Below are 243793 nucleotides of genomic sequence, written 5' to 3' on the forward strand. Positions count from 1 at the left end.
AATACCAAACCTAGAACAGCCTTTCTCCAGACTTGTTGTTATATGAGATAAAAACTTTTATTTTTTAGCCACTTTTTTTTTCTCTTTTAAGTAGGCTTCACGCCCAACATAGAGTCCATGCAGCTCTTGAACTCACAACCCTAAGATCAAGACCTGAGCTAAGATCAAGAGTCAGATGCTTAGTCAACTGAATCACCCAGGCACCCCACCTTAGCCACTTTTTGTTTGGTTATTTTGTTAGCTGACTTCTTTTTAATTTGAATTTTTAATTTTCTTTTCAATTAAAAATTTTTCCTGTTTATTTATTTATTTATTTTGAGAGAGAGAGAGAGAGAGAATGTAAGTAGGGGAGGGGCAGAGTGAGAGAGGAGAGAGAAAATCCACACTGTCAATGCAGAGCCCGATATGGGGTTCAGTCTCACGAACCATGAGATCATGACCTGAGCCACAATCAAGAGTCAAAGGCCTTTTGTAGCAACGTGGATGGAACTGGAGAGTGTGATGCTAAGTGAAATAAGCCATACAGAGAAAGACAGATACCATATGGTTTCACTCTTATGTGGATCCTGAGAAACTTAACAGGAACCCATGGGGGAGGGGGAGGAAAAAAGAAAAAAAAAAAAGAAAAAAAAAAAAAGAGGTTAGAGTGGGAGAGAGTCAAAGCATAAGAGACTGTTAAAAACGGAGAACAAACTGAGGGTTGATGGGGGGTGGGAGGGAGGAGAGGGTGGGTGATGGGTATTGAGGAGGGCACCTTTTGGGATGAGCACTGGGTGTTGTATGGAAACCAATTTGACAATAAATTTCATAAAAAAAAAAAAAAAAAAGAGTCAAAGGCTTAACTGACTGAGCTACCCAGTTGTTCCCAAATGACTTCTAACTAACGCATATGTCATTGATAAGTTTTCCCCCTTCAATTTCTCTATTCTCATTCTGGAACTCCTATTAGTTGGAGCTCCTGGATTAATTTTTTTACCCTTTTATCTCCCCTCTCTTTTTTCCCCATCCTTTTTTTCAGTGTTCTAATTTTCCAGGAAATTTCCTCAATTTTAGCTTCAACCACTCTACTGAATTGTGAACGTCAGCTATTAGTTTTTTAATTTCCACGACTTCTCTGATAGAAGAAATATATCTTGTCTTGTTTTCATGGATGTAGCATTCTCTTGTAAATCTGAGACTGTTAATTATTGTTTTGAAAAGTTTTCTTCTGCTAGCTGCATTGTCTCTATTTCTTCTGAGTTACTGTTTTCTGTTTGTTGTCTTTTAGGTTGGAGGCTTTCCTCAATTATAGGGTAATATTAGGTTGCCTTTTTATATTTGCAAAAGGTCCTAAAAAGGTGATTGGAAGTTTTATGCATGTGAGTGGACTTCTTTGTAGGGTGACTGGGCACCAAATATGTTTTTTTTTTTTTTTGAAGCTATCCTAAAATAGAAGTATTTATAAATATTTTCTTTTAGGATTTTAATTTCTTCAAAGAAGAATCATCAAAAAGGTATGCATACTGGCAATCATTGTAGGAGGGGAGGTGGTGGTGATGCTGGTATGGGTGCTGGTGAAAGTGATGGTGGGCCCCACAATTCACTACCTAGACTTTCACTTAATCCTTCTCAGTGATGTGCTGGTAAATATTAGCAACCAGCTCCCTGAAAGAAAAAAGAAAGAAAGAAAGAAAGAAAAAGAAAGCCGTGATTTGTAGCACTTGCCAATGTTTGAAATATAAATGTTCTTACTACATCTAATTTCAAGCTACTAACATGATATCACTAAGAGTTGGGAAGATATGCACAGTAGCTCAGCATTATATAGTATTTCTACTGTACAGATATAATAGATGTAAATAACTTTGAGAGAATAAATTTTAGTAAAATATAGTAAAAAATAATTAGGAAGTTATGAGCTTTGAGTAGCTACTGTGTCCATCTGATACAATTTAGTTTTTTTGTCAGCTTATATAACTTAATGTTAAAAATGACTGTGTTTAACAATTGGCTTGCAAAATTCCTGAATATTTAGCAATCAGTTCTAGTGAGCTGATACAAACTAGCTCTGGAGCATCACTGCTGTTTCCAGTCCTAGGCCCACTTCACTGTGTCTGTTTTTTCTAACTCTCTAGTTTTGATTTTTCTGCTGAACGAATAGTTCTGGTATCCTGCAAGGGGGTGGGGGAGGATAAAGAGTGATGGCCTAATTGCATGAGTTGTGAGTAAGTTAACCTAGGGATCTTCAGCTTGCTGTATAAGCTTTCAACAAATCCTAATATATTCAGCACCATACATAACTCTTGCCTTTTGAGATACTGGTGCCACAAAGCCCTGAGCTCCCTTTGGCTTTTGCCAGCCAAATGAGCTTCTCTACTAGTGCTTGTGAGCAGATGCTCTGCTTTCCTGGGTCAGTTGCTACTGTTCCTTCTGCTTCCCATCTTCTAAGAAGATGTTGACATAACTTGTTATTATCTTTTCTCCCATTTTCTTTGTTCTTGTGGGTTTACAACTTTATATTTACTTCCCCCCTTTTTTGTGGGAACAGATTAGTTTTTTTTTAAGTTTATTTTTGAGAGAGAGAGAGAGAGAGAGAGAGAGAGAGAGAGAGAGAGAGAGAAGGTGGAGAGAGAGAGAAAGAGAGAATCCCAAACAGGCTCTGCACTGTCTGTGCAGAGCCCAGTAATGGGGCTCAATCTCATGAATGGTGAAGTCATGACCTGAGCGGAAACCAAGAGTCAGATCCTTAACCAACTGAGCCACCCAAGTGCCCCTAGGTTGTTTTAATTGGAAGGAGAACTCAATAAGTATTACATTTAAAATTTGCTGAATTGACTTAAGATTCTGTGGTAGCAACTAAACTTTGTCAATTAATAGGACCTCACTAACTGATGATTTAATGTATTATTGTATTCCAGGCCAAAAGATATCCACTTTGATTTTTCTTCTACATTATTTTTTAAAAATAAATTTTATTACCATTATTATTTTTAAAGTTTATTTATTTATTTTTGAGAGAGAGAGAGGGAGAGAGAGAGAGTGAGTGAGCAGGGGAAGGGCAGAGAGAGAGGGAGACAGAGAATCTGAAGCAGGCTCTGTGCTGTCAGTGCACAGCCCAACTGCAGGGCTTCAACCCACAATAGTGAGATCATGACCTGAGACGAAGTCAGATGCTCAGCTAACTGAGCCATTCAGGTGCCCCTAAAATAAATTTTAAATTTTAGAATAGTTTTAGATTTATAGAAAAGTTGTGCAGAGTATTTTCATATTCTTTACCCCCACTTTTCCTTATTACAAATATCTCACCTTTGTACATTATTTTTCATAAATAACCAATATTGATATATTATTTTTAAAATACATACTTTAGGCAGGATTCCTAAGTTTTTACCTAATATCCTTTTTCTGTTCCAGGATCCTATCCAGGATACCACATTACATTTAATCATTATGTCTTCTGAGCCTCCTCTTGGCTGTGACAGTTTCTCATACTTTCCTTGTTTTTGATGACCGTGACAATTTTAAGGAGTACTAATTAGCTATTTTATAGAATGTCCCTCAACTGGAATTTCTGTGAAGTTCTTTTCACCATTAGATTATGTTTCTTGGTAGGAGGACCATGGAAAGAGTGCCATTTTTATCACATCATATCAAGAGTACTACATTATTGCAATACAGTTCTGATGCTAACTACCTGGAGTTAGCATAGACTCCAGATTAAGGGCACAATTCCAAGCAAGAATGGCTCACATAATTCAGGAAAGAGCTATACTTACAATTACAGCTTTATTATAAAGGACACAAAACACAGAGCTTTTATACCCTTTCCCCATGGAATCAGGGCATGTCATTCTCCTGGCACAGCATGTGTTCACCAATCAGGAAGCCTGCCTGGGCTTTGGTGTTCAGACTTTATACGGGGGTTTCATTACTTAGGCACAATTGATTGACTCATGAGCTATGTGATTGAACTCAATCTCCAGTACACCTCCCCTCCATGGAGGAGGTTGGGCTGGGCTGATAACACCTGGTCCAAAGCTCCAACTCTCTAATCACATGGTTGGTCTCTCTCTGGTCTCTCCCTAAATACTTCTGTCTTAAGTCCTGAGCATAAACTCAGGTGTGGTCCCAAGGGTTTAAAGATGAAAAAGATACTAGTACTTGGGAAATCCCAAGGATTTAAGAGTTTCCCTCTCAGGTACCAAAGATGAAAGCCATTCAATTTTTTTACTTCACAATAGTTATATATTATCGACGTGACTTATTACATTTATTTTTCCTTTCATCACCTGGCTGGGGTAGTGTTTGTCAGGTTTCTTTACTGTAAATCTTCTTTCTCTCTACTCTTTTCATAGTGTACTCTGTGGAAGAAAGTCACTATGTACACTTAAGGTATGGGGAGTTATGCTCAACCCCTTTGAGAGGGAAGTATCTACATTAAATTATTTGGAATTCTTTGACAAGGGAGATTCATTTCTTTCCCCACATTTATTTATTTATTCATGATTTACATCAGTCTGACTTTATACATATTTTATACTTTCAATTATAATCTAACAGTACTTTATTTATTTTAGTGCTCAAGTTTTTTTCAGCTCTGGCCATTGGGAGCTCTTTCAGATGGATCCTGTATCCCTTTGACATACCCCCATTACTATGTTATTTTTGGTGTTTTTTTGTTTTGTTTTGTTTTGTTTTGTTTTGTTTTCTTTTCTTTAAGAAGCACTTCCTTACAATCTGGCACAACAATATGCTCCAAGCTCATCTTGTATATTTCTTGCATCAGTCCTAGCATTGGCCATTTCTCCGAGGATTACTGGTTCCTTTTTATTGGGGAATGGTGTTACCTACATACTTTTAAACCATTTTCTTTTCTCCAGAGTCCGTATTTTAACTTTATTTTTGGAAATAATATTACTAGCCAGTGCTCATTCCCATTTTGATTTGTATGAGATTACAAAGATCTGGAAACTCTAAATCAGAGCCTGGTCTTTCTCTTGCACAGGAGATAAAAGCAGAGCTTTAGGTAAAAATTGCAGTTGTAAGGGCGCCAAGTGTTTCCTTTTTGATAACACTCAGAATCCCTGAGGGGTGGAATTATCTCATATGAGATAGAGAAGTGAAGCTCAGGGAACTGTAAGATGAAGCTATTGAAAAGAGCTGGAGAAAACCTGATTTTGACTTCATGATTTTTTGTCTCAATTTATATTTTGGAAGTGCAGTACTGGAATTCTATCTCTGGAAGGCCTGGGTATCTTTTTTCTCACCAACATTTTCTTAGGAAAAATTCAAACATATAACAAAGTTGAAAGAATTTTAAAGTGAAATGATTTTATAGTGCAGTCTATTCATGTTACCTAGATTTTACTGTTAACCTCTACTTGCTCTACCACATATCTGTCTATCTATTCATCCTTTTGTCAATCCATCGTTCTTGATGCATTTTAAAGTAAATTGCAGACATCAGTATACTTCTCCCTAAATACTTCAGTGTGTGTGTATCAATAACTAAATGATGTAAATCTTATGTGTATATTTGCTGAGTTTTGACACATATGCATGGATAAATGCAAATCACCATGACCATGTGGAATATGATCATCACTCCAGAAAGTTCCCTCATGCCCCTTTCCAAATAATCCCTGCCCTTACCTCCTCCAGAGACCATCACTGGTCCAATTTTTTTCTCCACCATGGATTAGTTTTGTCTGTTCTAGAATTTCATATAAATAATATCATCCGTTTTACATTTCTTTCACTAGCATAATGTTTTTGAGATTTATTTATGTTGTTGCACATTTGTTCCTTTTCTTTGACTTTTATTTATAAATACACAAAATTTTAATTTTATTCTTCTATTTCCAATTTGAGGCTATTATGAATAAAGCTGTTGTGAACACTTGCATTCTAGTCTTTGTGGGACATGTTTTCCTTTCTCTTGGGTAAATGCCCAGGAGTAGAATTGCTAGCCATGTGGTAGGTATATATTTAAGTTTTATAATGCCAGACTATTTTTTCAAAGTGGTTATACTATTTAAAATCTCTACCAGTAACATAAGGAAGTTCCAGTCACCGCACAGCCTTGTCAGTGTTTGGTTTTGTCATTCCTTTAAATTCTAGACATTCTAGTGGATATGTACTGACAGATATATCATTGTGATTTTAATTCACACTTTCCTATTGATTAATGATGTTCAGCACTTTGCTCATGTACTTATTGGCTTATTGTACTTCTATGAAACATCCTTTTTTTTTTTTAAAGTTTATTTATTTTGAGAGAGAGAGAGAGAGTGAGAGACCACACCTGCACATGCAAATGAACAGGGGAGGGGCAGAGACAGAAGGGGAGAGAGGGAGAATCCCAAGAATGTTCTGCCCTGTCAGTGCAGGGCCCAATGCAGGGCTTGAACTCACAAACCATGAGATCATGACCTAACACAAATGAAGAGTCGTATGCTTAACTGACTGAGCCACCCAGGCGCCCTGAAACACCTTTTCAAAACTTTTTTTTAAAAAACCTTTTGTGTATTTTTTATTGGATTATTTATTGTGAGTTGTGGTATTTCTTTATATTCAGTACTTCATAGTTAGTGCTGTCCAGTGGAATTTTCTGCATAATCCTATATGTTTATTGTAAAATGTGCACTAGCTACATTTTAAATGAGGAAGTATATTTAAAATTTTTAAAATGTTTATTAAATTAAAGTAATTAAAACATTTTTTAAAATGTTTATTTATTTTTGAGAGAGAGAGAGATAGAGACAGAGAGCAGGGGAGGGGCAGAGAGAGGGAGGCACAAAACTTGAAACAGGCTTCAGCCTCTGAGCCATCAGCACAGAGCCCTACGTGGGGCTTGAACCCACAAACCATGAGATCATGTCCTGAGCTGAAATCAAGAGTCAGATGCTTAACTGACTGAGCCCCCACATTGTTTTATATAGTATAATTTTTATGACTTTTAATAAATATTCATTTTTTTGTCCCTGTTATCAGTTTAGGTACTTTTTAAAAAAATGTTTATTTAGTTTTGAGAGAGAAAGAGAGACAGAGCATGAGCAGGGAAGGGGCAGAGAGAGAGGGAGACACAGAATCTGAAGCAGGCTCCAGGCTCCGAGCTGTCAGCACAGAGCCCGACGCGGGGCTCGAACTTACAAACTGTGAGATCATGATCTGAGCCGACGTCCGACTTCTAAGGACTGAGCCCCTCAAGCGCCCCAATCATTGTTTAGATACTTAGAATTTGTATATTACTTTTGTTAGATCTTGATGGTTTCTACAACTTATATATATCTGAACCTGACAATTACATTTTGTCTTTAATTAATGTGTTTTTCCAATTAAATAGTGTCTCCTTGAACTTCAGAAAGAGGCCATCTTTATGTGGAATACAGACCTGGATAGTGTGGCCACACTATGTTTTAAGTCCTTTGAAGATTCCAATTATGATGTGTGGATTTCAGTTTCAAAGCTTCTAGGCACAGTGTTGGCTAAAGGTGTAATTTCTAAATATCCAGGAACAGGTAAATTTATTTAATTTATATATAATTATTTTCAAAATGTCTTGTAATTTTTTCCCAGTTGGTTTAAACAAACATAATGTAGTATTAGTACTACCCATTATTAATTTTGAAAAGCGGTAGGATATCTTATAAATCAATTTTGGTTTGTAAACATTGCTATAGGTCCCAAGATTTCATTTTCAAACAATTCAGTAAAAATTTGAGGGAAAAAAATAAACTCTTGAAGAAATGTACTTTATTCAGTCATTGTCTTTCTTTACATTATGGCCTTTGCTTTTTTTTTTTTTTTAAAGTAAATTGTGAAATGTTCTTCTATTCTCATCATTAAAATTTTTTTTTAATGTTTATTTATTTTTGAGGGAGAGAGAGAGACAGAGTATGAATGGGCAGAGACAGAAAGAGAGAGGGGGAAACACGGAATCCAAAGAGGGCTCCAAACTCTGAAATGTCAGCACAGAGCCTGACATGGGGCTCAAACTCACAGACCGCGAGATCATGACCTGAGCCGAAGTCTGACACTTAACTGACTGAGCCCCTCTTATCGTTAAAAAAAAAAAAAAAAAAAAGTTTATTTATCTATTGTTTTGAGAGAGAGCATGAGCAGGGGAGGGCCAAAGACAGAGGGACAGAGAGAATCCCAAGCAGGCTCCGAGCTGTTAGTGCAGAGACCAATGCGGGGCTCGATCTCACGAACCATGATAAATCAAGAGTCATATGCTTAACTGAACCACCCAGGCGCCCCTCAATTTTTTCTTTAATGGCTACTGTATTCACTGACCCATCTAAGAAACTTTCGATTATTTCTAAGTCAGTGGGTTTATGATCCATCTTGATGGTGTAGAGTGAGAATCAGGGTTATTTGAATAACACTGTTCAAAAGACTTTCTTTTCCTGACTGGATGCTTTTGCACCTTTTTGAAGAAGAAAACAACTGTGTAAGTATGGATCATTTCTGTCCTCTCTATTCTCTTGCATTAATCTATTTGTGGAGCCTCAGGCCATTACAACACTGTTTTGATTACTATAGTTTTATTAGAAGTCTTAAAGTCAGGAGTGTGAGTCCTCTGATTTTGTTCTTTTTCAAGATTGTTTTGAGCATTTTAGTCCTTTGAATTTCCATATACATTTCAGAATCAGCTTGTTAATTGTTGGGATTATGACTGGGACTTTGATGACTTACATATGATGAAAGAAACACTTGATATTTTGGTATTTTGAAAATGGATATTTATATAGGTTGATACATTTTAATAATTTGTCAAGAAGGAAAATAGGGTCTGATTGGTCTTCTTTGATATAGGCCAGAATAGAGCCTATAATAATCTGTTTCTTTCATTTTGTATTGTTTACTCAAAAGGATCATTGGACAGTAATTTCTTTGGCAGAATCTGGGGTTAAAGTTGCAGAGTCTCTGGAGCATGAAAAGTAAAAAATCTAGGTCTCAAGAAACAGAGTAGAAACCATTTCCAAGATGAACTAGTGATTCTAAATGTGAAAAACCCCTATATAACTCTTTGATTTACGTCCTATTTAGGGAAGGCAATAAACTTTGTGCTTTTTCTGGTCTGCAGCATCTCTAAACTATTTTGCCTTGATTTTTCTCAAAATTATTTTAGGAAAAGTGAAGTTACGCAACCTTGTTCTCTTCAGTATGAGCTTGGAAAATAAATCTACAGATTGTTAGTTTAATCTCTTCATGTTGTATAATGAAGGAATATAAAGTTATATGATTTGTCCAAGATTATATAGCTCATTATTAGTAGAGTTCTGACAATATTCCATGCCCTCCAACCTCTTCTCCACTGGTTTCCACTAATGTAACTGATGTATTGCTGTCATAATAGCTAACTAGTCAGTAACTCCCAAACCCTTATTCTATGCATGACACTAGGCTCTGTATAGTTGATATAAGTTACCATTATGATATAGTTCAAATACCACAGAGTCCTGTGTAAGAGAAGACATAATTAGAATAGTAAAAAGCAGTATGTAGTAATGCTCCAAATTGGATAGAATTTAGGATAAAGTTCTATGCATGTACATACAAGTAATATCATGCCTCATTTTAAATAAACTCGGCTGTGTTATGTCAATAATGAACTGTAATTGTGTGCAGATTGTATAAGAGAGACCTGAAATAGGCTAGCTTTGCTAACTTACATGTATAAAATTAAAGCAATCAAATTGCACTTTAAAATTCATGCTCTGTTAAACAGAATGTTAACAACTGTTAAGGAAGGTGAAGATTAATACTTGATGAAATTATCAGGGAAGCTTTATGGAAGAAGTAGGGTTTGAGAAAGAATTTCCAGGAATGATAAAATTATAAAGGGCAAAGGGATTATAAACTATTATAAATGGGACATGAACGATATTTTAATGAAAATTTGAATACCTTATAAATTAAAATGTGATTTCAATGCAGTTCAAGAGAAGGCCATTAAATATGTTTATGGGTCTCTGAAATAAATTACTTTTAACTAAAGCTAGTGAAGCCTAAATTTGTACAAGAAGCTTAGAGGTGGAAATGCCTACTGAATTAGGAGTCAAGTAGGTATCTAGATTTCTTCCTGCAGAAGTGGTGCTATTTTGCCCATGTGCTTCTCTTATGAGAGCTGGTCCCAATGAATTGGAATTTTTAAACAAAAAACAATATTCCTATAAACGTAATAAAAGACGTGTATTTCTATTTTGCTTTCAACAATTTTCCCTAAAACAAATTAACATCTCTGATACCTCATTTCTAGAATACATTTCTAGAATACAATACCCACTCACTTAGAAATGGGACTAATAATAACTTCTCTGCCAATCTCAAGGCAGTCGTGAAACCTGAACAGGATAATATGTGTGAAAATGCTTTGAAAATCTTTTGGATATGAGTCAGTAAATAATAATAATTGTAGTGATATGGCTCAATGGAGATCTATGAAGGTATTTTTAGGGATAAATTCTGCAGAATTCTCTGCAGTATTAACCTGGCTTGTATACAAAGACCTAATAGACATTATTATATTTTTCTTGGGGTGTAGATAACTATATGATATATGTGTAACATGATTAACTGAATGGTTCACATGTACTGAGTCAACTTTCATTAACTGGGCTGATTTACAACTTTGCAGTGAGCTGTTTTTCAGAGATCACTGGAAAATTCTTGCTTGTATTACTTTTTATTTATGTGTTAAGCACAAAAAAATTGCTTTTTATTTATTTATTTATTTGTGTGTTTTACATGGTGATTTTATTTTTTCATTTAAAAAAATTTATTTTTAAAAATTTATATCCAAATTAGCATATAGTGCAACAATGATTTCAGGAATAGATTCCTTAGTGCCCCTTACCCATTTAGCCCATTCCTCCTCCCACAACCTCTCCAGCAACCCTCTGTTTGTTCTCCATATTTATGAGTCTCTTATGCTTTGTCCCCCTCCCTGTTTTTATATTATTTTTGTTTCCCTTCCCTTATGTTCATCTGTTTTGTCTCTTAAAGTCCTCATATGAGTAAAGTCATATATTTGTCTTTCTCTAATTTCACTTAGCATAATACTCTTCAGTTCCATCCACGTAGTTGCAAATGGCAAGATTTCATTCTTTTTGATTGCCGAGTAATACTCCATTGTATATAAATATATATATACCACATCTTCTTTATCCATTCATCCATCGATGGACATTTGGGCTCTTTCCATACTTTGGCTATTGTTGATAGTGCTGCTATAAACATTTGGGTGCACGCGTCCCTTCGAAACCACACACCTGTATCCCATGGATAAATACCTAGTAGTGCAATTTCTGGGTCGTAGGGTAGTTCTATTTTTAGTTTTTTGAGGAACCTCCGTACTGTTCTCCAGAGTGGCTGCACCAGCTTGCATTCCCACAAAAAATTGCTTTCTTTATATTTGTATCCAGATTATATTCTTTATATTTCTTTATGCTTATATCTAGACTAGTGCAATTATTTAAGAATGCTAATGTAGATCAAGAAGGAAGTTGCAGTTCTAATTTCTTACCTAGCTGAAGAGAGACTATTTGATCATCTAGAGAAGAGGAAAAGAGTAGAACTGTAACACTAATTTTTCTTTTACTAGGAATCTAGTTCGATTGTTACTAAGAAAAATGGAACTTGATTTGTGAGACAAAGACACTCTTCAATTTACTGCCTCCATGTGTCTATTCTGTGTATCTCATATTAAAAGACTATGAGGTTTGATAATTAATATAACAAGTAATTATTAATCCTCAATAATAAAACTCTCAACATAGGTTCAAAATACACAAAGGATTAATTTCTTAACAAAATACGCATATTTTTATATGGCAAAAAAGAATTGCCATTATATGCCAATTATATCTCAATAATTTAAAAAAATTGCCCATGAGAAATTATACTTTCACTATATTATTACTAAAATCTGGATTACTGAGTATTAGTTATCTATTGCTGCATAACAATTACCATAAACTTGGCAGCTTAAACAACACACATTTATTATCTCATAGTTTCTATGGCTCAGGAATCTGGGTACAAATTAACTGAGTCCTTTGCTTTATTATCTCTCACAAAGCTGCAATCGAGAGATCATCCAGGGCTGGGTTCTCATTTGAAAATTCAACTGGAAAGGATCCACTTCCAATCTCATGTGGCTATTGGCAAAATTCAGTTCCTTGCAGGCTGTTGGACTGAGGGCATCAGTTCTTCACTGGCTGTCAGCTCTTCCTTGCCACGTGGCCTTGTCTATACGCAGTTCATAACATGGCAGCTTGCTTTGCCAGAGCCAGCCAGGAGGTCTCCTAGAAAGCCAGAAGTTACAATTTTATGTATTGTAATCACAGAAGTGATGTTCTATCTCTGTTGTTATATTTTGTTGGTTAGAACGAATTTACAGGGCCTGGTCACACTTAAGGGAAGGAGATTATAAAAGGGTGTGAACACCAAGAGACAAGGATCATCTTGGACCATCTTAGAGTCTGTTGGAAGAAAAAGATTAATGTGACATATGACATAAGTTACAAAGAGAGAGATGCCTGTTAAGATATCATTCTCAATTTTCTCTATAATCCAGAAGGAATTGGTGGGAATGGCTTAATAGAATTTCTGGTTAGCTATACAGCATCATGAAATAGTGAGGGTAAACTACTAAGCACATTATTTCTTCTTCCACTACTGTGCTCTTTGTTTAGTGCTTTCACCTATGATATGAGAGCCCTATATCAGACCCTTGAAAAGCGGCAAATAGTTGCACTTCAGAAAAACATTAGAGAAATATATAATTATATATACATTTCATCAGCAAACAGTGTACTGCATCAGCAAATGGTATTGATTTTGTTGTAGTGGTAACTGGTATCTATTAAAAATGGCATTCTCAACAGTACATTGCCAGCATATTCCCCCACATAAATAGACTTGGATAAATAAAACCATAATTCTTGCACATGACTAGAAATTCGCAAAAGAGATTCGATGTGGCATTAATATAATAAAGTCTTTGACTTGGAGTAATTGATAGAACTTCATCCAATAATCAAAAGAACTCTTTGTATTCCTAATCAACTCAAAATACCAGTTTGTTTGTTTTTTTAATTTTTTTTTAACATTTATTTATTTTTGAGACAGAGAGAGACAGAGCATGAACGGGGAAGGGGCAGAGAGAGAGGGAGACACAGAATCAGAAGCAGGCTCCAGGCTCTGAGCCATCAGCCCAGAGCCCGACGCGGGGCTCGAACTCACGGACTGTGAGATTGTGACCTGAGCTGAAGTCGGACGCTTAACCGACTGAGCCACCCAGGCGCCCCTCAAAATACCAGTTTTTAAACTACTTAGAGTAATTATGCCCCAAATGAATGTTTTCTATGCAAAAACATTTGTATCTGTGTTTTAAAGACTAGCAAAGATTGGAAAAGCCTGAGATGGAGGAGATTAGTGATTATCACTTCAATAGTGTTTAGATTGTTGAATTATGGTTCCTAGATGGCCTCTAATAGGATTTAAAGTAAGTTCATTAGCCTGAATCATGGGTGGTTAGGAAAATCCTATTTTATTTAAGATGCAGCAGAAAATGGACCCAAATACTGCCTGTAAGGTTGGTTGGTATGAATTGGAGCATTTCAAGCAGCTTAAGAGCTGTGTGGAAGGCCGAAGACAAAGAGAAACTTCATGTTTTGAAGTTTGCCAGTGTGTCCTGGATCAAACTGATATTATGACTCTTGATGATGGTATTTCCATGTTATTGCTCTAAATCAGAATGTAGATGTATTTTGAGAAATTAGAGTGATTTGGCAGGAGTACTTCACTTTTATAAATGGACTGAACAAATTTCGTGCCTGCAATATTTATAACATATCATGTATAATATCTGTATATATGGTTAATAAACCATAGTTTTAATAAAACCATACTTTTCTAGGTAGAAAAGGTTAATAAATGAAACGACAAGATTTGGTTATCAGAACATCAAGTAGACTAACTAAGATATTATGTAAGCCACATGATTATAGAGGACATCCTTACATTTTGGCAGCAGTGTACCACAGACAAAAATCTATATTATCTCCTTTTCCCTGAAGAAAATAGAATTTCACATTAGCTGACGTGAAAGTTTGGTATCTTGATGGGGCTCTGCTTTGTCATTGTCCTTGGTATGTTCTCTAAAGTGCACAGGAAAATTCTCTTCTGAATACAGAATGAAGCAAGTTTTTGTCAAAGTCTTGTAGAGACTTAAGTCTTCTAATCTTTAGGATAGACTTGAAGGGTAGGAAGGACTTGGCTGAATGAACACAGGTTTGGTACTTGGAGAAAATGAAATAAAAAAGCAAATGCATGGGAATACTAATGCCCTGGGTATAGCAAGTATTTGCCTGTGTGACAATACTTTTTCTAAATTCTGATTGTGTAGCTTCTATTTCAGGATAGGATCTTCTTTGAAGCTTTAAACAGTAAACAGAGAATATATTCAGCTATAACTTGAGCCCTGTGACCTTTGTCCAAGGATTCAGTTCAGTCTCATAAATCAGAAATTCAAATGTCAAATCACCCATGATTTTTTCAGCTTTGAATATTGGCATTTAGAAACCCATCCTGTCTCATTCTAGAGGTGGATTTTTAGGCATTTGGAGCTCTATTCTCAGAAGCCTATCCAGTCTAAGAGTATACATACATTTGCTTTATGTAATTTTAAAAAATAAGAGTGGAGAGTTTCTTTGACAACACCTTAGTTTATGTGAGCTAAGGTACTGAAAGGCTAGCAAAGACTTTGATATCTGGGAAAACTTCCTAGGCCAGGTTTCCTACAGAGAGACCGACTCATTGAGAAGCTATTTACATAAGCAGAAATACTTTATATTTCAGTGTGAAAATTTGTGTTAGATGTAGGTAAGAGACAGTTTCATGTTTCATCATAAGTATAGAGATTTGGAAGCAAATCATGCTGTGGGACAAAGTAGGATCAATTAATAGGGTTGTCATTTACATGTCCATTGATAGGGTGAGGTTTTCCTTTCAGTGAACACTTTGGGCAGGATAAAAGGTTCAGCTGGTGACAATATTCTTAAAAGAAGGCACTAGTTTCTAAGCTTTAGTTGGTATTGTCAACAGAGACAGGAAAATGTCCATAACACCCTCTTCTTCCTTAGTGAGTTGAGCAAAGGAATGAAGCATGTTATCAGCTGATAGTGTGGCTTATGGACAGGGGATGAAGCTGACTGCCTCTGTGTGGGAATCTGAACGTTCAGTGAGTCCATGGTCACCTGAGGATCTTTTATTTGGGCGGGGGTGTGTGTGTGTAAAATCTAGCAGATATAAATACATGCTTTCTAGAAAATAATACGAAGTCTTACACTATTTATAGTACACATTCAAAAGAATCCTTTTTTTGAACAATATTTATTTATAAATTTCTCTTTGAGTGGTAGACACCAGGATTGTGCCTATGTAGTGTCCAGATGTCCACATGGTGACGTGAATTTAATCCTCAAGATTTTTATCTATTTATACCAGCATCAATTGAGATACCACATACTTAACCAAGCAGATTGTTACCAAGTCTTCACTTATTCTTGACCTTAAGATCTCTTAAAGATCAGCTTTCCCTCAGCAACTCCTGTGGCTGCTTGTAGGAGGCACACCCTATGAAGTTCTCTCAGACTGTCTGCCTTCACACAACATTCAACTGTTCTTATTCTGTGGGCCTGATACTACATTGAGTTCTAACTGGTAATGGGGGCATTGGTTCTATTGTTCTCACATCCCTTAAACTGATTTCAGGTTCTTATGCTCCCCTTCTTTACTGGGATTCAACAGGAGAGAGGTAGTCAGAGTATATCAGGTTCTGTCTTAGGAGCTATAATAGCCACTGATTATTCTAACTTCAAATAACAAAAATCCTAACCAACAGTAGTTAAAGCAATTATCTCACACAACAAGATGACTAGAGATGCATGTCAGGACTGGCATAGTAGCTTAACTATACAGCTAAGAAGTCATCTTCTGACATATTTCTACTTAGTTACCTTAGCTGTTGGCTTTTGTCATTGTATCTGTCACCATTATGCTTCTTATGTTTACAAGATGACTACCACACTCCAGGTGTCACGTCAATGGTCAAGTTGGGAAAAAGCAGTAGCACCAATTATGTTCTATTTTTTAAAAAGTAATTTCAATATTTACTTATTTATTTTGATAGGGAGAATGCGAGTAGGGGAGTGTCAGAGAGAGAGGGAGACAGAAAATCCCAAGGAGGCTCCTTGTTGTCAGCACAGAGCCTGACACGAGGCTCGAACTCAGGAGCCATGAGATCATGACCTGAGTCAAAATCAAGAGTTGGATGCTTAACCGACTGAGCCACCCAGGCTCCCCCAATTATGATCTATCTTATCAGAAAAGCAAAAGCTTTCTCAGAAGGCAGAAAATTTCCCTTACATCACATTGTCCAGAAGTATGCCATACATGCCCAGAACTATGTCTAGAATTAGCAAGTGAGACTAGGAAAGTATTTGGATTTCTAACTTCTATAGTTCAATGTGGCAAAGGAATTGGGGGTTGAGGGAATGTTCTTGGGTTATCCAACCACCAATATCGGGCTTAAGACCTTGTGAATGTTTTAAGTTCTCACTTTTTTTCTATCTTGATTCCCCATAATACCAGAAATTTTTATATAGTCTTTCTAAGACAGATATTGAGTTGGTTTATTCAATATCCATTTCCAATCATTTTCTCCATTACTGCCCTCTACTCTGTAGGTTAAAGATATGTAAACGCTTCATTTCTCAGCTTCTCTTGCTTTTAGGGGTGGTCATGTTTTACGCAGTCTCGTGTGTATGTGACTTCTCTTCCTAAATTAAAAACAAAACAAAACAAAAAAACAAAGACTCACTAGAAAAAGCTTTTTATCTTTTCACTTCCCTCTTTTCCTGTGCGGAACATATCCTTGATGCCTGGAAGTGCAGCTACCATCTTGTGACTGTGAGGGGACAAAATAAGGGTAACATGATGATGGAACAAAAAGAATGAATTTGGGACATTATAACATAGTGGAGTCACTACATCAGACCTGAAGAGACTATCTGTGAACTTTTCATATGAGACTAATATATCCCTACTTATTTAAGTAGAGTTTTCTGCTACTTGCAGCCAAATGTAATTCTAATTTATATAGGTGAGAAACCATGTGTTTATACCATGTAATTCTCCCAAATGTACTGCCTTTGCCAGAGCTGTCTCCATTCTCCTTAGAGGTCTCAATTTTCAAAATTCAAAAAGCAAAGAAACAATCTCTTTTCTCTAACATGTTTATGTCTCATAAAATGATGGCACATAGTTTATCAAAATGGGGAAGGGCTATATGAGGTACAAGGAATTGCAGGGGGGTCTTGATAAAAATTACAAATATACATGTTACCATAGTTATAAGTACACAGAAACACACCCAAAGTAGGCCAAGGCAGAAAGAGAATTTATTGGATGGCTGTAAGTTTATCTCATGGATCTATGAATAGGATGTGTGGCTGAACCTCATCATGGACTGGAACCAGGTACTGGAAAGCTATTATGAATCAGTGCAATTATTCTCCCTTCCCTCTGTGCACACATGATCTCTTATGGTCTGCTTTATTCTTCTCTCTTGGCATTGGCTTTTTCTGCTCCTCTGCGCACAAAGAAGAAATTAGTCACTTTGTTAAGTTATAAAAGCTGAACAGATAAAAATGGATAAATATCAACTGAGAAAACATATCACAAAATAAGAAAGTGATAAGCCAAATGGAGCAAAAATGTGAGATTGAGGGAGAAGAAGCAAGGAACTGATTTATTTTCAGAGTTTATTTAATTAAATGTATTTTGTTGGTAATATCTTACCTAATCCTTACAATAATTCTTTGAGATTGCTGTGTGACACTCGTATTAAAGATAAAGAAAAATATGGGAATGCAAGCTGGTGCAGCCACTCTGGAGAACAGTATGGAGGTTCCTCAAAAAACTAAAAATAGAACTACCCTACGACCCAGCAATTGCACTACTAGGTATTTATCCATGGGATACAGGTGTGTGGTTTCGAAGGGACGTGTGCACCCAAATGTTTACAGCAGCACTATCAACAATAGCCAAAGTATGGAAAGAGCCCAAATGTCCATCGATGGATGAATGGATAAAGAAGATGGGGTATAGGGGCGCTTGGGTGGCTCAGTCGGTTGGGCGGCCGACTTCGGCTCAGGTCACGATCTCACGGTCCGTGAGTTCGAGCCCCGCGTCGGGCTCTGGGCTGATGGCTCAGAGCCTGGAGCCTGCTTCCAATTCTGTGTCTCCCTCTCTCTCTGCCCCTCCCCCGTTCATGCTCTGTCTCTCTCTGTCTCAAAAAATGAATAAAACGTTAAAAAAAAATTTAAAAAAAGAAGATGGGGTATGTATATACAATGGAGTATTACTCGGCAATCAAAAAGAATGAAATCTTGCCATTTGCAACTACGTGGATGGAACTGAAGGGTATTATGCTAAGTGAAATTAGTCAGAGAAAGACAGATATCATATGACTTCACTCATATGAGGACTTTAAGAGCCAAAACAGATGAATATAAGGGAAGGGAAACAAAAATAATATAAAAACAGGGAGGGAACAAAACAGAAAAGACTCATAAATATGGAGAACAAACAGAGGGTTGCTGGAGGGGTTGTGGGAGGGGGATGGGCTAAATGGGTAAGGGGCACCAAGGAATCTACTCCTGAAGCCATTGTTGCACTATATGCTAACTAATTTGGATGTAAATTTAAAAAAAGAAAAAAAGGTCAAATTAGAAAAAAATAAACTGAATGATCATACAACAAATTCTCTACAGATAAGAAGCAAAAAAAAAAAAAAAAAGACATTAAAATTAACTTTAGAAAATATCATGAGAGTAAACCAATCTACACCCTAAAGGATCCTTTTGCTGGGTCTGGGTTTTTGTATCGGCTTTCTCACTTACGGCCATTTCCTTAGTTCCCATCAGTTTTGGATGTAAGAATTCTTCATTCCTCATACCAAAATAAATCCCACCTTCTCCCTCAAGCCTTGTCTCACTTCCTTCTTGAGCAAAACTTACTTCATTAGACCTGCTTTCTGATTTAGCTAAACTTTTCCAAGCCCAGCAAAGCACCACACTTCTGTTTAAAGGAATTGTCAGCAACACAGCAGGAAACATGAACACAGACTGTTACTGTATATCACGCAGGGGGAAGAAAGGTAAAGTTAACAGTGGCAATGTTTAAGTTACCATAGTCTGCGCAGTGAGAAAACCTGGAGTCATTTTCAAGTTTTACCATCTCCTACCTCTTTTCAGTCGGGTCAGGTCTCAGTCTGGTTTCTTACCCCTGAAGAGAGGCTACTGCTAGTAAAGAGTCTCCTATCTACCTACTCGAGAATTTCTGTGAGGACCAAATAGATGAGGTCTGTGAAGACATTCACAAACATTTGCTGTGAAATGTTTGTACCCGGCTACGAAATGTTCGTATTAACAAGCTGCGTTCTTGGGCTGAAGAAATTCAGAGGCGGCTAGTCGCTAGGGGGAGGAAGCCGAGCGTTACTACGTGACGTCATCACTCCACGCCGGCCGCGACGGTTTCCGGGCTGCGCTAAAAGCAGCGTTCTGCGCTATGGGGTCTTGGCAGCGTTTGCTCTTGTTTGGTGGGGTGTCGCTTCGGGGTGGCGGTGGGACCAGTGTCCCGCTTGGGAGAAGCCAAGTGTTGGTTTGTCGGCGCCAGGTCCGTGATGCTGCAGGACAGGGGGAAGCGGGAGGGACGGAGATGCTAGAGCGGCAGGGCCGCAGGTGCCCTGGCATAGCCTCTTGCCGACGACCCTCCTCAGACCTTAACGGGGCCCCCACTGACTCGGTGACAGACTGAGATCTCAGTTGGCTGAACGTCCCCACTTTATAAGCAGGCCCCAGTAGAACCGGCCGAGGCGAGGCGGGATATGCAACAGATTCCTAAAACATGGATGTGTGGCTTGTACACTGTTTTCTGTGTTGGTTTATTTAGAAAATAGTTTAAGGAGAAGAAAGCTTAACTCTGCACAGAGGCAGTTTATTTACTTTCCGTTTTGTACGTCTGCATATCCCGGCAGGTAAATTTCAACTTGAACAGTGTATTTTTACCTTTGTGATCAATATCAATAGGTAGGACGAAAAACCGAACTAATGGAAATTAGAATTAGCCTAGAAAAGAAATCCCTCTTACAAACTCCGAATTTTTACTTTAACAGCGTGATAATGGAGATGGCTCATTTTAAAACTTTTTTTTAATTTTTATTTTTTTTAAGTTATCTGGCGGTGACAGTGAGACCCTAAAACAAAGAAGATCACAAATCCTGTCCCGAGGACTTCCAAAGCAGAAACCAATACAAGGTGTAAAGCAAGTTATAGTTGTGGCTTCTGGAAAAGGTGGAGTTGGAAAATCTACTACAGCAGGTATTGTAGGATATTCTGATTTCGATTAGGAATTTATGCCAACTGGCAACCGCACAGCATTAAAATTCCAGTTTTGATTTTTAAAGAGTTATTTGTGAAATTCCTAATAGCTGATTCCCTAGTACCAGGATTGGTAGTGATTAGGACCTTAGATTTGCATTTAGAAAAAACTAGGTACATAGCCACGTGTTTGACTTCTTGATTGAGGAAAACTTGGTCCGGTTGCCCACAAGATTGCCCAGATATTCAGTTAAGTGTCAAATGGCAATGCTGATAATCTTTTTCATAGTGTAGCTATGTAAATTAAATAAGTTAACCACTTAGCCCAGTGTCTTCTAAGTAGTAAATGCTCAGTATTCGGTTGATGTTACTATTTTTTAAACATTTGGTTTTTTTTTTTTTTTTTTTAATTTTTTTTTTTCCAACGTTTATTTATTTTTGGAACAGAGAGAGACAGAGCATGAACGGGGGAGGGGCAGAGAGAGAGGGAGACACAGAATCGGAAACAGGCTCCAGGCTCTGAGCCATCAGCCCAGAGCCCGACGCGGGGCTCGAACTCACGGACCGCGAGATCGTGACCTGGCTCAAGTCGGACGCTTAACCGACTGCGCCACCCAGGCGCCCCAATGACATTTTTGAAATAACGGCTAGTACAGAGTTGTGACTATCACTAGAGATCTTGTCTTCACTTGAAACCATATTTAGTAATTTCCCAGTATAGCAGTTTTATAGTTTTACAACCAGGTACAAATCCAACTAGATAGTGTTATTAGTTCAATTTTTTTCTCATTTTTACCTGAAGTTAATTGTGGAAGAGTTTTTCAGATATTTTGAAGAAACTAAAATTTACCAAGTATTATAGTAATAATAGGCCTCTAATATATTACTATTTGATAGATACTGTATTATTATTAAAATGATTAGTGATGTTCGTAATTAATGCTATAAGCTACACATTTTTACCTTCTTTTCTAAGGCCTATAATCCATCTATTTAATGTTTCATTTTTAAAATATAGAAGCTTTTAGACTTTGGTTCTAGCATCTGTCTCTTCTTGTTTTTTGAAAATTTAGAGTACATTTATTTGATTTCAGTGATGTGAATCCTTTTGCATCTCTGTGATTAAAGGTGGAAAGTATTTTCATGATAATATCTCTAAGTTTTTTGAGTTTTATACAATATAATTTGTTGGGTCTTTAGGTTAGTACTTAGCACATGGTTTTGTTTTTGGTTAGCAGATCATCTGTTGCCATGGAATGTGACAGCATTTTATGTTTCTTAAGTTGGCTCCACATCCATCGTGGAGCCCAGCATGGGGCTTGAATTCACAACTGTGAGATCAAGACCTGAGCTAAGGTCAAGAGTTGAACGCTTTACCAACTGAGCCACCTGGGGCACCCCTGTCACAGCATTTAAATAGGAAAATAAATGAGAAAATATACAGTTGTGACACATAGTAGTGTTTCAGTGAATGCCCCTTCCTTGCTTTTTTTGTTATGTTAGCATTATGTCATTCCTCCCAGAGAGCTGACCTTTACTTTTTCCTAACAGCTCTATCTACATACATAAACCTTAGAAATAAGTTGTTTCTGTTTAACTCTGTTGGTATTATATTTCTTTCCCTTATATATATTTATTCTTGTCCCAAACTGTCTCAAAATTCTTCCCATTTGAAAAGGTATGCCCTGAGATATTTTTGATTACAATGATGACATATGGTGAATACAAACATTCTTTGTGATTCCATTGTATGAATGTGAGAAGACCCTAACACTAGATGAATCACTCTCTAAAACTTTCTGCTTAATAGTTAGTTTATGTTTAACGTATGATGTACTTGAAATTCAGAATTATTTTGTAATTTATAAAAATTAGTCAAGTGTCATGGCCTAGTCTAACTATTTCATATCAGTTTTTCATTTAATTCTCATAATGGTTATGACATAGGAATTATCTTCATTTTATACAGGAGGAAATAGATTTAGGGGTAAAATATCCTACTCCAGGTTATGTAATAGAAGATGGTAGAACTAGGATTTGAACCAGGTCTGCCTTGAAAATTTATGCTCTTAGCTACTTTAAGGAAACCATCTCAGCATGATTTATAACATTGTTCTGTTAAGGAAATGTGATTCACAGTATGAGAGTCTGTTTATTTATCAGTCTTGGAACTGTTTTACCTTCAGACCTCTCTTCCTCTCAGATGTAGCATATCTCTATTGCTGGGCTAAAAGTAGCTTTGAGACTATTTTCCTTCTTTATGTTTTGGGATTCACTAGCAGTAGGCAGTTTTGGGAACCTGTTTTACTGCCTTACCTTTGACCTTCTTCCCTTTCCTCTGCAAAATGAGCTAGCCTTTTATATAGGGGTATTTGTGAGTTAGGTATTTAGAATTCCTGCATTACCAGCATTTATTTTTCAAAGGCAGTAAGATCATATACATTTTTATTAAAAGGTAGATACTTTTTCTGCACAATGTTTTTGAAAATAATTGAACTCTATGTACCATTAACTTTTTTTTTTTTATAACATTTATCTATTTTTGGGAGTCAGAGCATGAGCAGGAGAGGGGCAAAGAGAGAGGAAGACAGGCCTCAGGCTCTGAGCCGTCAGCACAGAGTCTAACGCGGGGCTGGAACTCACAAACCATGAGATCATGACTTAGGCTGAAGTCGGATGTTTAACCAACTGAGCTACCCAGGCGCCCCAAGATTGTTTTTTTAAAACAAGATTATTTAAATTATCACATTATAAAAATGAATTATTTAAAATATTAATTTTAGGGCAGGCATCTATTGCTGTTGGAATATTACTGTCTCTTTTTGTCTTTTTTTACTTTCTGTATTCTTTCTTTGTCTTTGTTTGATACCAGTGTGGGAGATATATTAAAAATTTCTCATGTTTTGGTTATTACATTGAAAATATTAAAAGGCAAACTGAATTTTAGTAGAAGGAACATTACTAAATTTAATTACTTTTTTGTTTCTTACAGTGAACCTTGCACTTGCACTAGCAGCGAATGATTCGGTAGGTGTTTATTATTATGAATATTAATTGATCAAAATACTTTTTAGGGAAATGATAAAGAACGTACTGATATTTTTCATTTACTCTGTCAGAGGCTGTGTAGTGTAGCTGTAGTCACTTGTATTTCTTTAAGGAACTAAAAAGTCTGCCATAAGTACTGATAACATTTAATGATAAGGAAAATGAAAGGGGTCAAGGAATTCAGGCAGCCTCTAGAAGGTAGAAAAGGCAAGTTTATGGATTCTTTCTTAGAGCTTCCAAAACATATGTAACTCTGTCATCACCTTAATTTTAGCTCATTGAAATCCATTTTGGACTTACGTGATAATTTCTCACAGTAGAAGTAGGAAATAAATATGGACAGGAAGTCAGTTTTCTTAGTTCTTAAATTTCCAAAGATGTCTTTATTTTGCCTTTGTATTTGATAGTTTGACTAGATGTAGACTTCCAGGTTCAAAATAATTGCATCTCTGAACCTTGTAAACAACATTCCTTTTTCTTCTCACATGCTAATAAAATGTCTGATGCTAATAGGATTCATATTGCTTTGTAATAACCTGTGTTTTTCCCCTCAAAGCTTTAGGGTTTTCTTTATGTATTTTAAGTTTAGAAATGTCATAAATATGTGTCCAGTTTTTGGCTTTAAAATTTTTTGCCTGCTTGGAAGTTAGCCAGGCAGTATCAAGGTTTGAGTCTTTTTCAGCTTAGGGAAATTTCTTCCTTGATCACTTCATTTTTTATTATTTTTTAAAATATTTGTTTATCTTAGGGAGAGAGACAGAATGCGAGCAGGGGGAAGGGCAGAGAGAGAGGGAGACACAGAATCCGAAGCAGGCTCCAAGTTCTGAGCTGTCCTCACAGAGCCCAACATTGGGCTCAAAATCATGAGCTGTGAGATCATGACCTGAGCTGAACACTTAACCAACTGAGCCACCCAGGTGCCTCTTCCTTGTTTACGTTAAGTGGTGTGTTTGTTCTCTCTCCAGGTACCTATTGGATAGGTATTAACTCTTTATACTTGTTAATTTGTCTTTCATATTCTCCATTTCTTTGTCTTTTGTTTGCTATATGTTTTGGAAGATATCTTAGACTATTTTCCACACTGCTTTGTTGGGTTTTAGTTGTTATTTAGCCCTTCTGAGTTTTATTTTTAAATTCAGAAATTGTATTTTTTCCAGTTTTCCAAAACTCTTTCATATTTTACACATACCAGAAAAACAATGGCTGTATCATTCATTTGAATCTCTCTGAGGATGCTAATTAGAACTAATAAAAAAGTGTTCTTTTGAGTGATCTGTATTTACTTAGCTTCGTGGTTCTTATAATGTGGTGCTCAGACCAGTAGAATCAGCACCACCTGAGAAATTGTTAGACATACAAAATCTTGAGCCGAACCGAAATCTGAATTAGAAACCATGAGGGTGGAGTCCCACAATCTGTGTGTGTGTGTGTGTGTGTGTATGTATTTCCATACATTGTATTTTTAAATTTAATTTTTTATTAAAGTATATTTGACACAGTGTTATATTAGCTGGAATCTGTGTTTTAACCAGCCATCTATATGATTTTGAGGCATGCTCATCTTTGAGAATCCTGGATCTAGACTTTGTGAAAACTCTTACCTCCTAATGTCACCCTCTTTGTTTTCTTTTTTCTTTTTAAAATGTTTTATTTATTTTTGAGAGAGCACAGGCTGGGGGAGGGAGAGAGAGAAAAGGGGACAGAGGATTTGAAGCAGGCTCTGTGCTGACAGCAGTAAGCCTGATATGGGACTTGAACTCAGCAACCATGAGATCATGACCTTAGCTGAAGTCAGATGCTCAACCAACTGAGCCACCAAGGTGATCTCTATTTTCTTAGCTTGGTGGTTCTTTTTGTTTTCTAGTGTGGTTATGTTTTTTTATTTAGTTTTAAACTATTTTTTCTCTTGTTGTATCAGTGGGAATTTGAAGAGTTTAGGTAACCATATTGAAGTAAGAACCAGTAATAAATTTTTAAAAATAATTTTTATTAGGGCACTGAGTTACCCTGAAGAAGAGCCCTCATCTTGCTTAAAGAAGGGAGGAAACAGGGAAGATTCAGTGGTTGGGAAGGTAGATAAATTTGTAGGTGTGGGGATCTTTTAATTTGGTTATCATTTTAGCCAAAGCTTTGAGTCTTAAGTCAGTGTGACGCAATAATGGAATAAGAGAGCAAATGATGAAAAGAATAGTTAAAGAAGGGTTGGTTCCTTCATGTTAAATATTGCCAGTCTTGATGAGATGGTAGCTCAGAAAGTTTTTTTTTTTTTCCTTCTGTTTTTTTGTGGTTTTTCTTTTCTTCTTTCAGGGAGCAAGGATGAGGGCAGATCCATCTTTAATGCTTTATATGTATGATAGGGAAATGGCAACAAGAAAGGAAAAGCAATAATACTTTACCTGGCTCATTTCTTCAGAAGTCTTTAGTATCCTCAAGTGTTTTTAAACATGTTTGTAAAATCTTCCTTTCGTTGTCTATGATCCTGATGAAGGTGTTTTTTTGTTTTTCATTTCTTGATTTTCTTTTTTTTAGCAAAGTTACTATTTTTGATTAGAGTCTAGCATGTTTGTGACCTGCCAGAGTGACCTGCCCAAGGGACAGCCTAGCATATAGAAAAGAAAAGCTGTATCTGTTCTATATGATGTAAATGCGTCTGGCATAGTTTTTATTTTATTTTATTTTATTATTATTTTTTATATGAAATTTATTGTTAAATTGGTTTCCATACAACACCCAGTGCTCATCCCAACAGGTGCCCTCCTCAATACCCCTCACCCACTCTCCCCTCCCTCCCACCCCACATCAACCCTCAGTTTGTTCTCAGTTTTTTTTTTTTTTAATTTTTTTTTTTCAACGTTTATTTATTTTTGGGACAGAGAGAGACAGAGTATGAACGGGGGAGGGGCAGAGAGAGAGGGAGACACAGAATCAGAAACAGGCTCCAGGCTCTGAGCCATCAGCCCAGAGCCCGACGCGGGGCTCGAACCCACGGACCGCGAGATCGCGACCTGGCCGAAGTCGGACGCCTAACCGACCGCGCCACCCAGGCGCCCCTGTTCTCAGTTTTTAAGAGTCTTTATGTTTTGGCTCCCTCCCTCTCTAACCTTTTTTTTTTTTTTTTTTCTTCCCCTCCCCCATGGTCTTCTGTTAAGTTTCTTAGGAATACTACGTGGCAATTGCATAGTTTTGTACTCTGTATTTCCCAACTTAAGATTTTATTTTATTTTACTTTATTTTATTTATTTAAAGTTTATTTATTTTGAGAGAGAGAGAAAGAGAGAGAGCACACATTTGGGCTGTGTGCTCACGTACCATCAGGAGAGGGAAAGAGAGAGGGAGAGAGAGAATCCCAAGCATGCTCCACACTGTCAGTGCAGAGCCCAACGTGGGGCTCAAACTCTTGAACCATGATATCATGGCCTGAACCGAAGTCAAAAGTTGGATGCTTAACTGACTGAGCCACCTAGGCGCCTTCCAACTTAATATTTTATTAATATTAAAATACTACAAAATATTGTTTGGAGGACATGTGTGGTCCTTAGGGGAAACCCAAGGTTCCTCTCAGCTCTTCTGTTTGCCTGGGTTGATATAGATGGTCAGGGTATATCACTTTTTGGGGTTAAAAACTCCATTAAGGATGGTGTTTTTAGAGCCTCTCTAATGGTTCATTTTGATGGAGTGTTAATTTGGTGGAGCTTGTCCACAGAGTTGTATTGTATTGTAGTGTTTTTAAAAGGGGTCTCTGATTTGCTTTTCTGTAGGCCAACTTTGTTCAAGACCTTGGTTGGTCTTTCTTTCTTTCTTTCTTTCTTTCTTTCTTTCTTTCTTTCTTTCTAATGTTTATTTATTTTGAGAGGGGGTGGGGGAGGGTATGAGTGGGGGAGGGGCAGAGAGAGAGGGAGACAGAGAATCCTAAGCAGGCTGTGCTGTCAGCACAGAGCCCTGTGCAGGGCTCAAACTCTTGAACCATGAGATCATGGCCTGAGCCAAAATCAAGAGTCATCTTAACTGACTGAGCTCCCCAGGCACCCCTCTTACTTCCTTTCTTTTCCATGGGTTGGTGCTTACCTTTTTTCAGCATTGGAGTGGGAAGATCCAGGAAAGGGAGACAGGGCCAGGAAGCTATTCATTTTACTTTTCATGTTGACTTTAATCTCTAAACTGGATTTTGTAAACACTGGGGGTGTGTGTAAGATAGTCCATTGGGATGTGGGAGGGAAATTTTTCTTTTCCATTTGTATTAAATTTTATCTTATCTTTTTTTTTTATTTTTTTTTTAATGTTTATTTTATTTTTGAGAGAGACGGAGACAGAATGCGAGTGGGTTAGGGTCAGAGAGAGAGGGAGACACAGAATCCGAAGCAGGCTCCAGGCTCTGAGCTGTCAGCACAGAGCCCGACGCTGGGCTTGAACTCACGAGCTGTGAGATCATGACCTGAGCCGAAGTTGGACGCTCAACCGACTGAGCCACCAGGCGCCCCAATTTTATCTTATCTTTTAAAATTTGTTTTTTTGGTATTTTTTGGAATTTATACTATATTAGTATATATAGTGTATACAGTAGTTCTAATGTAATTTATAAACAAATATATTAACATATATTAGGGATGTATGCTCAAACATTTTTTTACTTATTGGAGTTCATGATCAGAAAAGTTCAGATGTCACTAGCTTCAGCAAAAGAAATTTCTGGGTTGGGTTATAGACCCAGTTTAAAAGAAGACTACTTTGTAGATTGAAGTAAAGGCCTTCCAGGAATAGGGTATGGATTTTCCCTTTTCCTAGTCTTTGGTACTTACCTTTGGGAATGTAGAAGGTAGTATTGCAGGGCAGAGTTTGGGATCATGTGTGCCATGTGTCTAAATATTGCCTCCAGTGGTTTTTTGGAGCTGGCTCATGCTAGTTTGAGAGTGCTGATTGTTAAATTTTCAGGAATTTGGGAACTAGTTGATATCCTGTTGTTACCATGCAGTAGGCCACAGTGAGAGTATTTAAACCATGGAAATCTACAAATATTGAAAGTCAGACACTGCATCTCACCCCACCCTGAACCAATTGTTAAACATTTACTGGCACACCACTGATCATACGTATTGACTATCATATTTTTTTATTTTTCCTCTTTCTATCTTAACCATATTATGGGTATCATTTTTCTACAATATAACTTACTAAACAGTGAGAAGAGCATTCCTGGGAGAAGGAAACATAAAGACTACCAGAAGCCATTGATAAGCTCTGTGAGATTCCTAAGTCAATTCAGTTCATTTTAGTCCAAATAACATTTGAGTACCTGTAACACTCATTGCCAGACACCCTGGGAATATAAAGAAAAATAAATGGGTTGGGGGAGTTCACAGCCAGCCAAGGCTACATTCATGAAACAGTGTTGTGTGTGTGTGTGTGTGTGTGTGTGTGTGTGTGTGTGTGTATGTACTTATATAATTTGTACATATTTCTATGTATCTGTGTGTGTGTATTTTGGTGGTATATAGATGAATTAGGTTAAATAATAGTTTCTTCTGTGAGTGAGAGAGTGTTAATTAAGATAACAGTTAAGGTTTTATTGTGTGTCATAACAGTAGACGCATTGTGTATCTTAAAGGTTTTATAATCTAGTGGAGACAAAAGGAAGATGAATGTCTTAAAATCATGAGCTGTATTCAAGGTCAAATATAGTAGTGTATCCATCCAGGATGAGTAGCTTTTATTTCAGAGAAAAGCAACTTTTTTTTTTCATAGAGCATTTTCATGAACATAATTGTATTTGGTTCTCACAGAAATGTGTAATGCAGTGCCATAGTATTTATCAGTTTTACAGTCTTTATTGATTCTGTCTGATCCTTGCCACATTTCATCAGCCAGCAAATATCTTTATTTCTCTCTCTGCAATATTTTTTTAAGATGTATTTTTCTGTTGCCACCATTTCTACTCTAAGGCTCACATTACTATTTGGCTCATTTATTCATTTATACTTGAAACAGTTATTGAGTGCCTACTACATCCCAAGAACTTTGTTTGGAGGATACAGAAGTGAATGAGACACACAGTCCATGCCTTTGAGGAACTCCTACACTAGCAGACCACTGCAGTGATCAAATACATTACCTACTCATGTTCAAATGCATTCAGACATAATACCTGATTACTCTTACTAAAGCACTATTGGAATTACATCACTCCCCTGCTCAGCGTCACTGTTGAATGCCTTTATTGGTATTCAAGATCCTCAGTGATATGGCTTTCATCTTTCTTTGTGGGTTTGTCTTCAGCTCTCCTAAATGGTCCTTGTGTTGTAGCTCTAACCAATCTGGGTTGCTTGAAGTTGCCAATTTGGGCTTGGATATACTATGTTCTTGCTCGCTTACAGCCTTTCTTTTACCTTACTGCTGGAGTGTCCTCTTTACCTTTTTTCAGCTTTACGTGCCCTATCTTCCAGGCTGCCATTTATGGCTATGCTGGTTATATCCTGCATAAGGGTGCTTGTCAGGGAGGTTGTGTGATGACAGAAATCCAAACTACCCTTTTCTTGTGTAACTGGAGGCTGCAGTATTTTTTGTTTTGTTTATTTATTATTTTTTAAGTAAGCTCTAGGCCCAACGTGGGACTTGAACGCACGACCCCCAGTATCAAGAGTCATATAATGTACCTACTTAGCCAGCCAGGCACCCCTGCAAGCTGCATTCTAATTTCACACAGAGGCACTGTATGAGCCAGCTTTGCCCTCAGGGGCAGCTTAATGAAGTGCTCCCTGAATTCCTCTCTTTTTCCATCTTGGGAAATCCAATAGCACTATTTTTTGTTGTTGTTGTTGTTGTTGTTGTTGTTGTTGTTGTTGTTGTTGTTGTCAGGGGCAGCTTAATGAAGTGCTCCCTGAATTCCTCTCTTTTTCCGTAATGGGAAATCCAGTAGCACTATTTGTTATTATTATTGTTGTAATGAAGTGCTCCCTGAATTCCTCTCTTTTTCTGTATTGGGAAATCCAGTAGCACTGTTTATTATTATTGCTGTTGTTGTTGTTATTATTATTATTATTATTATGCCCATGCAACCATTCTGATAATTTTTATAATAACAAATGATATTACTAGCATTTATTGAGTGCTTATTATATGTCAAGCACTATTCCTCCTGACATGGTTCTTAACTCACTTATGTTTCATAGCAACCATATGGGAATAGGTACTATTATGATCCCTGTTATAGATAAGGAAGCAGAAGTACCTGGAGGCTATGTTGCCTAGGGTCACTCAGGCGGTAAATAGCAGAGCCAAGATTTGAATGCCAACCTAGATCCTGTGCTCTTAACTTCCTTGCTCAATTCCTATCTTAGCTAGATTCTTATGAATGAAGACTGTGTTGTCTTTATCCTTGGCTACCCCTTAGCAGCTAGCACAGTGCTTTATGACTTAGGAAATACACAATAAATGTTTGCCACATGGATGAATTGAGTACATAGAATGGTTTTACAGTATATTAAGTGCAAAGTTTTGTTTAGTTTTCTTTGTTTTTTTGAGAAGTGGTGTGGGATGAGAGGACTTTTTGTGGCTTAGTAGGCTATACACTGTTCTGTTCCTGCTTCTTAAAAGCTTGTGCATTCCATGATTCTGCTTAACCCTCTTCTCATTTTGTACTCTTTATCTGCTAATCTCATTTCTCCCTCTGCTGCAGTTACTACCCATGTGTCTTTGATTCCAAATGTATCACCAGCCCAGATTTCTTTGCTGGGTACCAGACCTGCCTTTCTAGTTGTCTCTGAAGATATCCACTTGAATGTTTGACAGACATTCAAGCTCAGTATGTATAAAACCAAACTCTTTTCCTATAACCATCTTTGTCCTGTGGGGTCATTAGTCACCCGTTCCTGCTTCTTCTACCCATTAAAGTTCTCTAGACTATGTCCTCTCATTTTAGTCCTTAATTCACTGCCTTATTCAGACTCTCACTATGTATCTTCTGTGAGGTGATCCCTGCTCTTTATTTTCTCTGCTATGATGTTTTCAGGAAAGAATTAACACTTTCCATATTATTTTAAAAGAGTTTGTTTATTTGTTTATCTCCTATGCTAGTCTGTGAACCTTTTAGGGGCAATGATTTTGGTCTTACTTTTTTTTTAAATCCTCAGTGCCTAGTTCACTGATGGTGTATGGTACGTTCTTGGTAAATGTTGGTAATAACAGTGGAACATTAAGTGAAGAATGATTGTGAATGTATATACACACATACATGTATATTTCATTTCTGTGGCAAATTCTAAGTGTTGGATAAGTTGTTTATAATTTGGCCATTAAAGGCTAAATAATGTCTTTTTTTCTTCTACTTAATTTTATTTATTTAAAAAGTTTACATCCAAATTAGTTAGCATATAGTGCAACAATGATTTCAGGAGTAGATTCCTTAGTGCCCCTTACCCATTTAGCCCATCCCCCCTCCCACAACCCCTCCAGTAACCCTCTGTTCTCCATATTTAAGAGTCTCTTATGGGGCGCCTGGGTGGCTCAGTTGGTTAAGCGTGCGACTTCGGCTCAGGTCATGATCTCGTGGTCCGTGGGTTCGAGCCCTGCATCGGGCTCTGTGCTGACAGCTCAGAGCCTGGTGCCTGTTTCAGATTCTGTGTCTCCCTCTTTCTGTGACTCTCCCCTGTCATGCTCTCTCTCTGTGTCAAAAATAAATAAATGTTAAAAAAAAAATTAAAAAAAAAAGTCTCTTAGTTTTGTCCCCCTCCCTGTTTTTATATTATTTTTGCTTCTCTTCCCTTGTGTTCATCTGTTCTCTGTCTTAAAAGTCCTCATATGAGTGAAGTCATGTGATATTTGTCTTTCTCTGACTAATTTCACTTAGCATAATACCCTCTAGTTCCATCCACGTAGTTGCAAATGGCAAGATTTCATTCTTTTTGATTGCCGCGTAATACTCCATTGTGTGTATGTAGGTATATATATATATATACATATATATATATATACACACATACCCCATCTTCTTTATCCATTCATCCATCGATGGACATTTGGGATCTTTCCATACTTTGGCTATTGTTGATAGTACTCCTATAAACATGGGGGTGCATGTGTCCCTTCGAAACAGCACACCTGTGTCCTTTGGATAAATACCTAGTAGTGCAATTGCTGGGTTGTAGGGTAGTTCTATTTTTAGTTTTTTGAAGAACCTCCATACTGTTTTCCAGAGTGGCTGCATCAGCTTGCATTCCCATAAATGATGCCTTTTTTTCCCTGAGCACATGAAATAATTAAAACTTAAATGGGTTAATATATGTGGAGAGCTTAGCACACTGGCTGATACATAGTAAGTTCTAAGCCACTTTTTAGTATGGATAGCTAAATAAAAGTTTGTAAGTAATATTTCAAAATAAAAGTTAATACACATTTTATTTATTTGACTATTTTTGTAAACTTTTTGCTTAATTTCCATTGCTAGAATGAATCATTAGAATTTTAATTGGACTTACACATGGAAAATGAAGCAGTATTATCTTCAAAGAGTTGTGGTTTTTTTTCATATCTCAAAATATTTTTTCCCCATGATCCTATAATGTCTTTACACTTATTCTTTCTTTAAAAAAATTTTTTTTTACATTTATTTATTTTTGAGAGACAGAGTGAGACAAAGTGAGAGTGGGGAAGGGGCAGAGAGAGAGGGAGGCAGAGGATTGGAAGCAGGCTCCAGGCTCTAAGCTGTCAGCACAGAGCCTGATGCGGGGCACGAACCCACTGACTTTGAGATCATGACCTGAGCTGAAGTCGGACGCTGAACCGACTGAGCCACCCAGGCACCCCTACACTTATTCTTTCCAGACATCCTTCTCCTTTTCACAAATTATCATGAGTGTTTCTTTAAATGGAATTAAGATTTTCTTAAGCTTTTGAAGTTCTGTGCTCATGTTAGGAAAAATTAGGAAGTTTTTGTTCACGATTGAAGTTTTGGATTTTGAAATTTTCAGTGATCTTGGAACATATTATGTACCACCACTTAAGGCACTGATTTTCTTCATTAATAGTTACATGTATAGTAGTTACTAGTCTAGCTTGTTGATGTCAGACAAAACAGGGCTTGATTCTGGCTTTGCCTCTTGGAAACTGTGGGACTTTTGCCTGTACCTACCTCTTTTTTTTTTTTTTTTTTTTTAATGTTCATTTATTTTGAGAGAGAGAGAGAAGCAGTGCAAGCATGGGAGGGGCAGGGAGAGAGGGAGAGAGAGAATCCCAAGCAGGTTCTGCACTGTCAGCACAGAGCCCAATGTGGGGCTTGATCTCATGAGCTGTGAGATCATGTCCTGAGTTGAAATGAAGAGTTGGACACTTAACTGACTGAGCCACCCCAGTGCTCACCTATACATTCTTCTTAGGGTTGTAAGTATTAAAGGAGATGATGTTTATAAAGCACTAAGCACAGAGCCTGGAACACAATAAATGCTGATGTGAGCTGTTCTTATTAGCTGTTATAACATTCCACATGCCAGCCCAAACATGTTATTATAATCTGGAATATTAGTTATGATGTGAATTTGGATTAAATATGGTTGTGACTGTGTTTCTCATAATTACATATGTGGAATCCTGATGTATACTACTTAGTTCAAGTTCATAAGGTTGTGGCTCATCTTTTTTTTTTTTTTTTTTTAATTTTTTTAAATGTTTACTTATTTTTGAGAGAGACAGAGACAGAATGCAAGTGGGTTGTGGCACAGAAAGACGGAGGCACAGAATCTGAAGCAGGCTGCAGGCTCCGAGCTGTCAGTACAGAGCCTGATGCAGGGCTTGAACTCACGAGCTGTCAGATGATGACCTGAGCCAAAGTCAGACGCTCAACTGACTGAGACACCCAGGCGCCCCATGACTCATCTTTTTTTTAATGCTAGTGTTGCACTATATTAAGTTGACTTGTTATTAATGTCTTTTTTTTTAAACGGTAATTTTGTTGTATATGCAACAGAGAAGTTTCTTATAAAAATATTTTGTCTCAATATTATGGTTAGCTATTTTGGAGGAAGGGTACACTATTAGTGTTTAAAGTATAATTATTTTAAAGGTAGAGGGAAACTGGGGCAAGAGATCCAGAAGGAACAATTGCAAAATGATTATTTTTTGCTTGTTTTTGTTCTTCAATTCAATGGTAATTCTTGTGGATAGATGTGTTTTATAAGTGCATTTAAATTCATGAATTTTGACATTTACCAAAAAGAAAGAGACTCAGAGAATATATTTGCAATTAGAGCAAAAATCTTTACTAAAAGTAAGATTTCTTTCAGGATGGGAAATGGAAATATTTATAATAATTGATGACTTTTCTTGCAAATATTTGATAATTATAGCTACACATATTCATACATACATGAATGGGGGATTATAACTTTATAATCATTGAAAAGAATGAATAGATTTCTGATGAATTTTTCTTATTCCTTCATATATAGGTTTGTTTATTCATTTATCAACCATTTATTGAAGGCCTGTCGTTTCCTAGGGGCTGTGCTTAGCATGGGGATGCAGAATTGAAAAAGCCCTGCCTCTGTCCTCATCTTAGTTAATTTGCTGCCCGAGTGACTGGGAGAGTGTCATTTCCATTCCGAGCAGGGATCACTGTATGACTTGCTGATTCTTGTCTCCAGTCTTCTTCCTTTCTCACTTAGCACAGATGGCTTTTCCCACTCTCAAGCCTTCTATCCCATTTTATTTACTTTACTCCTAGCATGTGGTCTTGCCTCCTAATCCACATGAATAATGGACTTTCCATTGGTAACATACTTACTATTTTCTTCCTCTGTATAAAGAGTGTATCTTTATACAGTCATATGATCTCTTGTCTCTTCCTGCCTCAGAGAAAGAGATATCAGACCTCATACCTCTATCTGGACTCTTTGTCCTTCATTTCCTGCCTTTTTTAGCAGTTTGATTCATAAATTCCTTTTGGTTATCTTTAGTTTCTGTTTGCTAATTCCTTCCTCTTGGTCTATAGATCTACTCATGTTACTCATACACACTGAATAATATAAATATGTATATTTGTTGGGTGAGTGAATAAAACAGCATATCTTCTTTACCTGTTTCCCCCAAGCTTCTGCCCTCTGTTACATTCCCATTACAGCCATACTCATACTGGAGAGCGTAGTCTACACTGGCTGTGTCAGTTTACCCAATTCTCATTTATTTCTCAACTTCTATAATTTGACTTCTTATTATCATACTATTGAATTTCCTCTCCTAGTCACCAGCTATCTTCCATGAATATTTGTTCCCTTTCTCTCAATTCTACTTGATTTTCTACTCCATTGGGTTCTACTGACCACAGGTGCTGACACCTTAGAGAATATTTGTTTGGCTTTTACAGCATCATTCTGTCTTGATTCTTCTTTCTCTGACCTTTTCAGTTTCCTCTCTGACTTTTCATGTCATTCCATTTCTATACCTTCTTATTTTCTCCCTCATGCATACATGTCCTCCCTTTATTTTCATATACTGCTTCGTCAGTGTCTCTTTTTTAAAATCCTTATTTTCATTAGTTTACTCGACATCTCCATTTGGTGTTCTACAGATATGTCAGATTTAAATAATTGATATGGAACTGCCATGATTATCTTTCTCTACAAACTTCTGTTCCTGTGTTCCTTAATAATTTACGTATGTGTTACCATCACCCATTTCAGTTATCTATTGATGTGTAACAAACTACCCTAAAGTTTGTGACATAAAGCGATAGCCATTATGTTCACAGATTCTGTGAGACAGGAGTTCAGACAGAATATAGCAGAGATGGCTTGTCTCTGTTCTACTGAAACTTCACCAGGGAAGACCTGGCTAGGGACTGGAATTATCTGGAGGCTCTTCACTCATATGCTTAGTACTTGGATGACGATTATTTGAGGGCTGATCTCAGTTGAGATCATTGATCTCAAAAGCATTTCCATGGCTTTTCCAAATGTTATGTGAACTTCTTTACGGCATGGTGACCTTAGTGTAGTAGCTTGACTTCTTACACAGTGGCTCAGGGCTCTAAGAGTTAGTGACCCAGTGAATAGGAAGGAAGCTCTCTGGCCTTCTTTGACTAAAGAGAAAGGCCTTAATCTTCTCTTTGGCTAAGAGAAGAAAGAGGGGAGTCAGCCTTGATTCTGGGTTGAAGTACTCATGTGTCTTCCCAGATTCAAGAGGAGGAGACATAAACTTAACTTCATGATGGGAGGGGTATCAAAAAATATGTGTCCATGTTTTAAAACTACTATACCAGGTCTCCTGGTATCCTACTTCGAAACCTTGATATCATCCTTGTCTTTCATTTCTCTGATCCCACTCTGCTTTTGTATATCAGTCACTAAGTGCTGGCCTTTTCTCCATTATCATTAACCTTGGTAAGAATTCTTTCACCTTTTACTGAAAAGTTTTTTATAAACTCTTATTTGATCTACATAATCCCTCCCACCTTGAATTAAATAATTCCTCATATTGATTGTAGGATAGTTCTTCCTACATATAGGTCTTTGTCCAGATTGCTTAGCTTAGTTCTTAAAGGTTTGTTCTACTTAAATTTCCTATCTGCCCTTGACTTTGCATTAACTGTGCCTTTGCATTGACTGTCCTCTTTGCCTTCCTTGCCCAGCTGCTTTTACCCTTCAGGTCTCATGTTGGCTGTCACTTCCTACGTGAACTCTTACTAGTGGCTTCAATAATGTCACTTCTTCCTCTATTGGTTCATATGTTTATCTCCTGCCATTAGAGTGATCATAACTTCCATGATGTGAGGGACTGCATCTTAAAATCATCTGCCACTATTGCCTCGCCCATCATTACATACTTGGTAAATGCTTGCTAGGTAAGTGAAAACAGGTAACACTTTGGTGGAATTCTCCAAAGGTTTGAGTTCCTGGGCTTTATTAAATGCCTATTCAAGTTTTTCAATAAAGGAGTTTACATTCTGTGGTTGAACAATTTTATTTCATTTAAAACATAGACAACAAACCCCAAAATACTTCTATTTGAAATATTATTCTTGTGTGCCAGAACATTTAGGGAAATGGGCAAATATTAGATTTAAAACAAGCTTTGATAAGATTGAAGGCCATGAGAACGAAGTTGAAATCAGAACAGTATTGTTTTCAGTTGTGGCATTTTAAAGCTTTAATTTTGGCCTTGAAATATTTCATGTTACAGATTTCGTTCCAGCCTATTTCCTTTTAGCCAGGAACATGTGATAGCTCGCTTTTGGCAGTTGCACTGTGTGAAAGGGCTAGGGTCAGCACTACCGGGCAGAAATGGGTCACTGAGTGTTCAGATGAAAGGGGAAGACTTTTAAAGAGTCTTTATTTATTGTTGGTGTAATAAGGCAAAATAATTATAAACTTGAACCTCTCACCATTTTCTTGCTTCCTCCTTTGTGTCTCAAATGCTTTGCCAAATTAACCACATCAACCAATTTTGTAGAAAATGGATTACTGTTTTAAATTGTTCTTTAGCTATTATTCTTAAGCTTCTTCAGAAGTCCTTTCTCCTCTCTTGTCTTCCAAAAGAACATAAGTCTCCTTTGTACTTTCGTAAAAATCTTAAATGGTCACTTAAAGAAATTAGGCAGCATGTGCTACTTCAGTGACCGATAAAGTGCAACTGCCTTTTTTTCCTGAGTTGGATGAACTCTAGCTTACTGTTGCTTTAAAAGATGATTTTATTACTGTCAGGACAGATAACAAGCTAGGGTTTTCTAAGAGCAATAAATGACAAGTTGGTTTATGCCTGTGGCTCTTAATGTAACATTCTTATATTAAGGTAGGAAAAGTATTCAGGTAGTCTTTAAAGGCATTCTGGATCCCCTGCATGGAGATATGGTTGCTCTTTCTTTAGATTTTTCCTGAATAGAATAAGACACACAAGTTTTCTACAAACTCTGGAATAGGCTTTGCTCTGAGATCTGTGCTGGAATGTTATCTGGAGTGTGATGGTTCTCTTTGCCAGTCACCGTGGAAACTGATCAAGGCTCTATCTTGATAGATAGTGCTAGCTATCCTTTGGGCTATTTGAGCTGCCTTAAATAAAAGATGACTTAACATTGTCTAATCCTATTCTTATGTATTTTCTTTAAAAATGATTAAAAACACAGCTTACTTAAGGGAGAAGAGGATATCTGTATCATATTTCTGTTAGGTATTTAAAACATTCTATGCAGTTGAAGAGTATTCTGGCCACGAAACATGACTGAAAATTTTCATTTTGGATGGGCATAATTCCTTTGGTTTGTGATTTTGTCTGTTGGCCTTTGTGCTTATATATATGCAACAGAATAACAAATGCTAAATTTCCATTACCTCCTTAGTGATGGAGAGGAACTGGTCATAGAAATTAAGGCATGGTGTATTATTTTATCATACCATTACCAAATGAAATGTGATTTAAGTGATGACTTCAGAGACATAAAAGTTAAAGGCATCTGTGAACAATTAAGGCAACTAAGTGTTCAGATATTATAGACATCCAGTAACACATCTTCTGAAATGACCAGTCTTTATAAAGTTAGGGAAGGCTTTATATTTACAGTAATGTTTAGAAGTTTGAACCTCAGTGGTCTCTCTCCTATTAGTGGGGAACTGGTGAAAAGAAGGGGATGGTCTGAGCAGCAATTATCAGAGGAGTTGCCTGGTACTGATTGAAGAGTCTTTTTTTTAAAAAAACAAAACAAAACAAAAAAATATTTTAATTAAAAGCAGGCTGTGCCCTGTCAGCACAGAGCCTGACACTGGGTTCGATCTCACGAACCATGAGATCATGATTTGAGCTGAAATCAAGAGTTGGTCACTTAACTGACTGAGCCACCCTTTAATTAGTGGCATCCCTTTAATTGGTTAATTTTAAAAATTGAGGTAAAATTCACATTGACTAAGAGTTTGATAGCATTGTTTCATTTTTAAGGGTTTGTTCCATGTTCAAGGGGTGACTCTGATTAAAAAGGCAAAATGGGAAATTGGGTGATTGTGGGTTCCTCTTGGTTATTTTAAATAACATGATTTCCTTTAATGTGGAATAACATTTCTTTGTATGAAATGAAAATGAAGGATATAATACTTGGTGCTTCTACAGATAAAGATATTTTCATTCATTCGTTTAAGTATTTACTGAGTATTTACCATTTGCTAGGCACTTTCCTGGGTCCTGGAGAAAGAGTGGTCAAAATGTCTAAGTTTCTGTTTTTAAGGAGTTTATAGTCTAGTGCAAGAGATATAATAAACATATACTCTGAGGTATTAATAATTTATGAAAAATCATAAAACTGTGAGGAGATAGTGATGGAAGGTGCTATTTTATTTTTTTATTTTTTTTGAGACAGAGAGAGAGAGATGTTGAGAAAATGAGCAGGTGCGGAGGTAGAGAGAGGAGAGGGGTAGAGGGAGAGATAGAATCTCCACACTGGGTGTGGACCCTGATATGGAGCTCAATCTCATGACTGTGAGATCATGACCTGAGCTGAAATCAAGAGTTGGACGCTTAACCAACTGAGCGACCCAGGTACCCCAGAAGATGCTCTTTCAGATAGGGTTGTAGGAAGTTCCTCTCTGAAGACGTTTGAACAGAGGTCTAAATGAAGTAAGAAATTGGGCCAAAGGAAAAGCAAAAGCCCTGAGGTTGACTCAACTTGGCCTATTTTAAAGAACAGCAGATGTGACTAGAGTGGACCCCTGGAGAGGTAGGCAGGGGCATGTTAAAGCCTTATGAGCTATGTTGGACGTTTCTGACTTTTTTTTCTGAGCATGATCTGGGGGATTTTTGACCAGGGCACTGACGTGATTTAACTTACTCCTTGATATTAAGGATGTGGCTGCATTATAGACATAGATGCAAGGGAATAAGAATAGAACTAGGGAGGCTTGCCTAGTACCTAATGCAGGAGTTTAAGCTAAAGACGATAGCTTGGACTGTATTTACCTTGGTGGTAGAGGTGTAGTGATAAGTATTTAGCTTCTAAAAATATTTTTGGGGCACCTGGGTGGCTCAGTAGGTTAAGTGTCTGACTTCGATTTAAGTCATGATCTCACCATTTGTGGGTTCCAGTCCCGTGTCGGGCTTTATGCTGACAGCTCATCCTGCTTTTCTCTCTCTCTCTCTCTTCCCCTCCCCTGCTTGCACGTTCTCTCTGTCTCTCAAAAATAAATAAAAACATTTATAAAAATATTTTGAATATAGATACAGGAGGACTTGCTGATGAACTGGATGTGGATCGTTAAGGAAATGATTTTTTTTTTTTTTTTTTTTTGGTATAGTAAAATAATTTGCATAATTTACTGTTTTGACCATTTTTAAATGTATGGTTCAGTGGCATTAAATGCATTCACGCTATTGTACAATTGTCACCACTATCCAACCCCAGAACGATTTCATCATCCCAAACTGCAGTTCTGTATCCATTAAAGTCCCAATTTCCCATTCCTAGCCCATGGCAACCACCATTCTACTTTTGTACTCTATGAACTTGGCTGCTCTACGTACCTCATCTAAGCGGAATCATACAGTATTTGTCCTTTTGTGTGTGCTTGTTTTACTTAGCATTGTTTTCTTTTTTTTTTTTTTTTTTTTTTAAATTTTTTTTTTTCAACGTTTATTTATTTTTGGGACAGAGAGAGACACAGCATGAACGGGGGAGGGGCAGAGAGAGAGGGAGACACAGAATCAGAAACAGGCTCCAGGCTCTGAGCCATCAGCCCAGAGCCCGACGCGGGGCTCGAACTCACGGACCGCGAGATCGTGACCTGGCTGAAGTCGGACGCTTAACCGACTGCGCCACCCAGGCGCCCCCTTAGCATTGTTTTCAAGATGCATCCGTGTTGTAGCATGTATCACAATTTCATTTCCTTTTAGTTTCTTGATTTTGGTTTAAGCAACTATAAGAGAGTTTAAAAAGTTGACATTTAAAAAATGTTCTAATTGCTATAGCACATTGGTTTTAAGGGGTTGTCTGCTTGTTATTTTATTAGCCATATCCCTTTCTTTGTCTTAAAATAGTGGTAAGCTTTGATTTTTTAGGAGTTCTTTGAGGAATAACAATAAAATTGTGTCATGATGACTTGGGTACTGATGAGAATGGTTATTTTCAAGAACTATATAGCATAGAAATTTTATCATGGTAGGAATAGTTGAAAATTAATAGATGCCAGTGATAATAGGATAAAGGGGCTTGTTTATGAATGGAGCATTTTTGTGAACAAACACCAGCTGTGCACGACTAAGGGTGGCACTTATCCAGGGGAAGGACGTTTTGGGGAAAATTTGTGTACTTGTTTTTTTTTTTTTTTTTTTTTTTAAACAGCAAAGAGGCTTTTTAGTTAGACTGCTTGTCTCTTTTCTTTTCCAAAGGATTAGGTTTCAAAAGAAGGATCACACCACTTTGGTGGGGTGAGGCAGGGTGGAGAACATATTTGGAATAAGAAGGATGTTTGCAACATACTGGGGTAGAACTTTCCCTAGGCACCGTGGTTCATAGGCATTTGACCAAGTACTTAAGAGCCAAATCTTAATATTACTTGTTTTCTTCATTTAATGAGAATTGCTCTGCTTAATTAGCTTTCAGTTTTGTTCCAACAGTGGTCACACCACAGAGCTTGTGAAAATCAATTCTTCTAAAAGAATTTTCCTCATTATCAATAATACATGTTTTGAGCATCAAATCTTTGCAAAAATAGTCTGGTAGTAGAAATTGTTTTTATAATGGAGAAAAAAGGGATTTGATTTCATGCTACTAAAGGATGTTATAAGTAATCAAAAGAAAAAGGGAAATTTGAGAATCTAGAGTCTATCAAATGTCATTTTTATAGGAGAAAATTGAAGTCAGGAAAGAACAAATTTGCTTGGAAACAAGCCCTATAAATGGAACTTGAGCTAACATCTGCCTTTGACAAAATCCCATGTAAAGCTGCTACTTCTCCTTGTAGTCTTTGAGTTAGGGCTCTGATATTTTCATATTTGCCATGGAAATGATTGTGATAATATAAATGATGTTTTATTTTTATATGTGATAGGTATGGAAGATGGAAGCCAGCTGTTGTTTAGGTTGTCTTATGAAACATTGCAGGGAACATGACATAGGCAGTAGTAGATCAGAGGTGGCAGAGAGGGTATTGCTGAGGCTCATGGAGAAGGAGTGGGAGAGAGAACCTATCCTGGTGACTCTTAGTTTTGGTTCTGGCAAAGTTGGGTAGGTTAGCTAATTACATCTCATGGCCTGTGGTTATATGACTCAGTTTGTGAAACTGGGAACACAGGGCATTCCTTTACAGTATGTTTATGAACTATCTGCTGTATGTTTGACACTGTGGTAGGAATTTTGGATAGAGTGGTGAATAAAGCAGTCCAAATTGTTTACATACATTTGTGGTAAGTCCCGCAAAGGAGAAGTCCTGTTGTCGGGAGCATTTAACAGGATACTGATCCTTACTTGAGGGTTGAGGGAAGACTTCCCAGAGAGAATAATATTAATCATATCTGCCTTCCTGCAGCTACCATTACTCTCTGTCACATTATTCTGTTTTACTTTTTTCAAGGTAATTTTTATTCATCTTCTCCTTCCATGTCTCCTCCTCCTCCCTTTCCACCCACTTAGAATGAAAGTCCTGGAGAGCAAGGACCTTTGTGCCAGGAAACTCTGAGTGGAAAGAAGCATGAGGTGGTAGTGGTGTGGAGGAACTGAAAGAAGGCCAATGAGGTAGTCACTGTGAATCAGTGTAAGAGGGAGAGTAGTAGCCTTAGCGACCATGTCAAGAATTTTAGATTTATTTTAATGATAATGGGAAACAATTTTAAACAGGGGATAGACATGATCAGATTTGTCTAAAAGAACTGTCACATGGAGAAATGGAGGGGATGTTAGATTGGGTCCAGGAGACCAGTTTAGGCTATTATGCTAACCTAAGCAGGAGAGCTTTGTGATGTCTTAGATTAGGGTGTTGATGGTAGAAATGGAATAGGAGGTAAAATTGGTAGGTCTTTTTCTGATGTTTATTTATTTTTGAGAGGAGGGGAGGGGCAGAGAGAGAGATACACACAGGATCCAAACTGGGCTCCGTGCTGACAGCAGAGAACCCATCGCGGGGCTCGAACTCACGAACTGTGAGATTGAGATCATGACCTGAGCTGAAGTCAGATGCTTAGCTAACTGAGCCACCCAGGCATCCCATCAGGTCTTGATGAAGGACTGCATGCGGGAGAGGACAGGAAGGAGTCAGGGATGATGTACACTCCAGGTTTCTTGATCGTACAACTAAATTGATATCAGGTACATTTTCCCATGCATTTGAAAAATACACATACTTTCAGATTTGGTATACAGTAGAATTGCCCCTGATTGTGAAATCTCAGGAAATGTGTTGAACTTTTCTAGTCAACTTTTGTTCAAGATAGAGGGCACAATATTTTTAGTTTATAGTATTTCACCTATTAATAAATAATCTATATTCTTGCTTGAGGTTTGTTAATTGTTATAATTGGATGGAGTCCTACCACTTTTTAAGTTTTTTTTTAAATTTGTAAGTTTTTTATTTTAATTCCAGTGTAGTTAAAATACAGTGTTATATTAATTTTAGGCCTACAATATAGTGATGTGCAAATCTATACATTACTCAGTGCTCATCAAATCCCCTTTACCTATTTCATTCATTCCCTACTCCTCTCCCCTTTGGTAACCATCAGTGTGTTCTCTTAAATAGTTAAGAGTCTGTTTCTTGATTTGTGTCTCTTTTTTTCCCTTTGTTTTGTTTCTTAAATTCCACATATGAGTGAAATCGTGCAGTATTTGTCTTTTTCTGACTGACTTTGCTTAGCATTTTACTCTAGCTCCATCCATGTTTTTGCAAATGGTTTCATTTCAAATGGTTTTTGCAAAAGGTTTCATTCTTTTTTATAGCTGAATAATATTCCATTGTGTGTATTTATGTATGTGTGTGTACATAGACATATATGTATATCTATGCACACATACGTATGCCACATTTTCTTTATTGATTTATCTCTTGATGGAAACTTCAGCTGCTTCCATGATTTGGCTATTGTAAATAATGCTGCGATAAACATAGGGCTGCATATAGTCTTTCAAATTAGTGTTTTTGTATTCTTTGAGTAAATACCCAGTAATGTGACTACTGGTTTGTAGTGTAGTTCTGTTTTTAATTTTTTGAGGAACCTCCACACACTTTTCCACAGTGGCCATACCAGTTCACATTCCTGGAACCAACACTGCATGAAAGTTACTTATTCTCCACATCCTACCAACACTTACTGTTTCTTGTGTTTTTGATTTTACCCATTCTGACAGATGTGACATGGTATCTGATTTTCCTGATGATGAGTGATGTTGAGCATCTGTTTCATGTCTGTTGGCCATCTGCATGAATTCTTTGGAGTAATGTCTGTGTCTTCTGCCCATTTTTTCATTGGGTTATTTACTTATTTATTTTTTGGTCTTGAGTTTCATAAGTTCTTTATATATTTTGAATACTAACCTTTTATTGGATATGTCATTTATAATTATCTTCTCCCCTTCAGTAGGCTGTCTTTTAGTTTTGTTCATTGTTTCCTTTGCCATTCAGAAGTTTTTTATTTTGATGTAGTTCTAGTAGTTTATTTTTGCTTTCATTTCCCTTGCCATAGGAGACATATCTAGAAAAAAGTTGCTTTGGTGCATGTCAGACAAATTACTGTCTGTGCTTTCTTCTAGGATTTTTATGGTTTCAGGTCTCACGTTTAGATCCTTACCCTGTTTTGAGTTTATTTTTGTGTATGGTATAAGAAAGTTGTCCACCAGTTTCATTCTTTTGCATGTAGCCGTCCTGTTTTCCCAGCACCATTTGTTGAAGAGACTGTATTTTTCCCATTGCATATTCTTGCCTCTTTCGTCAAAGATTAATTGGCCATATAATCATGAGTTTGTTTCTGGGCTTTCTCTTCTGTTCTGTTGATCTATGTGTCTGTTTTTGTGCCAGTATCATACAGTTTTGATTACTACAGCTTTGTAGTATAACTTGAAATCTGGAATTGTGATACCTCCAGCTTTGTTTTTCTTTTTCAAGATTATTTTGGCTATTCAAGGTCTTTTGTGATTCCATACAAATTTTAGAATTATTTTTTCTAGTTGTGTGAAAAATGCTGTTGGTATTTTGATAGAAATTGCATTAAATCTCTAGATTGCTTTCAGTAGTATGGACATTTTAACAATATTAGTTCTTCCAATCCATGAGCATGGAGTATCTTCCCCTTTGTGTTGTATTCAATTTCTTTCATCAGTGTTCTATACTTTTCAGAGTACAAGTCTTTTACCTCCTTGGTTAAGTTTTTTCCTAGGTATTTTATTATTTTTGGTGCAATTGTAAGTGGGATTGCTTTCATAATTTCTCATTCTATTGTGTCATTATTAGTGTTTAGAAATGCAGTAAATTTTGTATCTTGTAATCTTACTCAACTCATTTATAATTTCTAGTTTTTTGGTGGAGTCTTTTGGGGTTTTTATATAGAGTATTATGTAATCTGCAGATAGTGAAAGTTCTACTTGTTTCTTACGAATTTGGATGCCTTTTTTCTTTCTTTCTTTCTTTCTTTTTTTTTTTTTTTTATCTGATTGCTGTGGCTAGGACTTCCAGTACTATGCTGAATAAAAGTGGTGAAAGTGGACATCCTTATCTTGTTCCTGATCTTAGGAGAAAAGCTCTCAGTTTTTCACCTTTGACTATAATGTTAACTATGGGTTTTTTATATATGGTTTTTTCTATATGTTCCCTTTACTACTTTTTTGAGGGTTTTTATCATGAATGGTTATTGTACTTTGTCAAATGCTTTTTCTGCATCTGTTGAAATGATCATATAGCTTTTATCCTTTCTCTTATTGATATGATGCATCACATTGATAGATTAACCAATATTGAGCCACCTTGCATTCCAGAAATAAATCCCACTTGAATGTGGTGAACACTTTTTTTTTAATGTTTATTTATTTTGAGAGAGAGAGAGAGTGTGTGTGAGCAGGGGAGGAGCAGACAGAGAGGGAGACAGAGAATCCCAAACAGGCTCTGTGCTGACAGCACAATCCATGAGATCATGACCTGAGCCAAAATCAAGAGTCTGACGCTTAAGATACTGAGCCACTTGGGCGCCCCGTGGTGAATGATTCTTCTAATGTATTGTTGGACTTGGTTTGCTAATATTTTGTTGAGGATTTTTGTATGTAACTTCATCAGAGATATTGGGTTGTAGTTCTCTTTTTTTGTAGTGTCTTTATCTGGTTTTGGTATTAGGGTAATGCTGGCCTCAGAATCAATTTGGAAATTTTCCTTTCTCTTCTGGTTTTTGGAATAGTTTGAGAAGAATAAGTATTAACTCTTCTTTAGATGTTTGATAGAATTCACCTGTGAAGCCACCTGGTCCTGGACTTTTGTTTGTTGGGAGTTTTTTGATTACTGATTCAATTTCATTGCTGGTAATTGTCTGTTCAAATTTTCTATTTTTTCTTGATTTGGTTTTGGAAGATTATATGTTTCTAGGAATTTGTTCATTTCTTCTGGGTTGTTTAGTTTGTTGGCATATACTTTTTCATAATATTCTTTTATGATTTTATTTCTGTGGTGTCATTGTTATTTCTTCTCTTGCATTTCCGATTTTGTTTATTTGAGTCCTCTGTCCTATTTTATTTTATATTTTGATGAGTCTGGCTAAAGATTTATCAATTTTGTTGATCTTTTTAAAGAACCAAGTTCTGGTTTCATGGATCTATTCTCTTCCTTTTTTTTTTCTTAGTTTCTTTTTCAATTATATCAGCTCTAATCTTTATTACTTTCTTCCTTCTGCTGGTTTGGGGTTTTGTTTGTTCTTCTTTTTCTAGCTCCTTTAGATATAAAGTTAGATTGTTTGAGATTTTTCTTGCTTTTTGATGTTCGCCTTACTGCTATCTTCCCTCTTAAAAGGGAAGTTGTGTTTTCATTTCTACCAGTTTTTTTTAACAGTTTTATTGAGATAAAATTCATATGCCATATAATTCATCTGTTATAAATGTACACTTTAGTGGATCTTAATATATTCATAGAATTGTACATCTATTACCATTAATTTTAGAACAGTTTCATTACCCCAAAAAGAAACCTTGTGTCTGTAGCCCCTGTTTCCTTATGTACTTCAGTTCTAGGTAACCTATAATTTATTTTCTGTCTTTGTAGATTTACCTATTTGGACATTTCATATAAATGGAATAACACAATAAATGGTCCTTTGTGACTGGATTCTTTCACTTAGCATAATGTTTTCAAGATTCATCCATGTTGTAGCATATTTTAGGCCTTCATTTCTTTGTATTGCTGAGTAATAGTCCATTATATGGATATACCACTTTTTATTTATCCATTTCATCAGTTGATACTCATTTGGGTTTTTTCTACTTTTTGACTATTAAGAAAAATGCTGCTATGAATATTTGTATATAAGTTTTTGTATGGACATACACTTTCTGTTCTCTTGGGTAAACACCTGATGGAGGAGTTCTGGGTCATATTACAACTCTTTGTTTAACCATTTGAAGAATTGCCAGTTTCCAAAGTGGTTTTACCACTTTACAGTCCTTCCAGCAGTATATGAAGAGTCCAAATTTTCAACATCCTTGCCAATACTTACTTTCTGTCTTTTTTGTTTGTTTTTGAGAGAGAGAGAGAGAGAGAGAGAGAGCGAGCAGGGGAGGGGAAGAGAGAGAGGGAGACACAGAACCGAAGCAGGTTCCAAGCTTCAGGCTCTGAGTTGTTAGCACAGAGCGCAATGCAGGGCTCAAACTCATGAACCGTGAGATTATGACCTGAGTGGAAGTCAGACACTTAACCAACTGAGCCACCCAAGTGCCCCACTTTCTTTCTTTTTGATTATAGTTATTCTTGTCGGTGTGAAGCGCTTTCCCATTTCGGTTTTGAATTGTGTTTCCTAGTAGTTTTTCTAAAACTAAATGATAACACTAAAATAGTAATGATATTGAAGCCGGGCAGTTTACTGGCTAACAGAATTTAAGAAGTCATTTTAATCATAAGAGGGTAGAGATGACTTGGCATATATGAGTAAGTATTTTAAGCATTTTCCAAGGCTTTACTTTCTTTTTCTGGTTATTTAGCAATTAACAGTTAAATCATTTTATTTTGTACCTAAGTTCAAAATGGTTTTGAGATTCCACAAAGATAATTTTTGTAAATACCCCAAATATTTTTGTTACAGTGTTTCTTTCCCTTTAAAATACAGTCTCCATCCCTTTTGTCTCCTAAACAACATATTTGAGAATGTCTAAGTCATTATGGACCAGTTCAGTTGAACAGTCCAAGGACCATCTTGTATCAGACACTGTGTTTACTCATGGGTAGTACCTTTACAAAGCTTCCAGCCTTGTGGGGAAGACATATACACATATTTATTTACATATGTGGAAGAATGTGGCAAGCACAGCAGTTGGTAGGTATAAACAGAGTATGTTAATACCAAAGTGGAGAGAACTTAATTTCATTTTTAAGCAGAGACAGCACTTTGAAAATTAGGTAGAATGTTGGCAGGTAGAAAAATAGCAGAAAAGAAGAAAATTCTAGGTTGAAGGAATTATGTGAGCAAAGTCATGGTAAGAGGTAATTATAAAGTGTTTGGAGTGAGAAGTAATCTGTATATCCATAGTGTATGGTATATTTGGACAAGAGGGCGTGTGGGGAATCCATTGGAAAATAGACTGATGCTTATGATATGTGAAAGAGTTTGGATTTTATCCTATAAGCAGTGGGATACATGAAAAAGTTTGCTGTTAGTATACAGTACATGATAAAATCTGTGCTATTCAAAGGTAAGATTTATGGTGATGCTGAACAGAGACAGGTTGGAAGCAAAGGATGCTGTCACAATAGTCAGAGTGAGAATTGACTTATAAACTAAAATTGACTTAAAAATAGGGGTTTATTATTTCACATAACAGGAAATGTGGAAGTTAGAGTTGATTAAAAGGCAGCCCAACTATATCAGGCGGCATTTCTGCATTTCTTCCGGCTTAATCCTTATGGTCTCAAGGTGGTTGTCTCATTCAGTCACAAAGAGGAAGAACAAGAGTGTGCTGTTTTACTGGTTTGTTGTTGTTAGGGATGAAAACTTTCACCAGGCACTGAAATTTTATTAACCAGGACTGTATTTCATGACTGTGATTTAGTTCCAAGGGAAAGTGGGTAATCTGACATTTTCTACCTTAATAGTGGGAGGTAAGCTCTGCCTCTGACAAGAAAGAGTGGGGGCAGGGGTTTTCAGGGAGTAGCAACCAGTAGTGTTCACAGATGCTGATATCCTCTAGTTAGTAGTAAAAAGGCAAAGGAAGAAACAGATTTAGGAGACAGATTAGAAAAGGAGGGATTAAAGACAACTCTAGATTTGGTGGTGAATGAAAACATGATGATGTCATTTACCAAAATGTATTTCCCAATTTAAAATGGAATTGAATCCTTACTCTATTAATAACATTTATTGATCATAACTTGATGCCTAGGACCCTATAATCTTGCTTTCTAATCACTAACGGAATGGAACATGGAGGAGGCAGTAGAAATAGCATGGGGGTTTTTAGGTCCTACTCCTAGGACCAGTGCCAGCTTGCTGCTTAAGAATCACCTGGGGAGCTTGTTAAATCAGAATCTCTGGGAATTGATATTTTTAGTTTTGGGATTTGACCATCAATTTTGTTAACAAGATCCCTAGGTAATTCTGATGCACAGCTGGGTTTGGATATATTTGATAGGAAAAGCATGGACTTCGGTTTCAGGCAAACCTGAATTTGAGTCCCAGCTCTACACTTGTTAACTGTGTGAACTTGGACAAGGCACTTGACTTCTAAGAGTTCAGGCCCCTCATCTGTGAAATATGTATTAATAATGATAATATTAATAATATTAATGTTACTGAATGATGTATCACAGTCACCAACTCTGGGAATGAATGGGTGAGCCCTGGTGCTGCTGTGGCCACCTGCTCCATCCTGGGTAATTTCGAGGGGGCTAGACAAGTTGAAAGCATAGCTCCTCACTAGATTTGCCAACACTGTTGCTGAAGAAACTTGGATAAACTTGTCATAAGAGAAGGCAGTCATTCAAGAGATGACTGGAGAAATTTATTTCAGATGTTGGCAGCCAGAAGCTGTGGCAGGCTCAGTCTTAACAACTGACTTCTTCAAGATGGACATCTAGCATTTTATAGGAGAGATTCAGGGGCATATGGCAGGAGAGCAGGCAGGGAGTACAAGGTTATGGGTGGGCATCCTTATGTGTTCAGTCCACAATTATGGGCAGGGAAGAACATGTGTGGGATGTAGTCTAGGCATTCCATTGCTATCAGGGCTCTTCTGGTCTCATGGTTGGAATGTTCTAGTCATTGCAAAATGTCTTGTCAATGCCGCAAGAAAGTGCAATTATAAGTGAGCACAATGGTTTTTAGTTAGAGCATGAATAAAGCAGTCTTGTCTATTTCTGGTTTTAACTGTTGGGGTCGGTAGTTGAGCAACAGGGCTTGCTAACATTAATAGCTTCTTTACAGAGTTGTTGTAAAATAAGGGATATGCATGTAATGTGTCTAGTATAATAATGCACATAGTAAGGATTCAGTAACTCAGAATTTTTTGTGTGTCTTAGCCTGTGATAAGTACTGCACATTTGAATTAGCAAAGAAACAGATTTCTGTACAGCTACAACAAAAAGCAATTAAGAAGCGAAATATAATAAATTGCTTCTCTTGTTGCTTAGTATCCATTGTTACCAATAGCTGGTTTCCTTTTGGCCCAGCCGAGTATCTTCCAGGGTTGAGCATATGAGTCTTTGTTTATTTTCTTAACTGCATTTTTGGCTATGTCTGTTCTGTACAATCTATATAACTGTATAACTTAAAACTCGGTTCATATACCCAAAACCTAAATCCAATTTCTGTGAAATATGTTACTCAATAATTATTAGAGGCTGTTTTTCACAGTGATCTCATATAAAACCTTAAACTAAATATAGTTCTTGCTCTTACAAAACAAAAAACAGTATCAGTTCAGATGAAAGTAATAAGTACACATTAAGGATCATTTTGTTATTCTCAAAGCTTGTGTAGTTGTCTGGGTTAATAATTAGAATGCTATTTTGGATGGTTGTCTTGAGTGGGAAATGACTACTTGCTGAGAATGAATGCTTATTTTTCCTGTTTCATTGCATAAAGGGGTCTTGGTGGAAGGGAGGAAGGGCACTAACATTGACAACTTACTTTGTCTCACTGAACAGAACAGCAGGTTGTAGTGCTACCTGTCCACTCTGAAAGCATGCTGCCTGAGTTTGTGTCCCAGTTCTGCACTTAATGCTACCTGACTTTCGGCAAACTACTAACCTTTCTCTCCCTTGGTTTCTTCATTGAGGATTATTATTAACCTACTTCAAATGTTGTTGTGAGGATTAAATAAGCTAACATACATTAAGTTTCTAGAAAGTGCTTGACCTGTAGTACTGTATAACTGTTAGCTGTTCTTTAAATTTCATGAATTCATATTGTTCTATAATCTCATAAAACTCCTGTAAGGTTGGTATCTTTTTAATCTTTATTTTATAGGTAATAAACTAAAGTTTGATGAGGTTAGCAACTTATCTGTAATCACCCATCTATTTAGTGATTGAAATCCTAGATTACTTCTTCATGCATTCTACTATGACTTTAATATATTAGTTATTTAAAAAAATCCTAAGAATAGTAATCACTTATGTGATTCATATGGTATTAAGTATTGTTAATTTTCATTTATCAGAAAAACATTTTTGCTACTTGGCAATAGAATTAACAAATTAACTATTTTTGAACTTTGAGTAGGGTAATATTTTGAAAAAAATCTGTTACCGATCTTTAAAATAGTGTATCAGGGGCACCTGGGTGGCTCAGTCAGTTAAGCGTCCGACTTCGGCTCAGGTGGTAATCTCACGGTCTGTGAGTTCGAGCCCCGTGTTGCGCTCTGTGCTGACAGCTCAGAGCCTGGAGCCTGCTTTGGATTCTGTGTGTGTGTGTGTGTGTGTGTGTGTGTGTGTGTGTGTGTGTGTGTCTGCCCCTCCTCCTCTCACACTCTGTCTTTCACTCTCAAAAATAAATAAACATTAAAAAATTTTTTTTAAATAGTGTATCGAGGGGTAACTGAGATATGTAAGAATATACTGTATATTGTAATAGCTATTTAATTCAAATTAATTTTTAACTTTTACATATTATATACTATATAAATATAATTAAAATATATAATATGATATGTTTAAGTATATAACATATCTGTATAGTTTATAACATTATCTTATAGGTGATGATCATAATGGTACCTTGGGGGTTTTTCATAATTGTCATTTTCACTCATGATCTGGATGCTATCTTTGATTAAGTTGAATATCCAAATCCTCAAGGTTCATACACCTTATAGAAAATATAAATAGTTATGTTTGCTGATGGATAACCACTAATGAATATTAATAGTGTTAATTGACTTGAGACATGTGCATCTACCTCTGTGGCATCTTTTATAAGAATAATTCAGAGTACTTCTGAATAACAGTATGGAGGTTCCTCAAAAAATTAAAAATAGAACTATCCTACAACCCAGCAATTGCACTACTAGGTATTTATGCAAAGGATACAGGAGTGTTGTTTCGAAGGAGCACGTGCACCCCACTGTTTATAGCAACACTATTGCCGATAGCCAAAGTATGGAAAGAGCCCAAATATCCATCGACTGATGAATAGATAAAGAAGAGGTGGGGGGCGCCTGGGTGGCGCAGTCGGTTAAGCGTCGGACTTCAGCCAGGTCACGATCTCGCGGTCCGTGAGTTCGAGCCCCGCGTCGGGCTCTGGGCTGATGGCTCAGAGCCTGGAGCCTGTTTCCAATTCTGTGTCTCCCTCTCTCTCTGCCCCTCCCCCGTTCATGCTCTGTCTCTCTCTGTCCCAAAAGTAAATAAACATTGAAAAAAAAAATTAAAAAAAAAAAAAAAAAGAAGAGGTGGTATATATATGCAATGGAATATTACTTGGTGATAACAAAGAATGAAATCTTGCCATATGGAACAACGTGGGTGGAACTAGAGTATATTATGCTAAACGAAATAAGTCAGAGAAAGACAAATATCCTATGGCTTCACTCATACGTGGAATTTAAGATACAAAACAAATGAACATAAGGGAAGGCAAACAAAAATAATATAAAAACAGATAAACCATAAGAGACTCTTAAATACACAGAACAAACTGAGGGTTGTTGGAGGTGTGTTGGGTGGGGGATGGGCTAAATGAGTGAGGGGCATTAAGGAGGATGCTGTTGGGATGGGCACTGGGTGTTAACATGTCGGTGATGAATCACTAAATTCTACTCCTGAAATCATTATTGCACTATATGTTAACTAACTTGGATTTAAATTAAAAAAAAAAAATAATTCAGAGTACTGAGTGAGGAACTTAGCATCAAGTATTAAAATGAAAGATAAGGTAATTTTAAAAAATTAATTATGTAACAGAGGGGTGGAAGTGTTAAACTGGATCCTAAAGCCATTCCTCTAACAGGAATTTTCCTTACTTGCTCTTCCCCCTCCTCCATAAGCAAACAGACATAGCACACTACCCTTACCCAAAACGATAAAATAAAAATGCTGTTTTATACAATAATCTTCAGATAGGTAAAAAGCCTCAGACTGCTTTTCTCCTCTATTTTCTGCATGGTTTTAGGAAGCTTTATGCACACCATGCTTTGAGATTTCCAATTAGAAGCAGTAGCAGTTTTGTTTTGAATAGCTCTAAAGAAGCTATTGGCTGGATGTTTCCCCCTCAGTACCCTTTGGCCTACCTTTTAAATTTCTTTTGGGAAATGCAGCTTGCTGCCAGTAATTCATTCTCTCACTTTGTTCATGGAATTTACTCAATTTGGTTATGAGTTAGAAAGAGAACGCTTACCCTAATTTTACATTTGGTATATTCTTCCTTAGTTTGATTTCACGTATAACATATTGGTGGCAAAACTGTTGCACATCCTTTGAATTTCAGGATCTGATTCTGTCCAATAAGAAGTCATCCAGATTTTGCTCACAGAAAAATCTTTTTTTCTTAATTATCCTCCTGCCTCCTCCCTAACTTGGCTTTCACCGATTCATTTTACTTCTCTCATTTTTTTTCCTCAGTAAATTATTTTCCCCATCCAATCTACTTGAGGAATAAGAAGGCCCTTAACCCTCAGCAGGGCAGTATTGGAAGAGCCACTAAGAGGAAGCAAGCAGAGTATATATGAAGAAATGAGTTTCAAAACCAGCTACTTGGCTCCTATAATTTTGAGTCTGGAAAGTGGGTCACGTGCACTGTTCACATCCAATTCTTGTGATTGCTGTTTTGCTTTGCTTTGGAAGAGTTGCCCTCAGAATTGTAAATGCTTTTCCCTGCATTGCAGTTTAGCTAAGAACATTGTAAAGGAATTGATGTTGATTTTCAGTGCTTTTGCTGCAGTACTTTATCTGGTTTGGGGAAGGTTCTTGTTTGGTTAGTTTTCTAGGTTTGTAGGCTTGGATTTTGGCAAAAAAACAGGTTGATGTCATAAATAAGAGGACTTATTTTTGGGGGTTAGTGTCTAGAAGTAACTTTTTCTGCATTTTATATATTACCATGGTGATAGAAGGCTTTCTAATTTTTTCTGTATTTGAAGTCTTTACTAAGGGTATCAGTACTTTATTTTTATTTTGAGAGAGAGAGAGAGAGAACTTGCAAGCATGGGGGAGGACAGAGGGAGGGAGGGAGAGAGAGAGAGAGAGAGAGAGGGAGAGAGGGAGAGAGAGAGAGAGAATATGAATGAATGAATCTTAAGCAGATTCCATGCCCAGTGTGGAGCCCAAAATGGGGCTTGATCTCACAACTGTGAGATCATGACCTAAGCCAAAATTACGAATCGGATGCTTAATGAACTGAGCCACCCAGGTTCCCCAGTACTTTTTCCCCCCTTGAATCATACGGGCCAAGGATTTAAGGTTTTTCTTTTCTTAATCTTAGTTTTACCCCTGATTTACTTTCTCTGTTACTAGATGAAAATGTGGAACTTAAGAGAATTGCTTCTTGTTAAAGAATATGTTACTTACCTTGCTCTGGAAAGGAAAAAAAGCACAACAAAATTCTAGTGCAGCCCTTTTATGTTTGAAACCCTACTGAACCTAATCGTGCTAGTCTGTAGGTTTAAAAGTTGTCCTCTTTTTAACGAGCCCTTTCATACCATGTTTGTGGCTTTCGTTTTCAAAGATTTACGTGGTGTACTTTTATCATATATTTTTTTATAGCAGCCTGCCATAGCCATTGTTTGCATTAGATTTTCTTTCTGGAAGCCCTGTTTTTCCGGAGTTGAGATCAATAGAAAAATGAAGATGACATGGATTTTCATGAGGAAAAGTGGTGGTTAGGAATAGGTTGCAAGGAAATTTATGACACTTTCTTTAACACCAGAATACTTTTAACATCGTGTACGTTATCTAATTTTAAATCTTGTAACTTAAAATGTCTGTATAGAAGTATTAGAAAAGGGACTTTCCTGAAATCATAGAATATTAAAGCTTGAGAGGGACCGTAGGGATCATATAGTAACCATCCTGATATCCTACAGAGGAACAAATGGAGGTTTGTTCATTCATTTATTAGTTCCTTGATCCATTTATCCATTCACTGAACAAATATTTAATGTCTACTGGTTTAGATGCTTGGGGATTTCCCTACCCTTATGGAGTTTACTGTAAATAGATAATAAACATCATAAGTAACCTAAAGAGTTAGAAATTGATAAATGTGATCTGGGTTGGAGTGGTGCTTGAGGGTGAAGGTGGATTTCAATTTAAAATAGGATAGGCAGCCCTGAAGATATGATATTTCAGCAGAGAGTTGAAGGAGATGAGAGAATGGACTTATGACTATATGAGGAAAGAGAATGTCGGGCAAAAGGAACAGCGAGTTTAAGGGCTAGGGAGTAGGAGCATGTCTAGCTTTCTATTCAAAGAATAGTAAAAAGATACTTGGCTTTTGGAGTAAGAAGTGGAGTGGAGTAAAATGTGATGAAAATTAACAGGGTTGGGAGATAGGGGGTGGGGAACTGGCTAGATTATATGGAGTCTGAATTGTTATAAGGACTTTGGTTTTTACATGAGTGAAATGAGGGGAGATTGGGGGCGTAATGAGGGTTTTGAGCATGCATGAATGTATGTATGTTTCATCTGAATCATTACAACTGCACTGTTGAGGAGAGATGCCAAGGTAGGGTTGCTAGATTTAGAAAATAAAAATATAGGACACCCACTCAGTTAAATTTGAATTTCAGATAAATAACGAATGATTTTTATATACATATGTCCCATGCAATATGTGACTATTCACCCATATGGCAGAATGTTAAACACTGTTTTATATGTATGTATGTATATGTGTGTGTGTGTGTGTGTATTTTTTTTTAAACTCTTCAATGTTACTGTTGATTACTGTAAATTACCATTACCATAATCCTGTTGGTCCCAAGGCTTGGGCCCTTACAACAAAATTTTGTCTTGGTCTTTCCTGTATTACCAATATTACTGTTTTTCACTTTGTAGTCATCGTATACCTTAGTGTTACAAATGCAGTTTGTTGGACCCCAATCTAGACCTTCTGAATCAGAATTTCTTGGGGGTGGAGCATGGTATCTGCATGACTGTGTACTGTTCTAGGTACTAGGTACAGGAACAAAACATACAAAAATTCTTACCCTAATGGAATTAACATTCTGCTGGGGAGACATAATAAACAAGACAAGTAAATATACAGTATATTAAATATTGGTATAGCTGTTGAGAAGAAAGAAAAAGCAGGAAGGGAATGGGACATATCCAATATAATGATGAGGGAGTTGCATTTTTAGATAGGGTGGTCAGTGAAGACCTCACTGTGTAGTGATGTTTGATTTAAGATTTGAAGGAAGTGATGGAGAGAACCAGGGAGGTACTTGAGTGAACAGAATTCTAGGCTGAAGGAACAGCTGCAAAAGGCAGGTGCGTACCTGGTGTGGTTAAGACACTGCACAGGGGAAGTATGTGGAGTGGAGTGAAAAGGGGGAGGAGTAGAAGAGGAGATGGGAGAGATAAAGGGGAATGGCTGGTGATTGTTAGCATTTAGGCTTATGGTGGAGAGAGATTTGGATCCTAGGCCCAGCTGTGGCATTATCCCTTGGTGTGTTTCTTCATCACTAAAAAGTGGACAGAAGACTAAGATGATCTCTTAGGTTTCTTCCTGCCTTAAAATTCTTTAATTTGAAATCTATTATTTCTCTAATTTTTTTTTCCCAGTTCTTTTGCAAGCAAGTAGTTAATAATTTGAGATTCTTTTGTATTTTTCATGAGCCTATCTCTTTTTATGCTCCATCCAGCCAGGTGAACTTTTTTCTTTATGTTGTCCTTGTTCCTCTTTCTTAACTGAACTTGAAGATTTAGATCGTCCTTTGGTAAATAGTAGGCAATTGTTTTCTTATCTAACCATTAGATCTTATAATCAAATTCTTTTTTTAATTGTTTTAAAAAATTTTTATTTATTTTTAAATTTACATCCAAGTTAGCATATAGTGCAAAAATGATTTCAGGAGTAGATTCCAGTGATTCATCCCCTATCTATAATACCCAGGACTCATCCCAACAAGTGTCTTCCTTAATGTCCCTTACCCATCTCCCCACCCACACCCCCACCAGCAACCCTCAGTTCTCTGTTTAAGGGTCTCTTAAGTTTTGTCCCCCTCCTTGTTTTTATATTATTTTTGCTTCCCTTCCCTTATATTCATCTGTTTTGTATCTTAAATTCCACTTATGAGTGAAGTCATACAATATTTGTCTTTCTGTAATTTTGCTTAGCAGTATACCATCTAGTTCCATCTATGTAGTTGCAAATGGCAAGATTTCATTCTTTTTTTATCACTGAGTAATGCTCCATTGTATAGATATACCACCTCCTCTTTATCCATTCATCAGTCAATGGACATTTGGGCTCTTTCCATACTCAGTACATTGTCTGCATCTTTTCTCCATTGAGGATATTAGTGGTGGGTCCGTCACATGTGGCTTTTAAGATCTTGAGGTATGATCCTTCTCTCTCTACTTTCTTGAGGGTTTTTATCAAGACAGAAAGCTATATTTTGTCAAATGCTTTCTCTGCATATTGAGAGGATCATGTGTTTCTTGTCCTTTCTTTTACTGATGTGATGAATCACATTGATTGTTTTGCAGATATTGAACCAGCCCTGCATCCAAGGTATAAATCCCACTTGGTCGTGGTGATAATTTTTTTCATGTATTGTTGGATCTAGTTGTCTAGTATCTTGTTGAGGATTTTGCATCTGTGTTCCTCAGGGAAATTGGTCTTTTGTTCCCCTTTTTAGTGGGATCTTTGTCTGGTTTTGGAATCAAGGTAATGCTGGCTTCGTAGAATGAGTTTGGAAGTTTTCCTTCCATTTCTTTTTTTTTGGAACAGCTTCAAAAGAGTAGGTGTTTACTCTTCTTTAAATGTTTGATAGAATTCCACTGGAAAGCCATTTGGCCCTGTACTCGTGTTTGTTTGGAGCTTTTTGATTACTATTTTGATTTCTTTACTGGTTATGGTCTGTTCAAAATTTCTATTTCTTCCTGTTTCAGTTTTGGTAGTTTGTATGTTTCTAGGAATTTGTCTATTTCTTCCAGATTACCCAATTTATTGATGTATAATTGCTCATAATATTTTCTTACTATTGTTTGTATTTCCGCTGTGTTGGTTGTGATCTCTCCTCTTTCATTCTTGATTTTATTTATTTGGGTCCTTTCCTTTTTCGTTTTGATCAAACTGGCTAGAGGCTTATCAATTTTGTTAATTCTTTCGAAGAGCCAGCTCCTGGTTTCATTGATCTGTTTTTTGTTTGTTTGTTTGTTTGTTTTGTTTTTGTTTTTGTTTTGATAGCATTTGTTTCTGCTCTAATCTTTGTTATTTCTCGTCTTTTGCTGTTTTTGAGTTTTATTTAAGGTGTAAGGTTAGGTTGTGTATCAGACCTTTCTTCCTTCTTTAGGAAGTCCTGGATTGGTATATACTTCCCTCTTATGATTGCCTTTACTGCGTCCCAGAGGTTTGGGGCTGTGGTGTTATCATTTTCTTTGGCTTCTGTGTACTTTTTAATTTCCTTTTTAACTTCTTGGTTAGCCCATTCATTCTTTAGTAGGATGTTCTTTAGTCCCCAAGTATTTGTTGTCTTTTTAAATTTTTTCTTGTTGATTTTGAGTTTCATAGCATTGTGGTCTGAAAATATGCATGGTATGATCTCTATCTTTTTGTACTTGTTGAGGGCTGATTTGTGTCCCAGTATGTGATCTATTCTGGAGAATGTTCCATGTGCACTTGAGAAGAATGTGTATTCTACTTTAGGATGAAATGTTCTGAATATATCTGTTAGGTCCATCCGGTCCAGTGTGTCATTCATAGCCATTGTTTCCTTGTTGATTTTCTGTTTAGATGATCTGTCGATTGTTGTAAATGGAGTGTTGAAGTCCCCTACTATTATGGGATTATTATCAATGACTTTCTGTATGTTTGTGATTAACTGATTTATATATTTGGGTGCTTTCACATTTGGAGCATAAATGTTTACAATTGTTAGGTCTTCTTGGTGGTTAGACTTCTTAATTATGATATAATGCCCTTCTTCATCCCTTGTTATGGTCTTTATTTTAAAATCTAGATTGTCACATATAAGTATGGCTACTCCGGCTTTCTTTTGGTGACCATTAGCGTGATAGATGGTTCTCCATCCCCTTACTTCCAATCTGAAGGTGTCTTTAGGTCTCAAATGGGTCTTTTGTAAACAGCATATAGATGGGTCTTGTTTTCTTATTCATTCTGTCACCCTCTGCCTTTTGATTGTAGTGTTTAGTCCATTGACATTTAGAGTGAATAATGAAAGATATGAATTTATTGCCATTATGTTGCCTGTAGAGTTGGAGTTTCTGGTAGTGCTCTCTGGTCCTTTCTAGTCTTTGTTGCTTTTGGTCTGTTTTTTTTTTTTTTTTTTTTTTTTCATCTTTTCTCCCCTCAGAGAGTCCCCTTAACATTTTGTACAGGGCTGGGTTAGTGGTCATGAACTCCTTTAGCTTTTGTTTTTCTGGGAAACTATCTCTTCTTCTATTTTGAAGGACAGCCTTGCTGGAAAAAGAATTCTTGGCTGCATATTTTTCTGATTCAGCATATTGAATATATCCTGTCACTCCTTTCTGGCCTGTTAATCAAATTCTTATTTAATCTTAGCTAATAGAATTAAGAAACATATTTTTCTCTACCAAGAGATTGAAATTTTTATGAATGGCAGTTTGACTTAAAGCAAGGCAGAAAGAGAGGAAAGAACCTTGACTCAACTCTAAATCCCAAATGCCAGTCCAAGATTATGTAGAATGTAATGTGCAGGGAATCATAGGATTCTTAACTGGATACTTCAATGGGAAGGATAAACTTTAGGTAAGTTGTAGTCTTAAATGAGTGTTCACTTAGAAATAATTGGGTGAGATCCTTCTAAAATGTTGTTTTGGTGGGCTCTCTTAGCAGATGACATAGATAGAAGAAACATGTCATGAAGTTTCAGGATCTTTAATATAAACTCCACTGAAAGAACAAGGCAGTATCAAAACTGTTGTTCAGGTGCCTTTGAAACCCAACACAAGAAAATAGGACTTGTAGGCTCTCAAATTGCGGCTTTCATGCAGTAGTAATGAAACAGTATAGTCACTTAGCAAGTCTGCTACCTTTTAGCTTTCACAGGGTATTATGAATTATAAAGAAACAAATCCCAAAATCTATCTGTCTTGTTTTACGGCATCTGCTAAGAGTTTGTGAACTGCAGGATAATCAGAAAAAGAATATAATATTAGGTACCAGCATACATTTATGGTGACATTAAAGATTGGGTAATCATGTTTTATAGTAGTAACTTTATAGTTATTTTTGTTAATGATCATTTTATCTGTTGTGTATGTGGTGAGGCTTTTGTAATGATTATTCTTTTAAGCCTTGCTGAAATTAAGTGTAAGAGAAGTCCTAATTGGAGCTTTCTTGACTAAATGTAATTATTTTAGGAGGAGTGAGGTGGAAAGGATTCATAAAATTTAGCTAGTTAGACACCCAGCAGCATATATCTATTTATAGCCTTCTATCTTGCTCATTTATGTTCCTACAATATAGAACTGTCTTTGAAAATTTAAATTGAAAGACTATTTATGCATCTATAATAGGAACCTGTTTAAAAATAATGGAGTAAATTATGAAAAACAAATACAGTTTATTTGGCACCTGTTGAACATTATTGAATTCTAGAGTTGAAAATTTAAGCTAATTTCTGTAGCTATGGTAATTTTACTGGTCCAGAAGCTACGCCAGTTCTAAGAATGATATGTTTTACTTAGTATAGGCTTGACATTTTTGTTTAATGGACACTAATTTTATTCATGATATATAAAGTCTAAGCAAGACATGCTTAGTTCCAGTGAGACCGCATGAAAAGTGTGCTCTTTATTGTTTTTAGAAACTACCCAATTAAGGATATGGAACTAAATCTTTACTGAGATAGTTCCTCTGACACTAAAAGAGACGACTATGTCCTACCTGCTCTTGGCAAAACCCAAATTAGATTGTTGGGTGATTGAATAACTTGGTTATGAAAAAGCTTATTTTCTAAATCAAATTTGGCAAACTGACCTGTGGACTAAATCCTCTCTGTTTTTGTAAATAAAGTTTTATTGGAACACAGCCATGCTCATTCATTACATATTGTCTGTGCTTTGATGCTACAGTGGTAGTGTTGAGTAGTTGTGGATCATATGATTCACAATGCCTAAAATAGTACTGTTTGGCCCTTTAGGGAAAAGTATGTTGTCCCCTGCTAAGTCTTTTGTACTCAGATCATGTTAAAGTTCTGGTTATAGTTTCTCATCTTTAAGTGAGCATAATACCACCTTGCACGACTGCTGTGAGGAGTCAGTGAGAAATGTAAATAAAATGTTTAGGGTGCCTGGCTTCAAGAAGGAATTCAAGCATTGGGGAGGTATAATTAGGGGAAGTTTATATTTGGGTAATTTAGGATGGCATGCTTTCTAAAAATTTTCTTTTTTTTTTTTTTGTTATTTTTTTGACTTCTAAAATTTTTCTAAAATTTCTAAATTCTGATTTGTCCATAGAACTCTAAATTCTAATTCTACAGCCACTAGCCTGTAGAGGCCTAGTTTATCCAGGTTCTTAATAAAAATTGCTGATTAATTTCCCTCAATCTTCTTCTCCCTCCCTCCTTCTCTGCCTCTGTCCCTCTCATCCTTCCTCTTTCCTCTCTTTCTCTGACCTTCATACCTTCATCTCCTCTGTTTCCTTTTTGATGTATGTCAACTTTGGTACTAAATTTAGGTCAGTGAGTAACTATTCCTAGGGAGAGTATGCAGAAAACCTAGCACATAGATTTTTTTTTTTTATGTTTATTTTGAGAGAGAGTGCGAGTGGGGGCGGGGCAGGGAGAGAGCGAGAGGGAGAATCCCAAGCAGGCTGTCAGCTCAGAGTCTGATGTGGGGTTCAATCCTATGAAGGAGATCATGACCTGGCTGAAATCAAGAGTCAGATGCTTAACTGACTGAGCCACCCAGGCACCCCTAGAAGATTCTCTGTTACCCTTAATTCCATTTTCTCGGAAACAGAGGAACTCTAAAATCTTGTAATCTCCCTCCCTACCAGCCCCTTATTATTTTTTTAAGTTTATTTATTTATTTTGAGAGAGTGAGGTGGGGGGAGAGGGAGGGGCAGAGAGAAAGGGAGAGAATCCTAGGCAGGCTCCACGCTTAGAGTCTGACATAGTTCTTGAACTCATGAACCATGAGATCATGATCTGAAATCCAGAGCCAAAACTCAACTGACTGAGCCACCCAGGTGCCCCTGCTCACTTTATTCATATGTGATTATACATATTAACAGCCACCTAGGTATGCGTAAAATCTGTTTCTACCATAGTAAATATTATGGCAGATCCTCAGTTTTGTCTTGAACCTTGATACCAAGGGTTCACCTTTAGACAGGCATGGTTTTCTTCTGGGAGACAGGACAAATAGTTGATTCTGCTTAACATTTTGAAGGAAACTTGAAAATCTAGTGATGAAAAAATTGACCCCAGCAGTCTTAGTTTGCAAGCACCCACTTAGTTGTTTCCTTGTTTCATGAAACCAAACTTAAAAAACTAAGTTATTTCACTTTACTTTTAGGAGATCAGTTTGAAACCTGGGACCTAACCTTTTCAAGTTTTTATAAAACTTGTAAATAACATTAAACATTAAATAGGAGAGGGAAAAAATACCAGATTATTTTTTGTTTTTATTGACATTTATTATTATGTAGTAGTTTTTAGTATTGTGCGTACCATGAGAAAAGACATGGAAAAGAGGTAAAATTCTAGGATGATATTGATGTCGGCAGTGCCTGGCTGGGTCCAAGGACCAGAATGGGGACTTCCCTATAAGACCAGCTAAGAGGGTCCTTGGCTTTGCACAGGATAGAAATCAAGTGTGAGCTGGAGAAAGTGAAAGCAGAGTTTATTGAATGGCATGAGTGACAGAGAGTAACAGACGGTCTGGGAGATTAGGAAAGGAAAGGAGAATGAGTCTCATTGTTGCTTGGGGTTAGGGGTTTATATATGGGAAGGGGATCTAGGGTACGTGTTCCTTTGGGGATCCTGCATAGGGTCCAATCAAAGACAAGTGTCAAGTGAGTAATAGGTGTTATTTCATAAATTACTGAAGGTAGCAGTACTGATGCCAGTTTCAGCTGAGGTTTCTTGAAAGCTAATGTCCTGGAACATATTTGGGATCCAGCTCTTCTGAGATGTTATCCGGTTTGGGGCCTAGGACAAAACTCAGAGAATGATTAACTTTTTTGCTTCTTCCTTAAAGTGACGACATAGCTTCTTTGGCTTATTCAGAGACAAATAAGGATCATGAGTAAATGGGGCCTATCAGAAAAATGGAGCCTTTCTAAGTGTCTGGTTTTTGTTTTTGGTGTTTTTTTGGCTTTTTTTTGCCAAAAAATGGAGTCTTTCTAAAATGGAATCCCTTCAGCTTCCTCACCTCAATGGTTATAGCATTAGCAGACCCTTGAATAATAGTATTGACAATTAGCTACATTTCTTAAGGTTTTAGTCTCTCTCATTTGAAAATCTTTTTATCCATAGTAAATTTAATTCTGTTTTGTTTAAATTAATTTGTTTGTGGTTTAAAAAGGAGTTGAAAACAGGTCAGAATTTCTCATTGACTGTTCCTACCTTTTTAAAGCTAATGCTTTTCTCATTTATTTTACAGTAAGCTGAGATTTTGGTAGAGGCAGATTTTAATCCTTAGTCCTCTAGGCTCTGTGAGTCATACAGGGACATTAAATGATTTTCTTAGAACTGCAGTTTGAGTCAGTATAAAGTTAGGGACATAAATGTTGAATGTACCTTATTTTATGTATTAATAGGAACCAGACAGCAAGGTTTAAAAAGTAATTTTGTGTCTGGAAATTGGTAGATAACATGGAAGATGGGGGATTATTTAATTAAAAATGAGAGTTTTTTTTTTTTTTTTTTGAGAGGTTAAGAATTTTACCTTGCTAGGGTACAGGGAAAGAGGGAGGAGAGTTCTGAGTCTTGGTGAAACGTAACTTAAGGACGCATAGTTAGCATTAGCATTCTGTTTGCTTATATATGGAAAAACCAGTAACAGATTGATTTAACGTATCAAAAGAGAAATAGGTGGGGGGAGAAAAAAAAAAGACATACTTGGGAATAGTGAATTTTGTTTACCTTTACTTGGCTGTGTTGCTGATGAACTGGCACCTAGAGACCAGTCAGAATATTCTGCCCTCGGGTAGCTAGATGGGTCATCAAAGGAAAACAGTTTTAGTTGTTTATGAATTCTCCAGAAGAGCTTGGATGTTTAACTGTGACTTGTGTGTAAGGAGTTGTCTCCGCATTATGTCTGCCACTACCCTCATTAGCATTTCCATGCTGGATCTGCATCAGAATTTCTCACTTGCACTATTATAGTCTTATTCCCATGATTTTTTTTTTTTTTTCATTTTGTTATTCTTGGTTGTGTTAGATGGGCTTTCTAAGGGTTAATGCTCCATCTTCCTGTGGTTTTGTTTGCCATTGTAAGTCCTTGTTTTAACATTGTGTGTAATTTGTTAGTCTTCAGATCAAAGAGGTTTTAGTCTACTTGAGACTATATGGGAGATCTGAACCACAATGTGTAAAGTGTATGTAGGGGGTTTCTCTTGTCAGTTTTCTAGAAGAAATTAGTAAACCAACAAAAAGTATTTATCTAAGTAGTTGATAAGCTTTTACCTTACTGCTGCTTTGAAAATTTAGGTTAGGATTTTGGAATTTTTTTGTAAATTTTCTTTTTTTATAGTCAGATTTACTATTGCTATATATGTTACCTTTGATGAAGAGTGGAAATAATCTTACAGTAGATTCTGTTTCCTTACAGTCAAAGGCCATTGGTTTACTAGATGTGGATGTGTATGGCCCTTCAATTCCAAAGATGATGAATCTGAAAGGAAATCCAGAATTATCACAGGGTAAGTGAAGAAGAGATAGATAGTATGGTAATAGTTAGACTTTTTAAATTACCTCCTGAGTGTCAGGCATTGTGCCATGTACCATGTGCACGTTATACACAGTGCAGTATAGTAATTCTGAAATCAGACATGAAGCCTGACTGTCCAGGTTTGAATCCTAGCTGTCACTGACTGACTGTGTGGCTTTGGGTGAATTGTTTAACCTCTTTGTACCTCACCTCTGCCCCATATGTAAAGTCAGGTGAGCAATTACCAGAGTTGCTGTGAGAAATCACTCGGTCAGAAATTGCTGTTCAGTGTAATGCATTTGAAACAGTGCCTGGCACATGGTCAGTCATCATCATTATCTCTTTATGTTAAATATGTGGATGTATGGGAGTATTTGAATAGAAGGTATGTATTTGTGTTGGGAGACATGAAAATTATTTTTTCTAATCAGATTTTTGTCATGTTTGTCTTAAAGTAGTTGAAAAAACCCTGAAAACATTAGTTTCTTTTCCCAGCCTTCACTGCTGTCAATAGGACAGAGTAATTTTTTTAGTAAATCTTTAATATTTACTGTGCTTGGTATTACACTTTCTTCCAAAGCTGTCAAATATAAAGCATGAAGAACAAGAAATGCTGTGATGAGAAAATGAAGTCTTGGAAAGGGGCGCCTGTCTGGCTCATTTTGTAGAGCATCAAGCCCCACATTGGGTATGGAGCCTACTTAAAAAAAAAAAAGTATTGGAAATTGGTTTATTAAAATTTATTTCTAATTATAATAAGTATATAATTGACTAATTTCTTTTCATTTCTTATTGGGCTTTTTTATTTTCCATAGATCTAGGACACAATGATTATATTTACCATAGGTATTTATTGGATTATCTATGTAAATAATACAAGTATTTTGTATTTCATTATTAAATGTTAGTTAATTAGACATCGTCTACTATTGTTGAATGTGTTTTTGTTTGTGCTTTAGTTGTGGAGTCAATTACAATGTTAAATTCTGAATTGTAGGAAACTTGAATATCTAGTGATGATAAAATTGACCCCAGCAGTCTTATTTTGTAAGCACCCACTTAGTTATTTTCTTGTTTCGTGAAAATGCTTTATTTTATATAACTTACAAAGCTAAGTTATTCTAGTTTCTTTGTTCTTTGTCCTTTTAGTGGAATGCATACTTGGTTTGCAGATATGTGACATATGCCAAGATGTCAAATTTCTTTCACAAAGAGGGAGTAATGAATTTGTGTACTTTAAATGATAGACTTATTACGTCTGTCTCTTGATTAAAGTAATGTGAAAACTGGTGCATGCAGCACATGAATAATGGTGAAATGGAGCCCTTGGTGTCAGTTATTTCTTAAGTAGTCTGTCCAGTCTATGCCAACATAAATACTTGAAGTGAACTTTAATTTCTTTCTTCTTGTTTTACTGAAGCTGTAATCTTAAATTTGATGTTTGCAAATTGGCTGCCATTAAACAGGCTTTCTGGTAAAGATGAGATACTAGAAATCTTGGAAAGCCTTAAAAGAACCCTTCTTTTGTGTTGACAAGCTGATCTTAAGGCACCCCAAAAATAAATTGAGCGATTAAGGCATCATTCACTTAAAAGAATGTGGATTCTTAAACCCCAGCTTATAAATTATGTTTTGAATCTGAGATAAACCTGACACTATTATACTAATTGGCATCATTTTGACATTTCTATATTTTATCATGTTAATTTATCCTCTTACACTCTCTACTGCAGAAAACACAATACAATAAGAAATTATCTTATTAATAGCAAAGAAATTGTTTCAACAGGCCATAAATCTTTGTGTTTATGATTAGCACCTGCCATAAGACAAATGGGTGTTCTATGCCTTTCACTTTTTGAGTTAGATCAGAGAACTGTCCTTATGATTACATGTAGACCAGTAGGGTGGAACATTTGTAATGTGGCCATATCTTTTTAGGGCTGTTTGTACTTCACATTTGTCTGTACTAGTTTAATTCCAAGTTAAAAAAAAAAAAAACAAACACAACTTTTTTTCTTATTTCCTAATCTTCTGATCATTCCCAGTGTTTCTCAAAATTATTTTCATGTTTTCAGTATCTTCTCTCAGATAAGAAAAAATTAAAAGAACTTGCTATTGTTGGTAGTGGAAGGATTAACTTGCAATTTTATTTTTAATACTGTTTATTTATGGGCCTTGTAAAATTTTTGCTTTATTTATTTATTTATTTATTTATTTATTTTTTAACGTTTTATTTATTTTTGAGACAGGGAGACACAGAGCATGAACAGGGGAGGGTCAGAGAGAGGGAGACACAGAATCTGAAGCAGGCTCTAGGCTCCGAGCTGTCAGCACAGAGCCCGACACGGGGCTCGAACCCATGGACTGTGAGATCATGACCTGAGCTGAGCCGCTCAACCAACTGAGCCACCCAGGCGCCCCAAATTTTTGCTTTTTAAAATAGACTTCATTATTGCTGATTCATAGTTACTTTAATAATTTACTGGGTACTTTAGAAACCTTTTAGGGGCACTTTAACAAAACATATTACTTTTATTTATTTTTTATTTTTCTTTTTTTACATGAGAATGACGCTTTATTTTTATTTTTGATTAAGATATAATTCACATATCATAAATGTCATCATTTCTTTCACTCTTTGTTTCTCTTTCTTTTCTTTCTTTCTTTTTTGATGTTAACAGAAAATAAAGTATTTAGGAAAGTAGTTTGGTGAAAGCAGGATGAAAAATAAGTTTTGAAGGTAGAAGATGTAGGAAATATTCATATGTGGGTTGGAGACTCTATAGGAAAAGGCAAAAAGCCATAAATAATAACATTATACGAAAAGGTGTGAAAAGTTTTGACAGTCTAGATTTGGTGAGGCTAACTTAGAGAAGAAATTAGATATGCTACAGGAAAAAAATAATGAATTAAGTCATCTTTTTCACTTACCTTCTGGACCTCAACTCTAGATTTTGTGTATATGGTATGTATGTACTCATACAGGGTAATGGATTGAAATGAGATTATGTTTGTCAAAATTAGATTTTGTACACCCATGTTCATAGCAGCATTATACACTATTACTACTACTACTACTATTATTATGAATTGACTGTTCATTATTTCATTATGTGGAAGCTACCCAATTTCTATCGGTTCATGAATAGATAAGCAAAATGTGGTATGTATGTGCAATGGACGTTATTCAGTCTTAAAAAGGAAGGAAGGAGCTTCCCGGTTGGTGAACACATGATTTGGGGAGCATATGTCCTTGGAGAGGTCATGGAAGCTCTCTGCTCTTCCTCATATCTTGTCCTATATGTCTCATCCATCCCGCTATTTCTGAGTTATATCCTTTTAATTTAATTTAATTTTCCACTGCCCACATCTCTTCTTTTCTCTGCCCACAACACTGAGAACCAACCAATCATCTGAGTGATATTCTTTTATAATAAGCTGTTAATAACAGTTCTAGGGATTAGAATTTGGACATCTTTGGAAGACCATCATTCTTCATACCGTACCACCGTTCTGTCCCCCCATCTCCCTCTACTCAAGGTTCTTGCCACTGTGAACAAGACTGCTATGAACATTCTAGGCATTGTTTTCTGTTGCACATCAGGAGAAATTTCCTTTCGATATGAACCTGGGACTGTAATATCCAGGCCATGGGTTTGTGATGTTTGCATTACTTTCCAAAATGTTTGCATCAACTTATGCTCTGTTCATTGTATATAAGAGACATTATGGATCCACATCCTCTTTAAATAGGGCATAAAATGCTATCTCATTATGGTTAAAAAAACACAAAAAAACGAGGAAAGTCTGACATATTTTGCAACATGGATGTATCATGAAGACTTGCTAAGTAAGCCAGTCACAAAAGAGACAAATGCTGTATGATTCCACTTATACGAGGCATTTAGAATAGTCAGAATTATAAAAAGTAGAATAATGATTGACACGATCTGGTGAGGAGGGGAGAATGGATAGATACTGTGTAATAGTTTCGGTATTTATGAGATGAAAAAAGTTTTGAAGGTGGATAGTTGTGATGGTTGGACAGCATTTGGAATCTATTTAATACCACTGAACTGTAGGCTTAAAAATGGTTAAGATGTAAATTTTATGTATATTTTACTACAATGAAAAAAATTAGAAAAATATATTAAATAGACTTGCTCTATTTCTTGAATAGTGTCTTGAATACATAGTTTCTTGAATAGTGTCTGTAATATCGACCCAGTAATTCTATTTGCTAAAAGAGCTATCATTACTGGAGGAAAACCGAATAGTGAAGTTTCATTGGGAGATTTAGTAATTTAGTTCTAAGCCTTGTCTACGTTTCAGCTTAGAAACGTCACTGCTCTACAATTTAGAAATTGTAATCTAAATTTTATTTTCATCTCACGAAAAGGAAGAGAACTTAATACATTTAAAATCCTTAATGTTATCATTACCAATATTACCATTAAAAAAATTTTTTTTATGTTTATTTAAAAAAATTTTTTTTTTCAACGTTTATTTATTTTTTGGGACAGAGAGAGACAGAGCATGAACGGGGGAGGGGCAGAGAGAGAGGGAGACACAGAATCGGAAACAGGCTCCAGGCTCTGAGCCATCAGCCCAGAGCCTGACGCGGGGCTCGAACTCACGGACAGCGAGATCGTGACCTGGCTGAAGTCGGATGCTCAACCGACTGCGCCACCCAGGCGCCCCTTTTATGTTTATTTTTGAGAGAGTGCGCACACATGTGAGCAGGGGAAGGGCAGAGAGAGGGAGAAAAAGGATCTGAAGCAGGCTCCATGCTGACGGCAGAAAGCCCAATGTGGGGCTCGAATTCATGGAACCCTGAGAGAATGACCTGAGCCGATGTTGGAGGCTTAATCAGCTGAGCCACCCAGGTGCCCCAGTATTACCATTTGTAACATTACCAGTATTGTAAAGCCCTGTATGATCTGATCCCCACCTTCTGTCTACCTCTACAGTCCCAATTCCAACAAGCTTGTTTTGTTATTCAGTGAACACCAGTCACAGTGACCTCTATTTCTAACATGCCAAGCTCTGTGCCCAGGTCTCTCCATTTTCATTCTCTCTGCCTGAAATGCCTTCCACCTTTACTGTCTTCTCCCCCCTCCCCGTCCCCCTCCAGTTTCTACTCCTCAGGTCTTAGTTTTAATGTCTTTTCTTGCATGAAGCTTTCCTTCTTTGACTCCTCAGACTCCTTATTTCAGTTGCAGAATAGAGTTTTTGTGTTATCTGTCTAATTTTTTAAATCTCCCCTACTATGATACTATGTGCACAGAGCAGAGGCTTTCTTGCCTGGTTTGTTTCTCTGATGCTTGGTATATAGTAGATATGCAATTAATCTTAGTTGAATAAAGAACATAATCTCTCCTGTCAGGTTTCTTGTACGTTAGTTGTATACTCTACTTTCTGTTTTGGGTATATGAGCAACTTAATTTGCAAACACATACATTTTTATGAATAATAAAAGCAGTTTGAAGACATTATCTTTGTTAATCTTTGTGATATATCTGAATGGTTGTCTTATGCTACATTTTCCCCCATTCTTAGAAAAAGGAAAAAAGAAAGGATCTGTATGGCTTGGCTTTGGAGAATTATGTGGAGTAAGTTGATTGTTCCAGTTGTTTCAATATGAAAGGACAGTGCCAGTCTTGCCTCATATGGTAGCTTTGAAATGTTGAATATTACTGTGTTTACTCATAAGCAGTAGAGTCCTGTAAGGCCTGAATTTGAGCTGTAATGGAAAGGGCAGTGTTCAGAATCCCAGTGTTGGGAATATGAACAACCTGGAAAAAGAGAAGGAACTAGTAAGTATACACCATCACTCTTTCCTCTGACTGTCGTCCTCATTGCCAAGCTAAAAGAGTTCATAAACACTAAAACAAATATCTTACTTGAGATTTTTTTTTTTCTGGATATTGGTATTGTAATGGGTTAGGAGAAGTGGTGAATGAGGAAGCAGTGACGGTAAGGTTTTGATTTTATTCTGCTTCTCTGTGGTCTTCCAATTAAGGAAAAGAAAGCAGAAATAGCAGATTGCATTTTAATGGACTTTGAGATTTCCTTTGCAGGATATAAACCACAAACTTTCTTTTGAACTGGGTTCCCCAGAAAGCAAAGCCCTATGCACTGCTAATTTATTAGGAAGTGGAAATCCAGACTGAGGAAGGAGGCAAGGATGGAGAGCTAATATGCAACTTCTGTCAAGCTGGCTGTCACTTAAATGTGACAGATTGCTCGACTGCATGGGGTTATGTATATGGGAGGCAAGGGGAAGAATTAAAAAAAATTTTTTTTTAATGTTTATTTAATTTTGTGTGTGAGAGAGAGAGAGTGCGAGTGATGGAGGGGCAGAGAGAGAGAGGGAGCCACAGAATCTGAAGGCTCAGAGGCTCCAGTCTCTGAGCTGTCAGCACAGAGCCCGATGCAGGGCTCACACCCATAGACTGTGAGATCATGACCTGAGCTGAAGTCGGACTCTTAACCGACTGAGCCACCCAGGCACCCCCAGGGGAAGAATTTTTTAAAAAATGTTTATTATTTTGACAGCGAGAGAGAGAGAGAGAAAGAGAGAGAGATAAAGAGAGAATCCAAAGCAGGCTCTGTGCTGTGAACTCAGAGCCTGACACAGTGCTCAGTCCTACAACTGTGAGATCATAACCCGAGCTGAAATCAAGAGTCAGATGCTTAACCAACTGAGCCACCCAGGCACCTTGGAAAGGGGAAGAATTTATTTAATGGTCCTTTTCCCATTGTCCAAAGACTTACCTCTGTAGATGGGAACTCACCTATATTTCCAAGATCTGTGAGTGAGTCCCAGTGGAGTCCTATGGCGTCCTGTGCTTTGGCATCAAGTAGGACATTTTTGGGGTGGGAAGTGAAAGGCCTTTGAAGGCTTGAAGTGAGGTACTTTCAAATAGCCTGTGTGTGACACTGGTCAGAGCCTATGCAGAGCTGTGGCTGGAATGAGAGATGAATGATGCTAAAAGAGTGTGGGGAAGTCACGTGGGACTTCCATGCATGCGGATGGAGGCGGGGAGCTGATCTCTTCTATACCCAGACAACTATTTCAGTGAATCCCTTATTGACTGATGCTAGGACATAATGACAGGGGACCAAGAAAGTATAGGATTCTTTCCAAATTTTGATATCCTGAATTCTTAAGAGAATGTGAATTGATCCCTCTCATCTAATAAACTAATACATTTCGGAGTTTTATTTCCCAAGGGAGTGCATTCCTCAAAGGAATATTTGAGTAATAGTTAGAAATTCAGTTTCATAGTTGTCCTCTGTAAGATTTATATGGAAATAAAATATATAATTTTTTATTCATTTTATTTTTTCAGCTTGGTAATATTTGATTTTTAAAAATGCAGTGCAGTATTTTTTCTATAGTCATACTATGTCGTATATTATGTGTACATGACACGTACATTTTTAATTTTTAAAATATAAAATTTGGTAGTATCAAACTTCAAATCTGAACACTTGGCTTCCGACTTCGGCTCAGGTCATGATCTCACAGTCCATGAGTTCAGGCCCCGCGTTGGGCTATGTACTGACAGCTCGGAGCCTGGAGCCTGCTTTGGATTCTGTGTCTTCCTCTCTCTCTGCCTCTCCCCTGCTCATGCTCTGTCTTTCTCTGTCTCAAAAATAAATAAATGTTAGGGGCGCCTGGGTGGCGCAGTCGGTTAAGCGTCCGACTTCAGTCAGGTCACGATCTTGCGGTCCGTGAGTTCGAGCCCCGCGTCGGGCTCTGGGCTGATGGCTCAGAGCCTGGAGCCTGTTTCCGATTCTGTGTCTCCCTCTCTCTCTGCCCCTCCCCCGTTCATGCTCTGTCTCTCTCTGTCCCAAAAATAAATAAACGTTGAAAAAAAAAATTAAAAAAAAAAATAAAAAAAAAATAAATAAATGTTAAAAAAAATTAAAAAAAAAAAGAAAAAAAGAGAAAATTATGTATATATTTTTAAAGTGTATTTATTTATTTTGAGAGAAAGAGAGCCTGCACGTGTGGGGGGGTGCTGGTGCAGAGAGAAGGGGAGAGAGAGAATCCCAAGCAGGTTTTGTGCTATCAAGCTCAGAGCCTAATGCAGGTTCGAATTCATGAAGCGAATGACTTGAGCCGAAATCGAGAGTTAGATGCTTAACAGACTGAGCCACCCAGGCGCCCTGAAAATTGTATTTTAAATTTAACAGTATGTTCCAACTACTGTTTTGAGGACATCTCAGTACACTTGTGTTGTGCTTCTTGAAGAAACATATTTTGTAAGTATTTCTGACCCTTGGCAAATCAATCATTTGGGAATCAGTTATTGAACAGGTCTATAAAGGTACTGTGTTTGCTCTAGGGAATCAAGATGAATACGATATAAACTCTGTTCCTCTTGAGGAGCTCACAGTCTAGTTCGGGAGATGAAAAATGTTCTCACGCTAAGTAACAGAGGATTGTAGAAACAGAAAAAAAAAACTTCTGATCTTGCTGTGATACAGTCCAGCCAGCCCTGGACCCTGATAAAGCTGTCAACCATAGGTCACAAAAAAGAGCAAGAGACTTGGTCATTTGTTTTTAAAAAGAGATGTTTATCTTTTAAATTTTGATATTAAACAAAAAATGAACATTCAAACTATGGGTGATATATTCCATCTGTCATGAACAAAATATGTATGTGTGATGTTTTATTTATAAATCACAGTATAATCTACCACTTTCTACTACTTGCACCCCAAAATAGTCCTTTACCTTTACTGCCTGAGGCTTGTCTTGTCTCCTCTGTAACCTTCCGCCTTCCTCTCTACTGACTTCTGTTTCTTTTTAATCTCAAACAGAGACTAGAAATGGTAGCAGTAACTGGGGACTGTGGACATTTGAAGGTTCTCTGGAGAATCTGTAGGTTTATCCTGGAGTTGGATTATACTGTTATTTATCTCCTCCTCCAAAACAAACCACAGCTGTCTACCATCTAATTCCATGTTTGACCTGAGGTAGGGAGTGGGACTTTTTCTCACAAATCTGTATGTTTTCAGGGTTCCTAGTTTAGATTGTAAATTTTCTTATTCTACTCATCTTCAACTTCTGAGTGTTCCATTATAGCTTAATATAGTGTAGTAGTGCTCAAAACTTTTTCGGTCTCTGGAGCCTCTTATGCTCTTAAAAAATATTGAGGATCACAAATGTAGGTTATATTTATCAATATTTAGCAAGATAGAAATTAAAGCTGAGAAATTAAAAAAACATTTGTTAATTCATTAACAATTACAAACTTGTAAACTTGTTAATATAAATAACATTTTAACAGAAATAACTATTTCCTGAAGTAAAAAATTAGTGAGATTGGTGGTATTGTTTTACATTTTTGTAAATTATTTTAACGTCTGACCTGATAGAAGACTGCTAGATTTTCATATCTACTTTAGCATTCACTCTGTTGCGATGTGTTGTTTTGGCTGAAGTAAATGAGGAAAATCCAGCCTCATATGGACATGTAGTGGAGAAAGGAAGGATATTGTAATAGTTATTTCAAAAAGTAATGGATTTGCTTCTTTGATACTACACTACAATTTTGACAAGTGTTGGCTTCTTAGAGATTAGTTACACTATGGAATCTGAGGCTATCAGTGAACTTTTCATAGTCTGTTATATTTAAATCTTTGGTCTATCTTACGCTTTGAGTTGGATTTTATAACATGTGTTGTCATTTAGAGATGTTAATTCATTGGTTTATGCTGGTCTTCTAAATGTTTACACATTTCATTATATAATATAAAAAATCCATTTACTAATAATGTATTATTATGGTCTTAATAGACAGTTCTTTAGGTATCAGGAAGTTGTAAAACTCATGGTGCCCATATACAGGTTTTTCAAAAATTCTAATTTTACTTGAAAGCTTTCAGTTAGTCATAGAGGAAAATATTGTCAGTTGTGTTATTTGAAGTGACAGACTCACTTTATTTTGTATGCTAAACATCCAAATCTGAAGCGCCATCATTTGTCTGTTTGTCTTTCAGGTAAAAATGGTGTTCTATGAAAACATATATGTCGTTTAGCTTACAGCTCAGTTGCACAGGTGCACTCCCTTGAGGCAGCCATTGTAACAGCCTTCCTAATGCAGCGTACAGCAGAGGTGCGTTTTGTGTACCTCTTGTTTCATCCTACAGAATTCTAAAAATGCCATGAACCCTAGGGTCAGGATTTAATACATTAAATAATTGCCGTTACTTCATCCAGGACATTCTTCAGTGAAATTTGTGTTTATTTTTATTTCTGTGCTTGGTGGTAAAAACGATGACTTTAAAATACAGTTTGGTGTCATTGCCTTGATTTGTACCAAGGTGCTGGCAGTTTACCTACTATTGTTTTTGGACCACCAGTGCAAAAGTCAACTCAGTTAAAAGCCAATAATATCTTAGTATTATTATGAAAATAGTTTTACCCTCTTGGATCATCTGAAGGGTTCTTTTTTGGGGATCCCCAGAGGACCAGTGACCATACTTGGAGAGCTCCTGATTTATTTTAAAAAAAATTTTTTTTAACGTTTATTTATTTGTGAGACAGAGAGAGACAGAGTATGAACGGGGGAGGGGCAGAGAGAGAGGGAGACACAGAATCGGAAGCAGGCTCCAGGCTCTGAGCCATCAGCCCAGAACCCGATGCAGGGCTCGAACTCACAGACTGCGAGATCATGACCTGAGCTGAAGTCGGACGCTTAACCGACTGAGCCACCCAGGCGCCCCGAGAACTGCTGATTTAATGGAAGGTCTTCAACCAGAAGTTAGAAGTCTTAGTTTCTGGTTTAGTAATTCTTATTATGGATTTCATGAAATTATTGGCCTCATTTTTTTCCCTTTCCTTTAAAAAAATGATGTAGAAGTGGTTGCTTTACAAATAAAGTAGTTAAAAATTCAGATGGGTCTACCATCTTTACAACCACTTTTGTTTTCATAGCAATTAAGTAGCCGTAGCCAGCTGTATTAATCTGGGTTCTTCGGAAAACCAGAACCAATAGGAGGTATAGATAGATGTAAGGAATTAGCTTACATGGTTAAGGAGACTGAGAAGTCCCAAGACCTGCACTCAGCAAGCTGGAGACTCAGGAGAGCTATTTGTATAGTTCTACTCTGAATCCAAACGCTTTGAAAACCAGGAGAGCCAATGGTATAAATTACATTCTGAGTTTGAAGGCAGTGGAGGACCGATGTCTCAGCTTGAAGACTGGCAGAGTGAACAAATTGTGCCTTATTCTGCCTTTTTGTTCTATTCTGGCCTTCAGTGGATTGGATGGGGCCTACCCACTTCAGGGAGGATAGTCTGCTTTATGCAGTCTTGCTTCAAATGTTAATCTCATCCAGAAAGACCCTCACAAGAATACCCAGAATAATGTTAAATCAGTTATCTAGGTACCTCATGGCCCAGTCATATTGACAAAATTAACTACCACATTACTGGACCTCGCAGCCATGCTCTTCATCTCATTTGTATATTCGTGAACCTTGATAATGTGAAATGCATTTCCAGTGGTCCCATTTCTTTCCAGTATAGAGATTATCCCTTTGTTTGTAGAATAACCTCAGTCTCATTCTGAGGATGTTTCCTGGGTCACTTTCCAACAAAAAGATATAGCATGATCAAGATTATTTGAGATGGACTATTTATAAAGATGTGTAAGAAGTATGAGGAAAGCACATGAGATAGAATAACTGTTGAATACCAGTGGAGCAATTACTACCCCTAGGCCTACAGAAGTGAGTGGATGAAGCATATCCAGATCTAGAAGGAGACAGTCTGCCTTGGGAGGAGCAGTGACACTCAATGGAGGGACCCAGCCAGCCCAAGATCACCGCACAGAGAGAAAACCAGGAAATGAAATACACCCCTGGCCTCCCTCTCCTTCCTCTTTCTGATCTGCTTTTGATGCAGTCTATACAGGAATCCCCAGGTGAGAGGACAGGGCACACTGGAAGGGCAAGTGACAGATAATTAGCAAAGAGTGGGACCTGGGTTATCGTAGCTGCCTGCCCCTGCACGCCTTTTTTTCTCCAGCAACAGAGGTGTTTCAAGATACAAACCTAGGATTTGAAATGAGAGAAAAATCCATCTTACAGATTGTCATCTGCTTGCCTTTCTGTATGTATATAGTGTATGCACTGGTATGCACTGAAGAATTGATGAAAGCAGTGAGGAAGAAATAATGTTACATTATCTAGATTCCATTAAATTCATCAGCAAATTTGTGTTATAGATAAGGAGGGTAATATAAAAATATAGTTTGCCCAGAGTAATAGGCTAGTATCTGGGTACTCCATAACCCACAATGTATTTGTGCATAAGAAAATTATCAGAGGAAAAGAGAAGAAAATCTTGATGTATGTCAAAGTGGTTTATTCAACTCTGAAACATAATAGTGCAATTATTTATATGTAAAATGTGTTTATATATCAGTTGTATGTTACATGCCTCTTCTATTTTTAACTTATTTATAGACATAGATAGGTAAATTTAGGTTTAAGTCAGTCTTTCTATAAGTCATTAAGAAGAACCTTGGTGGAGAAGAGGCATTTCTTGTTATAAACAGACTGAGAAAATTTAATTATCAACAAATTTAAAACATGAGTTAAAATGGCTGCTGCTCTTTATCTTTAGCTGTGTGTGTAAATCTCAGTTTGTAGTATTATAAAATTATAGAGTCCACAAATGTGTGATAAGTGGTGATCTGGCTTCTGCCCAAACACCTCCAGTGAGGGAGATTTTGCTGTTTCATGACGGGTCAATTTGATGTTGTTATTTTGAACAAAAATTTGCCTCTTTATAACTTTGACATCCTTTTACTAGTTCTGCCCTCATGAGAACCACCTAGTCTATTTTCTTCTGATAACCTGTGAAATGTTTGTACACCATAATCGCATCCTTAAGTGTTTACTCAGCTACACAGTTTCTAGCCTTCAGCATTTGCTCATATTAATGCAGTTTTGAGTATGCTGACCATTCTAGCTATTTTTCTGGCCATGGCTCACTTTGTCGGTGTGCTGCTGTATAAAATTGCCCAAGTTTGAATATTATTTCTTGGCCTATTCTGAAGTGATATACTGAATGCATTTTTAATTACCAAATACAAAATGGTGAGCGATGCAATGAAAGAGTAAAAGGGATAGAATTAGTTCTTTACACTTCTTTACTTCTTTGCGGTTATGCTTACTTAACCCCCATGGTTATGGAAGTAAGTAAGGAAACAGCTGGATTCATCAGATTCTTTTAATCTCTTATTTCCCTTTTACTTGTCTGTGATTCCCCCCCACCCCCCCCCCCCAACATCTAAGTTCCAGACAAACCACAGTCAATGTGAGATACTTGAATTTACACGCTGAAACTTTATTTAGGCTTACTCATTTTCTTAAATTTTTTTTTTCAACGTTTATTTATTTTTGGGACAGAGAGAGACAGAGCACGAACGGGGGAGGGGCAGAGAGAGGGAGACACAGAATCTGAAGCAGGCTCCAGGCTCCGAGCTGTCAGCACAGAGCCTGACGCGGGGCTCGAACTCACGGACCGCGAGATCGTGACCTGGCTGAAGTCGGACGCCTAACCGACTGCGCCACCCAGGCGCCCCTAGGCTTACTCATTTTCAAAAGCCCTCACAGTTTTGGTACTTTGACTATTGTGATGTTTATGTTCCCTTTTTGCTATCTAGTTTATTGCTACCCATAGAAAAGATGGACTATTTCTTGGCCTTAGTAAGATATCTGATCACCCTTTGAAAAGATTAGGGTTTTATGGTTAATAAGACTGTATTAGTAGTTAGCCATGAATGTCAAGTAATAAATAATGGTGGGCATGTCAGGTTTTGTTTTATAGCCATGATTTATATCATACCTAATGGTTGGTTATCATTTTGTAAAAGTAAAGCAGTAAATTACAAACTAATTTCTTGTTGCATCTTTTCCTGTCAATAAAAAGAATGCAGCATTGTGGCATTGAGTCAGATGAGAAAGATAAGAGGAAAAAGCAGAATCCATTCAGTCAATAAAGAGATTAGTTGCATTTGAGTATAATGTACAGAATATAACCAGCTTAAAGCAGGCAATTACTATTTTTAATTTTCAAATTTTTTATTTTTTATGGCTCAAACACAGGGAAATTATTTATTTATTTATTTATTTATTTATTTATTTATTTATTTATTTATATTTTAAAAATTTTTATCTAAATCCTAGCCAATTAACATATAGTGTAGTAATGGTTTCACAAGTAGAATTTAATGATTCATTACTTACATATAACACCCAATGCTCATTCCAACAAGTGCCCTCCTTAATGCCTATCACTAATTTAGCCCATTCCCCCACCCACCACCCTCCAACAGCCCTCAGATTGTTCATGTATTTAAGAGTCTCTTGTGGTTTGCCTCCCTGTTTTTATCTTATTTTTCCTTCCTTTCCCCTATGGTCATCTGTTTTGTTTCTTAAATTCCACATATGAGTGAAATCATATATTTCTCTTTCTCAGATTGATTTACTCTGCTTAGCATAATACACTCCAGTTCCATCCATGTTGCAAATGGCAAGATTTCATTCTTTTTCATCGCTGAGTAATAATTCCATTGAGTATATATACCACATCTTCTTTATCCATGCATCAGTTGATGGGCATTTGGCCTCTTTCCATATTTTGGCTATTGTTGATACTGCTGTTATAAACAAACATTGGGGTGCATGTGACCCTTTGAATCAGTATTTTTGTATCCTTTGGATAAATACCTAGTAGTGCAATTTCTGGGTTATAGGGTAGTTCTATTTTTTATTTTTTGAGGAACCTCCATACTGTTTCCCAGAGTGGTTGCACCAGTTTGCATTCCCACCAGCAGTACAAAAGTGTTCCCCTTTCTCCGCATCCTTGCCAACGTCTGTTGTTTTCTGAGTTGTTAATGTTAGCCATTCTGACAGGTGTGAGGTGGTATCTCATTGTGGTTTTGATTTGTATTTCCCTAATGATGACCATTTGTTCATGTGTCTGTTAGCCATCTGGATGTCTTCTTTGAAAAAGTGTCTATTCGTGTCTTTTGTCCTTTTCTTTACTGAATTATTTGTTTTTTGGGTGTTGAGTTTGCTAAGTTCCTTTTTTTTTTCCTCACGGTGAAATGAGGCTTTAATCAACGTTCTTGCAAGAGTGGGTGTCAGGCACACTCGGGGTGGTTACAGCAGACAATTTATCTCCTAGAATGCAAGCCCCTCCCCTGATTCCTCATTGGCTGAGCACTACAGAGGTTATAGCCTTACCCAGAGGTCGCCTATGCCTGTGTAAGGCAAAAAGTAGTCTGATTGGAAAAAATGTACCTTCCTTGCACTCATGCAGAGACTTCACTTCTTTGGCGCATGGTCATTGCAAAATTTGTGAATTATGAGTGTGCGAAATGGAGAGGGCAAGAAGAACCCATTTCCAATAGGTTGTAAATCTGTTGTTAACTAGACAGCACAGCTTTTATTTGGTATTTCTTTTTTTCCAGCTATATATATTTTTTAAATTTATTTTTTAAATATAATTTATTGTCAAATTGGCTAACATACAGTGTGTAAAGTGTGTTCTTGGTTTTTGGAGTAGATTCCCATGGTTCCTTGCTTACGTCCAACACCCAGCGCTCATCCCAACAAGTGCCCTCCTCAATGCCCATCACCCATTTTCCCCTCTCCCCCACCCAGTTTGCTAAGTTCTTTATAGATTTTGGATACTAACCTGTTATCAGATATGCCATTTGCAAATATCTTCTCCCATTCTGTCAGTTGTCTTTTAGTTTTGTTGATTGTTTCCTTTGCTGTGCAGCAGCTTTTTATCTTGATGAAGTCCCAATAGTTCATTTTTGCTTTTGTTTCCCTTGCCTCTGGAGAAATGTTGAGTAAGAAGTTGCTGTGGCTGAGATCAAAGAATTGCTGCCTGTTTTCTTCCCTAGGATTTCGATGGTTTCCTGTCTTACATTTGGGTCCCTTATTCATTTTGAGTTTATTTTTATAAAACAAACAGTTAAATGTTGTATTAGGAGGTTGCTTAAAAAATGGAAGGAATGTATGATATATTGGGGTGTAAGAAGAGTTATGAGCTTGAAAATTTCTAGTAATACAAGAAGAAATTTACATACAACTCTCCTGGAAGGTGCCCCTAAGTCCTGTGATCCTTTCTTGACTCTCTGAAAATCAGTATCCCTAAACCATATTTTGGGAAACATGCTACCTTTACTTATGATACAGTTCTATTAACATTTTTATATTGTTTAGGAAAAAGTTTTATAATCATTGTAATAATATATGTGTGTATTTGTTTTTAAAGGTGCTTGAAATTTTTAAGAGAATCAAATATACTAGAGAATCTGACACATTAGCTTTGCAATTTTAATTTGAAATGTTTGATTGATACTGTATATTAAGTAGATAGTAGGTGCTCAGTAAATAGTTGAATTTGTGCATGAATGGATAGATTTCTCATAAGTGATTAGTGTTTGATCATTGAAAATAAAATTCATCTTTATAGAATTATAATTTCTTATAGTTACAGCTATTATATAAGTTACCTTTAATCCTAAATGACACAGAATGAAATTAAAATACTATTTATATATTTAATTTATTTTTTAATTTAAATTTTAGTTAACATACAGTGCAATATTGGTTTCAGGAGTAGAATTCAGTGATTCATCACTTACATATAACACCCAGTGCTCATCACAAGTATCCTCTTTAATATCCATCACTCATCTAGTCCATCTCTCCCCTGGCTCCCTCTGTTAACCAACAGTCTGTTCTCTATCATTAAGAGTCTCTTGTACTTTGTTTCCCTCTCTTCTCTCCCCCATTTCCCATACGTTCATCTATTCTATTTCTTAAATTCGACATATGAGTGATATCATATGATATTTGTCTTTCTCTGATTGACTTATTTTGCTTAGCATAATACATTCTAGCTCCATCCACGTCATTGCAAATGGCAAGATTTCATTCTTTTTGGTCTCTGAGTAATATTCCATTGTGTGTGTGTGTGTGTGTGTGTGTGTGTGTGTGTGTATGTGTGTGTATACACACATATATATGTATACCACATCTTTATTCATCAGTCAATGGACATTTGAGTTCTCTCCACAGTCTGACTCTTATTGATAATGCTGCTGTAAACACTGGGGTGTGTGTACCCCTCTGAATCTGTATTTTTGTATCCTTTGGATAAATACCTAATGGTGCAATTGGGATTCTATTTTTAGTTTCTTGAGGAACCTCTATACTGTTCTCCACAGTGGCTGCACAAGTTTGCATTCCCACCAACAGTGCAAGAACTTTTCCTTTTCTCTGCATCCTCACCAACATCTATTGTTTCTTGTGTTGTTAATTTTAGCTATTCTGACAGGTGTGAGGTAGTATCTCTTTGTGGTTTTGATTTGTATTCCCCTGATGATGTGATGTGATATGTCTCTTAACTATCTGGATGTCTTCTTTGGAAAAATGTCTGTTCATGTCTTCTGCCTGTTTCTTAACTGGGTTTTGTTTTTTGGGTATTGAGTTTAATAAGTTCTTCATAAATTTTGGATAGTAACCCTTTATCAGATATGTCATCACAAATATCTTCTCCCACTCTGTAGGCTGACTCTTAGTTTTGTTGATTGTCTACTCTGCTGAAGCTTTTTGTCTTGCTGAAGTCCCAATAGTTCATGTTTTTTTTTTTTTTTGTTTCCCTTACCTTTGGTGATGTGTCTACTAAGAAGTTGCTATGGCCTTTCTTCCATTTTGAATTTCTTTTTGTGTATGGTATAAGAAGGTGGTCCAGTTTCATTCTTCTGCATGTAGCTGTCCAGTTTCCCCAATAATATTTGTTAAAGAGACTGTCTTTTTTCCATTGGATATTCTTTTTTGCTTTGTCGAAGATTTTGTGTGTGTGTGTGTGTGTGTGTGTGTGTGTGTGTGTGTGTGTGTATGTGGGTCCATTTCTGGATTTTCCATTGTTTCATCGATCTATGTGTCTATTTTTTATGCCAGTATCATACTGTCTTGATGCCTACAGCTTTGTAATTTAGCTTGAAATTCTGAATCGTGATGTCTCCAGTTTTGTTTTTCTTTTTCAGGATTGCTTTGGATATCCAGGTTTTTCTTTTTGTGGTTCCATACAAATTTTAGGATTATTTTTTCCAGCTCTGCAAAAAATGTTGGTGGTATTTTGATAGGGATTGCATTAAGTGTGTAGATTGCTTTGGTAGTATAGATATTTTCACAATGTTTATTCTTCCAATCCATGAGCATGGAATGCTTTAATGTTTCTTTGTGTCCTCTCCTCTAAAGTTTCTTTCATAAGTGTTCTGTAGTTTTCAGAGTACAGATCTTTTACCTCTTTAGTTATGTTTATTACTAGGTATCTTACTATTTTTGGTGCAATTTCAAATGAGACTGATTCCTTGATTTCTTTTTCTGCTTCTTTATTATTGGTGTATAGAAATGCAACAGATTTCTGCACTTTGATTTTATATCCTGCAACTTTGCTGAATTCCTTTATTTTAGCATTTTTTTGGTGGAGTCTTTTGCGTTTTCTGCAGAGTATCATGTCATCTAAAAATAGTAAAAGTTTGACTTCTTTGCTAATTTGGATGCCGTTTTTTTCTTTTGTTGTCTGACTGCTGAGGCTAAGACTTCCAGCACTATGTTAAATAGTAATGGTGAGGGTAGACATCCTTGTCTTATTCTTTTTTTTTTTTTTTAATTTTTTTTAATGTTTATTTTTTTTTTTTATTTTTGAGACAGAGAGAGACAGAGCATGAATGGGGGAGGGGCAGAGAGAGAGGGGGACAGAGAATCGGAAGCAGGCTCCAGGCTCTGGGCCATCAGCCCCAAGCCCGACGCGGGGCTCGAACTCACGAACTGTGAGATCGTGACCTGAGCTGAAGTCGGACGCTCAACCGACTGCGCCACCCAGGCGCCCCATCCTTGTCTTATTCTTGACCATAGGGGAAATGCTCTCAGTTTTTCCCCACTGAGGATGATATTAGCTGTGGGTCTTTTGTATATGACCTTTATGATGTTGAGGTTTGTTCCATCTATCCCTACTTTGTTGAGGGTTTTTATCAAGAGTGGATACTGTATTTTGTCAAATGCTGTTTCTGCATCTATTGACAGGATCATATGGTTCTTATCCTTTCTTTTATTAATGTGGTGTATCACGTTGATTGATTTACAAATATTGAACCAGCACTGCAGCCCAGGAATAAATCCCACTTGATCATGGTGAACAATTCTTTTAATGTATAGTTGAATTCAGTTTGCTAGTGTCTTGTTCAGAATTTTTGCGTCCTTATTCATCAGGGATATTGGTCTGTAATTCTCATTTTTAGTGGGGTCTTTGTCTGGTTTTAGAATCAAGGTACTGCTGGCTTCATAGAATGAGTTTGGAAGTTTTTCTGCCATTTCTATTTTTTGGAATAGTTTGAGAAGACTAGGTATTAACACTTCTTTAAACGTCTGGTAGAATTCCCTTGGGAAACCATCTGGCCCAGGGGTCTTTTTGGGAGGTTTTTGACTGCTGATTTAATTTCTTTGCTGGTTATGAGTCTGTGCAAATGTTCTATTTCTTCCTGTTTTAGTTTTGGTCGTTTGTGAGTTTCTAGGAATTTGTCCATTTCTTCCAAATTGCCCAGTTTGTTGGCATATAATTTTTCATAGTATTCTCTTATAATTGTATTTTTATAGTGTTGGTTGTGAGCTCTCCTCTTTCATTCATGATTTTTATCTGTGTGGGCCTTTCTCTTTTTTTTAAATAATTTTTTAAATTTTATTTATTTATTATTGAGAGAAAGAGAGAACACAAGCTGGGGAGAGACAGATAGAGAGGGAGACACAGAATCCAAAACAGGCTCCAGGCTCTAAGCTGTCAGCACAGAGCTTGACGCAGAGCCCAAACCCATAGACCATGAGATCATGACCTGAGCCAAATTCAGACACTTAACTGACTAAGCCACCAAGGCACCCCTACCTTTTCTTTTTGATAAGTCTGCCTAGGGGGTTATCAATTTTTTTTAGGGGGTTATCAATTTTATTAATTCTTTCAAAGTACCAGCTCTTATTTTAATCTGTTCTACTGTTTTTTTGTTTCTATATTATTTATTTCTGCTCTAATCTTTATTATTTCTCTTCTGCTGGATTTAGGCTTTATTTGCTGTTCCTTTTCTAACTCCTTTAAGTATAAGGTTAGGCTGCGTATTTGGGACCTTTCTTGCTTCTTGAGATAGGCCCGAATTGCAATATACTTCCCTCTTAGGATGCCTTTGCTGCATCCCAAGGGTTTTGGACTGTTGTGTTTTTGTTTTCATTTGCTTTCATGTATTTTTTAAAATTTCTTCTTTAATTTCCTGGTTAACTCATTCATTCTTTAGCAGGATGTTCTTTAACCTCCACCTATTTGAGGGCTTTCCAAATTTTTTCTCTTTGTTGACTTCAAGTTTCATAGCATTGCGACCTGAAAATATGCATGGTATGATCTCGACCTTTTCCTACTTGTTGAGGGCTAATTTGTGACCCAGTAGGTGATTTCTTCTGGAGAATGTTCTATGTACACTCGAAAAGAATGTGTACTCTGCTGCTTTGGGATGAAATGTTTTGAATATATCTGTTAAGTCCATCTGGTCCAGTGAGTCATTTAAAGCCATTGTTTCCTTGTTGATTTTCTGCTTAGATGGTTTGTCCATTGCAGTAAGTGGGGTGGTAAAGTCCCCTGCTATTATTATATGAGTATCAGTGAGTTTCTCTATGTTTGTGATTAATTGATTTATATTTGGGTGCTCGCTTCCAATTTGGGGGCATAAATATTACCATTGTTAAATCTTCTTGGTGGATAGGCCCCCTTAATTAAGATATAATGCCCTTCTTCATCTTTTGTTACAGTCTTTGTTTCAAAGACTGGGGGGCTCCACCCTGCTTCCTTGTTGGAGCACCACCAAGTGCTAACCTCTGAAACTTCAGACTCTCTCCTTCACCGTTCATAAAAAAACTGGCCATTTTGAAACGCTTTCCTTTTTTCACATCAATGATTTTGGGGAACATTTTTCTTGTGCAGTCCGCTGTGTGTGTTTTCATTCTTTCTCTCTAGCTGCTTTCAGGGTGAGTGCTTTTTGTCCTTAAAAGGCTGCCTCCCCTCTGCACTTCACCTCTCCACACCACCTACCTGCCCTCTTCTCTCCCTCAAATTATGCAGATTGTTCTGTTAATCCTCAAATCAATTTCTTAGGTGTTCAGAATGGTTTGATATTGATCTAGCTGTGTTTGAGGGACAAGCCCAGCCCAGGATCCTTTTATTACTCCCCAGAATGGAATTTTTAAAGCACTTAATATTCTAGAAATAATTTAATGGTGCCTTATAATCCAAATCACAAAACTGTCTGACCCTTCAGTTGTTTCATTACTTTTCTGGATAGTGTCCAGTTTACTGTGGGGATCACAGACATCATTGATTCTGCTTGCTATTACTTCCTTCTTCTGATTTCTTATATACATATGTATATCTGTATATATACATTCTTATATATATATATACATTCTTATATATATGTACATTCTTATATACATTCATATATATATATACATTCATATATTTTATACACACACACACACACACACACACACACACACACACTCTGGTATATGGGCCATTCATATGAGCCCCCAAACTTCTAGTATAACTAAATGGGTAATGCAGTAAGGCTTTTATTGTATATACAAGATATTTATGGGAGTTACTCCCTGCATATTTGTAAAAGTATTAACTTTTATAGTTTTTATGTTTTTTTTTATTTTTTTATTTTTTTTAATTTTTTTTTTCAACGTTTATTTATTTTTGGGACAGAGAGAGACAGAGCATGAACGGGGGAGGGGCAGAGAGAGAGGGAGACACAGAATCGGAAACAGGCTCCAGGCTCTGGGCCATCAGCCCAGAGCCTGATGTGGGGCTCGAACTCACGGACCGCGAGATCGTGACCTGGCTGAAGTCGGACGCTTAACCGACTGCGCCACCTAGGCGCCCCTAGTTTTTATGTTTTTATTGTAACTTGTTTATTTATATTCCACAGTTGTATCTTTTTATTACATGATTTTTTTTTTGTTACAGTAGATCAGTTTTTTTCAGGAGTCTTCTTAAAATAGTTTTCACTTCTATGCTTTGTATCTTTTCCTTTCCTCTTACAACAAATTAAGTTTATACAATTCTTTTAACTACACTGGTATAAAGTCCACACTGAAGCCAGTGTTTTGTCTTTGGTTGTATATCTGTTTATTTTCTCTGTTATATTCTGTTTATCTTTTAACTGGGACTTTTTATAATGGCAGTCATAATTTTATCTTCTTTTGTGTGTGTGTGTGTGTGTGTATGTGTGTGTTTAGACTTCTGTTTTTGCTTCACAACATACATATCAACAGGCATTTTAGTTACTATAAGAAGTATAGTTTTGTGTTAAGCCCCTGTCATATGACTAAGATACCATTTTCTACTCCCAGTGTGTCACTTCTATTTTGCTAACTTGCCGCTTCTTTTGTCACTGTCTTTTATGTCACTGTGGGCATTTATTGTTTGTATGTTTCAAATCCCAGCTCTTAAACCCTTTGTGCTTGCAGTGAACTATTGCTGCTTAAAAATGAATTTGAGATTTTAAGAGGCTAGGTGGGTTAATAGAAGATCAGTCTTATATGACAAATAAATTAGATAAGAAAGCTGGAAACATTACCTAATAAACAGAAAGATTGGGGATTATAGAGATGTAGTTAAAAGTTATATCAAAATAACTAAAAATAATCAACTGTAATACTTTGTTAATAATCCTATGAACTTGTAATTGACTTAAAGGACAATTTACATTAGGTACAGAATAACTTGATTTATTGGAGCATTGTTCAACCATTTCATGGAACTTGTCTGGTTGTCATCAAGCAATAGAAGGAAAATCTATACTTGCTAATGTTCCAGCTGTGTGTTATCTTCTGATCTCATATGTATTTCTATGATCTTAAGCCTCCTGCTTCTTGAATATGTGTGTGAAAATAATATGGAACTTAAAATGAAATAAGTTCAGTCTCAGATCCTTACTGCTTGGTTGCTGCTAGCTATTTAACCTTGGGCACATTACTTTAGTTTTCTGGTCTTAAACTACTTCATATGAAGTATGACATTTGAAGAGTGTATATGTCATATAAAAACAACTTATTCAAGGACACAGCTAATAAATGGCTAATTTCTTATAATAAATAATGTTTTACTGCACTACAAAAGCCTGGATGACCAAATACAGGGTGTGCAGTTTTCCTTCGGTATATTTACTTTTGACTGTTTAGCTATTTAGAAAATTGTTTTGGCTATTATATAAACATACGTTTTGAGCATCAGTCATACTAAGTAAGGGGAATATGGTGTTTAGTTGGGGAGATAGGTTAGAGGCAATAAAAAGGTAAATAATCATACAAGATAACATTTATTAAGTGTTAGATCCTAGAGAAGACCAGAAGAAGGAGAGTTGGTTTGGAGACTGCCATAGAAGAAAGGGATTTAGATAAGCTGAGGGGAGGCTGAGGATAGACTTCCACTTTTCTCAACTAAAATGGAGATAGTACTTGCCTCCTAGGATTGTTGTAAGGATTCAATGAAGTACAGTATCTGTAAAGTATCTTATGCAGTACTGCCTGACATAAAATGTAACTCATCTTGTGTTACTATTCTCAAGTGAATGTAAGTGGTTCATTCTGTCATCTTTTAAAGTTTTCCTTCTCAGATGCCTGACTATTCCTTTAACTCAGAGATCATGCATAGTTTTCATTTTAAATATCAACTGGTTATCTGGAACATAATGTGGAAGAAATTCTGAGTCTGTACGTAGTTTCAGCAAGAAAGAATGTGATCATTTATGAGTTAATGATCACTTAATTATGCCAAGGCAGCTCTAAAGTGATTGGAGGCCAGGAATGGTGGTATATGGGTTGTGGGAGTAACAGTATATAAATCAAGTATTTATTATCCTTACCCAAAGTTTCATTATCACCTGTTTTTTCCTCTAGCCTTACTTTCATTTTTTCCTGTTAAATTCTACAATATAAGTTAGCAAGGTTTCAGAGGTAGGATGCCAAGTTTATTTCTATACTTCTAGTTGCTTAGTAAGTATTTGCTGAGTGATTAACTAAGTGAAGAAAATTTTAGCCCCACAGTAGACAAGAATCTGAGGTATCACCCCTGCTCTGAAATATCCCTTATATATAGTCTCCCATTTATATCCTACTGAGCAGATTCCATTTAAAAACACTTGTATCTTCTACAAAGCTTAAGCTGTCAGTGTGGTTTACTTGTTTCAGGTTCCTTTCCTAATGGAAACCACCCACATGAGAAAATGAGAGTTTTGATTAAGGAAGGAGGAATGAGTTGGAAAAGAAAGGGGCAGTTTCTTTACTTGGGAAAGAGGTTGGATTTTTAAGAAAGATACTTGAATGGCTTTCAACTTTGAGATGGGTGGATACCTGGGATGAGAGAGTGAGTTTCCAAGGTGGTACAAAAAGGGAAAATATACTGAAGATAACTGAAATTTAAATATTAAAGAGTGATAAATGTAAAATTATAAAAGCAAAGAAGAATTTTTTAATATTCTTTCTGCTCCCTTCTTGTGTTCTAGATCCCTTTCCTTTTCACTTCTAGATAACAGTATTATTATATTGCCTTAGGTTGTCCAAGTTGACATTTGGGTTTTGATAGGTTCCATTCTCCTATCTTTACTCACCTTCTCTCTAAATCCTTCTTTCTTCCAGCTAAACAAGTAGGATATTATAAACTTTTCCTGGGTACTAACTTGGTGGAACTACTTTGTCTTATCTAGCCACTTGAAGTTCTCCTTGAAAGAATAGCAGTGGATGCAACCTCTTTGTTGCATCTGATTTCTCATAAGAAAGAATCTTGGTTTTAGACACAAAAGAAGGAATAGGAAAGTGGGTGATGAGAAAGTGACTTTGTAAACTTTGTCCTGGGTTTTCTTTCCCTTTCTGAAGGTTCTTGTCTTTGAATGTCTTGTCATGAATATGTGGATAAAAGCTTGTTTTTATAAAACAGTTTTGTTTATTTACTGCATGTTTAAATATTCTTTAAAGTTATTCTCTGTCCTCATTTTAAAAAATGGATTTAATGTCTCTATTATATGACTTTAAGTTATAATTTTTTTAGGCATACCTTCCTGAACCTTGGTGTTCAGATGCATTTAAAACTCTTAATGTTTGGAGCCAGGGAGTAGAAGTTACAGAGATTTTTCAGCTTTATTGCTAATACCAAGTAAATGGGAATGTCTACCACTTAGCTGATTCAAGAACTGTGGGATCCCTACAAAAAGAAAATCTGATTCTAGATGAGCGTTATCCTTGGAACATTTAACAATTTCAACTATAATAGAAAGATTTAAAGCAGCCTTTCTTATGCCTATTTCCTTTATACCTAGCTCTTTAGTTTGACCTGGTCACAGTGTCTTTTCTAGCTTGACAATTAATTTATAATATAAAAGTAGTTCCCAACTCTGTTCGAAATCCACTGGTAACATACAGTCCATTAATTAAATTCATACCTGTTAGAAATGATAGAACTTTGTTGTAATTGAGTAAGGAGGATGTGGCATAGTTCATGAATGGCATTATGGCAATTGAAATGGTTTGACTTAGAGTAAGAATCTTTTATGCTTCAATGTATGAGCTTTCATGAAGATATGAGGAAGTATGAAATAATGATCTATGTCATGATAGCTTCAGCTAATGGTGGTCTCTTCAAAAAGCTGTTACAGGACAGTAGATTCCAAAATTTCTCTATAAACTTTCAACCAATAGTATTTTGTTAGGTTTTCTGTTAAGTTTATGTGTAGGAATTGCTGTACACATTTTTAAAAATAAAAAGCACATTTAAAAATTAGCACGTGTACTAATTTGTACCCGTAATCATAAGTTGTTGTTCAGAGTCTTTCTCCACTAATTTAAAAGTATGGTTTCAGCCTATGCCATCATTCAAATCTGAGGATTTTATTAATTAAAGTAAAATGCTTTTAGGTGGTGTTAATTTTGTTTACTAAGTGGTATTAATTTTGTTTACTAATATACAGGAGAAGATAAAGAAGACTGTGCTTCTAACTTTCTTTTTATTTTTTTTTTTTTAATTAAAAAAAAATTTTTTTTTTCAACGTTTATTTATTTTTGGGACAGAGAGAGACAGAACATGAACGGGGGAGGGGCAGAGAGAGAGGGAGACACAGAATCGGAAACAGGCTCCAGGCTCTGAGCCATCAGCCCAGAGCCTGACGCGGGGCTCGAACTCACGGACCGCAAGATGGTGACCTGGCTGAAGTTGGACGCTTAACCGACTGCGCCACCCAGGCGCCTCTCTAACTTTCTTTTTAAAGTATATGTTGTAATATTTAGGACTCTCAGTGTACATTTTTCCCTGTTAAATTCTGAAAAAATGCATTTAACATGATGATGAATCTGCTTACATTGCTGCTTTCAGTTTACAATTTATTATTCACCAAACTACAAGAAGTATTTAAACTACACATTTTCTCTCGATGGGGATTTAGCATACTGATGGAGTAGATTAAGATTAAAGATTATTCTTATATAGTGTTAGAGATTTTGGTTTCCAATTTTGTGAAAAGGCTTTGGACCGTCCCAGTGTCTTAGTTTGTTCAGGTTGCTGTGATAAAAATACCATAGATTGGGTGGCTTAAACCACAAACATTTATTTCTCACAGTTTTGGAGGCTGGGAAGTCCAAAATCAAGGTGCCAGCAGCTTTGACATTTGGTGAAGACCTGCTTACTAGTTGATAGACAGCAGTCTTGTCATTTGTTTCCTTTCATGGCAGACAGGGCAAGAGAGCCCTTTTACCCTTATAAAAGATATAAGGGAACTAGGCCCATTGATGAGAGCTCTACCTCATGACCTAATCCCCCTCCTAATACCATCACATTGGGGGTTAGGATTTCAGCATATGAATTTTGGTGGGAACACAACATTCAGTCCATAACATCTAGTTTACATTTCCAGTTCCAGTTTGAACTTAAAGTTCTGTTTTGAACAGGCTCAAACTACTTACATCATCTATTTCAAATGGAGGATTAAGTAAATAGATGACACCCATATTGTCCTATTTTATTTTTGGTATGATCTTTTCAAGTGCAGTGCCATTGCTACTGCAGGTTTTAACTGATCCACTAAAACAAGAAAAAGAAGTAAGGGTTATTAATAGTGGAAAGGAAAAGACAGAATTGTTCTTAATTCCATGTGGTATGTTTGTTTATTTAGAAATTCACAAGAAATAATCAGAAAATTATGTGAAAAATAGAGTTCTGTAAGATATCATAAGGGATCCAAGATCACTAAAAATCAGCAGCTTTCTATTTCTAGATGTGGCAAACTAGATGTCCAGAAAAACTCTTCCTATAACAGCATACCTTAAAATATTACGTGGAATATTAACAAAAACTACTTTTCAGTACATGTCTGAGATAGTGGGAAAGGAAGGGAATTTCTCAGAACTCAGAAATAATAGGAAAGTGTGAGCCACCTGGTGTAGTTGTGCACTGGAATTGATATTACCTGCTGATCTTGGTGGTTTAGGGTCTGTATTTTACAGGATTATTTATGAAGGAATAGGGGCAAAATATGGCATCTAAGGAGGGAGGGAGGTTCAATGCACCTTATAAGAGCTGGACACGCTAGTGGTGATATCCTTAATAAGTGATCATGAAATAAATCCTTCCATACATTAGTGATTACTGGGAATAAGTGCTGGATTTGTTCTTGGCTCTGGGTAGAGTGGGAAAATCTGGACAGATTAAAGATTAGGCACAACCAAAGAGAAAATTAATTAATGAATATAGGTGAAAAGAAAATACTCAGAATGTAGTACATAGAGGAAAATTGGAAAACAAATGAAAGTTTGAGGGCCATGGTAAGTAGCATGAGAAGATCCAACATGGGACTAACCATTGTTCTAGAAGGAGATAATGGAGAAACTGTAACAGAGGCAATATTCAAGGAGATAATGGCTGAGAATTCTCCAAGATAAAACTAAATTCAGGACAGCAATGGCATATAAATTGACTTGGGAGAGACAGTCATTCATTTGAAACATTCAAAGAGGAAGAAGGTAGGGGTGCCTCAATTGGTTAAGTGTCCAACTCTTGATTTTGGCTCAGGTGATGATCTCATGGTTGTGAGATCAAGCCCCACATTGGGCTCTGTGCTGGGTATGGAGCCTGGTTAAGATTCTGTTCCTTCCTCTCCCTCTCCCTCTCTCTCTCTGCCCCTCCCTTGCATTTATGTGTGTGTGCTCTCTTGCTCTCTCTCAAAAGAGAGGTAGAAGTGTTGCTTAACTTCACACTTTAAGTATGTTTTAAAAAAATACTAGATAGTCATTATAAGACTAGAAATGAACTGTATGATTTCCATTGTAAAAAAGGGAAAAATGTAATGAGAGGGAAGAATCTCAAAAATGTAAAAATACTAAAAAAAAAAAGGGGGAGGCCAGGAGAAAGTACAAAATTTAATAGTAAATATGAATATAAATATGTCAGCAATACATATATTTATTTATTTTAGAGAGAGATTGCAAGTGGGAGACAGGAGCAGACAGAGAGAGAGAGAGAGAGAGAGAGAAAGAGAATCTCAAGAAGGCTCCACACAGCGCAGAGCTGGACATGGGGCTCAATCCCACAACTCTGTGATCATGACCTGGGTCAAAATCAGGAGTCAGATGTTCAACTGACTGAGCCACCCCAGTGCCCCAATATATCAGCAATATAAATATAAATATTACACAACTTTCTAGTTAAAACAATAATACCGTAAGACAAGAGAAAACGAAAAATAAAACAAAACCAAATCCAGATAGGTTAAATCTATTTATAAGAGATATTATCTAAAACATAAAAATATATAGGGCAGGGGCGCCTGGGTGGCTCATTCGGTTAAGCGCCCGACTTCGGCTCAGGTCACCATCTCACGGTCCGTGAGTTCGAGCCCCGCGTCGGGCTCTGGGCTGATGGCTCAGAGCCTGGAGCCTGCTTCCGATTCTGTGTCTCCCCCTCTCTTTGCCCCTCCCCCGTTCATGTTCTGTCTCTTTCTCTGTCTCAAAAATAAATAAACGTTAAAAATTAAAAAAAATAATAAAAATAAAAAAATATATAGGGCAAAAGCTAAAGGATTAAAAACCATAAATAGAGTGAAATGAAACTGGGTGTAGTTATGTTAATGTCAGACAAGATAGACTTTAAAGCAAAAGTGTTACTGAATGTGAAGAATTACTACCTTCAAACAAGCTTGATCTAATGGCCATAAATAGAATATTCTTTTCAAGCACACCTGGAACATTTATAAAAATTGATTATGGAATAGGCCATGAAAATAGTTGCAGTGAATTTCAAAGATTGGTATTATTCGGACTACATTTTTCTAACTACCACACAGTTAATTTAGAAGCTTATAACAAAATGATAACTAAAAACACCTACACATTTGGAAATTAAAAACAATTTCTAAATAATGCATGGTTGAAAGGAGAAACAATGAAAATGGAAACTTGTGAGATAAAGCTAAAATATATCCAGAGATAGTCATAAGTATTTCTATTTACAAAAGAAGAAAGGCTGAAAATAAATGAGCTGTTTAACTTAAGAAATTAGAGCAATGCAATAAACCCAAAGAAGGTGGGAGGAAAGAAGTGATTAAGAGCAGAAATTAATCAACTTGAAAATGGAGATATAGTAGAGAACCAAGAGAACCAAAAATTGATTTTTTGAAGACTAATAAATTAGACAAATGCCCGGCAACATAGAATTAAAAAAAAAAAAAAAAAGACCTGTAAATATATTGGAAACAATAAAAGGGACTTGACAGATGTAGCCATGGGTTTAAAATCTGAGATATTTGGACAGTTTTATGCTGATACATTTGAAAATTTTGTTGAATTGGGCAATCTCTAGAAAAATGTATATCACTAAACCAAATTGAGGAAGGAATAGAACATGTAGTTTATTCCATATCTACTAAAGAAATGGAATCAGTAGTTAAAAATCTTACCATGAAAATAGCAAACCAGTATTCCATTCTTATATAAACTCATTCATAGGGTAGAAAAATATATAATATTTTCCCAATTTAGTTTATGAGGCTATTAAAGCCTTAGTGGAATAGAATGAAATGGGAAAATTATAGGCCAGTCTCCCTAATTAACATATATAAAAAGTCTTAAGCAAATATTAGCAACTTGTTAGCATTGTATAAAATAGCTATATTGTGATTAAATGGCGTTTAATCCAGGGGAGCAAGTTGGTTTGACATTAGAAAAAATTTAATGTAACTTAACAGTTTTGTAAGTTAAAGGAGAAAAAGTATGTTATTCAGAAAGATGCTGAACAGGCATTCTATAAAACCAAAAAAACCATTTTTATCAATACTCTTCTTGAAATAGAACTAAAAGAGAATTTTATTTAACCTGATATCCTGATACAATGTTAAATAATATATTTGTATTTTTATAAAAATACAAAGCAAGCATTATACTTACTGGTGGATTGTTAAAAGCATTTCATTTAAGTCCTCCCCCCACCAAGAGAGTGAGAGACCATGGGCACATGCACATATGAGCACATGTTGGGGAGGGGCAGAGAAAAGGAGAGATAGAATCCCAAGCAGGCTCTACACCATCAGCACAGAGCCCGATGTGGGGCTTGACCCACAAACTCTGAAATCATGACCTGAGTCAAGATCCAAGAGTCAGACACTTAGCTGACTGAGCCAATTAGGCACCCCAAAAGCATTTCATTTACTATTCGGAATGAGACAAGCAGTCCTGGTATCACACCTTTTATTTAACATTGAACAGGCACTCCTAGTCTGCAAATAAACCCAGACACATACTAACCGTCATGAATTAGGAATTGAATAAAAGAAGCAAACTGTCATTATTTGTAGAAAGTATCATTATTTACATAGAAAATTTAAAAAAACTTTCGGGATGCCTGGGTGGGTCAGTCAGTTAAGCATCTGACTTTATTTCATCTCAGGTTATGATCTAATGGTTGTGAAATTGATCCCTATGTTGGGCTCTGCACTGAGCATGGAGCCTGCTTAAGATTCTCTTTCTCCCTCTGCGCCTAACCCACTCATGTGCATGCTCACTCTCTCTTTCTCTCAAAAAACAAAACAAAGCAAAACGAAACAAAAAACTTTCGACGAATTATTAAAATGAAGAAGGGAATTTAGTAGGTTGGCTAGATATAATAATGATATACAAGAAAATTAAATTTTTATATATCAATAAGTTAGAAAATGCAATTTCAAAAAAGATACAAATGTCTTAAAAAAATGCAGGGCACCTGGGAACAAATCTAACAACAAATGTATGAATCTTATGTGGGGAAAAAAATTCTAAATCCTTATTGAAAGATTTTACAGATGTAAATACCCGGAGAAACAGATGTTCATGGATAGGAGTACAGAATGTTATAAAGATATCAGTTGTTTCTGATAGTCTCACAAATTCAATCAAAATTCTATTTGTGGAAAATGACCAAGTTGAATATGCAATTTATAAAGATGAGCAAAGAGCCATGAATAGGTAAGACACTCCTGAAGAGAGAGAACCAGGTAGGGGGTTTACTGTAGCAGGTAGGAGAACTTAATGTAAAGTTATACCTTGTTCAGTATTGGCTCAAGGCTGGACAAACTAGTACAACTGAATAGAGAGCCCAGAAACAGACTCATACACATATGGAAACCTGATTTATGACAGAGCTGTCATTGCAGATTACTCATGATGGGACAAGTTATTATCCACATGGAAATAAAATGGATTCTCACACCACACACAGAAATTAATTCCAAATAATAAGCTTAAGTACTTAAATGTGAAATGCAGAACTATAAAGGGTTATAAGAGAATATCTCGGGGCGCCTGGGTGGCTCTGTTGGTTAAGCATCCAATTTTGGCTCGGGTCATGATCTCACAGTCTGTAGGACTCTGCTGACAGCTCAGAGCCTGGAGCCTGCTTCACATTCTATGTCTCCCTCTCTCTCTTCCCCTCCCTGCTCTCACTCTGTCTCTCTCTCAAAAATGAATAAATATTTTAAAAAATTAAAAAAAGAGAATATCTCATTGACAATATTTTAAGGAAGGATTTCTTAAACCATAAAGGATAAACCATAAAGGAAAAGGATAAACCATAAAGGGAAAAATTAATATATTTGATTACATAAAAAGTAAGAACTTCTGGGGGTGCCTGCCTGGCTCATTTGGTAGAGCATGTGCCTCTTGATTTGGGGGTTGTAAGTTCGAGCCCCACAATGGGTGTAGAGATTACTTAAAAAGAAAATATATAAAAAAGACCTTTTATTCAGAAGACACTATAAACAGTTAAGCAGAGTCTTGTTCAGGATAATGGACATGAATGCCTAGTGCATTTGATTAACGTATTTGATATTTACAAAACTGGAAGGTAGTTTAGGAGCAAATTACTAGGAAATACATAGAAAATGAAGGAAACACATGCACCACAAGATCTGCCTATCATCAATTCATGGAAACAAAGGAAAAATAATCATATTTTATGTCATCTTGCTCAGCTATTCATAGCATTTACATGATTATCTAATTAAAATGGTGATATAATTACATAGAGAGGATGAGTGCCGGAAAAGTGTACCTGTGTTCACGAAAAAATTACTAAATCCTATAAAATTTTATGAGACAACTAAAAGTTGTGAAAATTTGAATAAGGTTCACAGATTAGTTAATCATATTGTATCAGTGTTAGTTTCCTGGTTGTGATAATTGTACTATGGTTATGTAAGATGTTAACATTAAGGAAAGCTAGGTAAAAGGCATATGAAGACTGTACTATTTTTGCAACTTTCTATAAGCCTCAGATTAATTCAAAATGAGAAGTTAAAAAAATCATTTGGGTTGAGAGTTGTTGGCTCTGGGGGGTAAGAAATGGAAGAGGGTTGTAAGATTATTGACTTTCAGTAACAGTTTTATAGTACAACTTGACTCTTTAATCTGTATCCATATGTAATTGGAGAAAATCAAAGTATAAAAAATACAGAGCACAATGGTGAACAGTTACTCTGAAAGTTTAAGTTGGATGCTTTGGGGAAAAACTGACATATAAACCATGCCTATATGTTTTGTCTACAGTTCTCAATTTCAGTCTCTTTAAGAAGGAGAAACAGGCTAAAAGACACTGATGAAATCTGACTGCAAAATTCTACTAGATTTTTATGATCTGTCCTAGACTTTTAGCTCAACACTAGTCCAAGTTGCGTAAAGTATCTAGAGGGCTTTTTCTATACCTTATTATGGTGAAATAGACTATAGTAGCAAGAATGAATGAGAATGTGGCTACACAGATCGTTTGATAAAAGAAACCATATTTTATAATAATATAAATTATTTTATAGTTTATATACTTTTTAGTTGACTGTAAACTGTAATTTCTTTTCCTGTTTTGTTTTTTTGTTTTGTTTTGTTTTTTGTAGGTACTTGGTCATAAACAGTAGATTGTTTTTCCCTCGAGATTAATGCAACTTCTTGTCTCCAATGACAAAGGGGAGTTTAAAATATATTTTTTTATTGTGGTAAAATACACATAACATAAAGCTTACCATCTTAACCTTTTTTTATTTTTTTTATTTATTTTTTTTTATTATTTTTATTTTTTTTATTTATTTATTTTTATAATATATGAAATTTATTGTCAAATTGGTTTCCATAAAACACCCAGTGCTCATCCCAAAAGGTGCCCTCCTCAATACCCATCACCCACCCTCTCCTCCCTCCCACCCCCCATCAACCCTCAGTTTGTTCTCAGTTTTTAACAGTCTCTTATGCTTTGGCTCTCTCCCACTCTAACCTCTTTTTTTTTTTTTTTTTCTTTTTTTCCTCCCCCTCCCCCATGGGTTCCTGTTACGTTTCTCAGGATCCACATAAGAGTGAAACCATATGGTATCTGTCTTTCTCTGTATGGCTTATTTCACTTAGCATCACACTCTCCAGTTCCATCCACGTTGCTACAAAAGGCCATATTTCATTTTTTCTCATTGCCACGTAGTATTCCATTGTGTATATAAACCACAATTTCTTTATCCATTCATCAGTTGATGGACATTTAGGCTCTTTCCATAATTTGGCTATTGTTGAGAGTGCTGCTATGAACATTGGGGTACAAGTGCCCCTATGCATCAGTACTCCTGTATCCCTTGGATAAATTCCTAGCAGTGCTATTGCTGGGTCATAGGGTAGGTCTATTTTTAATTTTCTGAGGAACCTCCACACTGCTTTCCAGAGCGGCTGCACCAATTTGCATTCCCACCAACAGTGCAAGAGGGTTCCCGTTTCTCCACATCCTCGCCAGCATCTACAGTCTCCTGATTTGTTCATTTTGGCCACTCTGACTGGCGTGAGGTGATACCTGAGTGTGGTTTTGATTTGTTATTTCCCTGATAAGGAGCGACGCTGAACATCTTTTCATGTGCCTGTTGGCCATCCGGATGTCTTCTTTAGAGAAGTGTCTATTCATGTTTTCTGCCCATTTCTTCACTGGGTTATTTGTTTTTCGGGTGTGGAGTTTGGTGAGCTCTTTATAGATTCTGGATACTAGCCCTTTGTCCGATATGTCATTTGCAAATATCTTTTCCCATTCCGTTGGTTGCCTTTTAGTTTTGTTGGTTGTTTCCTTTGCTGTGCAGAAGCTTTTTATCTTCATAAGGTCCCAGTAATTCACTTTTGCTTTTAATTCCCTTGCCTTTGGGGATGTGTCCAGTAAGAGATTGCTACGGCTGAGGTCAGAGAGGTCTTTTCCTGCTTTCTCCTCTAAGGTTTTGATGGTTTCCTGTCTCACATTCAGGTCCTTTATCCATTTTGAGTTTATTTTTGTGAATGGTGTCAGAAAGTGGTCTAGTTTCAACCTTCTGCATGTTGCTGTCCAGTTCTCCCAGCACCATTTGTTAAAGAGGCTGTCTTTTTTCCATTGGATGTTCTTTCCTGCTGTGTCAAAGATGAGTTGACATACGTTTGTGGGTCTAGTTCTGGGGTTTCTATTCTATTCCATTGGTCTATGTGTCTGTTTTTGTGCCAATACCATGCTGTCTTGATGATGACAGCTTTGTAGTAGAGGCTAAAGTCTGGGATTGTGATGCCTCCTGCTTTGGTCTTCTTCTTCAAAATTCCTTTGGCTATTCGGGGCCTTTTGTGGTTCCATATGAATTTTAGGATTGCTTGTTCTAGTTTCGAGAAGAATGCTGGTGCAATTTTGATTGGGATTGCATTGAATGTGTAGATAGCTTTGGGTAGTATTGACATTTTGACAATATTTATTTTTCCAATCCATGAGCAGGGAATGTCTTTCCATTTCTTTAAATCTTCTTCAATTTCCTTCGTAAGCTTTCTATAGTTTTCAGCATACAGATCCTTTACATCTTTGGTTAGATTTATTCCTAGGTATTTTATGCTTTTTGGTGCAATTGTGAATAGGATCAGTTTCTTTATTTGTCTTTCTGTTGCTTCATTGTTAGTGTATAAGAATGCAACTGATTTCTGTACATTGATTTTGTATCCTGCGACTTTGCTGAATTCATGTATCAATTCTAGCAGACTTTTGGTGGAGTCTATCGGATTTTCCATGTATAATATCATGTCATCTGCAAAAAGCGAAAGCTTGACTTCATCTTTGCCAATTTTGATGCCTTTGATTTCCTTTTGTTGCCTGATTGCTGATGCTAGAACTTCCAGCACTATGTTAAACAACAGCGGTGAGAGTGGGCATCCCTGTCGTGTTCCTGATCTCAGGGAAAAAGCTCTCAGTTTTTCCCCGTTGAGGATGATGTTAGCTGTGGGCTTTTCATAAATGGCTTTTATGATCCTTAAGTATGTTCCTTCTATCCCGACTTTCTTAAGAAAGGGTGCTGGATTTTGTCAAAGGCCTTTTCTGCATCGATTGACAGGATCATATGGTTCTTCTCTTTTTTTTTGTTAATGTGATGTATCACGTTGATTGATTTGCGAATGTTGAACCAGCCCTGCATCCCAGGGATGAATCCCACTTGATCATGGTGAATAATTCTTTTTATATGCCGTTGAATTCGATTTGCTAGTATCTTATTGAGAATTTTTGCATCCATATTCATCAGGGATATTGGCCGGTAGTTCTCTTTTTTTACTGGGTCTCTGTCTGGTTTAGGGATCAAAGTAATACTGGCTTCATAGAATGAGTCTGGAAGTTTTCCTTCCCTTTCTATTTCTTGGAATAGCTTGAGAAGGATAGGTATTATCTCTGCTTTAAACGTCTGGTAGAACTCCCCTGGGAAGCCATCTGGTCCTGGACTCTTATTTGTTGGGAGATTTTTGATAACCGATTCAATTTCTTCGCTGGTTATGGGTCTGTTCAAGCTTTCTATTTCCTCCTGATTGAGTTTTGGAAGAGTGTGGGTGTTCAGGAATTTGTCCATTTCTTCCAGGTTGTCCAATTTGTTGGCATATAATTTTTCATAGTATTCCCTGATAATTGTTTGTATCTCTGAGGGATTGGTTGTAATAATTCCATTTTCATTCATGATTTTATCTATTTGGGTCATCTCCCTTTTCTTTTTGAGAAGCCTGGCTAGAGGTTTCTCAATTTTGTTTTTCAAAAAACCAACTCTTGGTTTCGTTGATCTGCTCTACAGTTTTTTTAGACTCTATATTGTTTATTTCTGCTCTGATCTTTATTATTTCTCTTCTTCTGCTGGGTTTAGGCTGCCTTTGCTGTTCTGCTTCCATTTCCTTTAGGTGTGCTGTTAGATTTTGTATTTGGGATTTTTCTTGTTTCTTGAGATAGGCCTGGATTGCAATGTATTTTCCTCTCAGGACTGCCTTCGCTGCGTCCCAAAGCGTTTGGATTGTTGTATTTTCATTTTCGTTTGTTTCCATATATTTTTTAATTTCTTCTCTAATTGCCTGGTTGACCCACTCATTCTTAGTAGGGTGTTCTTAACCTCCATGCTTTTGGAGGTTTTCCAGACTTCTTTCTGTGGTTGATTTCAAGCTTCATAGCATTGTGGTCTGAAAGTATGCATGGTATAATTTCAATTCTGGTAAACTTATGGAGGGCTGTTTTGTGACCCAGTATATGATCTATCTTGGAGAATGTTCCATGTGCACTCGAGAAGAAAGTATATTCTGTTGCTTTGGGATGCAGAGTTCTAAATATATCTGTCAAGTCCATCTGATCCAATGTCTCATTCAGGGCCCTTGTTTCTTTATTGATCGTGTGTCTAGATGATCTATCCATTTCTGTAAGTGGGGTGTTAAAGTCCCCTGCAATTACCACATTCTTATCAATAAGGTTGCTTATGTTTATGAGTAGTTGTTTTATATATTTGGGGGCTCCGGTATTCGGCGCATAGACATTTATAATTGTTAGCTCTTCCTGATGGATAGACCCTGTAACTATTATATAATGTCCTTCTTCATCTCTTGTTACAGCCTTTAATTTAAAGTCTAGTTTGTCTGATATAAGTATGGCTACTCCAGCTTTCTTTTGGCTTCCAGTAGCATGATAAATAGTTCTCCATCCCCTCACTCTCAATCTAAAGGTGTCCTCAGGTCTAAAATGAGTCTCTTGTAGACAGCAAATAGATGGGTCTTGTTTTTTTATCCATTCTGATACCCTATGTCTTTTGGTTGGCGCATTTAATCCATTTACATTCAGTGTTATTATAGAAAGATACGGGTTTAGAGTCATCGTGATGTCTGTATGTTTTATGCTTGTAGTGATGTCTCTGGTATTTTGTCTCACAGGGTCCCCCTTAGGATCTCTTGTAGGGCTGGTTTAGTGGTGACAAATTCCTTCAGTTTTTGTTTGTTTGGGAAGACCTTTATCTCTCCTTCTATTCTAAATGACAGACTTGCTGGATAAAGGATTCTCGGCTGCATATTTTTTCTGTCTAGCACACTGAAAATCTCGTGCCAATTCTTTCTGGCCTGCCAAGTTTCAAAAGAGAGATCAGTCACGAGTCTTATAGGTCTCCCTTTATATGTGAGGGCACGTTTACCCCTTGCTGCTTTCAGAATTTTCTCTTTATCCTTGTATTTTGCCAGTTTCACTATGATATGTCGTGCAGAAGATCGATTCAAGTTCCGTCTGAAGGGAGTTCTCTGTGCCTCTTGGATTTCAATGCCTTTTTCCTTCCCCAGTTCAGGGAAGTTCTCAGCTATTATTTCTTCAAGTACCCCTTCAGCACCTTTCCCTCTCTCTTCCTCCTCTGGGATACCAATTATGCGTATATTATTTCTTTTTAGTGTATCACTTAGTTCTCTAATTTTCCCCTCATACTCCTGGATTTTTTTATCTCTCTTTCTCTCAGCTTCCTCTTTTTCCATAACTTTATTTCTAGTTCACCTATTCTCTCCTCTGCCTCTTCAATCCGAGCTGTGGTGGTTTCCATTTTGTTTTGCATTTCATTTAAAGCGTTTTTCAGCTCCTCGTGACTGTTCCTTAGTCCCTTGATCTCTGTAGCAAGGGATTCTCTGCTGTCCTGTATACTGTTTTCAAGCCCGGCGATTAATTTTATGACTATTATTCTAAATTCACTTTCTGTTATATTATTTAAATCCTTTTTGATCAGCTCATTAGCTGTTGTTATTTCCTGGAGATTCTTCTGAGGGGAATTCTTCCGCTTGGTCATTTTGGATAGTCCCTGGCGTGGTGAGGACCTGCAGGGCACTTCCCCTGTGCTATGGTGTAAAACTGGAGTTGGTGGGCGGGGCCGCACTCTGACCTGATGTCTGCCCCCAGCCCACCGCTGGGGCCACAGTCAGACTGGTGTGTGCCTTCTCTTCCCCTCTCCTAGGGGCGGGATTCACTGTGGGGTGGCGTGGCCGTCTGGGCTACTTGCACACTGCCAGGCTTGTGATGCTGGGGATCTGGCGTATTAGCTGGGGTGGGTAGGCAAGGTGCACGGGGGCAGGAGGGGCAGGCTTAGCTCGCTTCTCCTTAGATGCTCCACTTCAGGAGGGGCCCTGTGGCAGCGGGAGGGAGTCAGACCCGCTGCCGGAGGTTTGGCTCCTCCGCAGAAGCACAGAGTTGGGTGTTTGCGCGGAGCGAGCAAGTTCCCTGGCAGGAACTGGTTCTCTTTGGGATTTTGGCTGGGGGATGGGCGAGGGAGATGGCGCTGGCGAGCGCCTTTGTTCCCCGCCAAGCTGAGCTCTGTCGTCCGGGGGCTCAGCAGCTCTCCCTCCCTTTGTCCTCCAGCCTTCCCGCTTTCCGAGCAGAGCTGTTAACTTATGACCTCCCAGACGCTAAGTCGCGCTTGCTGTCGGAACACAGTCCGTCAGGCCCCTCCGCTTTTGCCAGCCAGACTCGGGGGCTCTGCTTGGCCGGCGAGCCGCCCCTCCGCCCCGGCTCCCTCCCGCCAGTCCGTGGAGCGCGCACCGCCTCGCCGCCCTTCCTACCCTCTTCCGTGGGCCTCTCGTCTGCGCTTGGCTCCGGCGACTCCGTTCTGCTAATCCTCTGGCGGTTTTCTGGGTTATTTAGGCAGGTGTAGGTGGAATCTAAGTGATCAGCAGGACGCGCGGTGAGCCCAGCGTCCTCCTACGCCGCCATCTTCCCCTCATTCCCCCTTAACCTTTTTTTAAAATAAAGTTTATTTGTTTATTTTAGAGAGAGAGTGCATGCACGTGGGGGGAGGGGCAGCGAGAGAAGGGGAGAGAGAGAATCCCAAGCAGACTCTGCATTGTCAGATCACGTGAGATCATGACCTGAGCTGAAATCAAGAGTCAGTCGCTTAACCAACTGATCCACCTGGGCACCCCACCATCTTAACCATTTTTAAGTATACCGTTCACTGGCCTTTTAAATACATTCATAATGTTTTGCAGCCATCACCACTGTCCATCTCCATAGCTCTTCTTGTCTTGTAAAACTGAAACTTTATACCTTTCAAACAGTAACTCCTCACTGCCACCTCCCATGCTGCTGGCAACTGCCATTCTCCTTTTTGTCTGTATGATTTTTACTACTTTACGTATTTCACGTAAGGGGAATCATACAGTATTTCTCTTTTGTGACTGGCTTATTTCACTTAGCATAATGTCCTCAGGGTTCATCCATGTTATAGCATGTCAGAATTTCCTTCCTCTTTAAGACTTTAATAATTTAAAGTATTCTATTATGTACCTATATCTATATCTGTATCTATATATATGGATATATACATATATATACACACATAGACACACACCACATTTGGCTTATCCATTCATCTGTCAGTGGACACTTGGGTTACTTACACATTGTAGCTATTGTGAATAATTCCCCTATGAACATGAGTGTACACCTATATCTTCAAGACCCTGAGACCCTCATTTCATTCCCTTTCTGTATGTACTAAGAAGTGGAGTTCCTGGTTCATATGGTAATTTATTTTTAGGTTTTTGAGGAGCCACCATATTATTTTCCATAGCAGCTATACCTTTTTATATTTCTACCAGTAGTGTACAAGTATTCTTCAAACTTCTGCATATTCTTACCAGTACTTCTTATTTTCTGTGTTTGTCAGTTCTTTTTTTTTTTTAAATGGTAGCCATTCTAATAGGTATGAGATGGTATCTTATGGTAATTTTGATTCAAATTTCCCTAATGATCAGTGATGTTGAATATTTTTCCATGTGCTTTTTGGCTATTTGTATATCTTCCTTGAGGAAATGTTTCTTCACTTCCTTTGCCCATTTTTGAATTATGTTTCATTTTTTGCTGCTGTTGTTGAGTTTTAAGATTTAACATATTCTGTGTTACTCGGCAATCAAAAAGAATGAAGTCTTGCCATTTGCAATAACATGGATGGAACTAGACAGTATTGTGCTAAGTGAAATTAGAGAAAGACAAATATCATATGACTTCACTCATGTTGAATTTGAGATACAAAACAGATGAACATGAGGGAAGGAGAGCAAAAATAACATAAAAATAGGGATGGGGACAAACCATAAGAGACTCATAAATACAGGAAAGGGTTGCTGGAGGGATAATGGGTGGGGGGATGGGCTAATTGGACAAGGGGTGTTAAGGAGGACACTTGTTGGGATGAGCACTGGGTGTTATATGTAGGTGATGAATCACTAGATTCTATTCCTGAAGTCATTATTGTATTGTTAACTAACTTGGATGTGAATTAAAAAAAAATGAAACAAAAAGATTTAATATACTCTGGATATGAATCCCTTATAAGATACATGATTTATAAATGTTTTCTCTCATTTTGTGGCTTACTATTTTACTTGTTGATTTACATTTTGAGTTAATTTTTGCATATGGTGTTAGGTAAGGGTCTGACTTCATTCTTCTGCCTGTGGGTATCCAGTTTTCTCAGCACCATTTGTGGAAAAGACTGTCCTTTCCTCATTGAATGATCTTGGCCTCCTGTCAAAAACGACTTGATTATATATGTGATGGTTTATTTCTAGGCTGTCTATTCTATTCCACTGGTCTTTATATCTGTCTTTATGCTGGTACCTCACTGATTTGCTTACTTCAGCTTTGCAGTTAAGTTTTGAAACCAGGAGCTATGAATCCTTCAGCTTTGTTCTTCTTTTCTAGATTGATTTGTCTATTTGGGATCCCTTGAGATTCCATATGAATTTTAGGATGGGTTTTTTTGTTTGTTTCTGCAAAAAATGTCATTGGGATTTGACATAGGGTTCCATTGAATTTGTAGATTGCTTTAGGCAGTATTCGCAATATTAAGTCTTCCAGTCAATGAACATGATAGGTGTTTCCTTTTATTTATGTCGTCTTTGATTTTTTTCAGCAATGGTTTGAGGTTTTCATTGTACAAATCTTTCATCTCCTTGGTTAGGTTAATTCTTTTGATTGTTTTTGATGTTGTTACAAATGGAAGTGTTTTCATAATTTTCTTTTCAGATTGTTGTTAGTTTGTAGAAATGCAGTGGATATTTGTGTGTTGACTTGTATCCTGCTACTTAGTTGAATTCATTAATAGCTTTAATAGTCTTTTTGTGGAATCTTAAGGATTTTCTATAAATAAGATCATATCACCTGCGAACAGAGAAAACTTTTTCCTTTCTAATTTGGATGCTGTTTGTTTCTTTTTCTTGCCTCATTGCTCTGGCTCTCTCAATATTATGTTGAATAAAAATGACAGAAGTGAGAGTGTCCCTGTCTTGTTCCTGATCTTAGGGGAAAACTTTCAGTCTTTTACCATTGACTAGGATGTTTGCTGTGGTTTTTAATATATGACGTTTATTAATGTTGCGATACAAAATAGAGAACTTATTAGATGCATGCATGTGTATTTGTATGTGTACTTGTCATGTATACACATACTAAACACGTATGTAATTTATATATTTATATATATGAATAAAATTGATGGATACAATTACTTATGGAGGCTATTTTTTTAGAAACACTTGAAAATTATATGTTTCTTAAAACTTTATCCCAACTATTTTTAGATGTATCTATTGTAAGTATTGGTTGTGTGCTTGGTATAATGTTTAAACTGTTGTTTATTGAGATGAATAAGTTGGAAGTTAAAGAGCAGCAGTTTGAATAGCCCATTTGTATTTTTAATTTGACACTTTTTGATAAGAAAATAAGTCAGTATGTTTGTATATTCTAAAAGAGAGTTTTGTATTTTTTATTTTTTAACTTCAGACAACCTAATGAGGCCTCTTTTGAATTATGGTATTGCTTGGTAAGTATATCTTTTTTACTTTATGTTACTTTTCAGAATAATATTGATTAATATATGTAAATTAGCTATATTTTTGGTTTACTCTTGCAGTATGTCTATGGGCTTCCTGGTTGAAGAGACTGCACCAGTTGTTTGGAGAGGCCTTATGGTAATGTCAGCTATTGAGAAGCTATTGAGGCAGGTAAGAAAATTGAATTAAGTGTCATTTTATTATTGGCACATTATTGTTAATGCATTTGCTGATTGGAGAGTGGTTAATATTTGCAGTCAGGCTTGAGATGTTTTGCAAAAGAATCCAACTAATCGACTGGATGTATAATGAATTATGTGGCACCAAGACCAGTTTCACTGGTCTGTGATTTAATCTTACCCATTGCTTATGATTACCGAAAATCTTAATGTCTTATTTTATATTGTTCTTTTGCTTTGTTCAGAGTCTGCAGTCAGATGATGAAATCTATAAGTAATCTGCCTTCTTTAGATTTATGTTTAATCTCATTGTGGCCAATATTGAGTTATAAGGGCAGTGTAGACATTCTTGCATGTAGAAAAAAATTATATAAATCATGCTCACGTTTTAAAATTGCTTTAGAACAAAATAAAATTTTGTTTTACTCTGAGTACATCTGGCTCTTTATTTATGTATATAATATCTGCCCAATCAACTTTAATTTATCCTTAAGGAAGAGAACAGTTGATTGGATAATCTAAAAATATCAGATGGGATATATGTTATTTATAGAAATAATTTTAATTTTTTTCTAGTAGCTGTGAATTTGTAGTTAATTATGTTCTAGATAAATATTATAAGTAATTTGGATTTTCTCCATCCATTTACAGCAATTATCCCTTATTTATTCAGATTTTACTTTGGGTCAGGAATTACGTGATAAGCTGACAATTCTAATCATAGATATTCCTATATTCATTTCTAGTTGAAATAGTTGGTAAATGAAATATGTCTTGAACTCTGAAACTCTTTTTTAATGTTACATCTTGTCTTCCTTCTGCTGCTTAAGTTCTGATAAATGTGCTTTTTGATCTCTGGTCCCAGAGTCCTGCTACTTTCCTAGTGCGTTCAAGTCTCGTGGCTGCATTTCCTCCCCTTTTATACTCGGATCCCATAGTTGGCTATTTCAGTTGTATTCCCAACAACACCCCTTCTTTACCAATTCCTTTGTGACCTTGATCTTTAACCTTTATTTGTGTGGATTAACTCAGCCTCTTTTTTTTTTTTTAAGGAAATTCTACAACAGTCTTTATTCAGGTTATAATTAAAGTGGGAATATAATTAAAGTGGGAATTTGGAAACACCAAGAGGAAAATTCTGATTTTGTCATCAGAATATTCTAAATATTAATTTTCCCTTCCTATGTTACTGTTATAATTCTCAACAGGAAATGATTCAAATTTTTTCCTAAGCCTTATGGATGGTCACAAGAAAATGGAAATACTTGTATTTTTCAAAGTGATCAGAGTCTTGGAGATCCAAGTCAGTGATAAGAGACACAGAGATATAGCCAAGTATTGGTGCTGTCCTCTAAGGGAAGCAGGATCCTGCCTCCAAGTGTCCTTTTTAAGTACTAAGACCCATTTAAACCTCAGACTGCAACAGGTGATGAAAACATCTCTGGCAAAAGAGCCCCTGAGGGTAGACGAGAGAGACCCAGTATGCATGTACCCTCAGGAGAGGGGCAAAGGGAGTTTCCCATGGAGGAGTGAAAGTAAACCTGACAGTACACATTAATTAGGCTGCAAAAAATTTGTGCCTGAAACTCACACTTATATTTAGTACCTGCTTTTATAAATGAAGAAAACCTTATGAAACCAGAGGTAAAAGATCAAAGAAGAAACCAGATTTATTATTTTTTTATTCTGACGTGTTAGGGAAGAGAGGAGGGGCAGGATCCTGATTCCACATTATCAGTCAATGTCCTTCCATAACCCAGCCTCTTTTATCTACTGCTGAATACTGTTGGAGTTATAGAATAATTATGGTAATTGCTGGCATTATACATTTTTGATTTCTGAATTCAAGCCACACTCCCATCATGTCAGTCATCCGACATTATTCATGTTCTTCTCAACAGTTATCAAATACTAAGCTTAAGAAATATTGATGGAATTTGGTAGTCTGGTAGAGGCCCTAGTGGAGATTTGGAGATTTGGCTTCCTGACACATAAGTCATATAAAAGTCACAGTTTAGGGGAGCCTGGGTGGCTCAGTCAGTTAAGCATCTGACTTTGGCTCAGGTCATGATCTCACGGTTCATGAGTTCAAGCTCTGCATCTAGCTCTGTGCTGACAGCCCAGAGCCTGGAGCCTGCTTCAGATTGTGTGTCTCCCTCTCTCTCTGCCCCTCCCCTGCTTGTGCTCTTTGTCTCTCAAAAATAAGTGTTAAAAAAATTAAGAAAAAAAGTTACTGTTTACTCACATAAATGCTGAAGGTCCATTTTTAGCAAAACATGCTGCAAAATATCAGGATGAAAGATGAGGTGAGAAAATGGATCTATAGCTTATTTTACTGGGATACTCTGTAAGATATTAGGACATTACACTGTATATTCACCTTACAGTCTTTTTAAAAGTTACTTTTATCATTTGCACATTTTAATTGGGGGTGAAAAGTTGATATTTTTGGACTATACTGTGACCAGTGTTTATCATCTGAGTTGCTAATTAGGGAGTGTTTTATTTTTGTTTTTTGTTTTGCTTTAGGAAAGCACACCAACACTTGGTAAGTTTAACATCTTTTGTGAAAATTTAGTGGCTCGATAGTTGCTCTGTACAGCAGTGAACTGTGGAGGCTACCTGATTCATTGGCTAATAGAAAAAAAATTGCATATAACATATATACAGAAGAGTGTACAAGTCATAAGTGCACAGCTAGATGGATTATCCCCAAGTGAAAATACCTATATAATTATTCAGGACATGATAAATAGAATATAGAAGTTCCTTTCATGTCTCTTCATAGTTACTCTTTTGAGGAAGAAGATAAATGCTTATGGTCAGTCTACCATCTTGAACTGAAAGCCTGGTTTAAAGTTTTTTCCCTCTCCCTTGTGAGATTTTATTGAGTTAAACTTATGCATACTATGGGATGCAGAGATCTTACAAATATGGTTTAGTTATTTTTGATAAATGTGTATATATCTGTGTAACCATACCCCAATCAAGACAGAGAACATTTCCATCCCCCATAGTGTTTCATTGGGCATTCTTTTATTCAATCTCCCACTCATAGGCCATCACAGTTGTGATTTCCAGTATCATAAATGAGTTCTGCTTGTTCTCACACTTCATATAAATGGAAACCTACAGAATGTAGTTGTATTTGGTTTCTTTCTCTTAGCCTAATGCGTTTGAACATCATCCTTTTGTTGCCTGATCAGTAAATGAGTCCCTTTTTATTGCTCAGTAGTATTCATTGCATGAATATAATCAAATACTGTTTGTTCTTCTATTGATGGACTTTTGGGTAGACTCCAGTTTTTGGCTATTATGAATAATGCTGCTATAAATACTTGTACCAGAGTTCATAAGAGTTTCAGTTGCTTCGCATCTTGTCAGCATTTGGTGTTGTCAGTCTCTTCACTAGTGGATGTAAAATGGTATCTTCTTATCATTTTAGTTTGTGCTTCCCTGATGTTCAGTGATGTTTAGCCCCTTTTTATGTGTGTATTAGATATCACTGTGTCTTCCTTTATGAAGTGTCTGTGAAGTCTTCTACTCATTTTTTTATTGGCTCATTTTTCTTCTTATAATTGAGTTGTAAGAGTTTTAATATATTCTGGCTGTGAGTCCATTGTCAGATATATGTATTGGGAATATTTCTCCCAGTATGTGGCTTGCCTTTTGATTAACTGATGTTTTAAATTTTCATGAAATCCATTTTATCAAAAAAAATTTTTTTAATGCTGAATGCTTTTTGTGTCCTCTCTAAGAAATCTTTGCCTGTCAATCCAAGGTTACAAACATATTCTCATATATTATTGTCTCAGAGCTTTATAGTTCTGGTTTGCACATCTTAAATTTTGTGTGGGAAGTGAGATAAAGGTTTATATTTTTTCATAGTTGTGGTATAATAGTAAATATATTTGTTTTTGCTCTTGGGTCCTGGCACAAATCTCCTAAAACCCTTGGAATTTCCTGAGTTATCAATAGGAGTATCTTTTGTCATTTATGAGGAATCCCTTTTTGAGCACACCTGAGTTCATGCTAGTAAGGTGACTTACAGTGGGGACCCTGGATAGACTCATGATGGGGCTGGTCTCCAGAAAGACCCAAGTGTTTAGAGGATTGGGACTTTATCAGCCCCATCCACTGACCTCTGGGAAGGGGAAAGGGAAGGGGAAGTATGGTGTGGTTTAGATTAAGTAAGCTATGAAAACTTTCAATGAGCTTCTGCATTGGTGAATGTATTTACATCCTTGTGGGTTCTGCATACCTAGTTCTGTGGGGACAGAAGCTCGTATGCTGAGGGCCTTTTTGGACCTTGCTCTTTGTATCTCTTCATCAGGCTATTTATCTATATTCTTTCTGAAACCCTTTATAATAAACTAGTAAACATAAGTAAATGTTTCTCTGAGTTCTGTGAGCCACTCTTATAAATTAATCACACCTGAAGGGAAGGGGTTATGAAAACCTCTGATTTATAGCCCGTCAGTCCAGGCACAGGTAACAACCTAGACCTGTGATTGGTGTCTGAAGTGGGAGTAGTCTGGTAGGATTGAGTCCTTAACCTGTGAGATCTGATGCTGTGACACTGTCTACACCAGGTACAGTACCTGGTGTAGATAGGGTCAGAATCAAATTAATTGCTTGGTGAAGTTAGAAAACACATAATAGATTATCTAGTTGTTCTAGCACCATTTGTTTAAAAGATTTCCCTTTCCCTATTGAAGTGACTTGATACAACAGTAAATGAAAATCAGTTGAGTATATGTATATGGGTTTATCTCTAGGCACTCTGTTTCGTGTTCCATCTGTCTAGTTTAATCCTTACAGTAAAAGCATACTATCTTGATAATTGTGGCTGTGTAGAAAGCTTAAAGTCACAAAGTATGAGTCTTCCAGCTTTGTTTTTTTTCAAGATTGCTTTGCTTACTGTATGTTCTTTTCCATTTGTTTATAAATTTTAGAATCACCTTGTCAATTTGTACAGAAAAGCATGTTAGTATTTTATTAGGATGGTGTTGAATGTACAGATCATTTTTTTGTGTGAATCAAGATCCTGACAATATTGAGTCTTCTAATCCATGAGTATGGTATATTCCTACATTTATTTAGATTTTCTTTAATTTCTTGGAGTGATATATAGTTTTTAGTGTATGGGTCTTGTACTTCTTAGATTTATTCCAAATATTTTATGTTCTTGGATGACATTGGAATTGGAATTGTCTTTTGTATTTAATTTCAAATTGTTTGCTATTAGGGCATAAAATATACACTGTTTAGCTTTGTATATTAACCAACCTTGTGTTCTGTGATTTTACTGTATTTCTATTTTTAAGTAGGCATTATGTAGATTTCTTGGTATTTTATATGCACATGATTATGTTGTCTGTAAGTAAAACAGCTTCAATGCTTCCTTTCCAATCTATTTCTTTCATCTTATTTTCTCATTTTCTTATTGCACTGCCTAGGACCACAAGTATAATATTAAACAGAAAAGATGAGAGCAGACATCCTTGTCTTCATCTGGATTTGCAGGATAGGGTAACAATAAGTATTTCATCTTTAAGAATGATAGTGGTAGATTTTCACTGATGCCCTGTGTCCTTCCCATTTCTTTGTTTGCTAAGAGGTTTTATTGTGAAAGGGCATTGAATTTTTTCAAATGTTTTTTCCTCCCCATTTATGGAAATGATCATGTGTTTTTTATTTTATTAATGTAGTGATTTACATTGATTTTCTGTGTTAGACCAGCCTTGCATTCCTGGGATAAATTCTTGGGATATATTTTAATTATAATCAGTAATATTGGGGGTGCCTGGGTGGCTCAGTCGGTTGAGCATCCGACTTTTGATCTCAGCTCAGGTCTTGATCTCAGGGTCATGAGTTCAAGCCCTGCATTTGGCTCGTGCTGGGTGTGAAGCCTACTTAAAAAAAAAAAAAAGTAATATTATAATTACTTCTAATATATTGCAGGATTAAATTTGTTAACATTTTATTAAGGAGTTTTAGATCAGTATGTGCGACGAATATTATTTCCTAATTTGTTTTTCCTGTAATGTCTTTTTCTGGTATTGTATGGGAGCTGTCTTGGCTTTGTAATAGGAGTTTGGGAGTACTTTCCTCTTCTTCTATTTTGTGAAAGTGTTGGTGTAAAATTATTAGTTTTGGTGTAATGTTTGTATTTTATGGGATTTATCAAGGAAATATGGGGCTGGGATGTTTTGTTTTGTTTTGTTTTTCCTACTTGGTTGGGAGAAAGTTTCTGAGGATTAATTCTTTTCACACCTTTTAAGTTCATCTTCTTTCAGTTTTGTTGTGTTTCATAAGAGTTTATTATTTCACCTGAGTTATAGAATATATATATATATATATATATATATGTATATATATATATGTGTGTATATATATATATATGGTTGTTCATAATATTGCTTACTACCTTTTAAAATAGAATATGAGATGTGGTGTTTGCACTTTATTCCTAATATTGGTAATTTGTTTTTTCTCTCTTTTATTCTTGATTTTTCTTGCTTGGGTTTATCAATTTTGTTAATTTTTTCCAAGAATCAAATTTTGGCCTTTTAAATGTTCTCTATTTTATGTTTATTTCCTAGTTTGTTGTTTTCCACTGTTATTATACTCTTCCTTTTTTAAATTTCAGGCTTAATTTGTTTTTTTTTCAACCTTCTTAAGTTAGAAAGTTAGATAATTGATTTTAAACATTTCTCGTTTTCTATTTTATTTCATTTTTAAAAATTTTTAACATTTATTTATTCTTGAGAGAGAGAGAGAGGCAGAGCATGAGTGGGAGAGGGTCAGAGAGAAGGACACAGAATCTGAAGCAGCCTCCAGGCTCTCAGCTGTCAGCACAGAGCCTGACATGGGCTTCGAACTCATGAGCCGTGAGATCATGACTTGAACCAAAGTCAGATACTTCACTGACTGAGCCACCCAGGAGCCCCTCTCATTTTTTAGTATAAGTAGTTATGACTATAAATTTATCTTAAAAAAAATTTTTTTTTAATATGTTACTTATTTTTGAGAAGCAGGGGAGGGGCAGAGAGAGAGGGACAGAGGATCTGAAGTGGGCTCTGTGTAGAGGGCAACAAGCCTGATGTGGGGCTTGAACTCATGAACTGAGAGATCATGACCTAAGCTGAAGTCGGATACTCAACTGACTGAGCCACCCAGGTGCTCTGGCTGTAAATTTATCTTTAGTCATTGCTTAGAATTCTGCAAATTCTCCAGTGTTGTGATTTCATTGTCATTCAGTTTAAAGTAAATAATTTTTAATTTCCTTTTAAAATTTTTGTATGTGTTTAATTTTCCTAACATTTGGGGATCTTTTAAATAACTTACTGGTATTTATTTCTAGTGTAATTTTGTTTGGGTTAGAGAATTTACTCTGTAAAATTTCAATCTTTTAAAATTTTTGAGACTTTATGGACTAACATATGGTCCATCTTTCTGATTGTTCCATATGCTTTTAGAAAGAAATTGTATTTTTCAGCTGTTGTGATAATATTCTGTAAATACCATTGAGGTAAGTTGATAGTATTGTCAACTCTTTAATATCTTTATTGACTTCTTATCTAGTTACTTTGTCACCTACTGAGAGAGGATTACTTACTGTAATTAATTATATGGTTTGTTTTAAGTATACAGTTTTAACTTTTTTCTCAGTTTTCATCTATTTTTTCTTCCTTTTTTTTTTTCTATTTTCTTTTGGATAAATGAAATACTCAAAAAATTCTATTTAAATTCTTCTCTTGACTTTTTATCCATACATCTTCATATATTATTATTTTGTGGCTACTTTAGGGATTGTAATAAGCTTTCTTAACTTTTCATATTCTTCTTAAGGTTTATATTGTGCTACTTCATATAAAATTTTTTGAAGGTATTTTGTTAATTTTAATTTTAATTTTGATTCCAGTGTAGTTAACATACAACATTATATTAACTTCTGATATAAAATATAATGATTCAATAACTCTCTACTCATTGCTCATCAGGATAGTGTACTCTTAATCTCCTTCACCCATTTCACCCATCCTCCCACCCACCTCCCCTCTGGTAACCCTCACCTTTCTCTCTCTATAGTTAAGAGTCTGTTTCTTGGTTTTTCTCTGTTTCCCCTTTTTTCATTTGTTTTGTTTCTTAAATTCCACATATGAGTGAAATTCTAGTATTTGTCTCTGACTTATTTTGCTTAGCATTTTACTCTCTAGTTCCATCCATGTTATTGCAAATGACAAAATTTCATTCTTTTTTATGATTAATATTCCATTGTGTGTGTGTGTGTGTGTGTGTGTGTGTGTGTGTGTGTGTATATATATATATATATATATATATACCACATTTCTTTATCCATTCATCTATTGATGGACATTTGACTGCTTCCATAATTTGGCTATTGTAAAGAATGCTGCAATAAAAATAGGAGTGCATGTATCCTTTTGAAATTAGTGTTTTCATATTCTTTTTTTTAAATTTTTTAATTTTTATTTTTGAGAGAGAGAGAGAGAGAGAGAGAGAGCACATGTGGGGGAAGGGCAGAGAGAGGAGGACAGAGGATCTGACGCAGGCTCTGAGACCAATGTGGGGCTTGAAGTCACAAACTAGGAGATCATGACCTGAGCTGAACTGAACCACCACTGAACCACCAGTGTTTTCATATTCTTTGGGTAAATATCCAGTAGTACAATTACCTAATCAAATGGTAATTCTATCTTTAATTTTTTGAGGAACCTCCATACTGTTTTCCACAGTAGCTATACCAGTTTGCATTCACATCAATAGTGCATGAGGCTTTTTTATTCTCATACGCTTGCCAGCACTTGTTGTTTTTTGTGTTTTTTATTGTGGACATTCCGACATTTGTGAGTTGATATCTCATTGTGGTTCTGATTTGCATTTCCTTGATGATGAGTGATGTTAATCATCTTTTCATGTGTCTGTTGGCCAAATGCATGTCTCCTTTGGAGAAATGTCTGTGTTTGTGCTTGTTTTTTCACTGGATGATGGTGATGATGATGATGATGATGATGATGATGATGATTGGTGTTGAGTTGTATAATTTCTTTATATATTTTGGATGCTGACCCTTCATCAGATATGTCATTTGCAAATATCTTCTCCCATTCAGTATGTTGTTTAGTTTTGTTGATTGTTTCCATTGCTATGTAGAGGCTTTCTACATTGATGTAATCTCAATAGTTTGTTTTTGCTTTTGTTTCCCTTGCTTCAGGGGACCTATCTAGAAAAAAAAATGGTATGGCCAATGTCAGAGAAATTACTGCCTGTGCTTTCTTCTAAGATTTTTATGGTTTCAGGTCTCATGTTTCGTTCCTTAATCTATTTTGAATTTATTTTTGTGTATGGTGTAAGGAAGTGGTCCAGTTTCATTCTTCTGCATGTAGCTGTCCAGTTTTCCCAGCACCATTTGAAGAGACTGTTTTTTTCCCATTGCATATTCTTACCTCCTTCGTTGAAGATTGACCATAAAATTGTGGGTTTATTTCTAGGCTTTCTATCCTGTTCTGTTGATCTATGTGACTGTTTTTGTGCCAGCGGCATACTGTTTTGATTACTACAGCTTTGTAGTATAACTTGAAATTTGGAATTGTGATACCTCCAGCTTTGTTTTTCAAGATTGCTTTGGCTATTCAGGTCTTTTGTGATTCCATACAAATTTTAGGATTATTTGTTCTAGTTGTATGAAAAATGCTGTTGGTATTTTGATAGAGATTACATTAAATCTGTAGATTGCTTTGAGTAGTATGAACATTGTAACAATACTTGTTATTCCAGTCCGTGAGCATGGAATATCTTTTCATTTATTTGTGTAGTCTTCAATTTCTTTCATCAGTGTTTTGTAGTTTTCAGAGTTCAGAATTTCAGAGTTTCAGAGTTTTCAGTGTTTGTAGTTTTCAGAGTCGGATACTCTCTCTTATCTCCTTGGTTAAGTTTATTCCTAGGTATTTTATTATTTTTGGTGCAGTTGTAAATGGGATTGCTCTCTTAATTTCTGTTTCTCCTGCTTCATTATTAGTGTATGGAAATGCAACAGATTTCTATACATCGATTTTGTATTCTGCAACATCAATGAATTCATTTATCAATTCTACTAGTTTTTTGGTGGAGTATTTGGGGTTTTCTATATAGAGTATCAGGTCATCTGCCAGTAGTGAAAGTTTTATTTCTTCCTTACCATTCTGGATGTCTTTTAATTTTTTTGTGTGTCTGATTGTTATGGCTAGGACTTTCAGTACTGTGCTGAATGAAAGTTGTGAGAATGGATATTTTTATCTTGTTCCTGACCTTAGGAGAAAAGCTCTCAGTTTTCCCTATTTTTTTTTTAATTTTTTTAAAATAATTTTTTAAATTATTTATTTTTGAGACAGAGAGAGACAGAGCATGAAGGGGGGAGGGGCAGAGAGAGAGGGAGACACAGAATCTGAAGCAGGCTCCAGGCTCTGAGCCATCAGCCCAGAGCCCGACGCGGGGCTCAAACTCACGGACCGCGAGATTGTGACCTGAGCTGAAGTTGGACGCTCAACCGACTGAGCCACCCAGGCGCCCCTCAGTTTTCCCTATTGAGTATGATTTTAGCTATGGGTTTTTCATATATGGCGTTTGTACTGTTGAGGTATGTTCCCTCTAAACCTACTTTGTTTTAAGGGTTTGTATCATGATAATTTTTCCTCTTTACTAATTCCTTTTCCTCCCACAAAATCACCCACCCCAAACTAGGAATATCAATCAAAGAGAAGTCTTCAACCTATTACTTTTCTCTAGCTATAATTAACATAACTAAAGCCATGAAAGTAGAAGAGATGTCTCAGAAAGGATTATAGTAATGGTAATAATAGTGATGATACCTAATATCAGCAAATCTAATACCACACCAACTATACCATATATCATTTTATGTAGCACTAAAAGAGGAGAAAAACAACTAAGATGAGGATGAATCTAATATAAGAATCCTATATACAGCTGGGACCCCAAAGGACTACTCTCTCTTAGGAGAAAGACAAATGAAATATAAATCCACAATTTAGAAATAAATTGCAAGGAAATGTGCATCTATCAATTTGGGCACTGACATAAAGCAGAAAAATACCTCTGTAAGAAGATGAATCACAAGTTGTTACCCATGTAGCTTTCCAACCTGAATTCATACCACCAGTGGTCCCAAAAACCTCTAAAAGGGAAGTCAATTTAAAGTTCCCTCAGGTTGAAAATGCCTCAAGTTATTAGAGAAACAATACGAAACCTCTGGGAAAGAATCTGACAAAGCCAGGCATAAAGTAATTCTAAGAAGCCATCACTTATTAGATGCATCCTGATTAGAGAAATGTTAAATTATAGGGGAAAAAAAACTAATTTGTATTTGGAATGATAAAATACGACAGAAAAAGGGCACACTTATAGTTACTTGATATGATTTTTAAGCATTTTATACATACTAAGCACATTTAATCTTCACAACAATGTAACTGCCATAAACCCCATTTTATAGATAAAGAAACTATGGCTCACAGAGGTTTTTGCCCAAGGACATATAGCTAATTAGATGTGTCACTGAGATTGGATCCAGGCAGATGTGGATCCGGAGTCCATGCCCTTAGCTACTGAGCTATGGGCATATTTCTGGAGAACATCAATATTTAAGTGGTATACAGAGAAAAAGACTGCAAAGATATAAAGAAAATTATGCAAGCTGAAAGAAAAAAAGACAATAATCACAGGGAAAATTTTTTTAAGTGATGTCAGATTTCTCACTGGAAATAATGAAAGGCAGAAGACAATGGAACAGTACCTTAAAGAGCTGAAGAAAAAAATGCCAATGCAGAATTCTCTATGCAGTGAAAGGAGGAAGAGAAAATAAAACACATTTGCAATAAATGAAGGTTGAGAATATTTTTCACCAGTAGACCACACAACAAAAAGAATAAACAAAGTTCTTCAGGATAAAGAAAAGTGACAGATGAAACTCAGATCTAAAGAAATGAAAAGCACAGATATAGCAAATATGGGTAATTATGATAGACTATTTTCTTAGTTTCTTTAAAAGATAACTATTAAATAAACTGATAACACTGTATTGTGAAATTTATAATGGAGATTTATATATATACGTATATATAAACATACATGTATATAATGTAAATATACATGTGTATGTGTGTGTGTGTGTGTATAAATTTAAAATATGTTATTTATTTTTGAGAAGCAGGGGAGGGGCAGAGAGAGAGGGACAGAGGATCTGAAGTGGGCTCTGTGTAGACAGCAACAAGCCTGATGTGGGGCGTGAACTCATGAACTGAGAGATCGTGACCTGAGCTGAAGTCGGATACTCAACTGACTGAGCCACCCAGGTGCTCTGGCTGTAAATTTATCTTTAGTCATTGCTTAGAATTCTGCAAATTCTCCAATGTTGTGATTTCATTGTCATTCAGGGAGATAATAGGTGTTAGATGGTTATTTATAATACTTTAGTAGAACAGTAAATGAAGAAAGTCATAGGACTAACCATAAGTATGGATATATAAACAAGACCATGGTAGAAGTATATTCTGCTTGTTAGATAGAATTGGCCATGCAGGGGATTGTGGGGGCGTGGGGAAAGGAAAATAGGATGAAGGCTTAAGGAGGAATAAAAGGTATCAAATGAAAGCCCTTTTCATTGTTTTAGAAAGGGGCAGATATACCTTTTCCAAGGCAGAGGATACAGTGAAGAGAGACTGAAGTTCTAGAACATGGTAAGATTACTGGAAGAGGAATATTATGAAAGAGGCAAAGGGAATGGGATTAATAGTTTATGTAAATGAGTTATTTTTGGAAAGTAAGGCTAGTTCCAAGTTTGGTGAGTAAAATGGAAAAAAGAGTAGATGAGGGAACCCTATCAAACCTGGCACTAAAAGACAAAAGTTGTATTTCCTTGATCTTATCAGTGGAAGGACAAAGATAGTTTACTTAACAGCAGATTTGATCCACAAGTTTCAGTATTCATAAAAATCATCTAGGGAGCTAATTGAAATTCAGATTTATAGCTTCCCTGTTCCACTCCCCCACTTGAAGATTTTCCTTCAGTAAGTCCAAGGAAGGGCCAAGGAGTTTGCATTTTTAATAGATGATCCCAGGTGACTTACTAATGCTGGTAGTTCTAAAATTGGGATTAGGCATGCAATAGTCCAGAGGTGTAGTGCTTTTTAACTGCTTTCAGAATTTAAAAGAGAGAGAGAGAGAGAGAGAGAGAGAGAGAGAGAGAGAGAGAGATGAAAAGAAGAGTGATAGGATTCCTAGGTAGCAGTAGAGGCCCACTGAATGCTGAATACCATGATTTTTTTAGTTTTGCTAAGTTTTTGTAACTTCACCAACTCTCTAAAGACTGAAAGCTGACATGGGCAAACTTGTTGGATTCTGGATTGATATGGCAGAAAGTCCAAAGGGGAAAATTGTCTAGGGCATTAATGAGGGAAACATTGAAGTCAAGGCCTGGTTTCCAGGCAGACAAGTAGTAAGAAGGAATCAGGAGGCCGGGTGAAATTGGAGGAAATTAAATAATAAAAAATCACCTGTGATGGGAAGAAGTTATTCAGTAACTGTGAAAAGAACAGGTGTAAAAAGTGACAGATAAATTGATTTTGTTCAGAAAAGGGACATTAGAAAAGTTAAGCTTTTTTTGTTGTTGTTATTGTTCAGATGGAATTGGGAAACGAGGTATTATTGAGGAAAGGCAGGTTTCTTTTAAAGTGAGAAAAATGTCCAAGGATCAAGTTATCTCATGGTGTTACTAGATAAAAATGCAGGATATACCCAATTAATTTGGATTTCAGATACACAATGAATACTTTTTTTGGTATTGTTTATTTCCCAAATATTGGTTGGGACATACTCACACTAAAAACTTATTCATTGTGTATCTGATATTCAAACTTAACTGAGTGAGGGTCCTCTACCTTTATTTGCTAAATCTGGAAACCCTAAGTGGAAGTGATGCTTCATAAAACACAGGGGAAGGTGTGTAAGGGTCAGGTTGGGAGAAGGTAGACATGGTGGTGGAGTGGAGCTTAGTTGTTTGAGAATCAAAATATGAAGTGATGTCAAGAGAACATTAGTTAGTGGAGAGTGGTAGGTGTGAGTAACTCAAAGAGGTACACATTAGAGTAGGAGGTGGAGCAAAAAATTACGTTAGGTTGGAGCAACCCTACTGGATTCATTCTTTGTAATTTGATGAAGAAAGATGGTTTGTCACATAAGAGACTGTTAAAAACTGAGAACAAACTGAGGGTTGATGGGGGGTGGGAGGGAGGGGAGGGTGGGTGATGGGTATTGAGGAGGGCACCTTTTGGGATGAGCACTGGGTGTTGTATGGAAACCAATTTGACAACAAATTTCATATATTAAAAAAAAAAAAAAAAAGAAAGATGGTTTGTCAACTTCTTTTACCAACATCTGGAGCTTCTTCTGAAAGATAACTTTTTTTTCCCCCTGCATACAGAATCAGTAATGTAGAGAGTCTCATGGTTTCAACTTGCCATTGTCTTATGCCAATTTATCTGCATAATTTTACCCTACCTCCTTTCAACCTCATTTGCTAAAAGGAAGTGAAGAGATTGATGATTAAATACGGTATATGTGCATGAATGCTTTTTGGATTGCACTGTGAAAATGCATGTCAGTTTATAAAAATAGAAGTTAAACTTTATGATCAATTAGGATAATTAGGCGGATAAACATTAGAATGTCATTTTGAGTACTGGACTTATCAATATGTCTTCCTTTTTATTCTTCTGAGTTTTGAAACAATTTCCTTTTATTTTCCATTTTGACTTTAAATAATTAAAGGCATAGACATCTAGTACATTTCATTCAGTGAATAACGTTTAAAATTTTTTTGTTACATGTTCACGTTACTGAGTAATATTTTTTCTCCTAAGTTGTGCTCAATAAATACAGCATTAGTTTAACTCGAATGAGGAAGTCTTGCTTTAGAATCTTCGAGTTTGATAATGTGAGATATTGGGAAAAATAATTTTACTTATTAGGAAGAGAACTTCAAAGGCTAGTCTGGTGTCAGCTCCTGCTGTGGTCACGGTGTAAACCCCAGAGACCAGGGATTTTGGCGGCAGTTTCAGTGCTTTTAGTTCAATCTCCACTATCCCCAAATGTGATGCAGATGCCAGTTTTCTTCTCTAGGGTTCTGATAATGGCATATAATGAGTTGGTTGTTTCCTAGCAACTAAAGAAGCAGTTTCACTTTAGCTGATCCTGCAGTAGGAATGAGACATTTTCCCTTGATAGTTGGCATTAGTGATTTCCCTGACAATGGAATTTCACTTCTGAATAAGGAATGTTCTCAGCCTTTGGTTTCCTAAAGAATTTTGCTTTTGAGTGTAGGCTAAGCTCTGCTTAATCCTGTATAAAATGAAAAAAAAAATTTTTTTTTTGAGCTCCCTAAGCACCTCTCATGGGAAGAGCCAAAGGAGTTTGATACATCATTTTTCAATGGCAAGTGATTATACAAGAAGCTATAATAGGTGTATTTTTCCCAGTGTTTAACTGGGTAATCAACAACCAATTTTTTTTTCTATATTTGATGTTTGAAGCAACAAAGGCTTATTAAGTATTGGCCGATGTGTTCTAGAAAAAGTACTTATGAAATTTTATTACCAGTACCATTTCAATATAAAGTCATTATAACAAAATCATATTTTCTAATCTGTTGCCCACTTGACTTCAAACAGTATTCTATATAAAAAAATTGTTATCATTATAGTTCATTTTAAAGTAAACTGTTGAACAGTTCAGTGTTTAAATATTAATAGTTGTAAGGCATCTATACTTAACTGAATCCCATTTAAATCCTTACTTGGCAGTGGTACTAGATCCAGAGATCTTCTGACTCTTTTTTTTTTTTTTAAGTTTTTATTCATTTTTGAGAGACAGAGCACAAATGGGGGAGGGGCAGAGAGAGAAGGAGACACAGAATCCGAAGCAGGCTCCAGGCTCTGAGCTGTCAGCACAGAGCCCCATATGGGGCTTGAACCCAAGAACTGTGAGATCATGACCTGAGCCGAAGTCGGATGCTCAACCGACTGAGCCACCCAGGTTCCCCGAGATCTTCTGACTCTTAAGATAAATGGAAACATGAGAAAATTACTTCAAATGACTTTCTTTTAGTCATTCATAGTTGAAACAATTTCTAAAGAAATTATCCATTTTTCTTCCTGTGACATTACGTAACTAATATAAAGTAGCTTTCTTATCCAGAATTATATAATATAATATATTAAGTTTCAGAGGTTCCCAGACACTTAGGCAAAGAGATAAAATATTAAATGATGTTCTTAAGATAATTAAATTAACCATATCTAAATATACCAAAGAAATTTATTGCCTTGCATGGAAAGTTCATAGACTATGAACTATATAGATGAAGTTAATGAATGTCTTCATTGTCAGTTTGGGGCATCTGACCTTCTTATTCATTCCTCTCTATGATTTTTGTATCATCAGATACTTAGCAGGTCTCCTATTTAAAATACCTAAAAAAATAAAAATACTGTACTAGGCCTCCATGAAGCATTAAGAAATAAAGACCACTAAATAATTCAGTTGGACAGGACAGTAGTTTTCTAGGCATCTCAGACTTAAATTTTTTTTCTTAAAACCCTTTTAAACTTGAAGCAAAAATTCTATATAAGTCAGTTATTACTCTTACATTTCTTTGGAACCTTCATCTGAGGCTGAAGAGTCAAGTATGTTAAAAAAAATTTTTTTTAACATTTATCCATTTTTGAGAGAGATAGACAGACCATGAGTGGGGGAGGGGCAGAGAAAGATGGAGACACAGAATCTGAAGCAGGCTCCAGGATCTGAGCTATCAGCACAGAGCCCAACATGGGGCTTGAACCCATGGACCGCAAGATTATGACCTCAGGTACAGTTGTATGCTTAACCAGCTGAGTCACCCAGGCACCCCAAGAGTCTAGTACGTTAAGCCTCTCTTCCTTTACCCTTTAAACTGTAGATTGAAGTGAAGAAGGAAATAGAAATATAACTAAAGCCCAATTCTTTGAAATATTTTTCTGAGGCCATATTATCTAGTAAATAGTTCAGTTTGATTAATCTAGCAGGGGTTTTGTTTGATCACCATTCATTCATTCATTCATTCATTCATTTAACAATGTATTGAGCTGGCATTAGATAATTATTGCTATACTTTGCAGATGTCATTGGACTTTTTGTCATCTTCAGCAGCAGACATTTAACAGTTACTTACGTTTGGAGCATTGGTTAGATGCTGAAGACATAAGGATGTATACGACATAGTTCAAAATTGTAGAATAAAGCTTTTAGTTACAGACCTACTGTTGACTTGTAGTCACATGCAAGATGTTTAGATATGTTAGAAATTTTGATGATTCTTAGATACTGTTCTAAAGCGTTTTATTTCAGGCAAAGTTGGAGCTTCGAGATTAAGGCTCAGTATTATAAAGTGTTGACCATTCAAGTTGGTGGTATTGTTAGAGGATCCAAAACTCAAATTCATTTAGGTTCCATGCCATCAAAGGAATCATGTGGTCAGCATTGAAAGAGAACAAGTTCTGAGGAATAGAAACAGCTTATGAATATTAATTGCTGGTTATTTCCTCTTATTAAAATGCTCTTCCCTTTCCAGTAATCAAAGATGACTTACATAAATACCTCTAAATCACTCTTATGAGTGAGTACTTAGACATACAGCTTTTGATATTGCAGTGTTCTTTTTTTACATCTTGCTGTTGTACATATCTAAGACAGAAAGCTATTATAGTTTTTTTAGACTGCCACCAATTGTCCCCAGTCCCTGACCCCATGTCATTTGTGGCACAGTTCTCAGGAGGTAGTGTGGATCTGGTCAGTGTCATTACTAATTTAGTCTTCTGTTCTGGTCCCTGTTACTCTAGGTACAGAGATACTTTTCACCTGATAAAACTACTTAGTGACCTGAAGGTTTCGTTTAAATGGGTAATTTTACCAAGAAAATGATAGAAATAAAACAAAGCAATGAAAGTGTTAAAAAATAAAAAGAGTTGTTGTTCTCCAGTGTTAATGACTGATATTCTTGGGGCGCCTGGGTGGCTCAGTCCGTTGAGCATCTGACTTCAGCTCAGGTCATGGTCTCGCAGTTCATGAGTTCGAGTCTCATGTCAGGCTCTGTGCTGACAGCTCAGAGCCTGGAGCCTGCTTGGGATTCTGTGTCTCCCTCTCTCTCAGCCCCTCCCCCGCTCGCACTCTGTCTTTCTGTCTCTCTCAAAAATAAATAAACATTAAAAAAAAATAACTGGTATTCTTCTCTCTTACTCTGTGTAGTTTTGGATTGGAGCAATTTGTGAGGCTGGGAGGGCCCTGACTCTTGGAGCTTCTTTTTTAACCTGACACCCAGGGAAAGCCTCCTGCCTTTTATTATATATAGCTGAGTCAGACTATCTTTTGCTTTACATCAGTGATTGGTCTCCTTCGATCAGCCCTTGTCCTAGTGTCTTTGGAAGATGAAGGTACTTTGCTGTTCTTGGCCATGAATTCCTTGAATTTTTTCCTTAGGTTTTTGGGCTTTCTGTTACATCTTGCTCTTTCGTGAATGATGCAAGAACTAGTATGTCACTTCCTCTTTTCCCATTTGGTATATCATTAACTATTTCTTCACACTAGCCCTCGGCTTTGGCAAAGTTAGGCTTCTTTACCTATCTAGTTACATCTCCTTCTTACCCAAAACTTTTCAATATAGTATTGGGTTTCTCATCTCTGATCTTTCCCTTTCTCCCCTGTTCAAAGCCTTGGTTTACTTTGGATGGATCTTTTCATAGAATGAAAAACAAGTTCTCAGTTCATTTGTAGGCTAACCCTCCCTCTAAGAATGAAGCCATGGGCTCAGATTACCAGTTTTATTTACCTGGCATTGGCTCAAGTGCTTCCTAAGGAAAGAGGTGGAACTTCGCCCCGATTTTGTCCCTTCGTATTAATTTTCATTCTCAGCATTGAAAATAGTAGAGATTCAGGAGTCTTACTTTCTTACTTTCAGCACATAAAGTGGGGGGAGGGGCACAACCCGACTTCAATTTTAAATGGAGTATAACAACAGATTTCATTTATGATTGTTCTGGATCTAAATAAAGAAGGAAGGGCAATTAGAAAACTAGAGTATCGGGTTTAATTCTAGGCCTGAATCTGAAAAGAGAGCAGAAAAGGAAGCAACAAGAAAGAGAAAGGATAAACAGGTACCAGGAAATTGAAGTCATTATAGTGATTTAAACTAGGCCAATGCTTTATTGATAAAGCAAAAGTACTTGAGTGTTCTTTTGTGTGTGACAACACAGAGAAACTTTTCCCATTTCCTTCTTTGTGTATCTACCAGGGAGAAGTATCTACCAGAGGGAAGTAATGGAGGTCTGGGGATAGTCCTTTCATGTAAGAGTGGGCTCTAACTGTAGCTCTGACACAAGTGGGAAGCATGCAGAATGCTGACTTGTTTATAAGAGAACTGATAAAATGGAGTGCCTCATTTAATTCAAGTCAGCAGTCAAAATTAGTGCAAAAGGAAGCACTAATAGAGAAATGTGCCAAGCAAGTGAAATGTATTGATCAAGGAGGACAGAATGATGTCAGATAGAATTCATTAGCAAAAACTAGTAAAGTAGAATAATATGCCTTAGAAAATGAATAAATTAAAAGGCCACTTGACAAACCCTATCCCATTTCTACCTTGAACACTTCAGAACTCCTAACTTTTTCACTGTTTTGTCTAATTGAGACGGACTTTAAAGAATAACCTACAATGATTTGAAGAGTCTAGGAAAAGGGTAATTCTAAAGGGAGGGCCTTGTTATCCATAGTCATAATTAAAGGGCCTTAATAAAGGTCACATAAGGTTGCTTACTGGACCTTTAGGAGAGATTCTTAGAGCTCTTGGCCCCTGACAGTTGGACAAGGGTTACCCTATCTCCTCAGGGGCAGATGGGGAATCATGGGTTAGAGTTAGATGTTAGAAGCCTGCCAGAACTGTTCAAGTTCCAGGAAGGTTTGAACAGATCCCAAGCAGGTTATGAGGGAGAATTATGGAACCCATTGAGGATTTCATACGATTGTGACCCCTCCTTGTTATTTAGGCAGATACTATATTTACTTGATTTTATGATACATATATTTCAAATTTTAATATCTCTGAAATTGGACTATGTTTTATAATCAGTAATATCTTGGTATCCTATCAGTTTAATTATTAATTTTTTCTCTTTGGTGGTATATAAAATAATGGTGTATTTTATAATCTGTGGTATTTTCTATTTGATGAGATGCAGTAATTATTTTTGTTATGATTGCTTTAGTGCTGATTAAATTGTATTCTTTCCTTTTCTGCAATCACTGCAAAGTGATTTCATGTCATTCATTTTGGTCAGGTTTCTTTTATTGTTCTAAGACAGTTTTAAGCTTCTGGTGAGAGTTTTGGCAATCTTGTTCACTGTCTTTGATTCCTCTATCACTAACTTAATTCTCCCTCTCATTACTTGCTCAGAGACTGCCAGATTATTCTTCCTAACATGTAACTCTCAGGATGTCCATCATTTCAAAGACTATCAGTGTCTATTTACTTATTTATTTATTAAAAAAAAAAATTTTTTTTAACGTTTATTTATTTTTGAGACAGAGAGAGACAGAGCATGAACGGAGGAGGGTCAGAGAGAGGGAGACACAGAATCTGAAACAGGCTCCAGGCTCTGAGCTGTCAGCACAGAACCTGACACGGGGCTCGAACTCACAGACTGCAAGATCATGACCTGAGCCAAAGTCGGACGCTTAACCGACTGAGCCACCCAGGCGCTCCATCTTGATAGAGTCTTAAGTCGGGTGTATTAATTACTTGAATGTAGAAAACATGTAATTAATGTTATTATCCTTAGATAATTCCATACTTTTAAAAAAAGCTACCTATTATTGGGTGTTTACTATGTATAAGCACTATTGACCAGTATTATCTCATTTAATCCATACAATTCTGGTATAATAAGCACTATTGTTACTTTGCACATGAAGAAACTGAGGCATAAAGAGATAAAATAACTTGGGTAGGGTCCCACAAGTAATTTTTCTGATTCCATAGGCTGAAGTTTTAAACTGTACAATTGAAGTTTTAAAAGGTTCAAGTTTTCACTTTAATATTATCTTTAATATTATTGAAATGTTAATTGATATTAATATATTAAGAGTTTTCCTTTTGCTGTTGGCTGCAGATTTTTTATTTACTTTGAACACTATAGGGCATATCTGAGAGAATGTCTTTGTAAATCTCTTAACTCCGACACTCATTATTTAAATGCCACTTTTTCGTTCTACCTCATTGCATTTTTGTAAATTTAGGTAATATGTTCTTCTGCTGCAGTTTTATGTGTGTGTGGGGGTGAGTTATAAAGTCTTTTTAGTAGTGTTTGGCAGTGAAAAGTTTGACAAATGCTTTTATGTTATGATGTCAGTAACTGCAATAATAACAATTTATTTATAAACTATAGTATTTATAAAATGCTTTTTTTAAATTAAAAAATTGAATTAAAATTGTTTTACAGGTATTTATTATTTGGACTTGATTGTATGTCACTGAGGTCTAATGGCATTTCCTAAGGAGTTATCTAGAACAAGGTGTAATTCAGTAAAGGGAAATGACTTTCTCTGTCAGTGACATAGCATGTATCTATTATATCCAAATTAAAGTCACCAATACTTTTCTCAATGTTTAATTGTTGAGACTTCTTCACTGCTTAGAGGAATTTATGGAAACACATGGCCATTAGTAGTTCAGTAGACTAATTACTATGCTGGTAATTTCAGTTAGACATTTTCAGCTATTGAAAACTCAGGCATCAAATCATATTTTCCTCTTGCAAACAAATTCATTTAGAGAGAAAAGATACTGCAGAGACTTTAGACCAAGTATGAAGCTAGAGGGGATAGTTCCCACAAGACTGTCCTAACTTCTCATACCAGTTACAAATTTAGGGGTTCCCAAAACCACCCTTAGATTCACTAATTTGCTAGAAGGATTCACAGAACTCACTGAAAGTTCTACACTCATAGGTATGGTTATTACAGGGAAAGGAAACATTAAAATTAGTCAAGGGAAGAAGCGCAGTGGGCAGCATCTGGGTAATTACCAAATGCAGAGCGTCAGTTGTCTTCTTTCTGTGGTGTGAGGACACATTACTCTCCTGGCATTGGTATGTGATGCTGTGCATGGAGTATTGCCAGCTGAGGAGGCTCACTTTGAGCCTTGGTATTCAGAATTTTTCTTGGGACTCAGTGACATGGTTATGATTGATTGTTCATGTGGCTGATCTCAGTCTCTAGTCGCTCGGAGCAGGACCCAAGCCCCCACCCTAAATCACATTATTAATATCCAGCTAGCCCAAGGCCCCAGGCAAACAAAGACCTTAGAGATTACTTCCCAGAAGCTGAAGTCAAAGACTAGTTTTTTGGGGTACGTTTTTAGGCAAGGTTAAATTCCCATACAGATATAATGTGAATAACACTGGTTTCTGGAATGAATCTACACCTGAAGCTAAATTTGAATATTAATCTAGCATTTTGGAAATAGTACTGAGAATTTCTAAGTATTGTAACTCAGAATGGGAATTACTGGAAAGTATCATTGGTCTTGGCAGAGGAATTTTCTAGCCAGAGAGATTGCTGGGACTAGTTGTTCTGGGTCCTTAAGGCTTCCTAATTCTCTTACACCCTGTATTCCTGTCACTCTTGTTAATTACCCAAATATATGCCTTTCTGGTCATTAAAAGAAAAATTCTCTTTTTTATGCTATTGACGAGTTTCTTTTTCCTAAACCTAAACTTTCCTTCCTCTTCTTCCCAAATTTTTGTTTTGTGTTTTTTGAGCTCCAATTTGTATTAAATGAATTCTCCTTAACAACCTTTACTGAAAACTCCTCTCTTGCTTTAAGTCAAAACTACTGTTCTTTGTAGACACTGCTTTTTCATGAAGTCTTTTTTTTTTTTTTTAATTTTTTTTTAATGCTTATTTATTTTTGAGACAGAGAGAGACAGAGCATGAACAGGGGAGGGTCAGAGAGAGGGAGACAGAGAATCCGAAGCAGGCTCCAGGCTGTCAGCCCAGAGCCCGACGCGGGGCTCGAACTCACGGACCGCGAGATCGTGACCTGAGCCGAAGTCGGACGCTTAACTGACCGAACCACCCAGGCGCCCCTCATGAAGTCTTTTTAAGTGGATGCAGCTCATTCTTTTACTTACCCACGGGCTTGGGATGAGGTTTGGCATGTTCCTTGTTTCTGAGGGAAGCTTCTGCTCTAACACTCCTCCACAATTATATTCTTTTTGATAATCTTGGTTATTAAAAGTATAATCACCTTCTTCTCTTCTTTGACCACTGTTTTTTACTTCTTAAAGACCTTGACACTTTTGAGCTTGAGTGGCTCAGTTGGTTGAGCGTCTGACTTGATTTCAGCTCAGGTTATGATCTCACAGTTTGCAAGGCTGAGCCCCACATCAGCCTCTGACAGCACAGAGCCTACTTGGGATTCTCTCTCTCTGCCTCTCTCCGACTCGTGAATGTGTTCATTCTCTCTTTTTCTCAAAATAAGTTTAAAAACTTGAAATAAAAAAAAGACATTGACACTTCCTTTTTACTCCAGTTCTAGTCACCATCTTGGATCGGACTTCAGAGTGTATGTAGACAATCCAGTTAACATCCTAGCCTTTCAGTTTCTTCATTTTCTTAGTGTGGGTGCCACCAGCCTTTGTTGTACTTAAGCCATCTGTTCTCATTGTATACCTTCAATCTTGTCCCCTGGTAGTATTTATTGTCCTCATTTTACCATAACTTGTTATCTTTTCTTCTCTCTTATAATGGCCACTACACCTCAGGTTCCTTGGCTGTACCACTCTGCCTGTCTTTTCTTTCCTAATATTGATATACATGACCCATTATTTCACTGCTTTGGTGATAACTTCAACTCCTTCGTATCCCTGCCTTTTACTTGTACTACCTACCTCAATTCCAGTCTAGAATGATTCAACATTCTCCTTTCCCTCTTCTTCCTCTCAGGCTGCTAGGTGCTGCTAAAGAAGTCCTTATAAATGGTACTCTGAATTAATGATTTGTGATATTGAATTCTCTGTTGTACAGTAATCCCTAGGAGTTTTTTCTTTTATTCTTTTTTTCTTTGCCTTGCCTAGAAACCTGTTATCCTCATGGAAACTATCTAAAAATCTGCTTTGTTTTTCTGAAGACCTCTGTCCTTCCTTATACCTCCCCTTTCACTTTTATTGGATGATGTGATTTTCTGCTTCACAAAGTAAATTGTGTGTTACAAACTTTTTCAAGTCCCATCCCACCCTCTTACAAACTTATCTGTATCTAAACTCATTCTTGCCTTCTTTCCTTTTGTGTCTTTGGCTTCTTTCACTTTATTAACTCTTTCACATCAGTATTTAAACATGCGTGTGGTAGATAGTATTGGCTGACTATGAAAAGTCATTTTTATCCTCCTCTTCCTTACTGCCTTGAAATAGAGTCTAGAAAGTCAGATAGTTTCTCAGCTTCTCTTATAGGTAAGAGTAGCCAGCCATGTGACTTAATTCTAACCAATGAGATTTGAGGGATAGTCTAATTGGGGCATGGGACTCTGGGTAAGGTATTTTACTTTCTCTCTCTCTTTTTTTTTTTTATTCAAAATTGCCATTGGTATTCTACTTTCTAACAAGGCCAAGGTTTGTAATTCCCCTTTCTTTTTTTTTTTTTTTTTTTTAATTTTTTTTTAACATTTATTTATTTTTGAGACAGGGAGAGACAGAGCATGAACAGGGGAGGGGCAAAGAGAGAGGGAGACGCAGAATCTGAAACAGGTTCCAGGCTCCGAGCTGTCAGCACAGAGCCCGATGCGGGGCTCGAACTCACGGACCGCGAGATCATGACCTGAGCCGAAGTCGGCTGCTTAACCGACTGAGCCACCCAGGCACCCCAATTCCCCTTTCTTTTTGTTGGAAATATGTTATATGGACATGATGCCTGGTAGTGGTATCCATTTTGTGGCAGAGCCTGATCTTATGACATCACTGAGATTCAGACAAAACCCTAGAGGTATCTACTTTCAGACATTTTGTTAAGTAAACAATAAACATCCATTGGTTTAGGCATTGTTATTATATTTTCTGTTACTTGCAGCTGAAAGCATCTTAACTTATAATGCATAAGTTTCGTCCTAAAAAAAACCCTAAAAAACTCTATTTTGACTCCATTAGTCACTATAGTCTAATTTTCCTTCTCCCTTGTAGCCAAGCTTCTTGAAAGAATTTTCTAAATCTCTCTCTTATTCTCTTTTCTACCATCTACTTCCGTCTATATTCATCTTTACTGTGCATCAGCCACCTTTACTGGTCACTGCCAGGGTCACCAGAGGTTTTTTTTGTTTTTTTGTTTTTGTTTTTGATGCTTTGTGTATTTTTCTGTTCTGTACTTTTAATTGATCTCTCTGCAGTATTTGATCAGTTAACCTTAATCTTGAATTACTCTTCTCCATTAGTTGCCATCATACTGCATTCTCCTGTGCTGTGTACTTTTTTATCTTCTCTTTCTCAATCTACTTTATAGTTTCTTCATCCTCTATTCATTTTCAAAATATTAGTCCTCAGCACAGGTATAACTGTCTGAATTTTGCAGGCTTAGAGACTGACTGACCTTAGGTCATATAATTAGTAAATGGTGCAGCCAACATTTGAAAATCTCTTGGAATCTCTTCTGATTTTGTGCTTTGCTTGGGTAATGTCATCCATTCCTGAAGCCCAAATACATATGTTCATCCCCCAAATTTCTCCTGAGTTGTAGATACATGTGCAACTGCCTATTGGTTAACTCTGCTTGACAGTCTTATGGATACTTCAAAGTCTACAAGTCCACATTAGAATTCTTCAGTGTCCCACAGATATGTGAAACTCCTTCCTTAATGTGACAGAGACTCAGTGATGAGCACTGTCATCCATGTAGCTCTTAAGGCCCAAATCCTGGGTATCATCTTGACCCATTCTTCTTTTTCTCCCACTGCTCTTATTCATTGTGTCCTGTTCTTCCATCTCTAGGGCAGTCAACTCTATCTCTCCCCACAAGGCGAGCTGTAAGAGACTGAACATCTATATCCCTGTGTAATCTGAGATATTGTGACTAATCTTTTTAAATGCAGATCTCTTCATGTTACTTTCCTGATTTAGACTCTTTGGTGACAACTTGTTGTTTTCTGGACAAAAGTTCAAAATCTAATTTGGGAAATAAGGCCCTTCTTGATCTGATCACAGCTTACTCCCCTACGCCCACTCTCTGCTCCAGCTGTCCTTAATTATTTGCTATTCCTGGATTCATTTTGTTCTTTCTTGCCTGTAGGACTTCCCTCATGCTCTTCTTTCTTGCTGGAATACTCTTTTGTATAACTCCATCTTGTCCTTCAGGTCTTAGCTTAAATGTCATCTCCTTTGAGAAAGCCTTCTATGATGACCCTTCCCCCACCCCAAGAGCTCTTATCTGTGTGCGTTGTTGAAAGGGCCACCCACTCTCTTGTCTCAGGGCCTTTGTAAGTTTGGCTTCATCTGCCTCTGTCTCTTCCCTGTCTCCACCCTGTTGTTGTTCATTCCACATAATGCTCTGTGGTAGTCCTGTATTTTTCCCCATCAGCTAAGAAATCCTTTTGTTGGTTTTGGGAAATCTGAAACGATTCTATTACATTCCTCGGAATTTAAAAATTTGAATAGTTTTCTTTTAATTTGTATCTCCTTCCCCCTTAATCTAAGCCCTTAAAAGCAAAACAGAAACCTAAGTCTGTTCTTTAGCTTTATGCTTCTCCACACAAGCTGACATTGCCTAACTTGAGAATCGATTATGTGCCAGAAGTCAGCTGATGCTGTTTGGAAAAAAAAAAAAAAATGGCATTTGCAGCTTTCAGCTCTAGCCACTGAACCTGACAAGTTCTGACATCTCTTCTCTTGGCTGCCTCTTACTTCTTTTTCTGTTTCCATGGAAATGGACATTAGATCACAGAAACATAGTAAGATACTGGTGGCTAATTGCTGTTGCAGATTTCTGAATTCTCTTTGTTTGTGAAGTGATTATTTCAGTGACTCTTGCCCACTATGCAGTATGTGGTAGTTAGCCAAAACATCTAAGGCAGTTTCTGGATTTGAGAGCCAGATGATGTTTCCCAAGTGTCACTAACTAGTATCCTCAAATGTATTCCTTATTTCAGCTTTCAGAGAAAATATATTTTAATTTAAGAACTGTAATCTTGTCAGAGTAGAGCACTAGATTTCAAGCCAGGAGATCTGGCTGTGGTCCTAGATCTGCTGTTGTCTCACTGTTTGACCTTGGTCAATTTTGTTATATTTGTTAAATGAGCCCGTTTCTACTATGTAGCTCTGGGGCTTATTTACAAATGTCCTAGAGAAAAGACTGCCTCTCTACCAGTGTGTTTTAATAGAAAACATACAAATAAGATATGCAACTAATTTTAGTTAAGGAAATAAAACCAGGTTTCTAGACATATAAAATGGAAAAATCTTTTAATTCCAGCTCTATTTTCAACTTCTGTAAAATGGTTAGAATAAGGCTTGTCATATGTCTAGAAATACTAGTTTGAGATTCTCTTTTTAATGCACATGTCATTTCTCACGATACATATAACCTATCTTATGGCAAAGTAAAGTGATTAAGTTTATAGTTGAAAAAAATCTATTCATTTCCTATTTAATGAAGAAAGTTATTACATTGCTTATCTAATTTGTATTTTATTCACATCCAGGATGTAGGAGGATTTGCCACAGCCATATGCCTCTATAGTAGGCTTATCTGTGCCAGGTCAGGATTTCCTTGTAAATCTAAATTTAGAACTTGGAAAGCCAGGTTTTGTTAAGTGCAAAAAGGGACTGCCATCTACGTATAAAAAAGATTAGTATTGCTGAGCCACTTCTTCAGCATATAGTGTCTGCTTTATGTCAAGTGAACTTGAATAATTGATATTGACTATGAGCAGGGTAAGTCCTTTTTTTTTTTTTTTTTTTTTTTTGCATGACTACACAGAATAAAATACAGGTTTATACCAAATTCCCACTTGTAGTTGTATGTGTACAGACATAAACCATACGTGAAAAGACATTATTAATTAATTAGATGGAAAGTAATCCATTTTATACTCTGTAATTGTGGTAAAATTTTCAAAAGGGAAAAAAAACACCTCTTTTATTCGGTTTGCTGTGAATTTAGTCTCCCATAATGAACTTGCATAGAATTGGGATCTGGTCATGTCAGATTCCCTCTGTTTGTGAAATGGCTACAAAATTTAGTAAATTTACCACAGGCCCCAGTGTTTAAGGTACAGTGCTTTAGAACCAAAGTTTATTTTTAAGTAAAAATATTCTATAATTGTTGTAGATAATAAAAAAAAATGTTCAAGAAAGAAATTATAATGGCCCACTACCCTGCTATCAAAGTTAGCTTCTACTGACTTTTTGGCACATTCTTTCACTTAAAAAAAATTCTACCAATATATAAAACAAAATTGGGACAATGCTTTATGTGCTGCTTTGTAGTGTACTGACTTCATTAACCACATTGTGAACATTTTACCCTGGTATCGTATAATCTTTATAATCTTTAAAAATGACTCTTAGAAATATATGCTATCTTAAGTAATTCTATAATTTATTTAGCTTTTAAACTATTAATGTATATTTAGATTGTTTTCCTATAAACAACTCTGAGCAGGAGCCTGTAAACTTTTTGTATCCCTTCATTCAATGTAGGAAGTGCCTAAATTATGTTTTTCCTGGCTAGTACCTCAGAAGTTTTAACTTTGTTTTATTCTTGCCCACCATATCTCAGACTTCTTTAAGTCTTACTAATTTTATCTTCAAAATGTCTCTTGAATTCATTCTTTCATCTCCATTCTCACTGTGATTGCAGTTGTTGAGTCTTAAGCATCTAACCTGGACTATTATAGTAGCCGCATATATGACTGATCTTTTCTACCTCTGGTCTCTTCTTTCAATGTATCACCTATCTTAGGATCAAAATTGTGTTTCTAGAGCATAGGTATGGTCATACATTACCTGGCTTTAAAGTCTTTGATGTTTTCCCCACTGTCTGCTGAATAAAGTTTAATTCCTTCGTGTGATATTAAAAAGCGTTCATATTTTGACCGTCTAACCCTTTAACCTCATTTCTCTCTTCTCCTTTCCACAGTCTGCATATCGCAGGCAGCCTTAGCTGAACACATTAAGGTTCTCACAGGCCTTCATGTAGTTTGTGCTCTTTCCATTTCCTGTGGACTTTCCCTCACCCCTGGTAATTCCTAACTCCCTTCTTCTAAGACTGAAGCTCAAACATTACCTATTCTGTAAAGCTCTGCTGTCCAATACAGTAACTACTAGCTACACGTGGCTATTAAAATCAGTTAAAAATTTGGGCGCCTGGGTGTCTCAGTCGGTTAACGTCTGACTCTTGGTTTTGGGTCAAGTCATGATCTCACCGTTTGGTGAGTTCGAGCCCTGCATTGGCTTCTGTGCTGACAGTGCAGAACCTGCTTGGGATTCTCTCTGTCTCTGTCTCTGACTCTGTCTCTCTCTCTGTCTCTCTCCCTCTCCGTCTCTCCCAAAATAAATATACAGACTCAGTCATACTAGCTGCATTTCAAGTGTTCAATAGGTACATGTAGCTAATGGTATTGTATTGGGCAGCACATATTAAAGAACCTTTTCCTCGATTGCAGAAACTTCTATTGGACAGCACTGCTATAAAGCCTTTTCTAAAATAATTGATTTTCTCTTCAGAGCTTCTATAACCTTTAAGATTAACTATTTTAAAAAGCTCTTAAATTCCTTTATGGGTAGGAAGGGACCAAGCCTTGTTCTTTTCATCTCTAGCATCTAGAATAGTGCATGGTCTGTAATTGAATTTCAAGATGTGTTGACTGTATGAACAAATGAATAATAAAAAAAAAAATGACATGAATTTTCAGAAGTCATATGAATAATGAGAATGTTAGGGATCTTTCAAGCTAGAGAAATGCTGATTCCCTTTTGTAAAATGTGTGGTTATCATTTTCACTTCATTAATGCCTCACAAAACCTGAGACAGATGCTCAGTTTCTCTGATTCTTTTGCCATCAAAACACTGGGGAATTAGGTATTTTCCCCTGTGCAGTTTAATATGAGGCCAACATATACTGAATCTATGCCAGATATTTTGGACTTTACATAAAAGTGTAAAGTATTTCCAGTAGATTCTGCACTATTACTTGGGTTTATATTCCATGAGCTGAGAGAGCAGACATTTAGTTTCTGTCTGGAATTCTCACCTCCTTAATGTTATTCCATTTTTGTAATATTTTTATGAGGCACTCTTTTTTTTTTTTCCCCTGTTTTGTAGATAAGGAAGCAAGCATAGAGAAAAGCTGCGTGCTCACATAAGGTCACATATAGCTGTGAATGGACTTTTTATTACACCTCAGCTGCCTCTCATTTGAACTGTTAATACATTCACTGCCTCTGGGTGACTTTGGTGATTTATATATTTTCTGATTGTTCATGGTCAGAGTATGTCTCTTGGTTTCTAGTTTTAAGAAAAACCAACAGCTTGAAAACAATACTAAAGAAGGAAATTATAGTGCCCTACTGTTAACATTTTGTGAATGACTGCTATGGCCTAATATTGTGCTTGAGCTAATTGGATCTAACCAGATGAGGTTAAAGGAATAACCATAAATTCTGTCAGGAGTAGAATTCCAGAAGCCTTTTGGAAGCATTTAATTACTTTATGAATTGCAATTATCATCTTATGCCACTGGCTCTCTAGCTAGTTTTCAAAACACTTTGCAAAGCCCAACATCAACATTTAAAAAATTACACAATACAGTGCCTGGCACAAAGTTAGTGTTCAGTGATGGTTTGTTTAATGAATGTGTGACAAATAACAGAAATACTAGTAATTGGTAGTAATAGCACCTAACATTTTTGGATGTTTTCTGTTTGCCAAGCATTGTGCTAAGCTCTTCACTTGCATTATTTCACTTCACTCATTGACTGTTGAACACCTACAGTGTGCTAGGTACCATGCTTGGTGCTGGAGATAGAGTGTTAAAACAAAGATCTTGCTCCCATGGATCATTCTTTTTGGTGGGAGAGACAGGAATAAGCACATAAGCAAAAAACTTAATATAGTATTGGTTAGTGATCAATGCTATTGAAAAAAAATAGATACTGATTAGGGAAAGCTTATCTGAGAAGGTGATATTTAAAGCAGACTTATAATGGAAGGAGACAGTGAGCCATCCAAAGTATTTGGGGGAACATTCAAAGTGGAGAGAACAAGTGTAAAAGTGAGCAAGGAAGCCAGGGACTAGGATCATCTAGGATCTTATAGGCTGTAGTGAGGATTTTGAATTTTATTCCAAATATGATGAAAACCCTTGGACATTTTTGGGTAATGGAGTGATATGATCTAGTTTTGGTTTTGAAAGGATACCTTTGGCAGCCTGTGTAGAGAATAGAAGTAGGGGGAGTGGGAAGAAAAGGGCGATAAGAATGGAAGTAGTTATAGTACTCTAACAACCCTCTGAGATAGGTTCCATTATTTCCTCCAGTTTTAGTTTAGAACATTGAGATCCAGAGATTTTGAGGCTGTTCAGTGCTACAAATCTAGTCTGTTTTATGTAATCTCTGCCATTATATTATACTGCTTGGCTTCTCTGAATGAATTTTAAGCATTTTTGTCATTGTATGTCAATCCAATATAGCTAATATGTATATAGATTTCCAATGAATATTGTCTTTCTTAATGAGATTGTTTTCTTAATATAGCAAGTTGTGAAAGCATATTTTACATAGAATTCGCTAATCTATTACATTCTTTAATTGTTACTCATAGCAGAATGAATGAAGAACAGATAGCCATCATTTGTCTGTCATTGCTGAGAGCTCTCTCTTACCTGTGTGTGTCTGTATGGATAGTTGTGTAGGTAGTACAGGAATATGTGTATTTTTTAAGTTTTTATTTTAATTCCAGTATAGGTAACATACAGTGTTATATTAGTTTAAGGTATACAATACAGTGAGTCAACAATTCTGTATACAGTATTTGGTGATCATCATGGTAAGTGTATAAGAATATGTATATTCTTAATAAAAGGCACTCATGGTTAGAATGCTTTTTTATTAGAACAAGTTTCTTCTTTATTTAAGCATAAACTACTCCAAGATTTAGCATCAGTGTAAAACTGATTGATGGAAATAATGAAAATGCAGTGATTGAATTAAAATAGAAAAACCAACACAATTTTTAGGTAAAATGCTGTAGCAAAAAGAGCATGGGCTTAGGGCAAGGAAATAATCTTGGAAAAATTTCTTTAATCTTTCTGAGCCTATTTCTCCATCTAAAGTGAAGATAGTATTGTGATAATTAAATGTGATAATGTATCTGCCGTGTCAGCTATATTGCTTTGTACATAAGAGTTAGTACATTTATATTCTTATTAAAATCAGTTTTGTGGGTTCAGGCAAGATTGTTAAAAAAAAAGTTAGCAATTCCTAATTAATAGCCTAAATTCTTATGAAACCTTAGTGTTTTTGCTCATTTCCTTCTGATTTTAAGGCTCAGGGTATAAGCCCTACATAAGGGCTGCTAGAGGTGCTAATGGAATTATTTTAGCTTTTAGGAGACAAAATTCAGAGATGCAGGATAGCTGTCTTTAAATCTGTAAAGGGTCGTCCTATGGAACAAGGATTTGTTTTTTATGACTCAGGAGAACAGAACTATCATCAGAGGGTGAAAATTATTTTGGCTTATTGTAATAAGGACAGTTTCAAAAACAGAATGCTCTATCAGTGGGTACTGTTTCCACGTAGCTGCATCAGTTTTCCAGAATGTGTCAGGCACTGAAGGTTTTTTACTTAGTTTGAAGATTTTTTCAACTTGAGAATTACTAGAACATAAGCTGCATGCAAGTAGAGATCTTGTCTTTCTTGGCCGCTGTAGTATCTTCAATGCCTAGTACTGTGCCTCATATGTTTGTTGAATGAATGAATGAGTCAGTTATTCGTGAAAGTCATTTATGTACTTCACTTGTATTTTTCTTAAGTTTGGTTCTGATTTTGGTTGATGGTTTGAATATTTTTTTGGTTAAAGATGAGGGAAACTATGGGAAATTGCTGCTTGGTAAGAAAACAAAGGAGTTAGGAGAAGATTGCTCAACAGTGACAGTGGCTTTATCGATATATTGGGTCAGGTGATTTGGTAGGAGGTCTGTCCTTTAGATTGTAAGATTTTTAGTAGCATCTCTGACTTCTCAATACTCATCAGATGCCAGTAGCACTCTTCTTCTCATTCGTGACAATGAAAAATGTCTCTAGACATTGCCAAATGTCCCTTGGGGAGCAGATTGTCCCTTGTTGAGAACCACTGAGTTAGTGAATAACCCACTAGAACATACCTGTGCAAAAGACAAATCCAAGGAGTTCCCCTCTATGTCTAGATGAGGTGCTACCTGTTTGTTTAATAAAGCCAGTTAGATCTTCAAAGTTAAAAAGGACAAATCCAATATTTTTATTATAGGAAATTAGAGAAAATAGTGTTTGTCATCTAAGAAAGCTCATTGCAAATTGTTTTAAGATCAGCGATGCACTGGTATCATATTTATGTTGAGGCCTATATATAGCTTTATAATAAAGAAGCTGTTTGTGTAATGCTCCTGAGTTTCTACTTTGCTTTGAAACATGAAGTTGGCTCTTTAGTTATAGCCTCTCAGTAAAAAAAGGCTTACTATATTTATTTGAATGTGGTAGAATTGTTTATGCTGTGTTTTTAGCCCCAGGTTGCTTTGACAACCATTATATGTTGCAGTACAGGTGTGGAGAGTTCAGAAGTAGTGGTTGATGGAAATGGTGGCTTGTAACAATCAAAGACAAGGACAGCATGAAGAGTGAGTAGAAAAGGTAGCAGCAGTAGAAAGCTGAGCAGCTGATGAAAGATCCTAGAAGGAGGAATACTAACATTTTTTAAAGTTATATATAAATATTTAAAAATCTATGTTTTGACCTTAGTCTAGAAGTATGATCATCTCATGATGGATATAGTTTCATAAGTAATTATGGTACATACCATTCACATTGGAAATAAATTATTTTTAGCCTTTACTGAATTTTTACTTTTTTACTTCTCTTGCTAGTATTTATGTTTATATTTCTTCTTATTTAAATCTTCTGAAAGGCAAGTTCTAATAAATCCTTAGTTGCATTATATTTTAACTTAGTGTATTTTCTTGTCACATCACACTTTCTTTACAACATGTTTTACTCAACTATTCATGGTCTTGATTTAATTATAAGCTAGACATTGTTGCATTTTAATGTTCAGCACTTGCATACATATTGTGATGTAGTCATTGCTAAAATACAGTAGTCTCACTAGGCATTATTATAAAGAAAGCATCTGTCAGCATTTTCATTATAAGCCCTAATTTATTTTTAAGGAGTTTCTGACTTGTCTGTTTCTAAATTGCTTTGGGTTAAAACCTAGTATAGAAGTTGTCAGCTGAAATCCAAGTTTTGTTACAAAGGGAAAAATTGAAGCTAGTGTTTTCAACTACTTTGCATCACAGCATTTAAAACACTCATATTTTTAGTGGATTCAGGTGCTTTTTACTTGATATTTATTTCTCATTAACCTAAGTGAGGAAATGGAAACTGACATCTAGTTAAATGGGTTGTTTCTTTTCTTGTGTTGGGCTATAAAATATTTGAAAGATTTATTTGAAAAGTATTTACTTGAGTAGATACATTAAGTTTTTTTGTTAGAACCACCTTACAACATGAAAGTATCTTTGTAAAGCGCATAAGAAATCAAATCTAGGTTTACTGGGAACAGAGAAACTTGCAAAAGCATCAACTATAATGAGATTCTGAGATAGCTCTATGGTTGTAAAAGTGAATAACTTTTTTGAAAAAATTTTATGTTTATTTATTTATTTTGAGTGAGAGAGAGAGAACACACAAGTGAGCATGAGTAGGGGAGGAGCAGGGAGCGAAAAAGAGAATCCTGAGTGGGCTCTGGACTATCGACACAGATCCCTATGCGGGGCTTGATCTCATGAACTGTGAGATTGTGACCTGAGCCAAAATTAAGAATCAGATGCTTAACTGACTGAGCCATCCAGGTGCCCCAAAAGTGAATAACTTTTTAATGATCAAGAGGTAGGATTCTTATTCTCCTTGTCCCTCCTCAAGTGGTATTATTTTGTAGTCACTAACCTCGTTGATTTCTGCCCCTCCATCTTTTTTAGTGAGGTGTCACATGCTATGAGTATATGTTGCTATGATATCATTCTTTCAAATTGCTTTTAAATACTTGAAAGCCAAAGTTATGACTTATTTGTTATCTGATTTTGAACTTGAGATTTTAGTATCCTCTTAAACTGATCACCTATAGAAAAGGTGAACTTTAGTTAGTGTAAACTTCATACAAAATAAAAAACATTAAAAAGCTTCTCAAAAATTGGATGAGTTTATTCACTTATAATTTTTCAACAAATATGTATATCTTACCTCCTATGTACTAGATAGTATATGCAGAATATATAATAATGAGCAAAACAGGCACAATCCATGCCCTTTTACATAATCTGGTAAGGGAGTTAGATAATAAGCAAGTAAAGAAATAAAAGTAAAAGAGCACCAATTTATTTCAGTCACATTTTATATTCCAAAGTCTTACCTTTGTGTAAATGATCCTATAATACAGACACCTATATTTAAATATACAAGTTTTTTATGTTCACTGGAACATAAAGATTAAAGCATCATATTACTTAAGTTATTCCTAAACTCTTATTATTTCTACACTAATGAAATCTTTTTGCTTATATATTTTAGTTAGTAACTGCTATGGTCTAGGAAATGGATTTTTGTTTTTCTAGTATTTGACCATGTAAACAGTATTATTTATTCTAATAGCTTTTCAGTAGAATTTCTAGGTAGGTGTTCCTTTCTATTGTAATGCTTATATTTCTTAATTGTTTCTTATTGCATTGTCTAGAATCACCAGTCGAATTTTATTTAAAAAAAATTTTTAAGTTTATTTGTTTGTTTTTGAGAGAGAGAGGGAGAGCACAAGCAGGGGAGGGACGGAAAGAGAGGGGGAGACACAGAATCCGAAGCAAGCTCCAGTCTCTGACCTGTCATCTCAGAGCACAACGCCAGGCTCGAACTGACTAACCGTGAGATCAGGACATGAGCTGAAGTCGGACGCTTAACCAACTGAGCCACCCAGGTGCCCCACCAGTTGAATTTTAAATAGTAATAGTGGCAGAAGTTACCTTGTTTCACATATGATATTGATGGCAGTATTTCTCCTCTTTCACTATTTAGGTATGATGTTTGCTATATATTCCTTTTAACAAGACATTTCCTTTTATTCTCAGCTTATATAGATTTAATTGACTTAGTAAAAGATTCTGATTATATAATGGCAATTTAAGTAATTTGGACTAACTCTCCTGCTAAAGACAACTAAAGAAGCTGGGTAAAATATGAATCACAAATTCTTAGAAGAATCTGGGAGAGGATAAAAGTGATAGAAATAACCCCATTTCCTCAAAATTACTTTGTTCTAAGGATATTTGTTGATTGTAGCCTACCTAGCAGCTTTGAAACTGATTTTTGCTTTCAGATGCTTCACAAGACTCTGGGGTATAAGTAAAACCTGGAATCTGCCAGGAGTAGTCTGCCCTTACTCTGAGCTGGAACCACAGAATACTGGGCCCTCAAAGTCAAAGAGAACTGATGCTAATTTAGCCAACATCTGCTAGATCCGGGAATTTTAAGTCTAGAACTTGGGTTACAATAGTCTTGGATTTGTAGAGAAGTAAGAGAAGTAAATGAAAGTTATTGTTGGGGAGGATGCTATTATCCAATGCATCAGTTTATTTTTTGAAATAATTTTTTTTTCAATTGCATTGTCCAACATGCAGCCAAAAATAATCATGCGTAAAAGGACAAAAGGCACTATGAATAAGAACTAGCAGATATAACAGAAAATAGAAATAGACTTAGTGTAGATGAGGTATTGGAATTATTAGAGATAGACTATAAACAACTAAGTTTGCTATGTTCAAAGAAATAAATCCAAGAATGAAGATTTAACAAGGACCTGGAAACTAGAAAAAATTAAATCTAGCAGGTTTGAAAAGGAACTAGATAATTCTAAAACTTAAAAAATACTATTTAAAATTTGTTCATTAAGTTTAACATCGACTTAGTTACAACTGAAAAGAGAATTAGTGAACCAGAAGATTGGTTAGAAGAAACAGTCCACAGTGAAATGTAGAATGTGAAAAAGTAGAAAATCTGAAGAAAAGAGTAAGAGACATAGACATTCAGAGGGAAGAACTAGAAATTGAGACTCAGCTTGAATTCCAAATTCCATATTTAGGTGTGTAAAATAAATCTGACTTAGACACATTACTTTTTTTGTGACTCTGGGTTTTATCATCACTTCTAAAATGGGTACTATTATGTTAATGCAATATTTACTTCTCTAGCTTAGTCCATAGAGTGCTCAATTTTTGTTGTTGTTGTTGTAACTCTCCTTTCTAGCATTCAATCGTTTAATAGAAACATTTACTAAGTAATAACTGCCAAATCCTAAGGTGGGTGCTAGGAGTGGATACAAGAACACTTTGCTCATGAGAAGCTCAAAGACTACTGTCAAGTCTCATTTTGTAACTGGACAGCTGAAAAACTGATTCCTGGAAATGCCCTGTGCTCAGAAAACTCAGAGTCAAATACTCAGCACTGTGGCAACTATCCACTGTTGTGAATGGCATTCAGGAATATCACTACCTCCTTTTTGAACCTGTCTTAGAAAAGAGCATCACTGATGGATAATCTGAATCTTATCTACAGCTCAGTCAAATTTATAGTATAACCTAAGGATGGGACTTGGAATTCAGGCTAACTCCAGATTTCTAGTTCTTTGTATTGAAAGGAAGCTGAACACAGTTGTATTTATGTTACTACTTAGGCTGATTTTACTTAATTTCTTATTGAACTCACTTTGTGTCAGAAGTAGTTGGTTGGATTAGGTTCTGGACAACTCATTTAATTATTCTGTATTTCAGATTCCTGTTATCAAAACCAGAGATAGCACTTTCTTTATATACTCTCAAAGCTTCACTGTGTTTAAAAACTTGAATTAAAGGACATTTGACCCTTGAACAACATGGTTTGAACTGCATGGGTCTGATTATACATGGATTGTTTTTCGATAAAGGCAGTCCTGTAAATGTATTTTCGTTTCCTTAAAAATTTTGAAAATCTAATAAAATTTAGTGGTTTCCTTTGATTGCCTCTGGCCCAGCTTTCGAAGGACTGTGTGGATTCTTCTGACTTTGTTTCCAGGTTGCTGTTGCAGCTTTTAGGGCTTGCTTATTGATTGATTGTTTGCTTTTGTGCCTCCTGGAAAACGTGAATATACAGAACCTTCTTGGTCACCACAGTGGTGAGTTTTTCAGTAGTACAGAGGAGAAAGGTATACTCAGTTCCCAACTCCTTGCATATCTTTTCAAAGACATTATAGTTGGTCTTACGGAAGTTTTTGAGCATCTTTTTCCTCTGATTGCTGCTTATCAGCAGATAGCACTTGTGGGCTTTGTCCTTTCAATATTTATACATATATTCTTTATAACTGCAGATCTTGACAGTCAGGGCAACCATTAGCGTGTCCAGGGTACTGGTGTCCTCATGGTTTGCCATGATCTTGTTCATCAGCTGCTCTTGCTTGATTTTTAGCTTCTTTTTCTGGTAGGCCATTTCCAAAGACAAAAGTCTTTGTATGACATCATTAGCCTTCTCATTTCCAGGAATGTTCTGGTAGTCTTTGAATAGTGTGGAAGGGGGTGGATCACATCTTGACTAGGCTAGACTGGTTGCTGGATAGCATGTCTGCAAAGGGTCAGGAGGATGACCCCTCTAGAGGTGAAGGCACCACTGGTCAGAGGGAGACATGAACATCTTCTTAACCCCTCTCACAGCTCAAGGATTGCAGCCTGGGCCACTGTCTGGGTCTGAAGCCACCTCAACACCCGCCACACTGCCTTCAGCATGGTGACTCCTGACCCTGTGGAGCCTGTGCCATGGCCACTGTCCCTTCTGTGGTACCAACTGGGTTACACAGGCACTAACTACCGTGCTGGCTCAGGCTCCACCAATCTAGGATTCCAAATGATTTTCTTAGCATTTTCTTTTCTCTAGCTTACTTTATTGTAAACATGCAGTCTATAATATATACAGTATACAAAATATGTGTTAATCAACTGTTCATATTATCAGTAAAACTTCCAGTCAGCAGTAGGCTATTTGTAGTTAAATTTTTAAGAAGTCAAAAGTTATTTGTGGATTTTTGTGTGGGGGATTGGTGTCCCTAGTTCCCCCATTGTTCAAGGGTGAAGTATATATACCAAAATCTAAAAAAATAGGAAAGAGAGTTGAATTTTAGCACCTCATTTTTTGGGGACTAATGGTAAGGATTTTTAAACATTTTTTTAATTTAATGAACTTAATAGATTTTTGGTGTTAACAAATTTTACATTTATAGGGTCATATTCCTTTAATGCAGTGGTGGATTAAGTGTACCAGTTTTTAAATGTAGGATTATACTAATTTTTCTTTTTAGTGTATTAATTTCCTTATTGGAAGAACTCTTTCTCAAAATTCCCTGGACAAAATGCCTTTTTTGGGGAGTTAACTTTAAACAGAGCAAAGAATAATTTAAGTAAAAAATGAGTTTATTCAAGATTAGCAGAGGAAATACAATTCAGGACAAGCAAATTATAGTGAGCCATACCCATGTCCAAAGAGGCAATGGAAAGGTCAGCTTTTATTAGGTTTTAAGAGGAAATTGGAGATAGTTGTTTGACCAAAGCTTTATTGGTGAAAAACACGAGTTTGAGGTAGTGACAGTTTTTCTTTGGCTGCAATCAGTGGTTAGTGTGTTGTTGCTGTGGCAGGGAGGGATCCTCCTTCCTTAAAGGCAGGAGATAAAATTGTTGTTCAAAAACTATACTTCCTTGTTCAGATAATTCTAACTTCCTTCTTCCTGCTGGTTATGTAGTGGTACATGCACAGGAGCTCTTCCTTCAGAGCTTCCCAACTCCTTTTATTGTGTTTTATTTTATTATTTGTATTTTACGTGTTTATTTATTTTGAGAGAGAGAGAGAGCATGAGCAGGGAAAAGGCAGAGAGAGAGGGAGAGAATCCCAAGCAGACTCCGCTCTGTCAGCGCACAGCCTGACATGGAGCTCAATCCCACAAACCATGAGATCATGACCTGAGCTGAAACCAAGAGTCAGATGTTTAACTGACTGAACTACCCAGGTGCCCCCAACTCTATTTTATTTTTTTTATTTAAAAAAAAATTTTTTTTTAAATGTTTATTTATTTTTGAGACAGAGAGAGACAGAGCATGAACAGGGGAGGGACAGAGAGAGAGGAGACACAGAATCTGAAACAGGCTCCAGGCTCTGAGCTGTCAGCACAGAGCCCGACGTGGGGCTCGAACTCACGGACCGTGAGATCATGACCTGAGCCGAAGTCGGATGCTCAACCGACCGAGCCACCCAGGCGCCCCTACCCCAACTCTATTTTAAATAAGGTTTTCTTTATTTCTTTTCATAGGATTATGAGTTGGTCTTTGTTTTCCATTTTCTTCTGTTATTTATTTATTCAGGTTTTCTACTTCTTCTTGTGTCAATTTTATTAATTTTTAGTTTCTTAGGAAATGATCCATTTCATATAGTTTGAAAATTTTATTGGTATGATGTTGTACTTAGTATTCTTTTATAATGTTAAAACATTCCTTCATAGCTGTTGTTAAATCCCTTTTCTTATTTCTAATATTTTTCTTAATGAGACTTGTCAAAGTGTTATTTTGTTTTACTGGTCTTTTTGGGGGAAAAAAACTTCTGGTTTTATTGATTGAATTTACAGGTTATTTGTGTTTATTTTATTGAAGTATAATTTATACATAATAAGATGTAAGGATAAGTGAAATTTTGGTGAGTTTTGGATATTGAGTATATCCAAGTATTCAACATCCAAAATTAGATAAAGAGCATTTATCTCCATTACAATGGGAACTTCCCTTGTGCTCCTTTGCAGTCATTTTCCCCTCCCCATCCTTACAGACCATCATTTTCTGAATTTTTAAAATCCATTACAATGGGAACTTCCCTTGTGCTCCTTTTCAGTCATTTTCCCCTCCCCATCCTTACAGACCATCATTTTCTGAATTTTTAAAATCATAGATTAGTTTTGTCTTTGCTCAGTATAAAAGTTGTGAGATTTATCAATGTATTAGCAATCTACTTTTTTTATTGCTGAATAATATTTCATCATATGAATGTTCCTCAACTTGTTTATTTACTGTCTTGTTGATCGAAAGCTGAATTGTGTCTTCCTCTTTTTTTGTATGTGGTTATTATGAATGAAGCTGTTATTATAAACATTCCTGTACAAGTCTTTTTCATTTCTTTTGGGTTAATGCCTAGGGATAGGATGACTCAATTGTAGGACAGGTACACATTTAACATCATAAAAATGACCTAAGAGTTCTCCAAAGTGGTTGTATCATTTTATACCCCCATTAGCAGTATGTGAGAATTCCATTTGCTTTACATTCTTGTCAATATTTGGTGCTGTCATTCTTTTTTATTTTAGTCATTCTGTAAAGAGTGTAGTAGTGTCTTATTTTAAATTTCCATTTAATAGACTTTTAAAATATGTCCAAAATACCATTATTACATTGAAAATAATTAGCAAAAGCTCCTTACTGTTGTCAAGCAACCAGTCTGTATTTACATTTCCTCAGTAGTTTTATGAAGATTTTTAACATTTTGTTCAAGCCTGTACCCAAATAAATGCAATGCACCTGGTTCATATGTCTCTTAGGACTTTTAAAATCTGTATCAGGTTTCAGCCAGAGAAGTAGACGCTTAACCGACTGAGCCACCCAGGTGCCTCTGAATTCTTCATTTTTTATCTGCCTCACACCAATAGTATGTGTTCTTGACTACTGTGGTGTAAAGCTTCTGGATTTATTTTCTTTTTCTTCTTATTTTTCTTTTTCTTTTCCTCTTTCTTTCGTTCTTTCTTTCTTTCTTCCTTTCTTATGAAATTTATTGTCAAATTGGTTTCTGTACAACACCCAGTGCTCATCCCAACAGGTGCCCTCCTCAATGCCCACCACCCACTTTCCCCTCCCCCCCATCCCCCATCAACCCTCAGTTTATTCTCAGTATTTAAGAGTCTCTTATGGTTTGCCTCCTTCCCTCTCTGTAACTTTTTTTTTTCCCCCTTCTCCTCCTCACTGGACTTCTGTTGAATTTCTCAGGATCCACATAAGAGTGAAAACATATGGTATCTTTCTTTCTCTGTATGACTTATTTCACTTAACATAACACTCTCCAGTTCCATCCACGTTGCTACAAATGGCCAGATTTCATTCTTTCTCATTGCCAAATGGTATTCCATTGTATATATAAACCACATCTTCTTTATCCATTTGTCAGTTGATGGACATTTAGGCTCTTTCCATAATTTGGCTATTGTTGAAAGTGCTGCTATAAACATTGGGGTACAAGTGTCCCTATGCATCAGTACTCCTGTATCCTTTGAGTAAATTCCTAGCAGTGCTATTGCTGGGTCATAGGGTAGATCTATTTTTTAATTTTTTGAGGAACCTCCACATTGTTTTCCAGAGCGGCTGTACCAGTTTGCATTCCCAACAACAGTGCAAGAGGGTTCCCATTTCTCCACATCCTCTCCAGCATCTATAGTCTCCTGATTTGTTCATTTTAGCCACTCTGACCAGAGTGAGGTGGTATCTCAGTGTGGTTTTGATTTGTATTTCCCTGATGAGGAGTGACATTGAGCATCTTTTCATGTTTCTGTTGGCCATCTGGATGTCTTCTTTGGAAAAGTGTCTATTCATGTCTTCTGCCCATTTCTTCACTGGATTCTTTGTTTTTCGGGTGTGGAGTTTGGTGAGTTCTTCATAGATTTTGGATACTAGCCCTTTATCCAGTATATCATTTGCAAATATCTTTTCCCATTCCATCGGCTGACTTAGTTTTGTTGATTGTTTCCTTTGCAGTGCAGAAGCTTTTTATCTTGATGCGATCCCAATAGTTCATTTTTGCTTCTAATTCCCTTGCCTTTGGGGATGTGTCAAGTAAGAATTTGCTGCGGCTGAGGTCAGAGAGATTTTTTTCCTGCTTCTCCTCTAGGGTTTTGATCGTTTCCTGTCTTACAGTCAGATCCTTTATCCATTTTGAGTTTGTTTTTGTGAATGGTGTAAGAAAGTGGTCTAGTTTCATTCTTCTGCATGTTGCTGTCCAGTTTTCCCAGCACCATTTGTTAAAGAGACTGTCTTTTTTCCATTGGATAGTCTTTCCTGCTTTGTCAAAGATTAGTTGGCCATACATTTGTGGGTCTAATTCTGGGGTTTCTATTCTATCCCATTGGTCTGTATGTCTGTTTTTGTGCCAATACCATGCTGTCTTGATGATTACAGCTTTGTAGTAGAGGCTAAAGTCTGGGATTGTGATGCCTCCCGCTTTGGTCTTCTTCAAAATTACTTTGGCCATTCGGGGACTTTTTTGGTTCCATACAAATTTTAGGATTGCTTGTTCTAGCTTCGGGAAGAATGCTGGTGCAATTTTGATTGGGATTGCATTGAATGTGTAGATAGCTTTGGGTAGTATTGACATTTTAACAATATTTATTCTTCCAATCCATGAGCATGGAATGTTTTTCCATTTCTTTGTATCTTCTTCAGTTTCCTTCATAAGCTTCCTATAGTTTTCAGCATACAGATCTTTTACATCTTTGGTTAGGTTTATTCCTAGGTATTTCATGATTCTTGGTGCAGTTGTGAATGGGATCAGTTTATTTGTCTTTCTCTTGCTTCATTATTAGTTCATAAGAATACAAGTGATTTCTGTACATTAATTTTGTATCCTGCGACTTTGCTGAATTCATGTATCAGTTCTAGCAGACTTTTGGTGGAGAATATCGGGTTTTCCATGTATTGTATCATGTCATTTGCAAAAAGTGAAAGGTTGACTTCTTCTTTGCCACATATGATCCTTTGATTTCCTTTTGTTGTCTGATTGCTGATGCTAGAACTTCCCAACACTATGTTAAACAACAGCGGTAAGAGTGGACATCCCTGTCGTGTTCCTGATCTCAGGGGGAAAGCTCTCAGTTTTTCCCCATTGAGTATGATATTATCTGCAGGCTTTTCATAAATGGCTTTTATGATGTTTAAGTATGTTCCTTCTATTCTGACTTTCTTGAGGGTTTTTATTAAGAAAGGATGCTGAATTTTGTCAAATGCTTTTTCTGCATTGATTGACAGGATCATATGGTTCTTATCTTTTCTTTTATTAATGTGATGTATCACATTGATTGATTTGCAAATAAGAAGTTTATTTATTTTGAGAGAGAGGGACAGAAATAGAGTAGAGAGAGAGAATCTCAAGCAGGTTCTTCACTCTCAGCACAGAGCCCAATGTGGGGCTCGAACTCATGATCTGTGAGATCATGACCTTAGCTGAAATCAAGAGTGGGATGCTCAACTGACTGAGCCACCCAGGTGCCCCTGGATTTGTTTTCCTTTTAAAGATTGTTTTGGGAATTTTAGATCAGGTGCATTTCCATAGAAATTTTAGGATTAGCTTGTCAATTTGTTCAAAATGTTTGCCAGAATTTTTCTAGGGATTGTGTGAATCTGTACCTCAATTTGGAGATAATTGCTATAGTAACGACATTGAGCCTTCTGACCTGTGAACGTTATGTATCTTGCCATTTATTTAGGTTTTTAAAATATTTAGGGTTTTTTTTTTTTTTTTAATTTTTTTTTTTTCAACGTTTTTTTAAATTTATTTTTGGGACAGAGAGAGAGACAGAGAATGAACGGGGGAGGGGCAGAGAGAGAGGGAGACACAGAATCGGAAACAGGCTCCAGGCTCTGAGCGTCAGAGCCTGACGCGGGGCTCAAACTCACGGACCGCGAGATCGTGACCTGGCTGAAGTCGGACGCTTAACCGACTGCGCCACCCAGGCGCCCCAAAATATTTAGGGTTTTAAAAAATTTCTCTCACTAGTAATTTGGAGTTTAGTAAACTTGCATTTCTTTTGTTAGGCTTATTTTTAATTATTATTTTGCTTTGTTTTAAATTTCATTTTGTGTATTATTAGTTTATAGAAACTATTGAATTTTATATATTGATCTTGTATCTTACTACATTACTAAAATTATTTAATCTAGTAATTTTTATAGATTTCATTGAGTTTTCTGCATGTGTAATCATGTCATCTAGAAATAAAGAATCTTGATCAGAAAAGCATATTACTTCTTTATCTTTCATTTGTGTGATACATACCTGAAAGCATGCTTCACAAACTGCTACAAACTTCCCCATTGTTAGAAATTCAATATTTATGCCCCCCCCTTTTTTTTGTCATATTGCACTGAGATTTTCAGTACAATGTAGAATAAAAGTAGTGAGAATGGATTTCTTCAACTTGTTCCTGTTCTTTGGGAAAAAGCATTTCATATGTCACCATTAAGTATAATGTTAGCTGTACTTTTATAGATACTATCCATCTGCTTCAGATAGGTCTGCTCATACTTTGCTGACAGTTGTTATTAGTAATGAATATGAAATTTGTCTAACGCTTTTTCTGCATCTGTTGAAATGATCAAATAGTTTTTCTTCTTTATTCTGCTAATATGATAAACCATATTGGTTTTCATAAATTAAACTAACCTTGTATTCCTAAGATTAAATCCTTCTTTGTCATGATATTTTTCATTTTTATATTTTGCTGGATTTCTTTTTCCAATGTTTTAAGGGTTTTCTATCAGTATTCATAAAGGATATTTGTCCATAATTTTCTGTTAAAATATATTTTTATAATGATTTATTGTGAAGGATAAATCTTCAGGTGTTTGGTTTTGTATACCATAAATTTCTTGTTTTAAATTACTTTCCTCTTCTATTTTCTCAAGGGTTATTGTTATTTTCTAAATTTTTAGTTGATTTTTTGTTGAATCTCATTATGAATCATAAATATACTATAATATTCCTCTGGCTATTGCCTTAGCTACCACATTTTAAATAGATATTGCATATTTTTTATAATAAGGGATATGAAATGTTGCAGCAGGAAATATTGTGTACCTCAGTCACAGATAAGGTTCCAGATAATGGTTTTCTACATACTCAGGGTTTCTGGTAGCTTCCCATCTTCTGTGAATGCTGTTTTGTCTCTCTAGATCTGGCCATTGACTTCCAGATTATAGTCAAGAAGACAAGTCAGGGATGATCTGATGACATAAAATTTTATGGTCTCTGCCAGCCAACACTTGGTTCAAGTTTCTCAACTTCACTATTGACATTTTAGACTGGATAATTTTTTGTTGGGAGGAGAAGGGTGCCATCTTGGGTACTGGAAGATATTTAGTAGAATATCTGACTTAACATCCATGAAATGTCCATAGCAGCCCCATTTGTGATAATTAAAATTTTCTCTAGACATTACCAATGTCTTGCAGCGGGGATGAGGTCAAAATTGTACCTGGTTTAAAACTACTACTCAGGTCAATTTCTTTGTGTCATTTTGTTATTTTTGTAGAGCTAGTAGCTTTCCATGCAAATGAATATATATTAGGCAAAGGCCGCTATTTCAAGCCATAGGGATATTATGGATTATGTACTGTCACTTCTACTTTGTTTGTTTTCACAACTGGTATCTGACCCAGGGACTAAAAACATTTGAATATATGGTTCAAATAGCAGAAGACTCTGGGAGAACAGTACCTCTCTATTCTGTGACTGTCATTTAGATGTCTCTTACTAATTCTTTTAACTGAGAAGCATAACTGCTTTTCTGATTTTAAAAATCAGGGTAGATACACATTCATAATCTTGGACAGTCAGACAAAGAACATCACTTATTTATATTTCACTTGTGTGATGAATATCTGAAGCCTGCTCTACAAACCACTGTAGTGGCACATAAAACCTCCTCTCAATAATAAATGGTAGCACCATTACAATAGCTGTATATTTCAGAGTGAGTATATATAACTCAAATCTTCCCAGCTTTTCCCCATTGTTACAAATTCATTGTTTTTGTTTACCTTCCCCATTTATAAGTATTTATATGAAAAATATTTTCTGTGTATTGCAGGAAGGTTTTTAAATATATATATGCATGTACAAAGCTATATTCCTTCTGAAAAGTGGCAGCTGTTTGTGATGTTGCTTTTCCCTTCAGATTAAAAAATTTTTTTTTAATATTTATTTTATTTTTGAGAGAGAGAGGCAGAGTGTGAGTAGGGGAAGAGCAGAGAGAGAGGGAGATACAGAATCCTTGGCAGGCTCCAGACTCTAAGCTCTTGGCACAGAGCCCAACATGGGGCTCGAACCCATGAACTATGAGATCATGACCTGAGCCGAGGTCAGATGCTGAATTAACTGAGCCACCCAGGTGCTTCCCTTCGGATTTTTTTAACACTTGTTTTTGCCCTTTTCCACCAAACTAACTTTAAAATTATCATTTTAAAACTATTTAATAGTGGAGTGTGTAAGTTGCACTGGTCTTTATGTATTATACACACCTGCATAACTGCTACCGAAATCAAGATCTAGAACACTTTTAATATCCAGGGCATTCCCTCTTGTGCCTTCCCAGTCAGTGCTTACTTCCGAGGTAACTAGTATATGATTGACTGATTGATATTTATTTCTACATACATACATGTATGTTCATTTTTCATTAAATGACAAATAGAATTGTATATATTTAAAGTGTACAGGGGTGTCTGGGTGGCTCAGTTGGTTAAGTGTCCACCTCTTGATTTCAGCTCAGGTCATGATCTCAGGCTTGTGAGATGGGAGTCCCGAGTTGGGCTCCATGCTCGGTATGGAACCTGCTTGAGATTCTCTTCCCCTTCTCTCTCTTTCTCCCCTACTTGTGTTTTCTCTCTTAGAAAAAACAAAACAGGGGCGCCTGGGTGGCTTGGTCGGTTAAGCATCCGACTTCGGCTCAGGTCATGATCTCACGGCCGTGAGTTCAAGCCCCGCGTCAGGCTCTGTGCTGACAGCTCAGAGCCTGGAGCCTGTTTCAGATTCTGTCTCCCTCTCTCCCTGTCCCTCCCCTGTTCATGCTCTGTCTCTCTCTGTCTCAAAAATAAATAAACGTTTAAAAAAAATTAAAAGAAAAAACAAAACAAAACAAACCACACACACACAGAAACAAAAAACAAACGAGAAATAACAAGTGTTGGCAACGATGTGGAGAAAAGGGAATGCTTTTTCACTGTTGGTGGGAATATAAATTGGTGATCCATTGTAGAAAACAGTATGAATTTCCTCAAAAATGAAAAATAGAAATGCCATAGTATTCAGTGATTCCACTATGGGGTATTTATCCAAAGAAAATAAAACATTAATTTGAAAGATACATGCATATTCATGTTTAGTGTAGCATTATTTACAATAGCCAGGATATGAAAGCAATATCTTGAGCAAATATGAGCAGTATGGCATGAAATCTTGCTAATTATGACAAACATGGATGGACTTAGAGGGTATTATTCTAAGTGAAATAAGTCAGGCAGAGAATGACAGATACCATATAATTTGACTTAAATCTAAAATCTAAAAAACAACACACAAACAACCAAACACTCATAAATACAGAGAACAAACTGGTGGTTGTCAGAGGAGAGATGGGTAGGAGGATAGGCAAAATAAATAAAGGGGATTAATAGGTACAAACTTCCAGTTATAAAATAAATTTAAAAGTCTTGAGGATGAAATGTATAGCATAGGGAATATAGTCAATAGTATTGTAATAATGTACGGTGACTACAAATAATTGCAGTGAGCATTGAGTAAGATATAGAATTAATTGCAGTGAGCATTGAGTAAGGTATAGAATTATTGAATCAATATGTTGTACACCTAAAACGAATATAACATTGTATGTGAATTATACTTCGATAATAAAAAAATTAAAAACATGAAAAAAATCTTAAAGTTTTTATTATGCAATTCTTTACCTACTTGGTTAAATTTATTCCTGAGTATTTTATTGTTCTTAGTTTTTGGTGCTGTTGTAAAGGGAACTGTTTTCTTAATGTTTCTTTCTAATAGTTTGTTGTTCATGTGTAGATACACAACTGATTTTTTTGTATTCTGTAACTTTATTGAATTCATATATTGGTTCTTACAGTTTTTGGTGGAGTCTTCAGGGTTTTCTATATGTGACATCATGTCATCTGCAAAAAGACAGTTTTACTTCTTCCTTACCAAATTGGATGCCTTTTTTTTTTTTTCTTGTCTAATTGCTCTTTCTAGGTCTTCCAGTACTATATTGAATAAAAATGACAGGAATGGGCATTTTTGCCTCATTCCTTATCTTAGTGGAAAAGTTTCAACTTTTTGCTGTTGAGTATAATGTTACCTGTGGGCTTATATGCTGTGGTCTATATTATGTTCTGGTATGTTTCTTCTATATCTTGTTCATGGAAAATTTTTACTATGAATTGACGTTGACATTTGTTAAATCCTTTTTTTTTTTTTTTGCATCTCTTAAGATGATCATGATTTTCATCCTTCATTTTATTAATGTGGTGTATCAAATTAATTGGTTTGCATCTTGAATCATTCTTGCATCCTAAGAGTAAATCTCACTTGATCATTGTGTATGATACTTTTAATATACTGTTGAATTTAGTTTGCTAATATTTTGTTTTGCATCTACATTCATCAGGGATATTTGCCTTTAATTTTCTTTTTTTGTCTTGTCTTTGTCTGGTTTTGGTATCATGATAAGTTTAGATAATTTTGGAATTATTTCCTCATCTTTTATTTTTTGGAGGAGTTTGAGAAGTATTGGTAATAACTTTGTTAAATGTTGGTAGACATCACCAGTGAAGCCATCTAGTCCTGGACTTTTCTTTGTTGGGAGAGGTTTGATTACTGATTCAATCTTCTTATTAGTAATTGGTCTGCTCAGATTTTTCTTTTCTTCATGATTCAATCTTGGTATGTTTCTAAGAATTTATTCATTTCTTCTAGTTTATCTAATTGGTATATAATTATTCATGGTAGTTTCTTACAATCCTTATTATATTTGTGTTATCAGTTGTAATGTCTCCTTCATTTCTGATTTTGTTTGGGTCCTTTCTTTTTTTCTTAGCCAGTTCTATTTATCTGTTCAAACAACTAGCTCCTAGTTTCATTAATCTTTTCTCTTGTCTTTATAGTCTCTATTTCATTTATTTCTGCTCTGATACTTGTTATTTCTTTCTAGTATCTTCGGGCTTTGATTTTCCTTCTTTTTATAATTTCTTGAGATGTATAGTTAGGTTGTTTGAAAACTTTCTTTTTTCTTAATTTAATCTTTTATTACTATAAATTTCTCTCTTAGAACTGCTTTTCCTGAGCCCGTCAGTTTTGGTATGTTTGTTTCCATTTTCATTTTCTTTTTTTTCAAAACATTTTTATGTTCCCTTTTAATTTCTTTGACCCATTGGTTCAGTAGCACATTGTTTATTTTCCATGTATTTGTGAATTTTCCAGTTTTCCTTTTATAACTGATTTGTAGTTTCATTCCATAGGGATTGGAAAAGATACTTGATATGATGTCAGTCTTTGTAAGTTTATGAAGACTTGTTTGGTGCTCTAACATAGGATTTGTCCTGGAGAATGTTCCATGTAGTCTAGAGTAAAAAGTGTATTCTACTGCTCTTAGGTAGTATATTCTTACCAAGTAAGAATCTCTTTGGATTCTTATTTGGTACTCTTTGAGGTTCCTGGATCTGAATGTCTATTTTTCCAGGTTAGGGAAGTTTCAGCCATTATTTCTTTGAATAAGCTTTCTGCCTCATTCTCTCTCTTTTCCTGGAATCCCTATAATGCATATATCGGCCATTTTATGGTGTCTTGTAAGTCACTTAACCTGTCTTTATTTTTTCATTATTTTTTTCTTTTTGCTCCTCTGATTGAATGAATTCTACTGTCCTGTCTTCAAATTTGATTTAGTCTTCTGTTGAAACCACGTATTTTTTAGTTCAGTTATTGTATCGTACAGGTCTGTGACTTGTGTTTAGTACTTTTTGATATTTTCTATCTCTTTTTTAAAATTCTTGAGGAGGGCCCAACCTGGTGGAGAAGTAGGGGGATCCGTACTTCCTGCGTCTCTCAAATAAAGAAGGGTTGAAGCCAAAGGACTTTGAACGCAAGAGTCTGGGAGAAAAAAAAAACTGGTCTACCAGAGAGACACCCGGACAACCTGATGGGCCATAGGTGGGTGGTTGCGAACTGGGGGAAATAAAGTGGGCCACATAGGCACCGAGTGGAGGGATCCCCTTCTGCAGAGAGACAAAGGGAAGGGAAAGAGAGGCTGGGGAAGCATAGGACTGAATCTGGACAAGAGAAAAACCTCCAACCAGGACAGAGAGGGATCCCATCTCTAACTGTGGGGCTTTTTCTGGACTGGGGCTGGCTTCCTGGTTCGTGCACCTAGGGTGGGGGCGGGGTAGCTAGCCACCCTCCAGCTGGGTGGCTAGGTCAGGGGTGCAGTCCGCAGTAGGAGAAAGCAGTCCTCTCCCTGAAGTGCTGCGGGATAGGACAAAACCTGCTGGGACCACACATCAGGCGGCATGGAGAGGTGCTTCCCCAGTCCCGCACTGAGTGGGAGTTTGAATCCCAGCCAAGTGCAGGGGCTGGGGAGTTATTGGAGTGAGACAGACTGCCTTGTCTGTGCCTGTGGCACAGTGAGGACAGCTTGAATGGAGTTATTTGGGACACCAGGTCATGGAGAAGAGACTGGGGCTTGCCATTTTTCTCCCCACCACCACCAAGGCGGGGCCTCAGGGATTGGTCCATGGGGTCCACAGAGGAGGTGGGACCGCCTACACCAAACTGGGTAACGGTGTACTTGAGCAGGATAGACGCTGAGGAACAGACGGCCCCCTCCTCCAGATCATTGCTGCCACATTGCCTGGATTAATTCTCGGACAATTCTTATTATTTAGATATATTCTTCCTTCCTTTTATCCTTCTTATCTCTTCCCTCCTCTAGGCTGGTTACTCTGGTTGTTGGTTTGTTTAAGCAGACATATTTAATCCATTCTTTTGATACATGTTCTACACCTCCTTCTTTCCTTTCTCTCTCTCTCTGGATTAATCAAAGCATATAGCTTCTCTCTCTGGGTAACTTTATCTTTGTTTCTTTTTCCCTGCCTCCTTCTTTATTTTCCTTTCTCTCTCTTTGGATTAAGCCATTTAGTCTCTCTGCCCGGTCAATGTTTATTTTTTCTTTTTCCCTGCCCCTGTCATTTCTCTCTTTGTATGAGCTCTTCCATCAGCACCGCCTCCACGTTATTCTTTACTTGTAGCTGGTGTTTCTGGGGTTTTGTTTTTGGATTGTTTTTGTTTGTTTTTGTATATTTGTTTGATTTGCTTGTGTATTTGCATGCTTTTATTTCCTGTTTGTTTGTTTGTTTGCTTTCCTTTCCAGGGATACTTCAAGGAACCAGTCAAAGCACACCTGATAGGCGGTCCAAAACATCCCTACGAGTAAGGAAATAAAATAACCCGAGTCACAACAACAGAGCAAGTAACATTCTCCAAAAAACACCTCGTAAAGGTCCAGGCCCTAGACAGTGTATGACCCCTCTTTAATATAGCAGTGCTTGCAGGCGCGGGGCACATAATGAGCTTTTAAGACTCATAAGGGACAGAAAACTAGCCAAAATGATGAAATGAAAGAATTCTCCTCAATAGAAATTCCAGGAAGAAGTGACAGAAAAGAATTGATCAAAACAGATATAAGCAATATAACTGAACAAGAATTTAGAATAATAGTCATAAGGTTAATTGCTGGGCTTGAAAAGAGCATAGAAGACAGCAGAGAATCTACTGCTGTAGAGATGAGGGAACTAAAAAATAGTCATGATGAATTAAAAAATGCTAAAAATGAGATGCAAAATAAAATGGAGGCGGCCACAGTGCGGATTGAAGAGGCAGAGGGGAGAATAGGTGAATTAGAAGATAAAATTAAGAAAAAAGAGGAAGCTGAGAAAAAGATAAAAAAATCCAGGATCACAAGGGGAGAATTAGAGAACTAAGTGACTCAATGAAACAGAACAATATCCATATCATAGGAGTTCCAGAAGAAGAAGAGAGAGAAAAGGGCTGAAGATGTACTTGAACCAATCATAGCTGAGAACTTCCCTGATCTGGGGAAGGAAACAGACATTGAAATCCAAGAGGCACAGAGAACTCCCTTCAGATGTAACCAGAATCGATCTTCTGCATGACATATTATAGTGAAACTGCATTACAAGAATAAAGAGAGAATTCTGAAAGCACCTAGGGATAAACAAGCCCTAACTTACAAAGATAGACACATGGTAGTAGTAGCAGACCCATATACTGAAACTTGGCAGGCCAGAAAGGAATGGCAGGAAATCTTCAATGTGATGAACAAAAAAAATATGCAGCCCAGAATCCTTTATCCAACAAGTCTGTCATTCAGAATAGAAGGAGAGATTAAGGTTTTCCCAAACAAACAAAAACTGAAGGAATTCATCACCACTAAATCAGCCCTGCAAGAGATGCTAAGGGGGACTTTGTGAGTGAAATGTTGCAAGGACCACAAAGTATCAGAGACATCACTACAAGCATGAAACCTACAGACATCACAGTGACTCTAAACCCATATCTTTCAATAACACTGAATGTAAATGGACTAAATGTTCCAACCAAAAGACATAGGGTATCAGAATGGATAAAAAAAAAACAAGACCCATCTATTTGCTGTCTACAAGAGACTCAGTTTAGATCTGAGGACATCTTCAGATTGAAAGTGAGGGGATAGAGAACTATCTAACATGCTGTTTGAAGTCAAAAGAAAGCTAGAGTAGCCATGCTTCTATCAGACAACGTAGACTTTAAATTAAAGGCTGTAACAAGAGATGAAGAAGGGCATTAAATAATAATTATAGGGTCTATCCATCAGGAAGAGCTAACAATTATAAATTTCTATGCACCGAATTCGGGAGCCCCCAAATATGTAAAACAATCACAAACATAAGCAATCTTATTGGTAAGAATGTGGTAAATGCAGGGGACTTTAATACTCTACTTACAACAGTGGATAGATCATCTAGACAGAAAATCAATAAAGAAACAGTGGCCCTGAATGACACTGGACCAGATGGACTTGACAGATATATTTAGAACTCTACCTCCTAAAGCAGCAGAATATACTTTCTTCTCAAGTGCACATGGAACATTCTCATAGATAGATCACATACTGGGTCACAAAACAACCCTCAATAAATATAAAAGAATTGAGATCATCCCATGCACACTTTCAGATCACAATGCTCTGAAAATTGAAGTCAACCACAGTAAAAAGTCTGGAAAACCTATAAAAACATGGAGGTTAAAGAATATCCTACTAAAGAATGAATGGGTCCACCAGACAATTAGAGAAGAAATTAAAAAATATATGGAAACAAATGAAAATAAAAACACAACAATCCAAACCCTTTGGGATGCAGCAAAGGCAGTCCTAAGAGGAAAATACATTGCAGTCCAGGCCTATCTCAAGAAATAAGAAAAATCCCAAATACAAAATTTAACAGCACACCTAAAGGAACTAGAAGCAGAACAGCAAAGACACCCCAAGCCCAGCAGAAGAAGAGAAATAATAAAGATCAGAGAAGAAATAAACAATATAGAATCCAAAGACAAAATAAAAAACAAAAACCCGAACAAAACAAAAAAAACAAAACAGTAGAACAGATCAATGAAACTGAGTTGGTTTTTTGAAAAAAATAAACAAAATTGATAAACCTCTAGCCAGACTTCTCAAAAAGAAATGAGAGAGGACCCAAATAGATAAAATCATGAATGAAAATGGATTTATTACAACCAACCCCTCAGAAATACAAGCAATTATCAGGGAATACTGTGAAAAATTATATGCCAACACTGGACAACTTGGAGAATGGACGAATTCCTAAACACCGACACTACTAAAACTCAAAAGGAAGAAATAGAAAATTTGAACAGACCCATACTAGTGAAGAAATTGAATTGGTTATCAAAAATCTCCCAACAAAGAAGAGTCCAGGACCAGATGGCTTTCCTGGGGAATTCTACCAGACTATTAAAGCAGAGTTAGTATCTATCCTTCTCAAGCTGTTCCAAAAAATAGAAATGGAAGGAAAACTTCCAGACTCATTCTATGAAGCCAGTATTACTTTGATTCCCAAACCAGACAGAGATCCAACAAAAAAGGGAACTGCAGGCCAATATACCTGATGAATATGGATGCAAAAGTTCTCAACAAGATCCTAGCAAATCGAATTCAACAGCATGTAAAAAGAATTATTCACCATGATCTAGTGGGATTCATTCCTGGCTGCAGGGCTGGCTCAATATTTGCAAATCAATCAATGTGATACATCACATTAATAAAAGAAAAGAACCATATGATCCTGTCAATTGGTGCAGTAAAAGCATTTGACAAAATACACACCCATCCTTTCTTAATAAAAACCCTCAAGAATGTTGGGAGAGAAGAAACATACTTAAACATCATAAAAGCCATTTCTGAAAAGCCCACAGTTGATATCATCCTCAATGGGGAAAAACTGAGAGCTTTCTGCCTAATATGAGGAACACAACAGGGATGTCCACTCTCACTGCTCTTGTTTAACATAGTGTTGGAAATTCTAGCATTGGCAATCAGACAACAAAATGAAATCAAAGGCATCAAAATTGGCAAAGAAGAAGTCAAACTTTCACTTTTCTCAAATGACATGATATTCTACATGGAAAACCCCAAAAGACTCCACCAAAGGTCTGCTAGAACTGATACATGAATTCAACAAGTCATAGGGTACAAAATTAATATATAGATATCAGTTGCATTTCTATACACCAATAATGAATCAACAGAAAGAGAAGTCAAGAAATTGATCCCATAAAATGCCAAGGAATAAACCAAGAACCATAAAATACCTAGGAATAAACCTAACCAAAGATGTAAAAGATCTGTATGCTGAAAACTATAGGAAGCTTATGAAGGAAATTGAAGAAGACACAAAGAAATGGAAAAACATTCCATGCTCATGGATTGGAAGAATAAATACTGTTAAAATGTCAGTACTACCCAAAGCAATCTACACGTTCAATGCAATCCCAATCAAAATTGCTTTCTTCGCAGAGCTAGAACAAGCAATCCTAAAATTTGTATGGAACCACGAAAGACCCCAAATAGCCAAAGAGATACTGAGGAAGAAAACCAAAATGGGAGGTATCACAATCCCAGACTTTAGCTTGTACTACAAAGCTGTAATCATCAAAACGGTATGGTATTGGCACAAAAACAGACACAGAGACCAATGGAATAGAATAGAGACTCCAGAATTGGACCCACAAATGTATGGCCAACTAATCTTTGACAAAGCAGGAAACAGTATCCAGTGGAAAAAAGACAGTCTCTTTAACAAATGGTGCTGGGAAAACTGGACGGCAACATGCAGAAGAATGAAACTAGACCACTTTCTTACACCATTCACAAAAATAAACTCAAAATGGATGAAGGACCTGAATGTGAGACAGGAAACCATCAAAACCCTAGGGGAGAAACAGAAAACAACCTCTCTGACCTCAGCCGCAGCAATTTCTTACTTGACACATCTCCAAAGGCAAGGGAATTAGAAGCAAAAATGAACTATTGGGACCTCATCAAGATAAAAAGCTTCTGCACTGCAAAGGAAACAATCAACAAAACTAAAAGGCAGTCAACAGAATGGGAAAAGATATTTGCAAATGACATACTGGATAAAGGGCTAGTATCCAAAATCTGTGAAGAACTCACCAAACTCCACACCCGAAAAGCAAAGAATCCAGTGAAGAAATGGGCAGAAGACATGAATAGACACTTTTCCAAAGAAGACATCCAGATGGCCAACAGAAACATGAAAAGATGCTCAATGTCACTCCTCATCAGGGAAATACAAATCAAAACCACACTGAGATACCACCTCACTCTGGTCAGAGTGGCTAAAATGAACAAATCAGGAGACTATAGATGCTGGCAAGAATGTGGAGAAATGGGAACCCTCTTGCTCTGTTGGTGGGATTGCAAACTGATGCAGCCGCTCTGGAAAACAGTGTGGAGGCTCCTCAAAGAATTAAAAATAGATCTACCCTATGACCCAGCAATAGCACTGCTAGGAATTTATCCAAAGATACAGGAGTGCTGATTCATAGGGGCACATGTACCCCAATGTTTATAGCAGCACTTTCAACAATAGCCAAATTATGGAAAGAGCCTAAATATCCATCAACTGATGAATGGATAAAGAAGATGTGGTTTATATATATACAGTAGAATTCTACTTGGCAATGAGAAACAGTGAAATCATGCCATTTGCAGCAACGTGCATGGAACTGGAGGGTATTACGCTAAGTGAAATAAGTCAGAGAAAGATATCTTATGTTTTCAGTGATATGTGGATCTTGAGAATGTTAACAGAATACCATGGGGGAGGGGAAGGTGGAAAAAGTTACAAACAGAGAGGGAAGGAGGCAAAGCATAAGAGACTCTTAAATACAGAGAACAGGGGCGCCTGGGTGGCACAGTCGGTTAAGCGTCCGACTTCAGCCAGGTCACGATCTCGCGGTCCGTGAGTTCGAGCCCCGCGTCAGGCTCTGGGCTGATGGCTCGGAGCCTGGAGCCTGTTTCCGATTCTGTGTCTCCCTCTCTCTCTGCCCCTCCCCCGTTCATGCTCTGTCTCTCTCTGTCCCAAAAATAAATAAACGTTGAAAAAAAATTAAAAAAAAAATACAGAGAACAAACTGAGGGTTGATGGGGGTGGGGGAGAGGGGAAAGTGGGTGATGGGTGATGGGCATTGAGGAGGGCACTTGTTGGGATTAGCACTGCATGTTGTATGGAAGCCAATTTGACAACAAATTATGTTAAATAAATAAAATTCTTTGTATTTTCATGCATTGCTCTCCTGACCATTGTGAGCATTTTTATGGTCATTCTTTTTAATTATCTTTGGGTGAATCACTTTTCTTTGTTTTTTTATGATCATTTTCTGGAGATTTGTCTTGTTTTTTTGTTTGGAAGTTATTCCCATTTTTCATTTTCTTTGACTCTTTTTGTTGGTTTCTGCACATGAGATAAAATGGCCATATCTTCCAGTTTTGACAGATTGGTCTTGTGTAGGTGATGAACCTTGTCAGTAAGCCCTGGCCTAAACTCCTGGTTTCATTTCAAATGTTTGTGACTGTCCAAACCGCCATTTTTGTTTTTAGTGGTTCCCAATTGTTCAGGTTGTGCCAAGACCCTCCCCCAGGGGAGGATCACACTCAGTACTGAATGGAGGCTGATTAGAAGCAAGACCTTCAGGCAATAGCTGGGAAAGCATGTAGTTAAACCCCTTCCAAGGAGAAGCTGAGAGATGGACATTTCTGCTTCATCCCTCCTTGTTGCATCTGTGCATATAGCTGTACAGTATGGTGGGGGTAATTCTGAACCTGTTGAGACTGTTTATTCACTATAAGGAGCACCCCTGTGAGAGTTGTGAAATGCAAGCCTTGTTAGCTATCAGAAGTAGGTAGTTTGAGATCCTCTCCCTTACGTGGCAGCCATAAAAGCTGGGGCATCTTTAGAAGCTCCTTCCAGAGAGGTGCTGGCAACTTGATTTTACTGTTAATTGAGGCAGAGGGAAAAGTCAGGGTAAGTACGCATTGGCTCTCTCTCTTTCTGAGTAAGATCTCAGCCAGCCCCTAGATCTGTGCTAATTAGTAGCTGGACCCGAGGCAGCAACTTATAAAGTATGCAGCCAGAGCCTTTCCAGTGAAAGATGGGGAGATGGGTGTTTTTGCCTCTTCCCTCCACACCGCTCCTGGGGGCAGGAGTGGGGGAAAGCTGCTGCCAGTGCTCATGTGCCTGCCCGTAAGAACTGGACTGGTTCTTTGTTATGGCCCTGTGTGACACGTGAATTCAAGTTCCACTGGTTATCAGAGTCAGGCAGTCTAGGGGCCCAATTCTTAAGTAGCAACTGCAAAAGCTTGGGTGCTAGATGTGAAGTCCACTTAGCTCTTCAGGGAGAAGTTGGGAGTTGGGAGTTCTTTCTTAGTTGCATGGCACTGTGTTGTTGGGTGGGGGGTATAGGTAGAGTTTATGGTGAGAGTGTATCTCAGCCTTTTTTACCTTTTGCTGTGTAGGTATTTCTCATTCACCTGATGTACAGGAATCGCCCAGCTGCTTTCTGGATTTCACTTAAGATTGCTTTGTGTGTTGCTATACACTTGGTGTGTCTATGGGAGGTGGGAAGTCCAGGACCTCCATTGTTGCCATTTCTGTCCCTTGGTTTCTTTGTTCTTTTTTGTTGCTATATAGTATTCCAAACATGTCCTTTCTCTTTGCTGTTTGGGATGTTTATACTTTGGGGCTATTTTGAGTAATGCTGCTATAAACAGTCTTGTGCATGCTTTATGGCATACAGATGCATTATTTCAGTTTTGGTATATTTCTAGAAGTGAGATTGCTGGATTTTGGAGTGAATGTATGTTAAATTTTAGTTTTTTTCTGCCAAGGAGTTTTATAGAGTGGTTGTTCCAACTTAATCTCCAACCATTAATATAGGGGAGCTGTATTAATACTACTCTGTCTTTGCACTTCTGCTGGGTATGTTGTGGTATCTCACTGTGGTTTTAATACTAATTTTCCCATTGAATAATGCTTATTGGCTCTTTGGATCTCTTTTTTTATGAAGTGTCTATTCGTGTTTTCTGTCTTTAAAAAATTTTTTTTTCTTATTTATAGGAATTCATTATATGTTTTGCATGATCCCTTTTCAGATGTATTGCAATTATCTTCTCAATCTGTGGCTTGTATCTTTACTTTTTTATTGGTGACTTTTGATATAAAATGTTTTGATAAAGTTTAGTTTATCAATTTTTTCATGTAGATTTATGTGCATTATTTAAGAAATCTTAAAAAAAAAAAAAAAAAAAGAAAGGGGCGCCTGGGTGGCGCAGTCGGTTAAGCGTCCGACTTCAGCCAGGTCACGATCTCGCGGTCCGTGAGTTCGAGCCCCGCGTCAGGCTCTGGGCTGATGGCTCGGAGCCTGGAGCCTGTTTCCGATTCTGTGTCTCCCTCTCTCTCTGCCCCTCCCCTGTTCATGCTCTGTCTCTCTCTGTCCCAAAAATAAATAAACGTTGAAAAAAAAAAAAAAAAAAAGCTTTCCTAGCCTACTCACAAAAATATTCCCCTGTATTTTCTTCTAGAAGCTTGATTTCAGCTTTCACATTTAGGCCTATGATTCCTCTCAAATTAATGTTTAAAATGGTGTGAAATAAGGGTAAAGGTTAATTATATTTTCATATGAATATCTAGTTGTTCCAATACTTAATTATAGTGGCACCTCAGTTGTAAATCAGGTGACCATATGTGTTATCACTACCCTAATATTTGACAGTAATCTCCATGAGCATCCTACTTTTATATCTTTTTATTAGGATATGTTGAGGACTATATTAATTAAAATTTTCTGGTCATGCTAGTTGAACTTAATAGTTAAATTACTTCTTTTTTCTTTCTAGAAAAGAGTATGTGCAGTTTTAACCCATAACCTTCCATTTCTGACTTTTTTGTTTCATTTATTTATTTTTTCTTTGAAATTGGTCATTTTTCATTTTCATTTTTCTCACTTTTTACTTAAATAAAAGTTAGGGTTCACTGCTGGCCTATCATTTTGCATGATTACCTTTATATTTAAATACAGCACTTGAGATTTTGAGTGCTTTTATATTTTCAATACCAACTTTAAAAGTAACTGTCACTACTTATGTCATAACTCACATATTCTGGACAAGGTATTTGATATGGTTAGTTTCACATACATTACTGTGATTTGTTTTACCTACAGGCTGTGTATATCACAAAAGCGTTGGAAGCTGTTACTCAGGAAAAAATTAAATTGAAAATCAAATTATTTAGAGAGCTAAGAGATGACCAGTTACAGTTTTTTTCATCAGATGCTATAACCTTATAGAGGTGTGATAAATGATTTTGTCATGTGAGCTTTGCTTTCTTATAGACTAAATTTTGTGAGTTTGATTCTCAGATTCAGATGATTGGGATGGGCCCTCAGCAGTTCCTTGTATTCCCTGTCCTGTTTTTTACTTTATATTATGTTATTTGGTATGCTCCCAGGTACATTGAGGAATAGATTTAAATATCTCTCTATGTATTTTCTTTCTGCCAAGAAGGTAATGATAATCTGGACAGTCCAAGGCAAGAGTGTGTTACCTAATGTCTGAGGAGAGAAATTACCTTCAAATTTTAATATTTTTGGTACTACTTAAACCATTTGTTAGTTGATTAGTTGGTTAGGAGTATGGTATTTTATTTCCTGTGTGAAGAAATGTCTCAAATTGAATTGAGCTTTCCAGTTTCTCTCTTTGGATTTTTTTGTAGTGATTTATGAATAGATATTCTTCAGAATTGTGTTTTGTTGTGTAGATATCCATTCTTGGTCTCATAAAGTAAAATTTCAGGAAGAAAGTAGAGGACTATTCTCTTATATAATATGTGGTCATTTATGTTCATTTTCAAAAATTTGGAGGTTAGGCAAAGAATATTTCTATGGAGCTGATAAGTTAACAAGATTGGATAGACATACATAGTTTTTGAAAATAATAAGTTAGTAAATTAGTTTAGGGAAAGGGATGCACAAGAGTGTGTGTATATGTGTATGTGGATACTTTTTTGAATTGGTTTCTAAAATATGCCATATTTATACAAAAGAAATTGGAGGCAACCAAAATAAAAGCATGAAAACAAACAACAAACACCAAGCACAAGACAAAAGATAAGTCTGGAGAAATGTAGAGAAAGGGGATGAGAAAACCATATCAAAATATTAAAAAAATAGACGTGGGATCCTTATTTACTCTGAATTCTCAAACTCCAGGAATATTGTTAGGATTTGCCTAATTCTCTACTGGCATTATGAAACCAATGTTCTTTAACCATTGAATAAAGAAATCCCACTTCTCTTTCAAAGATCATGCCATGGGATCATCCACTTCCTACCTGTGTCTTTCCTATTATCTGTTAGCTATATATTTATTAAGATCTGTGAAGATCTCAAACTTGACTGTCTATAAATCACCTGGAGTTTTTATTAAAACTGATTCAGTAGGTCTTGGATGTTACCTTATATTCTGCATTCTTAACAAGTTCCTAGATGATATCATTGGACCACATGGTAACTACCACCAAAGATTTAGACCAGAGTCCTCATACTGATCAAGAGCTTTGGCATTTGGCTTATAATCTTTCCACATTGACTTATGCCATCATCCTGGGTCATCTCTTTTAATTCTTTCATTTCAACTTCTATAAATTTTATTTTGACTCCATTCTCTTTCAGCAGTCCTTCCCTATAGTCTTTTGTTACCATTAGAACTTTCCTACCTTTAAATATTATATTTCAGTGCTTTACTTTGAGTTTACCCTTCCAGCTTTCTTACTCCCTTACTTACTTAATGGACCTTGCTCTCAGTTGAATCTCATGAAGACCTTTAAATTTTGACATCTTTACTTTCTCTGAGTTCGTCAGTTCCTTCTTTGCTGACCTGAAGTTTGTTGTCACCCTTTAGATGATTTTCTCCTTGTCTTTCAGTTGTCCATCCCTGCATCAGAATTGCAGTTCACTTTCTTCATTTCCATGGTCAGGTTTCTGAATATACCTGAAGGAAAAAACATGTTGTCCAGATTGCTGCCATTTTGTATCTATGGTACTCATTCTCATCTGGGCTCTTAATGCTGCTCTTTTTTTTTTTTTTTTTTTTTTTTTTACTTTTTTTAAGATTTTAAGTAATCTCTATGCCCAATGTGGGGTTTGAGCCCACATTCCTGAGATCAAGAGTCACATGCTCCACTGACTGAGCCAGCCAGGCACCCACAGTGCTGCTTTTTTCTAATCTTTTCTAATCCAAAGGCTTTGTTTTGCTTGGGCTTATAAATTTTAGAGAGAAAACACCTCAAGGAACTTGGAAAGAATTTTTTTGTGAGTCCATATAGAAATAAGGATAAGATTTCCTGAATGTAGAAACTCTTGTTTGGTGTGTCACAGTAGTTAACAAATGCAAGAACCCAGACTCCTCAAGTGCCTCTGTGATACTATTCCTTAGGGTGTCCAGAGTATCAAGAGTGAGAATGCCCGAAAATTCCTAGTTTCCCCTACCCCTTCAACACTTGGCCTACATATCTGCACCAGTTCTTAATTCCTTGTTCCTAATCTTATTCAAAGCTCAATTTTTATTTTCATAATTTCATATTTTCATGATTTCTCCAGTACCTTACAGTGTTTGATAACCTCCTTTCATTGCTTTGACATTTAAAAAGGGGAAAAGGTATAAGAAAGAAAAGTAAGAAAAGTCATTATCTCAACTTTTTAAAAGTTTATTTATTTAGAGAGAAAGTGTGTGTGTGTGTGCAAGTGGGGGAGGGACAGAGAGAGGAAGAGAGAGAATCCCAAGCAGGCTCTGCACTGTCAGTATGGAGCCTGATGTAGGGCTCTATTCATGAACTGTGAGATCATGATCTGAGCCGAAATCAAGAGTTGGACCTTAATCGACTGAGCCACCCAGGCACCCCCCATTAGCTTAAGTTTAATAAGACTACATTCTCGAGAATTTCTGCATACAGAATAGAATGCCTTCTTATCTTAAAATCTAATTTGCACATATTTTACTGATATGGTAATGTCTTTATAAGGGTCATATAGAATTTGTGACTTTATTTTTTTATTTTTGGAAGAGTACAAGTTGGGGAGGGGTAGAAAGAGGGGGACAGAGGATCTGAAGTGGGCTCTGTGCTGACAGGCTGACAGAAGCAAGCCTGATGTGGGGCTCGAATTCACCAACCACGAGATCGTGACCTGAGCCAAAGCTGGCCAGTCAACTGACGGAACCACCCAGGTGCCCCACAGAATTTGTTACTTTATTATTTAAAAAAAATGTTTATGTTTATTTTTGAGAAAGAGAGAGACAGAGCATGACGGGGGAGGGGCAGAGAGAGAGGGAGACACAGAATCCGAAGCAGGGTCCAGGTTCCACGCTGTCAGCGCAGAGCTTGACATGGGGCTCCAACTCAAGAATTGTGAAGTCATGACCTGAGCCAAAGTAAGACCTTAACAGACTGAGCCACCCAGGCACCCCAGAGTGTGTTACTTTAAAGTATAATTGACATAATTCAAGGTCTGTGTTTGGAAATTGTAAGCTATTGTGAAAATATACTGAATAAAGTGGGAAAAAAAGTATTAATTTTTAATTAATGTTAGATGTTTTATGTGACTCTTATAAGCATGTAACTCTAAATATAGATTATGGTGATATCCTCTATCAGTCAGCTCTTTTGTTTCAATTTTGAATTTACTATGCAATTTAAGATTCTGAAGGACTTCTGATGAGTGAATATATTAATTTGTTGATGGAAATGTCTGATTTGCTTGGAAAGTATATACCTCTTGGTAATACATTGTTGTCATGGTACTAATCAACTGAAAACAGTGAGAACAATTTTCCCCAGAAGCAGATAATCCTTGAAATTCTGGGTCTCCATATCTCTAACTCATTTGAAGTATTGAGGGTGATGTTTTAACCAACTCCTTAGAAACTATATTACACTAAATTTTACAGTTGAGTTTAAGACAGAGTATTTTTGGGAGGAGGTCAAAGAAAGAGCAATGAAAAAGGTTAAGGGAATGAAAATATGGGCTTTACTATTGTCAGGCTCGGCCATTACCTTGTTTCTCACCTTATTCAGGTTAAGGATAATATATTAGAAGATTGATGGAGAGACAAACTACTGTCCTTTATTTTGGGGATTGCGTAGCATCTAGATAGGGAGAACGAGAAGGAAGAAAATTTTACTGAGGGGTAGGGGAAGGCAGTGAGAATAAAGTGGAAATGAGGGAAAAAATGTGCTCTTTTAGATAGAAAATGTAGATTAGCAGAAGAATTTAAGGCTAAGTAATAGTCAGCCCGCCTTATGTCATATACATGAATATAAAGGGCCTATTTTGTATTACAGAGAATGTTAATAAATATCTTATTTGGTATTTGTACATTCTGTGTTTAAACAAGCAGTTTGGAAATCTTCTGACTATGCATTTTTGAATAATTGATATTCAGAATACAATTTGTCATCTATGAAGATGTTTGGTGGAGCTGATTTGCATTAAAACATTCATGATGATTCTCAGTAAAAATACACAGAAGCACAAAACAGTTAATTGTCTTTCTTTTAAAATAAATGTCAAGAAAAGCATTTAAAAAGTAAGATAAAATGTAGTATTTAAAGAAAATTCTATCAGAATTCAAAATATTTTATAACTACACAGGATAATAGAATTTTATATATTTTAATGTATATATTATGTTAGGGATCTTAAGGAATCTTTTTTTTTTTTTTAATTCTTCAGACATAAGAGTATTTGCAAATGAACTCAGACTGCTTTTCAACAGTTTCCTCTAGGTTTAGGATAGCTCTCTATTTAATTTTTGAAATATTTGATAGGTGTTTGTAATTTTTAGAATTATATTTGTGTTTATCTCATTTTCTTACTTTGTAGTTTGTTTTTTACCTGACACAAAACTGTTTTACTCTGAATAGTTGAGTAGAGTCCAGTTAACAAGGGCAGTGTTGATGTAGGGAAATGTAACCCAGAGCTATCATTTGATATTAAAAGAAGTATATTCTATCCTGGAACTCAGTTACTATTAAAGTAGCTATATTTATACATAAGTATAGTTATGAGACCTAATGAAGATCAGTAGCATTTGTTTAGCTGTTACCCATAAGTATAGTACATACATGAATGATTCATTATGTGGAGCGATTAATTTGTCATATTTATCTTACCAGTTAATCAGACATTCTGTAAGTATATATTATCAAAATAGGTACCTGTAAAGTTTTTATATGCAGAAATGATTTGTGGCAAGTCAGATATTCATTTTGTGCATGAAAATTTAGGTAACATATCTTTAGAAATCCTGTCATTCAGAAAGTAATATTAACCATTTTTACCATTAATATTATGTTGTGGTTAGGCTCTTACTTCTGTCTTAAGCCTTCCATATTTTCCCAAGGGACCCAACCAGACAATATGAATTATTGATGCTCACTTAGAAATGGGAGAATGGAAAATTAGCTTTTAAAAGATGAATTGGAGTTCCCATCTTCCCCCAAGATTAATTGGTTAATACTAATTAATTGGTTAATGTTTTTGAGGTCTGTTTCTCTATATTTCTATATCCTGGCTGTTTGTGTATCCCTTGTATTTCTGGTGATCTGTTAGCTGATATGAGAGATTGCTAGTCAGTCTGGGTTAAAATAATATTTATTAATATCTCTTAAATTTTTTTTAATGTTTATTTATTTTCGAGAGAGAAACAGAGCACGAGCAGGGGAGGTGCAGAGAGAGAGAGAGAGAGAGAGAGAGAGAGAGAGACGCAGAATCCAAAGCAGGCTCCAGGCTCCAAGCTGTCAGCACAGAGCTCGACGCAGGGCTCGAACTCACTAACTTTGAGACCATGACCTGAGCCGAAGTCGAATGCTCAACCAACTGAGCCACCCAGGCGCCCCAATATTTCTTAAAAATTTTAACCCAGCATATCCTTTGTTAATATATATGGGAGGAAAGGTGAGAAAATGAATTGTCTAAGAAAAGAAGTAGAAATTTATCTTATCTGGTGTTATTTTTATTCTAGGAAAAAAAAGCATTATTATTGAAAAATACCATAACGAGTATTTTATTTCTGTTTCCTGAAATTTTTAATTATCTTCAGTCAGGAGAAAGAAAAAAAAAACAGTGATAAGGATTTTGTTAATATTTATTTAATTTTCTCTGTCATTACCTGATGATTTTTCCCCCCTAAATCTACTCTTTATTTAATGTTTCTCATAAACCAAGGTGCTTAGGCCAAAACTCTGGGACTTATTCTTGATTTTTTTCTTTCCTTTACCAGGTATATATAACCTATCAGCAAGTCCTCTAGAGTTTTTATTCCAAATATATCTTTAATTTGTCTATTTCTCTTCATCTTCTCTACCATCCTAGTATAACCTGTCATCATTTATTTAGAATACTCTTTTTTTTTTTTTTCAACGTTTATTTATTTTTGGGACAGAGAGAGACAGAGCATGAACGGGGGAGGGGCAGAGAGAGAGGGAGACACAGAATCGGAAACAGGCTCCAGGCTCCGAGCCATCAGCCCAGAGCCTGACGCGGGGCTTGAACTCACGGACCGCGAGATCGTGACCTGGCTGAAGTCGGACGCTTAACCGACTGCGCCACCCAGGCGCCCCTCACTCTTGCTTTCTTACATACCATTCTACTCTCCTGATAGTACTCAAAATGATCTTTAACAACTTTGCTTACAAATAACCAGAATGCTAAGCAGCCAGTTTATTATTTAAAAAACTTGAAAATAAAGAGAATCAAGTACTTGTCCTATTTTTCTTACACTATTTAGCACATAGTTCATGAAGGAAGTTTTCCTTTACTAAGGAATTTCAGTTGACAAATAAAGAAGGAATGATACAATTGTAGTGTCAATATTTTATAAGCCCTAATTAAGTAATATAATAGATATAAGGCAATAATTATTACTGTTATTATATGCATGTAGAGAGAACATATTATATGCCTCCTGATTGGAGTAAATAACGTAAACTATAGAGTAGTTTTGCTAGAAAATTGAAACTGAATCTGGTTAAACATTCAGATCTAACTACCAGTTAATAGAAAATACAGGAGACAGAGGAACATGTTAAGTGACACTATGAGGATGCCATCAGAAATCCAGAGTGTAGAAAACCCTGTAGAATAAGTAACCCAGTTTTTTTTTTTCCATCAAGTAAATTGTAAGGAAAAAAAAGTGAAAGAATGGTCATCTATAGATTAAAAGACCAAGAAACTTGTTAAAGCAATATCTGGACCTTATTTGGATTTGATTTGAACCAGTGAGCTTTAGAAAAAATTGATACACAGGGAAATTTGGACACTGCCTATATAGTTAGTAATTTTAATAAGTTATTATTGAAAATAATGATGTAGGGGCACCTGGGTGGCTCAGTCAGTTAAGCATTTGACTTCAGCTCAGGTCATGATCTTGCAGTTTACGAGTTGGATCCCTGTGTCCAGCTATGTGTTGACAGCTCAGAGCCTGGAGCCTAATTCAGATTCTGTGTCTCCTGCTCTCTCTGCCCCTTCTCTGCTCATGCTCTGTCTCTCTCTCTCTCTCAAAAACAAAACATTAAAAAAAATAATAAAAATCAGTTAAAAAAGAAAATAATGATGTAATTATAGTAATATTGATAGAAGTTATATTTGTAAGAAGAGTCCTTATCTTTTTTTTTTTTTTCAACGTTTATTTATTTTTGGGACAGAGAGAGACAGAGCATGAACGGGGGAGGGGCAGAGAGAGAGGGACACACAGAATCGGAAGCAGGCTCCAGGCTCTGAGCCATCAGCCCAGAGCCTGATGCGGGGCTCGAACTCACGGACCGAGAGATCGTGACCTGGCTGAAGTCGGACGCTTAATCGACTGCGCCACCCAGGCGCCCCAGAGTCCTTATCTTTTAGTGACATATATTAATATGTGTATAAATGAAATGATAGATTTCTGAGGGGTAGATGCGGAATGAGTAAAGATACAAATTAAGCAAGACTGGTCATGAAATGATAATTATTGATACTGGTGGATAAATATATGTGGATCCATTTTGCTCTGTTCTCGTCATTCATACACATTGAAACTTCCTATAATTAAATGTAAATCCAAACCAAAAGCCTTTGCACTTAGACTATAATCCAAACTTTTTATCTTAGCAGAGTCTACTCAATCTGACTGTACTTAACCCATATCAAGCGTGTTCACCCTTTCTCACATTACACTTGTTTTTTTCCTTTTCCTCAGTTACCCCAAATTCATTCCTGCCTTGGGGTCCTTGAACTTGTTCTATCAGGAACCTTCTTCCCCTAGATCTACAGTGTCTGTCCTCTGTTGGTATTCAGGTCTCATTTCATTTTTATTATTTTTCAGTTCTAGGTTTGTTTGTTTATTTGAGGGAGAGAGCAAGCAGAGGGGAGAACGTGAGGGAGAGGGAGAGAGTGAATTCCTAAGTAGGCTCCACACCCAGCATGGAGCCCAATGTAGGGCTCGATCTCATGACCCTGAGATCAGGTCTCATTTTAATGTCACCCCAGAACATCTAGCTGTAACAGTCATCTCATCTAGTTTTATTTTCCTCAGAACACTTATCCTGAATTCGTATTTTCCTTTATATTTATTTGTTTATTGATTCTACCCACTAGAGTATAAAGTACATGTGGGTGGTGGGAAGATCTTGACTATCTTGTTCACTTTTAAATTTCCAGCACTTTTCTGACAAATATTTTTGCTAAGGCAAATATGATTGGCATTCAATAAATGTTTTTTGAGTGAACCAATTAAATGTTTATGAAGCTGTTGAATACTAAGAACATTATTAATCTTTTACTTTTAGAATATCAACATTACATACATTTATTGCCTAGTGAAAGTATTTAAAATTCCGTTGTCATTTTAATTATTAATGTTTTCAAAGGCTCATATTCAACAGAATTAGCTTTGTAGCAAACCTTCAGAAAGATTTTAAAAATTTCACAAAATGTCAAATTTTTCCTTAGTATATATTTAAAAATATTTGTATTTTGGATAATTAAAGTCACATTTTGTCTAAGAGCTGTTTTTCATATCTACATAAGTAGAGGTTAAATTTTGTGCTATGAGTTTATATGTGATATGGAAATTTGGCAGACATTTCTCATCTTGTGAATAATAATGAAATACTTATAACTATATCTTCCATCAAGAAGGAAACTTGGAAATACTTTTTTTTTTTTTAATTTTTTTTTTCAACGTTTATTTATTTTTGGGACAGAGAGAGACAGAGCATGAACGGGGGAGGGGCAGAGAGAGAGGGAGACACAGAATCGGAAACACGCTCCAGGCTCTGAGCCATCAGCCCAGAGCCCGACGCGGGGCTCGAACTCACGGACGGCGAGATCGTGACCTGGCTGAAGTCGGACGCTTAACCGACTGCGCCACCCAGGCGCCCCGGAAATACTTTTATAGATAAATGCAGTAGAGGAAATGAGACTGTAAAATTATGAGATATTCTCTTTATTAGAATAGAAAACAATCTATTTGTTAAAAACAAATATATAATATATATACATACATATATAAACAATATATCTATCTATATCTACATATCTATATCTATATATTTCCAAGTAAGTATTGTCATTCAGAATAACTGCTAAGAAAGTTGTTCATAATAGTTATTGAATAAAGTGTTATGTTTCACTGACAAAATAATTTTTACCCTAATATTTGTTAGAGTTACATATATGGTGCAGACTGGTGGATTCCCTTCTTGTGTCCTTAGGAAGTTTTCCGTCCACAGCACGATATTGGCTGCAGAATTGGGCTCATTTGGGCCATGGCTGAGATGGTTCCTCTCGTCCTCCATGTGTGGTATATGGGAGTCTCAGATCATGGCCTTTCCACCAGAAACATGCCATCATCTGTTTCTCTTCTTCACCATCTCCTATTAAATGGTACAAATCTGGGACCTTCTTCAGATTTGGCTCTTTGCCAAAACATATTTTGTTCTCAGTGGATTTGCCTGTTTGTTCTTTTTCTCATTTCTTCATTTATTTCTCTATTCAATACAGGTTTATTGAGTCTTGTCATGTGGAAAACACTAGCTTTGAGATTGTAAGGAATTATATAGAGATGAACAAAGCATAAAATATTCCAGGGATGTTGCTTTTGGTAGCTTTACTTTTGGAACTTCTCTTTTAGAATTGCCTTTAAAATGAATTTTTGTTACACACATGCCTACATATTTGTCTTAGTTTAGGAAGAGTCAGAGAAACTGAGCCTTTCCTCAGTCTCCCAGGGAAAGAAAGGGTGAGAAACACAGAATGTCACTAGGCCCTTGATGAACCCAGTGATAGAGTCTCACAGGACCTAGTTCCCTACCAAGGCAAGATGCTTATTTTCCTTGTCATGGTCCTGGCCTTGCTCACCTGCTCGGTCTCCAGTTTTTAGAAGTTGTCCAATTCCCACAATGCCCCCTTACTTTAGTTCTGTAACATTTTCACTTAGGGGAGAAGGCTGCTTACCGTCTTGTATCAGGATCCTGAGGGAGTTGTCATCTTGCAGGATGGTGAGGTGAGATCTCTCTAGTATCTTAGCATTTGGTTTCTATCTGTTGTGCTTAGAACCTGAAGACTGGAGAGCCTCAGATACCCCTCAAGAGTATGTTTGACTCCTGGCAGGCCCTAGAGTTTTCTGTGAACTGTCCTGTTTCCTCCTTGGAAAACACCTGCTTGAAAGGGACCTCAGTCTGGCTTCAAAGTGTCATCTGAGATAAGTGGGTGAGTTGTCTCAGAGGCACATCCAACTCAGATGAAAGTGCCTCTGGGGTCATAACAGGCTCTGGGGGAAGATTTGATTTGTGGGCTTTCATCTCACATATTTCACTCAACTGTTTTACCATTGGGCTATGGGGTCTCCACTGCTCGTCTTCACAGGTATCCATGCAATGCCATGGGTAGGAGAGTGGGGATCGGAGTCCTGGGCCTGAATAGGACCTTCCAGCTTCTCCTCTGTGGGTAGGTTGAACTCTGAGGTTTGCACCTGGATGGGAGTGCACAGGATGCCTGCACTAAGTGATTGAGGATCTGCCATTCTAGCCAGATGCTTGTGCAGTGTAGGCTGCACTGAAGTGGCTGGGATGCTCCTGGCTGAGCCCATCTCAATCAGTAGGAATGGAGTGGGGCAGGGCCCAGCCTGAGTGAGGAGAGGATGCTGGGCTCCGATTCTATCTTTGTGTGCCCAATGACTCCAATTTGTTGGTTGATAATTTATTTAACCGTTCACTTATTAAAGGATATTGCTGTTTGAGACACTTTTTAAAATTTAATTTAATTTTAATTTTTTTATTTATTTTTTAAATTTTATTTTATTTTTATTTTTGAAAAATACAATTTACTGTCAAAATGGCTAACATACAGTGTGTAAAGTGTGCTCTTGGTTTTTGGGGTAGATTCCTGTGGTTCATCGCTTATATACAACACCCAGTGCTCATTCTAACAAAGTGCCCTCCTCAGTGCCCTACCCATTTTCCACTCTCCCCAACCCTTCCATCAGCCCTCAGTTTGTTCTCTGTTTTTAAGAGTCTCTTATGGTTTGCCTCCTCCCTCTCTGTTTGTAACTTTTTTTTCCCCTGATCCCTTCTTCCATGGTCTTCTGTTAAGTTTCTCAAGATCCACCTATGAGTGAAAACATAAGATATCTGTCTTCCTCTGCCTGACTTATTTCACTTAGCATAATACCTTCCAGTTCCACCCACATTGCTACAAATGGCCAGATTTCATTCTTTCTCATTGCCAAGTAGTATTCCATTGTATATATAAGCCACATCTTTATCCATTCATCAGTTGGTGGACATTTAGGTTCTTTCTGTAATTTGGCTATTGTTGAAAGTGCTGCTATAAACATTGGGGTACATGTGCCCCTATGAATCAGCACTCCTGTATCTTTGGATAAATTCCTAGCAGTGCTATTGCTGGGTCATAGGGTAGATCTATTTTTAATTTCTTGAGGAACCTCCACACTGTTTTCCAGAGCGGCTGCACCAGTTTGCATTCCCACCAACAGTGTAAGAAGGTTCCCATTTCTCCACATCCTTGCCAGCATCTATAGTCTCCTGATTTGTTCATTTTAGCCGCTCTGACCGGCGTGAGGTGGTATCTCAGTGTGGCTTTGACTTGTACTTACCTGATGATGAGTGACATTGAGTATCTTTTCATGTTTCTGTTGGCCATCTGGATGTCTTCTTTTATTTAAAAAAAAAAATTTTTTTTAACATTTATTTATTTTTGAGACAGAGAGGGACAGAGCATGAATGGGGGAGGGGCAGAGAGAGAGGGAGACACAGAATCGGAAGTAGGCTCCAGGCTCTGAGCCATCAGCCCAGAGCCCGACGTGGGGCTCGAACTCACGGACCGCAAGATCGTGACCTGAGCCGAAGTCGGATGCTCAACTGACTGAGCCACCGAGGCGCCCCTGGATGTCTTCTTTAGAAAAGTGTCTATTCATGTCTTCTGCCCATTTCTTCACTGGATTCTTTGTTTTTCGGGTGTGGAGTTTGGTGAGTTCTTTATAGGTTTTGGATACTAGCCCTTTATCCGATATGTCATTTGCAAATATCTTTTCCCATTCCACCGGCTGACTTAGTTTTGTTGATTGTTTCCTTTGCAGTGCAGAAGCTTTTTATCTTGATGAGGTCCCAATAGTTCATTTTTGCTTCTAATTCCCTTGCCTTTGGAGATGTGTCGAGTAAGAAATTGCTGCGGCTGAGGTCAGAGAGGTTGTTTCCTGCTCTCTCCTCTAGGGTTTTGATGGTTTCCTGTCTCACATTTAGGTCCTTCATCCATTTTGAGTTTATTTTTGTGAATGGTGTAAGAAAGTGGTCTAGTTTCATTCTTCTGAATGTTGCCGTCCAGTTTTCCCAGCACCATTTGTTAAAGAGACTGTCTTTTTTCCATTGGATATTGTTTCCTGCTTTGTCAAAGATTAGTTGGCCATACATTTGTGGGTTCAATTCTGGGGTTCCTATTCTTTAAGATGTTGCAGGACTGGGGCGCCTGGGTGGTTCAGTCAGTGGAGCGTCTGACTTCAGCTCGGGTCATGAGCTCACAGCTCGTGGGTTCAAGCCCCACGTTGGGCTCTGTGCTGACAGTTCGGAGCCTGGAGTCTGCTTCTGATTCTGTTTCCCTCTCTTTCTGCCCCTCCCGCACTTGTGCTCTGTCTCTCTCTCTCTCAAAAAATGAATAAATGTTTTAAAAAAAATGTGACAAGACCTACGAAATTGGGTATAAATAACTTAGAATAATTAGTTCTTGAAAGAGCTAGACACTTTACTTCTAGCTTCATGAGTAATTGGTCTTTCCTTCAGTTTGATGGCCAGAAGTAAACAGGTCTTCTCCTGTGGCAGTCATGTCTATAGCACTTCCTCATGTGGAACCCAGGGCCTGCAAACCATCCAGAACTGTCAGTATTGATTTTGGGCACTTCATATTTATGTGAGTGATATGTCAGATGACAGAATTTAATGATTTCAGTTGTTTTGAAAAGAAGAGGACAAATTTGGGGTATTGATGGAAGTTTTGTGGGCAGAACTTTGATGCCACAATTATTTGGTAATTTAAATGCAACCAGACCCAGTTTTTACAGACATGTTGATCCTGTGTATAGGAACCTCTGTGGTTCACACTGCTAATGGGTGTGGATAGCCCTCCACCAAGGCAAGAATGTAAGTTGGGATTTTATTTTTATCACAAAACATTTTTGCATTTGAGCATCTGATTTTAGAGCATATGGTTTTTTTGATTTATAGATAAATGCTGCTGAGCTTAGTTTATATATAATGCTTGTCCAAATATCTGTCACAAGCCTAAGATGATGGCTGATTGAAAGAGCCTAGCTAGCTGAGTAATGTTTAACCAATTATTCTTGAGTTTTCTTCATGAATCAGTTGTGTAGCTCTCCTTCACTAAACCATGAAATTTATACTCTGAGCTTTCATCAAGAAGAGTCTGTGTAAGAAACATCTACGTCTCTACTTCTTTTGAAGGTTGATGGAAGAGGAATGGGACAGTGAGGATGGAAGTTACTGTCATTGAAAGGCAGTATATTGTATGGACGGAATATGGGCTGTGGTGCCAGAGGTTAGTAATTCTGGTGGTGGAAGGATGTGAAGGGTCTCTTTTGATTGTCTCTGTGTTTTCCAACAAAATAAGACACTTATTCAGTCCATATATACCTGGCACTGTGGTTGGCCTTAAGGTACAAAAGTAAGACTTGTCCTCTGCCCTTAAAAGAGAGATTCACTATTTAATAGTAAAATATTAGTATGACCTTATTGCTAAGAAATAATTTCTTTCAGTTTTGTTTTGTTTGTGTCCAAGTTTTAGCCTTAGTTTTTCTATTGTAAATTTTTTTTTGTGATCCTCCAATCCCTGTCTGTTTTTTCATGTGTTGATTGGGGAACTGAGAAAAAGGGGGGAGATAGTGATTGATTGATTGATTGATTGATTGATTGATTTAGGCCAAAGATCTTATGTTGGGATTGTGTATATATTTCTTTACTCTAATTTATTTTATGCTGAGAGAATTTCAGAATTACTGAGAGTGTACTTGATTCACAGAGTTAATTCCTTACATCCGGATGGTCTTGCTTGCTATACCAAAGTAGCTTGGTCAGAACTTTAGCCTTTAGTTTTGTTTGTTCATATATAACTAATTTGCTATTTTAAATGCAAGAATCAAACATCAGACTATGCCTGTTTTGATGTAATTCTGCAAAAGTACACATTCATCATATCAAAATTATTTCTTTAACTGGAAGAAGGAGGATTATCAAATTAAAATGTGACTTAAAAATCATAATCTGATTGGGGCGCCTGGGTGGCGCAGTCGGTTAAGCGTCCGACTTCAGCCAGGTCACGATCTCGCGGTCCGTGAGTTCGAGCCCCGCGTCAGGCTCTGGGCTGATGGCTCGGAGCCTGGAGCCTGTTTCCGATTCTGTGTCTCCCTCTCTCTCTGCCCCTCCCCCATTCATGCTCTGTCTCTCTCTGTCCCAAAAATAAATAAACGTTGAAAAAAAAAAAAAGAAAAAAAAATCATAATCTGATTAACATTAATCTGACCGGTACCAAAAATTTTTAGGGGCACTTGGGTGACTCAGTCAGTTCCACGTTCAACTTCAGCTCAAGTCATGATCTCATGGTTCATGGATTCGAGCCCCGTGTCAGGCTCTGTGCTGACAGCTAGAGCCTAGAGCCTGCTAAGGATTCTGCCATTCTCCATTTCTCTCTGCCCCTCTTCCACTCATGCTCTTTCTCTCTCTGTCTCAAAAATAAATAAACATTAAAAAATGCAAAAAAAAAATTTTTTTTTAACTGATAGCCATGAAATATGGAATAAAAATAACTTATCTGGACATTGGTACAGAAACTAAGGCTGCGAAAATATGTTCCAAATGGTCTGTGTATATCATTATTATTTTATTTGAGAAACCATAGCTTACCAAGTAGCTGGTTTCTATATAGAATACAAGTTTGTGTTGAGTCTTACCATGAGCCAATTATTTTTCTTCTCTTTCATGACATGGCTTATACTTTCTACTCTGGCCTATATTTTGTTCTGTATGTGCCACTGGTGGCAGGGATATATCAGGGAAAATTAGATTACAAGTCCTATTGATTTATAAATTTTTGGCATAATTTTCGTTTGAGAAGGTTATGATGATACTTACCTAAGTAATATTAGTTTTCTCATTGTATAGATAGCAAAATGAGGTCTAGAAAGGTAACTTTCATCCAGATCATAGGTGATGTACTCAGTTTCATGAGGGCAGGAACTTGAGATATCTTGCTCACTGCTGTATTCTCTGTGTGTAGAACAGTGGTTGGCACATGTAAATGTTGCTCTTAATTTCTCAGGGTTAAACTTTGTACTGATTATTCTCTGTACCTACTTAGGTGTATTCTGACTTTAAGAATGTATATTAATGTATAATCTATAATATTAAGATAAATATGAGCACACCAGATACCTATATATTCAGGCAAGAACAACTTGTAGATACATTGCCACGTTCACTTGCTCATAAGGGTATAAGATTATTGTGAACAAGCCTAGATGTAATGACCAGTGTGCTTAAGTGAGAATGAAGGAACAGCTGCTCATTTAATGGTCTTTTAATGAGATGCATAAAATTCAGTCCATTTTCCTATTTCATTACAATTTAGTGATCTCAGGTTTCTTAGATGTCTTTTGGGTACTTCTGAAGTAATTATGTAGTTTAGGAAGTTGGAGATTGCTGAAGTTGATGAGGTGGGAATTAGATTGTTTTATGTGTTTATTTTCCCCCCATCCTCAATCCTGCTTCCCATCTATTATCTGTATCATATCCATTTGTATTCTCATAGATGTATTCCTTAATCTTTTTCAATATCCTTTGTGTTAAAAGTAGTTATAACTAAAACCTGCTGCATTATTTAGTTCCCCTTAGGAAGTCACTTATATTGTTTTCTTTTTAGCTTTGTAGATATCAGGTCTACTTAAGCGGAACAAGGTACAGGTCACTAAAATGTAGAAATTTAATTAATATATTCAAACAACAGATATGGCTTCTTCACTCCTCGGCCCTTATTTTTAGTGATTTATATATTTTTAAATTGTATTTTGACTGAATATTTTCATGCTTAGTTTTACTCGTGAGAAATTTCCCTTTAATTTGCAAAAAGCCATTTAAATCTGCTTATGTCATCTAGGCATATGGAGAAGATATTTTTAAGTTACTTGTTTCGATCATTTTGGAATGTGGTGACCTCACAAATGGGCAAATATTTTCTTAGCATTTGGTTAGAAGAATAAACATTGTATGCTCATTGAGAGAAATTTAAATTTTGACTTACATGATATGACAAGTTTCTGTTTAAAGTGATTTTTTTTCAGTGTTAATACAATTGCTTAATTATCTAGTGGCCTTTTATTTTTTTTTTTTTTTGAATCCATGATTTCATTTCCTCTTTGGATAAAAACCTCTGTAAAGCAGACAAAGGTTGTTTTTATTATCCCTATTTTGCAGATTAAGTTTTGGGCAAGTCATTTGATTTCTGAGTTTCATTCAGTTTCTTTATCTGTAAAATAAGAACATTGGTCAAGATAATCTCTGAGGTCCCTTCAAGCTCTAAAATTCTCTGTTTATACCATTGTAAAATACCAATATAAAAAAGATTATACATTGTAAAATGTAAAACATAAAAAATGTTTATACCATTTTTACATGCCAATGTAAAAAATCATTCATATTTTTAAAAGGGGGAGGTCTTATAAATATCAATTCCCATAGCAACTAAAGACATACCAGAAAAGAAAGCATATCTGAAGTTATGTAGTATGAGCAATACAGTAAGTCCAAAGTAAACCAATCTCACCTGTAGCAAAAGAAAAAAATAGGAAAGATTCTTTTAAAAAAAATTTTAGTATAGTTGACATGTGATGTTACATTACTTTCAGGTGTACAACATAGTGATTCAACAAGTTTATACGTTATTCTGTGTTCACCACAAATGTAGCTACCATCTGTCCCCAATGCATCACTATTGTGTATCATTGACTATATTCTTTGTGCTGTGCCTTTTATTTCCATGACTTATTTCAGTGAAATGAGTAATTGGAGGCCTGTATCTCCCACTCCGCTCCACCTCTTTTGCACAACAGTCCATCTTCCTCCCCTCTGGCAACCATTTATTCTTTGTGTTTATAGGTCTGTTTCTGTTTTTTGTTTGATTATTCATTTATTATTTATTTATTTATTTATTTATTTATTTATTTATTTATTTATTGGATTCCACATCTGAGTGAAACCATTTGGTATTAGTAATGCTTAGTCTGACTTTTTTCTTTTTTTTTTTTTTTAACATTTTATTTATTTTTGAGTGAAACCATTTGATATTAGTAATGCTTAGTCTGACTTTTTTCTTTTTTTTTTAAATTTTTTTTTAACGTTTTATTTATTTTTGAGACAGGGAGAGACAGAGCATGAACAGGGGAGGATCAGAGAGAGGGAGACACAGAATCTGAAATAGGCTCCAGGCTCCGAGCTGTCAGCACAGAGCCTGACACGGGGCTGAACTCACGGACTGTGAGATCATCACCTGAGCCAAAGTCGGCCACTTAACCGACTGAGCCACCCAGGCGCCCCTAGTCTGACTTTTTTCACTTAGCATAATACTTTCTAGGCCCATCCATGTTTTCTCAAATGGCACGATATCATTTTTTTTCCTGGCTGCATAATACTGCATCCCATACCACATCTTCTTTATCTGTTTGTCTATCAGTGGACAGGAAAGATTCTTTTTTTTTTAAAATATTTTTGGGGTGCCTGGCTGGCTCAGTGGGTTGAGCGACCGACTTCGGCTCAGGTCATGATCTCACGGTTTGTGAGTTTGAGCCCTGCATTGGGCTCTGTGCTGACAGCTCAAAAGCCTGGAGCCTGCTTCTGATTCTGTGTCTTCCTCTCTTTCTGCCCCTCCCCCACTCATGCTCTTTCTCTGTCTAAGAAATAAATAATTATTTATTTTTGAGAGGGAGAGACAGAGTGTGCGTGGGGCAGGGGCAGAGAGAGGGAGACACACAATCTGAAGCAGCCTCCAGGCTCTGAGGTGTCAGCAAGGAGCCTGATGCAGGACTCAAACCCATGAACTGTGAGATCATGACCTGAGCCCAAGTCTGACACTTCACTGATTGAACCGTCCAGGCACCGCAACAGGAAAGATTCTTAAGTGACAATTTTCTTCCATTCTTTTATTGATCCAAAATTTGTATTTGAGTGTGTGGTAAGCATCAGAATGATTTGAGCTTTTCTTTTTTAAGTGTTTTTTATGTTTTTATTTTTGAATGTTTATTTATTTTTGAGAAGGAGAGAGAGCACCCATACAAGGGCAAGCGGGGGAATGGCAGAGAGAGAGAGAGACAAATCCCAAGCAGTCTCTATGCTTTAAGCACAGAACCCAACATGGAGCTCAAACTCATGAACCATGAGATGGTGACGCAAGCTGAAATCAAGACTCAGACGCTCAACCGACAGAGCCACCCAGGCACCCCATGATTTGAGCTTTTTTTGTTGTTGTTGGCAGAGTATATATATCCTTGGCATGAGTGTTTACAGAGAGACATTTTTTATTAGTTGGAAAGTTAGATTAGACCTCACAACCTTTAAAGGTTTGTGATTGAATCCCCTCCCATTTCTTACCTCAGTGGCAATCCCTTCAACAACTTTTCAGGATTGCATTTATTTTATAAATTATGACATTTTATATAGATATAACACATTAATTTCTAGTTGAGCTAGGATGAAGTATTTTAGGATGGTAGTCAGAGTAGATTGTACTTCAATATAAATTTAAATATGAGTATGAGTTCTTTGAATAATTCAGCTAACTTTTCCAAAGGAAATATGATCACTCTATAAAATTTGTTCAGTATACCAGGCAGCTTTTAGATTTTTTTGTTTTTGTGTAGAATACTCCCTTTTTGGGGAAAAAAAGAGCTTATTTTGTTATTTTGGTGCTTTTTAATAAAATAGCTTTTACTCACTTTTTCCCATAAAATATCAGTTTTCACTTCCATAGTTGGAAGTGATGATTGTATCCCAAACACTTCATTTTACAGTTGAGAAAACTGAGGTCCAGTGAGATTAATTCTCTGACCCATGGTTATTTAGCCAATTAGTGACAAAAATGATTGGAATTTAGATATGCCAGTTTCCCAAACTAAAACCCTTCTATTTGATGCGTAGGTATCTGGATTTTTGTCTGTATTCTGTTAGATTCATTGTCTAGTTTTTTGCCAAACTCCCCCTTTCCAGTGCTGTCTCTCTCCTCTCCCCCCCCCGTCTCTGTCTCTGTCTCTCTCTCTCTCTCTCTCTATATATATATATATATAGAGAGAGAGAGAGAGAGTAATTAATTTTTGATTTAGAATTTAAAATCCAAAAGCTGCATTATAATAGCTCACACTTAAAATATAATGGCATATGGAGCTACAGTTTCTCACAGTTGGTTTCCTACTTGATATGATTTAGATCTTTAAATTTTTAGAATAAAATCTGAGCCAGTTTCAAAAATATTATGTTCAAAAGCTGTAGGTATTTTAAAAAATCTTTAAAGTATTCATTTTCTGTTCTTAGTCTTTATAAAAGGTTATTTACTTTGATTTAAACAATTATTTCACATAATTCTTTTGTATAAATGGTAGAATTATGATTATTCATTTAAAACAAAACCAGAATTAAATGGTAAATTATTGAAAGCTAAAACATTCTTTAACAGCACAAAGTCAGGAAATTTACAGTTAACATTTCCATGGTTACTAGAACCCTTGCTCTATGATATAAAAGACTCTTAAAGGATCATATAAGGAAGGAATACTAACTATACATACCATAAAAAAATTCTCAAAAGTAGAAGAAACATTATAATTAACCAGAAAATGGAAAAAAAAAATAAAGCGAATGAATTTTTCTATTTCTTATATTATCTGAGTAAATAATTTTCTCTGGGTCTATAAACTCTTTTATGTGTCTATTTTATTTTACAATGAAAATGTAATATAGTAAAGCTCATATGTTTGCTAGCAAAACTCTTCAGGGGCTTGAAGAATAGTGATGCTGTGCTGCATTCTGTGGGAGACTGGGAACATGACTTGAGTCCCACAGACAAGGATTTATATCACTGCCTCACCACTCACCAGCAGTCTGACCTTGGACAATTTGCTTAACTTCTCCAGTCCTCAGTATTCTTATCTGTAAAATAGAGGTCATAATGCCTGTTTTACAATGTTAGGTATTCACATATGTTAAAAGTATTTAGTGCCTAACTTATAATAGGCTCTCCCTAACAATTCTTTTCCTTCTGCTCTCATTTACCTGTTACTTGCAGACCCGCTCTCTGTCTCTTCCTTCATAGTTCAATTCTACCTGATGGACCTAAGTCTCAAAAGTAGGACTTCAGATGGCAGGTAACTAGAACTAAATAAACATGACTGAGACAGGTCTTTACACCATTCATGGCTAGTGCACTGGGTAGACTGGTCTCCTGGAGCAAGTGCTTCTCAAGTTCTATAATGTCCTTAAGAACATCAGAACCCCTGGACAATGTGTATGGATTCTCTCAGTGAGGCTCAGTGTAGCTTCTGTGGCAGCTTGGACTTTGACTTCTCCCCAGTACAGTATTTTTTTCTAGGGATATTCTTTTAAATAATATTTATAGTTTTATAGTTTTCCATATTAAACACAGTACTACCTGTCTAAATATATTTTATAAACTGTCCCAAATTAGGTTAATAACAGGATTTGTTACTCCTACTTAAAAAAAAAAAAGAAATTCTGAAACTTCAGCCTTTGAGTATATAAAAAGAGTTGTAAATGTTTTTAGTAATTTTTTAAAAATGAAGATATCTTGATTCTCAGTCAGGTTTATAATATTTCAGGGTTTTTGGTAGCAGTCCTGTCCTTTACTAACATATGCTCCTAGATTATGAACATCTGTATATATAAGCAGTTGGCCTAAAGAGGTACTCTAGAGAATTTAGAGAGATGTTCCCATAATTCACTAAAATGCTGTTACTTTGGTGGTTGTGTCATTATTTTCATGTTGTGAGGTTTTACTGTTTCAGCTGTCACATGCGTTTACATGGGATCATCTGCGGGCTGGCCTAGGAATTGGATAACCTTTTAAGTATTATTTCAGAAGCTAGATATAGAGTTACCAAAGGTTGACCCATATATCAACTTTTAGAGAAGAAGTCTTCTGTGAATTGATGCTGTCTCCAGGTTGGCATGGCCAGTCTGCCCTATAGCTCTGCTGGAACAACTGAGGAAATGGGAGGTGATGATAAAGGGAAAGCAAATGAGTAAAGTTTGTCTTCTTTTCGCTCTCAAAACATTACTGCTATCACTTGGGTTGGTAGTGCTTTTGGAGGGATTTATTCAAGTATACTCCTCCCACACCTCTTACAATAGAAAGGAACATGTTTGAAAATGAATTAGAGAACTTTATCATCTGACAGAAATGAAAATATTAGGGAAAATATATCATTGTAGCTTGAATAATTTGTTCTCATTTTATAACTGGGTGAACTCTCATCAAAACAATCTTCAAGAATAAGCTTATTATATTTTGTTGTATCATTTATTTCTACAAGTCTGTAAGCCATCAACTCAAGTAGAAATCTTTTGCTATTCAGATTATTATTGTGGTATTTATATTTAAATAATTTTACTTTTGTAGCAATTTTCATCTTAAAACCCAAATAAGGTATCATATAATTTTATGAATAAGCCACTGGGAAGAGCAAAAATATGGTTCAGATTTAAAGAGAACCACCTTGTGTTTTATTTTAGATTTATATTGTATATAAAAGATGACTCACATGGCAGAATAAAATTGTAAGAGACAATTTGACTCATAGAATCACTCAGTGAATGTTGATGGAACACTGACTAGGCATTATGGAGGAGATTGGATGTGGAGAGCAGAGTCCAGAGATGAATAAAGAAGGGTCTCTTTTTTAAGGAACTTATACTGAAGTTGGGGGGGATAGTTATGTACAAAAAAAATCATACTCTAGGATTTTTAGAACTTGAAGACCCATTAAAAACCTGAAAGTTAGTTGAATTGAAAATCCTAAGAGCTTGGGCCTAACAAATTTGTCTCTGGGCCTGAGACATGGTTAGCTGCATCTTGTATCCTAGTAGTGGCATGGTTTCATGTCGGCTTCCAAGCAAAGCACAAGTACTATTCTGTTTGCTACATTAGGACTATGCCTAACTAGAGTTGGAGAACCAGGAAATCAGGGACAGATGGCAGAACTTAGCCATAGGAAAGAAGTTGCAACAGATAGAAGGCCAGAATTAGACACAGGGACACTACCTTGAGATCTAGTATTTATGAGTCAAGTAGGCCTAAGAGTCAAAACCAACTCTTCAGTCAGTAACCAAGCGCAGACTAGAAGGAAAGAGGTGGTGTCTGGCCCAGCTCAAGTTCCTTTAAGGATTGGCCTTACTGCTTATGGAACAAGCACCATATAAATGGGCTGCCTGGACACAGCCCACTTTTAAATTATTCAGTCTAGATTTTGTTCCATTTCCCTGTTTTATGATTTCTCTGTTCGTTCTTTAGTTACACCTTTTTCTTGCCCTTAGAAGTTTAATTTTTCTTGGCTTCCACTTTGCCTCCAGCAGGCTTATAGCTTTGCCTCCCTTTCTTGGCAGTGATTTTCCTCCCTGTTCCTACAAGGCCCAAGGTCTACCCCTGCTGCTGTTTTTTTATCAGGATCATATTGGCCTTGCTAGAAGACCTAAGATTTCAGGGACACTCTCCCTTTGCTTTGGAGCAGCATATGGTGACCCTATAATGCTTACATGTGTCCTGTCTAGTGATGGTGAGGGAAACTGCCACCCTTGAGGCTGACTGTGGTAAACTGCTTGAGCTATCTGAGAACCCCAAAATGGAATGCAACTATGGGCCCTTTCTTTTCAGACTTACAGCTCAGCCTGTCTGCACTTGTGGTCCCAGTGTTCCCTAGGGCCTGGGAATCAGTAGGCCTGATTGCTACTGCTTTGGTCAGCTTCTGGAGGAAAGTGGGCCATGTTCTTTTCCTGTTCATAGCACCACCCTCTTCATAACTAATGCCCTGAAAAAGATAAATTACTTTATCTGCCCATACAGAAGATACACTTTTATCTCCTCAGAAAAGAGGGGATTGCCCTTATTTCAGTTTTGAATTACTTTCAGATTATTGGGCATCATTTTGAACATAAAATAGAAACTATTGTTTGGAGAAGCCATATCAGCTTAAAATCACCCCAATCGGTGTTAGTTGGGGATAGTTTCCTTTCCTAAGGTTGCCCATAAGAAAAGAAATAAAAGTAACACAGATTTAGTAATTATTCCTGGTGGCATAACTTTCAAGTGTTCGATATCTTAACAAACAAAGTGAAAGAACAATACGAGAAAGGCAATAACTTAAGTGGTGATGTTATAGTGATTACAAATACATATATATTTATAGGACAGATGAGAAAGCAATGTTCTAATGTTATTTAAATGGCTTTGAACAAAAGCTCAGTGACTACATTATATTTGGATACCAAAATTCTGTATCTCAAACACTTTAGAGGGAAATAAAAGTTATATGAAACATCTTTCACAGAGCCTCTCTCGGCAGACTCAGGTCTGAAGTCTTACCTCTGATCTGCATCTCATCCCATCCTTATGGCTACTGGCATTGTTTTTGGTCCTCCCATTATGCTGTTTATGTCCTCCTTCAAAATTAATGCACATGTTTGACTCTCAAACTACCTTGCTGAATTCTCTGTTGTAGTGCTGCCTCTTTATCCACAGGGCATCTCTGAACTACCTTGGTAATTCTACTTCTCGACTGATTTAGTCTTTCCTGATGAGATCCCTTTATTTTGGAGTCTGAGAGGGTTTTGCCAAAGGTGAGGTTACCATGAGGCTAATGAAGTTTAAACTCTGGATTCCATGCTTGAGATGCTGAGAGCTGTAGAATGTTCCAGGTGGAGAGAGGAAGCAGGTTGCATTTGGGAAGCATTTCTGTGTAAGCATTTATGTTATTCAAGAGATCTTAGAGAAAGGAAGTTGAATATCTAAAGCTCCAGCATTTTAGGGTGATTTCTTTTCACATTCTAAATAAATTTTGACTTTTTGTACCTAAATTTGCCTTCATAATTTTGTATTCTTATTCTTAGAAAGGATCACCCAAATTGTATATGCTGCAGGCCACACAAAATCCCATTAGGATCTGCCACTGATTTTTACTAAATGAGGTACCTGGATGTTTTGCTAGTACTTACCACCTACATTTAGTAACATGCAATTTATAAGAGTAAACAAACACTAAGTAGAATCTAGAGAATCCCCACATCACTCTAAAATCAGTGCTTTGGTGACTCTTTTACAAGAGAACTGGAACTTGTTGGTAGCCAGTATATTTCAGTGTTTGTATTAGTGAATGCTGTAAAAATGGAACTCAGATAACTGAGTTCAGTTCAGTTCAAGTCAGCCAGCCATTGTGGGATGCCTGCTGTGTGTGATCAAGGTACTGGACCAGAATCATTTTTTAGTTTAAATGCAATTTAAGATTCATTTGAAATTGTCTTAACAGTGAAGTATTTTTAGTTCCTTGGAACCCTAGTAGCAGTTCTCTTTAAAGAAATAAGAAATTGGAGCCAATGTGATAAATATGCTTAAATGCCGGGAAACAGTAATGATAAATTGTTGGCACCAATCATTTGATGTTTTCTGAAACAAAGAGACTTGTCATTCTGCCAGTGCTAGGGGTTTCAGTGAAGAGGATATACAGTGGAAAGTATCTTTTGTCTTTTCTGTAGATAGTTTCATAGATGAAGGCCATAGGTAAGTTTGGGGTAACTACTTTTCAAACCAAGGAACCTTAAATTGAAAATGAATTGTTATGCTCATCATTTCATCATTCTTTTTAAAATGGGTCATTTGATCAGTATCAAATACTTTGTGTTTGAGAAGTATCATAAAATTCCTGACAGACAAGATAATATATAATATCAGGTACTGATAAATGTTTTGAATACAAAGTCAGAGAAGGAGATTGATGGTTGGGGGTGGGGGTGCTGTTTTAGAAATGCTGTACTGACTTCTAGCTATTGCTTGAATTTGCCAAGCATCTCCCCATTGATTAGAACCTTTTCTGCACTTGCTGTTGCTTCTGCCTGGAATGTTTTGTTTCCTTCAGATGACCGCTTCAGTTATTTTCTGACTTCAGTCAGTTTAAAGTAGTGCCATTCAGGGGCGCCTGGGTGGCGCAGTCGGTTAAGCTTCCGACTTCAGCCAGGTCACGATCTCGTGGTCCGTGAGTTCGAGCCCCACGTCAGGAGCCTGGAGCCTGTTTCCGGTTCTGTGTCTCCCTCTCTCTCTGCCCCTCCCCCGTTCATGCTCTGTCTCTCTCTGTCCCCCAAAAAATAAATAAACGTTGAAAAAAAAATTAAAGTAGTGCCATTCACCATTCTGTTCTTTTTCCCTGCTCTACAAGTATACTTTACCATTTGCTTGAGAACCAAAGAGATCAAAATAAATTCTTTGATAAATCCTTGGCTATCTGAACTCTTACTGTTTGCTCTCTGAAATTCAGGAATTGAAGAGATTTTTATTTTTTTTTATTAAAAAAAATTTTTTTTAAGTAGGCTTCATGCCCAGCACAGAGCCCATTGTGGGGCTTGAACTCACAGCCGTTAGATTGAGAGTCAGATACTTAACCAACTGAGCCACCCAGGCACCCCTTGAAGAGATTTTTTAAAACAATCTTTTGTTTGATCTAGATATCTTAATTAGGAACCAAATAATTTCGTATAGTAAGAGATACTTATTTTCTTTATAGCACTTTTACCCACTGATTTGTCTTTGTATGTGTTTGTCTGCCTGACTTCCTCACAAAACTGTTAGTTCCACAGTGACTGCGAATGGCTGGGACTTTATTTTGCCCACTACTGCATCCCTATCACCTGGAACAGTGCCTGGCACCTAATCAATTCTCAATAAATATGTGTTGAATATATGTGTTGATACATGAATGAATCTATTTGACCCTGTGTCATCTAAATCTTAATTTAAAAAAATTTTTTAACGTTTATTTATTTTTGAGACAGAGAGAGACAGAGCATGAACAGGGGAGGGGCAGAGAGAAAGGGAGACACAGAATCTGAAACAGGCTCCAGGCTCTGAGCTGTCAGCACAGAGCCCGACGCGGGGCTCGAACTCACGGACCGTGAGATCATGACCTGAGCCGAAGTCGGATGCTTAACCGACCAAGCTACCCAGGCGCCCCTAAATCTTAATTTTAAAAAATATATGCTTATATTTGAAAAAAGCTTATTTCACATTATTAAGTTTTAAGAAGCAAGGTATGGGATTATATACACAGTATGATTGCCATTTAGGTTTTAAAAATCTTAAGTCTTTTCATGTGTTCATTCATTCATTCCTTGAAAGAAAACTCACTAATCATCTGCTGAGTGTCTAGTCTGTGTGTTAGGTATTCTAACTCAGCTACAGTTTCATGATACCAATCATGAAACACTAGTAAATGAATGTTACCCTTCCCCTTACTCATTCTTTCTAGCTATGTTGATCTTCTTTCACTTGCTCACACTAACCTATAACCTCTTTCCTTTGCACAGGTTATTTCATTATGTGCTTAATATCTGTCTCCTATATTATAAATTCTTTCAGCCTAGAAACCATGGTACCATTTAATCATCAACACCTAGCTCAATGCCTAATATGTAGTAGGGACTGAAACCTTCTATGGCTGAAGGAGTGAATGAATGAATGAATGAATGGATGTTTAGGAGACATACATAGTAGGAACACCATGTCTAATGAAAGTTAGGGGAAGTGAATTTCAAGTTGGGGTCTGAAGAATGAGGATTAATTAGCAAGTGAAGAAGGCTAGGTAGAGTGTTATGGAGCTTAAGCTCAGACTTCATCCTCAAAGCAGTAGAAGGATTTTATTAAAAAAAAAACAAAACATTTACTTATTTATTTTGAGAGAGAGAGAGCACATGTGTGCATGTGTACACATGCGAGTGGGGAGGGGCAGAGAGAAAGAAAGAATTCCAAGCAGGTTCCACACTCAGCCCAGGAACCAATGCGGGGCTCGATCTCATGACCACAAGATCATGACCTGAGCCGATCTCAAGATGCTTAACCAACTGAGCCACCCACACACCCTGAAATAGAAGAATTTTAAACAAAAAGTGGCACTAACAGATTTGCATTTTATATGGACCGTTTTTCAGTGGTGTAGGAACAAACCGGATGGACAATGTCAAAGCAGAGACACTCGGACGGTTTAGTGAAAGATGATTGTTGTCTCCATTGGATTCTCGGCAAGGGGTTAAGAGAAAAGTAAATACCCTTGAGAGATTTAAAAAAAAATTTTTTTTCAACTTTTTTTTTTTTTAATTTATTTTTGGGACAGAGAGAGACACAGCATGAACGGGGGAGGGGCAGAGAGAGAGGGAGACACAGAATCGGAAACAGGCTCCAGGCTCTGAGCCATCAGCCGAGAGCCTGACGCGGGGCTCGAACTCACGGACCGCGAGATCGTGACCTGGCTGAAGTCGGACGCTTAACCGACTGCGCCACCCAGGTGCCCCACACTTGAGAGATTTTTAAAAGGCAGAATAAGTGACTAGTGCCAGTGAGGGAAAGGGAGAAGTTAAGTATGATTCCATGCTTCCACCTTAGGCAAATGGGAAGATCGTACTGTGGACTTGGAGAAGCCATCTAAGGTGAAAAGAGCCTATGGAATCCTTAAGGCCTATATAAATTGAGGCTGAGCCTTAAGGACTTGGTAATATAGCTGAATTTTCTAGGTGTAGATGCTTAGAAAGATGCCTGGAAAGAAATAATCAAAATGTTAATAGTATTGGAAGTCTAGTTCTGTTTCTAAATTTTTCTTTTGATTAAGTTTTGGTTATCATTATTAGTGTGTTTTATGAAGGAATAGTAAACTTTAAAAAATTATATTAGGATCTGTCATAGGAAATGCTGTACCTAAAAACCCAAGGTTACAAAACTAAGGCCTTCCTAGGTAAAATATTGGCTTTTCCCAATGAAAATAAATTATTGGTCCTGAATAGAAGTCTACTGTGGAATGGGTTCATCTTTAGTGCATGTGTGTATGTGTTGAGGGCAGGGGGCAAGAGAGAAGGGGTCATTTGGAAATTTTACTGTATCATTAGTAGAGGGCCTGCTAGACCCAGGAACTGATCTCTTATTTATTCATTGTTTAAAAATGTTTATTTTTGAGAACGAGAGAGAGAAAGAGAGAGAGAGAGCACATAAGAAGGGGAGGGGCAGAGAGAGAGGGAGACACAGAATCCTTAGCAGGCTCCAGGCTCTGAGCTGTCAGTGCAGAACTGGATGCAGGGCTCTAACTCACAAACTGTGAGATCATGACCTGAGCCAAAGTTGGACACCTAATGGAATGAGCCACCCCTTACTTATTCATTTATCCTTAGCCTTCAGCATAGTCCCTTACACTTAGTAATGGCTTCAGTGAAAACTGTTGTTTTAGATTTGTTGTTAATATGTTTATTTTTGTTTACATCACTAATTCACTGCAGTTGTTATATAATGATGTTATTTGTGTCGTCTTGGTTTTTAGGTAGATTGGGGTCATCTGGACTATTTAGTTGTTGACATGCCACCCGGAACTGGAGATGTGCAGTTATCAGTCTCACAGAATATTCCCATTTCAGGTAATCTTAAACTTTAATTTGTGCTGTCTTTGGTATTTTGCTATTGCCATACAGAGAAACAGACTCCATGACAGGCAAACATTTTTATGTCTCAAAAACAATCATTTATAAATTTGTCTCTAGAGATCAGATTCATAAATTCAGTTTTTCAAAATATTAGCAGAATGAATGTATTTACAAAAACATGGTGGTGTTATAAATCTGTGTTCTAGAAACAATAACAAATATTGTTTAGGTAGAATATTGCTGTTTGCCTCACAGCTGTCATGCAGTGACAGCATAGTGCCTGATACATGGTGGACACTCAGTAAATATTCATTGAATAAATACTGAATACAAATGAACATTAGGAAAATTTGGCTTTTTGGTAAATATGAGTATGGGAAAGTTTTATATTCAGTTAATTATTTGATGTTAAAGTCAAGAGAGCAATAAACATACTAGCTTACATCAACTACACAATATTTCATTCTGGTAATAAATATCTTTTCTATGGTATGGAATTTAAATATCAGTTGTAAGCTTTTATGTTGAATCTGTTTCTAAGGATTTTCCTAAATTCCAGTGGAGAAATAATTGTAAATTTCTCTTATTTATAAGCACTTTGGGAAAGTAATGGAATTTTAAAATGGCATTACAAATCAGCTATCTATTGGCAATAAATAACCAAGAAATACTACTGATGCTTAATCATCAAAAGTTTTAGAAGCTAGATTTTTTTATAAGATATACACATTAGTCAGAAATATCAATACAGCATCATTAAGATGAATTTTTTTAAGGCTGCCTCAAAGGGCAATAAAATGAATATTTTTGATATTTAAATTTATATGTAACTTTATTGGAGTCGGAGATTTCTTCTTTAGTGAGGCAAGCTAGAAAGTAAGAGATGGGAGTAAAGTGAGGTAATAGAGGAAAGTAGTTGAGTGTGCCTTTTGCAGAATCAGCATACTAGATAGTCTGCTTTTTCTTTTTTTAAGTAGTTTTGGGAATTTTATATTTCTAAATCTTAAGAATGCTCGCTAAATATTTATTGAATAAAATGTGCTTTCAGCACCTTGAAATTCCTGTTGCATGCTCCCAAAATGCTTACATCATTCACGTGGATAATATATTGATACATTTGGGCGAAATTATCATGTGTTCCCTGAACTGGGACTTGGTACCTTGAAAAAGTTTAATTTACTTCACACAGATAAACTGATAGCCCTAAGAAATTTACTTTTGTTTACTCAGATAACAGCCTCTCTCTTTGGACAGGATTTATGATTATATCACTCTTAGAATTTATGCTTATATTCTAAAACCAACAGTGTGTAGATTAAGGTTAAGATTCCCTTCTTTGAAGATTTCTTTCTTATATGCTAAAATTTAACCAGTAATATTTCTTTATTCACTTCCTTTGCTGAAGAGTCTGCCCTATAATAAGTAGGTCATTAATATCATATGATAATAAAAAGTAGTATTTTTTTGTTGTGGTGGTGGTAAAACATAATATTTCAGTAGTATTGAGTATATTCATATTGTTGTGCAACCATCACCACCATCCAACTACTGAACTTTCTCATCTTCCCAAACTGAAACTCTGTATCTGTTAAATAATAGCTATTAATTCCCTCCTCTCCCTAGACCCTAGTAGCCATCATTCTTTAAGAAACAGTATTTTTTATGTTAAGATGAGGGAATGAGGAAAATTTATTTTTAAAGATAGATAAATATTGATATATCTAATATTGGCTTTATACTTTGTTAATAAAATTTTAAATCAACAAATATTTATCCATATAAAGGTAGATTCTAAGCCCTGTGGAGGATCCACAGACTATTAAATCACAAGCATTTTCCCTAGAGCATAGTTCTGTAACTTTTTTGATACTCAGACCTTTGAGATTTGATTAATATTGTGGGTTTTCTGCAGGAAGATGTACTTGTACCTACAGAAACACTATTTTAATGTGTCATTTTAGGAGGCTCACAGTTCTCAGGTTAGAAGCCCCAGCTCTAGAAGACAGAGCAAGGGGAAGGGCAGGGGGAACAAGTGTCTACTCTGAAAAGAACTACAATGCAGAGTGTAAAAAGTGCTGTATGAAAAATCTGAAATCTGTGCTGTGGGGGATCAAAGGACAAAGAGATCATGGATTTGAGGGGAATTGTAAAACTTAATGGAGATGAGATTTTTAAAATGTTTATTTATTTGTTTTATGAGAGAGAGAGAGAGAGAGAGAGTGCAGGGATGGGGCAGAGAAAGAGGGAGAGAGAGAGAATCCCAAGCACGCTCCACACTCACTGCAGAACCTCACACAGGGCGCAAACTCAAAACTGTGAGATCATGACCTGAGCAGAATTCAAGAGTTGGATGCTTAATGGACTGAGCCACCCAGGCATCCCTGGAGATAAGCATTAAAGAATAAATACAATACATTGTAGAGTATTCAAGATAGCACCATACCTTATTTGCTTTGCTTTTTCTTGGCCTAAGGGGAAGAAGTCAGAAAATGAAACTTCGGGTGTTTATAATTCTATTATAGAAACGTAACATACCTTTTACTTCCCAAGTCTGATCCATTAAAAATAAATAGGGCCAGGTATTAATGCTGCTTTTGAAAATTCATAAATTTAGTGATTTCTGAACATTGGAAGTAAAATTATTGTTTATCAGTGTTTTCTAAATTTTCTTTAATGAGCATGTATATATTTAAATTTTTAAAAAGTAAATAGAAAACAGTAATTCTTTAAGAACAGATTTCTGTATAAATTGGTGCCATGATTATTGCCTGTTATTAATAAACTACCATTTAAGGACAGTCTTTGATATATTAAATTTTATATTTAATTATCATAGGTATTATATTTTCTCATTTGCTTAAATATTTGAAGAGTTAGGCAGCTTTCCGAAGATCATACAGTTAATGGATCCTACCTGAGGCTCATACCAGTTCTGATAAAGTGTAAAGCCCAGGCTGTCAACCTCTACATAAAACTGTTCTAATACAAAGTCCAACACCGTTTGACTCACTGATTTTCTGAGTTTAGTTCTAGTCTATTCAAACCCATTTAAGTAGAAATTACTCTATTCTCATTGATCTCTGATAAAAATAAATTTGTTCATGAATATGCCTAAACCTGTGCAATCCTATATGATATACAGCCAACGGTTTGTATGAGTGTTTACTAGGTTCAGTTTTGTTTCTGTTTCAATTCCTGAGAGATTGCTTTGAGCCTCTTTAACTTGTCTATTCCAGGGAAGGTCTGGAGACAGTCTAGAAGCAGTTTCCTTTGGCCTGTAGGAGTAGAGCTCCAAATGATTCTTGGAAAGACCACTGTCATCTTTGGGCAGATCATTTGGCTAGTTTCCAGGCATGCTGGCTATCAGTAAGAGTTGTAGCGGTCAGTTGTTAGTACATTCATACTGTGGATTATTATGTCAATATTAAAGTTAACAACAATGAAAAGACTGGATTTTCTATACTGACTATATCTTAATTTTATACTTCGAAAAAAATCCAGCAGTAAAAGTATCCTACCAAAAGGATGTAATGGGGTTGGGGTAGGAGGCGGGAGGATACATGTGATTGTGATTGTGTGTATGTGTCTGTGTGTGTGTGCATGCACACTTGTGTGTGTTAAATGCTTATGAGTTCCTGAGGTTTGGTTTAATTCAGGCCAGCATCATTTCATAGGTAACAAATCTGAGCTGTCTACCAGGAAGTGTACCAACCAGAGAGTTGCTGGCCTGGCTTGAATCATGGCTTTCATCAGTTTATATTATCTGGAACAGCCTGTCAGATTCATATCTGCCTTTCTAGGCCTAACTGAATTATCTCTTCTCTAATTATGAACCAAATTTTCCTTTTCTCTTATATTTGACTTTAGAACTCTTTTAAGATACTGTGTTCTACCTTTTCTTATGTCCCATATCCTGTAAAACATATAAGCCTTTTAGACTCCCATTTGAGCCCCTCTGTGATTTGACTTCCCTCTCCTTCCTGCCAAACTCCTTCACATAATCTGGAATCCCTTCCCAAAACCCTTATGTAGTTACTGCCCCCTGTTTCCTCCCTTACAAAGGCTCTGTCTTTATATACATTTGACCCTCATTTAGACTATCTTTCTAATCAGTGGGTATCCATATCCTGCATACCCTTTATTTCAAATGTCTACTCCCTGTCATCTTTCTCCTATCCATAGTTGGGAATCATTTCTCTCTCTTTGGAATTTACATAGCATTTCATTTAGACCACTTCTGTAGCACTTCTCATGTTCTCCATTCATAACCTGCATAACTGTGTTATCTTCTGTAACAGACCATTTACTCCCTGGGGGGCTAAGGATTTGTTTCATTCTTCTTTGTATTTTTCACAGTGCCAAACTCTGTTCCTTCCTGTAACCACTCAGGAAATGTTGAATTGGGGAATGAGTGTTTTATCTGTGTATCTGTTTTATCTTCTCAAATAGGATGTAAGCTGCCTGAATGCAAGAACTTTTTCCTATTCATCATAGGACTTACAGTACCTTGAGCAGTAGCTTATGCAATTAATAGTGATTGAATAAATAACAAAGCTATTTGACTAGCTATCACTGTTTATGTAAACAGATTTGTACCTCCTTATCGTTCTTACCATGCTGCTGACTCACTCCTGTGATCTCCTCCACCCCAACTGCTCTTATCCAGGTGTTTTTTTTTGTTTTTTTTTTTCAACGTTTATTTATTTTTGGGACAGAGAGAGACACAGCATGAACGGGGGAGGGGCAGAGAGAGAGGGAGACACAGAATCGGAAACAGGCTCCAGGCTCCGAGCCATCAGCCCAGAGCCTGACGCGGGGCTCGAACTCACGGACCGCGAGATCGTGACCTGGCTGAAGTCGGACGCTTAACCGACTGCGCCACCCAGGCGCCCCTCCAGGTGTTTTCTTGTATAAGTTTTAAAAAGTATTTATTAAAAACATGCATTTTATTTTACTCTCCTTTTGCGAGAAACATACTTTCATTTTAAGGATTTATTTCTGCTGTCCTTTTTCCTCTTTATGTATAATAGCTTTGTGGTCAGATGATATCTTTTAGTATTTGTTTTGGTATCTGGGAAATAGTGTTCATGTGGACACTTGCTGTTTGGTTACATGCAGGCTCTGTATTAAATTAGTAGTGAGAATCACTAGCATTGCTCCATTCTAAGACAATAATAAATTCTCTCGTTTACTTCCAGGGATGCTTAGTAAGGTGCTAACTGCCTCTCTCTTTATCCTTACCTATGGAATATCTGCCTACACAACGGACTTAAAAGGGTCAAATTAGAGAATGTAGAAGTTCTATCTAAATGTATGTATTTTTAGAAACTACTTGAAGGCTTTAAAAGAGTTTTTTGGTGGGATGGTGGTGGTGAGATGTTGTGAATTAGAAAGAGCCTTTGTATCAACTTTGCATATGTCTAAGCCATTCTTGAGAATGAAATGAAATGATATGTTTTATATTTGGAAAGAGACATCCTTTTGGAAAATTTATGGAGGCAGACCTATATAAACAAAAAGATCCTTTTTCTGAATGCTAATTAGCAATTCTTTGTATGAGTTCCCTTTTTTGTTTGTTTGTTCTATCAAATAGATGACAAGCTCACTATAAGAAGAAACTTGAAGGAAAAAAAAGCCCTCCTCTTATTTGTGTTAAAAGTATTGTGTACCAACACAGTAATAAATATGTTGACAGCAGTATTAGTGGCTAATGATTTAAATTTGAGCTTACATGAGCTATTGAATCATTACAAATACCTAGTAGTTGTAGTAATTGCTAGAGGGAAAAGAGACAGAATAAAGGATGGGAAATAACCAATTATAGTCTTTGGATTTGCTCTTATTGAACTTGCCATGGGAAAAAGGCAGAGTTGTCAGTGCTGGTTTTATTTTTCTTACTCCTTTTATTTTTCTTTTTTAAGTGATACAGTTTGCTGGGGTTTTGCTTGTTGTTTGTTTAGCTTGTAAATTAGTTGTTGCCATACACTGAGTTGGGTGCATTCCAGGGTTGACTTCTGGGTTTTTTAAGACATGAGCTCTTAGGAATTTTTGAACACTTATCTGCTCTTCCATAATAGAAGAGGATTAATATTTCTTTGAGGAACAGTATAAGTGCCTTGAACATTTTGAAAATACATGCACTGTGCTAGTATTTGAATTCTGATGGATATTACCTAATTTTTTCTTTCTTCCTTTGCTTTTTTCCCCCTCCTTTGCTTTAACTGAAGTCCTTTGCATGACTATATGAAGACTATCTTAATTTGATTTGAGCTCTTAGAATTAAGTGAAGAGTGGATGCTTCACATCAAGTATGTGAAGCACATTTTCTAAGAGACTGGAGAGTTTTAGTAAGTTGTTTCTATTATGATAGCTGTATTAGTCAGGGTCCTGACAGGAAACAGATGACATACCTCAAAAGGAATTAACAGAATGAAGTTAATGAAGGGACTGGTAATGAAGTGTGGGCAGCATTAAGGAAACCAGCAAGAGAAGGTGAAGTACCCAGGGACTAGTGACAGTGGGAAGTTATTGCTGTTCCTCTGCCTAATGGGGCCTGGGAATGAACTGTGTCGGTAGAACCTTGGGACTGCTGGAGCCATGGAAGAGGGGCTGCCTGTTGGCTGCTGTGGCCACAGAGGGACTCAGCCAAGGACAGAACTACTGCAAGGCAGGGAGTGCATGAGATAGGTAAGAATACTGCAATCTCTTTTTCCTCTCAGAGTCTTATATCCTGCTGGTACCTCCTACTGGCAGATCCCTATTGGAAGCCACAGGCTAAGGGAACTCTGGTGGTACAGTCCACAGAGACCAGCTATCCAGGCACTGATCAGGATAGAGAGGGGTGGGGAATGAAGCAGAGCTTAGTGAGGGGAAGGAAGTGGAGTGCAGCAAGTGCAAAATAACTAGAACACCATCTCCTCTTGGTCATCCTCCTTATAATTGTTCATTAGTGGCTTCCAAGGGATGAAATGCAGAGCAAATATTTGTGCCCTCTAAAAGTCTGCAGGCCAATACAGATACTAGTAGTACAAAGTAGCAAAACTCCATACTATCACAAGGTAAAATTTTACTGTTATCAAGTGTATGAACAGAATATTTATTTGTAGATAAACAATGATAGAAGTACATTTTGTATAGTGGGGAATAATAGATGGAAGAATTTATTTTGATAGGATAGAGCTATGAACAAAAGTTGCCCTTCACTTTATTAATTAAAAATTGATGTAGGAGTGAAACTTTTGGAAACAGTTTTTATAATAGAAGGGACAAAGATTGAGCAGTTGAGAGGGGAGCCATCATGGTCCTTTCTTTGTTCCCTTTCTTTTTCTTTCAGGGAAGGGCAGAAGTGGCACAGAAAGCAGCCAAATAGTCCTAGTATGGGTCCCTCCTAGAGAGGGAGTTACTGTATATGGCAGAGTAGTCAGCTAGATAATATGCTATGTTTGAGCTCAAGAGAAGCTACACTGGCAGACTAAAAATGACAAAAATAAGGTGATGCCCTTTCTTCCTGTCTAGGGCCCTTTCTGTCTGGACCGTATGGATAGAAGGAAGACCAGAGGCCTTTCTACCTCTCACTCATTTAAATGAGATGAGGTCGGAATTTTAAATTAAGTCACTTTAATATTTCACTCACTGTTTAAAGTGAAAGTCATTTATTGCTTGTGAAAGGCATTGGGCAATTGCTACACTAACTGAACTCCTATTCACTTATCAAAGACACATGAGAAAAAGCTGGACAAGTCCACACTAGTGTTTTGCCCCCTACCAGCAGTTTATTTGGTCTAATCAATGATGTCTTTTATGATAACACTCTTTGGTTGCTAATTTGGACAGTAGTTTTGATAATATGAAAACCTACTGGGGTTTGGAGGATCAGAAACTTATTGTTGCTATTGTTACGTAAATGACTTACCTTAGGCCATCTCTTGAAATAGTTTCCTTGTTTATCTGGTATTTACTATCTGAAAGGAATAGGTAACCTAAATAAAATCTTTAATTTTTTTTTAAATAACTGTTTTTTCCCTTGTTAATTGTTTTCAAATTTAAATTAATTCTTCTTTAAATATCCAGTACTAATCCTTTGGAAAACCCTTGAAAATTCAAGGGAAAACATTTGGCTGTTTTAGATTTTAGTGCTTTGCTTCCCCTGTAGTTTGACAGTTTATGATGACCTCAAACCAAAAAGCTAGAAACATGCTTATACTTTAAAGGTGGAAGACTGAGGTCACGGCTGTTTCTAGTAGTCAGAGATATTACACCTTCATTTATGTTTTCAATTTGCAGAATGGAAGTTTGAAGGAGACCATCAATTTTGGACTTCTTCCATGTGTACTGTGTCCATGCAAATATTGGGCAGAGTTATAATTAATGTATATTTGTCAAGACTTGCATGATGTAGAAGAGAATTATTCTTTTATTTATCAAATTATAAAAATTGTTTTCAAAATAAATTTGTTTTTATACAAATTATAGCCAAGTGTTAAAGACTGTGTTCCAGGGTTTTATTATTTAGGGCATTCCTAGTACTCAGTCCAAAACCTCAGTCCTATTACATTGGGAATCAAATTATAAAATTAAATATAATATCATTGGTTATGAACTACACTGTTTCCAATCTAATTTTCAAAATAATCAGTTTTTTAGGCTCTTGTGTTTACATTAACATATAAGTTGAAGTTACAGTGTATCACTTAACAGTTCAAAGAAATAGCTTGAGAATTAAGAAATTCTGAATTATGACATGGAAAGACCCAAAAAACCTTCCTCAAATGATTCTTATGTAATTAACTTTCAGAATCACTTTGTGTCGACCAACCTGTCTAATGCTGGAATTCCTTGATCATTTAGCTTGTGTTTGGAAGAAAAGCTTCTGAGGCAGTTCATTCAGTTTCATTGTTTAAGAATTCCTGGGCACTTCTCAGGCGCCTGGTGGTTCAGTTGGTTAAGTAACTGACTCTTGGTTTTGGCTTAGGTCAGGATCTCATGGTTTGTGAGTTCAAGTCCCGCGTCAGGCTCTGCGTTGGCAGTGTGGAGCCTGCTTGGGATTCTACCTAGTTCTCTCTCTGCCACTCACCCTGCTTGTGCTATCTCTCCCTCAAAAGGAAATTTCTGGGCACTTCCTTAATGATATATGCCTAACAGCTAAACTTCCTTAATGCCTTAAAGGTCAATGAATAGTATAATGACCAATGGGTAGTCAGATTCATATTAAAAACTACTTTTAAATTCATTAAGCATCGGTTAAGCGTCCGACTTCAGCCAGGTCACGATCTTGCGGTCTGTGAGTTCGAGCCCCGCGTCAGGCTCTGGGCTGATGGCTCAGAGCCTGGAGCCTGTTTCCGATTCTGTGTCTCCTTCTCTCTCTGCCCCTCCCCCGTTCATGCTCTGTCTCTCTCTGTCCCAAAAATAAATAAACGTTGAAAAAAAAATTAAAAAAAAATTCATTAAGCATTTATATGTAAGAAAAATTACAAGCCCCACAGTCTATCATTTAAAAATTTTTGCACGTGATCATAGATTTTAGAAATTTGATCAGAATCTGAAGTTTAGGTCTAAAGAATATCTTCACATCTTAAATATAATAGTATTTGGAAATGGAACAAAGCTTTTCCATATAAAGTCTTAGTCTCTATTTCCCGAATATACCTGGTTAAATAAAGTTAGGGTAATTGGGGAGTAATAATTCTTCTCTGTAGATTTGTATTAGAGAAAGAATATGTATAAAAAGGGATATGCTTCATGATTAAACAAAAAGCCTGAGGTGGTGGTGCACTGTGGGCATGGACATGCCAAGCTTTACATGTATCTAACAGAATTTGCAATGCAAAATATTAAATCTAAGAGTGCAACATGAACAGACTCTCACAGAAGAGGAAAAGAGCTTTTTTTCTGAGTTGTAGAGATGTATATGTACAAGTAGGCTCCCCAAGGTGTTTACTGACAAGCATTAAAGATGGGAGTCAAGACTGGAAAAAAGCAACGATTTTATCTTAATTTTACTGGAAACATCAGAAGTGAGGGGAGGAAGAGAGTAAGAGAGCAAGCGAGCATGAGTGAAGAGTGTGAGTTGTTTGTTTCCAGCTTGAGCTCTTTAAAATCTGAAAATCTCACTTGTCCCGAGTGGTTCCTTAGTGACCAGCCGTCTGGATTGCCCTGGTGAATTCTTTATTAACATCATTAAGATGTGATGATTGGAAGCCCATTCCCTGTTGATTCCATTATTGAAGAGCCAATCTTTGTCCCTAAAAGCAGACATACATGCAGATTCCTTTGATGAACTTGAATTCTTATCAGAGTTCCAAAGTGCACACTCTCTTTCTCACCAGTGATTTTGAACTACTGTGGTTTCCACTAATTATTGTGTTTTTATAATTCTTTTTGGCAGCTATTAACATAATTTCCTGTATCAAAATCCATTTCTTTTCTTTTTAATGATTATTTTTGAGAGAGAGAGAGAGAGAGAGAGAGAGCGACAGGGGGGTGAGTAGAGAGAGAGAAGGAGACACAGAATCTGAAGCAGGCTCCAGGCTGTGAGCTGTCAGCACAGAGCCTGGTGTGGGGCTCAAACCCATGAACTGCAAGATCATGACTGAGCTGATGTCGGACACTTAACTGAGCCACCCAAGCACCTCTCAGAACTTGTTTCTAAAGTGAGCAAAATCATGATTGATCTTAAAATTAATAAAACATATCCCTTTGTGACTGTAGTCAACTCTCTTGGAATGGAGCAGAGGGTCCAAAACAGTGACTAATGAAAGAATTATTTATATTTCCTGTTGAAACACAGTCTGAGGGTACATTTGAGGTAGATTTGCCTTTTAATCATGTTTTGCTTAATCAGATACTAATATTAGTGGACATTCGTTGATCTTACAGCAATATATATATATATATATTTTTTTTTTTGTGCAGAGAGAGCGAGCATGTGTGAGTGGAGGAGGAGAGAGGAGGAGAAAGAGAGAATCCCAAGCAGGCTCCACGCTCAGCACAGAGCTCAACACGGAGCTTGATCCCATGACCCTGGGATCATGACCTGAGCAGAAATCAAGAATCAAAGCTTCAAGGAACTGAGCCACCCAGGCACCCCCCAAATAATTTTTATAATTAAGAAAATTTAGGCGTTGCAGAGAAGAAAGATGGGGGGTGGTTAAAAATGCCAAAGCGAATCTATGTTGTAGTTAATAAACAGTGATATATTTGGTATTATTTATGTTAAGCTAGCAGAACTTGAATGATTATTTTCTTTTACTACAAGTGTCTTTAAATAAATCTAGGAGAATCAGAGCAGTAAATATTAGATTACTGTGAACATTAAGAGTAGCAGTTAGGGGGTGCCTAGGTGGCTCAGTCAGTTAAGCGTCTGACTCTTGATTTCGGCTCAGGTCATGATCTTGCAGTTTGTGAATTGGAGCCCCACATGGGACTCAGTGCTGACAGTGTAGAGCCTGCTTAGAATTCTGTCCCTCTGCCTCTCTCTCTCTCTGCCCCTTCCCCTTGCACATGCACATACTCTCTCTCTCTCTCAAAATAAACTTAATTAAAAAAATTAACAAAAAAATAATAGCAGTTAATTTGTTCTTTTAAGTCTTAGTTGACTTTATATTGATGTACTCAACAGAGTTGTAAGGTATGAAATTACTTATCTAAATATAATTATGAGCAGTTTTTTGTTGTACATATTAGATTTCAACACTGAAGTTCTCAATAAAGCATGGGAATTAGATATAATTTATGCCCTGAGACATATAATGGCATAGTTGACTAGTTCCACACTGGTGTAATTATGATCAGCCTAACAACTAGAATAATCCGTTTTAAATGTTTACTCTGAACTCTGACCCAAATTCAGATAGGCAGTTCTAGATTTTCCTCTTGATAGTCAAGAGAATTAGCAATTAAAACAATACTCTAAATAATTATTGTTTAGGATGTTTACATATTTGCCAGAATCTGTCAAACCATCTTTTATAGTAAATCTCAGCTGTTAAAAAGTCTTTTAAAAAGATTGTAACTCACGGGTGCCTGGGTGGGTCAGTTGGTTAAGCATCTGACTTCGGCTCAGGTCATGATCTCATGGTTCATGAGTTCAAGCCCCATGTTGGGCTCTGTGCTGACAGCTCAGAGCTTGGAGCCTGCTTCCGATTCTGTATCTCCCTCTCTCTGTGTCCCTCCCCTGCTTGCTCTCTGTCTCTCAAAAATAAACATTAAAGAAAAAAAAATTGTAACTTGGAAAATAGCATTTAAAAATATTATTTAATTGTTTGGACTTGGATATTTAGTCTAGGAAATGGATAGAAAATTCTTCATGGAATCCTTGAGAAAGAGGTTTTATTATACTATATTTTTCCCCCTGGCCAGTAATTCCATTTATTGCAAACTGAACATTCTCTTTGTTGCTGCTGACCTTGGTCGTGGTCAGTACAGGGAGCACAAACCCTCCGTTAGAAGAGTGAAATGACATCATCAGTGAAGGTATTAAAGGGAAAAAAATTTGGGCTAGTTCATATTGATTCATGTTCCAAGAGCCCTGAGAAAAATGAAAATTTATTAGCTAGGCATTCAAGAATCATAGAGATAAAATGTAATATCAGGTTTGAAGACCATGTTTAAAAAAAGAGACAACATGAAAAAAATTAATATAATTCCTTTAAAATTTAAAAATCTAGGTTGTGATGCACAGATTGATTAATAATGATTAAGTTTAATTTTACTATATTAAAATTTTGTATGGCAAAAGAAGTAGTGATCTTTATGTATGCATGTGAGTAAGTAAGCAATCTCTACACCCAGCATAAGGCTGGAACTCACAACCCTGAAATCAAGAGTCACATGCTCCTCCGACTGAGCCAGCCAGGCACCCCAAGAATGGCACACATCTATTTATGTGTGAGCCAGTTATTTTTTGTATTCTTTGAAGAAGGCTAGAAAATTTTTCTGTCAGCAGTGTCCTAAAGACTGATTGCATTGTGATTAAGGACTTAGTTATTTAAGAACAAGTACATCATCAAAAAAACTCTTACACCAAACCCTCTTTTATAAATGTGGCTGGTAGTTCCAATGGAATGTTTATGTTTTGTAAGCATTTTATGGGACATAGAAGATGATCATTATCCTTGTCAAAAAGTTATTAATTGATGTATGAATGGTACTATTTAGATTACAAAGGAACTCAGATGGTGTGGATGCTTATTTGTGATACTGTGTTAGGGTCAAGTACAGAGAAAACCAAGACACTTTAATCCTTCTCTGTAGGATCTTATAGCTGTCAAAATAATGCCACCAAACATTTTTATAACACTTTTACATTCTTTTTTTTTTTTTTTTTAGTGGAACATAACTTTAAGTTAAATAAGAACATTGGAAATAGGTGTATTTTACAGAAGAGTTTATTGAGATGTATTGAGATTTAGTGAGCTATTCAAGGATATATAGTTACAAAAACATAGTAAACACCACTGGAATCCAGAGCTCTTGACTCCTGATTCAAGGAGTTACCAACTAAGAGTTCATGCAGCATTAGTCTAGGATAAATGATTTGAAAATACGGGAAAATTGTTTAAATGACCTATTTTTCATTAAGTGACTGTTTTGTGCAAGGTATTGTACCAGTTTTGTTTGATAGAAAATGAAAAAAAATCGTAACTACCCATGAAATTATATTGTATAGTGGTAATACAAATAGTAGACAAAGGCTATTTAAAATAATAAAATGATTATATTATGTGAAAGTTAAAAGTACTTTTTAGGGCTAATGCAATAGAAAGCCCCCTATATACTGGTATATAATTAAGAGAATTTGTAGGAAATAGCCAAGGAGTTTTTATTTACATGTGAAGAGAATGGCTCTGAGATTGAGGGGCCATTATTCTTTGAGGAGGATAGCATTTCACATTTACTTAAATAGGTTTATTGAGCAGTCAGATTGAACAGAAGTGGTTTTGGAAACTTTAGTTAAGAGGAAATGCTAAAACATTTAATCAGAGGTAGCTGAGACCTTGGAGACTATCTAGTCCTTGCATTAATTTTACAGCTAAGGAAACTGAGACCTAGAGTGATGCTGAGTTACTTGCCAAAGGTCAGTCACACAATAGATAGGGACAGTACTAGAATCAGATTTCTTCTAAATGCCTGGATATGAAAAAGCAATGAAATAGATTTATAACAGGACCTAGCAGGTGGCAAATTGTGGACGTATATTGGATCTATTGAGTTAGAATATAATTTCTACAGAGGTGTGATTTTTGTCAATCTTTGAAAGACAAGAAACAGAATGGTCGACTAGTTTTTGGTTCCTTGGGTAGAGCAAATAAAAATAGAAGGATGTAGTAATCCATGGAGCAATTTGAATAGTAGGATGAGCTGCCTTATGGCACATATAAAAATGACCTTCCCAGCAACATCTAGGACATTTTATTAACAGCAGTAATATAGATAAGAATGGTGATACTATAAGCAACAACAACGGCAGCTTCCTTTTTACTGAATGTTTACCCTCTGTCCAGACATCATGTCAGGCATCTTAGGTACATGAGTTTGTTTAATTATTTCATCCTGTGACCTAGTATTACTGTGCCATTTTGTAGATGAGGAAACTAAATCTCAGATTGTTACTACCCTAGTTACAAAGGAAGTTGGCTATTGAATAAAAATTTGAATTCTAATTTTGTTTGAATTCCAAAGCTAGTGTTTTTCAAACTTGAATAATGAATAAGCCCTCCTTCTAAAGGTAAAATAATCTGCCCCATACCCCATATTTACTTATTTTTATTATATGACTACTTAACAAAGTATAAATATAGTATAAATATAAATTCCTTAAGCTCGTAGTGCTTATATAATTTTTTAAATAAAAAATATTATAGGTTAAATATAAGCAAAACTAAAAAATATTATAGGTTAAATATAAGCAAAACTTTAAAGATCAATAAAATTCAAATTAAAGACATTAATTTAAAAGAGGAAATGTTTTTCTTTTTTCTTTCTTGCTGGAATGAAAATATTGATTGCAAGATGAATTTGTAGCTAACTCCTCTAGCATAGTTCTTTTGACTTTGATATGCCTGTATTGCCATGTGCTTTGTGATAACTTGGTTCCCTGCCACTTGTCTTTATTTTGACTTCTTCAAAATGTCCCTTCAGACAATACTTTGTTGTACCATTTGATCTTCATTTGGTATAGTCCATTATTTATTATTGATTCTACCTCTGTTTTCATTAGTTGTGATGAACTACTAACCCCTTGGTGCCAACTTGGTGGTTTGGGGTTCTGAAAGGTCATGTCAGTATGTATTTAGTTATAACATGATGGTCATCCAGGTAATGTAGAATATGTTTATGTTAATTATTTTTCAGGTTACCATCTAGAAGAACCTACAAAATTTAAGAAATTACAAACTGCAAATTATAACCAGGCCTCTGGTGTTTCCACTTAAAGACAAAATTACATTGCACTTTCTCTAAAAACACTATACCATAGAACTATCCGGTTTCTTCGGGGTAATAATAGAGACCCAGGAAAGCCTTTATCTGCACCTACTTTCAGTGCTACCTTCATTTAGGCCACCACTATTTTGCATCTCAATTTCTACCACAGCCCCTAGTTTTACCCCTACCAAACTATTCTTCACAGTGCATTCCATACTAGTGAGTTCTTTATAATACAAACTTTTAGGACTCAGCTTGGGAGTCACCTCTTTCTGAAACCTTTCCCCTACTGCTTCTCCTTACCTTCTGCTTTTTCGCTATCCTGACCCCTAGATTGAATTGGTTATCTTTCCTTTATTTCTCCTTTATAATTCCTTAATATCGAGGAAGCATATCTCTATTACAGTGCTTAGTACATTGTGTTATAATCCTTAATTTTTTGGTTTTCCAAGTAGACTATTAGCTTCTTTAAAGTAGGTCCTACCTTGTGCATCTTCTAACTAGCACATTGTCTGAATGGAAAGAAAGTTCTGATGGTATAGCTGTGATCTTGAATCACTGGTCATTTGGGGTTTTTTGTTTGTTTGTTTTTTGTTTATTTTAGAGAAAGTGCGAGCATGGGAGAGGGGCAGAGGGAGAGAGAGAGAGAGAGAAAGAGAGAGAGAGAGAAAGAGAGAGAGAGAGGGAGAATCTTAAGCAGGCTTTACACTTAGCACAGAGCCCAGCGTGGGACTTGATCCCATGATCCTGGGATCATGACCTGAGCCAAAATCAAGTGTCGAATGCTCAATCAACTGAGCCACCCAGGCACCCCCCAGTCAGTTGTTATTTTAAAAGTGAGTAGTCAAAAATAGGCAAGAGCGAAGAAGATATTTCTTCGTCTTTCCTGTTCAAGTATGTAAAATTTATACAGGTTACCTATTTAATGTAGTAGACTCTGTTAGCCTGTAAGCAATGTAATTTTAGAAGCAGTCTTTTCATAAAGCATTAAATGATGGCATCATCTTGCTTTCTCTTTGCTTTGTTTTTCAATGGTTAGGTGCTGTGATTGTCTCCACGCCCCAGGACATTGCACTGATGGACGCACACAAGGGTGCTGAGATGTTTCGAAAAGTCCATGTGCCTGTAAGCATGTATAGCTTCACTGTTACGAGACACTCTTAACTGAAGAAGCAAGTCATTGAGAAATACAGCCCAAATTTTAATTCAGTTCTTTACAGAAATCTATATGAAAACCCTACTTTATCTTTATGGTTACTTTAACAACACATATATAGGTGCAAATGTGTATGCACATTATATTAGTCAAGAAAGATTCTAATTGCACTAAAATATTTTTAAGAAGTCTAAAACATCCTTCATGTATGAGTTTTGTGAATAAATACTACCTTTCCAAATACTGAAAGCTATTATTGACAACAAAAAAAAACCAAAAAACAACAAAAAAAACCCACCTGAGTGTTTAGGTAGATACACTTGAATAGAGCTCTGGTGGGAAGACAGTTGAAAAAAGTGACTTTTTTTCCTTGTTTCCAGTTTAACTCATACATAGCTCACTGTCTTCTAAAATGTATCTGAAGATTTTCTATATAATATGACAAAACCAATTAATATAATATTAAGGCAAAGAACTATTGAAATCAGGGTTAGAAGTGAATTTGTAAACAAACTGCATGCCATTGAGGGACTTAAATTCATATGAGAAGTATGCCGTGAATTTTCTAGCAGCCACATAGAGTTTTTATAAAACTGTCCATTTCCATGAGGTTAGAAAGAGCTTGATGTTCAAGGGAAAGAGAGCTGAGACCAGAGAGGCATAAGTCTCTCCTAGGTTCTCAGAAAAAAGAAATCCTTTATATAATGAACACACTCTCATTACCTTTTCTTAAAAACCATAAATAGGGGCATCTGGGAGGCTCACTCAGTTAAGCATCCAGCTCTTGATGTCTGTTCAGGTCATGTTCTCACAGTTCATGAATTCAAGACCCGAACTGGGCTCTGTGCTGACACCTTGAAGCCTGCTTGGGATTCTCTCTCTACTCCTCCATTGCTTGTGCTCTCTTTCTCTCAAAATAAATAAATTTAACCAAACAAAAAACATAAATAGGTTTTTTCTCCAAGTGTGCATTGGCGTAAGCAAGTGGACTTGTGCCAGAATACAGTTTAGAGCAAGCATTTGTGTACAAAGCCAACATGATGCCTCCATCTTGGCTATCAGATGGCCTTGATTAATTCAGGAGTAGATTATAAATCTTACAGGACAGAGTTTTTTAGACTTTAGCCCATGGGTTAGCTTCAGGGATCTCATGATTCTTTCTCCTTTCCCTCCTCCCCATCCCCAAATTGTATGTTCACTTTGAGTTTGTTTTGGTATGGAGAGAATTCATAACTTTCATTGAATTCTTCAGTGAAACAGTGACATGGTATAAGATCCAGTGGTGTAGGAGCATGAGTGGACTCTCATAAATGTTTTTTTTTCTCAGGGGAGCTTCTGAAAAGTATAAAATGGCAGAGTAGTGGAGTTGAGATGACCATCTTGGACAAGTACCTCTTCCCCCTTGTCAGTACAGAGCTGTATGCATTAATAAGCCATGGAGCTCTGGACTAGATTCACATTGTTTGATGAAAATTGAGGAGCCTGATAAGGATTATGCCTATATACTTACTTTCCAAGAGGTCTGAGGGTATTCCATAGTAGGCATAAAATTGTGATCGTAAGGTGTTTTAAGGCCACCTTTATATGTGGATAAATGAATGTTAAAAACCCCATGATAGGGGCGCCTGGGTGGCGCAGTCGGTTAAGCGTCCGACTTCAGCCAGGTCACGATCTCGCGATCCGGGAGTTCGAGCCCCGCGTCAGGCTCTGGGCTGATGGCTCAGAGCCTGGGGCCTGTTTCCGATTCTGTGTCTCCCTCTCTCTCTGCCCCTCCCCCGTTCATGCTCTGTCTCTCTCTGTCCCAAAAATAAATAAACGTTGAAAAAAAAAAAAAATTAAAAAAAAAAAAAAAACAAAAAACAAAAAAAAAACCCATGATGTCCTACATTGTGAATTTTAGCTTGGAAATATTTTTAAAGCAATGGTAACCAACAGCACACCTCAGAAAAATGTCTCAATAAAGCACATAGTTTGAGCAATGTGACTTCCTATTATGCCCTCTAAGATAAACTAGGTATAAGTAACACCCACCCAAATAACTAAATATGAATACTTTAAAAAGTATGTTTATTATTTATTTTTAAGAGAGAGAGAGCAAGAGCGGGGGCGGGGGGGCGGTGCGCAGAGAGAGAAAGAGAGAGAGAGAGAGAGAGAGAGAGAGAGAGAGAGAATCTCAAGCAGCTTCCACGCTGCCAGAACAGAGCCCGATGCTGGGCTGGAACCCACGAAACTGAGAGATCATGACCTGAGCCGAAATCAGATGCTTAACTGACTGAGCCACCCAGGCTCCCCACTAAATAAGAATACTTATATGGGATTTAAAAAATATAAATCAGCAAAAAGTTAGACAGAGGGCTATCTACCGAAAACTGAAAACGAGTTATCCGTAATCTTTCTAGCAGAAATTAGGTAACAGGGCCAGTGGTCTGTTACTGCCACTTCAACTAGGATAATAGTCATCCTATCAGCATGTAAGGGAATGCTTAACTTCTCATTCTGTAAGATAAGGGTAGAGACCTATGTACAGTCTACTCAAAAGCATCATGCAGTTCTTGAGGGAAAAGTCTTTTAAAAAGCTGAAACCAGCACAATGTAAATTATCATTGCATACACCTATTTCAACTGATGCTGTTACTTGATGGGACTTCGGCTATGGGTCAGGTTTTACATGCACTTTGCTAGTTGGATGTCTAATGACCAAATTGATGGGATCTAATGACAGATTCAGTGTATGTATCTTTTAGTCTTTTATGTTATTTTCACTTACCTGCAGCACTTGATATATATTGCCCTATAAGTAAAGAGGCAAACAATCTCAATTGTTCCAACAGATTTTTCTCTAGACTCTAGAAGAAAGGGTGAGTCAGAGTCCTATGGAACATAATAGCGGGAAAGAGGGATGGTCACTAAGTCCAGGTTAGGCTATCGCTAGGTGGGTGCCACTGAAGAATAGAAGCAAGGAAATACAGTGAGGAAATATTTCACATGCAGGATCTTGGGCTGCAAAAAGCTCATAGGACTAGTGCAGGATTAGGTAGGGAGTGAAAGAGCTGTTTGTGATCGGAAAGTAAATGTTGCAGTTCATGTGTGCAGAGTTGGAACACTTCTGGGTAATGACAAGGTCCCAGATGTGGTTGGTCATGGGTGTGTGGGGCTGAAGTGGAATAGATGTAAAAGTCATCGGAACTGCATAATCCCAAGTTAGCTTTTTTGACATCATCCTGTATCTTTATAAGAGCCCTCTTTTTTTCACCCCTATGTTTCAATTATTTGCCCTCTAAACAAGAGGGAAAAAATTTTAATGTTAATTTATTTATTTTTGGAGAGAGAGAGAGAGAGAGAGAGAGCGAGCAGGGTGGGGGCAGAGAGAGTGGGAGGGAGAGAATCCCAAGCAGGTTCTGCATTGGCGGTGTGGAGCCCAATGTGGGACTGAAACTCATGAACTGTGAGATAATGACCTGAGCCAAAATCAGGAGTCAGATGCTTAACTGATTGAGCCACCCAGGCACCCCTAAACAAGAAAAATTTTTAAAGGAGGTAAAATATGTTAATCATCTCAGAACAAGGTGCTCAGTAATCTTTGCAAGTGAATGAGTGAGAACTTTGCAGCAATGAGCTCTGTAAACACTGGGACAACCATGGTGCAGCTACATTGTAAAGGGGATCCTGGTTATGTGTGGGATATAGATTTGATGACCTCTGAGATACTTCTGGCATTTAAGAGCCTTGGAGTCTAAGTAATCATAAAGCATCTGAAATTAGAACGTGTTCCATAAATGCAAAGAAGAAATGTTATGCTTTGTTTATACCACTTTATTTCATTGTTGCCTGGTCTTTAGTCTTGCTTTCTGTTTTTTTTTTCCCTTTTTGAAGTGCATTAGTTACCATGGAAACAATGATGTCATTGGAATTCATTGGTATGGACAGAGTTTAGTAATGTCTACAAGAACATTTTGAAGTTAATTTAAATGCTTTCTTAAAACTCAAGGCTTGGATAAGGGAAGGAGAAGAAGAAATGAACTATTAAATTCTCCGTTCTCTGCCTGAAATCATATCAACTCTGCCAAATCCTTGATTATTTCAGTGTTTGTAGGTAGACTGTTTTTTTTTTTAAACAATAAATTTTTTTCAGGGGGCATCTCTGTGGCTCAGTTGGTTAAGCATCTATCTGACTCTTAATTTCGACTCAGGTCATGATCTCATGGGTTCAGCTCTGCACTAACAGCGTGGAGCCTGCTTGGGATTCTCTCTCTCCCTCTCTCCCTCTCTCTCTGCCTTTCCCCTGGGCATGAGCACTCCCCACCCCTCTCTCTCCCTCTCTCACAACACACATGCATACACACACAAAACAAATAAATTAAAAAAAAATTTTTAACTTTACACATTTTTAACAGTACTTTTTGCTTGTGACATTCTAACACATTTTTGTTGCTTCTTGTACAAGGGAAGTCCAGGCACCTCAGTTTAGAGTCCTTCCCTTACCATTTGAACTTTTAGAGTTACAGGGATTTCACTCTCCAGCCCTTCCTTCTTGGGCAGTCTCTTTACCAGCTCCTGAAAATTATATTAAAGTATGTTTCTTCTCTTACTCTTTCTATAGGTAATGAACCCTTAATTTTAATTCAGTAGATAGCTTATTCTACAAATATGTATTTACTCATATTGAATGCCTTCCATAAGCAAGGTACTGTGATAAGTTCCCTTGGTGATTAAAAAAAAAAAAAAAAAAAAGGGATGAAGCCTTTTCTGTTAAGTTCCTTATGGTCCTGTGGACTAGCTCCATTATGGTGAAGGTGCCCTGAATTCTGAGGAGCATGAGAACACTTTCTTCTCTGGGCTATTAAGTAGGGCTTTCATGGAAAAGTCATGATTTTTTCTATGCCCCTGTTATTTTGCATATCCTAGTCCCTTGCCTGATAAGCCATTGTTAGCTTGGGAACTCATATGCATGTTTCAAATTCTTGCTCAGGAAATTTACTTTACTTGGAAAGCTTTTCCCAAATTCCCAGAAAAGGTTAATCTTTCTCTGAACTACTGTATCATATACCTAGTTTGACTCTTATCCCACTACAGTTTACCTGTCAGTCTCCACAGAAGAATGTGAGTTCCTGGAGGGCAAGAAAACATGCCTTAAATATTCTTAAATACTCAATTACGAAGTGTATGATAGGCCTAAGGTAAATACTCATATGGACATTTGACCTTGGATATAATGCCAGCCACAATCTGCTGTTGTCTTTATTCCCCAGCTCACAGGTCACTCTGCCTTGCATTCTCTCTGCTACAGTGAAACTGGTCATTGTCCATGTATTTTAGATTGCCACAAAGTTTCTTTCTTCATGGGCCTTGAGCATGCTGTTTCTCCACATGAGAACCATTTTTTTTTTAACTTACCCTCATTTTTTTTTTTTTTTTTAACTTAGTAGCTCCTTTTTATCCTTTGGTACTTAGATTAAATGGTTCTTTTTCTGGGAGACTGCCCTGTCCCTGCTAACTAGGTGAATTCTTTCTAGTGCATGATCTAGTAACACTCTATTTCTCCTTTTTAACTGTTTTCATATTTGTCAGTACTTTCACATTTGTAGTGCCAGACTATAAGCTCTGAGTGAAGGGACTCCTTACCTCCCTCTGTGCCAAGAACATATTGTTGCTTACTAAATATATACAGATTAAATGAATGGAATAGGATTTTCATAGCTATCACAGGGGACTGGAGGGACAGAAGTGAGTCTGAAAAGAATCAGGAAATCACAAGTTGTGTTCAGGGTTGTTCAGTTTCTCTATAGTTGAGGTAATGTTTGGCAGTGGTTATACTAGGCCCAGGTTTGGTAGAGCTTTAACAGCTGAGCTAAGGATTTAGACGTTGTTCTTGAGATTTTTAGAGGAGTCCATAAAGAATGTGGGAAAGGAAATAATTAATTGATTTGAATGGAACTTTAAAAATACTTAATTTGGTGGAAATGAATAGAAAGGACAGGAGCCAGGAGAGTGTGGAGGCATGAAGAAAGCATTTGCAATGGTCAGAGTTACTCAAACTGCAGGATGTAACCCACCAATGAGTCATGAAACCAATACTGTGAGGGATGAAACCAAAGGTTTCAATATCTGGGTTAATTGCTCTTAAAAAGAGAAAGTATTATTTCATAAAGATTTGGTCTCAGTTGTCAATACATAGAAGTGTACATTTGTATTGATTAACACTTAAAATATTTCTCTTATGGTAAGATAGTTTTAATAATTTGGAAGAACACCACTGTAGGTGATAGGAAGTAAGGGTCTGATGTAGTATAACAGCATTGAAAATGGAAAGGGGAATAAATGTGGTGGACGTTTTGAAGGAAGAATTGCCAGGCTTGACAATTGATTACATGAGGTAGGGTGGTTAGAAAAAAAAAAATGGCAGAAATCTAAGGGATTTTGAGAGTTAGGCTGCCATAGTAATAAATCTACCAGGAGCTAGTTTTTTGCTCAAGATGACAGTGAGGTAGATATAAGACATTAGATTCTCAGTCACAAATCCCTGCCCTTATTCTCTATGAGGGTTGTGATTTAAAACTATTTGGCAAGGAAGAGACTGGTGGAGCAAATGATTTGGTGTTGGCCTTTTTAGTACTGTTCACATCACATGATGTATGTGACTATCCCTTCTCACAGAAACAGATTTATTAATCTGTATATTTGTAGCCTCTTATACATAGATTGATATTTTTTAGCCCTGAGAGAGCTATATTCTTTAATAAGTATATAGCTTCTTTTATGGTTACAAATTAAATTCCTTTAGAAATTTTATTATAATTTTTTTAGGCAATAGGGTGCTACTTACAGTGGCATTTTTGCATAGTGGTAAAGAGAGTAAGCTCAGGAATCTGAATGCTAGAGTTCAAATCCTAGGTCTGTCACTTTGTTGCTGTATGACCTCCGCAAGTTACTTAATTCAGAATATGAGAATTATAGTACCATTTCCCTCAGAGGATTGAGAAGAGAAATAAATGAGATAATGCGTGTAAAAAGCTTAGTACAGTGTTTGGCACAAGCTGAAACAACCAATAATGTAAATATAAAATGTCGATTAATGTTGCTTATTATAATTACTTTCAGAATGTTATCATGAAACAGATACATTTCATAGATATTTATGTATTTGGCCTACGTGTTTTGACTAGTCCTTTATTTTCTAATAAGAATGTTAACAAGAAACTTTTTACACCTTAGATGCGTAGTGTCTTTGAGATTTTCTTATTCCTTGAGTACTTTAGTTGAGCCTAAACCATTCTTTTCATATAGATTAGTTGCTAAAGTTATATGGAGTCTAAAATTCTGTGTTAATTTAAATTTGCATTATTTAATACATGTTAATTGCTGTCACAGATAAACCTCAAAATATATAATGATGGAAATACAATAGAAGTTTATTTCTTGCTCATGTAACAGTACTCATAGAGGAACAGGTGAGCAGGGTGGTCTTCTTCCAGGAACTCATTTAAGCTGCTGTAGCCTCTGCCATTTTCACATGTGAGTTCTAAACCCACCTTTGGGGCCATCCTCTTTTGAGCCAGCTAGGGCGGGGGGGGGGGGGGGAATGGAACAGAGGTGTGTACATGGAGATTTTTATGGACCAGACATACATACATTTCTACTCACACTTCACTAAAAGTCATGTGATCATATGTCACATTTCTCAAGGAGCCCAAGAAAATTAGATTAGTTATGTGCCAATGAAGATGAGGCCATGGACTTTGGTCAAAGCTACCTGTCTCTGCTACAGATGACCTGGAAATAAAATACAGATTATAGCCTAATGCTGGTCACTGAACTTACCTTTTTTTCCCTTGTAAGTAGTCCTGAAAATTCTATAACTGTTTCAGCCTTGAGAATATTTATTTATTTTAAAAAGGGGAGATAGGAATTTTGCTTTTCCTGTGGTTTACTTTTCTTGCTGATTAAAAACAAGAAATTCAAAGAAACCAAAAATACTAGTGTGGTGTGGAACTTTTAAATATTTATTTGAAAGGGTTAATGATTATATTTTCTTCTAAGAAAAATGAGGTGATCTTAGAACCTCAGTTAGGTGATTCCCATCAATGTTTTCTTTCCATTTTCCACTGTTTTCCATTTTCATTACCACAGACCCTACACAGTGTTCTCAACAATGAGGATCAAAGTTGTGGTTTATTATTTTTCTGGCAGAGTGGCCAGTTATGGTAGTAGGTTAATTGTTTGGACCTGGGGTTCCACACCTTCACCTGTGAATGTCTTCAAAACTCATGTATTCATGAAACACATCTTAGAGCTTTTTTTAGCATCTATCTTGTTTGTCTCTTAGACCCCAAAAGTCCAATTATATTTAATACCTCGAGCTGACCTGCCATAAAAAAACAATTTAGAAATAGGCAGTCTTATGTGAAAATAGAGGCAAGTGACACATTTATTCTCTCCTTTCTTCCTTGAATATGTTTTCCTCTGTGATTATCAAATAGTCTCATTTGGTTCTCTGGGAAGTTTCATACCTTTGATGTATTTGAAGAATCTTTCATTATTGGCTGTAGAGGCTTTACAAAGTGCTGTTTGAATTCTTTCTAGGAACACACTAACTAGTTTGCACATGATGTATCACATGTGGCTTCCTTCTTCACAATTGGTTAATTTTTCCACTTATAGAAGAGTGACTCTTCTTTTTTGGTAACCTTTATACAACTGGGTAGTAGTCTGCATCTTGACCATTATTACATCTCAGAGACCAAAGTTGTATGCTCATTTGTGTCTTCCCTTGGGATCTCTCACAAGTCCATGAATGTTTTTATTGAGAATGCTCTTCTATGTGATTTACATGAATTAAAGTAGTAATAACTCTCACAACCCTGTGATACAGATAACATTTTTTTTTCTCTCATTTTGCAGATGTGGAAACTGTGGTAAGAAGATTAAATAACTCACATAAGGTTACCTGTCAGTTTAGTGGGCATCTGGGCTCCTATCCCAAACAGTATGCTTTCCAGAGCCCACATTTTTAACTGCTTTTTCTGTGGATTATCCAAAATTGAGTAATCCAAACTGTAGTAATATGGACATGGGAGAATACTACAAGCTTAGAAATTTCAGGGAGCAAGAGAGGTCTCCATTAAATTTGCTTGCCATTGGGTTTCTGACTGTCTAGGTGGGCAAGTAAGGGCAGGAAATGGGTGGATTGAATAATGGGGAGGAGTCAAGAGAGGTATAATGAGGGTGTTTTTTGGGAAAGGGAATTCCATGACCAGGAGAAGAAAATGAAATCTAAGGTTGGATTGCAGCAGTGAGTGTGAAAATGGTTCAAATTAGGCCTTCCATTATAACTGTGCTCTTCATTACTATCCCAGACTATATTGGCTCAGTATTGTTTCAGACCGCCTAGTTCCATGAACAAAGTCCTCGAGTCCATTTACTTGTCATCTTGTTTATTGACTTCCATATACAAAGCAGTGACCCAGCTGGTTTGAATATTGGCTGTGTTATTTTCTAACTGTTTGACCTTGAGCAAGTAATTTAGCTTCAATGTTTTGTGACCCATCTCATAGGTTATAATGGCAGTTAAATTAGATTATATATATAGTACTTAGCATAGACCTTAGTACATGGTACTATAAAGGGAGGCTCTGAATGTTATTGTTTTAGTAGTAGATTTTAGGGATCATTATTATAGAGATCATCATTTAATATAAACCCTCATTTTGGAATTCAAGATGTAGAGAAGTTGAGTTTGCACCTCATGGGCACACAGCTATTTAGTTGGTCCTGAGAAGAACATGAATTTCCCCATTCATTGTTCTTTCCATGCCAGACTACTTCTGAAAAAGAAAACAAAAACATCCATGTCATTTTTAAAAATTATAATATTTGTACACTTGTTTCAAGGAATATACTAAAACCTGGTTCAAGGCTGATGGAGAACTGAATCTAATCTATTTCAGTTATTTTTATTTATTTTCTATTTAACAGTTTCTCTTCCTCATTTTTTTTCTTAAATCATATTTTGTAATCCTTGTAACAAATTCCAACCAGCAAGAATTTAACCTGATTGTAACCTTGAGAAATTGGATTACATAGTAGCCTGAAAATCTTGCTTGTTACTTACCTGAATCTGAATTTAAAATGCCAAGAAGAAATTAAAATTGAGGCCTTTTGAGCTTGCTTAATTCAATTCAGTTGGACACAAAAATCCAATATTTCAAAGCAATGTTGATATTTCAAGAGAGTCAATTTTTTTTAAGTTGATAAAAGAAGTACCCTTCTGAGCCAATGATGGATTGGAATAACGTAAAAATAATGTGTAAAAGGTTTGTGGTGGCTGATGTTAAGCAGACATGTGGCATTTACTTTCTTTCAGTAAAACTAGCTGAGGTAAAAAGAGATCGGGATCTTATACATTTTTTCTCTTTAAAATTTTTTTATTTGAGTATAGTTGACACAAAAAGTCATGTTATGTTTTGATGAGACATTAAAAAATGATTGAGCATGCTTGCAGCTGCATTTTAATGGTATTATGTAAATTAAGCTATGGCAAAGCATCTGTTTTCTAATGTTTCTGCTATACAAAATAGCTCTATAATAAACAAACAGCCTAACAATACATGAAATATTCACACAATATAAGGCATTTTTGGGGGGGAGCAGGCAGTACAGAGTTGTCACATGGACATGAAATCTTTCCTTTTTAAGAAAAATTTCTATGAACAAAATTGTAATTTGGATGTTCTAATGTCCTTTCTTATTATATTAGCTGCCCCTGTTCAAAACTCTTTGATTACGGAGGACTGCTTTTTTAAAACCTAGCATAGTGTTTTCTAATCTTTTTAACACTCCAGGCTTTCTTTTAAGTTTTCTTCCAACTAACCCCATGGTTTGAAAAAGTTGTCTGTCACATACTTTGCATATCTTAATATGTTTTCTTTCTAATTAAGCAAATAAATGTATGTGTGTGTTATCACAATCAGTTGATATAATTTCAACTAAAAGCAAAGAAACTTTACAGTTTATCTTTCTTATATAGTCTTGGAGGCAACTGTTTCATGTTTCTCCAATTTTTAAAAATATTCATAAATCACTGGCCCTCATAAATGTTTTTGTGCATCTTTAGGACCTTAAAGCAACATTAAATAGGAGAACTACCAAAATAAATTCTGTAGTCATGCTTCAATTGTCTACAACAGTACTTTCCAGCAGAAATGTAATGCAAGCCACAAATGTGATTTAAAAATGGTTAGTTGCCGTATATATATTTTTAATGTTTATTTATTTTTGAGAGTGAGAGAAAGCAGGAGCAGAGGAGAGGCAGAAAGAGAAAGGGAGACAGAGAATCTGAAGCAGGCTCCAAGCTGCCAGCATAGATCCCAACACAGGGCTCAAACCCACGAACCATGAGATTTTTGACCTGAGCCAAAGTTGGATGCTTTACCACCTAAGCCACCCAGATGCCCCTTTAGTAGCCATATTTTAAAATGTAGGAAAACAAAACAAAACAAAACAGGTGACCTTAATTTTAATAACATACTTAACTCAGTATATTAAAAATATTATCATTTCAGCATGAAATCAGTATCAAAGTTGAGAATCAATCAACAAAGGAATTATATTTTCGGGGCGCCTGGGTGGCTCAGTCCGTTGAGCGTCTGACTTCGGTTCAGGTCATGATCTCTCGGTTTGTGAGTTCAAGCCCCGTGACAGGCTCCGTGCTGACAGCTCAGAGCCTGGAGCCTGCTTCAGATTCTGTATCTCCCTGTCTCTCGGTCCCTCCCATGCTCACACTCTGTCTCTTTCTGTCTCTCAATAATAAATGTTTAAAGGGGCGCCTGGGTGGCGCAGTCGGTTGAGCGTCCGACTTCAGCCAGGTCACGATCTCGCGGTCCGTGAGTTCGAGCCCCGCGTCAGGCTCTGGGCTGATGGCTCAGAGCCTGGAGCCTGTTTCCGATTCTGTGTCTCCCTCTCTCTCTGCCCCTCCCCCGTTCATGCTCTGTCTCTCTCTGTTCCCAAAAAAATAAATAAACGTTGAAAAAAAATTAAAAAAAATACAAAGGAATTATATTTTAAAATACTAGGAATACTTACAATTCAATGAAAAACAACAACAACAACACATGATCAATAGAAAAAAAAAAGACAAGAATCCTGAACAGACATTTCTCAGAGGAGAATATACAATGACCAATAAACATGTAAAAATGTGGTCGGGGCGCCTAGATGGCTCAGTCGGTTAAGCGTTCGACTTTGGCTTGGTTCATGATCTCGCAGTTCGTGCCCTGTGTCAGGCTCTGCGCTGACAGCTCCGAGCCTGGAGCCTGCTTTGGATTCTGTGTCTCCCTCTTTCTCTGCCTTCCCCTGTTCACACTCTGTCTCTCTCTCTCTCTCTCTCAAAAATAAATAAACATTAGAAAATTCTTAAAAAATATGCTCAACTTCATTAATAATTATGGCAACACAAATTAAAGCCACAGTGCAAAGGAGAGCTGGGCACAGCATCAGGAAGAAAGAGAGCAAACTGGAATACACGTACACTCCTGCTGGTGAAAGAAAGCTTTCACCAGCTCTAACCAAAGGAAAGTAGAGTGTGATGCCTAAGGCTTCACTGCCACCTCGGGGTTTTCATTCCACTTTCAGGGAACTTTAACCAGGAGCCATATATATGAAGGAAGATTCTAGGAAATATAGTTCCTATTATAAACACATTGACAGTTTGAACAGTCCAGCACAATGGACTCACCATACTTGCTAAAATAAAGAAGACTGATGATACCATATGTTGGTGAAGCTGTGTCACACCTGGAATTCTCATACATTACTGGGAGGAATGTAAATTGGTAGAACTTTATTGGAAAACCTGGCATTTTTTGCTGAAGTTAAACATGCGTAACCTAAATACTTAGCAAAAAAAAAAAAGGGGGGGGGGAGACATGTATAAAAACATTCATGGAAGCATTATTTATAATAGTTTCCCCAAAGTGGAACCCAAATTATAACACCATAAATTAGTTTTGCCTGTTTGCAAACTTTATGTAAATGGAATAATAAGTATATACTTTCATGTTGCTTATTTTGCTTAAACTTCATTACCATGTCGCATTCCATTGTGTGACTGTGCCACAATTTATTTGTCCATTTTACTGTTGATGGCCATTTGGTCATTTTCTATCTGGGAATAATTAGTGTTATTTGTGAATACTTTTGTACATGTGTTTTGTTGAATGTTAAGTTCACATTCCTGTTAATCTATAACTGAGAGCAGAATTACTATGCCATAGTGGAAACTAAACATATATCAATTATTTGGATTAACTGCCAGTTTTCCAAAATGGTCGTACCCGTTTACACTCAGGTGAAACTATGAGTTTTACTTGCTCTCCGTCCTCATGGAGATTTGGTGTTGGTGGTTGTTACAGTCATATAGACATTCATCTATTCTAATCAGGTCTTAAAGCGTATATGCATGATATCTCATTGTGGTCCTAATTTGCATTTCTCTGATGATTAGTGAAGTTGAACCCTTTTTTCTCACATTTGTTGGTCTTTGCATATCCTCTTTTATGGAGTGCTGGTTAAGTCTTGCCCATTTTTTAATTTCTGACTTTTTCTTATTGATTTGTAGAGTTCTTTATATATTCCAGATAAAAGCCCTGTGTCATGGATGTATATTATAAATATCACCTCCTGCTTTATACTTTGCCTTTTCACTCTCTCTTGTGTCTTCCAATTTAGGTATTAATTTTAATGACCACTTTAACAAAATGACTTTTTATTTATGTTTAGTGCTTTGTGTCCTGCTAGAAAAATCTCACACTACTCACACCATTCCTCAACCATGCTGGCTTTTCAATTCCTTGAAGGAAACTTCTCCCTACTTGTATCTTGAGAGTTTTTCCTCCTTTTTATTCTTTAACTTCTGCGTCACATATTTCCTCAAGAAACTCCTCTGTGACTCCCAGGGTATGTTGTCCTCTGTGTTCTACACTCTCATAATACACTGTACTTGCTTCCAGAGAAGCTCTTCCAGTTTTTAAGTGGATTTTTGCAATATTTGTTTAGTCTGTTTCTCTATCCAGGAGCGTGAGGATCAAGTCTGTTTTGCTCACCACTGAATGCTACCCCTTTCGCTTAGCCCGGTAACTGGCATATAATAGGAGCCCATTAAATATTGAGTTTGCTTATAGTTTTATGTTTGTGACATTTTGTGGTCTTTATAGAGAACATGTCTGAGGAATAGAGAACAGTAACAAGATACTTATACGTTAATCATATACATTGAAAATACTTGCTCCATCCCTTTCTGTTTTGGGGAGTCTAAGAGATTGTGGAGTAGGGATGCTTTTCCCATTCTTTCTGAATTAGAGTATACCCTCACCTAGGTGTTCACATTATTTGTTTTTCCTTTCCCATTTCTTTTCTTTTCTTTCTTTCTTTCTTTTTTTTTTTACGTTTATGTATTTATTTTGAGAGAGAGAGATTGAGAGACAGCAGAGAAGGGGCATAGAGGGCGACAGAGAATCCTGACCCAGCTCTACAGAGTCAGCATGGAGCCCACTGTGGGACTCCAAGTCACAAACTCTGAGGTCATGACGTGAGCCGAAATCAAGAGTCAGATGCTTAACCAACTGAGCCACCCAGGCACCGCCCTCCCATTTCTTGAGTGATATATTTATGTTCAAGTTGAAAGCTCTACAGTGAGGGGACTATATCACATTTAATATAAATGGCAGTAAAACTGCCCAAGCAATGGGTATGTTATATAGACATAGTGAATAAAGAAATAAGGTGTGTGATATTAGCGGTGTTTTCTTCTGGCTTTTTGGAGATGGTGTTGAATTACCGAAGTACAGTGTGATTTATTTTTTATAATACTTTGCATCAGCAAAATGGCATCTATTCGATGCTTAGAAAATGCTTAGCTACAAATGTATGTCCCTCACAATTTGTCTTCATTTGCATGTGTTCTGAAAAACTTTAGTCTTTTCTGTTTCTCTTTTCAGAGAGAAGAATAAATTTGATCACCTTATCTATATGTTTCATTGTAGACTATCACTGCTATCCTTCATTTAAAATGCACATGTTCTAATAGAGATACCTCCTGTAATGATGATCTTTTTGGTGGAATTGATAGGATGATATACACATGTTATCTCTAAGCCTCTGATAATTGTGTTTCCTTATTTTTATTTTAGAAGCAAAGCACTGCTTTAATTTCCATTAATGAGAAAATGGGATTGGGGCACATGGGTGGCTCAGTCACTTAAGCATTCAACTCTTGATTTTGGCTCAGGTCATGATCTTGTGGTCAGGGGATCAAGCTCTGCATCGGGCTCCATGCTAAGTGTGGAGCCTGCTTGGGATTTATCTCTTTCTCTCCCTCCCTCTCCCCCTTCCCTCTCTCCCCCTAAATAAATAAATAAATAAATAAATAAATAAATAAATAAATACTAAATGTGGAGCCTGCTTGGGATTTCTCTGTCTCTCCCCATCTCTGTCTCTCTCTCAATAAATAAATAAACAAATATTTTTTAAAAAGAATGGGATTAAAAGAAATATGAATAAGGATTATATTTGCAGAACCTGTCTATTTAACAAATGTTTATAAAGTATCTCTTTTATGCCAGAAGTTAGGAAATTCAGAAAGAGATGGACACTTTCTGTAAGACTTTAAATTTTTATTTCAAATAATAACATTCTGATAAGAGCCAAGAGTTTTTTGCTAGAAGTGTCCTTTTTTCAGTTATGGAATGAGGATGATAAAATACCCATCTCATAAAGTTTTTGAGATGAGTAAATAAGATAGTTCATCTAAACCATTTACCCCCAGTGCCTGGTATATAATAAGCACTCAGTACTTGTTAGGTGTTATTCACTATGACACTTTGTTCACAATAACCTCTTAATTATTTATTTTCCTGTGTTTCTGCTTAGTTTTTCTGTATTGCTATCAGGGCTAAATTTCTAAAAAATGGGTCTGATTTTGTAACATTACCTCGATCATCTTTCAACTTGAAAAACCCTTTGTTGGGCCATCTTTCCAACTTGAAAAACCTTTTGTGGTTTTCTGTTGTCTCAAGAAGAAAGTCTGAAACACGTGAATGGCATCTAGCATGTTAACCATCTGACCTTCACCTCCCTTTACCAAGCCAGCTTCTGCCTTTGCCCCCCATTAGCTTGTAGCCCAAATAGGCCATGTGTGGCTACGTTCTCCTGACTTGGCTTGTGTTCTTCTTTCCACCTAGAATTCCTGCTGTAGGCCTCAACCCTTATTCTCATCCTTAACCTGAAGAAACAATTCCGAGCAATGTGGGCAGCTCAGAGATACCTCTTATTCTTCCCAGACAGAATTTTTTGATCCCTGTTATTTTTATCTCTTTAACATTTATCACATTATTAAAGTTAATTACATGTGTCTTGCTCTCCCACTAGCGTGTGAGTTCCCTTTAGAGCAGAAACAATAACTTATTCATCATTGTATCACTAGAACCCAGTGGGCACTCAGTAAAAACTTGTTGAAATAATGGATTGAGATTTGGTTTAACTTTGTTTTGATTTCAGTGGTTTTTGTTATTCTAGGTTCTGGGCCTTGTCCAAAATATGAGTGTTTTCCAGTGTCCAAAATGTAAACATAAAACTCATATTTTTGGTGCTGATGGTGCCAGAAGACTAGCAAGGACCCTTGATCTTGATGTTCTAGGTAAGACCATAGGATATTCTTTTGCAGAGGAAATGGCAGAAGGGGAGGTGTGGATAAGATGATGATGAAGAGTGTCTCAGAAAATGATGAATTGTCTTCAGTTTTGTGTTTTAAATTAAGTATAAGGAGTTGTATGTGTTTGTTAACCTTTCTTTGGCTTTATATATTTCATTAGTGGGAGGCTTTTTGAAGAGGAGGTTTGTTCTGCCAATTATCACTTTTACCATAAGCAAGAACTGCCTATAATTGAGTTTGAGAAGAGTTTTGTGGTCTGAGTTTTGTAATTTGAAGTCCTTATTTTAAATAATGGTCATCACTTTTTTGCTAAGATGAGAACATATCTCTCAGTATAAACAGATAGGCATATGAAAATACCTGGTCAGTGTGTTGTAGCAACCTTTGAAAGTGTCAGTTCTTGATGCATATGAAAAATGCCTTTCTGATAAGTTCTGAATTTATCAGTCCTTTTGCTCTAGAAAGATAATATTTTCTGTTTTCTGTAATCTTTTTATAATGTGTTTGCCATGTCTGTGAAATATAGTACCTGAAATTTACATTGTACATACCATTCACGTTACTGAATTGAAGGATTAATTAGTGTTATGAGAAGTGAACTCATGTGTTAAGTGAGCAAAACACAGATTTTAGATAAAACATGATTTTTGGAAAATGTACAAGCAACTTAATGGACATTTTATGAAACATGTGTTGATAATTTTCGTTATGAATGAGTTTCTGTTCTGGGCAAAGGCAGATGTTAGATGCTGAATAAGGGAGGAATAGAGTGAATTATTAGTTTTAGGAAGTTAACAATTAAGATCCCTTAGAGATCAAGGAATTTCACAACATTGTTTATTATAATTAAACTTCTAAAAGTTGATGTTAAATGTGTTATTGTTATTATGCATTTGTACTGTAGCAGCCACCACAGTACCAGGTGAATACTAATGTTATATTTTGATACGTTGCTTTAATTATAGCCACTAATTATACTCTGCAACTGTTTTTTATTTAACTAACCTAGAAAGTTCAATTTCCCAAATCTGCATAATAACAACAGATTGACATACACTTATGTAATAAAGTAAATGTGTAATTATAATGGCGCTATTGAATTATGCTGACAACATTATAATTCCCTGATTTATAAATGGGTGGTATGATATACGATATTGTAAATCATTTATTTAGAATTTGAAATATATCTCTTAGAGAAGCAATCACACTAAGTTACATTTTAACCAAGAGCTCACAAATGTGTAGTTACCCTGAGAATGTGTCAGAAATACTGATTACTGATCACGAAAAATGGATAGTGTTTATAGATGGCTGTATCTAACAGTGTTATGGGAAAACTAATTTGGAATCCCAACTCAGGGCACATCTCTTCCTTTTAATGCAGTCATGGGGCCCAATGAAACTTCCATGATCTGGAGCAGGGGCTTCAATAACAAAGAGGTTGTAGTCAGGAAAAAGGAACTGAAGTCAGGGAAAGAGCTGTCCCAGCTATGGCCTCCTGGCTGGTTGAACTTCCCGGGGGCCCTAATATGTCCTTTACTGACTCCCGGGCTGCCTCTTAATTTATTTTCATCCATTGGGCTGCACTAAATAATTATTTGGGAAAATGGCTCTCAGAACTTTCTCTGTAACAGTTATGTCTCTGAAATATGCCCTTGCTTCTTTCAGACCTGGCCCCTTAAAGGTGCGTTTCAAGGCCAGACTGCATTTTACCCACTCTCCATACCATTACTTCTTTTTCTCCTCCTTTGTTATGCAACTGTTAGCCCATTACCACTTTCACTATGGTGTGCCACCTATTTTCTAAAAGGGTTTTCCTCTTTCTTGATCAACTCTTCTGTGCTTATAGATAGGATTATGAGTCCCTGAAAGTCAGAAACTATATTGATAGGTGCCTATATAAAGGAGAAGGTTGTGCCTTTTTTCTTCCATTATTGCAGTAGAAATGAAAACATTCAGGTTTCCTTACTATATAATGGCATAAATCAAGAGAAAAAACTTTATGGGTTTCTAAGAATTTTATATAACATATTTTCCCCTACCCCCTGTGACAGTTTCTTACAGGCTTAAGTTGATCTATAGAATAGACATCAAATTTAAATGACTACTGAAATATTCATGTATTTTGTCATTTGGCTATTGAACATTTAAGAAAGGTTTAAAGAGTTGATTAAAATCCCCAAATTTGCTGACAAGAGGAGCATGAATTACCCGTTCCTCTATGCACTTCATAATATAAATTATAATAGGTTTGTAATTTTGTAACATATACTTCTGCTTTATTTAAGTAGCCTGGCATGGTGCTGAATGCCTTATTTTGCATAAACATGCTCACATACACACAGGTTTCAGTAACCTTTGTATGGATTTGGAATTGTTCTAAGAATGTTCAGTACCATCATGAGTCAACTCTTCTACTTAAGACTCCATTTACAGAATTTTAAGTCTAAGCCTTTTGAAAGGCTTCATTTGTGAAGGTATGGTAGAGTCAACTGGACTATGGATCAGAGCATTTTCTCCCTAAATTCTACCACCTAATAGTAACATATCCTCAGGAGAGACACACAATCTTTCTGACAAGTCTGTAGTAGAGGTCTTATATACTTGCTGAGATCTCATCAAGCTCACAAGTTATATATAATGCTATATAGATTAATACATAAAGAAAAGTGGTTAGATATGATAAAGAGGCAGGTCGTGGAGATAACAGATCTGGCTTACTTTCAGGCAGTTCTCTTAGCTCACTCATCTGCCAACCTCAGGAAGATAATTTATTCTTTTTTGGGGCTTTGTCTCCCCATCTTTCCCTCTTCATTTTCCTCTTGTTATTTAGTACGATGTGTCTATATCAGATATTACAGGGAGAAATAATTTTACAAATGTCTTCTAAGCCATTTCTTGCTGGAAGACCCACAGCAAAGAAAAAATCAGAGTCCTTATCCCTTGATTGGCTACCATATAGCTTTCATATACACATATACAATGTCTGAACTACCCTCAAATGGAATATGTTGCCCCTAATTTTCATTTGAAATTCCTTTTTTAGAGATTTAGCAATATGAGGATAGTCATAATTCAAGTTGACTTGAAAGAAAATTTTGTTTTTTTTCTGAAGTTCACATAGTGAAATTCCAAATGCCTGTATAAACTTTTATAGTGCTAATGGATGTCTGGTGGGCTCTTTTAGGGGACATTCCCTTACATCTTAATATAAGGGAAACTTCAGATACAGGCCAGCCGATTGTGTTTTCACAGCCTGAAAGTGATGAGGTAAGTGATGTTCTTAAATATGTATTTTAGTATCTTTTTACAGGATATATACTTTTTGATATTTAGGAAGAAAGTTGGGAAGATCAAGTTTATCTATTTGCAGTCCATATATTAAATATTAGTTAACTTATTCAAAGCATCTTTAAATAACTATATTATATGGTAAGCATACCATTGCTGGCTCTGAATTATTAGCTGAACAGGTTCACTTACAAAGCCATCACTTGGGGTGCCTGCATGGCTCAGTTGGTTAAGCATCTGACTGTGGCTCAGGTCATGATCTCATGGTTCCTGAGTTTGAGCCCTGCATCAGACTCTCTCCTGTCAGTAGGGAGCCTGCTTGACATTCTCTGTCCCCTCCCTCTCTCTACCTCTCTCTCTCTCTCTCTCTCTCTCAAAAATAAATAAAACATTAAAAAAAGTTTTTTAATTAAATAAAAAAAAAGAGCCATTACCCTACTAGTTTTCTTATGAAGAACACTAACAATGAGCATTTGTAAAATTCTTATCCTGCTGCCTAGCAGTATCTAACTGCCCAAGATTATTGTATTTGTATTAAGTTGTATAAGTTCAGCTCATTGTTTTGAGAAGGGAACATAATGTAAGGAAATACTAAGTTGGACATAGGTAAATTGTTATACTGCATTAGAGATGGGATTTTCATTGCCTTTATTTTTAATAAATATGATTGGGGAGATGAGATGGAAAACTAGTTGTGTTTCATTAGCCAGCATCATTGGAGATACAGTTGATAGGTTTTCAAGATTCCTGAAGCTTTATGACTTTAAGAATAAAATGTTTTATTTTATTCTCTTTGTTAGATGGAAATACAATCAATCATATGTATCTCTTCTGTCCTACGTAGCACTTGTTGTGTAAGCTAGAAGCTGAGCTATCACCTGGTGCATCAGTTTTGATGTAGTTTTTGTATTCCTTTGCTGAAAAGCCTCAGTCAGTCTTCTAATAGCTATTCTTTTTTTGTTTTTCCCTTAACTATTGGGTATAGCTTTATAGTACTGTTCTTTTGACTATCTATAACTACTACTCCTTTCATTCCTAGCTTTCTCCAATCTTATGTGAACTAGAAAATAAAAGAGCTGAGCTTGGTTAGAATCATGAATGAAGTAAGAACTGTAAATAATTCGACAGTCAGGAATGTTGGATATGTAAAGTACATTGATTTTGAGTTCTTTCTCTCAGCGGCCCAAGGTCCTTTCCATTTCTTAAGAGTCAGTATCTATGGTATAAGTGATTGAGTTGCTGGGGATAAGATCTCTGAGGAAATAGAGTGTAGTGTATTGCACTTATCATTGTTTTTCTCTTTTCCTGCCTTTTAGGTGGTAAATGTAAAATTTCTTTTTCAGTCTTTTCTTAGAAATCTTTCAGATAAACAAAAACCATAACCTTTTATTACTCTCATAATTAAAGTCTGCCAACCCAACTATCATAGGTGTACTTTACGCAGAATGAAAGTTGTATGAAAATTGAGTTTAATTATACACTTTTAAATGCCTCCCAAGAACAGACTAAAGACATTCTAAGGTGATTTCTTATGACTAAGAATAATTACTTACTACATTATATCAATTACAAATTTAGATTTAAAAAATTTTTTCTTAATGTTTATTTTTGAGACAGGGAGACAGAGAGAGCGAGAGAGAGCACAAGCAGTGGGGGGTGGGGGGGTGGGAGGGGGAGCAGAGAGAGACAGAGACACAGAATCTGAAGCAAGCTACAGGCTCCAAGCTGTCAGCACAGAGCCCGACACGGGGCTCAAACTCACGAACTGCGAGATCATGGCCTGAGCCGAAGTCAGATCATGACTGACTGAGCCACCCAGGCACCCCACAAGTTTAAACTTTTTAATATTTTCTCCACCTATCCATTATTGCTGTTTTCTTTGAGATTTCTCAAAAGCGAGGAACCTTTCGAGCAAGTTAAAGGAATGTAATGCAAAAGAAAACATATAGCAGCCATCAAAAGATAATATGATTTAAAACTCTAAACAGCAGTGTTTATGTAGTTTTCTGGAGTTGTTTTTTTTTTAAATCTCATTTACATTGTCATAAACGTTAGACCTATTGTTTTACTGTTACTGCCTGACATTTATGAGAATGAGAACAGCCTAAGCCTTTGTGGTTTGTGCTAGATTTGATTTGGTGAGGTCTTGGCAAAAGCAGTGAGAATTTCACGTACCAGGTTGTCAACCTTAAATATTGAAGATTTCTGAGCAATTTTAGGATTTAGACATGGCTATGAAAAGGAAAAAAAGAAATTAGTGCCTTGTATTTATTCTGTTTCCATGGAAATTATTACACTCATTATTATGAATCATCCTCCTAATAGTAGCCTTACAGTGTACCAAACATTGTCAGACATTTTGGTTACATAATTTCTATGCTTACAACTTAATACAATATATAAATAGTCCCCATTTTGCAGATAAGGAAACTGAGATTTAAGGAATTTAAATAGTTTTCCCAAGGTTTCAGAACTAATAAGTGATAAAACATGATTAACAGACAAGTCTTTTCCCTGCAACTCAGTAGTTCCATTTTATCATATACCTTTCGGGTCCTATACTAATAGCTATGATTTCTTTAATTTGTTTTAAGAGAGTACAGTACTTATGTGCATTAAATACATTATCTTATTTGCTACTTCACTCTCCCAGTAACATCTAACTTTCACAGGAAGTGAATACCTAAGTGATACTGATCAACTTAAAATATGATTTGTACTGAATTTAAGGCACTATCAGACAGCTGGCAGGAGTTAGAGTACCAACTAAAAAGTACCAACAAGCTGCTACCTCCTCAGTCATTAGGCAAAACCTTCTGAAATGAGCACTACTGAGGAAAGGAGAATAGTTGACTCTCCAAATATAAGAAGCATGAAATAGCCAGAGAAAGCCATAGAGGATGGGAGAGGAAGTGGACACTTAGGATTCAGAACTCTTAAGTTCAATAGCATTGCCTCTTGTTTGTGTGATTATAATGATTAATTCAACTCTATTTACTTTTTGCCTTTCCTTGCGTCCAGGAAACAAGTAATGGACGCATAAAGGACTGATATTTTGTGCTTTCATCCTTTTTATCAAGTAAAAATCTTAATATTGACATACAGAAAGGTGTGCTGTAAGGTATTCCTGATAAAGTCTTTCAAAGTGGAAACTATTATCTTATAATTTCTAATTTACTATAACCTTATAATTTTAATAGGATTATGTATGATAAATTAGGACTTCAAATCCTTAAAAACAAAAACAAAGGAAAAAAGTTCCCTGTAAAACTTCTTGCACTTTGTTTGCCATCCATTTCCTTTAACTTGTTAATGATAGAGCAGACAAACAGCATCCAGCTATATTATCTGTGTTTGTAGATGCCTCAATAAAAGATCTCGAATAGAAGTGTTATTTTATGTATAACTGAGGTGATAAAAAAAGAGAATATTAATAGTTTGAGAAATCAGAATCATATTTTTTAATATATGATATGTGTATATTGCCTTTTTGCTAGTTATGGATTAAACAAAAGGCAGGGATTTAGTTTGCTTGTTCCTCAGTCAGGAAAAGTACCCACAAGTACATGTTCACATGAGCTCTTCAATGAGATTGTAAATTACTTGAGGACATAATAGTAATAATTGCAGCCACTAATATTTATTTCATTCTTTTGTGCCAGCACTTCACATACCTTATTCTTACTTAATATTCCCCAAACCCTTTGAGATAGCTGCTGTTGTTATTTTTTTTTTAATTTTTGTAAATGTTTATTTATTTTTGAGAGAGAGAGAAAGAGAGCTGAGTACAAGTGGGGGAGGGGCACAGAGAGAGGGGGACCGAGGATCCAAAGTAGGCTCTGAGCTGACAGCACAGAGCCCGATGCGGGGCTGAAACTCACAGACTGTGAGATCATGACCTGAGCTGAAGTCGCCGGCCCGCTTAACCAACTGAGCCACCAAGGAGCCCCACTGGCATTTCCATTTTTAAACAAAACTTTTGTTTCTGTTAACTATAGCAGAGAGTGAAACCATTTTTAGATAAAGCATTATGACTAAAATTACTTGTACTTTGGATTTACTGTTTAATATGTAATGTAGTAGGGGAGCCTGGGTGGCTCAGTCGGTTGAGCATCCGACTTCAGCTCAGGTCATGATCTCACAGTTCATGGGTTCGAGCCTCGTGTTGGGCTCTGTGCTGACAGCCTGCCTCTGATTCTGTGTCTCCCTCTCTCTCTGCCCCTGCCCTGTTCACACTCTGTCTCTGTCTCTCAAAAAGTGAATAAACGTTAAAAAAAAGAAATATTTAATATGTAATGTAGTAGAAGGATCTAGGCTTTGGAGTTAGGTGGACCCAGGTTTGACACTTTCCAGCTTAGTGACTTTGTGACTGTTTCTTTATCCAAGTTGAGTTGATGATGCTTATTTTACATAAGTGTGATTACTTATGCAAAGTACTTGGTATAGTAGGTACTCGATAAAAAAATTTAAGGCTTTATTCATATTTTGAGAACTATTTTTTTTTAACATTTATTTTTGATAGAGAGAGAGGTGGGGCTGAGAGAGAGGGGGACAGAGGATCCAAAACATGGTGCATGCTGATAGCAGAGAGCCTGACGCGGGGCTCAAACTCAGGAACTGTGAGATCATAACCTGAGCTGAAGTCAGACGCCTAAGTGACTGAGCCACCCAGGTGTCTCTCTTTTTTTTTTTTTTTTTTAATTTAATGTGTATTATTTTTGAGAGAGAGAGAAAGAGCGAGCAGGGAAGGGGCAGAGAGAGATGGAGACAAAGAATCCAAAGCAGGCCCTGGGCTGATAGTACAGCCCAATGCAAGGCTTGAACTCATGAACTATAAGACCATGACCTTATTTGAAGTTGCATGCTTAACTGATTCAGCCACTCAGGCGCCCCAAGAACTTTTCTTTTTAAAAAAAATGGACTCTTAAGTGAGATTTTAATACTTTTCTGATAAAATAAAGCATAAGTCAGCTGTTAGGGCTCAAGCATAGTTTTCAAAAATGAAAATGTGTCACACTTAAAACACTTCTGTAAGTCAGGGTAAACAGACCTCAAACAGTTCTTTTACCATGCAGAGTCAGAGAGCGCTCGGGTTAGGTTCAAAGACCAGCTCATCTGGTATTAGCTATAATGCTTCAGGCGAGAAAGACTGTTCACCTTTCTGGGTCTAGGTTTCCTTATCTATAAAGTGGGATTAGTGACAGAATTTATCCCTTAAAGTAGCTGCCAGTTTAAATGAAACATTACTTGGTAAATATTAAGTACTCAAGTAAATTTTAGCTATTATCAACCATAGTATTGTAGTAGTGGTGGCATATTCATAAATCTAAGTATATAAACATATAAATTAATGGTTTTAGAAGACCTTACTATTGTGTCTTACAGTTACTTTTTATAGATAAGATAGGAGAAATAAATAACATTTGCGTTGCAATTATTCAAAACTTAAAAACATTTTTGTAAGGTTTACTTTTGAGAGAGACAGAGCACGAGCCGGGGAGGGGCAGAGAGAGACACACACACACAGAATCTGAAACAGGCTCCAGACTCTGAACTGTCAGCACAGAGCTGGATGTGGGGCTCAAACTCTAGGCGAGATCATGACCTGATCCACCCAGGCACCCCTAATTATTCAAAACTTTTAAAATGCAGATGTCATGACCATTGTTCTGACGGGACCATGTAGGCATTGGGATAGTTTGTGACTAACACAGTGACCCACAGTGGCTTAGGAGTTGCTCTTAGTATTTGGCTGCTCTGGGGATCCCAAAAATGAAGAGTGTAACAACCTAACCCAGGAATTCTTGCCTGGTACCCAAATTTCACCAGGTGAAGGAGCCTAAGGTGCTCATTGCTGGTATTGGATGCCATTCTCAGAGAGAATAGAAAATGCTCCATAGGGTGGTAATAAACAGTCCTATTTGAAATGACTAACAGTTCTTATGCCAAAGAAGTTTGGGCAGCATCTAACTCACGATATCAATTTGTCACAAGAAGAAGATACGATTTTTCTACAACTGGACTGGGTTGCTAGTTTGATGACATGGGAATTAGAGTTTGAAAACAGTAACTGCTGGTATTAAATATTATTTTCAGAAAGTCACCTTCTAAGTAGCTGCCCCCTAAAAATGCTAAAACCCTCTCTTCCCTGCCCACCTGCAGTGTACATGACACCATCTTCTCACTGCTGAACTTCCTCAGCTCACTCAGCCTTTTGACTATTAAATTCAGCAGGCAGCTATGGCCAACAGTTCATGAGTCATTTGATGTCTGCTGGGGAGAAATGTAGAACAAATGAGTCTGTTCTTTTCCAGGCCAAAGCTTACCTGAGGATTGCCGCAGAAGTGGTAAAAAGATTGCCACCACCTCTAAAGTGAATTCCCCAAGTGTTCTGGAAATTTGCCTGGTGCTTAACAATAAGAAGACCTTTGGAAATCAGCAGTGTGGTGATGCAACCTACAGGAATAATAGAATCATTGTTATTTTCTTTTATTTCTAAGGAAATAATGTCTTATTTTCAGATTTGATTTACTAAGCAATGACTCACAAGTAAAATTTTTATATATCAATGTTAACTGCTACATTTAGGAATTTTTTTTTTTTTTTTGAGTGCTGATGTGTACCAACTGCACAGAACTGCATTTTTTTTAAATGAACTACCCCTTGGGGAATCATGAGTTTATATCATAAGCTCAACCTTCAATTCAGGAGAGTTAAAACTGTATTCTTTTTGTGGGACTATGGAGTTAGTCATTTAAAGAATTTATTAACTGCGTACTGATATAAGTGTGATAACTCCATCAGTCAGTTTGGTCTGTTTCAATCTTGTCTTGGACAGTCTTGGACACGTTCTTTAAAAATTTTTTTTTTTTCAACGTTTATTTACTTTTTTTGGGACAGAGAGAGACAGAGCATGAACCGGGGAGGGGCAGAGAGAGAGGGAGACACAGAATCGGAAACACGCTCCAGGCTCTGAGCCATCAGCCCAGAGCCTGACGCGGGGCTCGAACTCACAGACCGCGAGATCGTGACCTGGCTGAAGTCGGACGCTTAACCGACTGCGCCACCCAGGCGCCCCTGGACACGTTCTTAATGTAAAATAACTTCTGCTTCATCTGGACCAGGCTCTACCCTAAACGTACTGAATATAATCTGCAGGGGTGGGGCCTGGACATGTATATTTTTAACAAGATCACAATGATTTTGATGATTCTGGTTATGATGGCAATAGTTATAATAATAGGTAACATCTATCAGGTGTTTCCTTGTGTCCGTATAGTTAATCTTGCATTCGTATGAGTGGGGTACTGTTGTTACCTTCATTCTATAGATGAGAAAACTGAGATATGGGAGTGTTAAGTGTTTTGCCGAAGGTTTCTGTTCTAGCAAGTGATAGAGCTGGAATTTGAACTTGGACAGTGGGATACTGGATCCTCCCTTTTTTATACCAAAGAACATTTGTTTATTTCAAAAGAGAAATACGGTATTCAGCATTTCCTCCAACTTACTTGACCATGAAGGCCTTATCCTATCCCTTTTAGGAGCATTTCATGGAGTTTGTGTTTCAAATGATACACTTTGAAAAGCATATATCTTATCTAGTTGAGGCTCAAAGATATTTGGGGGAGCTTTCCAAGGTCAGGAAGCAAAATAGTTATAAAGCTGCAAGTACTGATAAGAATCATTAGTTGACCCTCAGTTACAAAGAAGTGGTCTATGACTTTTGGCAAATACCTTGACATCTTCTGCTTTGTAGTTAAACAGGTAGAAAATTAGAGAGTCACATGTTGTTATAAACATGTTTTCACACACTTGTATTCACATAAAAAACTGTTCATGGCAATTTTATTTGTAGTCACCAAAAACAACACAGAGCTTTTCA

The 243793-nt window shown here is 36.7% G+C and overlaps 1 protein-coding gene, 1 long non-coding RNA gene and 2 pseudogenes across 9 annotated transcripts; 1 reads left to right on the top strand and 3 right to left on the bottom strand.

Moving 5' to 3' along the window:
• Positions 1-11965: 11965 nt before the first annotated feature.
• On the bottom strand, positions 11966-19538 carry LOC123583521. Its single transcript, XR_006704918.1, has 2 exons — positions 19301-19538; positions 11966-12293 (listed from the first exon to the last, which is right to left on the bottom strand). It is a non-coding gene; the product is annotated as an uncharacterized LOC123583521 (long non-coding RNA).
• Positions 19539-19570: 32 nt separating this feature from the next.
• NUBPL (nucleotide binding protein like) lies at positions 19571-242486 on the top strand. 8 transcript variants are annotated; one of them, XM_045450635.1, is made up of 11 exons: positions 19571-19731; positions 20288-20435; positions 23428-23462; positions 66026-66116; positions 108855-108894; positions 108985-109075; positions 199237-199330; positions 215799-215884; positions 232482-232602; positions 235808-235890; positions 242226-242486. In XM_045450635.1, the coding sequence occupies exons 1-11, from the start codon at positions 19624-19626 to the stop codon at positions 242286-242288; spliced, it is 960 nt and encodes a 319-aa protein (XP_045306591.1). In that variant the 5' UTR covers positions 19571-19623; the 3' UTR covers positions 242289-242486. The 8 variants fall into 8 exon arrangements, with proteins under 8 accessions (XP_045306591.1, XP_045306592.1, XP_045306594.1 ...); XM_045450636.1 differs by lacking the exons at positions 19571-19731; positions 20288-20435; positions 23428-23462; positions 108855-108894 and having other exon boundaries at positions 66029-66116; XM_045450638.1 differs by lacking the exons at positions 19571-19731; positions 20288-20435; positions 23428-23462; positions 66026-66116; positions 108855-108894 and adding an exon at positions 184070-184163.
• Positions 147503-179893, bottom strand: LOC123582275 (annotated as a pseudogene).
• LOC123583524 lies at positions 180397-181185 on the bottom strand (annotated as a pseudogene).
• Positions 242487-243793: the final 1307 nt, after the last annotated feature.

This window comes from Leopardus geoffroyi, chromosome B3, assembly GCF_018350155.1.
Source record: "Leopardus geoffroyi isolate Oge1 chromosome B3, O.geoffroyi_Oge1_pat1.0, whole genome shotgun sequence".
Taxonomy (NCBI): domain Eukaryota; kingdom Metazoa; phylum Chordata; class Mammalia; order Carnivora; family Felidae; genus Leopardus; species Leopardus geoffroyi.

Excerpts from the sequence above, each read along its gene's own strand:
- NUBPL (XM_045450635.1), top strand. The coding sequence starts at position 19,624 with ATGGGGTCTTGGCAGCGTTTGCTCTTGTTTGGTGGGGTGTCGCTTCGG. Across the intron at positions 23,463-66,025 it reads CACTAGCAGCGAATGATTCG|TCAAAGGCCATTGGTTTACT; the intron begins GTAGGTGTTTAT and ends GTTTCCTTACAG. Across the intron at positions 108,895-108,984 it reads TTGAATTATGGTATTGCTTG|TATGTCTATGGGCTTCCTGG; the intron begins GTAAGTATATCT and ends TTACTCTTGCAG.